This window comes from Aricia agestis, chromosome 2, assembly GCF_905147365.1.
Source record: "Aricia agestis chromosome 2, ilAriAges1.1, whole genome shotgun sequence".
NCBI classification, from domain to species: domain Eukaryota; kingdom Metazoa; phylum Arthropoda; class Insecta; order Lepidoptera; family Lycaenidae; genus Aricia; species Aricia agestis.
The window spans coordinates 19,101,135-19,389,061 of NC_056407.1; the positions used below are offsets into that span (position 1 = coordinate 19,101,135).

General features: G+C 36.4%; 7 protein-coding genes, 2 long non-coding RNA genes and 1 pseudogene across 10 annotated transcripts; 5 read left to right on the plus strand and 5 right to left on the minus strand.

Moving 5' to 3' along the window:
* Positions 1-6,347: 6,347 nt before the first annotated feature.
* On the plus strand, positions 6,348-22,045 carry LOC121739696 (putative fatty acyl-CoA reductase CG5065). Its single transcript, XM_042132230.1, has 6 exons — positions 6,348-6,360; positions 14,101-14,183; positions 17,045-17,161; positions 19,757-19,879; positions 20,556-20,681; positions 21,863-22,045. Exons 1-6 carry the CDS (start codon positions 6,348-6,350, stop codon positions 22,043-22,045), a joined length of 645 nt encoding a protein of 214 aa, XP_041988164.1.
* Positions 22,046-52,461: 30,416 nt separating this feature from the next.
* Positions 52,462-202,309, minus strand: LOC121737956 (pyrokinin-1 receptor-like). 2 transcript variants are annotated; one of them, XM_042129702.1, is made up of 6 exons: positions 202,239-202,309; positions 132,283-133,096; positions 111,578-111,684; positions 87,192-87,299; positions 55,176-55,343; positions 52,462-52,744 (listed from the first exon to the last, which is right to left on the minus strand). In XM_042129702.1, the coding sequence occupies exons 2-6, from the start codon at positions 133,064-133,066 to the stop codon at positions 52,541-52,543; spliced, it is 1,371 nt and encodes a 456-aa protein (XP_041985636.1). In that variant the 5' UTR covers positions 133,067-133,096; positions 202,239-202,309; the 3' UTR covers positions 52,462-52,540. The 2 variants fall into 2 exon arrangements, with proteins under 2 accessions (XP_041985636.1, XP_041985645.1); XM_042129711.1 differs by having other exon boundaries at positions 52,555-52,744; positions 55,171-55,343.
* Positions 95,676-95,826, minus strand: LOC121740163 (annotated as a pseudogene).
* LOC121737969 lies at positions 151,587-153,695 on the minus strand. Its single transcript, XM_042129722.1, has one exon. It carries the CDS (start codon positions 153,632-153,634, stop codon positions 152,705-152,707), a length of 930 nt encoding a protein of 309 aa, XP_041985656.1. The 5' UTR covers positions 153,635-153,695; the 3' UTR covers positions 151,587-152,704.
* LOC121737978 lies at positions 198,572-208,811 on the plus strand. The gene is made up of 3 exons (XR_006037209.1): positions 198,572-198,583; positions 199,560-199,562; positions 208,732-208,811. It is a non-coding gene; the product is annotated as an uncharacterized LOC121737978 (long non-coding RNA).
* A 26,203-nt stretch (positions 208,812-235,014) lies between these two features.
* On the plus strand, positions 235,015-261,850 carry LOC121739774 (WD repeat-containing and planar cell polarity effector protein fritz homolog). The gene is made up of 14 exons (XM_042132337.1): positions 235,015-235,193; positions 235,298-235,593; positions 236,046-236,170; positions 237,166-237,332; positions 237,675-237,789; positions 244,359-244,583; positions 245,480-245,613; positions 247,435-247,555; positions 248,724-248,822; positions 254,619-254,782; positions 256,993-257,138; positions 257,748-258,709; positions 258,993-259,101; positions 261,618-261,850. Exons 1-14 carry the CDS (start codon positions 235,117-235,119, stop codon positions 261,671-261,673), a joined length of 2,796 nt encoding a protein of 931 aa, XP_041988271.1. The 5' UTR covers positions 235,015-235,116; the 3' UTR covers positions 261,674-261,850.
* Positions 261,851-271,007: 9,157 nt separating this feature from the next.
* LOC121736386 (ubiquitin-60S ribosomal protein L40) lies at positions 271,008-274,725 on the minus strand. Its single transcript, XM_042127562.1, has 3 exons — positions 274,637-274,725; positions 274,146-274,377; positions 271,008-271,232 (listed from the first exon to the last, which is right to left on the minus strand). The coding sequence occupies exons 2-3, from the start codon at positions 274,369-274,371 to the stop codon at positions 271,069-271,071; spliced, it is 390 nt and encodes a 129-aa protein (XP_041983496.1). The 5' UTR covers positions 274,372-274,377; positions 274,637-274,725; the 3' UTR covers positions 271,008-271,068.
* On the plus strand, positions 273,827-280,212 carry LOC121736398. Its single transcript, XR_006037009.1, has 3 exons — positions 273,827-273,837; positions 274,789-274,798; positions 279,896-280,212. It is a non-coding gene; the product is annotated as an uncharacterized LOC121736398 (long non-coding RNA).
* Positions 277,802-279,494, plus strand: LOC121736381. The gene is made up of 3 exons (XM_042127549.1): positions 277,802-277,970; positions 278,046-278,222; positions 279,288-279,494. The coding sequence occupies exons 1-3, from the start codon at positions 277,896-277,898 to the stop codon at positions 279,423-279,425; spliced, it is 390 nt and encodes a 129-aa protein (XP_041983483.1). The 5' UTR covers positions 277,802-277,895; the 3' UTR covers positions 279,426-279,494.
* A 1,676-nt stretch (positions 280,213-281,888) lies between the features above and the next one.
* Positions 281,889-285,975, minus strand: LOC121736371 (synaptojanin-1). The gene has a single exon (XM_042127537.1). The coding sequence runs from the start codon at positions 285,777-285,779 to the stop codon at positions 282,498-282,500; it is 3,282 nt and encodes a 1,093-aa protein (XP_041983471.1). The 5' UTR covers positions 285,780-285,975; the 3' UTR covers positions 281,889-282,497.
* Between the last annotated feature and the right edge of the window lie 1,952 nt (positions 285,976-287,927).

Sequence of the window (287,927 nt, forward strand, 5' to 3'; positions counted from 1 at the left end):
ATTTCATATTTAAGCGACGATTCCTCTAGCTTCTGACAAATTGATCATAAAAGCTTGATGTGTACTTTGAGAACGTTTAACGTTTTTCCAGCAGCCCTTTCGTAAAAAGGCTTTAGGTAAACCCGTTTGTCCACCGCCCACCGCCGTCACCGCCAAAAAAATAAAAACAAAATTCCACATTACAACCTTTTTTACATTTTCTACTGAAATAGGTGTATCAACAGATGCCGCCGCCGTTTGTAGTGGCATAGCCTTGGCCCTAGGCCGTGAAGTGGCATTATACCTGAATTTTTGTCGATGACGTCACGATGACGGCAGTACAGTGGACAGACGGCTAAAGTAAATATGTGTACCTATCGCAAAGAGTTAATTCTGACCGCAACGCGACGCGTAGATGCATTTCTAAAGTATGGATTTGACAGATTCGCATGACGCTCACGCAATTGATATCTGTCAAATCCGTACGAATTTATGCCGCGCCGCGCCTCGCCTCGCCTCGACGCGTTGCGGTCTGAATTGACCCATCGGCGCCGTCATCACGTTCTCGGTAACGTTCCGGTGACGGTGGCGACGGACAAACGGCCTATCGCGAAGAAGAAGCCTTCTAGCGAGGAATAATAAAAGCTTAGTTTGGGATTCATGCACATTAACTCAATCATTTCTTGGAAAAAATATACAGAAAAGCGAGCGAAGCCGCGGGCAAAAGCTAGTAGTTTATATGGAGAAGGAGTGCAACGAGCCAATATTATTTTAAAACTAGCTGTCCCGGTGAACTTCGTGTCACTTTAAAGCCTTCCCTGGACATCTACGAATATTTCAAGACTAAAATTAGCCCAATCTTTCCAGCCGTTTTCGAGTTTTAGCGTTACTAACACAATTGAAAATCCTTTTTTATATAAAAAAGTGTTGTTTTTAGACTTTTTCAGGAAATTTAAATTTTTTTTTAGAATTTTTCTCTCCATAATAACCATCCTCGTACTTCAAGGAATATTTAAAAAAAAAATTTGCGAAATCGGTCCAACCGTTCTCGAGTTTGCTCTTAGCAACACATTCAGCGACTCATTTTTATATTATAGATAGATTATGCTTTTATCATATACCTATATTTTTAACAAATAAAACGTTACACACACTACGACACTACTACTAAAAAAGATGACAGATTTTTGAGTGACAAGCCTATACATACGAAATACGAATTATACTCTTTTATTCATAGACATAATATAATGCTAAAGACCAACAAAGAGTGCGAGAGAGAAGAAAATCCTTTATGGAATTATAACAAGATGAAAAGAGAGAGGCAGTCTAATGAAAATTGTAACAACTTATATTTGACAGGTCGTCAAAAGTCGTCAATCGTTTTTATGCCCTTTCGGTATTTGCAATTTATTATTTAAATCGTATGTTATTTTCAACAAATACTATTATATATAACAATAATAACTTGTGCTGTGAGTGATTGCAGTGTAAATCATAGGAATAATCCTGAAAAATATACATTTTACCCGTAATTAATCTTCATGTCCTAATTGCTACGATGTGTTTATTTTTGCTATATTCTGTCTTTAGTTCTCTATTTCAAATAAAATATTGTGAATCCTTCCTTTTACTTTCATATTTTGCGTAACTAAAGGTACTATTGTTCCTATATTACACAAATTTTGAAGAAAAATTTTTCATCAAAATTTCTTACATATACGCTAGTGCTTGAATCAAATTTATCGATATGCTTATCGATATTTTACAATAACATAAATCTAAAATAAAAATCATTTACCTTTATATTTATCACCTTAAGCCCGGCCGCACATTATCCGAAATTTCTGATCAGAAAAATTCGGACGCCCGGCGGAACGCACTCTGTTCATACATTTTGTTGTAGACCCATCATACTAAAAGAATTTCTGACGTGTCAAAATGTATGAGCGGGGCGGGGCGTCCGAATTTTTGTGATCAGAAATTCGGAAAATGTGCGGCTGGACTAAAAAGGACATATTATCTTATTTTAACTAATATAATATAGTATAGTATAATATAGCTAATATAATATAACTACTATAATATAGAGTGACTCTAAAACTAGAGGAAGGTTTATATTTATATATCATAATCATTTGTTTTACAGATTCCCTCAAGATCCTCTAATAAGAGGAAAATGGCTGAAATTAATTGGGCGTGTTGGTTGGAATCCCAAGAAAAATTCAACAATATGTAGGCAAACATTTCATTGAAAATTTTAAAGAAAAATTAGAATAAATACTATTTTGGTTAAAGGAGCTATCCCAACTTTATTTGTGCCAGTAAGTTTGACATACTGTTGCACTTGTTACTGAAGCAATTATTAAAAATAAGCAATTATAAGCAATTAATGCTTTTTAGTTCATTTAAGATTATACTTATATGAACTAAAAAGTATTAAATAATCCTTATTCTGTACTCAATCTTCATAATTTTGAAGTCGGTACCAGTCCTAAGTATATAAGTTGCTGTTATACCTATTCTGTCAGAGAACTGGCGATTAGGTTAGCTGGTACCGATTGCAAAATAATGAAGATTGAGAACATAATTAATACTGAGTACAGAATAAGAATTATTTAATACTTTTTAGTTCATTTAAGTATAATATTACTATTGTCCTTGCCTTGGAAGTCGGTTTTAATTTTTTGTTTAAAAATAATAATTTTACTCATTTTAACTGTCCTTAACGTTTTCTATACTTACAGTTGGTGTTTTAAAAAATCAAAATCAAAATTGCTTTATTTCTGAACAAATCTAAAATAAAATATATTTTCAGAATACATGGTGCCTACCACCGGTTCGGTAACTAAGCCGACGAGAAGAACCGGCGTAAGAAACTCGCACGCCCACTTTTTACCAAAAAATGTGAGAAAAAAAAAAATCTTTTAAAACAAAATTTACAATGCTGTAACTAAAAATTATACAATGTAAACATAGATAGATACATAATAATTGTAAGTCATGTAGAAGTAGCCTTGCAAGCAGTCATTCAGCATTCTACTCCCAAGATGTGCCATCAATTATGAAATCATTTTGGCTTTGGCACAAAACGTTCTTTGACCACTTTTTTAAATTTATTAATCGAAAGATTTTGAACGTTTTCTGGGACCATATTATGTTCCCATTTGAATATCAAGGAGTCACTTCGATTTCTCATTGTTTCCATCACCAGACCACCACTTTTGTGAACATGATACCTACTCGGAACAATACAATGTACAGCAAAAAAAAAATTTGAAAATCGGTTCATAAACGGCGGAGTAATCGTTGAACATACATAAAAATATATCCACAGGCGAACGTCTAGACTCCTCCTGTTTGGAAGTCGGATCAAAATAATTGTAATAAAATATTATGATATTTTATAATATGTATTTAATTTAAGAATAAAATATAATGTGTATGTTTACTTTCAACGTTTACTTTCAATGTAAGGACTGATTTACCAGATAGATTTTACCTGAGTAATAAATAACTTTTTAATGTGTTAAGTGTAAATTATTTACCCCTATAAGAACCTCATGTCATAACATATCCGACGATTGAAAAATCATTCCAAAAGAAAATGTGTATCTACTTTTCAATCGTCACCTTTTTTTGCCAATTAAAATTTATGATACCTAATTTGAAATACAAATCTATCAATGTTGCATATTATTTATTTCTTATAGAAACTCAGGTAAAATAACTCGAACGGACTAAACTATCGATAGCAACTTACTATACTATCGATAGTAAAATATACATCACTAGCACACGCACACATTGACAGATCAAAAATGGTCACGCATTTTCGAGTTGTCAGGTGGTCTTTACGACAGTATATATTATGTCTATGCTTTTATTTATGGTTGAAGTCTGTTGACAACAAGTTGACAAATTGAAAATTGATTATAGTTTTTTTATTGAATCTAATTAGACAATACTTATACGGCCAGTCTGAGATCAGCTGAGTCCTAGAGACAAGAGTTGAAAAAAATATGATAAAGTTTTTTTTTTTTTTACAAAATATAGGTAGTAGTCCTAATGTCGTTGAATCTAAGGTCGAATTTCGACCATTGGGCGATCTCTAGTACAGAATTATTTTTTCACCAGTACAATAAATCAACGTACGTAATAGTTGTCAAAAATAAAAAATACTAGCGATTTATTTACTACCCCCTTGGAACAAAAAACAAAAATATAGTACGCTACCAAATTACGAATGTCCGTCTTCTGCCTATGAATTGACTTTTCTGATAGTACGTACGAATTTGATATGTGATGATGTATAATATAGACTTGAAGAATATAAGTAATATAATAATATTATATTCCTCAAGTCCTTATTTTAACCACCAAGTTAAGTACTACTATGCTAAGTACCTATTTTTGCATTTTAATTAATTCGATGCAGCTTTAGTACAATAATTATTGTAATTTGTAGGCTACAAAATATTAAGTATATATTTATTTATATGCGATAGGTACTTAGTTTCTTATAAAATTATAATTCACATCGAATTAAGAGACCTTATCATGGTTATTGTCATGCACGAAGTTGCACGAATTAAGTGGTTTCTCATAATAAATGTCTACAACACAAGTTTAATATAAATATTTTAAATTTCCATACAACCATACTAATATTATAAATGCAAAAGCATGTCTGTATGTCTGTTACCACTTGTTAACGAGCTATCCGCTGAACCGATATACTGGATATAGATAATACTTTGAACCCCGGGAAAGGACGATACTTTTTAGGGTTCCGTACCCAAAGGGTAAAAACGGACGGACAGACATCGAAGTCTCAGTAATAGGGTCTATTACTGAGACTTCGATGTCTGTCCGTCAGTCTGTCCGTCTGTCTGTCTGTCTCCAGGCTGTAACTCAAGAACCGCTATTGTTAGACTTCTGAAATTTTTACAGATTATGCCTGGTGCCGCTATAGCAACAAATACTAAAAAGTAAAAACAAAATAAAGTTAATATTTACGGGGGGCTCCCATACAACAAAACGTTATTTTTTGTCTTTTTGGCTCGTAATGCATAATGGCAACATATAGACACTTGAAATTTTCACAAAATAGGTACTCAATTATAGTTTTACTTTAATATTAAATAATAAAATTGAAATAAAATAAATAATTAAGGGGGACTGCCATACAAACACATTTTTTTCTTTATTTTCACTTTATAACGGTACGGAACCCTTCGTGCGCGAGTCCTGCTCGCACCTGGCCTTTTGGCACAACGGAGTGGCGGGGGTCATCTTGTATTTTATAAGATGAGTCCCGAGCGTCATAATAATAATAATTATCGTAATGCATAAAAATATATTCAATTGTATTTACATAATGTTATAATAAGCCTTCAAAACCTCTATTTTTGTCCGTTTTTTGGAGTTTTTAGTACTTAATTAAAAAAATCGTGATATTTTTGTGTGTACACCTACCTACATTATTATTTATTATTAATATAAAAGCTTATCTTTAAACAAAAGGACAATAATTTGACTATAAATTGGATTTCAAAACAAAATTTTATAAGCTTACCGCACTCAGAGTGGAACACCGAGCAATAATTACTTAAATGTAATTAACAATGAGTTTCTAAAATACTAGAGTAGCAATGTCTTACAAAAGATTCTCAGAAATGCGTAACCACTTTTTTGTTCAAAAGACAATGTCAAGTCATATATTCGTTATGTCATTATGTATGTGAGATATGCCTGCAGGCATCTTCGAAGTGGCAACGCGTTGCTACCGTAAACTTCCAATCTAGTTACGTTAGTAACATAGAATATCATTGGTAATTAATTCAAAATTTTGACATAAGCCCTATACATTATCTATCAAACTCTTCATTAAATTGTTAAAGGTTAATCTTATAAATTTAAATATCTCTGAGTACGGCGCTATAAATTTTTTGACATTACTATATCACAATAGATATATCATTCTGTCTACTCTGGCTATATTGTGTATTTTTTGAATAGATAGTAATAAAACACCTTCAGCTGCATTTTTAAAATAAAATGAAGTATCGTTTTCGTGCATAATAACAGTAATAAAACGTTTTTATTGCATTTATAATTATATTTAATTTTAATTTTCAAGTTAAAATGTTTAATAAAGGAATATAATTTAATTTACAACGTTAAATGTATGTTGTCTTTATGATAATCCTAATTTTATATTGTTTTTTCTGTAACGTGATATTTTTCATTTCCTAAAAAAATCGTATAAAATATGTTAATAATTAATCATGAGTAACATTTAATGTGATATAATATCATATGCATGTTTGTGCTCATGTTATCTCTAAGAGATGATGCTTAAGACAATGTGTGGTGTGGGTAAATAATATAGATAATAAATAATAAGTTCCTCGGAGGAGGCCAAGGCGAAGGCAAAGGGCCCCGACGTCCAGAGTTCACGACTAAGGGCTCCCACACATATTATATACAGCATTGAGCATGTGAGACATGTTCAATACTTAAGGAGAGTACTCTGTACTTACTCGATTCTCATTATAATTATGTAATAAAATTAGGTACTTAATCTTTGACCAAATTTCCCTTTAAATAAATGAACCATGGACACTAAGTAAATTACGCGGCTATGCAAGTAGGCCGCATACTATGCGAACGGCGCGATGCGGCGGGCGGCGCGGCGTGCGCCATCAAAGAAACACCGCGTCGCCATAGTAAAAGGAGGGGAAGTAAGTTATCTTCATACAAAGGCACCTTCATGCAAGCCGCGCGCGGCGCGGCCTTTGTAAGAAGATAACTTACTTCCCCTCCTTTTACTATGGCGTCGCTAGCCTTCCCGCGCACGTTGTCCATGCGTTGCGTAAATAATTATGAATTTAACTTTAAACTACATTTACTCAGTGATCAAATGATATTATTTTTTTATATAATTTTATTTCATCTAATATATTATAGCCAAATATCACGTCCTCGAGTATTGAACATGTCTCACCAGACATACTGTATATTTTTTTTTTTTTATAAAAATAAGGGGGCAAACGAGCAAACAGGTCACCTGATGGAAAGCAACTACCGTCGCCCATGGACACTCGCAACATCAGAAGAGCTGCAGAAGAGGGAATACGCTCTATTCTTGAAGGTTTGCTGCGGGGCTAAAATGGTCGCTTTGAAGAATCATGATATGAATCATGATGTGATTCATTTTTCTTAAATCGCAAAATGCAACTCTGCTTACAATTCATTTCTGTATTTTTGAACTGATTTGATATTATTTTGTCAGTTTGACAGTTTTGACAATTCATTTGCTGAATTGATTGAGAGGAATTGCTAAATGTGACCATTTTAGCCCCGCAGGTCGTATTGATCGCATCCAGAAATGCTACTGATGACAGTTCATTCCAGCATAACATAACTACGAATTCGCATCGCATCGCTTGCGATGCGAAGAGAATTTTGTCGCAGATACTTGTATCTGCGACAAAATTCTCGTTACGATACGTTGCGACTTGCGATGCGAATTCGCAGTTTTGTGCGAAAGCCCTTAGCTGGGGAGTGGGGAGTTCGCGGTAACCTCCCGGGGACACCGTCGCCCAACACCACTAAAACTGGTTAAGGCTTAAGGCCGGCAACGCACTTGCAGCTCTTCTATTGTTGCGAGTATCCTTGGGCCACGGTAGTTGCTTTCCATCAGGTGACCCGTTTGCTCGTTTACCCTTTATTTTATTTTAAAAAACTTGAGAGGTGTCAAGGGGACACCCGGATGAATCGAAGTTCTAGTTTATTATATTTTCTTATCTACAAAAAACCTGTATGCACTCAAAAAATAAAACGAGCCAAGTGCGTGTCGGGCCACGCGCAATACAGGGTTCCGTAGTGACGCTAGTGTCTGTTTTCCCGAAGGGTGAAAACGGGACCCTATTACTAAGACTTCGATGTCTGTCGGTCTGTCCGTCCATCCGTCCGTCCGTCAGTTCGACCGTCCATCCGTCTGTCTGTCTCCAGGCTGTAACTCAAGAACTTCTGAAATTTTGACAGATTATGTTTGTACATAAATATTATCATAAATAATAATTATTATTTGGACATAAATAATAAGAATAAGCCTAGAAAGAATTGTAAAATATATTTTCTTGAATAATTCAAATAAAACATCAGTTTTATATTATATTATCTCCATTTATTGTAGACGGGAAATGAAATGGCCAAAACTTTTCTCCAAAAGTTTTCAACATTAAAAATAATTTCTAATTTCTTATTTACTTTATTCTTTTATAATTTTTGGGCACTTATAGACTCGTACATTTAGCACATAAAAAATGTTCAATAGAGAGAGTTTAAGATACAAAACGTATGACATCACACTATGGCGAACAGTGTTTTCGGCGCCATTTATGTGGCATATTTTTCAATCAACATTTTTATGGGTTTCTACTGTGTAAAATAATAAAATATTAGTTTCTTTTGTGTAAATAAATGATTAAGAAGCGATTAGCATGAAGAAAAAAGTAGGTCAAGTAGCCTATTATATAGTTGACACAAGATAAAGGCAGGAAACACAAATACTATACAATGAAATATAATAAAGATAATAATCATCTTTTTTTAAATTATATCTACAAAGTCTATTTTACATCACCAAAGAAATAAGGAAGCAGGAAATTAACGATTATAATTAAATTCTAAAAGTAATATTCTAATAATAGTATAAATGTCATTCAAGTCTCACTTTAAACACGCTAGGTTCAAACTTACTAAACAAAAGGACATTTATCACAGTTTTATTCATAACAAAACTATATTTTGATTTAAATCGACCCGTCGTCATTAGCGCATGATGTACTTTCAATTATGGAGTCGTTTATACTATATTATCCTTTTATGCCTCTTCACTCTCAAATAAGTCGGAATCACGTACATAATCTTAAAATTAATTGACAGTAAAAAAAAAAAGAAATATTGTAGGTACTATTAGTAAAATCTTTATAATATTATTGAATCTTTAGACACATAAGTCAATTTATCATTTTATTATCTTATATTAAAATATTCAATGTACTTACTTATAACAATTTCAATATTATGTATTCATATCAAAAACTACTTAAAACACATTGTTTAAAAATAAGTCAGTACGAATATCGACGTTGGAGATTAAAATTCAATATCAGCGCGCCTTGTACAGTGGCGGTTACGACGCTTGCCGCGTTCTTGGTAGGGCAAAAATGTATGAAGAAATTTGAGAGCGTTTCTTATTTTTCTTATAAATGGAAATGTTATATATTTTTATATACTGTTACGTGCTAGGGTTCGAAGGATTTGGAGAGAAATACCTGCTGACTCTCTTGTAGACTATACTTAGGTCACACAAGCACACACTAGGTCTAAACACTAATCACTAGGTCCAATCACTAAGCACTATCACTGTCCTAGGTCGTAGCCAAGTCATATGTTTCACTGGTTTACTCACTATTGATCACTTGTTTTCACTCCGAAGTCGCCTTGATGATAGCTCGTATCGAACTAAATTTCAGCCCGTCCTCCTGCAACTATTTATATGGGTCGAGGCGAGCCCTAGACTGTACGAGAACATTCCTTCCCGAATGTACACAATATACGTAAACAAGTAAACAGGTAAACAAGTAAACAAGTGTTGGACTTTTCTAGAAGGTGCGCGCAGGTAAACATACACCTAACGCCATCTAGTATTGAGTAGGGGATTTATGTTGTTGTGATGCCTCGATAAGTTTCGCTGGTTTGACGCTAGATGGCACTACGTGTCCGCATCCGTAACAATACAATATTTACCTATTCGTATAGGGGACTAAATAAGCAACAATTTTTTGTATATTTATTTTCCTTCATTCAGTGTATTTAGCTATAATGGTACCTAATCAAACCCCATTTTTTCAATGTTTTTCGATTATTGTGATGGATGGTATTTATGTGAAAATTTTGTATTTTTATTTATTTACTTCTTCAAATCTAATTACAATTTTATATTATGATATGCCTAAAAACTCTTGTCGAATTTGTCTAGACATACCGTTCTCAACTACTTATAACTATAACTAAACTAATAACAAATGAATGTAAATTATTACATAATTGTAACCATTCGAGTTAAATTGCATCGAGCGGGCAGATGGGACTTCATAACTGATTCATGTTCGCTGCGCTACTTGGTGCGTAAATACCTATTACCTTAAAATATAAAATTTTTATGGTGTAGACGTAGAGACCATATTATCTTTCATTTGAAACCCAAATATCTTCGCAGTGTGACTCCTAATTCTTTAAAATGGTACCTGAAAATCGCTGATATTTCTGAAAAAATGTTATAGCGTCCTAAAGAATAAACGTGAAATAAAAGATTTATTTATTTATTTATTGCTTCTATTATTTTTATATAATAATATATTTGTTTTTAATTTCCCAAGATCGACATCGATTTAACATACCATATAGAATCATAATAATCATCTTGTATTTACCATGGCCCATCATCTTTACAGAATTAAGTATTCTATCTGTATCATTTTGAGACCGAATCTTGCAATTTTTCTGTAAAAGTAAATAATAATAATAATAGAGACAAAGTCGTGAGCAACGACTGTATGTAATATAATTGCAACTGTAGATTATACGTAGAAAATGCCTGTGTTTATATAAAATGTTTCATTCCTCTTAGAAGTGACGGTCAGACGTGTTTTAAACACTTACTTATAGATAATAATAATAATATTATGTTTTAATATACACGGATACCGACTTATGTGAAGTCGTATTTTTAAGGAGTGTTATTCGTTTATATATTTTATTTATCTCGTGCGACTTTATTACGAACAAAAAAATTTTTTTTTACTTTACAAATACATAATATCATGGGTGAGTTTTATATTTATTTTGTAGAATTTTACTGTTATACACGAGAAATTTTGAAGGTACGGCTGAATAGATAGATAATTTCTTTCTTATTCCTCTTTTTACTACTGCTAAAAGGATAGAGAAATATTTTGGATGGCAACAAAAATACGGCTCACGCTTGTACTATCAAGGGCCTAGACAAGCGGTAAGCGATCATCGTAAACGCCAACGCCAACGCCATAAAATTTATGGGATTTGACATTAGTATTCGCTAGCGAAACAATGACTTATGTCAAATCGCATACATTTTGTTAGCGTTTACGATAACGCTTGCCACTTGTCTACTAGGGCAGAGAAGTTGATTCTTAGCCTACGTCGCATTATGTCGAACCAAGCCAACAGATCGCGACTTACATTGAATTGACATAACCCCACCAAATAACGTAGGTCCGCCATCTGACTATGAATCAATTTTTTCGATGGTACATCAGTTTTAGCGTAAACGATGCCGCAATATCTACACTTGGTGCTTAAAACATTATAATATAACGCACGATTACGCCCCTATAAAGATATTTTCGATAGTCATGACCTGAGCAAGAAATTATTTTGAAACACTGATGTGAACGTCCAGTCCCTCAAGTAATTAGTACACGGCTTTCAATTGACTGCTATTTGTTCCCTAAAAGTGCATCGCGAATTTCTAAATGTCGTAGAACAAAAGTTCTTCATTATATCCCCCTTTAGGCTTACTAGACGTCTTTATTTGAAACACCCTGTATAAGAGTGATTCAAGTGGTAAATTGTAATTATGATTATGAATACCTACTTAATTTAGTGTCCATACTATACTATGAGAATAATAATATATGAGAAATTCTGTGTGTCGGTTTGTCTGTTACCTCTTCACGCCCAAACCGCTGAACCGATTTTACTGGGCATGGAGATATTTTGAGTCCCGGGAAAGGACGTAGGATACTTTTTATCCCGGAAAAAGGTACGGTTCCCGCGGCATAAATGAATGTTGGCGCAATGGAGTGGCGGGCGTCATCTAGTTACGTATACGGCAAAACAATGTCTGCCAGGTCATGATAATAATAATATAATATGAACGCTGTTAACCCTCCGTGCACCACGTGATAAAAGTTACACCGTGCACCACGTGGGGTTTGTCAAACCCTAAGACTTATTTGGGCAAGGAATGAGTAATTTGTATTTATTTGTTCATTTTATTTCAAATATCTGTTTTTTGTCTATTTAATTGTAATATAAAACGATACTTACTAATATACGAATACTAATAATTACTAATAATTACTAATACGAAAGATAATTCCCATTTTTAATCCTATACACCCAAAAATTAAAATTTAGTAATCTTTTACCAAGTAAAACATAGACTCTTTTATGGTGAGCCCCAACAATTGAAAAGTTACCGTTTATTTCCCGTACTGCTTTAAAATTTAAAAACTAACTATATAAGGAATACAAATTGAATAATATTAACTTAATACAATCAGTCTACACGATATTCAGGCAAGTTGAAATCAGTACATTTTTTACAATGAAAGTGGGCACGGTATGTGTAAGCAAATGGGTCTATTATTGTGCTCACAACCGTATTTGAGTTTTTAATTTATCTTCCTGATACAATCTGAATACTTCTTTATTGATCTTGATAATTTTTCTGGTGGTCCAGGGGCTGCTTTGCCAAGAAGTTGGTGAAACCGCTTCAATAACCTCTTAGTATCCATGGTTTATATCTTTGCGATTTTTTAAATCTTCTTCTATGAAAATCATACTTAATTTGTTCATAAACCCGTCCACGAATGCTTATTAAATCGAATTGAATTCAAATATGAGAGAAAAATAGATTTTTTTACATTTCACAATACTCTGTCTATACAACTTTTTAACGACGCCCTGAACTACGTGGGGTTTGTGGGACCCCAACACACATTGTGTACGTCTGGTCGTTGCATCGGTGAAGAAAATCCTAAACTACTGCCGCCAAACGGTAAGGCAATGTCTTAACTCCAGCTACATAGAGCGTCAAAAAAATCACGCGATTATTAAAAAAGTTATGAAAATTTTTGTACTTCTGGGGATTGTCAGACCCCACGTGGTGCATGGAGGGTTAAGCATTTGTATATCACCTCCACAGACATAGATCAAGATAGATACCGCATGTCGCTCCATTTGTATGAAAACGAGCGTGTCACTTTTTTAGAGTTCCGTAGCCAAAGAGTAAAAACGGGACCCTATTACTGAGACTTCGATGTCTGTCCGTCTGTCTGTCTGTCTCCAGGCTGTAACTCAAGAACCGCTATAGCTAGACTTCTGAAATTTTCACAGGTTATGTATTTCTGGTGCGTCTATAACAACAAATACTAAAAACAAAATAAAGTTAATATTTAAGGGGGGGCTCCCATACAACAAACGTTCCTTTTTTGGTCTTTTTGGCTCGTAATCCATACTGGCAACATATAAACACTGGGGGTGCACCCATACAAAAAACACATTTGTTTCCCTATTTGCGCTCTATAACGGTACAGAAACTTCGTGCGCGAGTCCGACTCGCACTTGACCAATTTTTCCTACCTACTGTGACGTACCGATGATAAGAATCGTGTCCATTATCTTGGCCAAAGTTTCTATTTGAATTTCTCCAGCTCAATACGGCACTTTTAGGCATTTAGGCATTTTAAAAATTCAGACTAAAGAACCGACTTTCGAAAGAGCATTGCCCATCGTTTGGGAACGCGATATGGCACGTGAAGTACATACACATGCGGTATCTATCTTGATCTATGTCTGTGATCACCCCATATAAAAATTACGTATTGAGTTATGAATACAGACATGTTCTTTAGATCATTTATAACAAGAATGCTTTCATAACTCAACAAAAAAAATTGAGAGTTGTCAAGGGACACCTGAACGGAACGAAGTTATTTCTGATGTTAAAAAAACCTGTATGCATATTATACACTCAAAAAATATTTAAAAAAACGCCATCTATTGACGCCCAGGAATACTAACAACACGTCGCTGTTTATCCTCAAAAAACGCCATCTAGTTGACGCACAAGAATACTATCAATGCCCTCTGCCCCTAACATGCAGGTACCAATAAAAAGTGTCGAGGTCAATTAATATCGTTCTGTCTAGCCCCCTTTACGCCAAACGCGCGATAAGGAACTTCGTCCCAAAAAATGTTGTAATGAATATATTTGTCCAGGTGAGTGTGACGAGAGCGGCGTGGCGGCGCAGTATCGGGGCAAGTCGGTGTTCGTCATCGGTGGAAGTGGATTCCTCGGCAAAGTGGGTATTCCCCTTCCTGATCATTACATCAAAAATTTTAATTTGCCATCTCTGAATACATTATTTTCTTAAACAGGAAAATTTCTTTAATTTATTCCTTTAATGAGTTTTTTGTGATAAAATGAGTTTATAAATAGGTATTTTATTTTTTATTTACGTTTTATTTATATTTCGTATTTTTGTGGCTTGATTTACTGTTCTTTGACGGCCAAGGATTGCTTTTAAAAAAGAAAAGATTTTTAATGTTTAATCTGCCTCTCCACCATAGACAATCGGTACTTTTATTAATTATTGATTGTAGTTTTCCATATTTGAATAGAATGCTCAATGTCGATATTGATTATAAAAAAAAAACCCACGCAAGAAACATAATATTATACGTAGGAGTGCTACGAAACTTAAATACCAATGTCGTAGCCGGCTACGCGCGTAGCGGTGCTACGAGAGCCGCACGTAGCAGTGCTACGAGAATTTAAACTCCTCGGATAAAATGGAAGGAATGTGTAAGTGGGTGTGATTAACTTAAGAGGGCGACTAACGCAAAAATCAAACATCGTCCCTCTCTCTTCACACTCACCGCTCACGGGCGTCTTTCATAATATGCCAGGTGAAAAAAGTGGGCTATTCTAGTCCACACCGTGGGACGACCAATGATGTTTTATTAAAGATGGCGTATGCTCATACAAAGCGGTCCTCAGAATTTGTTCCTGTACGACATATATAAATACCTACCTCTGGTGTATCTATAAATTACAACAATGAATGCGACAGATAATACGTTACGAATTATATAGAAAAGTATTGCTATATACTTTGAGTTGCACATCGGCACGCATACGCGATTATTCTATTTCACACGATTATCTGTCCTTATCACGCTGCAGTTGTCGTCCGTATTTTCTATCCTTTTTTATTTTAATTTTTTGCATTAAATAATTTGTCGATAATGTTGGAAAACATCCAAATAAAAATTAATTACTAGATGTTTTCATGTACTTTCTTGTGGTACGTAACTTTTTCATCCTTTTTTACCTTATAGCTATAATTTTTGCATTTCCTAAAAACGCAGCTTGGCATTTTAAGTCAAAAACGTGACACAATGATATTCTAACGTGACACCTCGTCGCTTACTCGTTGCCAACATGCAACTAATTCAAAAGAAGGCACTTACCTTCATTTGGCCGTATCAGACTGTACGCGCTAGTGCGATATCTACCTTTTTTTAACCGACTTCCAAAAAGGAGAAGGTTACTCAATTCGACCGTATATAGGTCCTTTTTTTTATGTTTGTTCGCAGATATCTCCGCCGTTTGTGGACCGATTTTCAAAATTATTTTGTTCATACATACAGCCGTCATTTGGTACCATGGTCACCAAAGTGGTGATCTGATGATGCAATCCATGAGGAATCGAGGGGACTCCTTGAAATTTATATGGAAACACCTAGTGATTTTAACTTTTTCTGAAGGATTATGAGAATACGCTTCCAAAAAGTAACATTTTGCACCAGTGTATACCCTGGTTCCGAAGGTGCTGTACAGAACTCTTGAATGCTTATAGATACAAGTTCGGGGGGTCAGTGTTGTTTTCAAAACAAGAAGCATATACTACAATGCAAATTACTTTCATCATCATCATCGTCATCATCATCATCATCAACAGTACTATACTAAGTTAGTAATTAAAAGTGAATATCATAACGAAATTATTGTAACCTCAACTAAACATACAGATTTCGAATATCATTTAATTAATATGCGGGTGGCTTTGACCCCGCCCCCTACCTGAGGGGGCGCAGCACCCCCAAACCCGCCCACCTCCTGTAAATGTTGTCGCATCGTTAGTGTTGAGCTTTGCCCCCGACCCTTATTTGGGGGGGCTGCCCCCCGTCCTAGAAATGTTGCTTATAACAAAATGGTGTCGACTTTTAATTCTCCTCTTTTGGGAACAAACTAAGTTATTAATTAAAAGTGAATTTATTGTAACCTATATTAAACATATTATACTTTTTGAGTGTCATTTAATTACCATGTGGGGGGCTTCGCTCCCGGCCCATACTTGGGGGGGGGGGGGGTTTACATGCCCCCAAAAAGCAGGAAAACAGGGAAAATCATTTTATGGCAAAACAACATTTGCCGGGACAGCTAGTAATATATAAAATACAATCCACAGGACGTGACAACGTAATAATATGCTTAATGGAGATAGCTAAAAAGAGAAAAATAATTATTTTTAAACAAAAAATTTAAACCGACTTCCATAGTAAACTGCCTCTAAAAAGTATGAAGTAATAATTCTTACTCTATTTAAGTGTAATCCTATAAAGGGCACTTAAATAGAGTAAGAATTATTATTTCATACTTTTTAGAGGCAGTTTACTATGGAAGTCGGTTTAAATTTTTTGTTTAAAAATAATTATTATAATAGAATATCATAGACTACGCATAGACCTAGAAAAGTCTACATGCTTTGACGAGTCTGCGAGACGTGGACAACCGCTGGTATGTTAATCCCACATACCCCAGCCGATGCCTCCAACCGCCAGGGATGATAGAATTTTATACAATGTGTTAAAATATTAACTTAGTTTAATGCAGTATCTATGTCTATCTAGTATCTATGTTTAGAAAATGAAACAATTCGGGGCTTATAAAAATCAATTATAAAATCGACAATTTAGGGTTAGTTGTCCCCTTTATTAAGGTCTTTTTATGTTATCCGATACGATGTCGATACGATATCGATAAGTTTGTAATAGGTATATTCCACATTTCTTTGTCCTAATAAGGCTAACAAACTCGAAAAAGCTCAATTCTAAGTAACAATAGCGTTCGAGTAAAAATGTATTTCTTTTGTTTAAGGTACTCATAGAGAAACTCCTGTACAGTTGCGATGGGATAAACAAAGTATATGTTTTGATGCGAGATAATCGAAACGCATCAGCGCAGCAGAGACTCGACAAAATATTTCAATTACCAGTGAGTTTTTTTTTATTAACACACTAGCTGTTGCCCGCGACTACGTCCACGTGGACTTTAGTTTGTAGTTGTTCCCTTACATCGATTGAATAGTTTACGCGCAAATCATAAAAGTATATTGTGCGGTAACCGTAGATTTTCCGAGACAAAATGTATCCTATGTCCTTTTCTGGGACTCAAAGTATCTCTGCTTATATTAAACTAAGGCTTCGCCCGCGTAAATTAAGGCTTCGCCCGCGTAAATTAGGAATTTTACAGAAACCGTACATTTTCCCATAAAAAATAGCTATACTCACATCACGTGATCTACTCTAATATTTCCTTCCTTTCTAATATTTCCCCCGTTTTTCCCACATTTTCCTGAGTTTCTTCGGTCGTATTAGTCTTAGCGTGATAATATATTATAGTCTATAGCCTTACTCGATAAATGAGCTATCTAACACTGAAATAAGTTTTTAAATCGGACCTGTAGTTCCTGAGATTAGCGCGTTCAAGCAAACATACTTTCAGGTTTATAATATTAAGTATAGATTTTTTAAGTGATCGCTTGACAAACTCGAGTTTCGATCTAAAAGACTATGAAAAGTACCAATAACAGGGTCATAACAGGCTCATAACCATGGGACGATGTATGGTATAATATTATGGTAGTGATGATGATGATTATGAATGTAATTAGCATAGTAGCATATGCTTTCCGTTCTTAAAACAACGCCTTAATTCCCAAACTTGTATTTATAAAGAATCAGGAGTTCTCTCAGCACCTTCCGAACCACGGCATACCAGGTATACCTCGGTACAAAATCGTACTTGTTGGTACGAGTAGCATATACTTAGAATACTTCTCACGAAACCGAAGTCAACACATGTTTCCCTATAAATTTTGAGGAGTTCCATCGATTACTTATGGATCCCTCATCAGATCACCACTTATGTGAATATAATACCAAATTGGTATGATCTGGGGGCACGGCAGTGCCCCCGCCAAGTCGAGCAAAAAAGCGGCACGGTCGTACCATCCTTTTTATACTATATACCAAAAGAATAATTTTGAAAATCGGTTAACAAACGGCGGAGTAATCGTTGAACATAAAAAACGAACATAGCACCTCCCTCATTTTGAAATTGGGTTAAAATTGTAGCCTATGTGTTATTCTGATATATGAGCTATTTTATTGTAAAGTTTTATTAAAATCCGTTTAGTGGTTTTTGCGTGAAAGAGTAACAAACATCCATATATCCAAACAAACTTTCACCCTTATAATATTAGTAGGATATCAGCAAAATGTTGTGACCAAGGGTAATATGGATTCATTTCTATTTATACAGATACGTTGCATTTTTAATATAGTTAAAATTACCTAGGGCCTGTTTCACTACTTCCTGATAAGTGCCGGATAGGCTATCCACAACTTATTTGGCAGATGCTCCATACTCTATCTGTCAAGTTAATAAGTGGACCTGTTATATAACAGGCCCTTATAGTTTAATATTTAATATTGTATTCACAATATTTTATAACAGACATATTGAAAGACCATAAGTATGTTTTTCTGTCAATATGTATGTCTGTCGGTCTTCCTGATACCTAAATATTATATTAAAGTAAATTGAATTTGGTATAGACTATAGAATATAGACTAGACATTATGTGAGTAACGAGACATACGATAGCTTTTATTGATGAAACTGTGGTTTCCACGCGATAAGCTATTCATTTTTGGACTAATTGCTGGACCTACAACTTCCCAGCAACATCTATAGGTCTACCAGATTTCATTTTACATATTATCATTTTACTTGTGACTACAAAATCAATTCAACCATGAAATGAATTTCTATAAATAGAAAACAATTACCAAAAATTAAACAAAGAAACGTCATCATAATAATAGTTTTACTCCTCAAATAATTAATTTTATTATAAAACGAGCTTTTGCCCGCGGCTTCGCTCGCGTTAAGAAGTATTATTATATACAAACTTTCATTACCTATTCTAACCCCTTGGAGGTGGAATTGATCAAAATCCTTTTTTAAGGGATGCCTACGTCATATCATCTACCTGCATGCCAAATTTCAGCCCGATCGGTCCAGTGGTTTTGGCTGTGCGTTGATAGATCACAGTCAGTCACCTTTAAGTTTTATATACAGAGTGTAACAAAAATAAGTGATAATACTTTAGGGTGTGTACGTGTTCCTTGTAGAGAGTTCACTGTGAAAGTAGCAGCGCTGAAAGACGAAAAGTTTTTTTCACTTTTGTATGGGGAAACTCATGACGCTCGGGCCCTTGCCCATACAAAAGTGAAAAAAAATTTTCGTCTTTCAGCGCTGCTACTTTCATAGTGAACTCTCTACAAGGAACACGTACACACCCTAAAGTATTATCACTTTTTTTGTTACACCCTGTATATAGATAGACATTACATATGGAAGAAACTTTACATTACTCGCAAAAATATAGCCCATGTCCTTTCCTGTGGTCTATGTGTGTCTAATAATATACAATCGGTCCAGTAGTTCACGATATGAACACGATCAAACGAACAAACTTTAAGCTTTTTGTTATTTGTATAGATATCTTATCGTGCCTTTCAGGTTTTTTCGAGGTTGCAGAAGGAGAAACCATGGGCGATGGAAAAGGTTGCGGTGGTGACCGGCGACCTCACCTCCTGCAACCTGGGTCTGTCGGAAACAGATGAGGAGGAAATGATTGAGAAGGTATACCTTCATGAGGATTTTCTAAACTTTTACGCCGGCAACATAAGTAACGTATTTGTACCATCGAGAAAATTATTCATAGGCATTTGACAAAGTACAGACCTACGTAGTTTGGTCGGATTATATTAAAATTAATATGAGTCGTCATCGGGCGGCTAGGTTTGACGTAACGCGACCAACTGTTGTTATCGTTTCGGGCAAATACGGTATTTGGACTACGATGTTTTATTAAATTTTGTGACTTACCTCATGGGGGTGTCTATATGAATGTTAGTCTCATCTCATATTGTGTTGATCTATATTCCAGGCCGTAACGCCTTTGTGGTTCAGTGGCTTAGAGTGCAGCTCTCGACTCGGAGTTCGTGGGTTCGATTCCCGCGTTGGAAACAAGTTATTTCCAAGTTTGGTTAGGACAATGCAGGCTTATTGCCTGATTATCTGACAAGTAAGATGATCTATGCGTCGAATGGGCATGTAAAAAGTCGGTCCTGCGCCTGATCTCTCGCCAGTCGTGTCGGTCTTCTGTCACATTGGGTTATGAGAGTATAGGAATAGAGAGTGCTCTTGTGCACTGCGCACACACTTGGGCACTATAAAATTACTCCTGCGTAACTGGCCTGGTTTCAATGAAACCGTCATCGTAACAGGTGTGGGAGTTATTATTATTATATTCCAGGTGTCGTACGTATTCCACCTTGGCGCGACGGTGAATTTCAACGATCCTGTCGAGCTGATGTTCGACATCAACGTCGGCGGCACGGAGCGGGTCATGAACTTGTGCAAGCGGATGAAACGGTTACAGGTATGAAATTATTTGGTTTGGAAACTTAGTAATTGCGGATTTTTTAAAGTAAAACTTCTTTACGCACCATTGACTTAGAGTCAGTCCACAGGGCGCGTTGCGTCAGCGTTGCGTCGACGCAGCACTGCCGTTGCGTTGTTTTAAATACAAATAACCAAGTACAAATAACTGCGTCGTGACTGCAGCGCGCAACGCACACATGACGGACAGCAGCCCCCGAGACGAAGCGGGAGGGTGTTGACTGCTTCGTAATAACGCTGCGATGACGCAGCGCCCGTGTGGACAGGCTCAGGGAGTAAGCTGTGAGTGACGAGAGCGTTACGAAATTTATAATCGGGTGAGGCGAACGGACTTTACTTGGGGAGTAAGCTGGCAAAATATTATACGTGACGAGAACGTTACGACAGTGTGATCAAACAAGGCGAGCAGAGAGGTGCGCGCGCTGTTTAGTATATCTGTACATCTATACATCTATACATATAAATAAAATTGGAGTGTCTGTTTGTAATATTGAAAGAACCGTTTTTTACTAAATGCATATGAATGTAATAGGGTACAGACACCAAAACAACATTTTTTACAATTTTTGTCTGTATGTCTGTCTGTCTGTCTGTTTGTTCCGACTAATCTCTGAAATGGCTGGAGCAATTTTGACGGACTTTCTTAGGCACATAGCTGATGTAGTAAGGAATAACTTAGGCTACTTTTTAACCGACTTCCGATAAGGAGGAGGATATACTTAAATTTTTTTATAAAGGAATCTTAAAAAGGGGATTGTTTTTCTCTTTTTTATTATCTTTGTTATCACATTTTGCTGACGCGGACGAAGTCGCGAGCAACAGCTAGTTATGTAATATAATGTATATGTTACGCTCAAAGACCGAAAATGCTCAGTGAGCGGAAAAATAGCGTTGTGGTCACAATAAAACAGCCACGACGTGAAATTCGCGTTATGGTCTTTTTGCGATAGCCAGAACGCGTCGTGGCCGTTCTAATTACTAAAAACTTACTGCTTTAATATTACACACCTCTCTATCCGTATAATAAACTGCTGCTGGCGACAGTCAGCCGTCTATAACCAACAGCAGGCGTAGCATGGTCACTAAAATTTTACAGTAATAAGTCGTCATCATTTACCATATAAGTCTAAATTTACAGTATCTATATAATTTTATTTACAGAAATTCGTATATGTTTCGACGGCCTTTTCGAACTCGAACCATCAAGTGATAGAAGAAAGAATATATCCCTTACCGTTCACGTTGAATGCAATAAAAAAGCAGATACTAGGAGGTCTTTATCCAAAAGAAGTGGAAAAGCTACTCGGTAAGTTACTCGTTGTACTGTCAGAAAAGTCGATTTAGGCGTTTTGCAGACAACGGGGCGGGCTTTTTGCCCACGAAGCATTAGGTGCTTTGCATACGACGGGGCGGGGCGGGCCGGTCAATTTTGCTGCGTACGCCTGTCGATGTCTGCGGCTGCCCGCGCCGCGAATACAAAGCACACGCCATTTGCGTTACTGCATGTAAACTGGTTTGTGTGATCTATAACGGCGGGCAACCGCGGACATGCCGCGCTGCCAGTGCCTGCCGGGCACCTGCAGCGCGGTCTTTTTACCCTCTGTGTGCGTTGGTAATATAGGATTCCCTTTGTGCTATCTTTCGCGGCAAAATTGACCGGCCCGCCCCGCCCCATCTTGTGCAAAGCACCTATAGGCAAATGGCGGACCAACGTAATTTGGTCACGTTATGTCAAACCCAGCCGGCAGATCACGACTTACTTATATTGAATTACCTCGACCAAATGACGTAGGTCCATCAACTGCCCATGAATCAATTTCTTAAGCTGGTTTCAGACTACGCTATAATATAATAGCATATAGCACAAGAATATCGCGCACCATACATTATTACGGACCTGTTTACAAGCTGTACTGTACTACTTATATATTATAATATTATTATTTATTGGCTTGCTATACGCTATGTATGGTGCGCGATATTCTTGTGCTATGAGCTACTATATGCTATTATATTATAGCGTAGTCTAAAACCAGCTTTATGCTGGCTTCTCATGGCGCGTAATATAACGAGCCGCGCCGCTCCAGCTCGAGCCACGCGCCGTGAGAAGGGGTGGCTCGAGATGGCACGGGCTGGCTCGAGCTGGCGCGTGACACGCGGAGAAAATAAGGAATGCAAATCGACTCTTTCAGATGGCAGGCCCAACACGTACACGTTCACGAAGGCTATAGCTGAGGTGTACATCAACGACAACCGCGCACACGTGCCCTCGGTCATCGTTAGACCGTCTATAGGTATTTTTAAAGACTTTTTAAACTAGGTTCTTGTAAACTAAACACTTCTTTAAAATAAAACTTGAGAGGTATTAAGGGACACCCGGATGGAACGAATTTGCTTTTTATGAGAGAGAGAGAGAGAGAGACAGACAGAGAAACACGCGCATGCCGCAACTATAGCAAAAAGTGTCGTGCCAACTTTTCGTCTTATTTTTTCCATCTAGAACTTTTTCGCACGACAAGGAACTTTGTTCCAAAAATAAGTTTTGATCACTAATGGCCGCACTCGAGATGTTAAATAACTCTCTTTGAATTTGATGAAGATTTTGACAGAATTAATTATTATTATAATATGTCAAAATCTAAGTAAGTGTATTAAATATTAATTAAGGAATGACAAACACAATCCTAACTAGGAATGTCAGTCCTATAATATAATTAATCCACAATTAATCTAAGCTTATCATAATATTGTAACAATTTTTCTAAAATATTTTTCTAGTGTACCTACTTGTAAAGGTGAGCTAACTTTTGTTACTTTTACACTTTTTTCCCTTTAAAAAACTGAAATATACAATTAATAAATAAAATAATAAAAATATACGTAATAAAATATAAGATTGTACAAAAAGATAAGCAAAACTAAGTTATACTAGTTCAGACGTGAGAGAGCCATGCTTCGGCACGAATGGGCCGGCTCGACCGGAGAAATACCACGTCCTCACAGAAAACCGGCGTGAAACAGCGCTTGCGCTGTGTTTCGCCGAATGAGTGAGTTTACCGGAGGCCCAATCCCCTACCCTATTCCCTTCCCTACCCTCCCTTATTCCGTTCCCTTTCCATCCCTACCTTCCCCTATTACCCTATTCTCTCTTAAAAGGCCGGCAACGCACCTGCAGCTCTTCTGATGCTGCGAGTGTCCATGGGCGACGGAAGTTGCTTTCCATCAGGTGACCCGTTTGCTCGCTTGCCCCCTTATTTCATTTAAAAAAAAAAACTAGTTGACGTAAAGGAGTTCCCAGTATATAGTCCACTAGTCCAAAGTGGCAGCGCCGAAAGACCAACTTTTTTTTACTGTCGTATTGCAAATTCATGAAGCTGGGGCGCTTGCGTATACAAATTACAAAAAAAATGCTCTTTCAGCGCTGCTACTTTCACAGTAAACTCTATACAGGGGACACATACACACCCTAAAGTAATTATCACTTAGTTTTGTTACACCCTGTATAGGGGACACATATACACAACCTAAATTATAACACTTTAAAGTTTAGACACTTTTAAAGACACAACCGTTCTTTCCAAGTGGTGGCAAGTCTGAAAGAGCCAGTAGAGGGGTGGATAGACACCTGGTCAGGCGCGAACTCGGTCGTGTGGGGCATCGGGCTGGGGCTGACGAGAGCACTGCGGGGCAAGTACAGCAACGCGACAGACTTCATACCCGTGGACTACGTCATCAACCTCACCATCGTCGCAGCCACTACAGACTCTCATTGGTGAGTAGGGTGATTCTAAAAAGGGCAGCGGGGCTAAAATGGTCGCTTTGAAGAATCATGATATGAATCATAAAATGATTTATTTTTCTGAATTCGCAAAATGCAACTCTGCTTGCAATTAATTTCTGTATTTTTGTACTGATTTGACATTTGTCAGTTTGACAGTTTTGGCAATTCATTTGCTGAATTGATTGAGAGGAATTGCTAAATGTGACCATTTTAGCCCCGCAGGCCAAATCTGAAACTGTAAGTGTCTAAACACACTAGGCCGAAGTTACGCCGCGGAAATTCCGCATGATTACGCCTGCAATGTCAAGCGCATACAATATATGGACGGAACGCGACGGAATAATATGTCATCTGTAAATAATTTGAAATACATTGCGGGCGATAATCATGCGGAATTTCCGCCGCGTTACTTCTGCCTATTATGTTTAGACATTTAGGGTAGTAAAAAATTTGAGGATGTAGACTGATTATTAAATGCACATTTGGTAGTTTTTTTTATATAATATAAGGGGGCAAATGAGCAAACGGGTCACCTCATGGAAAGTAACTACCGTCGCTCATGGACACTCGCAACATCAGAAGAGCTGCAGGTGCGTTGCTGGCCTTTAGTACAATAAATGGACATCAATTTTGAATACAATTATTATTTATCTGCCTTATACGGGGTGTAACAAAACAAAGTGAAAATAGTTTAAAACGTGTATGAGTCCCTTGTATAGAGTTCGCTGTGAAAGTAGCAGCACCGAAAGAATAACTTTTTTAAACTTTTAGTAAATGGCAAATTCATGACGCTGGGACGCTTGCGAATATTAATCATATCATCAGTAAATTAAACTTGAAACCACAGAAATAGAGTGCTTGAAACCAAAGATTATTCTATGTAATTTGAATTGTTATTATTCATCAAACAAGCATAGCATAATATGTAATGAACTACCTAATTTGTTTCAGTTCAGACGAGGTGGCTGTGTATAATTCGAGCTCGAGTGAACTAAATCCGATCATATTGCGAATGGTGAACGAATATGTTGTCGGTCACAGCATTAAGAATAAATTATGTAAGTTATAGAAAATACAGTTAATTACGTAACGCACTGTATTTTTTAAGCGTTAAGTTTCTATGAGCGTGATTCAGCGGGGCTAAAATGGTCGCTTTGAAGAATCATGATATGAATCATAATATGATTCATTTTTCTAAAATCGCAAAATGCAACTCTGCTTGTATTTTTGTACTGATTTGACATTTGTCAGTTTGACAGTTTTGACAATTCATTTGCTGAATTGATTGAGAGGAATTACTAAATATAAAAATTTTAGCCCGCCGATTGCAACGCGACTCGTAGATGAATTTCATTTGTATGGATTTGACAGGCTTCAATAATTATTGCGTGAGACGTCTTGCAAATCTGTCAAATCCATACAAATTTCTCAATGCACATCTACGCGTTGCGGTCTGAATTGACCCTAAAGAACAAGTTCCGATCGAAATGGTGAGCGACCGCGACCGCCAATCACTTAAATAAATCGCCCCTCTCACCTCTGTGACATTTGGTACCTATAGGTTTGATTTTGCTCTATGCTGCTACAAAGCAGCGGGTTAGGTTAGATTAGAGCAATGTCACGGATGCTTCGGTGCCTGTGTGAGGTCGCAGGCCTACGCCAGCCTGCCATGACTGTGGCGCTGCGGAGGACACGGCCCAGCACACCCTCAAGGTGTGGGATCGTTGGGCCGTGCAGATCTCGTGGCAGTGCTAGGTGGAGCCTCTCGCTCCCGAGCATGGTGCGCTGCATGCTCGAGAGCGATAGGGCCTTGCAAGCGGCGATCTCTTTCAGTGAACCGTCCTTTCACAGAAAGAGGCCGCGGAGCGGAAAGAGGATGACCCATCCTCCGTTCCGCTCCTCCGGCGTAGGACGGGAGTGCGGAGGCGTCGCTATGCGAATCTCCAATAACTTCCGTCCCACGGGGCTCCGGGTCAGGATGGGAACCTGTCCGGCTTAGCTAGTCCCGGCGCCGAGGGGAACGCTTTAGTTTGCCGAAGCGTTCCCTAACTTTGGTGAAAATCCGTTCCCTTTTGAGGTAGAGCGGCTGGTCGTGGAGGGAGTCCTGTGTTAGACAGATCCAGGATATCCCTCCGTATACGGCTGAACTGCAGGTGGTTTTAGTGGGTAAGCCCGGCGCCGGCAGTCCCACATAGCCCTGGGTATAGCTTTAGCTTAACTGAGGCAAATCACAACCCGGGGTACTCATAAAGGGTTTCCCCTGCGCATAAAAAAAAAGTTAGAGCAATATTGTCAGTAGAAAATGAAACTTAGAACCGGCAACCTTAACATTAACTATTCCGTTTGTTATCATCAAATATGCTCAGAAGTCATAAACTACTGAAGAAATTTGGATGAAAATTGGCACAGATACAGATTAAACTACGGAGAATGGATACTCACTTAATAGTTTAAACTACAAGACGCACAATGAGGGTTTTCGATATATCATTTGCCACCAGAGGGGCGGTACATGTTATCAGTAAAATAATATTAAATTTTTCTGTTTTAGATAAAAATCCAAATCCAAATGTGACCCTGAGCATGTCGCCCATCAACATTTATTTACTGAAATTGTGGAAAGAAATTATACCAATGTATCTTAGTGACATCAAAGATTACTTCAAGGGAAAGAAAGGAAGGTAAAAACTCTTCGTAGTCTTAAATAAAAGTAATGTTCTTAAGTTTAACTTCGTAAAACAACTTTCGAGCAATACCTTATTCTATTTTTGATAGATGCAGGAATTTAAAATTTTCAAGATTCTTTTCCCAGATAAATGACAACCATTAGTTTCTAAATTCAAACCGACCAAGTTTAAATTCTCTATGACTAAAAAAAATAAAGGAAAGAGAATAGTTATGTCCACACTGTGCACTTTCATCTTCAATTTTCGTCATCAACTTTCATATTGGCGCATTCAATAATTGAATGCGTCAAGGAACGAACGCCAATATTGTCATTCTTAAAGTTTTGGATACGGTCAGACGGCATGTGTCGCGGGCATGCCTCACGTTCGCTGCTGACTGCGCTATAACGCATGCCCTTTACGAACAGAAAAAGGCACAGTGTAGACAAAGCTAATATGAGAATATTGTAAAACTTTCTAAATTATCTGAGAACTTTGTAATTATTCTGTTATCAGATGAATAAAGTATATGTTACCGTTAATTTGCGTAAACCAGTTAGAGTGCAGATTAATGCGGTATTCTGCAGATTATCTGGGTGAGTCAGTTAAAGTGCAAAAAGTTGATTTTATTCTTACATTACCAAGATAATCTGCAGAATATCTATGTCATCTGCAGACTACCGACATAAATTGCATAAAACGGGTTCTTGTTTGAATATTTCATGTTATTTAGTTGAAGGGATAGGGGATTATTGAATATAATTTTTAAGAGATTAACAAAGGAACAAAATAATAAGTTTTAACTAAAATTAAAACTGCACTGATAAAATATAACATATCAAATCAACTAGAAATAAACCAAAAAAAAGTCTAATGTTAGCCATACACGCTACGGTCTACTGGAGAGGTCTACCTGTGCAGGTATGCCTGCGCAGATAAGTCGAAATATGTGTGGGAATAGACCTGTGCAGTTGTTTGGACTTGCGTAGGCGACCGGCGCAAAATCGAAAATCAATTCTTTCGAGTGACACCTGCGCAGGCATACCTGCAGGTGACCTCTCCAGTAAACCGTAGCGTATACGGCAGCCATAAGGTTGGCATGCCTAAGCCAAAGTTTTTTAGGACATAAACGAAGGAAGAGTTTTGTCGACAATGTGAAAGAGTGACGTTGGGTTTTGTAATTAATTTCCTAAGATTGTTCCGGGTTTTTAATGTGTTTTATTAATCGAATATTAACCATTAGTCTATATTTGTTATCATGCACAAGTGTAGGCCGGTGATACAACATTCAGAAACGTGCCTTTTGTGTTCCCTCCTAAACTCCATCGACCTTTTTTTACCTTTACTAAATCAACCGACTTGAGTCCTTGACTGCATTAACTTTAACGTTTACTTAGACTTTAACTAGACTTTGGGCTTTACTAAATAGAAAATCGATGCTAAAATTGTTACAAGAACATAGTTTTTCCACCACTTATTTGACACTGGCCATGGTTATATTATAGCCGAAGCGCCATACTAAGAAAAAAAATAAACAAAGGATAAAATATTCAATATTAACTTCAATGTTGTTGTTGTTGATGTTACTCCACTGATAAAATATAACAGATCAAATTATCGAACATAGGAACACAGGCTATGACAGAGGGACGCAGTCCCAGCGAAGGCGGAAGGAGCGTAACAAAAATGTTTCGTCCACTGTCTTCCGCAATTTAACGATGTACCATTCGTTACTATGCAAGGTAACTAGGTAAAGTGCAAAAATTACCTTTTTTTATTTAAATTTCACACTTTACCGGATGGTATTAGGTAAATCTGCAGATTACCTAGTTAATGTAAATATTAATGAATTCCGCATTCTAACGGTCACATATACACTAATTATTGTATCCATAGCTTAAATTTGTACTTCTATACCTACTTTTAATCGCCATATAAAGCGGTATGCATTATACCTAAACCTTACAAGCTGTTCGGTTCGCTGATATCCGTACTAATATTATAAATGCCAAAGTGTCTGTCTGTCTGTCTGTCTGTTACCTCTTCACGCTCAAACCGCTGAACCGATTTTGCTGAAATTTGGCATGGATATGCTTTGAGTCCTGGGAAAGGACACAGGATACTTTTTATCCCGGAAAATGTACGGTTCCCATGCGATAAATGAATTTTGGCACAACAGAATTGCGTGCATCATCTAGTCGGCTTATAAACAGGTGTTTGCAAGCTTAATTAGCAGCCATCATTACCATAGCTTAACCTATCACAATAATTTTCAGAAGCGTGGAACTCATGAAGAAACTTCATTACGTCGAAAACAAGATGATGCCGTTCATAGCTGCTTCCTGGGTGATCCGGGCGCAGAGGACCAAGGCACTATTCCTTTCCCTTTCCCAAAAGGATAGGGACGAATTCCCTTTCAATCCCGAAAATATAGACTGGGAGAATTTCATGTATACGTACTGTAGTGGCATAAGAGAACACTTGCTTAAAACAAAGTCTAAGAGCTGATTCCATAATAAATTAAACTATAGCCCGGGGTGGTGACTCATGGTAATGACTGAATTAATGGATTATCGCTACTTACCCCCTTTAATTACAAGCAATATTTGGTACTGTATATAAATGGGAACATTATTTTACAATAATTATTAAAGTATAATTATTTTTATTAGCATTTTGTATCAAACTATAACTATACATGACAGTATCAGTACTGAGTACTGAGTGCAAGAAAAAGTTTTTCTGATCACAAAATATGTTTATTTAATAAAAGCCAAGGTTGATAATTTGTTGTGTTTATTATAGTTTTTATAGACAGTATTTGTTACGGGGTTTCCCAGAATTGTAGGATAATCCTGCATGTGCGTAAAGGGAGAGAGTTCATCCCCGTTAAGGACAAAAATCCTTGAGGAGTCAACTATTTCTTCTTCGATTTGTTGGGAAGATATTATATTCATATTGAACACTTTGAAATTTATATTCTTTAAGTAAGTATGTAAAACATTTTTAAACCTTGTGATCTTGAAATACAGATACTTAATTAAAAATCATCAAAATGACATCACAAAATAAGTTTCGCCAAAAAGTTTGGTCCTGTGAGGCCAAACCACGCCCTAAGAGCATCACTTTAAATAAATTAAATATTTTGGGTGCGGAGTTGTGGTCTTAATTGACCCTTAGGGTCAATTCAGACCGCAACCCGACGAGGCGAGGCGAGGCGCGGCGCGGCATAAACTTGTATGGATTTAACAGTTTTCAACTGCGTGAGACGTCTTGCGTATCTGTCAAATCCATATAAATTTAGAAATGCATCTACGCGTCGTGTCTGAATCAACCCTTACTTAGCATTGTGAAACATGTTCAAAGTGGCATTCGCGCCCAACTCGCGTAGATACGTTTGTTGAAAGTCGAGGTAATCCTTAGTTCTGTCTACTCTGTTTGTAGTTTCCAAATTATAAATTCCGAAATATGATATAAAGTCATGATTATTATCTCGCCTAATACCGATACGGTGCTACACCCTTTCAAAAATGTAGGTTCGAAAACTTTTTATACGTTTATTTAATATTTTTGCCAACCTTATTTCATATTTAACAACGATTCCTCGTCGCTTCAGACAAATTGAACATAAAAGCTTGATGTGAACTTTGAGAAGGTTTAACTGTTTTTCCAGCAGCCCTTTCGTAGAAAGGATTTGGGTAAAGCCGTTTGTCCACCGCCCGCCGCCGTAACCGACCAAAAAAAAATGCACATTACAACTTTCATGTTTTACTGAAATAGGTGTAGCAACCGGTGCCGCCGTCGTTTGTAGTGGCATAGAGCAATATGAAAAGTAAGGGTTGATTCAGACCGCAACGCGACGCGTAGATGCATTTCTAAATTTGTATGGATTTGACAGATTTCAATTGCGTCAGACGTCTTGTGAATCTGTCAAATCCATACTAATTTAGAAATGCATCTACGCGTCGCGTTGCGGTCTGAATCAACCCTAAAGCTTGGCCCTAGGCCGTAAAGTGGCATTATGACTGAATTTTTCTCGATGACGTCGCGATGACGGCGGCAGTGCAGTGGAAAGACGGCTAAAGTAGGTAAATATGTGTATCGCAAAGAGTTAATTCTGACCGCAACGCGGCGCGTAGTTGCATTTCTAAATTTATATGGATTTGACAGATTCGCATGACGTCTCACGCAATTGAAATCTGTCAAACCCATACGAATTTATGCCGCGCCGCGCCTCGCCTCGCCTCGTCGCGTTGCGGTCTGAATTGACCCATCGGCGCCGTCATCACGTTCTCGGTGACGTTCCGGTGACGGTGGCGACGGACAAACGGCCTAACGAGAAGAAGAAGCCTTCTAGCGAGGAATAATAAAAGCTTAGTTTGGGATTCATGCACATTAACTCAATCATTTCTTGGAAAAAAATATACAGACTAGGATTTGGGGAGTTTTTGCATACGTTCTTTGCTTCCTTATATTTTTATATATTTTAAATTTTATATCCGGTCCGGATCTAGTTCGTTGTTTTAGTTTTTCTTAAAGTATGTTACAACTTACAATTACATTAGTTCGCTTTTGTAAAAAAAAAGACTTTTATTGAAGGTGCAAATATTTTCCTTTCGTCATAGTAAAAGGAGGGGAAATAAGTTATCTTCATACAAAGGCACCGCGCGCGGCTTGTATGTGTGCGCCATGGTATCAATGCGTCGCCACGTACGGCACACAACAAAATCTCGGCGGTACTAGCCTCTAAAACTGGCCGAGATTTTGTTGTGTGCCGTACGTGGCAACGCATTGATACTATGGCGCACACATACAAGCCGCGCGCGGTGTCTTTGTATGAAGATAACTTCTTCCCCTCCTTTTACTATGCTTTCGTGGTGATCTTAAAACTTTTCAGACATATATTGAGTCAATAATCATGATCACGATTCATCAACGTCATTTTTAGGGTTCCGTACCTCAAAAGGAAAAAACGGAACCCTTATAGGATCACTTTGTTGTCCGTCTGTCCGTCTGTCAAGACCCTTTTTCTCAGGAACGCGTGGAGGTATGAAGCTGAAATTTATATCAATTACTCAGGTCTACTGTCCCTTGAAGCTGTGAAAAAATCAAACTTCTAAGCCAACGCAATCAAAAGATACAGCCGTTTATGCCGCAAATTTTCGACACTTGCAAGGGAATCAAAACCTACAGGGTGCTTCCCGTGAACTCAGAATCTTGAAATTTGGTACGAAGCAACGTCTTATAGCATAGATAAAGGAAAAATTACGAAAACCATAAATTTTTAGTTACATCACATAATATATATTTTTTTAATAATTTTAAACTTACTACCCATTTCCTCATAAACGCGTAGAGGTATTTGCAATAAAAATACCATAGTTATGACTCGATTGTCGTAATGAACGAACTTTGTAAACCTTGCAGGTTTGTACGGAACCCTCGGTGCGCGAGTCCGACTCGCACTTGGCCGGTTTTTATTTATTCTAAAACAAATTATAAATACACTAGATGTCCCGCGCGGCTTCGCCCGCGTAAATTAGAAATTTTACAGAATCCGTAGGTACATTTTCCCATAAAAAATATTTCCCCCGTTTTTCCCACATTTTCCTGAGTTTCTTCTGTCGTATTAGTCTTAGAGTAATAATATAATATAACCTTCTCGATAAATGATGAGTCTTACTCGATAAATGATCTATCTAACACTGAGATAAGTTTTTAAATCGGACCTGTAGTTTCTGAGATTGACGCGTTCAAGCAAACATACTCTTCAGGTTTATAATATTAGGTAGATATTGATTTTTTTTAATTATCGCTTGACAAACTCGAGTCTCGATCTAAAAGACTATGAAATGGTATAATATGGTAGTGATGATGATGATGATGATGATGAAGAATGTAATTTGCATAGTAGCATATGCTTTCTGTTCTTAAAACAACGCCGAAACTCCCAAACTTGTATCTATAAAGAATCAGGAATTCTCTCAGCACCTTCCGAACCACGGTATACCAGGTATATCTCGGTGCAAAATCTTACTTGTTGGTAGCATATGCTTAGAATACTTCTCACGAAACCGAAGTCACCACATGTTTCCCTATAAGTTTTGAGGAGTTCCCTCGATTACTTATGGATCCTTCATCAGATCACCACTTTTCTGAATATAATACCAAATTGGGATGATACCCTATATACCAAAAGAAAAATTTTGAAAATCGGTTAACAAACGGCGGAGTAATCGTTGAATATAAGAAAACGAACATAACACCTCCCCCATTTTGAAAGTCGGTTAAAATTGTAGCCTATGTGTTATTTATTTAATATTTTAATCAGCACATGAATTGAATAACAAAATTTTTTTCAAATTAATCGTAGCACCATCTGTCAGGACAAACTAAAATTGAAATAGAATAATATTGAATGCGATGATAGCGCCGTCCGCCGGATCTAATGTAAAACATTCCAAAATCAACAACTCCTTATAAATAAGAAATTAATTGAAAAAACATTTTCCAGTAGACCAAACTGTAAATCTAAACCATTCTCGAATCTCCACGAACACACACAAAAAATTTCATCAAAATTGGTCCAGTCGTTTAGGAGGAGTTCAGTCACATACACACGCACACAAGAAATATATATATTAAGATTTTGTACCATCGAAGAAACGACCTACGTCGTTTGGTCGGGTTATGTCAATTCAATTTAAGTCGTGAATCGTGATATTCTGTCAGCTGGGGTTGACACAACTCGTCCAAACTACGTAGGTCCACCATTTGCCTATGAATCAACTCTCTGATATTGCCTATAATATTATATGCTTCTATCCTTTTTAGGGTTGCCAAATGGCAAGAAACGGAACCCTTATAGATTCGTCATGACTGTCTGTCTGTCCGTCCGTATGTCACAGCCGCTTTTCTCCGAAACTATAAGAGTTATACTATTGAAACTTGGTAAGTGGATGTAGTCTGTAAACCGCATTAAGATTTTGATACAAAAATGGAAAAGTTATTAAAACTTTTAGGGGTCCCCATAGGTACAACTGAAACAAAAATTATTTTTTTTCATTTAACCTATGCGTGTGGGGTATCTATAAATAGGTATTTAAAAATCATATTAAGGTTTCCATTATCAATTTTTTCTAACATGAATAGTTTGCGAGAGAGACTCTTCCAACGTGGTAAAATGTGTGTCCCCCCCTCTAACTTCTAAATTAGGGGCATGATAATTCTAAAAAAAATATATGATGTACATTACTATAAAAACTACCAACAAAAATTGGTTTGAACGAGATCTAGCTAATAGTTTTTTTTATACGTCATAAATAGTAAACCTTAATTTAACTTTCATTAAATCAACTGAAATATAAAAATAAATCGAAAACCTTTTAATTTCATAAAAATAAACCTTATTCCTGCTGCGGAACCCTTCATGGGCGAGTCCAACTCGCACTTGGCCGGTTTTTCAAGACATCAAGTAGTACCTTTCAGCAAAACCGGTTCATCGATTTGGGCGTAAAGAGGTACAGACAGACAGACAGACAGTATCTCATTTATAATATTATTAGTATTGATCAGCATCGATGATAGATAGTGATGATTGACACTCTATTTTTTTAGTAGTATCGAAACTAAGTATTCATAATAGAATATACAGGGTGTAACAAAAATAAGTGATAATACTTTAGGGTGTGTACGTGTTCCTTGTAGAGAATTCACTGTGAAAGTAGCAGCGCTGAAAGACTAAAATTTTTTTTCACTTTTGTATGGGGGAAACTCATGACGCTCGGGCGCTTGTCCATACAAAAGTGAAAAAAAAAATCGTCTTTCAGCGCTGCTACTTTCACAGTAAACTCTCTACAAGGAACACGTACACACCCTAAAGTATTATCACTTATTTTTGTTACACACTGTAGACAGTCCCCTAGGTAAAGCCACAAACATCCAAATATCTAAATCCCGGAAGTACTACACTACATCAAAACTAATACTTATACAGGGTGTAACAAAAATAAGTGATAATATTTTAGGGTATGTACGTGTTCCTTGTAGAGAGTTCACTGTGAAAGTAGCAGCTCTGAAAGACGAAAATTTTTTTTCACTTTTGTATGGGCAAGGGCCCGAGCGTCACGAGTTTACCCATACAAAAGTGAAAAAATTTTTTGGTCTTTCAGCGCTGCTACTTTCACAGTGAACTCTCTACAAGGAACACATACACACCCTAAAGTATTATCACTTATTTTTGTTACACCCTGTATAAGTATTAGTTTTGATGTAGTGCGCAAAAATGAATTATACGCCACACGGGGAGTCCCCGCAGCCGAGACAACAACTAATGAAAGTTACAAGTCGATACGTGTTCGGTACACCGCCTGCGGGGATTGCCTGCGTGCTGTATAATACCGACCGTGATATCGACCAATGAAATTCATCGGTCGATATACAGCTTGCGGGACGCGAGTCAAATACATTTTCATTATTCAATTTCAATTCACAAGTGCTTGTTGTAGTAGAAAGACATGCGGTATATCGACTAATGAAAATGGTTCCCCGAATGCGGGCCCGTTGGCATGCGTTTCAGAATTAATCTCCCGCACCCCGTATGCGGACCCTATCGACCAGTGCACAAATTGCGCGGCGTGTAAACCTCTGTATAAAGACAACAAAACATTTTTTTATTTAAAGTAGTAGGTAACTATTTGTTTTTCACAATGTATACACACAGACAAATACATTATTTTCATAAATTTGAAAAGTATAATATGACTAGCTGTTGCCCGCGACTTCGTCCGCGTGGACTTCAGTTTATAGCGCGCGGTGTTAATAAAATTGGTGTCAAAAGCTTTTTAAAACCCTGGTACCCCTTAAATCAAAATACCCAAAACAGCCGTGTAGTGTGCACATAATATGATTTTTTTTAAATTAAACTTTTTTATACCTTTTAAAGCTTATTTAGCGTTACACAACTTAGCTGCATAATGCATTACAGAACTTTAGCTTTGCCCAATAGCCAATAACCATAGGCCATAAACTATTTAGTATTTATTATTGGTAGACTGTTAGTGGCGTGGCGCGATCTAGGCGAGATCGCGCTATCGCTTGCTCATATGTATTTCTATAAGAGGTGGTACCATGTTGAGATAATCGAAATTTTGAGATAATATTTCGATTCTTTCGATTGTTATACATGTTATTAAATAACTCACGTACCAACATAGAGACCAGAAACAACACTATTAGCGCCATCGGTTCCAGTTTTTGGAACTAACTTAATTTGAACAAATTTACGCATAAACACCCCCTTACAACCCCTTTTTCCAGTAAGAAGTAGCCTATGACCTTTCTCAGGCTTTCGACTATCTGTGTACAAAATTTCATTACAATCGGTTCAGTAGTTTTGGCGCTGTTGTTTTTGAATTTGATATCTAATCTAAGTTGGTAGGTGAGTTCTTAATTAATAACGTGTATAACAATCGAAAGAATCGAAAAGCTTAGCTCAAAATGGTACCACCTCTTATAAAAATACGCATGAGCAAGCAACAGCGCGATCTAGGGGGACTCTTAGCGCCATCTATTTTGAGTTTTTGGAACTAACTTAATTTGACCCAATTTACGCATTTTCACCCCCTTACAACCCCCCCTTTTCCATTTAAAAAGTAGCCTATGTCCTTTCTCAGGCTTTAGACTATCTGTGTACAAAATTTCATTACAATCGGTTCAGTAGTTTTGGCGTGAAAGCGAGACAGACAGAGATACTTTCGCATTTATAATATTAGTATAGAGCCTATGTCCTTTCTCAGGCTTTACACTATCTGTGTACAAAATTTCATTACAATCGGTTCAGTAGTTTTGACTTTTGGGGTGAAAGCGAGACAGACAGACAGACAGAGATACTTTCGCATTTATAATATTAGTATAGAACGTGTATAACAATCGAAAGAATCGAAAAACCTGACTTGACATGGTACCACCTCTTATAGAAATACGCATGAGCAAGCAATAGCGCGATCTAGGGGACTCTTGGCGCCATCTATTTTGAGTTTTTGGAACTAACTTAATTTGACCAAAATTATGCATTTTTACCCCCTTACAACCCCCTTTTCCAGTTAAAAAGTAGCCTATGTCCTTTCTCAGGCTTTAGACTATCTGTGTACAAAATTTCATTACAATCGGTTCAGTAGTTTTGGCGTGAAAGCGAGACAGACAGACAGACAGAGATACTTTCGCATTTATAATATTAGTATAGATAATATTCTAACGTATTAAAAACTATAAACAAAAACATACTAACTAATAAGTATGATTAGTTTTATGTTACAATAAAGTAAAAAATAAAACGCCATCTGTTGAATCGTATTAGAACTAAAATGTTCATTCCATCGATATATTTCTGGATTTTTTATAATATTATTATACATAAAATATGTTTAAGATTTTTGAAATTTTATTTTAATACACATCCAAGACCCAGGAACATTGAAAACTTTTTGTTCCGCCTGCGGGACTCGAACCCAGGACCCCCGGGATGAGCGCTGGCCACGCGCAATGCGAATTCATTTTCATCGATATTTTCATGGAAATAAGATATTTTCCCACATCAAAATGTAGCCTATGTCCTTTCTCAGACTCTAGAATAACTGTATACAAAATTTCATTGCAATCGGTTCAGTAGTTTTGGCGTGAAAGCAAGACAGACAGACAGACAGACAGACAGACAGAGATACTTTCGCATTTATAATATTATAGTATGGATTTATAATATTAGTATGGATAGTATGGATTAGAAATGCAGTAGGAGTTCTATAAGATAAGATAGATTGATTATTATTATACCAAGTGATTATATTATTAAACATAATATTCTAACGTATTAAAAACTATAAACAAAAACATACTAACTAATAAGTATGATTAGTTCTATGTTACAATAAAGTAAAAAATAAAACGCCATCTGTTGAATCGTATTAGAACTAAAATGTTCATTCCATCGATATATTTCTGGATTTTTTATAATATTATACATAAAATATGTTTAAGATTTTTGAAATTTTATTTTAATACACATCCAAGACCCAGGAACATTGAAAACTTTTTGTTCCGCCTGCGGGACTCGAACCCAGGACCCCCGGGATGAGCGCTGGCCACGCGCAATGCGAATTAATTTTCATCGATATTTTCATGGAAATAAGATATTTTCCCACATCAAAATGTAGCCTATGTCCTTTCTCAGACTCTAGAATAACTGTATACAAAATTTCATTGCAATCGGTTCAGTAGTTTTGGCGTGAAAGCAAGACAGACAGACAGACAGACAGACAGACAGACAGAGATACTTTCGCATTTATAATATTAGTATGGATTGTCTGTCTATATTTATTTATCATTTCGATTGTAAGCTCATGAAAATGCGGCCCGTTTAATATGTATAGGCTGTGAGCCTTAATAAAACTGCCGCTACACTTAGACTTGCTGGCGACTTCGGAACCAATCTCAATAAATGCCTTTTCTATTATCTTTAGAAGCGAGTATGGTAATAATATTCTTCTTAACACCACATAGGAAAATAGAAGCTATGTTTTATAAACTAAAACCAATATTGGTTTCGTTCTTTTATTTAGTTAAATAATTGTCAAAGATATAATAAAATATCATTTTTATGCATAGGTTTTTACGTAGAGCGTCCGTGGCCTAATGGGTAGGGCCTTCGGTTGGCACTCCTAGAGGGTGCAGGTTCGAACCCGGGTGGAGGCGTGTACCTATAGGCTATAAGACATTTTCTGATCTCAAGTACATAATACGGACGCTCGTATGGTGAAGGAAAACATCGTGAGGAAACCCGCACATAGTTGGTCCCAGACGTATTGACTAGTTCTTTCCTCTGGACTAGGCCGACTATGATGCGAGAATGCCGTATGCGCTTGGGCAACCATACGGACATTTAAAAATATTGTCCCAGGCACTACAGTATTTAAAGAGTGGTTACTTCGCTCTGAAAAATACTGTATAAATCATCCACAACGGATGTAAGGGCCTAGTTTACGATTTACATTGACTCAGCACCACACCCCGAGCCGAAGTTTGCGGAACTAAAACAACGTAATCGTTAGATGAATGTTAGGTGTTTTTAATTACGGAATTTCTTTATTCGGTCGCCACTCTCGAAGTCTGCGATAAAATAACTTAAAACTTAATAACTTAAAAATCACAAAAATATGCAATTTTGCAGAGATAAAATAATACATAGTTTTCTTCCTCCAAAACTCGATACATGAAATACTGAAAACATGAAAATTAATTCAAAATACCAAATGTTTCAGTTTACTATTCGGAGACAATCTTCACTATAAAACAGAGTTAAATTATATTCCATCCGTGCTGTTACACAACAAATCGTTATATTGTCTACACTACTATTATAAAGAGAAAAGATTTGATTGTTTGTTTGTCTTGAATAGGCTCCGAAACTACTGGACCGATTTGAAAAATTCTTTTACCATTGGAATTCTACATTAATCCTGCTGAACATAGGCTAAATTTTATTTTGGAAAAAGTTAGGGTTCCGTAAGATATTTGGGATTTTCGGACGCAAGGTGAAAAAAATCAACCAGAAATGTTACTTTTTTCGCGTACGCCGCCTACACTATAAAAGATAGAACAATAAAATATTCTAAATAATTGTAGATCTTTTATATATTTATAAAAAAGTCCGCGACACACTATACCTATCTATGTTGAGTGAGGCACAATAACCATTTTTTTATTAAAAAATCTTGAAATGTTTTTGGACTACATTTAAATGCCTTTATTTTACTCATGGCATTAATTCTTATCAAAATAAATTATTCCATTACTAAGTACAGTTAATGTAGATAATATTTGGTCTGTGAATGATTAAAATTGGACATTTGGTTTTAATGTTATGGCGAAATTAAAATATTACGATTTCTGCTGCAAGTTGCGAATTGGGCGTCGTCAAGGCGCGCCGCGCAGGTGTGCTCGCCCGGATTTACCCTGATATGGAGAATTTGCACCAGAAGGACCTTCATTGGTTGTGTTCAATAGTCTCACAATTGTGATTGTATTCTAGGGCAATAGGAATGATACTGTAAACGAAATAAACAATCTAATTTTACAAAAAGTTCATGGTGAAATAAAGACCTACAAATCGATCGACATCGTCACTAATATCGAAGATGCAGTTACCCACAGGAGTTTTTGAGTTCGCTGAATCCTTCTGGACTTCCGCCAATTGAACTGACATTAAAAATCGGAATCCCAATCATGCTTTTGAGAAATTTATGCCCACCAAGTATGTGCCATGAGACAAGGCTGCTTATTAAAGAATTAAAGGACAATTTAATTGTAGCTATCACCGGCCCAGCAGCTGGTTAACTAGCTCATATACCGAGGATACCGATGATTCCGACTGATCTGCCAATCCCATTTAAACGGCTTCAAACAAAATATCTTTCGCGTTGACTATTAACAAGTCCCAAGGTCAGACTTTCAAATTAGTAGGTATCGATCTACGAAAATAATGTTTTACTCATGGTCAACTATACGTTGGCCTATCTCGAGTTGGAGCTGCTGATAATCAATTTATTTTGCTGCCACAAAATAAAACAACATCAAATATCGTTTACAGGTAAGCATAAAATAATAAAGCATAAAACTACAAAAAAAAAACATAAAATACTTTACACAAAAAAAATTGTATATTCTGTAGGCAAGGATAAAATAATCAAACATAACACTTAAAATATAAAAAAAATACAATAAAAATGTGTATAATAATTATAATATAGTAGTTACAGGCTAAATAGTGTAAACCATTTTTATGTTCTGCTTAACATAAAGATTGACTAAGAAATAAAGATTGAAAAAAAAATATTTAAAAATCAATGTCCACCCGTGCGAAGCCGGGGCGGGCCACTAGTCCTATATCAACATAGCATCGAAATGTAACAGAGGACTGAGGATCCAATCATAATATATTTTAGGACAACTAACTTATCTAAGGAACTTTAGTCATAGAACTTGTGTCGTAGATTATAAGGGTCGCAGTTGAAGGTAGATTAGGAAAATATCAATTTTGTCAGATTTTCCCTTATTTGTCCAACTTTGTTTTTTATCTCAACGAGGAAAATGATTTAAAGTTACACATAAATACGCCTAAAGATTTAGGTTTTATATAAGAACTAGATGTCCCGCGCGGCTTCGCCCGCGTAAATTAGGAATTTTACAGAAACCGTACATTTTCCCATAAAAAATATTTTCCCCGTTTTTCCCGCATTTTCCTGAGTTTCTTCGGTCGTATTAGTCTTAGCGTGATAATATATTATATAATATAGCCTCGATAAATGACCAATCTAACACTGAGATAAGTTCTTAAATCGGACCTGTAGTTCCTGAGATTGACGCGTTCAAACAAACATACTCTTCAATGTTATTATATTAGGTAGGTATAGATTTTTTTTATCTATGGACGCTTCACACCGGGTCAGTCTGGCCCCGTGGTAAGTACCTGATGGACTTGTGTTACAGGTACCAGACAACGGAAATATATTTAATACTTTTATACTATACATATATTTAAGATTTTTATTATATGATACACATATCATTATAATATAAGTAAGTAATATAAGTAATAAGTATTTAGATATTTAAACATTAAAGAGACTGTAACTTGCAGTCAAACTACGTAAGCAGTTTTGCAGGAAGTGTATAACTGTTATGTATATTATAAGAGAAAAGAAATAAATAAATAAAAAATAAATATTTAATACACATCCATGACCCAGGAACTTTGAAAACTTTTTGTTCCGTCGGCGGGATTTGAACCCGCAACCTCCGGCTTGAGCTACCAACGCGCTCACCACTGAGCCACAGAGGTCGTCAAACTATTTTTAGAAATAAAATAAAGATTTTTTTTTAATTATCGCTTGACAAACTCGAGTCTCGATCTAAAAGACTATGAAATGGTATAATATGGTAGTGATGATGATGATGATGATGATGAATGTAATTTGCATAGTAGCATATGATTCCTGTTCTTAAAACAACGCCGAAACTCCCAAACTTGTATCTATAAAGAATCAGGAGTTCTCTCAGCACCTTCCGAACCACGGTATACCAGGTATATCTCGGTGCAAAATCTTACTTGTTGGTAGCATATGCTTAGAATACTTCTCACGAAACCGAAGTCACCACACGTTTCCCTATAAGTTTTGAGGAGTTCCCTCGATTACTTATGGATCCTTCATCAGATCACCACTTTTGTGAATATAAAAATCGGGTAACATACGGCGGAGTAATTGTTGAATATAAGAAAACGAACATAACACCTCCCCCATTTTGAAAGTCGGTTAAAATTGTAGCCTATGTGTTATTCTGATGTATAAGCTATATTATTGTAAAGTTTCACTAAAATCCGTTCAGTAGTTTTTGCGTGAAAGAGTAACAAACATCCATACATCCATACATCCAAACAAACTTTCGCCTTTATAATATTAGTAGGATATAGCCTATAATATATTATCACGCTAAGACCAATAGAAGCGGAGCACCAATGAAGAATGTTTCAAAATCGGGTGATTTTTCCTATTGTGCTGCGTAAACGATAAAAGTTTCGCAAAAAATGGCAGAATTTTCTTTATTTACCCATGAATTAGTTACTCTCTCGGGTCTGTGGCTGTTTGGTTGTTCGTTTTGTTCGGTGTTGCTATGTGTCTGTGCGGATGATTTTCTTGCTCTCTGTATTCGATGCCTATCCCTATCCTGGCTGAGGCGAGCCTCACGCTCTACAGATGATTCTCTTTCTCTCTGTATTCGATTTCTATCACTATTCTGGCTGAGGCGAGCCTCACGCTCTACAGACGATTCTCTTTCTCTCTGTATTCGATTTCTATCACTATTCTGGCTGAGGCGAACCTCACGCTCTACAGACGATTCTCTTTCTCTCTGTATCCGAATTCTATCTTTTTTCGGACTGAGGCGAGCCTCATGCTCTACAGACGATTCTCTTTCTCTCTGTATCCGAATTCTATCATTTTTCCGACTGAAGCGAGCCTAACGCTCTACAGACGATTCTCTTTCTCTCTGTATCCGATTTCTATCACTATTCTGGCTGAGGCGAGTCTCACGTTCCGTTGACGATTCTTCATCTCTTGCTGAACGTGCTCTTTTGGCATTCACTGTACTACGACCTATGTTCGAACGACGACGTCTTCCAGGCATGATCGTATAGTAATACCCACAAAGCAACAAATAACCCAATCGCAAAGCAAAAACAAAAGTCCGTTTTTCTAACCAAGTCAAATATATTTTTATCGACAATTCAGAAACCAAAGAACCAGAAACAATGAATATCTGAAAGAAAGCGCTGTGGTTGCTCCTCTGCGTTACCGTCTGCACAACCACACAATGACGAAATACACTATCTACTACAATAACATAAGCCCGAAGCTTATGAGAGCCCCCGGCCGGTTCCGCCGTAAACGCTATGTCCCTCGGCCGCCGCCGCGCGACATATTTTTTGATTCCGCTTAAGTTTATACGTTTGAAAACTTCTAAAGTATTGATCGAAATTGTATAGTGTAAAAGACAATTATAATCTACATTTAATGTCTTAGCTTCCAAATATGTTTATTTGGATAAGGGTTAATGTTGTAAATTGTTAAAATCGCTTCGTAAATAAGCCATTATTTTTCGTAAAAAGTAAAGAACAAAAATGGCTATTGTGAGTTATCCCTAAGAAATAGACATATACCATCGCGGACTTTTTTGTTTACCTTATTAAGGTGTACAATACTGTAGTACATTATTTTGATCTATCTCGTAGGGTTTAGCCAGCGTTTGCAATATAAACGCAAAAAAATGAATTTATTTACGACATAACATTAGAAACCTCTAAAATTATCAGTGTTTCTCTACCATATTATGCATATGTTATACATATAAACCTTCCTATTGAAACACTCAATCTATTAAAAAAAACCGCATCAAAATCCGTTGAGTAGTTTTAAAGATCTAAGCATACATACATACATACAGACAGCGGAAAGCGACTTTGTTTTATACTATTTAGAGAAGCAAAATAGTAGCAATATATTTTACTCAACGGAGTTTTAAGTTATGCTTAAAAATATTATGTCTTCTGTAAACTATAGATAGATCAATCATGACATCTCCTACAAGGATTTCACTGAAAACACTAGAAATAAAGATATCTAAAACTAAGTAAGTCTATAATGTAGGTAATAATTATTATGGTATGAAAAATAATACAATGTATTGTATTGTATGTGATATTTAATTGCATCGTTGCGAGAATTCGAGAGTTCTTAAGGGGGCGACTAACCCAAAATTGTCGATTTTATATAATTCATTTTATACTTGAAAATAAGCACCGAATTGTTTCATTTTCTAAACTTTAGATACTTGTTACATTATATTTCCAAGAATTTGATCTGAGCGAAAACATCATATTTATTATCTTAAAATTTTCTCTATAGAAAAAAACCACAAAGATGCATCTAATTTTCCCGAATTTTTCATATATTTCCGTAACCGTGCATTAAACTAAGTAATTAATATTGTAACACATTGTATAAAATTCTATCATTGAGACACTTAAATGGCGGATATTTAAATAGTTGTATATGTATATATATCGAGTTACTAAGAAAAAACTAACTTGGCTATGATTCCACGTCGTCGTTTTTCACCTGGCATATGAAAGACGGGCGTGAGTGTAAAGAGAGAAGGACGATGTTTGATTTTTTAGGTTAGTCGCCCTCTTAAATAGTTTTTACATAATATTGTAAGGACCATTGGATATATTTTCCAGACAATTGAGCAAATTCAATCAAGGCGCAAACTTCGGATTAGTTTTCTGTTATTGTGAAATAGATTGTCATCTTCCAATCGGAAAGATAAGAACAACATAGGTAATATCAAAGGTATAATATAATATTACTGGCTTTTGCCCACGGCTTCGCTCGCGTTAAGAAGTGTTATTATTAATTAGGTTATCAAAGTCTCAGCCCAATCGATTTAAAATTTACAATGTTTCATACAAACTTACACGCCTTATTTAGGGGATACCTTGGGGGTAGAATTGATCAAAAATTCTTTCTTAGCGGATGCCAACGTCTAACATCTACATTCTACCTGCATGCCAAATTTCAGCCAGATCCATCCAGATTCCAGTGGTTTGAGTTATAATCTAAACTAGATACTAATATTATAATTGGGTAGAGTTTGTTTGTTTGTTTGTTTGAACGCGCTAATCTCAGGAACTACTGGTTCGATTTGAAAAATTATTTTAGTGTTAGATATCCCATTTATCGAGGAATGCTATAGGATAAAATATATTTTATCACGCTAATAATAATAGGAGCGAAGAAATAGAGGAAAGTGTGGAAAAACGGGGGGAAATTAAAAAAATCCAAAATAAATTTCTGAAATCATTAGATAATGTAACTAATACTAAATTCTGTGATTACAAGTCATCCCAACTGAGACATAACATGCAACCATTACAAATGAGGCGCCAATATTTAGATGCTATATTTTTATTTAAAATAATACACAATTATATTGATTCATCTTCATTATTAGAACATATTTCTTTTAAAATCTCAAACTTTTTATCAAGATCAAATAATACATTTCATATCCCTCTCTCACGAACCAACTACTCAAAAAACTCTTTTCTTCGTCGTGCTTGTGACCACTATAACAAAAATTTAAACACTGTTGACATATTTTGCAACAACCTTTTATCATATAAATCAAAAGTGCGTGATTTGATTCTACAATAATTTTAGACTCATGTTAGATACAGCTGTAGACACTTAAATGTAAGTACAATAATATATTGTAAGATGATTGTAAGGTGTTATTATTATAATTTACCATATATTAAGTACTTTAAACTTTTGTATGTAATACACAATGTGTTCTAATGACTCAATGCTACGAATTCACCATAAAATGTGTTTAGTTTTATATTAAGTAATGGTACTTTAGGCTTGATTGTAAACTTATAATTAAGTATTTTTGTATAATGGCTGTTTGTTACCTAAATAAAATAAAGTAAAAATAAAATGAAATTATTTCAAAGGGCTTCTTTGAACGCGCTAATCTCAGGAATTACTGGTCCGATTTAAAAAAATATTTCAGTGTTAGTTAGCCTGTTTATTTAGGAAGGATATAGGCTATATTTTTTGCGCTAAGACTAATAGGAGCCAAGAAGTAGAGGAAAGTTTAGGAAAAACGGGAGAAATTATTTGAATGGGCTTATTTGAACGCGCTAATCTCAGGAACTACTGGTCCGATTTGACAAATTATTTCAGTGTTACGAGTAGATACCCTATTTATCGAGAAAGGCTATATGCTATATTTTATCACGCAAGAACTAATAGGAGCGAAGAAATAGAGGAAAATGTGGAAAAAGGGGGGAAATTATTTGAAAGGGCTTATCTCACGAACTACTGGAGCAATTTTTCTGTTGTGTGGCGCAAATAAGAAGTAGACCACGTAAAGGATCATAGGCTATTTTTTGTGAACTAATTTGTCTGTGAAATATCTAATTTATGCGGGCGAAGCTGCGCGGAGCGGAAAAAATCTAATCAAGTTGGGTGATGAACACGTCGCCAGATTTTAATGTTGATGCCCTCCAACCAGTGGCGGCTCTAGGGGATGGAGAACAGGGCAACCGCCTGGTGCCTTGCTCTTGCAGGAGCCTCGCAAGGTATTTTTCGTAAGACAAAGGGCCTCACAAAGACCTGCCGCCCAGGGCCTCGCAAAGACCTTCCGCCCGGGGCTCCGCAATGGGTAAGGCCGCCATCTTTATAATGAGACAAAGTTGTTCCAACGCAGAAATGGAACCTTCGACATCTGAGTCAAGAACCAATATAGTTCTTAACCACTATACCTACACCATGACGGCTTTACGCAATAATATTAGTTACTAGAATAAATAAAAGTTTCATACGAAATTCGGGTACTTAAGAAACTACAGTATACCATATTTAAGTATCGAAATATGAAGTTGACCTTTAATAATAATAATATATACCTATTAAAGCCCCAGCAAACATTAATGAACAAATAAATAATGTACAGCAATAAAACGGTCTGAATTTTAATAAAGCCGCCATGGAAACCTTATAACAGTCGCTTATTTTATTCAATATGAATACAGCCCGCTCAGGCCTCGTTCAGATAGGTAATAAATGATTTTTAATCATGGTTAGTTTAATATAAACTATACGAGTACAGCTTATAACGCGTCATAAGCTGTACTCGTATAGTTTCTATTAAACTAAGACGTTATAACGTCAGAACTCAGAAAGCGATACGATGAATGTAATGAGTGCTATAATCAGCAATGAACTTAATTTAATTTTAGTACCCAAAATACAATACGTCGAATTACCTACGTCGCGTCGCCTTGTCACGTTTCAATGTAGGCTGACCTTTCTTCTGATTCCTTTCGTTGCGGATTCCGAGATAGATTAAGCTTGTCAGTGGTAAACGACAACAAGAGTTGCAGTGGTGGGAAATGGGAATGTGCGGCGGGCTAGTAATTGATTCTCGGACTTCTTATAATTTATAAGGAATACGTTAGCCCAGTCGCCAATCGAGGCACATTTGCAACTTAATTTAAAAAAGTAATAACAATTAATATCAATAATATGTGACATTTTTATGCTGCAAATTCTGATCATAATTTCCTGTTCAGGTTTCGGTTTCCAAGGTAATAAAAGTGCTGATTATTGGTACAGTACCAGAAATGACTTGGCACTGGAATAATATCTATTCTAAACTTATCCAGCATTACGTAAACTGCAAGTGAATCTTATATCTTTAAATGTGCAATTCTTGTATATATATATATATATATATATATATATATATATATATATATAATTATATATCAGTGTGTAACAAAAACTAGTGATAATACTTTAGGGTGTGTACATGTTCCTTGTAGAGAGTTCACTGTGAAAGTAGCTCTGAAAGACGAACATTTTTTTTCACTTTTGTATGGGCAAGGGTCACGAGTTTCCCCATACAAAAGTGAAAAAAAATTTTGGTCTTTCAGCGCTGCTACTTTCACAGTGAACTCTCTACAAAGAACACGTACACATCCTAAAGTATTATCACTTGTTTTTGTTACACCCTGTATATATAGTGTTCGCTGTGAAAGTAGCTGAAAGAGCATTTTTTGTGATTTGTATGGGCAAGCGTCATAAATTTTACTATTTTATGATTAATTTCATTGAATTTTTGTACACACCTTTTTTTTCCACATACACACCCTAAAGTATGATCACTTAGCTTTGTTATACCCTGTATTAATATGGCGTAATCGCCACAATATATTCAATTACAGTTAAGCCAAGAGCATCCGCGACAATGCAGGAGAAGCTGCAAAAAAACTAGGCTAGTGAACATTTTAAATAATCTGAAACTGAATCATATACCACCTGAACCTTTTCGCCATCGTCCCACGCGAAAAACATACCATCCTCATCACCTCGATGAGTGGCAGTCTTCCACAGTGCGTTTTTCACGTAACTTTCTGCCGCGCACTGTAAAACTCTGGAACGAACTGTCACCAGCAGTATTTCCGGACCTATACGACCTGCAAACCTTCAAGAAGAGAGCCTATTCCTTCTTAAAAGGCCGGCAACGTGCCCGCAGCTCTTCTGATGTTGCGAGTGTCCATGGGCGACGGTAGTTGCTTTCCATCAGGTAACCCGTTCGCTCGTTTGTCCCCATAATTTAAAAAAATAAAAAATAAAACTATTTAGGACGTTTCAAAAAAAGAATCCAACTAAAAATCCAATTTCGAGACTATAAGTTGGGTAGACAATCAAAAGCGGTGTTTGTATAGAGATGCAGAGCTCAATAAACGTAGATTGCTAGTTTCTGTAAATAAATTGTACTGCTACCAAAAGAAGCTATCGTAGAATGACGGATGATGTGTATAGTAAGGTCCAATTTCACCAACAAACTCTCGAATTAGTATCACGTTACATACGTTTTTCATGTGAATGAAAGTGAGGACACGACATTTTAACAAGCTGTTAACACTAACGGACGTTGGTGAAATTGGGCCTTAAAGTTGCATCCCGTTTGATCGGAAGATCTGCTATTGGAACTGTCATTACATACTTGATAACTGAGAACACAACATTTAAAAATCGGCCAAGTGCGTGTCGGACTCGCGCACGAAGGATTCCGTACCCGTTATAGAGCGAAAGTACGCAAAAATTGTGTTTTTTGTATGGGAGCCCCCCTTAAATATTTATTTTATTTTATTATTTTATTAATTAATAATTATTAAAGTACAAATATAATCAAGGACTCTGTGAAAATTTCAAGTGCCTAGCAGTTGCCATTATTGATTAATGATTACGAGCAAAAAAGGCCAAAAATTACGATTCTTGTATGGGAGCCCCCCTTAAATATTTATTTTATTTTTAGTATTTGTTGTTATAGCGGCTATAGAAATACACAATCTATGAAAATTTCAGAAGTCTAGCTATAGCGGTTCCTGAGATACAGCCTGGAGACAGACAGACAGACGGACAGACATCGAAGTCTCAGTAATAGGGTCCCGTTTTTAACCTTTGAGTACGGAACCCTAAAAATGCAGCTAGCCGAAAAAAGTGTTCAAAGCTTTTATCATTATTCTTGTGTTGTTAGCTACGAATAATAATTTATACTACGGAAGAGTACCTAAGCTAAAAAATCATACCTTTTGTGTTGTGCATTTCCTGGAACTTTCCTACTTTCAGTTGCCTCTCTCTCACTCTCTTGTTTCGCTTACACAATTTTCGTTATCGATAGCTAAACACTAAACAAACACTGCCTGTCTACAAGTGTTTAGTCGCAGGCACGTTCGAGTGAGGGGTAAGGAAGGGTGCGCGGGGCTTGCCTACCCGCACTTGCATTCGCAAAAAATAGAACACGCTTCTAATCATATTATTGATTATTGCAACTTGCAAGTGGTTAGTTGGCTGCATAAACTACGCAGCCAACTTAGCACTGCACTAATTAGTCGCTGTCCAAACTTACTCACTTCTAATCACTAATCACCTACACTAGTCACCTGCAATTATCTCTAATCAAAGTGAATACAAGCCTTTAGAGACAGTTGGCAGTTGGCATTTATCGTAAAGGTATTAATACTCGTAGTTGAAAAGGATCTCGAATATAATATTTATAACATTTTTTACCAGACTACGGCGAAGCAAAAAGGATGGTTATGATTTTGAGCTGTATGTATACAGGGTGTTACAAAAATAAGTGATAATACTTTAGAGTGTGTACGTGTTCCTTGTACAGAGTTCACTGTGAAAGTAGCAGCGCTGAAAGACCAAATTATTTTTTCACTTTTGTATGGGAAAACTCGTGACGCTCGGGCCCTTGCCCATACAAAAGTGAAAAAAATGTTTGGTCTTTCAGCGCTGCTACTTTCACAGTGAACTCTCTACAAGGAACACGTACACACCCTAAAGTATTATCACTTATTTTTGTTACACCCTGTATATGTATGTAGTCCAGTGGTTTAACGAGCGTGGCTCTTAATTCGGAGATCGTGGGTTCGATTCCCGCGTTGGAAACATGTTATTTCCAAGTTTGGTTAGGACAATGCAGGCTGATCACCTGATTGTCTGACAAGTAAGATGATCTATGCGTCGGATGGGCATGTAAAAAGTCGGTCCTGCGCCTGACCTCTCGCCAGTCGTGTCAGTCTTCCGTCCCACTGGGTTATGAGAGTAAAGGAATAGAGAGTGCTCTTGTATACTGCGCACACTTTAAAATTACTCCTGCGTACCTGGCCTGGTTTCAATGAAACCGGCTCCGTCACCGAAACTTGTGTGGGATGTTCGAGATTTATAATATTGTTCAGTCGTAATAATTACCTATTATTTTAACTGAGTCAGATTACTTGTGATTACGACAATTAACTTTAATTAAGTGTTTTCCTCAATTCCCTTATTGTTTGGTCTCTCTTAAAATTGCGTGTACTTTTCTATTTCCGTCTTTTGTATTAAGTACTTATATTTATTTTTAGGCTGTAGATACGTAAATAATATACCTAATGACTAATAAGTTTTTACATAACAAACATTATCTAATTTCGTATTAGTTATTATAGCTTCATATAAAACTCCTGCAAATAAAAATAGAATAAAAACTTCTTACAACAGCTAATGTAATTACTTTTCTAATATCTGTGAATTATTGGTAAGGTAATAAAACAAAATAATTATGCACTTCAAATAATTTATTTCCTCCAAAGGTGCCGGATACGTAACATTCTTAAAATTACCTCCTTCTACAACTTCAACAGACTTTAAATTCTGAAAACGTTTACAAACGGTAAATCGAAGTTCCAAGCTAAGTATTTCCATTTAAATTTTAACTGCACTTTGAACTACAAAAAAGTGATCATAAACAAAGTTACAAAGAGTTGTAGTTCCTTCATTTAAGTATAGAAATACTGCGAAAATAAAATATAAATGAACAATATTAAATGGCTACCGATTTTATGTTAAACATTCGACGAGTTTTTTTTTGTTTGTTTTCGTCTTTCGTTTTGCTTAAATTTCACTTCAAATTAATCGTGGCGCGTCATAATATAAAAAAGCTGAACATATAACCTCCTCCTTGTTAGAAGTCAGTTAACAATAGCATTCATTCGGGTGAATAAAATTCAAGTCTTTACCACTTTGTCACAATTTTGATTTTGTGCCTAACATTACTCATTCCAATTGCAAACAATTTAGTTTTTTGATAAATAACACGCAACACTGACAATGTACAGAAATATTATATACATTTATAAGCTACCTTATCTACTATTAATTACTTCCTATACAATATAGGTACACATTATCGAGAAAATATCTCCTCGTTTAGTCTCACAAAATATAGGTACTTAGCCTAATTCGTATTTATAAACAGCACAGTTTTAACTTTTATTACATCTGAAATATCAACATCATAATACTTTAACATCATTTCTTCCTACAAATAAATATTTTTTCATCCAAAAATATTCTCTCTATAAAAACGTCTGACCCGTTCCGTGGGACGGCCACAAATGAAGTCTTCCAAATCGGCAAGCGATTTTGGCCAAGAATTCGTGGAGGCCACACGTCCGTTTAGGCCAAAAATCCGTTGAGGCCGAGAATCCGTTGAGGCCGAGAATCCGTTGAGGCCGAGAATTCGTTGAGGCCAAGAATCCGTTAAGGCTAGGAAACCGTCGAGGCCAAGAGTTCTTACAGACCGAGAAACCTTTGAGGCCGAGCGTCTGCTGAAGCCGCGAATCCGTAGAGGCCGCGAATCCCGCCCTTACACGTAGTCTCAGGTGAGGCCAGTGATGTTGCAGTTGACCTGGTAGAGGAAGGTGGCCAGCTCCTCCCCGCTGAGCTCCTCGTCCACCTCGTGGAGGCTGGAGTTGGAGATGCTGCGAGGGGACAGCGTGTCGGAGTCCATCACACGTCGCTCCCACACCCACTCCTTGACTGGCATCTGCCCCTTGTGGGATAGGCCACATGAATTACATTTCTGCAAAGAAAAAAGATATGCATTTGACACAATATTACCTATTAGAAGAATCAGGGCCTGTTTCACCACTTCCTGATAAGGTGCCGGATAGGTTATCCACAACTTATTTGACAGATGGTCCATACTCTATCTGTCAAGTTAAGTTGTGGATAGCCTATCCGGCACTTATCAGGAAGTGGTGAAACAGGCCCTTAATATTATATATATCAATAACCCATCCCATTAACCATGTAATTCTTTTAGTAGATAATATTAAAAAACTAAAATACTATTTTGCATAGGTAATAGCTGGTATATTATGTGTTGTAGTAATTTTGAGGCGGTGTAATTTTAAAATATTATGTAAATCTGTTATTTTTACAAGTGGCTGAACTTAAAATTATTCAGAACTAGATGTTCCCCGCAGCTTCGCCCGCGTATTTTAGTAATGTCACAGAAACCGCACATTTTTCTGCAAAAAAAAAAGAAACCTATGTCCTTTCACGTGGTATATTCATGTGTGCCAAATAACATAAAATTGCTCCAGTAGTTTCTTAAGATAATAAGCAATTTGAAATAATTACATCCGTTTTTTTCCATATTTTCCTATATTTCTTCGCCCCTAGTAGTCTTAGCGTAATAAAATATAGCCTATAGCCTTTCTCGATAAATGGGCTGGAAGAATTTTTCAAATCAGACCAGTAGTTCCTGAGATTAGCGCGTTCAATGTGCGGTTACAAAAAAATTACGGTTTCCGTGACATTCCCAAAATACAAGGTCGAAGCCGCGCGGAAGATCCTTAATTGGTGGCCTTAGCACGGCCACCAGTAGAAATGCGAAAGTATGGACAAACTGTGGAAATAAACTTAAGGTGGCGTACCGATCTTTTTTCGTTCCCAAAAATTCAATTAAAATGCCACTTTATGACAGGCTATAGTATATGTCATAGAGTAGGATATTATTTGAATTTTTAGGACTATAGTCTGTCATAAAGTGGCATTTTAATTGAATTTTTGGGAACGAAAAAAGATCGGTACGCTACCTTAAGTTTATTTCCACAGTTTGTCCATACTTTCGCATTTCTACTGGTGGCCGTGCTAAGGCTACTGGAGTTGTATATTTATCGAGTTATTAAGAAAAAATATTAAGGGCCTGTTTCACCACTTTCTGATAAAGTGCCTAATAGGCTATTCACAACTTTTTTGACAGATTTTCCATACTTGATCTGTCAAGCTAATTGGTGGATAGCCTTATCAGGAAGTGGTGAAACAGGCCCTAATGAAGTTAAATATTATCATAAGAATATCTGCGTATAGCAATTTCGGGATTCAAAAGAATGAATGAACAATTAGAAAAGTAACTGCTGTAGAGAGAAGAGTTTCGTACATCAAGAGACCGCAAAGTATATCGGAGTAGAATGTACCCTGTATTATACAGGTTGTAACAAAACGAAGTGATAATACTTTAGGGTGTGTATGAGTCTCTTCCGGTAGAAGAGCGGCCGGAGCCCTGGACCGCTCTCCCGGAGAAAGTGGCAGATGCCGCGCGGATGGTTCTGCTGGTAGAGCAGATGCTGCTGTCTGGGCTGCTGCAGTTATCGCCTCAGGCGGGTCCAGCGGCTCAGCGACACGCGGAGAGGAGGCAACGTTGGGTTTAAGTGGGTAACCAAGGGTGCTCCTCCTTACCGCAGCACCCGAGGAGTCCCACATATCCAGGCGGCCCCCCAGGCTGTTGGGAATGCATCAAGAATTTCCCAACGGCAAAAAAAGGGTGTGTCTATGTCCCATGTATAGAGTTCACATGAAAGCAGCAGCGCTGAAAAAGCAAAAAATTTTTTCACTTTTGTATGTGAAAACTCGCGACGCTGGGGCGCTTGCCTATACAAATTACAAAACAAATGATGGTCTTTCACCACTGCCTTCACAGAAAACCCTAAAATATTATCACTTAGTTTTGTTACACCCTGTATAAAAATAAGAATTATATCCTAAGACTATAAATTGTATATATAACTATAATAATTATATAGCATAAATAGCTTGTAACAATATATTTCAGAATAAACTAAACCTTTACCAACCAAGCCCAAGCGTGCAAAAAATTCGCATTAATCCACAATATTTATCTTGCAAAAGTAATGTAATGAAGACAGCCGACAATTTTTCGCGTGTATCTTCCAGTTCAGTCATTTCAGTTATTTTGCCTCTGACAGAACTTAGCTACAAACGTTGGACCTTTAGCCAAGATACCTTTTTTTTTTTTTTGTTTGTTTTGCTTGCGATGCCCTCCGATAAGCGATATACACTTACGGCCGCATTCAGTTACTTCAATGAATGACAGAAAATGGGGAAAAGAGCTTAGGTCAATATCTTCATTGAATTTAATTTAAAAAACCTTTGTGGATTATTGCGTGGTGCGTTTGGTTGTATTTAAAAGTTCAGTCTAACCTCACCTGCGCGTTGTCGCAGGTCTGGGAGTCGTTGAAGAGGTGCGCCTGCATCTTCCTGTGTCGTGTTCTCGCGCATGTCTGAGATTCACGCTGCCTTCGCGACGCGAGAAGCGCGCTGTACGTCCGCTCCAGATACGGCTCCTTGTGGTGGCACCACGTGGACAGCGTCATCTGTGACAAACATAAACACATTTTATTACTAGCTGACCCGGTAAATGTTGTTTTGCCACATAAATTATTCCTAGTATCAATATAAAATTAGATAAAAATGTATTCTCAGGTCTAACGAATGGCCATACAATATTTCATTAAAATCGGTTGAGCTGTTTTGGAGGAGTTCGCGCACAAATACTGTGACACGATCATTTTAAATATTAGACGTATGATATTAGATATGGTGCTGCGAACTGTTGTCGCTAAAATGAAATAATAACTGATTATATTTTACTTGATATTATCTTAAAAAATATATTAAAAAAATATAATCAGTTAAAGTTTTAAAAACGCAGAAAGAGCATCCTGCTAGCGACACAAATCAAAAACTTAAAATTGATTATTAATTACTAATATTTACTTCACATCTGCTGCCGCACACACACACAAGCCAACAAAATTGAAAAAAAAAATCCTGATAACTTAAAGCTGTACCTGTAAGAACTTTGTGATCTGATCATATTATTATGTTTCTAAGACATTTTCTTTCTATCAGCTGAGATTTTTAAGATATTTCATTCCGAATTTTCAAAATTCACGCATTTTAGTTTATTTTATAATCATCTTGCAGCTTCTGGAATCATTTATTTATAAGAGTTTTAATGATAATAGTTAGTTAAGAAATTTTATTAGAAACATATTATTAATATGATCAGGGCACAAAGTTCTTACAGGTACAGCTTTTAGTTTTCAGAAAAAAAAAATACTGCCGGCCTGTTAAATAACTACTTATTAAACAGGCCACTATTTAATAAGCTAGTTGCCTATTTTTTTCTTATTGGTAAGTAAAAGAACTCTTAAAAATTTAAACAAGTAAAATGTGATAACGTAAATTAATTTTGCATAACTATAGATGAACGTAATAATTATCTATTAGCATATTAATATTATTGAGTATAATATTGCTGTAGTTTCGTTTAGTTTAAGATTTTCGCAGAACTTTATTATTATTTATTGCATACTACGAAACAAGGCTTTTTCAATTAAGAATAAAATTAAGACTGCATTTATTTTTAGCATCACACAATACATCAGAATCTTATATCTTTAAACTAGCAATTCTTGTATATAATAATATACACTTGCGTGCAAAAAAATCGACCCACCCCGCGCATTTCTATTCAAGTCGCTATATCTTAAAAAGTTATAGTTATTTATTATTCCTTTTTATTAATAATGCGAGTTAATATGATAGGGAATGTGTACGTTTACTCTACATTTTCATTTCCAACATGCTTGACTACAAACGACACAAATCACTAAGCACTCCCATCACTCAGTTTTTTAATCGTTAATTGAACGGTTTTGTTCTGTAGGAAAAATCGGTCAAATCTTATTTTTTTTGTTTTGTCTCGATTTTTATTGATTTATTGTTCATTTAACTTCATTTTAAACGTAATTTCTTTGTGGCGAAATTGATATTACTCCAAATAAAGCCTCTCAAGCAAGGGCTTTGCTAAGAGCTGAATTTAGACAACGAGTTGTGGCTAGAAGTCTTAATTTAAGTCGAACTTCGGTTACAAGAGTATACCAAAGTATTCTAGAGACTCTAAACTTTACCATGCGACCATGTTCAGGAAGACATTGGGCTACATTTGAACATGATGACCGTTTTAAGGTGTCAACGTCCTTGCGGAATCGACGTCTCATTTCAGTTCAAGTGCAACGACGGCCAAGAGAAGTCGGATGAGTTACAGTAATTGAGTAGACTGTACGACGAAGACTTGCAGGCAGCTATTTGACTTCACAAAAACTCGCTAACGGTCCAAAATTAGCCCCAGCACACAGTCAAGCGCTGCTTAGTTTCGCACGTTCTCATGTTGATTTTTCATTGGAGCAATGGCGGGTCGTGCTCTTTTCTGATGAAAGCTAAATCAGTCTTTATGGTAACGATGGTCGCAGAAAAGCATACCGTTGATAAGGAGAATGATTTGCGCAGGCGTGCATTGATGAAAGGCTTCCATTTGGTAGGTGTTCGGGGACTGTATGGGGCGAGATTTCTTTTGATGCATAAGCCAATCTTGAGTTTGTAACCGGGCCACGCCTTGGCACTTTGAGTACCTATCGATACATTCAGGGCGTACTAGGACAACATGCGGTGCCATGTGCTGGTTTTGTTGATGAAGGTTTCATATTGATGTAGAACAATGCTCAACCGCACGTTGCTGCGAAAGTTCGTCAATATCTCTCCGACGTCGAAATTTCGGGTTTGGACTGGCCAGCAAGGAGTCCTAACCTTAATCCTATTGAGCACCTATGGGGAGAACTCAAAATGAGGGTCAGGGCCCGGACTCTTGCCGCAGATACCCTTCAGGACCTCCAGGTGGCTGTACAAGAAGATCGGCATGGTATCGCTCAGGAGTTCATCATAACTTTGATAAGATCAAGGAAAACCCGGATGGAAACCTAAATTAGGGTAATGGGTGGCACTATGAGCTATTGAAATCAATTTGTTAGTGTTTTTTACAAGAAAGATGTCATTAATCGCCTACTGAAATGTTATGCCAAACTGACCGGTTTTTTGTTTTAAGGCTGTAGAATTAGTAAACAATTTACAATTACAATAACTATAGCAATAATTAAATCCTTATTGTACTACCTTTAAAACGATTCCAACATTTATTTAATACTAATTATATTTCTTGAGTTATTACCGTTTGAATCATAAGGAGAGAGGTGGGTCGATTTTTTTGCACGCAAGTTTATATAATTGGAATCTCGGAATCGGCTCCAACGATTTTCATGAAACTTAGTATATAGGGGGTTTCGGGGGCAATAAATCTAAAGGTCTAGCTAGGAATCATTTTTAGAAAATGTCATTTAATTCGTTTTTTATGAAATACCAAGCAAAAGTCGGTCAAATAGCTAGTATTAAATTAATAAATTATGAAAGCTAATAAAAGTAGCAGTATATTATAACATGGCAACAGTTAATTGCTTTTTTGAAGTAATTAACTGTATAAAGGCTTAATTAATGTGCCCTTATATGTATACTTTGACATATTATAGTATTTTTTGATATATAATATTATAGCGAGGCTACTTGATTTCCTTCATTATATGAAAACCACGTATTTTATGAAAATGAAAGCGCCTTTGAAATACAAACTACTAAAACTATCCGAATTTTAGGAATATCATCAAAAGCTAGTAAAATATTATATTACCCGGAACTTGAGGGTTTATTTAGCGGTGAAACCGTACATTTTCTTATTAAAAACTTTTTTTATACTCGTTTTTGGAACTCAATGTACCTATCGCAGCCAGATGACTAGAGATCAAATAGCGACCAGATGGTAAATGAATGGCGAGTGAATTCATTGAATGAAACCTTTACATTTAATATCATTGACTGTACCGTTTAACAAAAGCACAACTCGTCAAGTGTTTAACAGTAAATCAAATGGTTTCATATTTGTTTCATACGGTGAATTCACTATTCATTCAATAAAATTCAGCAGCTGGGTAAAGAAGGAAAATAGTCAGACACACTCCCGCATTTATACTATTAGTATGTATCGCAACACCTCCGTGGTCTAGTGGTATAGGTCGTGGGTTCGATTCCTGCGTTGGAAACATGTTATTTCCAAGTTTAGTTAGGACAATGTAGGCTGATCACTAGATAATGCTGACCAAGTAAGATGATCCATGCGTCGGATGGTCATGTAAAAAGTCCTGCGCCTGATCTCTCGCCGGTCGTGTGGGTCTTCCTTCCCACTGGGTTATGAGAGTAAAGGAATAGAGAGTGCTCTTGTGTACTGCGCACTCACTTGGGGACTATAAAATTACTCCTGCGTAGCTTGCCTGGTTTCAATGAAACCGGCCACCGTCACCGAAACCGGTGTGGGAGCTATTATTATAGTATGTATACTGTATAGGAATATTACGTATAAAATACCGACATGAACACAAAAATAACTACCACGCTGATAACACATTATGTGAAGGCACTTGGCAGTTGGAACAAATCAAATATTCCTCTCATATTTACTGGGTTTCTCATGATTAGATTTTGGGGAAAAATATTCCCAAACGCGTTACGGAATATGATTACATACATATCGACACAAGTCACTCATAATATTTATATGTTTACATCCCGGCACGACCTGCTAATCTACACAACCTGCTACTATTACCGTGAATATGTTAACTTGCATTAATAAACTGAAATAAAGTAAGTATACACTGTAAGCCCTGATAATGTTAGGGGGACGAAAAAAAAAGTATACACTGAGGTACACGTGAGTATTAATTTCAAAACTCCCAAAGTTTTTTTGGGGGGGATTTTTAACCTACTTCCAAAATGGAGGAGGTTATATTATGTTCGTCTATTTATATACTTTAATATATTTTTGGGGACCTCATATTATAGGTACGTGCCTTTATATTCACGCCTGTTAGCGGCCCTTCACGACTGTGAGGACCCGGTCTAAAATGTTTACATCATTGGGAACAATCGACATCGTATCCGTGCGTCATGACGTGGCGTATCTGTAGTTTGATAAAATATGTGACGTGAAATATTTCATTTCCATCACGATAAATTCGTCAGACTGCCTGCCGTTCCATCCAACCAGATTCAACCCGGTAAAATATGTACGCCCGATTACCGATTATGGTATTTGAGAATCAGACTTTTGACGTCTGACGCGTCAGCTTGACGAGATAAGAATAGTATAGAAGAGGAAGAAGAATTAATAAATAAACTGGACCCAAAATTACAAAAAACGCTGACGTCTTTAATAGTAGATGGTACCAAAAATAGTATGTAGTTATATTTTTATTCCCCACATCACGGGCCGTCAGGAGCGCTCATTAAAGTATAATAAATGTTTTCATTGAGGGCTAGAACCATTATCGTACAAATTAATAACGATAGATACGATAAAACCAACACTATCGTTATAAAAACAATAATATCAGTGTTATGGTATCGTATAATAACACGTGTTCGGCCGGTAAATGACGGACAGCTGATGGTGTTTTATGTACAAGAGTATATATATAATATATATACTCTTGTACATAAAACACCATCAGCTAGCAGCGAATAGTTGATTCACCCATATTATAAACAATATGGATGAATCAACTATTCTTTGCACGCGATCAAGTTCTTCTTTTTTTCCGAAAATTGAAGCATGCTCTTATTAGTAATCACTATAATAGGGAATCATCTTATTATAGGTACATTTAATTTTATATCAGTAGTTTCAGTACCGATTTTCGTTGAGTTTTTGAGTTTTTTTGTGAAACATACGTGTCACGTTTAATTAGTTGGATTTCACTTATATATAATAAAAGATATTGATAGACCAAAATACTTTGTTCATAGACAAAGTCGTAATGAAACATAAACATAACTTCCAAAAAGGTATAAAAAGTGAGATCAAATATAGTTTTCAAGCTTCTCTTTATACAGTGTGTAACAAAAATAAGTGATAATACTTTAGGGTGTGTACGTGTTCCTTGTAAAGAGTTCACTGTGAAAGTAGCAGCTTAAGCTAAGACGAATTTTTTTCACTTTTGTATAGGCAAGGGCCCGAGCGTCACGAGTTTCCCCATACAAAAGTGAAATTTTTTTTTGGTCTTTCAGCGCTGCTACCTTCACAGTGAACTCTCTACAAGCAACACGTACACACCCTAAATATTATCACTTATTTTTGTTACACCTGTATAGTTTCAAATTTTCCTTGTACTTACCGTTTTTGACTCTCATGACTGAGGACAAAAATAACGTAAGTAAACCAAAGGGTTGGCAAATTAGGTTAGAAGGTAAGCATCTTACTTAGTAACATTGTCTCCTGGGTGACAACAGTGGAACCGTTACCATTTAGACGTATTTTATTTTTTATAGATAAATATAAGAAATCTAGAAATTCCAACAATACCCAGGAAAATATTAGACATTAAATCCATAATATATAATTATACAGCATGACTGGTGAGTAGTGGTGAGACATGTTCAATACTCGAGGACGTGATATTTGGCTACTATATTAGTTGAAAAAAATTATTATATCAATTGATCATGATCACTGAGTAAATGTAGGTTAAAGTTAAATAATTATTTACCCAACGCATTGACACCTCGCGTGGGAAGGCACAGTGTACGGAGGAGACGAAATATCGGAATTTTTTTTTCTTCAATTTTGAATGGGCACTAGTATTATGAATCTGAGATGATTTTGGCAAAGTTACAAAATTAGATATTATATCTAATTTTGTAACTTTGCCAAGATTTAGGCCAAGATGCCTGAATTAAATAAATAAATTTAAAATAAATAAATAAAAATGTCTAAGACTGGAGTTATAACGTTATAATGTAATTATAAGTTATAACAATCTACTCTAATATTATAATTGGGAAGAGTTTGTTTGTTTGTTTGAACGCGCTAAGCTCAGGAACTACTGTACCGATTTGAAAAATTATTTAAGTGTTAGATAGCCTACTTATCGATAAAGGCTATAGGCTATATTTTATCACGCTAAGACTAATAGGAGCGAAGAAATAGAGGAAAGTGTAGAAAAAACGGGGAAATTATTTGAAAGGGCTTATTTGAACGCGCTAATCTCAGGAACTACTGGTCCAATTTGAAGAATCCTTTAGTGTTAGATAACCCATTTATCGAGAAATTCTATAGGCTATATTTTATCACGCCAAGACTAATAGGAGAGAAGAAATAGAGGAAATTATTTGAAAGGGCTTATTTGAACGCGCTAATCTTAGGAACTACTGGTCCGATTTGAAAAATTATTTCAGTGTTAGATAGCCCATTTATCGAGGAAGGCTATAAGTTATATTTTATTACGCTAATGACTAAACTATTCAATCAATGGAGGAGGAGGAATGATGGAGAATCTCGGGAAAGGACAAGGGATACTTTTTATCCCGGAAAACATACGGTTCCCGCACAATAAACTTTTATGATTCTCGACTAAACTATTTAATTTATTTTAATGAAATTTGGCATGGAGATTGGAGATACTAATTTGAATCTGGGACAAGGAATGTTTTTGTCCCGGAAAAAAGTGCGGTTCCCGCATAATATACTTTTCTGATTTGCGCGTAAACGACTCAATAGATGTACGGGAACCACTATTTAAAACTAAAGTCCACGCGGACGAAGTCGCGGGCAACAACTAGTAATATATAAATATCTGTACCCTGATTCTACCGTGCCAACCGATACAAAAGTTATGAGCGGCCAATTCCAACATAATATCATAAAATAGTTCAGCCACTTTCGATTCTCGAAAATAATGAAGCCATCTCCTCGTCGCAAACTGGTGTTTTACGACGAAGCGGGAAGGGCTCGGGCGCCACTCCCAGTGCGTGGTTCATCGTAAGTCGTAACAACCCCAAATAAACTCACCACATTTAATCGAATTAGCTTCATTCGCTGAAGTCCTGAGATATCGCGAATCTGAATGTCTTTTAGTACGATAAAATTGCGGGCGACGAAAATAGAAGAATGTTTTTCCGTCGAGATAAAAATGTGAGTCTTAAGAAGTGCGTATTAGGGAAGTAAAAAATGTCTTTTCAGGCTGAAAGTGGGAAGGTGGATTGTAGGTAAAAATAGTCATTAAAATACAAAACTTGAGAGGTGTCAAAGGACACCCGAATGGAACGAAGATATTTCTTATGTTCAAAAAACCTGTATATACACTCAAAAAAATATTAAAAAAAACGCCATCTATTGACGCCCAGAAATACTAACAACGTGTCATTGTTTATTCTCAAAAACCCCATCTAGTTGACGCACAGGAATACTATCAACGCCCTCTGCCCCTACCATGCAGATACTAATAAAAAAGTATCGAGGTCAAATATCGTTCTGTCTAGCCTCCTTTACGCCGAACGCGTTATAAGGAACTTCGTTCCAATATCTTGCTACTGCAGTAGTGAAAATGTGAGGTAGGCCATCTCCTGTGTATGTCGCCAGGATCGACAGCGGTAACCAAACACACAAAACACCCTTTGATATGATCTCAAAAAGCCCTAGAAACATGCTAGAACTATTTCGAGACCCGTAATTAAACTAAGCAGAAGGAAACAAGTGGAGTAGTGTCCCCACTTTTCTCCGCAAGAAAAGTAGATCTCTGTGTAAAGGTATTTATAAGACTTGGTTATTATAAAGGCGAGACCGCACTATTGTGATACGACACGACGCAACACATCACGTTCCATAAGAACTGACGTCTGTAAGGCTGAGGCTACATACACACGTTTTCATTATTCGACTTCCGAATTCGTTTTCCGTATTCGAAATTCCGTGAATCTAGCGAAAACGTTCAATTTTTTCACGCACGAACTCGCCGGCTTGCACTTGAAATGTACGTGCGGAATTCGTTCGGTTCGGAAAAAATTGAATCAGTAAAAATACATGTGCGCCAGCAAATGTATTTTTAGTTTTTTTACTGATTCAATGCATTCGGATTTCCGAATACGGAAAATCAATTCAGAAATTGCATGCGGAAAACGTGTGTATGCAGACAGCCTAAGCGTTAGATTCATGTTTGTAAAACTTCAGTTCTGTAACGTGAAATGTCTTGTCATTAGTGCGGTCTCACCTTTAAGGAACAAAACGGAAGCCGGCTACATGAAGTTGCAGCATCGTCTATGTATTTCTATGAATAAGTGTCGCTACCTGCGCAGGGTTTTGATGAAATATAAAAATACATACAAACCAGTAGTGTCGCGACGACACGTCGTCTGCGGTTGCGCCATGTCGTCCGCTGCCAACCGGCACCTTTACGCCTTTACTGCCACCGGGTTACAATAGTAATATCATTCATGTATGATTACCAATCGTAAAACTTCCGTTCGGGTGCGATTCAAAAGGGTTGGATAAATCTTATATTGACGGGCAGTAAACTACGCGTACAAGTTTTCCGACCCCACTTCATCCTAATCCATAAAGTTGGACTCGAAAGATCGAACTCGGTTATAGTAAATCATTAATTGAATATAATTTATTTAATTAAAGATTTACTATTACCGAGCTGGGGATGATGAATGGTTATTGATTCGGCCGAAAAGTATTTTGTTAGATTGCTGGTAATTCTAGGCTAGCTTTAGATTATTTCAACTACACCTGCTTAATAAGGACTATTTACTTACTTTAGCCAAATTAACTATTAACTTTGGCCCGAAAATATTTCTTTGGGCTTCGTTTAATATTTTGGCTAGACTTAACACTTTTTACCCTAGTTTTTTTAAATATATCTACCATCCTTGCGACTTTCTTTTTTGCGCACAAAAAAAGGCAACGTCTATAAGTGCAACAATGTTCGTCCGATATTACGATTTATGATAGTAGGTATATAATTTGCACCTGTTACCAAAATATCGAATTCAATACGTCGCGCGCCGCTGACTAAAACCGCATAATTTTCAATTAATAGTATCTAAACACACCATGCCGAAGTTCCGCGGCGGAAGTTCGGCATGATTACGTCAGCAATGTCAAACGCATACAATATAACGCGACGGAATTTCGGCATGGTGTGTCATCGGTAATTTAAAATACATTGCAGGCGGAATCATGCCGAACTTCCGCCGCGGAACTTCGGCATGGTGTAATTAGACACTTAGCCTCAGCTGTAGTACTCTTGGGAAATACAACGGATATTAAAGTTATAATATCACATCCTCTCAGCTTCTCTTGCATGCTTGTAGGGGCTCCGCGAGCGATAAATAAGTAGTTTTTAGAAATATTCATCTGACAGCAAGGATACGATTCATTCATGGACAAAATCCTTTTGTTATGGAGTCCGTCAAAAATGACACTTAAAAAAGTTCCGCCACCAAAAAAGTTTGAGAATCGCTGGTCTACGTAATCATAATTATGTCTTCGTCTCAAATTAAATTAGTCTCGTCCTCAAAAGCTGGTCTAGGTAATTATAATTACGTCTATTATAATTACTATTATAATTACTAATTATAGGTAATTATAATTACGTCTTCGTCTCAAATTAAATGGTTCTCGACCTCAAAAAATTAAATTTGTCAATAATAGGAACTTACTATACGATCTAAAGCTTTCTACATATATGTAGCTAGCCCTCAATTTAGACTGTAACGTTAAAATTGTCTACAGACCTATGAGAACATACAAGCCTTGAAGAAAATTGTGTAAAACTGTCGAGAGCAGAATGAGAATACTAGATGACGCCCGCAACTCCGTTGCGCCAAAATTCGTTTATCGCGCGGGAACCGTACATTTAGCCGGGATAAAAAGTATCCTTTGTCCTTTCCCGGGACTCAAAGTATCTCCATACCAAATTTGAGCAAAATCGGTTTAGCGGTTTGGGCGTGAAGAGGTAACAGACAAACACACTTTCACATTTATAATATTAATAGTATGGATTGCATTATAATTGAAGCAAATTCAATAACCAATTGGCTCAGGTCGACTCAATGCAATGCTCAAATTGAAGTCCTATAAAGTGAGGTGACAATATTACACCTATTTCAAGACCATTCACTTTCGAGGAAATTGGATTTTGTTTGCAACGCAGGTCACAATTTAAGCGTCATATTGCTCCATTTAAAATGAAAGTCACTGCAACAGTAGAATAGTATACTAAACATATACTTAGTTGAATAATTCCTTAAACTTCGGAACCCTAAAAAGGCTGGTAGTTGGTAAATCATAGTCACGCACAACTCCGTTTAAATGGGTCCGTTGGTGACGGCAACTGCTATTCATAAGGCGATCTCTCTGCTCATTTTTTTTATGAAATAAGGAGGCAAACGAGCAAACGGGTCACCTGATGGAAAGCAACTGCCGTCGCCTATGGACACTCGCAACATCAGAAGAGCTGCAGGTGTGTTGCCGTACATCGATCGTTGTTATAATACAGATGAATCTAAAGATACCTCAAGCTATAATACAACGAGTCGTTTAGATAGCGTGCCAAAGAAATATGTCATCTAAATACAACAACAGCCCCTTCCAGCGAAGTCGTTTGGTAGAAAATATATCCACAGACGAACATAGAATGTCCTCCTTAGTTGGTAGTCGGTTAAAAATGTAGTTCTGTAGCTGCTGATTGCTCGTATTCATATGAATCGTAAATGTATTTTAAGCATTATCGTATGCGGGTGTTCGGCCTCGTAACTGCTAACAAAATCTGTGACCGCATTGTGTCAGAAAAATTATCGTTTTACGATAATTACGGGCTATTATATCACTTATGGGTAACGTGACCATTTTTAGGGTTCCGCACCCAAGGTTAAAAACGGGACCCTTAATAAGACTTCGATGTCTGTCCGTCTGTTTGACAGTATGTCTGTCCGTTTGTATGTCCGTCTGTCTGTCCGTCTGTCTGTGCGTCTGTATGTCCGTCTGTCTGTCCCTCTGTCTGTCTGTCTCCAGGCTATATCTCAAAAACCGCTATAGCTAGACTTCTGAAATTTTTACAAATTGTGTTTATCAGTTGCCACTATAACACAGAATACATATTAGTTTAACAAACTATTACACACACAACAAATAAGTACTAAAAACAAAATAAATTAAATTTTAAGAGGGGCTCCCATACAACAAATATATGATTTTTTCGCTATTTTTTGCTCGATATCAATAACGGCAATACACAGGCACTTAAAATATTCACGAAATACTAAGTTTTATTTGTACTTTTATAATTTATGATAAAAAAACAAATGAAATAAATAATTAATTAATCCCATATAAAAACATGATTTTCAGCCTATTTTTGCTCTATTGTGATACGGATAACGGAACCCTTCATGCGCGAGTCCAACTCACACTTGGCCGATTTTTATTCTATACAACTTACGTATTTGCTTTTCAGTAATCTGTGACCCTACTCAAATATGTATATGACTGTTCCGGAAAAATATTAAACTTAATTATTTTTTAACCAAAGCTTGGACGAAAATTATGACGCCTTAATTAAATGTTTTAATAACATAACATTTACTTGAGGGAGGGCCGACATTGAAGATTGATGACAGAAATGACGGACGGCACAATAACTCTGCTAAGATTCTTTTAAATTATTACTACCTGTTTTAATAATGAAATTAATGAGCGACTCATCAGATGTTAATATTTTTTAAGCATCGATCAATATCCTCAAAACATTTCCGATGCACGAAAATAATCATGAAATGCAAATATATATTTTTTAATATCACCTTGGTATTTTTAATATTTTATCATTACAAAATTATTAGCTATGCGCTTTCGTCTTCAATTTTCGTCATCTTCTCTCATTCAACTTTCGTTTTGGTGCATTCAATAATTAAATGCGTCCACGAACGCAACGCCAACATTGTCATTTTTGTTTTTTGAATACGGTCAGAGGGCATGCGTCGCGGGCATGCTTCACGTTCGCTGTTGACTGCGCTATAACGCATGCCCTTGACTAACAGAAAAAGGTACAGTGTGGACAAAGCTATTGACTGGTCAATTCTGTAATCATCTAATGAATGCACATAAAAAAATTAAGTCGACTTTATACTCTACATTGGAGCGGACACATCACACAAGTAATACTTTTTGGCTTCACCGTTACAGAAGGGAAACATGATGTTTTAAATACTAGATGATGCCCGCAACTCTGTTGCGAAAAAACTCGTTTATCGCGCGGAACCGTACATTTTTCCGGGATAAAAAGTAGCCTTGTTCTTTCCCGGGACTCAAAGTATCTCCATGCCAAATTTCAGCAAAATCGGTTCAGCGGTTTGGACGTGAAGAGGTTACAAACAGACACACTTTCACATTCATAATATTAATATTAAGTATGGAGTAATGACAATTAGGTCTTTACTACTAAGCAAAAGTATATCCATACCAATTTTCAGCAACATCGGTTCAGCTGTTTGGTCGTGAAAAGGTAATAGACAGACAGACAGACACGTTTTCTCATTCATAATATTAATATTAAGTATAGAGTAAAACAAAAAGATCAATTAGGTCGTTACTTGTAGGGAGCTAGAGTGGGGACAGACAGACAGACACGTTTTCTCATTCATAATATTAATATTAAGTATGGAGTAAAACAAAAAGATCAATTAGGTCGTTACTTGTGGGGAGCTAGAGTTTTTCAAGTTTAAAGTCGGTAGCACTCATACAATAAATTGCAAAAGTAATCCCCGCACTGCCAACTCCGAATAGCGGCATTTAGAGCCAACGTAACTTTTAAAATATGTTGCATTTGACTTTGTACGAATAAGAAAAACTACCGTATAGAGGCATTTTATGTAGAACTAGAAGAAGCCCGAAACCCCGTTGTGCCAATTTGTTAATCGCGCGGCAACCGTACATTTTTCCGGGACAAAAAATATCCTATGTCCTTTCACCGGGACTCAAAGTATCTCCATACTAAATTTCAGCAAAATCGGTTCAGAGGTTTAGGGGTGAAGAGGTAACAGACAGATATATTACGGACACACTTTTAAATTTATAATATTAAGTATGGATTAAGTTCGTTTAGAAGTGCTTAAGTAATAATAGCTCCCACACCGGTTTCGGTGACGGTGGCCGGTTTTATTGAAACCAGGCCAGCTACGCAGGAGTCATTTTATAGTGTCGTGCGTTTGTGGTTGCCCAAGGGCCTTCCATGGCCGAACAGAGGCCTCATGAGGCTTGCATAAGCCATTGCTTTTAATGTCGCGATACACAGGAGTACATTGTGTATCACAACCAACTCGGGGGCTCGGTACAATGGATGGCGGCGTCCCCACACCGCCATCTCGAATTCCCCTGCTAAGGCGGGACATTGCGATCGTCGTGATTGATCGCCCGTCTTCGCCTAGGCCTTCTCGAGCGAAGAGAACCGAGGCGCGCCGCCCTTTCCCTCGCGCGCTCGGCCTCTTCCTTGGTGGATATCACTTCATCCGCAAAGTGCTCCACCGCCCGCCATTTGTCTTGGCTCTTCAGCATAGCATACACTATTGCTGGGAGTGTAATGTCCTGTCCGATAATATTTTTCATTTCAGTTCGTTGATTGTTCCCATGCAGGGCATGTCGATATTGTGTGTTGGATGGATCATCAGCCTGCATTGTCCATTCCCGCGTTGGAAACATGTTATTTCCAAGTTTGGTTAAACTTGGAAATAATATGTTTCCAACGCGGGAATCGAACCCACGACCTCCGAGTCAAGAGCCGCGCTCTATACCACTAGACCACAGAGGCTTTATATGGTTAAGCTACGGAGACAAAGGTTTCTGAGATTTTATGATCGAGCATAATCGAAATTTACGCCTCCGTGGTCCAGTGGCTTAAAGCGTGGCTATTAACACGGAGGTCGTGGGTTCCATTCCCGCGTTGGAAACATGTTATTTTCAAGTTTGGTTAGGAGTTAGGACTCAAGGCTGATCATCTATTTGTCTGACAAGTAAGATGATCCGATCCTTGCATCGGATGGGCAAGTAAGCAAGTCGGTCCTGCACCTGGTCTATCGCCAGTCATGTCGGTCTTCCGTGGGCCGTGGCACTGGGTTATCAATTATCAGAGTAAAAGGAGATACTTGTGTACGAATCAAAAAGAAATGTGTGAGACTTTATCAATAATTTTAAGTTACAAAGCTAGGGTAGAAATTCATAAAAATAATTTCCTGATAATTTCGACAAAAATACTTTTCGGTTTTTTTTAAGGAAAACTCACAACTAAGTTGTAAATTTTCCGAACGATTTTGTTTTCCGTCCGTGTGAATTCTGCAGATAATTAATTTTATTTCTATTCTATTCTGAAAACTTTCACAAATTTAGTCAGGCACAACTTTTCTTTCTCTCGGTGAGAATTTTAATTTTGTTCTTCCCCACGCATTTCTTAGCAATTAAACAAAAGAGTTATATTCCTTTATAATTTTATTATATAAAGAAAACTTTTTAAATACTAATAAAAATAATTAAATACGTGGGAGAGCCATGCTACGGCACGAATGGGCCGGCTCGACCAGAGAAATACCACGTTCTCACAGAAAACCGGCGTGAAACAGCGCTTGTGCTGTGTTTCGCCGAGTGAGTGAGTTTACCGGAGTCCCAATCCCCTACCCTATTCCCTTCCCTACCCTCCCCTATTACCCTATTCCCTCTTAAAAGGCTGGCAACGCACCTGATGCTGCGAATGACCATGGGCGACGGAAGTTGCTTTCCATCAGGTGACCCTTTTGCTCGTTTGCCCCCTTATTTTCATAAAAAAATAATAGTAATAATACTACTTAGCCAAAATACCGGCCAAGTGCGTGTCGCGCCACGCGCAAGAAAGGGTTCCGTAGTAACTTACCGCTAGTTTTTGATAATTTTTGTACGGTCAATGAATTCACATATATACCGTGTTTTACACTACTAACAACATCATCTCAGTTACGTTTAAAGGATTTGAACGAAAAGTTCCCATGTACTTCTACAAATACATTTTTTTAGTTGATCGACTATTACTCAATTTATGAAGTCTTCTTAGCCGTGATAGTTTTTCTTAATTCATCATATTTTCTACTCCCGTGAATTTTTCACATTTCCAGAAGCAACCGTTTAGCTGGTAGAAAAATCAAAAAAATCAAAATCAAAATTGTTTTATTTCTGAATAAATTTAAAATAAATATTTTCAGAAAGTCCTACATGATGCCTACCACCGGTTCGGGAACTAACCCGGCGAGAAGAACCGGCGTAAGAAACTCGCACGGGGCCCATTTTTTACCAAAAAATGTGAGAAAAAAATTAATCTTTTAAAATAAAGTTTACAATTTTGTAACTAAATATTATATACAATATCCACATACATAATTGTAAGTCCTATAGTAATGAAGAAGTAGCCTTGCAAGAAGCCATCCTACTCCCAAGGTGTGCCATCGTTTATGAAATCATTGACCTTATAATAGGCTTTGGCACACAAACGTTCTTTAACTACTTTTTTAAATTTATTAATGGAAAGATTTTGAACGTTTTCTGGGATTTTGTTGTAAAGGCGTATACATTGACCTTTAAAAGATTTACTGACTTTACTAAGTCTGATCACCGGCATATCTAGCTTGTGCTTATTTCTAGTATTCCTAGAGTGAATGTCACTTTTAACTTTAAATTTACTTATATTTTTTCTAACATATATTACATTATCCAAAATGTATTGAGAAGCAACAGTTAGAATACCAATTTCTTTAAATTTATCTCTCAGAGATTCTAAAACAGACATTTTATAAATAGAACGTATGGCTCGCTTCTGCAGCACAAATATTGTATTAATGTCGGCAGCGTTTCCCCATAAAAGGATTCCATATGACATCCTACTATGAAAATAACTAAAAAATACTAATCGTGCCGTATCTTCGTAAGAAATTTCCCTAATTTTTCTGACTGCATATGCAGAAGGGGGAGACACTGGACTAACGATTTTTTCCACTCTAAAAGTTCATATTTCACAAATAGATCTCTAAATCGGAAAATGGTCTATGAATACTCGTCATATTAAAAAAAAAAACTATCCAACGGTGGGGTGGACGCGAAAAAAAAAACACCCCCACATTGATATGTAGGGGAGGTACCGTATTTTTTAAATTTTTTAATACCTTTTTGTCGGTATCATTAAGATGTGCATTGTGCATTCATGCCGATTTACGGCTTTGTAGGCCCTACCTATTTAATACTCTGGGCAAAACCGCGGATAGACAGACAGACAGACGGACAGACAGGCGGTTGAACAGACCGAAACTATAAGGGTTCTTTGTTGGCTACAGATTCACTAAAAACATTCCATAGTTTTGACATAGGCATGGCATAGGCATCTTCATACAAAGGCACCGCGCGCGGCTTGTATGTGTGTGCCATAGTATCAATGCGTCGCCACGTACGGCACACAACAAAATCTCGGCGGTACCAGCCTAGTAAAACTGGCCGAGACTTTGTTGTGTGCCGTACGTGTCGATTGATACTATGGCGCACACATACAAGCCGCGCGCGGTGCCGAAGATAACATACTTCCCCTCCTTTTACTATGGTTTTGATAGCGAAATTATAAATCAAGAATTTTATTTTCGAAACTATCAAACGTAATTTGACTAAACATGAGAAGTCAAATCAAATCAAATCAAATCAAATCAAAAATATTTTTATTCGGAGTAATTTTTTTACAAAAACTTTACCGAACGTCGATACTACGGTGCCTACCACCGGTTCGGGAACTAACCCGGCGAGAAGAACCGGCGTAAGAAACTCGCACGGGGCCATCTTTTACTAAAAAGATGGAAAATTACAATTTAAAACATATACAGTACAACACGGTCACATTAACCTGACGCACCACTGGAATGTATATGCAAGCTTCGTAATGACGTCATCACCATGAAGTAAAACAGTAGTTTGCAGGCTAGACATACGGCCCAGTGTAGCTGTATCACCGTCCAGTTCAATGGCTTTTAGGGTTCCGTACTCAAAGGGTAAACGGACCATATTACTGAGACTTCGATTACAGTCTGTCTGACTGTCTCCAGGCTGTATCTCGAGAACCGCTATAACTAAACTTCTGAAATTTTTACAAAATGTGGATTTCTGTAAAAAATAATAAAAATTAAATACAATTAATATTTGAGGGCGCTCCCATACAAAAAACGTGAATTTTTTGGTCTTTTTAGCTCGTAATCAATAATTACGGCCAACAGGTAGCCATTTGAAATCTAAATCCTTAATATTATTTTTACCATAATATGGTCTTATAATTATTAATTATTAATTATTAATATATTGAGTACTTATATTAAATATTAATTATATTTTTATTCTACGAAGTTTGTAGCCAGCGGTGTATTGTACGAATTTTCAACCACATGTCCCCCAATTTCGCTTCAAAAAGTGCACTACACCATAAAGTTTTCACTTCAATAACATTAAGGGTCTGTTTCACCACTTCCTGTTAAGTGCCGGATAAGCTATCCACAACTTATCTGACAGATACTCCATACTCTATCTGTCAAGTTAAGGCCAGGTAGACCCTAAAATTAGCAGGTCGATATCTGTTAGTACGAATATCGACGTAAAGGACATTAAAATAACATTCATAATAATATCAGCGCGCCTTGTACAGTGAAAATAAGAGAAAAAACCTTTTTACTTAGATAACTAAACCAAAATGCAAAATGTAACCACACATTATTCTTCTTTTAAGTTATGAGCTTTTCGTAGACATGATTTTTGAAAGTAAAACTATCATAGGCATCATGAAAAATAAAAAAATATCAATATTCGAATTTAGCCTCCTTTTCGGAGTTATTTTTGATCGAGTGAAGTAATAATAATTATGTTTCGAACATAAAGTTAATATACCTAGCGGAAAAGAGCAACAATCTCTAGATGTCAAACGAAACCGAAATTGGTTTCATCTGTGTGTAAAAATATGTGTACGTATATATAACTGACACAAGCATGATTGAACATGATTTCTATGAGATTAAATTGTCAACGTGCGGCACGTGCCGACTGGACGTCAAAAAAAGAGTGCTGCTGTCATGTATCACACGTCTCTTTTTACCACGCAGTGTTACTGATAGTGACATCTCTCTTGCTCAGGCCTTTGTTTCTCTATTCCGCTAGGTATATCAACTTTATGGTTTGGAACCACTTATTGTCAAGTACATTAAGTAAACAACAATGAGTATTTTTTTTTTTTTGCTTTTAAAAATCACTATATTTTGTTTGTTTGTTATTAATTCAGAGTCATGTAAAATTGGGTCTATTGAGCCTTAAGTTGGGGATAGCCTATCCGGCACTTATCAGGAAGTGGTGAAACAGGCCCTAAGTTTCCTCAGTTCTAACGATTGTTACATGGGAAGAGTTTAAAATATCGATTTTGTTCTTTCGTTATAGCATTGGTTTTGACTTTTGACTAGTCGATATCGATGGAATACCATTATTATCACAACTCTGACCACAATCTCGGTTGTTAGTGCTAATGAGTATTGAACTAAGAGATGCAGCTGTGAATATCGAATGTACACTTTGTTATTTTACCTTCAACAGTATGAAGTATCTTTATTCCGAGCACATAAGGATCAATGTCGTACAAACTCCAGGGTAAATTAAATGAACTATATTCGATGGAACAATATTGGCATAGTAAAATTTACTATGATATTGGTCCAAACGTAGCGAAGTGTATTTTGTCATTTTTAACCGACTTCAAAGAGGAAGTTATCAATTCGATCCGTATTCCGTATGTAATAATAATGTAATTATGTACGTATTTAATAATTCCAGAACTTCCCAGTTTTCATATAATATTATGTTAGTCTATAATATCAGCGTGTGATCAAATGTGCCAAATTTCAAAATTGTATGTATGTAATAAATGTTTTTATGTTTGTGTTCGCATGTCTCCGTTCAAAAAGTGATTCTTTTTTTGTTGTAAGTATTTGGTATTATTCAACAAATAATACCAAAAACAAAAAAGGGAATACTGCATCAAAATCGGTTCAGTTGTTTTTGAGATGGGGAAGTTAAATTCTTAATCACCTACAATTTTGAAGTCGGTTCTATCTTTTTAAAATAATATCATTAACAATATGGTGTATGACTAGGCAACTTCAATAATCGGCCAAGTGCGAGTTGGACTCGCGCACGATGGATTCCGTACCATTAGGGAGCAAAAATAGGCAAAAAATGTGTTTTTTGTATGGGAGCCCCCCTTAATTTTTATTTTATTTTAATATTATTATTAAATATAAAAGTATAAATACAATTGTGTATTTTGTGAACATTTCAAGTACCTACATGCTACCATTATTGATATCAAGCAAAAAATTGTAAAAAAATCGAGTTTGTTGTATGGGAGCCACCCTTAAATTTTTAATTAGTTTGTTTTTAGTATTCATTGTTACAATTTCAACTCTCTAGCTACTAATATTTCATATATATGAAATACATAATCTGTGACAATTTCAACTCTCTAGCTACTAATATTTCATATATATGAAATACATAATCTGTGACAATTTCAACTCTCTAGCTATCACCGTTCTTGAGATACAGCCTGGAGACAGACAGACGGACAGACGGATAGACATCGAATTGTTAGTTTGTAAAGACGAATGGGCGGTTTCGTCCCATGTGTTGTAATATTTTCCTACCTATATCATATGATAGATCTCAATTAGTGTTATGTTTGTTTGTATGGGCGTAACTCTGTATCTTGTGCAGGGAAGTTGGTATAGTCGTTTCATTTTTGTTATAAAATGTTTAATAAAACTTAATCAAAAGTATTTAATCAAGTGAAAAATACCACACGATCGACTGTGCGCCTAGTCTAAACCCCCCCCCCCCCCCCTTCCACCGCGCGGCACACGCTGACATACACACGCGCCACGCGCATTTGGTTTTTTGCACCGCAAAACCTTTTATTGCACAATAACAAAAACTGCCTGTGTCATGACATGTCATGGCAACGCCACGAACAAAGTTGACAGCTGGTAACTAAGTATATAAATAACTTTGTTCGTGGCGTTGCCATGACATGACATGATACAGTCAGATTTTGGTAGCTGTGCTTCACTTCCATGTTTTAAATTGTTACTCCCCTATTTATTTATTGACGACTTACGCATTATTAAAGGACTTCTGGTGTTTCTACATTTACATTAACTATCGACTTCGGCTAAGGGTATTATTCCTTTGTTATTTATGTTTACTAGAAGACCCGCGCGGCTTCGCCCGCGAAATTAAGGAATTTCACGCAAACCGTACATTTTCCGCAAAAATAGCCCTTCACGTGGTCTATTCTTCAAGTGAGCCAAATAATAAGCAATATCATATAATTTTCCCCGTTTTTTCACATTTTCCTCTATTTCTTCGCTCCTATTAGTCTTAGCGTGATAAAATATAGCATAGCTTTCCTCGATTAATGGGCTATCTAACACTGAAATAATTTTTCAAATCGGCCTAGTAGTTCTTAGGATTAGCGCGTTCAAACGAACAAACAAACAAACTCTTCCGCTTTATAATATTATAGTATAGATTTGAAAATATATTATAAATAACAAAGGAAATAATACAATTATCAGAATTGTATTATTTCCTTTGTTATTTACATATTTTCAACTATGCATATTTTGTTAATAATAATAAAAAAATAACTACTACTGCCTGTGATTACTGTACAATTATTATAAATGTAAGAATTATGTATACATGTAACGCAAAATGTAGTAAAGTATGATGAAAACATTATTTAAACCAAAAACTTTTTTTTTCACTTGAAGCCCAGTAACTTTTGACCTGCACGCTATTACAACAAAAACTTTTTTTTTTTTAATGGAATAAGGGGGCAAACGAGCAAACGGGTCACCTGATGGAAAGCAACTTCCGTCGCCCATGGACACTCGCAGCATCAGAAGAGCTGCAAGTGCGTTGCCGACCTTTTAAGAGGGAATAGGGTAATAGAGGAGGGTAGGGAAGGGAAGGGAAGGGAATAGTTGAGGGTAGGGAAGGGAATAGGGTAGGGGTTAGGGGATTGGGCCTCCGGTAAACTCACTCACTCGGCGAAACACAGCGCAAGCGCTGTTTCACGCCAGTTTTCTGTGAGAACGTGGTATTTTATCCGGTCGAGCCGGCCCATTCGTGCCGAAGCATGGCTCTCCCACGTATACAACACTTGACATATTGATAATAAAAATACTTATTTGAACATGTATATACTAGTCGCAACTTGTTACAAGGGTTGGGACACACCTCATACAATAGTGCCCATTCACCTTTTATATTTAAGATTAATTTTTTATCTCACTTTTTTTGGTAAAAAAGTGGGCCCCCTGCGAGCTTCCGCCGGTTCTTCTCGCTGGGTTAGTTCCCGAACCAGTGGTAGGCAAAAAAAAAAAGGCACCATAGTAACAACATTCTGAAAGCATATTTATATTACTTAAAATCTATTCAGGAATAAAAAAAATATTTTTATTTATTATTTATTTTAGTAATAGGGTCTCGTTTTTACCTTTTGGGTACGGAACCCTAAAAATCACACAAGTTCAACTTCAAACGCAAACTTATACGGTCCAACTAAGGTTTGTTATTAGTCCTAATACTCACTTTTATTTGTTTTCTTTGTTTTTGATTGTTAAATTATTGTTAAGCTTACAAATGTTAAAAACTTCTAGGCATAATGTAATTCTGGAATTCAACTTCAATTTCATAAACTCTAATATCAGCAGATAATGATCTGCTGATATTACCAGGGCCGCATTTATATTTTCATAAAAAGTATGAGACTAAAGGCCACTTTCATTTTGCTGTATGAAGGACCGCCGCCATAGGCCATGGCCTATACTGCCTCTCATAAATCTAGAGCTGCAGTTTACATAGGACTATTATAATACATTTCTGAGTAGAATACAGCGGCTACATTATACAAAGACTAGTTGACACCCGCAACTCAGTTGCGCCAAAATTCGTTAAGGATAAAAGTATCCTGTGTCCTTTCCCTGGACTTAAAGTATCGTCATACCAAATTTCAGCAAAATCTGTTCATCGGTTTGGGCGTGGAAAGGTAACAAACAAACGTACTTTCGCCTTAATAATAATATTAGTATGGAGTATGAATAATTTGAAGGACGAAACAAGCCGAATAGAATCAAATTAGAAACTTTGTATCATTTGATTACTTTGAGTTTTTTACAAAATTTCCAAGTCGCAAGTATACAGTAGCAGCTGCTACTTAAAATTAATTCATCAAATTATTTTTAGCGTCAATGACCTCGCTTTTCTGTAATACATATTTACAAATTATAAACAAAGCTTAAAACTTTAGGTATCACGCGAAATTTTCAAGGACTATGCAAGCTGAAAACAACTACAAATATGTCTGGGTGTCTGAATGCAAAATCCTAGTACGTAAAACCGACTCTTCTAAAATATATTGTATCTCTAATGATTCAGATCTCGCTAAAATTAAATGACTACAATATGTTTTTGTTAAGTGCATACTATTCTCGTACAATTTCTTGTTTACATTGCAACTTATATTGTTAATCGTACTATTCAAGGTCGATTTAGATTTTTTTCTTGAAATTATTAGCTATTATAGTATCATTGATTTGTTTTACATTGTATAAGTCTCATCGCTATAATAATTCTATTGTAAACTGTGTAAGAAATGTTAGTGGAACGTCGACATATTGCACTTGTTATTTAATCATAAAAATAATTCGATAACACTAAGCTATCATTTTACTATCAGAACGTGAGGGGTCTTCGCACGAAATCACACACATTTTTAAGAGAAGTCCTAAACAACAATTTTGATGTTATATGCATTACAGAGACATGGCTCACCGACAACTTTCATAACAGCGAATACTTTGATAGTCGGTATGAACTTTATCGATGCGACCGTAATAGTTTAGACACAGGTCATAGGGGGAGGTGTGTTGATCGCCGTGCGCCGCGAGCTCTGTCCAAGGCGGCGGAGTGACGCGCGTACGCCGCCCTTATCAGAGGAGCTGGTATGGGTCTCCCTCCCGTTGCGCGATAACAGCCACGTCCCTGCCAGCACGTCTGCCGCGCGATACCTCGAGACATCTAATCGGTATTTACACATTATTTGCACTTATATTCCGCACGGTAATAGACACGAAGCAACTTTATTGTCGCTTTACGATCGAGTAAGCGAATCTATTTTAAGTAACACCAACGATACTTATGTATTAATTGGTGATTTTAATATAACCCACGCAAGCTGGGAATATAATTATAACTCTAATTCGATGGATATCTGTACTACTAGCTTGTTTAACTGCAGACTTTATGAACCTGTCTTTATTATCTCAATATAACAGTCAACTTAACCATAATAATAGATTATTAGATCTAGTGTTTAGTAATGCAACATGTCATGTCTCACCATGTGAAAGCCCTCTTGTACCAGAAGACCTCCATCACAAGGCTATCGAGTTTGACATAAAAATATGTTATTGTTCTACACTTAAGCAAGCCTCCGTAGTTAAAAGACAATATTTCAGAGCCGACTATGATTCAATCAAAACGATACTAAGCTCTGTAGACTGGGAAACATCTCTCGCCAAATGCCATAATGTCGATTCTATGACAGATTACCTCTACAGTATTATTAATAGTGCAATTGACGAATTTGTGCCCTCTTACACACAAACAACTAAAGAAAAGTATCCCCCATGGTATACTAAACCTCTTATAAAATTATCGAAAGAAAAGTATAAGTACCACAAAAAATGGAAAACCTATGGCAATCCCCAAGATTATCATACTTTCTCAATACTACGTAGCCGTTTTAAAAAAATGTCCCTAGATTGCTATAAAAATTTTATCAAGTTTTCGGAAGATAATATTAAAAATCACCCTAAGTTCTTCTGGTCATACGTGAAATCAAAAAATGAGTCGAATCAAATTCCAGAAAGAATGTTATACTAGGGCCATATTCTGTCTTCTGGTAGCGAAATTTGTGATGCCTTTAATGAATATTTTAATTCGGTGTTCATTAGAAATAATCCCGGAACAAATAATAATTTACATAATAATATTCTTTCAAATGTTGACATAAAATCCGTAAATATTGATTTTGACACTGTTTTAAAGGAATTAAAGCAAGGTAACACTAAAAAGGGAGCTGGATCTGATGGCATTCACCCTATTTTTATTTCAAAATGTGCCGAAGCTCTTGCAAAGCCAGTGACGATTATTTTCCGCACTTCAATTGCATCAGGTGTTTTTCCTCGCACTTGGAAAAAATCTATCATAACCCCAATTCCCAAGAACAATAAAAAAGATCACATAACAGAATACAGGCCCATTTCTAAGCTTTGCGTCTTGGGTAAGATATTAGAAAAAATTGTTACCACACAAATTTCACTTGTTTTTCGTAACCATATTTCCCAACATCAACACGGTTTTCTCAAATATCGTAGTGTAGATAGTAATATGTTAAATTTTACTGAGTATTTGGCTCAGGCTATGGACAATAACCTGCAGGTGGATGTCGTGTACACCGACTTCTCTAAAGCATTCGATAAAATAAATCACGATATGTTGATCGAAAAGCTTGCGAGAGCCGGTGTGCACGGCAACCTCCTTAGATGGATCAATTCTTATATAAAAAATGGTAACCTTTAAGATACACTGCTTGGCTACAAGCAGTGTATCTTAAAGGTTACTGTTCTCGATTTCTACCTGTACCTTCCGGCGTCCCCCAGGGATCCCATTTGGGGTCCTTATTGTTTAGCCTTTACATAAACGACATTGGATTTAATTTTATACATAGTAATCACTGATGATACGAAAATTTTCATGGTGATAAAATCCATACTATAATATAATATAATATAATATAATATAATATAATATAATATAATATAATATAATATAATATAATATAATATAATATAATATAATATAATATAATATAATATAATATAATATAATATAATATAATATAATATAATATAATATAATATAATATAATATAATATAATATAATATAATATAATATAATATAATATAATATAATATAATATAATATAATATAATATCTATGGACGCTTCACACCACGTCAGTCTGGCCCCGTGGTAAGTACCTGAAGGACTTGTGTTAGGGGTACCAGACAACGGAAATATATATAATACTTTTATACTATACATACATTTAAGATTTTTATTATATGATACACATATTTAATACACATCCATGACCCAGGAACTTCGAAAACTTTTTGTTCCGTCGGCGGGATTCGAACCCGCGACCCTTTAGCTACCAACGCGCTCACCACTGAGCCACAGAGGTCGTCAAATACTGGATTGCTCAAAGCTGCAGAATGATTTATTAAGATTACTCGAATATTGTCGAATCAATCAATTGTTCCTAAATATAGACAAATGCTTCATTATGTCCTACACACGAAAGACCCACCCAATAAATTTTGACTACACTATTGACAATTTTATTCTTAAGAGACTTTCGACCATTAGAGACCTCGGGCTAATTATGGACTCTAAATTAACATTTAGCAATCACTTTGATCATATTATTAGTAAGGCTTATCGTAATTTAGGCTTCATTCTTCGTATTAGCAAACCATTCAGAGACGTAAATACTCTAAAAATTCTTTACTTTTCCTTCGTACGTTCTATTTTAGATTTTTGTAGTACAGTTTGGAATCCATGTTTTCAAGTACACACTAATCGGATTGAAAATATTCAAAAGAAATTTCTAAAAGCACTTAACTACCGTCTAAATGTTTTCAATGAACCTTATGAAGATACCCTGCGTAGGCACAAATTAACAACTCTTTATGACAGACGTAACATGTCCGACATCACACAACTATATAAAATATTAAACGCACTTACTGATTCACCTACATTATTATCAATGATATCGTTCAAAGCTCATTCTCGGCTCCCTGTGCGACCCTCACGTAAGAAGCCCCTATTTGTTCCTCCGAAACTTTCTAAAACTTACACTCGTAACTCATTTTTATACCGTTCCACTGACAATTATAACAGAAACTTCACCGATATTGATATTTTCAATAATTCTCTTAATAGCCTAAAATTAGAACTAAAACGTAGACTGAACATAGTTTGAGTTTTGTACTTCTGAAATTTTATGATTTATAGATATGTAACTCGATCGACTAAATTGTATTATATATTATTTTTTTGTATTTTTCAGTTATTCATGGTACCTTGTACGTTTAGTGTACATACAGGGTGCAATGACTAGCTATACTCATGCATGTATTTAAAAAAGTAGCATCTTTGGTTTAGTGTAAGCTATAGTTTTAACTTTTAAGCCAATCTTAATCATATACGCGTCTCTCCAAAATTCACTAAATATTATGTTTCGGCACTATAGGTCTATTGTAAAAAAATATTACAACATATTGAATTTCTTTTGTATATGACTGTTTGATGCCAAAATAAATGAAAAAAAATAAAAATTTAAGAGGAGACACTAGGGCCGTTTTTCCATATAAACGTCATTGCAGTTTGGTTTAAATAATTATTCAGTATTTAGTAGACAATTTTACTTTAATATAGATCTCGTTAGTGGTGGAAATTTGGACCAAACTCCATACATTTTTGTCAAAATCCTTTATACAGAAAAGGACAAATGAAAAGCGTCATCACTGTGAATGAAATTTCACGTTTGAAATAATAATTTTTACATGAAAACATGTCACATGGAGTATGATATCAATTTACGTCTGGCTTTGTGTGAATATCCCATGGCAATCACGTAAACCTTTGTCAAAAATCCATTTAAAATAATAAACCTACAGCGCTGATTTTGTATTGTACTGTAGCAGAATCAAATGCGAAAATATTAATTATTGTACGAGGCCGTCAGAAAAATACGCTGCGATAAATGCGATTGTAATTGAAAAATCATTTGCTCGTGTTTCAAGGTTGTAAGTTAATAGTTTGTTTTATGAAAATACTGTATGTACTCTCGCGGTCTAGCGGCCAAACCGCTCGTTCGCGCGGACGCATAATTCGAGCCTAACTTGTACCCAACGCCAAAATTGGCCAAACAACTCGAAAGTTTTCCGTCTAAATCACAGGAACTTCATTTCCGTATTGATTGTAACCTACCATCCGTTTCCTTGATCCGTTATATATAACGGATCAAGGAAACGGATGGTAGGTTACAATCAATACGGAAATGAAGTTATATACTCAGCTTATGTGTTATCAGGAAAATTGGATAACATCCTTAAGAAACTTGGATTGTGGGATAATATTTATGTAGCACTCCCAAAACGAGATACTTCTGTTTGACATACGAGTACGTTAGACTAGCAATAATATTTTGATCTCTCAAATTAGGCAGAGTAGAAAACAGTGAAGATATTTTTTCTTATTTGCTTCAAAATAACACTTTTGTGAATAAAACTGGAGATCTGTATAGAGCAAGCAATGGAGAACTGTAACCCACCAATTCCCAAGCGGCATCCGGCTGTCGCATAATAATTGAAAATCTATTGTGTTTGCGATTCCTTGCTTTTGAGTTCTCTTTTTATATAAAAGGGGGCAAACGAGCAAACTAACTACCGTCGCCCATGGACAATCGCAACATTAGAAAACCTGCAGGTGCGTTGCCGGCCTAAGAGTGAATACGCTCTCTTCTTGAAGATTTGCAGGTCGTACCTACTGGTCCGGAAATACTGCTGGTGACAGATCGTTTCACAGTTTTACAGTCGAAAATAGTTGAAAAATAATATGTAAAATTCTTTTTAAAGAGTAAAATCGCAATTGATTTGATGATAACAATGTCAATAATTGATGCCAATCTGTACTAATATATATATATATATATATATATATATATATATATATATATATATATATATATATATATATATATATATATATATATATATATTTAACTGGAAAAAGGGGTTGTAAGGGGGTGAAAATGCGTAAATTTGCCTGCCAATGCCAATCTGTACTAATATATATATATATATATATATATATATATATATATATATATATATATATATATATATATATATATATGTATATATATGTATATATATATATATATATATTATATATAAATATTATAAATATATATTATATATAATATGCGAAAGTATAAGAGGTGGTATCATTATTCATTCAAGTTTCGATTTTTTTTCGACTGTTATTTTTTTTTACGTTATTTAATAAGTCAGTACTTTATATTATTATATACAGTGATACAGTGACGTAACCTTAAACCTATCAATAATAAATAGTTTATGGGTAAAGTTGTGTAATTGGGGGGCTAAATAAGCTTTAAAATTTGGCATAATATATAAAGTTTAATTTAAAAAAATGAAATATTATGTGCACACTGCTCAGCTGTTTTGATGGGGTACCAAGGTTTTTTTTATAAAAGCTTTTGAGACCAATTTTGTTAACATCGCGCGCTATAACTGAAGTCCACGCAGACGAAGTCGCGGGCAACAGCTAGTTGATTAATACAATAATAATTGACAACACTGAAAATTGCCTTTACCCTCTAAAGAACTTTCCAGCATAGCTAGCACAAGCACGTAGACAAACGAAAGAAACTAAATTTTGACAGTTTTACCGGAAAAACATTGGAGAAAAAGTTTCTTTCGTATCTCGATATCTTCCGCTTTTGAAAATCTATAAGTCAAGCATGACGAACCGCTTTTGACATTTAGTTTCTTGATTTTTTTTATTTTTATTATGGCACTTGGCTATAAAACCATGGCTAGTGTCGAGTAAATGGCGGCAAATTAAAAAAAATCGATGTATAGCAACCCTGTCTATAGCCGGAATAATAGTTTTGATCTACAAACTACGAATAATAAAGTTACTTAGTTTTTATTTTTCGTATTTCGTAGATCAAAACTATAATTCCGGCTATAGACAAGGTTGCTGCATGTCGATTTTTTGAATTTGCCGCCATTTATTCGACACTGGCCATGGTTTTATAGCCGAAGTGCCATAATAAAAAAAAGAATCAAGAAACGTAAATGTCAAAAAAATAATTGACGGTTGCTATGGAAAGAGTTTCTTGTCTTTGTCCACTGAAACTCAAGTCGACGGGTGGCGCCATGCTCACGAAAAAGATATGTAGACATGGGAAAGAAACTGCCATTACTTTCTTCCGAAGAATCGACTGGGCAACGGCGTGCTAGCTATGCAGGTAGCACAAAATATTGTGATAATTAAGAATTGACATAATATAATATACTTAATATGATTAAAATTATACTATAGCCGTAATTTAAAAGCAAACAGTCAAATAGAGGCATATTACACAGCCAAATATATTTTTTCACTAAAATCTGTGTAAATGACATACCACCTCTAGGTGCAGTTAAATATATCAATTTTTTAAAAAACTTCACTTCCATCCACTTCATATTGTATTCGTAGGCTGCGAGCCAAAAAACATTAGCTAGAATTTTTTTGTCCCAGTGGACATCAAAATTCAGAATCATTCAACCAAAGGCTTTTTCAGCTGAAACCCCCACTATGTTTTGTGAGGGAAGGCTTCTGTATAGAGAATGGTTTGGAGGTTTTTTCAATTGTTTACATCACATAACCCTTAAAGTGAGTTTCCGATCTAGCCGCGACCGACACAACATCAAAATACAGCATGACTGGTGAGACATGTTCAATACTCGAGGACGTGATATTTAGCTATTAGGTACTTAATTTTTGACCAAATTTCCCTTTAAATAAATGAATCATGGCCATAAATTAGTATGCGGGCGCTACCCTTCCCGCGCGTGGAGTCCATGCGTTGGGTAAATAATTATTTAACTTTAAGCTACATTTACTCAGTGATCAATTTTTTCATTTTTTAGTTGAAAAAAAAAATGAAAAAATTGATCACTGAGTAAATGTAGCTTAAAGTTAAATAATTATTTACCCAACGCATGGACTCCGCGCGCGGGAAGGGTAGCGCCCGCATACTAATTTATGGCCATGATTCATTTATTTAAAGGGAAATTTGGTCAAAAATTAAGTACCTAATTTTATTACATACATAATTATAATGGGAATCGAGTACCGAGTACTCTCTTTAAGTATTGATCATGTCTCACCAGTCATGCTGTATAGGCTGCCATCACATTAAGTCGCGCGGTTGCCGCACTAAGGTACGCGCACAGTTTGTAGGCGCGTGCCGGGGCTCGCCGGGGAGGATCGGGGCTCAGCGTAGCGCAAAATGCGCTATAATAGCACACTATTGCCAGGCCGGGTCGCATCGCGTTGACGGATTTTGAGTACTTTGGATAGGTCCAGTGTGACCACTCTTAAATCACTCGTGACTCGATATATCAAAAACGTTGCTATATTCTACTAAAATCTACTATACCGTGTTTTAGCTTCTACCGAAAATCTACCTTTATTAATAAATGTATTCTACGTGGTTGAAACTAAAATAAAACTAAAATGTTTATATGGACTGTCTTCATTATGCATTTTAAATTTTTATATTATTTGTTGTATTATAATATCGATCTTCTATTAAAATTTACAAAAAATTTTGGACTACTAAATCGTCATTCATTTGACCTCAAATCTACCAAAAAGTGGAAATCTATGTGAAGTGTGATCACACTGTTGCCGGGGCGCAGCGGGTTTGTCGGGCCTTGCCGGGCCTTGTCGCATTGACGGAAATCCGCTGCGCCCCGACACAGTGTGCGATACGCGCATCCGCTTCCATACAAATTGTATGGAGGCGGATTTTTGCGATGAGCCCCGGCACGGCCCGTCTCAGTGTGCTCACTCCTCTACTCGGCACTCGCGACTTAATGTGAAGGCAGCCTAATTCTGCAGATGAAACGTTACGACAACACGAAAGAAAACTAAGTGTTAATACTTTAGGCACAGAATATACATATATTAGTAGCTTTAGGGTGTGTATGTGTTCCTTGTAGAGAGTTAACTGTGAAAGTAGCAGCGCTGAGAGAGCAAAATTTTATTTTAATTTTGTATGGGGAAACTCGTGACGCTGGGGTGCTTACCCATACAAATCAATTTGGTCTTTCAGCACTGCTACTTTCACAGTGAACTCTCTACAAGGAACACATATACACCCTAAAGTATTATCACTTAGTTTTCTTACACCCTGTATACCCCCACACCGGTTTCGGTGACGGTGGCCGGTTGCATTAAAACCAGGACCTGTTACGGACGAGTAATTTTATAGTGCCCAAGTGTGTACGCAGCACACAAAAGCACTCTGTTCCTTATATAAAGAAGTCATAAAGACAACGTCTTGGCTAGAGTCCTATTGTCTAAAACGCGGAGTTCTATTTTCAATTGTCTGGCTGATTGAACTTACCCTGAAGGCGTTTCTGAACTTGTTGGACATGATGTTGTAGAGGATGGGGTTGATGGCCGTGGACAGGAAGTACAGCACACCAGACAGGTACGTCAGCGCTATGTACACCTGGAACAAACGTCACTTGAATAAAAATTGTAGTATATATACACACACTAGATGACCCACCAAACGTTGTTTTGCCAAATTAATTCTAGTATAAATATGAATAGTAGATAAAAACCTATTCTCAGGCCTAACGAATGTACATACACATTAAAATCGGTTGAGCCGTTTTGGAGGAGTTTGCGCACAAACACTGTGACACGAGTTTTATATAGGGCTGTTCCTTATAGAAAGTTCACTGTAAAAGTAGCAGCGCTGAAAGACCAAAATTTTTTTTCACTTTTATATGGGCAAGCGCCCCAGCGCGGCAGCGTCACGAGTTCCCCATACAAAAGTGAAAAAAAAATTGGTCCTTTCACAGTGAACTCTCTACTGTAGGAAAACATACACACCCTAAAGTATTATCACTTAGTTTTGTTACACCCTGTATACAGTGTGTAACAAAAATAAGTTATAATACTTTAGGGTGTATACGTGTTCCTTGTAGAGAGTTCACTGTGAAAGTAGCAGCGCTGAAATACCAAAAAATTTCTTCACTTTTTTATGGTGAAACTCGTGACGCTCGGGCCCTTGCCCATACAAAAGTGAAAAAAAATTTTCGTCTTTCAGAGCTGCCACTTTCACAGTGAAATCTCTACAAGGAACACGTAAACACCCTAAAGTATTATCACTTATTTTTGTTACACACTGTATAATTAAATGAATATCACTTGAATAAACATACATACATACATAAAACACAATTACACTTATTATAACAGTTAACAATTAACATAATATTATGTTTATGAGGATTCCACACCGCCGTTTTTCCATACAAACGCTGTCCCCTGTTTCCTCCCTGGATAATGCCGGTAGAGTTATGATTTTTTTCCTGAATATCTATGGCCACTATTAGCATGTCCCTATGTTTTCTTTTTTTTTCATAATTTAATTATTAAAAAAGATAAGAACGTCCAAAAACCCAAAAAAATGGCCAGATTTTCCTGTGTTCAAACACCCAGAAAACAAAACTGGCTAGAATATACAAAAAAAATAAAACATAGGAACACAGCTCAAGCCTTAAATAATTCTTAATGAAAAAATTACTTAAATCGGTTAAGTTTTGGAGAAGGAATCAGCGGACAACGAATCGAAGTTTTATTTACCGCGGGCCGCGCCAGCTCGTGGACCGCGGTCCGCGGCGCTTACCAACCGCGCTGGCAGACGTGTGACTGTAAAACCCGCCGACTTTTCCAATGTTGCTGATGAAGACCAGTCCTGTATTTTACGTTAGTTTTTCGTTTCGACTCTTGTAATAAATGCGAAAGTGTGTCTGTCTGTCTGTCTGTTACCTCTTCGAGCTTAAACTGCTGTACTGATTTTATGCAAATATTTTGAGTAGAAGTCCTGGAAAGGAAGTTACATAGTTTTTATCCCGGAAAAATGTATGGTTCCTGCGCGATAAACGAATTTTGACGCAACGGAGTTGCGGGCGTCATCTAGTACTATGTACAACATATTATAACACAGAGAAATACATGTTTTAATGTGTGTGTGAAAGCCGTTCTATCCCTCAGAAGCAATATCTCCCAAGCAACTGAAACTAACTAGACAAGCCCGGCAAACCTAGACAACTTCCAACTTTAATCTTTGTTTGAGAATAAGCAGCTTAGGTTTCAATAGCTTTGTATATTGCATAGATGTTTAGTTGGAGTTTGAGTCTACATAATATAATACACAGGGCTATCAGCTGTGCGAGCAGTTTGACGCCATTTTCGTTTTGGTGACTACTATTAGTATTAGCGCCGCTATGGGAAACAAAATAAAATACATTTATGACTGATTTCTTGTCCCTTCTCTTCAGAGTTCAGAGGGCTACAAATCGCTAACTAGTTGGATGTTGAGTGACGATTGTTTAATCAACGTTCGGCCGAGTCATTCAATTGAATGGTGTCATGATAATATGAATGCGCTAGTTTTCAATCGAATCGTAGTGTCTAAGCACACTAGGCTGAATTACGCCGGCGTAAATTCCGCCGCGTTAACGCCGCGTTTCAAAATACGGGCGGAACGCGAGAGACGACACACTATTCCGTCGCGTATTTGTATGCGTTTGACATTTGCGGCGGAATTTACGCCGGCGTAATTCAGCCTAGTGTGTTTAGACACGTAGACGGAACCATTGACATTATGGCGCGAGAGTGTTTTTACTATATTTTTAATAATTATTCTTGTAGGTTTCTGGTTTTTCTTCAATGTAAGTACTTTTACTATTTCGTTAAGTTTCACAGAGAATCTGAAAATCATCTGAAATATTGAAATTAAGAACTTGCATTTTCATTGCGAGCTAAACGGCTAATAATAATAGCTCCCACACCGGTTTCGGTGACGGTGGCCGGTTTCATTGAAACCAGGCCAGCTACGCAGGAGTAATTTTATAGTGCCCAAGTGTGTGCGCAGTACAAAGAGCACTCTCTATTCCTTTACTCTGATAACCCAGTCGGACGGAAGACCGACACGACCGGCGAGAGATCAAGCGCAGAGCCGACTTTTTACATGCCCATCCGACGCATGGATCATCTTATTTGTCAGACAATCAGGTGATCAGCCCGCATTGTCTTAAACTAAACTAAACTTGGAAATAACATGTTTCCAACGCGGGAATCGAACCCACGACATCCGAGTCAAGAGCCGCGCTCTATACCACTAGACCAAGGAGGCGTTAAACGGCTAAGCCGATACAATGAGTGAGCTGATTTACAATACATCTAGCCGAAGTCTCGAATTTAAGGAGTGACAGGCGTGGGCAATTACGATCTTTAAAAATAATTAAAAATATATTTCAATTAAAAGTTACGACTTTTTAAAACAAAAGAAGTCGCTGTTCGTAAATTACTTAGTAATTCGTTAATTTATACTTGGTAGCAGTTCACTGACAGACATGCGGGCTGCCATTACTTTATAGTTTATAATATTATATTACTAGACTAGCTTTTGCCCGCGGCTTCGCTCGCGTTAAGAAGTGTTATTTTTAATAAGGTATCAAAGTCTCAGCCCGATCGGTTTAAAATTGACAAAAGTTCATACAATTTATGCTTTGTTCAAACCTACGCGACCACGCGACTGCGAAGCGGGAGCGTCAATACAAAACACACATATTTTGACAAGTTGTCAAATGTGTGTTTTGTATTGACGCTCCCGCTTCGCAGTCGCGTGGTCGCGTAGGTTTGGCCTAAGCCTTATTCTCGATAGTGGTACGGAACGACCTTCGCGCGCGAGTTTAACTCGTACTTGGCCGATTTATTTCATCCCCTATTTTATACCGTTACGAGTAGAATTCATCAAAATCCTTTCTTAGCGGATGCTTACGTCATAACATCAACCTGCATGCCAAATTTCAGCCCGATCCGTCCAGTGGTTTGGGCTGTGCGTTGATAGATCACTATGTCAGTCAGTCAACCTTTGAGTTATAGTATAGAGGACGCCTGCAACTCCGTTGTGCCATAATTCATTTATCGCGCGAGAATTGTCTTTTTTTTTCGGGATAAAAAAGTATCCTATGTCCTTTCTCGAGACTCAGTGTCTCAATACCAAATGTCAGCAAAATCGGTTCAACAGTTAACAGTTTGGGCGTGAAGGGATAACAGACAGATATACTGACAGACATAATTTCATTTATAATATAGTATGGAAGTTCTTACTATCTTAGCATCAATTACATTATTTAGCTTTTGCCCGCGGCTTCGCTCGCGTGGAATTCGAAAATCGTGTACAATACGAATATTCTTGCAAATCTCCTTTAGAAACATGATGTTTTTCCAAGACCAAAAGTAGCCTATGTTACTCTCCATAAAGGAGGGTAAAGCCTCCCACATATTAATCAAACGACACGCAAAATCTGCATGTTTAGTTTTGGTTAGATTCATTTCACTTTTAATAACTAACTTAGTTTGTTTTTAAAGAAGAAGAATTACTAAAACTCAACACCCCCCAAGTAGGGTCCGGGGGCAAAGTCTGCCGCATATTAATCCAATGACACTTGAAAACTGTATCTTTAGTTTAGGGTAGAATAATTTCACTATTAATAAATAACTTAGTTTGATCCTAAAGAAAGAGAATTAAAACTCAACACTAACGACGCAACACTATTTTGCTTAGCAACATTACCAGGAGGGAGAGGTTTGGGGGGGGCGCAGCCCCCCCAAGTAAGGGCAGGGGCAAAGCCTCCCGCATATTAATCAAACGACACGCAAAATCTGTATGTTTAGTTTTGGTAAGATTAATTTCATCTTTATTAAATAACTTAGTTTTTTTTTAAAGAAGAAGAACTAAAACTCCATTTTGCTTAGCAACATTACCAGGAGGGGGTGCGGGGGGTGCGCGGCCTTGAATAAGGCATATATATCTGCAAAAACCGTATTCAAATCGGATCAGTAGTTTTCGTGTTAAAGAAAAAAGTTTTATACCAAATCTTACCCCTTCTTTTGACCCCTTAGAGAAGTGGGGGGAAAAATTTTTGTACACCAGATGTTAAGTTGGAAGAAGACAAATATATCTGCGAAAACCGCATTCAAATCGGATCAGTAGTTTTCGTGTGATGCTGGAACAAACATACCGACAGACAGACCAACAGACAGACAGACAAAAAACTAACCACAGTTTTGGCTTCTATAGCGATGTAGCAACAGCCCACGTTTATTATTTTTTGGATATTTTGGATAAAATTTTTCCCCTCACCCCTCTAAGGGGACAAAAGTGGGGTCTTTTGTCCCCTTAGAGGGGTGAGGGGAAAAATTTTATCCAAAAAATAATAAACGTGGGCTGTTGCTACATCGCTATAGAAGCCAAAAAAAATTTTATAAACCAGATATTAAATTGGAAAATACAGTTTATAATATGATGTAAGTTTATTAAAGAAAAAAGGTTGGATACAAAATCTGCCCCCTCTTTGGTCCCCTTTGAGGGGTGGGGGAGGAAAATTTTATACACCAGATATGAAGTTGTAAGAAGACAAATATATCTGCGAAAACCATATTCAAATCGGATCAGTAGTTTTCATGTTAAAAAAAAAGTTTGATACAATATTTGACCTCCTCTTCGGCCCCCTTAAAAAGGGGGGGGGGAATTTTATACACCAGATGTTAAATTGGAAAATACAGTTAATAATATGAAGTTAGTCCATTGAAGAAAAAAGTTTGATACAAAATTTGACCCCCACTTTGGTCCCCTTAGAGGGGTGAGGGGGGAAAAATTTATACACCAGATGTTAAGTTGGAAAAAGATAAATATATCTGCGAAAACCATATTCAAATCGGATCAGTAGTTTTCGTGTTAAAGAAAAAAGTTTGGTACAAAACCTTACCCCCTCTTTTGACCCCTAAGAGAGGTGGGGGGAAAAAAATTTTTACACCAGATGTTAAGTTGGAAGAAGACAAATATATCTGCGAAAACCGGATTCAAATCGGATCAGTAGTTTTCGTGTGATGCTGGAACAAACATACAGACAGACAGACAGACAGACAGACAGACAGACAGACAGACAGACAAAAAACTAACCACAGTTTTGGCTTCTATAGCGATGTAGTAACAGCCCCCGCTTATTATTTTTTGGATATCTTTAATGTACAGAATTGTCATTTCTACAGTTTTATTAGAGGTTTCATGGATATATTGATTCAGAGAGAGAGATGTTCAGTGATGTCAAATCCAGTCAATAGTCGATCGACATCAATAATTTGATATTATAACCCTACGAAATTATGTAGATCCGTAAACTCATAAATCGGATTCCTTGTCGATACTTTTATACACATGCCTTAATTATAATTTATTCTAAATAGGAACAACACAATAATAGGCATGATGACTATTTTTTTTCTTATCGGTAATTGAAAGACACTTAAAAAATAGAAACATCGTTGAAAGAATGACTCTGATAGTTATAAAATTCACCAAGATATGACAATTCAAATATTTCATAAAAAAGACCTGCCCGAAACGCTCCATACAAAGTGCTACGAAAGTATGACGTCAGTCTTTCGTAGTTTGTACGCATCGGGAGACAACTTTGTTCGACAGGTATATTAAATATTGCGTTTATGAAAGTGGTTTCATAACAAAAGTTGCTTTTAATTGCATAAGTTATCGAATTGTATACAAATATTAAGAAATTTAATTGAAAAAAAATTAGACTTGAATATCCAACTTTGAAGGCGCATAACAAAAAAAATACAAATGCTATAAAGCTGAAATTTTTGGGAACACTTATTTTTTACCGTGATTTCTTTATTTATTAACAAAATTCGCTAATCTTTGACCTTGTCATCATCCCTATTTCGCACTTAGTGCTTAACATATTCAATATTCATACATATTCATTCATTCACTGTCTAAAACGTAAACAGATTTGGAAAAGGCGGGTAAATCACAAATCCTAATAATTCAATGAATGTGAAATGTAATCGCATGAGCTGGGCTTTGTTGATGAAACGCATGTTTTAATTTGTATTCGTAACATTTGGGAAAAGCTTATGTCCCACCCTTAAAACAAAGCGGAATAAAATAGTCAAGTGCGACTGGGCAAAGCAAATTGGGTTCTGTACTAAACAGCAGATATTTTATTAACCGACTTAAAAAAAGTTATCAATTGAACGTATGCATATCAAAGCGCACGGAAGTGCACAGGCCTAGTTCCAGCAGGCCGCGCGCATGCCGTGCACTATTTACACGAACCGTTTCGACGCACTTTTGACCCCCTGTAGCTCAGTGCCTATTGCAAGTACTTACAAAGATAAAATTATACCTACGTAATTATATACTAGTACTTACGTAGTATACCAAATTTCATAGATATAGCTAGATCCTGAAATATTATGTCCCTGTAAAAATAGCTAATTTTAGTACTGACTCACTCACTCACTGACCGGTAATCAAAACCAGAGGCAACTTCCAATTGTCCTAGCGTTATGAAATTTGGTACACAGGTCGTGTTTTATATTAAGAGAAGTCCACACCGCCGTTTTTCCATACAAACATTGTCCCCTGTTTCCTCCCTGGATAATGCCGGTAGAGTTATAATTTTTTCCTGAATATCTATGGCCACTATTAACATGTCCCTATGTTTTCTTTTTTTTTTTTCATAATTTTATTATTAAAAAAGATAAGAACGTCCAAAAACCCAAAAAAATGGCCAGATTTTCCTCTCTGTGTTTCAAACACCCAGAAAACAAAACTGGCTAAAATATACAAAAAAAAAAACATAGGAACACAGCTCAAGCCTTGCTTTAATTCTTAATGAAAAAAAGTACTTAAATCGGTTAAGTTTTGGAGAAGGAATCAGCGGACAACGAATCGAAGATTTTCTGTTCTTTTATTAGAACTTTTGTCGTGTTGTCTCTATCGCGCTCTGCGGTGGGAGACTTGAGATTCGTGAGACACCAATACATTTTCAAATACCTATTTTCAATTTCTCTCGCCCTTGGTGAATCCAAGAGGATACACCAAGGGCGGACAAAGGATTACTTAAGAAAGTATCTACACAAAAAAATTAAAAAAATCAAGAAATCGGTCAAGCGTGAGTTGGCTCATCTGCGAACTTTAGAGGCTATACTTTCAAATGTCCTAGCGTTATGAAATTTGGCACACAGGTCGTTTGCTGTAAGTAATGTAGATTATCAAAAAATTAAGAAATTTAAAAAAATCGGTCAAGCGTGAGTCGGCTCATATATTACGAACTTTAGATAAATATTCTTATTTACCAGTGATACAATGAGAATACAATGAGGAGGGTGGGACGAGGAGTGGGGGGGTATAAAATATTGTCATGCATAATGCACAATGTATACAGGGTGTAACAAAAATAGGTGATAATACTTTAGGGTGTGTACGTGTTCCTTGTAGAGAGTTCACTGTGAAAGTAGCAGCGCTGAAAGACCAAAATTTTTTTTCACTTTTGTATGGGGAAATCAAATCAAATCAAAATAATTTATTCATGTAGGTCACACAGTAACACTTTTGAACGTCAAATAAATAGTTTAGGTACGCATTATTAAGATTAAACTTCCTAAAGTTATTACAAAATTCCATTTTATCCAATTTCCATTTAATAATGTATAATATTACCTATATAGTTGTCATAATTGAACTTTTGTTTAGGATCTAATACATTTATTTAATAATGTTTGTTTAATTTAATGCAATAATAAAATGTCAAAATAAATAATATGTCAAATAATAATTTATGTCAAATATAAAGTATAAAATATGTTAAATTAATATGATTATGTCAATTTATGGAATATAATATTACTATGTCAATGTATTAATTTATAATTTGGCTAATTATTTACCTTTATTACATATAGAAAAGCATAAAATTGTTATAAAAATACTATTCCCATGGATGGATGTCATCAAAAAAGTCGTTTATTTTGTAGTAACTCTTTCTAATTATTTTATTTTTGATACATTATTTAAATTTATTAAAAGGCAAGTCTAAAATGTCATCAGGTACTACACTTTGATCTTAGCCAAAAGGCCGAGAAGCGATGAATACGTGGGAGAGCCATGCTTCGGCACGAATGGGCCGGCTCGACCGGAGTAATACCACGTTCTCACAGAAAACCGGCGTGAAACAGCACTTGCGCTGTGTTTCGCTGAGTGAGTGAGTTTACCGGAGGCCCAATCCCCTACCCTATTCCCTTCCCTTCCCTACCTTCCCCTATTCCCTGCCCTTCCCCTATTCCCTGCCCTTCCCTACCCTCCCCTATTACCCTATTCCCTCTTAAAAGGCCGGCAACGCACTTGCAGCTCTTCTGATGCTGCGAGTGTCCATGGGCGACGGATGTTGCTTTCCATCAGGTGACCCGTTTGCTCGTTTGCCCCCTAATTTCATAAAAAAAAAAAACAGGTAATGTATTGTACGAGTAGAAACGTATACCGAGTCCCACGAATGAGTTTTGAACCTTGTGAAGACGTTAGTAATTAAATGCTAGTTTGTTTTTATTACGTGTATTAAAAGAGTGCGTGTCGGATTTTTTACTATAAAATTGAATGTTCTTTCTAATAAATATAATGTTGTCAAAAATGTATTGTGATGGAAACGTCAAGATATTTATGTCTCTAAACTTTTCCTTTAGGGAGCACCTTGATCCTAGTCTATATATGGCGCGAACAGCCCGTTTCTGCAATAAAAATATTGTTTGAATATCTGCAGCACTTCCCCAAAGTAGTAATCCATAGGATAAGATGCTATGGAAATAGCTATAGTAAACGGTGCGAGCTGTTTCTTCGTTAGTCAATTGTCTCACTTTTCTAATCGCAAAGACTGCTGAGCTAAGTTTTTTTGCTACATTTGAAATGTGAGCTCCCCAATGAAGCTTAGAGTCAAGCGTGAGACCTAAAAATAATGTAGAGTCAACAAAGTTTAGATTTACATCACCAATTTTTAAATTAATTTCATTGTTTACTTTGACGTTAGGCATTCTGAAAATTACACATTTTGTTTTGTTAGAATTTAGTAACAGATTATTCGACGAGAACCATTCTAATACAAGAGCAAGTGCTTTATTTATACTAGTGAAATCTGGATTTTTTCGTTTTAATTTAAACAAAAGGGATGTATCATCGGCAAATAAAATAATTTCGCAAAGGGATTGCACGAGAAAAGGCAAATCATTGACATAGATCAAAAAGAGAAAAGGTCCTAAGATGGAACCCTGAGGTACTCCCATTTTAATAGGTAATCCCGTAGATTTATGTCCATTAACATCAACAAATTGAACTCTATCTGTTAGATAATCCGTGATGAGATCAAGTGCAGTGTCTTCAATGCCATAGTGCTTAAGTTTATGTACAAGTATTTTGTGGTCGACGCAGTCAAAAGCTTTTGACAAATCACAAAATACACCTATCACGTCATGATGGTCTTCCCAGGCTTTAAAAATATATCTAATTAAACTAACACCTGCATCTGTAGTTGAAACGCCTTTGGTGAATCCGTATTGACGGTTGTGCAATAATTTGTTGATATTAAAGTGACTCTGTAGCTGGTTAAGTATCTCCCTTTCAAATATTTTGCTTATAGCAGGTAAAATTGAGATAGGTCTAAACTCGTGACGCTCGGGCCCTTACCCATACAAAAGTGAAAAAAAAATTCGTCTTGCAGCGCTGCTACTTTCACAGTGAACTCTCTATAAGGAACACGTACACACCCTAAAGTATTGTCACTTATTTTTGTTACACACTGTAGATTAATAAATTAATACTGTTAACTTAAAAATTTGGCTTCTATTGATAGTTTAACAAATACCACTGGCGCCATCTATCGAAAGTATTGTTTATATCGGATGTGGCACAAAAAAAATAGGTATGATTTCTTGAAAAAAGTATTGAAATCCCACCAAAAACATACCTATTAAAATGAATAATACTTCTCAATTTGAACTTGCCAGGTTTTTGTGTTATACGTAACACTTGATTAATTCTTTAGATAATATTTATAGAATTTAATTAACCTGCCAAGTTCAAATTAAAAGTATTAGGGATCAGGCTGTTGATGAAGATGATTGCGACCGATGACGTGCATCTGAACATAGCATTTGGATTTCAACTCTTTTTTGGGCCAAAAATTTGCCGATAGGAAGTAGGCCCCATTGGAGATATTAACCAATCTTCCGTTTATAGAGCGTGAAAACCTCTTTAAACTTAATTACACTCGTCCAAACCTGGTAACCAGCATCACCCAGGAGTTGTCTTGCACATGCACACACAGGAGCCCTATGGATGTGCCATACGCCCTGAGCATGGTATACTCTATAATAACATCTATTCATCAAAGGAAATTTTGCGGTCCCTAAAGCTAATGAAGTGGAGCGAGAGTACCAAAACCGATCTAAATACCCTGTATCTTGTCTACAGGAGGAGAAAGCAGCCCTCACTAAATATACAGGCTATGGATCGGAATCGGAAGAAATTTCAGCAAACTCGGTTCAGTGGTTTGGACGTGAACACTGAACAGGTTAAACAGACAGAGAGTTCTTTCACATTTATAGTATTAGTAAATTAAAGTATGAATAGCATTAAATAATCGGCCAAGTGCGAGTCGGACTCGCGCACGAAGGGTTCCGTACTATTAGAGGGCAAAATTAGGCCAAAAATTGTGTTTTTTGTATGGGAGCCCCCCTTATTTTTATTTTATTTTAATATAAATTTTATTTAAGATCAATTAACATAATATTATTGTCCATATATGATAGAAATGTTTATATACTAAAATACTATCTAAAATATACAGATATATTATATATACAAACTTTAAATATAAAACTATAAAAAGAAAAACTATATTATTATTGAAATATTAAAGTATACATATATAACTAAGGACTTTGAGAAATATAAATGTACCTACCTGTTGCCATATAGAGAGATATAGAGCAAAAAATGCCCAAATATCACGTTTGTTGTATGGGAGCCCCCCTTAAATATTATTTTGTTTTTAGGATACGTTGTTATAGCGGCAACAGATATACATAATCTGTAAAAATTTCAACTCTCTAGCTATTACCGTTCTTGAGTTACAGCCTTGAGACAGACAGACAGACGGACAGACATCGAAGTCTCAGTAAGGGTCCTGTATTTACCCTTTGGGTACGGAACCCTAAAAAGCACATTGGCTAATTAAAAAATATTCACTTCTTATTCCTTAATTTTCTTTCATTTATCCATATTATTTATTTTGCGGGTTATTTTGGATACAGATGTTTTCAAAAGTGTTTTAAATGCATTTAAGGCCCGCTTATTCCAAATTCACGTTTCTAGAATGAGTTTTTTTTAAAGAAAGCGTCATTTAAAAAAACTGAAAAATATATACATGTATAGATGCATCTTTTAACTAGTGCTTTCATTGGATAGAAACACAATACAGATAATTTTGTTCGATAGAAAAAAATTCCGAAACAACATCGATTTTAAAAGCATTTTGAGTTTTATAGGACTTACAGGCACCCAATCGAAAAATAATTTGGACAGTTCGATTACTAATAAAATTTTACAGGGCACTCATTGGATAGATGTTTAGTTTTATTATTTTTCGATTCAATATCAACGAAAAATACGGTTTACGCGCACCACGCCTGAATCCACGTCGCATCAGTGTCCTGTCGGACGTCATCGAGGTCGGACCTGTGCCAATTTTGCTCGTCACTACATTGTCGCCGCTGATTATTATTATTGCCTCTGTGTATTATATTGTAAAATAGTTTGTATAGATAGGAATTAAGGTTATTGTAAATTTAATTGGTGAATTAATATATTTGAAATGGCAAATAAAAAAAATAAAATCAAGAAGACAAGGCTGTCGGAACTCAAGAAGCTCCGAAAGCACTTTGCGTAAGTACCTATTTATTCTATACAATGTATCAAAAATTGTATAGTATACATTTTTTGATAAGTACCTTTGTTACCTTTTCGACGATCGATAATAATATTATAATTATTATTACTAATATAAAAACCAAGATCATAATAGTATTGTAATATTATAAAATTATTTCAATTCATTTTAGTGCTGTGAGACAGCGAACACAGAGAGGAATTTTGGCCAAACAACCCAACGATGATGATGGACAAGTCTCGTAAGTACCAAGACAGTCAGTACATACCAAAATATTAGCCATTTCAAGTACTATAGCATAGGAATTTCAGCTGATGAACCTTACATAATTATATTATAATAATGTATTGTAAATAAGATAATACAAATAAATAATTTTCCAAATTTTCAATCTAATCTACTCTAAGATGTCACATTATTTAAATAACAGCGATTGTTATATTCTATATGTAGATATTTATAGACATATGCAATAAAGCAAAGAAAATACTATTATAATTTCCCTCAAAGCACAGAATATATAATAGTACTCCGTACTCAAAGTGACACAGACCACAGTCTAAGAATAGCAGTAGGACTAACTAAACTTTTTTATATTTTATTATATTGTGGTTTCTGATTTTTGTTTTAGATGCAAAAATACAGAAGATGTAAGTAGAATATTTGAAAATGAAGATGTTATTAACATAAACGGAAGTAAAGATGTAAATAGAACAAACGAAGATGCATTTTCGTCGTTATCGTAAGTACCTACATAGATAAAATATGACAGCTAGTCTATCTATACAATTATAAAGTTGTTATTTGGATGTTAAATGTTTGTTTGTCGGTTTGTTTGTCTGTTTTTTAGGGTTCCGTACCCAAGGGGTAAAAAAAGAATAGCAGTAGGACTAACTAAACTTATTATTAGGTATATTATGGTTTCTGATTTTTGTTTTAGATGCAAAAACACAGAAGATGTAAGTAGAATATTTGAAAATGAAGATGTTATTAACATATACGGAAGTAAAGATGTAAATAGAACAAACGAAGATGCATTTTCGCCGTTATCGTAAGTACATACATTATAAAGTTGTTATTTGGATGTTTGTTTGTTTGTCGGTTTGTTTGTCTGTTTTTTAGGGTTCCGTACCCAAAGGGTAAAAAAAGAATAGCAGTAGGACTAACTAAACTTATTATTATATTATAATATTATGGTTTCTGATTTTTGTTTTAGATGCAAAAACACAGAAGATGTAAGTAGAATATTTGAAAATGAAGATGGTATTAACATAAACGGAAGTAAAGATGTAAATAGAACAAAAGAAGATGCATTTTCGCCGTTATCGTAAGTACATACACAGATATTAATATGACAGCTAGTCTATCTATACAATTATAAAGTTGTTATTTGGGTGTTTGTTTGTTTGTCGGTTTGTTTGTCTGTTTTTCTGTTTTTTAGGGTTCTTTTCTTAGCGAAAAAATCCTTTCTTAGCGAATGCCCACGTTATAACATCTACCTGCATGCCAAATTTCAGGCCGATCCGTCCAGTGGTTTGGGCTGTGCGTTGATAGATCACCATGTCAGTCAGTCACCTTTGAGTTTTATATATATTATAGTTATATACAAATTTTCATCCCCTATTTGAAACCCTTGGGGTAGGAATTTATCATAATCCTTTCTTAGCGAATGCCTACGTTATAACATCTACCTGCATGCCAAATTTCAGGCCGACCCGTCCAGTGGTTTGGGCTGTGCGTTGATAGATCACCATGTCAGTCAGTCACCCTTGAGTTTTATATATATAGAAGATTATGTTTATATTGTTTCAGCCAGTATGAAAATGATGATTATTCGTTAGTCATAGAACTTGAAAAGCAAGACGATGACTTTCAGCCTGTCTCAGGACGACGGATTGTCGACATAAATTATGTTTTAGAACAGCTTCAAGAGAAAGGACGTCATAATGGCTTATTTAACTGTGACAAAAACAACTTTCAATTGATAAGTGAAAAAAGAACAGGGCTGATATCAACCTTTAAATTTAAGTGCAACTTTTGCAAACATATTTGTTGTATTGATTCGGAAAATATAAACGATAATGAAAAGGTCAATTTGAATATAGCTGCAACTAGTGGTATAATAGCGACTGGTATTGGATTGTCTCAGTTTGATGAATTGTGTGCAGCTATGGACATTCCCGTATTCAGCCCAAACTATTATTCTAAATTACAATCTGAAGTTTTAGAGTTTAGAGAAATGGGAAAAGGTTGCAAGTACCTGTATGGAAGTTGCTGCACAAAAAGAGAAGGAGATTGCCATAGCGGAAGGGCGAACTAAGAATGGCTACGCTTGGTTGGCCCACAGCCAAATCTAAATGCTGGGCCCAAGAAAAGTCTAATTAATTTTGAACAATTTTAGCACATATTATGTAAAATATAATATTTTCGATTACTTTTTATTTTTTTCTTATTACCCTTAAATCTTTATACACAACTAATTCAATTTCCTATAAATTTGTTTCTAGTATAAGCAGGTATTTATGAAATGGTTACTTACAAAATATGCTTTTAGAGCTCCTTTACTTCCAATTTCCTTTTATATGTTTTATAATATACTAGTTGTCCCGGCAAATGTTTTTGTTTTGCCATATAAAGTATTTAGCCCTAAATCTTTGAGTTTTTCATATAATATCATTGCCCTGAATATTATTTTATTGAAGTGACTAAATAATTAGTATGTCACACAGAAATAAATCAAGATAGAGCGGCTAAGCGGGTGGAGTACGCGTGTTTTAATCTTGCACAAGTGTGCAAGATTCGTTGAGCATTCATTCAGTCAGCGCGCACTTCCGACATGATTACACTGGAGCGGTTGTGTAAAAATGCCTCATTGTGTAGTGTCTAATTGTAAAAACAGAAGTACGAAAGTCAATTGGCCAAAAGGAGGTATTTCTTTCCATGTAAGTTACTTGTTCTTACTAGAACCAAAGCAAAAATTTCAACTCTCTAGCTATTATCATTCTTGAGTTACAGCCTGGAGACAGACGGACAGACGGACAGACATCGAAGTCTCAGTAATAGGGTCCCGTTTTACCCTTTGGGTACGGAACCCTAAAAAGTACCCAGTAGCCGATTCTCAGACCCACTGAATATGCAATATATAAAATTTGGTTAAAATCAGTAAAGTCGTTTCGGAGGAGTACGCTATCTAACATTGTGACACGAGAATTTTATATAATATTATAAGATTTTAATTTCAATTTTAAATGTATTTACAATTATTAGTTTAATACAATAGCTCAGACTAAAGTAGGTAATGTTTAAAATAAATAATGTTATTTATTACACTTATATTATTATATTATTATGGGGTTATGAATTATGATTTGTATTTACTCTTTCACTTTTCATTAATGTAATAATAATACCATAGAAAAACTTAATCAATTACGTATTACTGATAAATTGAAAGAAATCACAATTTTATACTGAAGTATTTACTCTGTGACATCTGATAGCCGGCTCCCGGGGTCAAGTAAGTTCATCGGCGCTGCGTCCGCGCGATGTATTTTACGCGCGAAATCAAACAGCGCTAAACACTGGCGCGGCGGAATAATATGCCCTTAACGCAAAGGAAATTTTATAATATTTTGTTAAACAATTTAACGGCGCAGAAAACCCGATAAGCGTACTCCGTATCTGGTTCTTTTGTTCCGGTGTTAAATTTACATTTCTACGAATACAAAAATTCTTCCCCTTTCATTTACTGTGATTTTCCTTTTCCGAGTGAAAGCAATGTCTGTTATTTACAACACTTTGAGAACTCTGCGAATGTGACTAATAAAATAGCGATATTATACACAAAACTTTCCTTCGCCCATTACGCACGATTTACGACAAACGATCCCAAATCCTTTAAAGTTTAAACCGAACTTGAAAACGTAAGGGAAACGATCGTTTTACCGCATGCACTATGTAATTTTCGATGGTTTACACTTTAACTGTTATGTTTTATTAATATCAGTCCAACGCGTAAAAATTAAAATACATGTCAGGGTTTCTCAAAGTGGGGTAAGAGAACCCCTAGGGGTTCGCCATTCGACGGCCGCGGCAGGGGGTTCGCGACAATATTAACTTAATGGTGACTTGATAAATGGCAGGCACGCGCAACACTTTTGTGGCACTGTATGTGTTACCTTTTTTGTTTTTTTAGGCACTGTTTCTTCAATAATCTATTTTATTATTTTCTTGGGGGGTTTCATTAGTTAGTAAGGGGTTCGCTGTCACGTCGAAATTTTAACAGGGATTCGTGGAGCCCAAAGTTTGAGAAACCCTGCACTATGTGAACAATTAAGAGCCCACACGAGTTGCTAACTAATTTTAACGGAAGTTACGACATTAATCTCTTAGAGAGTTTGAGAGCCGTTCTCGTGCCGTGAAATTTTAAGTCAATAATGGCATTTGAGAAAAAAAGGGAACAAAGCAGTTATATTAGTATTTTATAAGGTTGCCTATATCCCTTTATTCTGTGTGTACTGTGTACTACCGAAAGACTAATACTACTACTACAATCATATTTCAATAGGTATCTTTAGGCCATTATTCTGTAACAATCGTAAAAACCGATTCGAGCGCGTGTAGCAAATTATGACAGGTACGGGGCATAATTCTCGGAAACGGAAAAATCCTTGCCCCATTTCGCGAGGGATGGGTTGCTATGGATTACTTGCCAAATGAGGGTTATGCCTATATCTTCGGTGACATTTCATTTAAAGGTCATTGTATTCCAGCTAATTGGGCGTAGGGGACAAATTAATGCTGTTACTAGTGATTTATGGTATGCCCCTTAGCATGAAAGTTATTTTTTGTCTCGTTTCTATTGAACAATGTTTAGCTCGATAACTTTGGGGCAAATTGGAATAAACTTGAATAACCAATTTGGGAAGAACGAACGCAAAAAAATCAGAATATTTTTTGTCGCAGCAAAGTATGTAAATAAGATGTAAGAAGGGCTTTTCCACACGACATGTTTTTTGCGCACTGACGTCGTGCGTTTCTGATGCGCTCGTCTTCTGCGTGTTTTAGATACGCGCACAGTTTGTCGGCGCGTGCCGGGGCGGATCGGGGCTGAGCGCAGCGCAAAATGCACTATAGCACACTATTGCCGGGTCGGGTCGCATCGCATTGACGGATTTTAACGCTCACTGTGACCGACCTCTGTGGCTCAGTGGTGAGCGCGTCGGTAGCTCAAGCCGGGGGTCGCGGGTTCGAATCCCGCCGACGGAACAAAAAGTTTTCAATGTTCCCGGGTCTGGATGTGTATTAAATATGTGTATGATATAATAAAAATCTTAAATATATGTATAGTATAAATAAAAAAGTATTAAATATATTTCCGTTGTCTGGTACCTGTAACACAAGTCCTTCAGGTACTTAGCACGGGGCCAGACTGACGTGGTGTGAAGCGTCCATAGATATTATTATTATTATTATTATTATTACTGTGCCGGGGCAGGTCGGGGCGCAATGTATTGACGGATTTTGAGCCGAGGCTTGCCGGGCCGCACCACACCACATCCGCGCGCCGCTTGCTATAGCACACTGTTGCCGGGGCGCAGCGGGTCTTGTCGGGCCGTGTCGCATTGACGGAAATCCGCCGAGCAAAAATCCGCGCCGATGCGCCAAGGCACAGTGTGCGATACGCGTATCCGCTTCCATACAAATTGTATGGAGGCGGATTTTTGCGATGCGCCCCGGCACGCTGAGCCCCGGCACGGCCCGTCTCAGTGTGCTCACTACTTTTCATCGCGTTTTGGCAGATATAAAGTTTAAAACGTGTCGGCTTCCTTGCGTTTGCTGAGCGTTCAACTTGCGTCTGTATAGATACAAACGTCGTGTGGAAAGGCTCTTACCTACTACTTTTCTAATAAACGATTATGCTAATCTAAATGTCGAATTAAGACCTATTCTAGAAGCGCGTATTAGGCTGTAAGTTGTAACAGTACATACGTGACAATATCTTAGGGCGTGCAATGTGCGTTGATGGTAATTTGTCCATCGTAAACTTCAAAAACGTACAAAACAAGTGCGTGTCGGGCCACGCGCAATATAGGGTTCCGTAGTAATGCTAGTTTTTGATAATTTTTGTATGGTTAATGAATATACATTTACAACGTATTTTACACTACCAACAACATTTATCTCAGTTACGTTCAAAGGACTTTTCAGAACGAAAAGTTCCTTAAGCTTAATATTTTTTTTTAGTGGATCGACTATAATTACTAAATGACCTATGAAGGATAAGCCGTGATAGTTTTTCTTTTAAATTCAGCATATTTCCTACTTCCGTGAATTTTTTCACATTTCCAGAAGCAACCGTTTAGCTGGTAGAAGGGGGGACACTAGACTCTAACGATTTCTTCTACTTTAAAACTGCATATTTCACAAATGGATCACTAAATCGGAAAATGATCTATGAACACTCTTAATATTAAAAAAAATTAAAAACCTATCCAACGACACCGAAAAAACCGACAGCGAAACAGAAAAGTCATACCCGCTTCATGTGTAGGGGAGATACCATAAAAATATATATTTTTAAGTTTTTATACACTGTCGGCATCCTCAATATGTGCATTCATGCCGAATTACAGCTTTGTAGAACCTATAGTTTCTGAGAAAAACCGCGGACAGACAGACAGGCGGACAGACAGACAGACGGACGGACAGACCGGAACCATAAGGGTTCCTTGTTGACTACGGAACCCTAAAAATGTAAAAACCTGGATAGTTGTTGTGAAGTTAACGACTGTTGCGTCGATGTACTTAGGCCTCCATATATTCCGATTTTTTTGTTCGCCCGTAATTCGAATACTATTCACGTATAATCCGTCAACTCTAACATTATAATAATAATTATCTACTGAAAAATTTTTCTTCAAGAAGATTTCAATTATTATTCGTTCATTAAAGGCCCCTTTTGTGACCTTTCGCGTAAGTAAGAATTGTTATATTTGACCGTAATAAAATCAACAAAATCTTTTGTTCAAAAAAAGAACTTATTAAGGACTAGCTGTTGCCCGCGACTTCGTCCGCGTGGACTTCAGTTTATAGCGCGCGATGTCAACAAAATTGGTGTCAAAAGCTTTTATAAAAAAAACCCTGGTACCCCTTAAATCAATACAGCTGTGCAGTGTGCACACAATAAGTATTTCATTTTTTATATTAAACTTTATATTTTATGCCAAATTTTAAAGCTTATTTAGCCCTCCAATTACACAACTTTACCCATAAACTATTTATCATTGATAGATTTAAAGTTACGTCACTGCACAGATAAAGTACTGAGTTATTTAATACCGTAGAATAGATATAACAATCGAAAAAAATCGAAACTTAAATGTAAGATGATACGTCTTATAGAAAGACTTTTGAGCAAGCGTCAGCGCGATGTAGAAGACGCACGGCGCCATCTATTATGAATTGTTGGAACTAACTTAATTTGAACAAATTTACGCTTTTTCACCCCCTTACAACCCTTTTTTCCAGTAAAAAAGTAGCCTATGTCCTTTCTCAGGCTTTAGATTATCTGTATACAAAATTTCATTACAATCGGATCGGTAGTTTTGGCGTTTGGCGTGAAAGCGAGACTGACAGACAGACAGACAGACAGAGATACTTTTGGCGTTTGGCGTGAAAGCGAGACTGACAGACAGATAGACAGACAGAGATACTTTCGCATTTATAATATTAGTATAGATTATGTGCACACTGCACAGCTGTTTTTGGGTATTTTGATTAATTAAGGGCCGCGCTACACCGGAATGGCAGCGGCGAGGCGAGCACTTTCAGCGCTGCCATTCCGGTGTAGCGCGGCCCTAAGAGGGGTACCACTTACCAGGGTTTTAAAAAGTTTTTAAATTTGACACAAATTTTGTTGACACCGCGCGCTATAAACTATTAACTAAAGTCCACGCAGACGATGTCGCGGGCAACAGCTAGTTATGAATAAAAACAATATTATATAGTAAAGTAGGTATGATTAGTTCTGTTACAATAATAAAGTAAAAATTAAAACGCCATCTGTTTTCATATATTAGAATTAAAATGTTGATTGCATTGATATATTTTCTGGATGGAATATAGGCCAACACAGTACACTCGAACTCCTTTATTTTAGAGCGCTTTCTGTTGTCAACTTGTCACATATATTAGAAATGCAGTAGGAGTTCTATAAGATAAGATAGATTGATTATTATTATACCAAGTGATTAAATTATTAAACATAATATTCTAACGTATTAAAAACTATAAACAAAAACATACTAACTAATAAGTATGATTAGTTCTATGTTACAATAAAGTAAAAAATAAAACGCCATCTGTTGAATCGTATTAGAACTAAAATGTACATTGCATCGATATATTTCTGGATTTTTTATAATATTATACATAAATTAATACATTTAAGATTTTTGAAATATTATTTTAATACACATCCAAGACCCAGGAACATTGAAAACTTTTTGTTCCGCCTGCGGGACTCGAACCCAGGACCCCCGGGATGAGCGCTGGCCACGCGCAATGCGAATTCATTTTCATCGATATTTTCATGGAAATAAGATATTTTCCCACATCAAAATGTAGCCTATGTCCTTTCTCAGACTCTAGAATAACTGTGTACAAAATTTCATTGCAATCGGTTCAGTAGTTTTGGCGTGAAAGCGAGACAGACAGACAGACAGAGATACTTTCGCATTTATAATATTAGTATGGATATGGATTAGAAATGCAGTAGGAGTTCTATAAGATAAGATAGATTGATTATTAATTATTATTATACCAAGTGATAATATTATTAAACATAATATTCTAACGTATTAAAAACTATAAACAAAAACATAATAACTAATAAGTATGATTAGTTCTATGTTACAATGAAGTAAAAAATAAAACGCCATCTGTTGAATCGTATTAGGACTAAAATGTTCATTGCATCGATATATTTCTGGATTTTTTTATAATATTATACATAAAATATATTTAAGATTTTTGAAATTTTATTTTAATACACATCTAAGACCCAGGAACATTGAAAACTTTTTGTTCCGCCTGCGGGACTCGAACCCAGGACCCCCGGGATGAGCGCTGGCCACGCGCAATGCGAATTCATTTTCATCGATATTTTCATGGAAATAAGATATTTTCCCACATCAAAATGTAGCCTATGTCCTTTCTCAGACTCTAGAATAACTGTGTACAAAATTTCATTGCAATCGGTTCAGTAGTTTTGGCGTGAAAGCGAGACAGACAGACAGACAGACAGACAGACAGAGATACTTTCGCATTTATAATATTAGTATGGATGATACGAAATGGCCAAGGTTATTCTAGATTTTCATATGAAAAGGAAATTACGTACAAAACGTTTCCCCTCCCACGGCCGAAGAGAAATTTATTACTCGAGGCTTGCCACTTGAACGACTAGTGACTCGCCTACTAATTTTCTGCTCCTCCAGGCTCCAGCTGTGAATTTGTCTCAATAATGCTGTAACTAAGCCAATAGCATTTTGTCATTTTCGTTCACAGATGTACCGCAAATCAGAAATAAAAAATAAAAAAAACTTAATAATGGCCGTGTTCGTCGGCGTAATTTTTAGCGCATTCACTGCAAAACCTAGTTATTGCGCATGTCCAAATCATGTCATGCCATGGCAACTACAACTGTTTACGACTTGACATTTAACCCAATCGCAATTTGTTGGTGGCGTTGCAATGATCAAACCTAGTGGGAGAGCCATGCTTCGGCATGAATGGGCCGGCTCGACCGGAGAAATACCACGCTCTCACAGAAAACCTGCGTGAAACAGCGCTTGCGCTGTGTTTCACCGAGTGAGTGAGTTTACCGGAGGCCCAATCCCCTACCCTATTCCCTTCCCTACCTTCCCCTATTCCCTTCCCTTCCCATCCCTACCCTCCCCTGTTACCCTATTCCCTCTTAAAACTAGGCCGGCAACGCACCTGCATCTCTTCTGATGCTACGAGTGTCCATGGGTGACGGAAGTTGCTTTCCATCAGGTGACCCGTTTGCTCGTTTGAACTCTTATTTCATAAAAAAAAAAACAATTAAATTTTTAAATTTTTCCAAGTGATCCATATCCATATTTTCCAAAATAAAATAATCAATCACTATCATAGTGTTACATAAACTATTTGTGCGGCTGTTAGACAATTTAGGCTTATGTATTTAGGTTTAGCTTTTATTATTTTAATCATGTATAAACAATTAAGACGTTGTTTACGACTTGACCAGCAACTTGTTATGGCGTTGTCATGACATCTTTTGGACATGCGCAATAAACGTGTTCGTCGGTGTAATTTTTAGCGCATTCGCTGCAAAACCTAGTTATTGCGCATGTCCAAATCATGTCATGCCATGGCAACGACAACTGTTTACGACTTGACATTTAACCCAATTGCAATTTGTTAGTGGCGTTGCAATGAACAAACCAGTGGAAGAGCCATGCTTCGGCACGAATGGGCCGGCTCGACCGGAGAAATACCACGCTCTCACAGAAAACTGGCGTGAAACAGCGCTTGCGCTGTGTTTCACCGAGTGAGTGAGTTTACCGGAGGCCCAATCCCCTTCCCTTCCCTACCTTCCCCTATTCCCTTCCCTTCCCATCCCTACCCTCCCCTGTTACCCTATTCCCTCTTAAAAGGCCGGCAACCCGCAACGCACCTGCATCTCTTCTGATGCTACGAGTATCCATGGGTGACGGAAGTTGCTTTCCTTCAGGTGACCCGTTTGCTCGTTTGCCCTCTTATTTCATAAAACAATTAAATTTTTAAATTTTTCCAAGTGATCCATATCCATATTTTCCAAAATAAAATAATCAAACACTATCATCACAGTATAGCAATATGACAGGGACTAATATTGCTATACTGTGCTATCATAGTGTTAAATAAATTATTTGTGCGGCTGTTCGACAATTTAGGCTTATGTATTTAGGTTTAGCTTTTATTATTTTAATCATGTATAAACAATTAAGACGTTGTTTACGACTTGACCAGCAACTTGTTATGGCGTTGTCATGACATCTTTTGGACATGCGCAATAAAAGGTTTGTCCAAAAATACCCCGACGAACACGGCCACGGCCATTGTGATGTCGCATTGATTACTCACTTGTTTATCGCACATACGTCGGACATTCACGCTATTAAGTCGAATAGCACGCGGGATAAAATAATAGGTAATATACGTGTTACTTTTGTTAATATTTTAAAAATATATATTTTAAGAAACAAAGGTAATTACGGAAATTACAAAAACATTAAAAGTGTCGACTTTTGTTGCTTGTTTGGAGTGAAATTGGTGCAAGCTATTGACATTAAATCCTGGAGATGTTCACCAGTAAGTCGAGACTCGAGACCGAAATTTATTTTTAACGATCTTCGATAATGCTTGGTCCGCACACAAGGGGTCAGCGGTCCAGATGCGGACCGCGGTCCGCCATTCGGTGAACCCTGTTGTAGAGCATTGTACGAGTTTCTAGCAGTAGTGATGACTGCTTCTATCTTTCATTCGCGTTCAAAAATATTGTTTTTCGCTCGTATCACGTAGATCACGGTCGCGGTCTACCTGTAGAAAAGCGATAACAAGCTGATATTCGTGCATAGACCAATCTACGAATGTTTAATGCCCCTTAACGTTGTTTTTGTTATCGGTACCTCTAGACGATCAATTTTATTGTACAATATCACGTATTGTGCAATATTATTGACCGTGTAGGGTTATAATGGACGCGCCCGCCTTTCAATCTTGTTGTCGAATAAGTTTTTCAATAAATATTTTGTGCGATATTGCGCAATAAAATTGATCGTCTCGCTTAGAGAAATACTCCTAAGTCATTAGTTACCTTGTAAAATGTATCTGTGGGATGTTCTAAGTTCTTGCCGTAGATGGCGATTAGCCTCTGCACGTGGAACGGCGCCCAACACAGGAAAAACGACAGCGCCACTGCCACTGAAAACATCATTTGATATTAATATCTAAAGAAAATAATACTAATTGTAATAAAAACAATACCCTTCTCGTTCGGGTAAAAATAGGTGACTCGAAAAACGTCTTTGTGTACATATAATTAAACTATGACTAACGTCTCTAATCAATCTAAATCAATCAATCTAAAATCAATCTAATAGTCAATCTAAAAAATCTAAATCTAGTATCTAAAAGAACGTACTCAAATTACTCGGTCTGTTTTTGTTTTGAAAATACTAATCGACGCATATTGTCACCGAAAGCCAGCTCTGGATTTATGTATAGGCAGTATAGGCCATGGCCTATGGGGGCAGCGTCCTATGGCGTCCTAGGGAGGGCGGCAGCGTCCTAGGATGGCGGCAGAGTTCGTACATAGGGGCAGAAAAAAATTAAAGTGGCCTAGTATTATACCCGCTCATAAAAAATATAAATTCAGCCCATTCGAAAGCTGCAAGAAATTTACCAATATAATAGCAAAAATTGCGTCGTAGCTTGGCTGAGTCCCCTTGCTAATGGACACATCACACGTGAGACATGACACAACCCATCGCACCCATCAAACGTGAGAGAGCCACTAATGGGCCGGCTCGACCGGAGAAACACCACGGGGTCACAGAAAACCGGCGTGAAACAGCGCTTGCGCTGTGTTTCGCCGAGTGAGTGAGTTTACCGGAGGCCCAATGCCCTACCCTATTCAATTCCCTACCCTCCCCTATTCCCATCCCTTCCCTACCCTCCCCTACTCTATTAAGTAATACCCTATTCCCTCCTAAAAGGCTGGCAACGCACCTGCAGCTCTTCCGACGCTGCCAGTGTCCATGGGCGACGGAAGTTGCTTTCCATCAGATGACCCGTTTGCTCGTTTTCCCCCTTATTTCATTAAAAAGAACCCACGGCTACACCACAGAGTTACCTGTGTCTAACGCCCGTATTTTAGTAGTTTCAACTCAACTTCAATCCTTTTGCTCAACAGAACGTCATCATTTTTGAGGATTGAGGTTGAATCGAATCGAATCGAATCGATCACGAGGAAACGTCTAATGCTACGGATGTTAAGGTGACTTTTCAATATTTGCTGGAAGCGACAAAATTCAATCATAATGCCACTCCATGACCAAGGCTGTAGGTTTCATTTTACTCTACACCACACCAAAGCAGCGGCGGCATGGGTAGTTAGACCAACGTCGGTAGAAAATGAAACCTTTAATAGCCTATGTCATAAAGTGGGATTTTGTATCAATTATTGTCGGTCGCGGTCGCTCGTTTAACTTTTTTTTACCGACTTTCAAAAAATGAGCAAGTCATAAGTTTGGCTGTGGATATTATATTATATTTTTTGTATGTTTCTTCTCTTAATTCTCCGCCGTTTGTGAACCGATTTTGAAATTTTTTCTTATGTTGTAGGTATTGGTTCACAAAAGTGGAGAACCTCAGATATTTATTTACAATCTGTATTGAAAGTAAAGTGTAAAATGTAATAATCTCCACAATTTTGAAGTCGGTACCACTCCCAAAAATTAAAATTAGTTTGTAATTATAGAACGCACGTTTCTTAGCTGGTACCGACTCCAAATTAATGAAGACAGTGTACAGAAAAAATTGAGGTTTGGAAGAATTCTGAAAAAGGCACTATTAAAGAGTAAGAATTATTTAATACTTTTTAGTTCATTGGAGAATAGGTAATGATATGGTTTCCACTTGGGAGTGGGTTTCAATTTTTTGTTAAAATATATTAATTTATTTCCAGTCGTTTTAATTACTGTTGTGTACACAATTTTTTTAAGAGGGCGACTAACGCAAAAAATCGCATCGTCCTTCTCTCTTCACACTCACGCCCGTCTTTCATATTACGCCAGGTGAAAAAGGACGACGCGGATTCATCGCCAAATTAGTTTTCTCTCAATAACTCGATAAATATATAAGTAACATTATAAAAACCCGCTAGGTGAGTTTTTCAATGATAGAATTAGATACAATGTGTTAAAATATTAACTTAGTTTAATGCACGGTTATGGCAATATATGAAAAATTCGTGAAAATTAGATGCATCTTTGTGATTTTTTTCTATCGAGAAACTTTTAAGATATCGTGTTTTCGCTAGGTCGGATCCTCGAAAATATAATTCATTCATTTCATTTTCTAAACATAGATACTAATCTATGTTTAGAAAATGAAACAATTCGGGGCTTATTTTCAAGTATAAAAATTAATTATAAAATCGACAATTTAGGGTTAGTCGCCCCCTTAAATGGGCGGGCAATATTTTATGTAACTTTTCTCATATTATACGTCGGTTCGGAAAAAACTCGACATCTGGTAGCGAAGTCGTGCTCGGTAACTTAAATTTTTGTTTAGTTCAAACTGTTTTATTTTTTAAGAAAACTATTATTGTCGAGAACAAAATGGTATTTTTGGGTTTTCGTCCTGTCCGTTTGTTACATCTGTCTTATACATCACTTGTAATTATCGCTAATTAGGTTATTTTAATATTTATACGTGGGAGAGCCATGCTTCGGCACGAATGGGCCGGCTCGACCGGAGAAATACCACGTTCTCACAGAAAACCGGCGTGAAACAGCGCTTGAGCTGTGTTTCGCCGAGTGAGTGAGTTTACCGGAGGCCCGATTCCCTTCCCTATCCTCCCCTTTCCATTCCCTTCCCAATAAATAGAATAATAGGGGAGGGTAGGGCCTCCCCTATTATCCTATTCCCTCTTAAAAGGCCGGCAACGCACCTGCAGCTCTTCTGATGCTGCGAGTGTCCATAGGCGACGAAAGTTGCTTTCCATCAGGTGACCCGTTTGCTCGGTTGCCCCCTTATTTTATTAAAAAAAAAAAAAGGTAAACCACATTATAATATTTTATACTTATCACATTATACCGTAATAAAAAAAACAACAATTTTATAAATAAACTATTTATTTAGATAAGAAAGCAACTTTGCGGAATTAAATGTCAAGTTAAAAATAAATAAATGTTAATTAAAATTGTAGTTTATCTTAAATTGATGGGAAAGATAATATTTCGACGTAAAGAAATGACTTGTTTATCTAAGGGTCAGTCACACTAAGACGGGAAGTAGCTAGGCGCGACTTGGATATAATATAATAAACACACCGGCAAAATTAGAGGAACATAACAAAATTTTAAATTTTTTTTTAAATTTTTCACTGATTTTTATATATTTATTTATTTATTTACTAATTGATTATTAAAAAATAAATTTTATATAAATTTAGGGCATAAAAACGTGAAAAATAGAAAAAAATCAGCAAAAATCAAAAAATTAAGAAAATCTTTGAAATTTCAGTAGTAAGTTTTTAAGATAAATTCTCCATTTTTATTAAAGAAATGCCATGTTAAAAGCGTGTAATGCTGGTGTAATGCCTTCTATGGATCTCAAGAGGGCCTGGATACGCCATTCCATGCTTGCATTTTAATTGTCAATCATTTCCTGTGGGATATTCTCCTACTCCTCCAGTAGCGCCAACTCGAGCTCCTGGACACATTTTGGAGCTGGAGTTTTAACTCGTACCGTTCACCCATTGATGTGCCACACGTCTTCAATCGGATCCACATCCGTAGACCACGCTGGCCTCTCCACCTGGGCTACGCCAGCATCGTTTAGGTAATAATGCCCGATTTTCTTACTCTATGGACGCACATAAAATTGAAATTACTACCTAAAACTGTATAAAAGGCACACCATGCAGTTCCAGGATGTCGGTGCTATAGCTCTGTACTGTCAAAGTACCATCATCTATAATCATCAGCTCCATGCGGGCTCCAAATCATATGCAACTCCAAACCATAACGAAGCCTGCATCATAGGCCACTGTTTCCGGTAAGTTTGATGGCCTGTAGCTTTCCTTATGATTTATCCACATTCTTTATCGCCTGTCAATACAATGTACACAGAATTTGCTCCCATCACTGTACAGCACAAGATTTCACTCACTTGTCTAATTTTGATGTTCACGCGCAAATCTTAGCCTGGCTCTTCGGTGTCCTGCCTCAAGTTTTGGTGCCCTTGCTGGCACTTTTGAGTTTAATTTAACTTCTTTGAGTCTTCTTCTTACTGTACAATCACTTACACGTTCATCTTGGACCTGTTCCGACAGGTTTCGTGTCTGCATAGCTGTTTGAGGTCGATTTCTTAAGTTTTGTTTCCTTACAAAATGGTCATCCTGAACCATTGTCACCCGATATCTGCCTTGTTCTCGTCTCCGCACGTAAGATCCAGTCTCTCTGAAGCGTTGAAAGTTACGATGAACCACGGAAGCCGACATACCTGGCCTGACTGACCGAACGGTAGGTGTGACCTTTCTCTATCGTGGTTACAGCTCTAGCTGTCGCTGAGGCTGGGAAATCACTAATTTTGTATCTAAGCAATGTGTTCTTCCAAAAACCAAACAATCAAATGAGCTGAGCATACCTTGCACCCCGCTAAAACGCCATTCTTATCAGGAACACTTACAACGTCAATAATCGACAAACACTTATTAGGGCATAATTGCTATAAAAACCTGTCAACTTGCCAGTTTTGTTCAATATTTTATTTTTTGAATGAGCTTAGAAGCTATAAAAAAGGCTTTCAGACAGCCCGGCCCACTTGAGTTCAAGTTTTGGCCCTTTTTACCAATGTTCCGCTAATTTTGCCAGTGTGTGTATTATTATGTCGCAGCCAACTAATTAAAATAGGCGTTCACCGGCTAGTTAATGACGCCATATTATTGTAAACAAAACGCACCTAGCGCCGCAGTGTTAGATTAGACACAAGTTTGTTTCGGCTCTCAATGACTTTTAGCCGAGAAATAGGCGGGGAGCCGGAATATAGGGCATCACCTGTACTATCATCATCGATTTGCAGTATGAATAGAGTAGGCGATAGCACACAGCCCTGAGGGACACCAGCATCAACAGACTGAGTATCAGAGCATTCGCCGTCAACTACGAACTTTATACTTCTGTCTTCTAAGAAACTTGTAACCCACTTGCATAGTTTCAGTGTAAATTGACGCTTAAGAGGATACACCAGGGGCTAGAGAAATGAAAAAAAAGTACGTGTAATAGCTGTCTCCCTTACCTCAAGCCTATACCGCAGAACGCGATAGAGACAACTGCAGAAAATCAACGATTCGTTGTCCCCTGATTCCTTCTCCAAAACTTAACCGATTTAAGTACTTTTTTCATTAAAGATTAAAGAAAGGCTTGAGCTGTGTTAGTATGTTTTTTTTTTGTATAATCTAGCCAAGTCTGTTTTCTGAATGTTTGAACACAGCGGAAAATCTGGCCATTTTTTTGGGTTTTTGAACGTTCATATCTTATTTAATAATTAAATTATGAAAAAAAAGAAAACATAGGGACATTGTATTAGTGGCCGTAGATATTCAGGAAAAAAATTATAACTCTATTATAACTCTACTAGCATTATCCAGGGAAGAAACAGGGGACAACGTTTGTATGGAAAAAAGGGCGGTGTGGACTCCTCTTAAGCATCTACAATCTAGAATCAAAATTCAAGATGCATACGATAAACAAGTTGCCCAGTACCCAAGTATAATGACATTTCAGGCTTCGGAGGATAGAAAAAGTTAATATTGCAGTAGGAGCCAGGCTGGACGCAAAACTTACAAAGTCTGTTACGCGATGCAAAGACTTCGTCTCTAAAAAAATACTCTACAATTTCAATTAACTCTTAATTAAATTCTGTTTAATTTGCACCAGGAGATATATTTTTAATTTTAATATTTTTGCTGAAGATGGAGAAAATTTAATCAATTAATAAGAACATAATATCTAGGTTAATCTTCGTAGATTTACTGTAAAATAAATAGCAATTATACAGTTCCTTTGTGTCATTTTTCCAGGCCAATAGAATCGTTATAAATATATTACTTATCTTGTTTCCACAGGGCCGGACCGTGAGCTTACGAGGCCCTGGGCTGAAACTACTTAGGGCCACAACATTTTAACTGTCAGTTCGTAGTACCAACACCTAAATTGTATTATAAACCTTGATCGTAAGGGATCGTTAGGGATACCAACAAAAATTTTATAAAATTATGAATTCTTTCACATCATCGTCTATTTTTGACTTGACTTAGCTGGGGCGGAGGCTCTTGAACTCATGGGGCCCTGGGCTTAAGCCCAAATAGCCATATTATTGTAGATCCGGCCCTGTGGGCTGTGTTTGCAATATACTACTACAATCGGTACAGAAAAACCATTCAGAAGTACTTTGTGCTCGCTGAATTACATCGTCTGCCATTTCCATAAAAAAGATATTGGAGCACCATTAGTAGAGCAGTTGTACATTTTTTAGCTTCCGTTGCATTTTTGTTTTCTTTATTTTATAACTTTGCCCTCGCAACTAAAAATTTACACAGACCAGGCATATTAATTGTATTTATATTATTATCATTTTAGGTCCAGATGCGAAACCCTTATTAAACTACATTGTTTAATGGGGTAAGGGCTATGTGATATTATTTAAGGTCGCATCTTGGTTTATATGGTGCTTCAGTTTTATGAAGAAAGGTAGTGCCCTCTCCAATCCTCCTTGGAGGGATATAAAAGTTTAGTGTTTTAGAACGTGTTGTGTTTGAGATGACGCTGTAATCAGAGTAAAAGAACGTACTAGCAGTTTTACTAGCTGCCGCCGACAAATCCGTTGTATATTAAAATAAAGGTCAGGTCACACTGAATGGAGACACGAAGCGGCACGTGATGATAGTTGACGGAACCAGTGACTTCTTTGCAGCGATGGTATATGCTGTTGTAAATAAGAAATTAAAAATAATTATGTATACGCACTACCCGCATTGCTATCACGAGGTTCCTTTAGACCAGGGGTTCCCTAACTTATTTTGTCTACTGCCCACTTTGAGAACACAACCCTTTAGATCTTCAGCGCCCACAAAGGGGCGTTATCGCCCACTTTGGGAAAGGCTGCTTTAGACGTAGCGTTGCATCAGAAAAGTACTTTAAAGTCTGTAAATAAAAGGTACAAATCTTCGTTTGTAGCTAATAAAGTTAAATGTGGAATATCTAATTAAACCATGAAACACAGCGTCACGTTTCATCTCGATAAGGAGATGCAAGAATTTCTGACGTCCTTTCATAGAGGACAAAGCGAAGATTAAAACCCCTTCGATTTTAAACCTTCTTCAGATCAGAATAATCTATATATTTTAATTTTCCTATTTCCTAAAAACCTTGTCTAAGCCCGCTAATATCTTTACGGAATTAGGCAATAATCGTTCCAAAGTTATGTGATGAATTAAATGTCATGGCGGTTATAGCATGTGCCGCTCGGCATGTTTATTACGGCGTGGGCGGAGCTGACGGATTTATTAACAGTTAAATCAATAATGTGGATTGTCGGATAATACGAGTACCCCGATTCTGCTAGGTTAAACTAACATTGATACAGCTTCAGTGAGGTTTCGATGAAGCGTGATAAAAGTACAAAGTTGTGGTAATCTAACATTATTGGCTAGACATAAATTTATTGCCGATGAAAAAAAAAACGCTACGTTTTTTTTCATTAGCAATTTTGACCATGTTGGCCAATCATAAGCGCCAGTGAATAGAACTCCTGCCAAAAATCTCGGAAAATTGGTTTACAGCTATAAGAAGATTCCGATCGCGATGCAGTCTTGGTACAATAAAACACAAGTACAAAATGTCATTCACATGAAAATAATAAATGTTAAATCAATTTTGAAAGCTTTCTTATTAAAAACTTCACTAATGAGACGTTTGACATAATATATTAGAATTTTAGTTTGCTGCTTGATAGCTGGGATAGAGGGATCAAAGTTGATTCGAACTAGCAGAATCAGAGTATATATGTTCGTGGCTATCTAAGGGCCAACCCACACGTACCACAACCACACGACAACCGCAACCACACGACAAACACACGACGTGGTCGGGCGTATATTTCGTATTGTAAATGAACTGGACTATTCACACGTACCACATTTTGCAGTCGTTGTCGACCACTTGTAAAATACCGACCACATCGCAACCACGTCGCAACCACGTCGCAACGACACGCCGCCCGCGCTCTTCCAAAGCAAAGTTGGTACTGAGTAACGGTAACGCCATCTAGTACGAAACGTTACTCACGAATGCGTTTCATTACTCGCATTTTTCGTTGCCGTATATTTTTTTATTTAATGTTTTTTTTCATATAATAATAATATTATTATTATTGTTTTTTTAGGGTTCCGTACCCAAGGGGTAAAAACGGGACCATATTACTAAGACTTCGATGTCTGTCCGTCTGTCAGTCTGTCTCCAGGCTGTATCTCAAGAACCATACACGTGTACGATAAACAAAACAAAACAAGCATCATCTAGTTAAGGATGAGCTTGCAGGCCGACGATTTCTATACGGATTTTAAAGTAATGGTCCCGCTATTTGGTACAAGCAGGGTGGCGATGTATAAAAATTAGAAAATTTTCTTGAATTAAAGTTAATGTAAAGTTACTTACGAGAAATCAAATGCTAGAAAAAAGAAATTTTATATTTCAAAGTATCTTCAGACCAAATTTCAGCAAAATCGGTTCAGCGATTTGGGCGTGAAGAGATAACAGACAGACACACTTTCGCATTTATATAAAACGAGCTTTTGCCCGCGGCTTCGCTCGTGTTAAGAAGTATTATTATATACAAACTTTCATCCCCTATTTTAACCCCTTGGAGGTGGAATTGATCAAAATCCTTTCTTAGCGGATGCCTACGTCATAATATCTACCTGCATGCCAAATTTCAGGCCGATCGGTCCAGTGGTTTGGGCTGTGCGTTGATAGATCACCATGTCAGTCAGTCACTTTTGAGTTTTATATATATAGATTAAGTTTGGATGGATATGGATGTTAGATCTGTGTACAGTATCAATATACCGTGGGCATTACTCTACGACGGCAGCTACTTACATTATACGAATACATAGTCTAATACAAGAAATCGAACAGAGCAAATCCACCTGAGCTCGATGTAATGTGTATTGTATAATGTATGCTCCGTAATATGTATTGTATGCTCCTCATAAATATTTATTAAACATTATTTTATAAACATCAAGCAGACGCAGAAAACATTTGTATTATGGTAAAATTGTCCGTAAAGGTATAAGTTGGAAGCCCGCTATATGAAGCGGCAGCAGACGACGTGTCGTCACGACACTACTTACTTCTATGGAGTTCTATGAATAAGTGTCGTTAACGTGGGAGAGCCATGCTTCAGCACGAATGGGCTGGCTCGACCGGAGAAATACCACGTTCTCACAGAAAACCGGCGTGAAAGAGTGAGTGAGTTTACCGGAGGCCCAATCCCCTACCCTAATCCCTTCCCTACCCTCCCCTATTACCCTATTCCCACTTAAAAGGCCGGCAACGCATCTGTAGCTCTTCTGATGCTGCGAGTGTCCATGGGCGACGGAAGTTGTTTTCCATCAGGTGACCCGTTTGCTCGTTTGCCCCCTTATTTCATAAAAAAAATATAAGTATTTCATAGAAATAAGGTACAAGTTGGAACCGAGCGACACGCGACAACTGCAGACGACTTGTCATCGCGACACTACTGGTTTGTATCTATTTCTATGAAATACCCTCCGCAGCTAGCGACACGAAGCTAGCGACACTTATTCATAGAAATACATAGAAACCAGTAGTGTCGCGACGACATGTCGTCTGCAGTTGTCGCGTGTTGCTAGGTTGCAACTTTGTTCTCTCTAGGTACTCTGATACATATGAGTCTTCAGACAGCTCATTTTGCGTCGCCGTGTGAGCGAAACAGGACTTTTGTAGGTAACAAATGCAACATAAATTACGCTACCGAAATTCTGTTGCATTCAGTTTCATAGAAACTTCCTACTCCATTCACGCGACTCAGCTTAATTTTGTGAGTTTCGACCGAAATTCTGCGTCTCACAACTCACAAATTACGCTCGTTTGCTTCAATCATTATCCCCTGATTCCTTCTCCAAAACTTAACCGATTTAAGTACTTTTTTTCATTTAAGATTAAAGAAAGGCTTGCGCTGTGTTCCTATGTTTTTTTTTTTTTTGTAAAATCTAGCCAAATCTGTTTTCTGGATGTTTGAACACAGCGGAAAATCTGGTCATTTTTTTGGGTTTTTGAACGTTCATATCTTATTTAATAATTAAATTATGAAAAAAAAGAAAACATAGGGACATCGTATTAGTGGCCGTAAATATTCAGGAAAAAAATTATAACTCTACTAGCATTATCCAGAGAGGAAACAGGGGACAACCTTTGTATGGAAAAAAAGGGCGGTGTGGACTCTTCTTAACAGTAAACAAAGTACAATAATTGAATCGGTTGAAAGCGCTCCCAGACTGGGCTCTAAGCCGCGGAGGATTACGAACAATATTATATTATAATCCCGTAATAGACAGCTACCAGCTGGAAGCAGATTATAACAATACTGTTCGGGATGTAAACAGAGTGTATAGAAACGGTAGAATAATCCCACTAGTTACAGTTTATTCAGATACCTATATATATTGGAACGAAGTTGCGAAAGGGGGCTAGACAGAAAAAAATAAGATGAAAAATTGTAACGACACAAAAGCGACACAAAAGTGTCTTTACAACCTCATGGCTTACAACTAAAGGTCACAGCACACTGATATGACTCGGAAAGGGATCGGCACCGTATCGCCTCGAGCCGTTCAATATTGTTTGTATGAAACTCCCTACTGCAACGCACACTAAGCGGAACCGTAACGTAATCGCCTCGCCTCGGAAGAGGCTCATAACCGGGATGCGACGCGTGGTCAACTAGCAGTCCCCCCGCTTACGGCAGGCGCTACTGATACGTTAGGTTGACGCCTGGTTGACGGCGAGGCAAAAGGCGATACGGTGACGATCCCTTTCCGAGTTGATATAATATGTGCTGTGACCTTAAGTATGTACAGCAAAAATGCTATAGTCGAATGGTCGAATTATGTCAATTCGACCAAACGACGTAGGTCCGTCAACTGCCTATGAATCAATTTCTTCGATGGTACCTGTGCTAAGCTATACTCATTCGTATTTAAAAAGTGGGAGGCTAGTCAGATTATCCTATCTAAGTTCGACCATAATAATATTATCGAGGAGACATCGCCGTGGCACGGGGTTTTCAAATTAACTCCGGCTGCATTAGCCGAAGTTTCTCGAGCGTGCATTTAACGATGCGGTCTAAACCAAACTTCCAATACGAGCCGATATTGCCAGAACAAGTTTGTTATGGCTGTTGCGGCAGATATAGGCGTTTGATTAAATTAATTAATGCGTTTATTAGTTAATCTTTGGAAATAAAAATTGATTTTTAATTTTCTTAGTCTCTCGAGAACGGCGGAACAGATTTGGCTTATTTAAGCCAAAAATGTATTCGAAGACGTCCTGGACCTTTAGCCAAGACTATCGCTTCTTTATAGAACCGCTGATAAAAATGTATGGAATATTATGTCGACGTTCGACTTGTCTGATGTCAATTGACAATTCCATACATTTTGTTCGGCGAAAGAAAACTTATCGTCTGCAGGCTCTGGGAAGGTTTATATAATATAAAGAGGGAAGTAATACGAGGTTTACGGGTTCATCTAGATTCTAGTATCTATCAATTTAGCCAGCAGTTACTGTTAGGCTCTGATCTAAAGACTTTTACAAGGTAGTGAACAAGTGATCGCAGGATGACTTGACTCAACAGCTCATTTTGCACATTTTCGTGCACACACACAATGCACGAAGCGAGTTCGGACGACCTGCTATTAGTTCAGAACGATCTGTCTTAGTGGGACAATACGTGTTCAGCGCAAGTTTTTAGTATAAATGTATGTATGTTTAGTTTGTAAGGTATTTATAATATTATGGGCCAAGATGCCTGAATTAAATAATAAGTAAATAATTTACTTGTTCATGCTTAAACCGCATGGTATGGAGATTTTTTGTGCTTTCATGGGATCAATTTAAATACAATAATAGGATAATTTTATCACAGAAAATAAGTACGCAATTTTCGCGAGATAACCGAAATAACGTCTCATACTATTTTTTTTAAACATCCATACTAATATTATAAATGCGAAAGTACCTATGTCTATCTGTCTGCCTATATATCTGTTACTTATTCACGCCCAAATCTCTGAACCTTTAGTCCTGGAAAGGGACATAGGATACTTTTTATCCAGATTATTTTTAACAAAAAATTAAAACCGATTTTCAAGACGTGGAAACAATAACATTACTTTTTCTTCAATTAAATAATTCTTACTCTTTAATAATGCCTTTTTCAGAATTCTTCCAAACCTTAACTATTTCGCTATCTTCATTATTTTGAAGTCGGTACCAGCTAAGAATCCTGAGTTCTATGACAAAATATTTTTAATTTCGGCGCAACAGAGTTGCGGGCGACATGTAGTGTCACATGAAAGCAGTGTAAGTGCGTAATCGCCCCACAAATCTTCCTCTCACATTACGATATCTTTGCGATCAAGACGCGTAAATCGAGCTTGAGAGGTTTTCGCGGTTTGATGTGTGGAGTTGTGGACGAGGTAACGACCGCCATTAATGCCGAGGGTTTGAATTCACTGGTCCCGTGCTCACTAAGCCGGAAACTATTATGTTTTTGATGTTTATTTTCTGTGTAATATAAATCGCAGTGTCTTTCTAAAATTACGATGAATCTGTTTTGCATAAACTACAGTTTTAGTAGTGGCGCTCTACTTTAAGGCGCTGCGAGCTGTACGAAACTTTTTAGGGTTCCGTACCCAAGGGTAAAAACGGGACACTATTACTGAGACTTCGATGTCTGTCCGTCTGTCCATCTGTCTTAGGCTGTATCTCAAAAACCGCTGTAGCTAGACTTCTGAAATTTTCACAGATTGTGTTGCCGCTACACAAATTTACAAAAAATAAACAAAGCCAATATTTAAGTGTGGCTCTAATACAACAAACGTATTTTTTTTTTGTTGCTTTTTTTGCTCGTAGTCAATAAGGGCACCAGGTAGGCACTTGAAATTTTCTTTCACAGTATTTTAATAATTCATAATAAAATGCAAATAAAAAAGTTATACAATATTATTATATTTATCTTATTAAAATTTAAAATAGTTGTTTTTAAGCTAAAATATATTTTGCATGCTTCAAAAGCCGAATGTTTGCCACTGGACCTATACTTTAAGATCTGTTTTTAACCGACTTCCAAAAAACGAGGAGGTTATATAGGCTGTGGTTTTTTTTCTATGTTCGACCACTACTCCGCCGTTTGTGAACCTATTTTCAAAATTTTTATTTTGTTATATTAGGTTTCACTCCAATTTGGTCCTATTTTAGCAAAAGTGGTGATCTGATGATGGGATCCATGAGTAATCAAGGGAACTCCTCAAAATTTATATGGAAACATATGGTGATTTTGGTTTTATGAAAAGCATCCTAAGCATATGTTACCAAAACGCAAGATTTTGCTATGGTTCCGAAGATACTAAGAGAACTCCGGATTCCTTATAGATACAAGTTTGGGGGTTTAGGCGTTGTTTTAAGAACTGAAAGCATATGCTATTATGCAAATTACATTCATCATCATCATCACTGCCATGTCAGGGTCACCAATGTCACAACTCACATGGTTGTATATTATGAATACAATATACACACAATACCATAATTATATCATCAGTCATCACGTCCTTATTTATTTGGTACATTTTATAGCGATTTTAATTTGAAAAAAAAAAAACTTAATGTTGTTTCAAAATACATATTTCAAGTACCACAAAATTGAACATAAGTGACAAATTCAACCTTTACTCCAGAGCGTAAGGCACACATTTGACATTAAAAAAATGTAAAACATTCGTCGCACATGTTACAATAAGCTGACAGACTTTTCAACTGAACAAAAAAAATTACAATGTTGGCGTTGCGTTCTTTGACGCATTCAATTATTGAATGCGCCAATACGAAAGTTGAATGAAAGAAGATGACGAAAATTGAAGATGAAAGTGCACAGTGTGGACATACATAGCTAATCTACATCGTAATAGGAATAAGAAACACAATCGCAATTAGTATAAAAAATACTTCGCTTATACGGTTTATATTTACACGAATTTTGATACATATACAGATCGATTTCCTATGCAAGTTACCTATACCTATAGTACAGGGATTGAATAACCGAAAAATATCGGTAAAAAAGGTTAACGGTATGACGTCATACCTTTAAATTACGATAGCCTTAAATAACGGTACCGCTATTTTTCGGTATTGCAAAATTACGGTACCAATATTTTTTTTCGATACCTAAACCTGTAAAATAAAGGTATAGTGCGGAACGGCAACATCGCAATTCGCAAGCGAGCCGGACTGCGCGGTGCGGCGCGGCATTGTCAACAAACAACCGATGTTTTTAAAAACCTATAGACTGACTTCTATTCTGCCTGCCGCGCCGCGTAGGTTGTCAATAATTTGCGTGTGTACTTTGTTAAAAGAACGAGTAGACCAAGATGGATAAAAGTAAGTAAATAAGTACTTTTTTATTATTAATGATTACATTAGTGTCATCAGCAGTTTGCCACCAAACAGAGAAACTATAGTATAGTACAATAATTGCCTAGCGGCTAGCACATGTTTACTGTTCACTTCGATTTTTTATAAATGTATTGTTTAAAATTATCTACCTGATATTTGTGAGGACGTGTGACTCTTAACAAATTGTAATAAGAATTAAGATAGGTAGAATATTAAATATACGCGATGGTTTACTAGGTAACTAAAAATAGTGAAATTATTATTTTTAACAAAAAATTAAAACAAACTTCCAAGGTAAAACAATATTAACATCCTTATAATATGAACTAAAAAGTATTAAATATTTTTTCTTATCTAATAGTGCCTTTTTCCGAATTCGGCTAAACCTCAACTATTTCTGTACTTAATCTTCATAATTTTTAAGTCGGTGCCAGTTCCAAAAGTTTAAAATATTCTGTCAGAGAACTGAAGATTCAGCTATCTGGTCCGACCAACCGAACTTTCGGTTTCGGTTTCGGTTTCGGCTAGTTTCGGCCAAAAAATCTAGTTTCGGCCTTAGTTTCGGTTTCGGCCAAAATATAGCCGAAACCGAAACCGAAACTCATGCATCGTTTGGTAAACTTCGCAATTAACTCGAGCTTGCTTGCCAGCGAGCCCCTGGCTCAGTTCGCCACCATCTATTTAATCATGTTTTGAGATTATGTATTCCAGATTAGTCCCAAATCAAAAATTAGCACTTTTTTTATTTTCATTAAATTATCTCAACATAAGTTTATCGAAATTATATTATTGAATTTTATTTCTACGATAAAAGCAGGCTTATTTAATATATATAACTGTTGGCAAATTACGTGCTATTTTAACAATGTTTCCCAAACAAACGATTTAGTAAATGCTATGATAAATTGATTATATTGTGTGTGAACTTTATTTACCTAAGAATTTTGTTTGACTGTGAGATTGTAGGATATATTAGGATATATCTTGTGAGATTTATCTAGTAAATCATCTCGCCTCACTCTTTTTTTTTTGGGCACGCAATCTCTTAGGACTTAGCCCACTTCCCCGTAAGCTTCACTCTTGCGGCCCTCAGTATATTTTTCAGGTTTAGTGGCAAAACGCCTTCTGGAAAAAAAAATGTGACGTCAACTGCAAGTTTACTTAGTCATTTCGTTTTGAACTTCGACCGCGGTCGTGTCCATGTCTCCCATAAAAATAATAAACTGCAATTATTGATTTTGTTTTCAGTAGTACGTCGTTCAGTATTATGTCTAAGGGAGGATTTCACCAATCGCACAACTTCGTTTTATAAAACTTAGTTCTCATTAAACGCGTCCCTACGGGGATCAATAAAAAGCAAGAAACGATATATAAACTACCCAAACGCATCATTTTTTTCGTCTATGATTTTCAATTCGCCATGACACTACACTGGCAGGACTTTAACGGCTTTAATGAAGTTTAACCATGCAACATTGGACGTTCTGAAGATAAAACTCGGAATTGTTGTGAACTTTATGTTAGTGAAATGTAATTTGGTGCTATAAACGCGTGTAGAACCAATTTAGTGTACACTAAGCGCATTCTATTTCTTAGGTGAATCGCACCTAAATAAAATGACTTCAAATAACTTGTTTCTTAGGGTAATCCTTCGTTATAATACATTAAGGGGAATTTCACTAATCACACTTAAAAGTTTTAGAACTAAGTTCTCATTGAACAATGAACGCGTTTAGGAAAAAAAAATATATATATATAACTTTCATCCATTGTTTATTCAGTATGTGAGAGATTATTCTAAAATATTCAAGAAAATATGCCTCGCTGCTAAAGCTTTATACTTAAGCAACAAAATTAATGACTCTCACAATAAAATTCGAAGTACTTGGGACATAATTAATAATGAAATAGGACGTTTTAAAAGACATGACAATAAAATTAAATTAAATATAGACGGTCTGACAATTTCTGATAATTTAGAATTAGCTCACTTCTTTAATAAATTCTTTGTAAATATCACTGAAAAGACAACTCGTTCCCTTGACTCATGTCCGTTAAAAGCGAACATGCTACTTAAAACAAATGTAAAAGAAAGCAAGGTAATGTTCAGTTTTAGACACATACACCCGCAAGATATCATAAAGACTTTTAACTCTCTTAGCCTTAAAAAATCAGTAGACCTGTGGGGTATATCAGTCAAATTACTTAAAAATATTATTTCCGAATTATCACCATACCTAGCTGCTATTTTTAATCGTTGTGTTGATGCTGGCGTATTCTCTTGTCTTATGAAACAGTCTAGAATTATTCCTTTGTTTAAAAAGGGCTCAAAGAGTGACCCGAGTAATTTTAGACCTATCTCTATTTTACCAGCTATCAGTAAAATATTTGAGAAGGAAATCCTCAATCAACTTCAGAGTTACTTTAATATTAACAAATTATTGCATAGTCACCAATATGGATTTACCAAGGGTGTTTCAACTACAGATGCAGGTGTTACTTTAATAAGATACATTTTTAAAGCTTGGGAAGACCATCAGGATGTCATTGGTGTATTTTGTGATCTATCAAAGGCATTTGATTGCGTGGATCATAGTATACTGGTTCAAAAACTTAAGCATTATGGCATTGAAGGCACCGCACTTGACCTTATGACGGATTATCTGACAGACAGAGTTCAGTCCGTTGATGTAAATGGTCAGAAATCTACAGGATTACCAATAAGAATAGGAGTACCACAGGGTTCTATTTTGGGACCTTTTCTTTTTTTAATATACGTAAACGATTTGCCTTTTTCATACGATCTTTTTGCGAAATTATTTTATTCGCAGATGATACATCTCTCCTGTTCAAATTAAATCGAAAAAATGCAGATTTCAGTAGTGTTAATAAAACACTAGCTATTCTATTAGAATGGTTCTCTGCCAACAATCTTGTACTTAATCCCAATAAAACAAAGTGTGTCATCTTCAGAATGCCTAAAGTGAAAGCCAACACTGAAATTAACCTGAAAATTGGTGATGTCAATCTGGATTTCGTTGATTCTACAATATTCTTAGGCCTCACTCTTGACTCTAAGCTTCATTGGGGAGCTCATATTTCAAATGTAGCAAAAAAGCTTAGTTCAGCAGTCTTTGCGATTAGAAAAGTAAGACAATTGACTAATGAAGAAACAGCTCGTACCGTTTACTATAGCTATTTTCACAGCATCTTATCTTATGGATTACTACTGTGGGGAAGTGCTGCAGATATTCAAACAATATTTTTATTGCAAAAACGGGCTGTTCGCGCTATATACAGACTAGGATCAAGGTGCTCCCTAAAAGAAACGTTTAAAGACATAAATATCCTGACCGTACCATCACAATATCTTTTTGACAATGTTATATTTATTCGAAAGAACATCCAATATTATGATAAAAAATCCGACACGCATTCTTTTAATACACGGAACAAAAATAAACTAGCCGTTAATTATTCACGTCTTCATAAGGTTCAAAACTCATTCGTGGGACTCGGTATACGTTTCTATAACAGACTACCTGATGACATTTTAGCCTTGCCCTTCAATAAATTTAAGGAATGTATCAAAAACAAATTGATTTGTAAGGGCTACTACAGAATAAATGACTATTTTGATGACATTCATCCATGGGAATAAGTGTGACAATATTAATAATAGTAATTAACCATGTCTCTTTTTACTATAAGTAGGTACCTACTAAACTAACTTGTCATAATATTTAATTTTAATTATTGTATGAACATGATTTTATATTACTTGGACTGACTGAATTGACATAATTATAATAATTTAAAATATTTAAAAATTATATTGACATTATTGTTTTGCATAAAATATACATACAACTATTTGTTATTGAATTATATACATAATAATTTTATTTTCATAAAATGGAATTTGTCAGTAATTTATGTAAGTCAAATCGTGATAGCTACCATGTATTAATGTATCTAAGAATGAGATGTTTATTTTGTAATAACTATTTAAGAATCTTGACGTTCATAAGTGTTACCGTGTGACCTATATGAATAAATTATTTTGATTTGTTTATATTATGGCGACGTGAATCTCGTTTTGTTTCAAATAGATTTTACATTCTTCATTTAATCACGATTAATGAATCTAAGTTTACGTTATACGATTGATGATTTTTATACGTTTTTATCATCTTTGAGCCTTGTCACGTTGTTTTAGTAACAATAAATAAGCTAACCGAACGCATATCTGTGAAAACTGTCAACTTAACAATTTTTTCGCCTATGTTTTTCGATCTGTCATACACTACACCGACAGGACATGTGTTTTATGAAGTTAAAACTCGAATATTGGGCGTTCAGAAGATAAAAATCGGATTTGCTGTGAATGAGACGAAACGCATCTACTTGGAATTGTATAAAAAAACGGAATATAGTATAGTTATTCGAGTCTAAGAATAATAATATTTATGGTAAGAAATGTCGCAAAAAGTAAAAAATTCAATGTGGTACTTTTTCTTTAGTTTAAAAAAATGTAATTTATGTTAAAAATCAATTAATTTCAGTAAATAATCGTAATTTTGAATGTTTTACTAAGTTTCGGTTTCGGTTTCGTTTTCGGCCGAAACTAAGAGTAAGGCCGAAAGCTCGGTTTCGGTTTCGTTTCGGCTGAATAATCAGTTTCGGTCGGACACTAGTTTTTACCTTGGAAGTCGCCAGTCGGTTTTAATTTTTTGTTATGTTAACAACATTCTATGCAAATAACCGATCATTAATATTATTATTATTAAAAGTAAGTACATGCAAACATAACATATTTTTATGTAAGTAAGTACTATTAGAGAAGTTGATTCCTAGGCAGATGGGGGACCTACGTAGCTTGGTCGCGTTATTTGATTATACAAGTCTTACCATGCGCTGCGCCGTCCAGAATTAACATTGAATTGACATGACGTTGGTCTGTCAAGTGCCTAGGAATCAATTTCCTCAATGGTACATAATATTATAACCTAATTGATATTCGCGCCATATTTCTTAATTTTGTGTAGTACTCTCATTACTCATACGAGTTACGCCATGCAGCTGATACCCCAAAAATGTTTCGTTATTCCTACACGAGCCACCATCATTCATGTCATGAAATTCTATTCCCCCTGAGGGTGTGTAAAACGAGGAAATTACTGCCATGAGAATTTACCATGGACCCCAAAATAGCCTTCAATAACAAATAACCAGAACCATTTTAGATGAAAAGCACCTACAAACATGATATGGCAATTTACTGGCCTCAAAAAGGGTGACATGTATATAAAATACTAGCTGTCCCGGTGAACTTCGTGTCACTTTAAAACCTTCCCTGGACTTCTACGAATATTTTAAGACTAAAATTAGCCCAACCCGTTCAGTCGTTTTCGAGTTTTAGCGTTACTAACATAATTGAAAATCCATTTTTATATATTTGACTTTTAAGTATTATCACAAAATATATTTTGTATGGGAGTATAGAAAAGTGTTGTATTTAGACTTTTTCAGGAAATTATTTTTTTTTTAGAATTTTTCTCTCCGTATGAACCATCCTCGTACTTCAAGGAATATTAAAAAAAAAGAATTAGCGAAATCGGTCCAACCGTTCTCGAGTTTTGCGCTTAGCAACACATTCAGCGACTCATTTTTATATTATAGATATTGCCGACAGCGTCAGTTTACACTGAATCGAAACGGGGTACGACCTGGTAAATTCACGATGCTGTTACGTAAAGTCGCATCGCATATCGTTACGTATCGTGATTCGTGTGTATGATACCTGTCCAAGTGTCCAGTGTCCACGTCATACTCATTGTAGCCCCGATAATAGGCCATGGCCCATGATTGAAATTTAATTTTATACTGACTTGCGCTTTTTTGCACAACGCATTCTTGCACTATATCAATATGTTCTTTTTCTTCCAACAAAAAATAAATCGTTCATCGATAATGTTATCGGACGTAAGTAACTTCCTAAAAGCAGGGACGTATATTTATTACTTACCCAACATTCTGATAACCCTCCGCTGGGACACTCCGTTCCGGTACTGCATTTTGCCGTTCGGCTTGTCACTATCTGTGGATAGTTTTTTCACTGGGTGCAACACATTTGAGGTCCGCAGCTTAATGCCTATCAGCACGTACAGCACCGTGATCAGCGACATCGGCACCACGAAGAATATGAAACTAGATATCACGAACACTTGGTGCACGCCATGTCCTTTCACCGTGCACGCAGTGATCACCTGATCGTTGTCCTTGTAGCTCACTAGGCCGAACTGAACCGCTTGGGGCACCGCAGCACATAGCGCGCAAATCCAGATGGCTATTATGAACCGCACCGCTCGCGACAGCTTCGACATGGTATGCGACATGAACGGGTGGCATATGGCGATGTATCTCTCTACGGTGAACGACGTGATCGTCAGGACCGTCGCGTTGGCGGACGTCTCCGATATCAATCCCAATGTTATGCAGCAGGCCTCGCTGAGCGGGTAGGAGAACGGGTTCCAAAGCCTGTGCAACTCCAGGGGCAGCCCGCATATGAGCAGCAAAAAGTCCGATATGGCCAAGCTGAAGAGGTAGAAGTTGGTCGCGGTATGCATCGACCGAATGCGGCTGATAACGAAGCAGATGCTGATGTTGCCGAGGATCCCGGAGACGAAGATGATGATGTACGTGACGCTCAGCGGCAGGATGACGTCGAGGCCATCGGGCTCGGAAAAGGACGGCTCCGCTACGGTCACGTTGGACCCGTTGTACACCAGCACGTCCTCAATGGTGTCCATCTTGGGGACAGCCTGCACATCGCCTTATATCTGCAAGAATATAAAATATTTTAATGTTTAGTATTTTGAAGAAACTAGTTCTTTGGGATTAGGCGTCGATCATCGTCATTATCTACAATACGAGTAATTTTAAAAGTTTTCAAAATACATCCCACAAACTACATAAATCTCTCCTTAATGATAGTTTTTTCTAGCTGTTCATTTTCCACGCTGCAATAAGTTCTTTTGACTTGCACTCTGTGCGTCGTAACTCTCAGTCAAAATATAGCTGACGCTGCGAGTGGACCATTCAATAAAATGTTACGATATCCAACAGCAGTCAAATGGAGTTTAACGATTTGTCCATCTTTCCGAATCGTAATATGCTAATATTAATATATCTAACGCCTCCGTGGTCCAGTGGTTTAAAACGTGGTTCTTGACTCGTAGGTCGTGGGTTCGATTCTCGTGTTGGAAACAATGTGGTATAGTTTGGTTAGGATAAGACATGCGTCGGATGGGCATGTAAAAAGTCGGCCCTGCGTCTGATCTCTCGCCAGTCATGTCGGTCGTCCCACTGGGTTATGAGAGTAAAAGGAATAGAGAATGCTCTTGGGCACTATAAACTTACTCCTGTGTAACTGTCACCGAAACCGGTATGGGAGTTGTTATTATTATTAATATTACTAAAATATCTATGCTATAATGCTAATAGTTAATTATAAATGCGAATATGTGACTGTCCGTCTGTCTGTTACTTCTTTACGCCGTAACCGCTGAACCGATTTAACTATTTGGTATGCCTAGAGCTACTTTGAGTCTCGGATAAGAGCATAGGATACGATTTATCTCAGAAAAAAATAAATTCAAAATTTTAAAAACCCTCGACAAACTTTCTTCGACACATAAACTTAACTTTCCTTTAAAAAGTAAAAAAAATGTGAAATTTTAATCCTAAAGTACCTAAAAGTAATAAATATTTCAAAAAAACACTTCGCGTTGGAGACCGCTAGGTTAAGTTAGTAATAATAATTAATTGTTGGGTTTGAAGCTAGGATTTTTAGTAGACTACACTTGAATTTGTTTGGTCGGTATTGAATACAAAAGAGTATAAGTTTACATTAAAACATTTGTTTGTGATTTCATTTAAAATGCTTTTAGTGTCGTTTATTTTTAAATCATGCATTTAAATTACTGGCTTGTGTTACAACACGCGAAGTAATTCGATTTTTAAATCGAAACGACCTACTATAATATGCTAGCCATAATATTAGTTAGGTCTTTACCTATTAAATTGCCGTTTTGTTTGAAAAAAAAAGTAAGAACTTATTTATTTTGTTATTCAAAATAATAACCTCTGCAATCAATGCATATTTGCCAACGCAGTGGCAGTTTATGGATGCTCTTCTTGAAAAAATCTGCTGGACGGGAGATAACAAACTCTTCAAAGGCGTTTTGTACTGCCTCTCTGAATTTAATTTTTTCCCCCGCTAAATATTTAAAAAAATATTAGTCAGTAGCTGCGTCGAGGACGGTGGATGACGGATAGCTTACAAATCCAACTCTTGCAGCTCAGAGATGGTCTCTTGTGCATTGTGGGGTCGCGCTTGTCGTGAAGGAGCATTGGAGACGACCGATTGACCAAAACTGGTAGCAGACGAGCGAGCTTCGCCATCATTGTGGTTAGTTCTTCAATGTACATGTTACGCTCAAAGACCGAAATCGCTCAATGAGCGAAGAAATTGCTCACAACGCGTTGTGGTCACAGTGAAACAGCCACGACACGAAATTCGCGTCGTGGCTCTAATGAAAACGGCCACGACGCGTTCTGGCAATCACAAAAAGACCATAACGCGAAATTCGTTTTGTGGGCTGTGTTTGAAATGCTATTCGTTTTTCTTGATTTGTTCTTGATTGATTAATCGTCCATAGGTATGGAAGATTATATTTGAATTACCACGCGTACTACAAAATATTTTTTCTTTTACCAAATCACTGCTTAACATGTTTTTCATTATTATTTGAAAATATCCATAGTTCCATAATATCCGTGCTAATATTATTACTGTCTGTCTGTCTGGCGCAACAATTACCACGCGTACTACACGCGTGGTAATCAACAATTACCACGCGTACTACACGCGTGGTAATTCAAATATAATCTTCCATACCTATGGACGATTAACAAATCAAGAAAAACTAGCATATATCAGCCACGACACGAATTTCGCGTTATGGTCTTTTTGTAATTGCCAGAACGCGTCGTGGTCGTTTTCATTAGAGCCACGACGCGAATTTCGCGTCGCGGCTGTTTCACTGTGACCACAACGCGTTGTGAGCCATTTTTTCGCTCATTGAGCGATTTCGGTCTTTGCGCGTAACATACACATCTGCAGTAATGCTCTAGCCGTTTTGTAAACCTGTGATGAATCACACCAGCACTAGACCACCAAACTGCGACCATCACCTTTCTAGGGGTAATTTTTCGTTTTGCACATTGCTTTGGTACCGAACCAGGATCTAACCAACTTGTTGAGCGCTGGCGATTGTCAAACAGAATCCGTTTTTCGTCGCACGTAAGAATTCGGTTTAAGGCCCAGTAGTCCCTAAAATAAGCAGGTCAACGTCTGTCAGTACGAATATCGACGTTAAGGACATTAAAATAACATTCATATCAGCGCGCCTTGTACAGTGGCTGTTACGCGCTCGCCGCGTGCCTTGATAATAGAAAATAGGAGTAAAAACCTTTTGTTTTTAGTATTACACAAATCAAATATATCAAATCGTTTACGTTAGGTTACGACACATATAATACATTTTTTTGTTTTTTCTAGAAAGTGTGTAATTTAGCCATAAAATGATTTAATTATGAAAAACAGCGTTATAACAGTCATCTTTGAGATTTTTTTCTATCGAGCAGAATTTTTCAAATTGTGTATTGATATACCTTTGCGTATAGGAAATTTTCTCAATTTTAAAACGGTACTTATTTTATACTTAAATAATGACATTTCCTTTACTAAAAACGTGTTTTAAAAAACCCATTTTACGTAGTTGCAACAACCACAGCGCCTTAAGCCCGGCCGCACATTGTCCGAATTCTGATCAGAAACAGTTGAATTTCGCCGGACCGCCACCCCGCACACTATCCGAAATATCCTTCCGGCGAGTTCGAGCTCACTCGGCTCAGTACAAAATGTAAGAGACAGCGCGGACTTTCAACTGTTTCTGATCAGAAATTTCGGACAATGTGCGGCCGGGCTAAAATTCATTCATTTCTGTGCCTGTTAGGGTCAATTCAGACCGCAACGCGACGAGGCGAGGCGAGACGCGGCGCGGTATAAATTTGTATGGATTTGACAGATTTCAATTGCATGAGACGTTTTGCAAATCTTTCAAATCCATATAGGTAGGTAAATTTAGAAAATAATAAATATGCATCTACGCGTCGCGTTGCGGTCTGAATCAACCCTTGCAGTCCAAGGCAGGTCTCGACTAGGGCATCAAGACCGGGTTTTCCCGAAACCCGAAAACCTGGGAAAACCCGGGTTTTGGGGATCATGAAGAAACCCGGGTTTCAAAAATGGAACCCGGGTATTTCGAGCTTTCCGGGTTTTTCGTTTTTTTGATAATTAATAAAGGCCAGACCTGATTTAAGTTATTTATAAAAAACTAACCTACAAATTATTTATTTTTATAACATATTGTATAGGTTTCATTATTTATATTGGTCATAATTAAACAAAATATAATATTTTAAAGTCAAAGTTTCGTTTTAAGAGCATTAAAGACTAATTGTCATAAATATATTTATTAATAATAATTAATAATACATATTTTAAAAATCCTACCAAAACTATTCAATGTAAAAAAGCCAAGTCTCTTCAAACAATCTATTCTTCGCAAAAAGTTTTCAAATTTCATAGAAGCTAAGGCTTGTTAAACTTATTTTATAGTTTTCAATCAACATTCAGTGATTGACCACAGTTTTGTTTATTATGTGATCAAAGGTTTACAAAATAAAGTATGGACAGATTCAAAGGGTTCTAACTTCTAAGTCTGCTGCATGTATCGTAGACTTTTGATGATGGGCAAGTCAGCCACTAGTTAGTGACAAAACGTTGAAACTTGTATAGACCGTAATTGCTGATAAAATACACAAAAAACAAAGTCTTCGGGATATTTGTATTTTTGGAATATCTAAAAACCTGTCCGGAATTTTTGAAGACAGTGTATGGAACAATGATAGCTTATTTTTTGGTATTAAAAAAAACATATTATTAAAACACTTTTCCGAATTTTATCGTTTCTAAAGCAATCACAGGTATGTAGAGTCATAAAAATCAATGATAAGTCAACAAAACTTGATTTCGTTTTATAAACTGAAAATTTCATTCGAATGAGATATTTTTATTGCTGATTGTCAAATTAATAGTAATAATTTATACTGATCGATGTTTGGCATTATTTTTACTAAAAAAATATTTTTTTTGCTCTACTGCGGTAAGACGCCCAGTCTTCTTTGCAATTTAAAGTCATTATTTTCAGTCGTCCAACTTACTAAAAACCCTTAAAGGTTTTTGTTTGGCGTTATGTTTTTGTCATTATTTGTTATATTCACAACATAACAAAAAGCGAATAAGACTATGCAATCAGTAAAAAGGTTCCAGGAAAGCAACCAGCCCAGGGAGAAACTGACAAAACCATGCCGAGGAGTTACCATGAAGTATAATCTGGGGAAGTACCACGAAACTGTTTTGAGACTCAAACAATCGTACGAGAAAGCCGCATCCTACTCTAATGAACGAGAAATTACGTTGTAAGAGCAGGGCGCGGCATTATCATCCGATTGTTTGAGTCTTAAAACGATTTCGTGGTAGGCCTACTGAATCCATATTTTTGTATTGCGGTCTGGCAAATGCGGCAGATTGCTTTTCATTGCTTGAGAGACTGATGTTGGTAACACATAATAGGACGAATGGTCTTACTTTACTTTAGCCGGCCGTGGATGTCATACTCACTGCGGAATTATTAAAACATGTGACTTTAGTGAATCGAGATGAAACAAGCAGCGAGTTTTTACCAGCACCAGCGCCAGAGACAATTTCTTGTGTGTAACAGCATGCCAACCATGGGGTTAATCTTCCAAATTCATTAAAAGCAACCTTCCGCATTTGCCATAATATTATGGTCTGGTCTGATCAATTATATGGTAATCTGACATGAATTTTGTCTTTTGTGACTAGAACTAATGACTACAAAAAGCTTTGGTGTGTAGTGTAATGTAAGATTTTTCAGTAATTTAAGATTTTCCACTAAGTTAGATGACAGAAAAGTCACCTTAAATTGCAAAGAACATTCGGCTTCATACCGTAGCACGGCAGACAAAAGGCAATTTCAAGTAAAAACTAGGCACAAACATTTAATTACAGTATAATGTATGCCAACATCAATTAGGACTAAATAATTATTAATAACTTGATAATCAGCAATAAAAATGTAAAAGATTAAATAAAGATTTGTTGGCATACGTTTTATATTTAAGGTTATTCTTCCATTTACTGTCTTCAAAAATTATTGATAGATTTTTATATATTTCATAAAATACAAATACATTTAATAATATATGTAATTTGGAGGTGAAGCTTGTTGTAATACTTAATCTTGGCTCGAAAATCTTAATCCCTAGCTTTGATAAGATCCAATATAATAATCCTACTAATATTATAAAGGCGAAAGTTTGTTTGGATGTATGGATGTATGGATGTGTGGATGTGTGGATGTGTGGATGTATGGATGTTTGTTACTCTTTCACGCAAAAACTACAGAACGGATTTTAATGAAACTTTACAATAATATAGCTTATACGTCAGAATAACACATAGGCTAAAATTTTAACCGACTTTCAAAATGGAGGAGGTGTTATGTTCGTTTTCTTATATTCAACGATTACTCCGCCGTTTGTTAACCGATTTTTAAAATTTTTCTTTATATAGGATATCATCCCAATTTGGTATTATATTCACAAAAGTGGTGATCTGATGAAGGATCCATAAGTAATCGAGGGAACTCCCCAAAACTTACAGGGAAACATGTGGTGACTTCGGTTTCGTGAGAAGTATTCTAAGCATATTATGCTACAACAAGTAAGATTTTGCACCGAGATATACCTGGTATACCGTGGTTCGGAAGGTGCTGAGAGAACTCCTGATTCTTTATAGATACAAGTTTGGGAGTTTCGGCGTTGTTTTAAGAACAGAAAGCATATGCTACTTTACATTTATCATCATCATCATCATCACTACCATATTATACCATTTCATAGTCTTTTAGATCGAGACTAGAGTTTGTCAAGCGATAATTAAAAAAAATCTATACCTACCTAATATTATAAACCTGAAGAGTGAAGAGTATGTTTGCTTGAACGCGTCAATCTCAGGAACTACAGGTCCGATTTAAAAACTTATCTCAGTGTTAGATAGATCATTTGTCGAGTAAGACTATAGGCTATATTATATTATCACGCTAAGACTAATACGACCGAAGAAACTGAGGAAAATGTGGGAAAAACGAGGGAAATATTTTTTTGGGAAAATGTACGGTTTCTGTAAAATTCCTAATTTACGCGGGCGAAGCCGCGCGGGACATCTAGTATAATATAATAGGAGATGTAAATAGTCGCTTCTATAAAAGTATGGTACGGCCGTGCCCGTTCACTCGAGACTTGGTTGGGCACTGCAGTGACCGCACACTATGGTATTTAAATATTATTTTACTGGAAAGGTATTGGCAATCGCTGAAAATCATATTCAAAGTATTTTCGCATCGTTAATCTTTGAATTTTAAGAAAACCCGAAAAAACCCGAAAACCCGGGTTTCGAAAATTGGGTCCGGGTTTCGATGCCCTAGTCTTGACGCGTACGTCGCGCTGGCGATCGTTAAATTCGTGAGGCACACTCGCCAATCTGTCGCAAATAGACTAATATTGTTTTGATGCTAACATCAAAAGCTGCTGCTAGCTCAACTGTAGATTGAGTTTCATCAGCTTCCACAATCGCCTTTCGCCATCATTGTTGACCTAAGTTTCTGGACGACCACGAGGTTCATTTCTCAAGTCGAAATTCCCGGAACGGAACCGAGCTAACCAATAATGGGTTGTGCGTTTGTTTGTACAGATCTCTCCGTAAACGTCGTTGATGTATATCCATATGTATATAAACCAAAGACTGGCTTTGTAAATAAAATGTCATATTAAAAAAAAGGGTTGGAATTTAGAATTCATAGCCGATCAAAACTGTTTTTGGTTGAATAGGCATACCTTTTGTCCTTTTATACATATATCGCAATGTGGCAATATCACAGGTCTTACTATTAGTATGGTGGCAATACACGATCCACCCACCTATTATTATTATGGTGGCAATTGTTAGAAATTGTTTAAATAATAATTGTTTACAATCATGATCAATATTTTATTTACTCAGTTTAATTCTCAAATGTTAATTTGATTGTCAACAGTCAAACGAAATGTTAAGTTTAATTATTGATTGTAAAGTCTAGATATTATTTTAAATTTTTATCAAATATTTATAAGGTAGTTCTACAACTGTTATATTTAAATTATTTATTTCCGAAAGGTATAAATAGGATAGTCGCCATATTGGTGCTCGCATTACTGTTCCAAACGTCGAACTGACAAAGTGTAATAATTAGTTACCAAAGTGTTCGTGTATAATAAAAGTATTGATCTGATTTGGGTTTTACTTTTTCACAATACAATATGAATGCCACGCGTCCAAAATCGTTTCTTGCAAAAACGCTGCTTTGAAAGCTATTATCAGTGCGTGGGCTACAGCTTTTCCAAGCGGACGGCTGGTATACCGTAAAAACACTCGCTATTTATTTATTTTCTGAGGGACTTAATGATATATACATGGGCGTACCCAGATTATGGGCCAGGGGGGGGGCAAATTACCCAGGTTCTGGTGCCAGGGGGGGGGCAAATCACCCAGGTTCTGGGCCAGGGGGGGGCAAATCAGATTTTTCATAAGCTATGTGTTTATAAAGAATTAAAAATTATAATTTTTAGTTGTAAAAATATTGTATTGCAAACAAATGGCAAAAATTCGTTCTTAATTTTTATAGATAAAAGTACTAGATAATGTACTTAGTAGGAACGTCAACATGATCCAGGGGGTGGCTACTGCCCCCCCCCCCCCTCGGTACGCCCATGAATATATACCCACGTATATCTACATTTCGCCAATATTTGCTGGGAGCCAAAGGTCGAATTTGGGTGAAACTATCAGTTCCGAAGAAAAGCACGTACCGGCTTTATGTCCGCTACCTAAACATCAAATTAATAGTTTTTTTTTAAATGAAATAAGGGGACAAACGAGCAAACGGGTCACCTGATTACAACTACCGTCGCCCATGGACAGTCGCAACATCAGAAGAGCTGCGTGCGTTGTCGGCCTAAATGCAACCTCTTGAGGTGCAACCAGAAACATTTTTAAAATATTTTTGTTTTTCAAAACCTAAGTGCAAAGTTATAGTATTCTATTATAGTGCACTCACCATTGACGTCTATAATTCACTGGACAGGCCATACAAAATGACAGCTATTTTTTGTGCCGATTTGAAGCGTCGCGGTGAGCGTACTGTGAACTAATTACATATAAAATTACAACCGCCATTTGCAAAATAGTAGTTCCAAGTACACTCACTACCGCTTTCACATAGCAATCAGCGCCAATATGGCGACTTTCAAATAGGAATATTTTATTAATAGCGATCGCCTGTCCAGTGTATTATAGAGGTCAGTGGCACTTACTTACTTATAATAACATAGTTCTAATTATACTTAAGTACTTAATTTTTGTTAATTGTGAGGAAAAAACGTGATACATTAAGAAAGTGTTTTCTTACTTGAGTTACTGAAGTATGCTTTTTGTTTAATTAAGTACTCCTCCCTTGATTTCAAGAGACATTTAATTAGGAATTATGTGATTTACTATGTGTAAGAAAAATTCCAAACGAATGTTTTTATTTACTTAATTAAAATAATAAACTAAAAAAATAATTAAGTAAAATAAATTATACTCTACAGAATTTTTTTTACATTACTTTATGTATTTTACTAATTATTACAAAATTAAACGGCGTTTTTAAAGTCATTTTCTTAAATAGCCCGGCTTTTGTTTTGGATAATTACCAACATTTGCGCTCGACTGATTCGTAAATCTCATTAGTAAATTGTTACTTTTTTATCGGGCTTTGGCCCACCACACTTTCCCACCACTGTATCTCCTGAGTCGCCAGGATCGACAGCGGTATCCAACCACGAAAACCCTTTGATATGATCTCAGGGAGCCCGATTGACATGCTAAAGCTGTCTTGGGACCCGCAACGAAATTAATCAGAAGAATTTAGGAGGTCAAAAGAAGTTGAAAGAGAAAGTCCTAAATTGTTATTAGTAAATAATACGTACATAGTGACGTACAATAATAGGCATGATTACTATTTTTTTTTTCTTATTGGTAATTGAGAGACCCTTAAAAATAGAAACATCGCTGAAAGAATGACTCTGATAGCTTAAACATTCACCAAGATATGACAATTCAAACATCTCATAAAATGGACCTGCCCGAAACGCTCCATACAAAGTGCTACGAAAGTATGACGTCACTCTTTGGTAGTTTGTACGCATCGGGAGAAAACTTTGTTCGATAGGTATATTAAATATTGCGTTTATGAAAGTTGTTTCACAACGAAAGTTGCTTTAAATTGCATAAGTTATCGAATGGTACACAAATATTAAGATGGAAAAAAAAATCTCCAAGTCCAACTTTGAAGGCGCATAACAAAAAAATACAAATGCTATCAAGCTGAAATTTTGGGAACGCTAATTTTTTACCGTGATTTATTTATTTTATTAACAAAATTCGCTAATCTTTGACCTTGTCATCATCCCTATTGAAGATGTGCCGATTGTATAGACAAACGTCAATATTATTAGACAACAAAATCCCCGCGCTCGTCGATCGATCACGGACCAATATTGTATGCGGAAGTAGACAGGAACTAGCGTGTGTGGGCCACGAGAAGCGACGACTGCGGCTGCAGCAGCTCTGGATTTATGTATAGGCAGTTTAGGTCATGGCTTACGGCTGGCGTCCTAGGCCTAGGACATGAGGGGCAAAATAAAATTTAATTAGCCTATGCTCATAAAAAATATAAATCCGGCCCTGGGCTGCGGGAATCTTCAAGTTTCAAAAAAAGTTCAAACCGAAATTCGATTATTGCGCATATCGACGGGTGCAAAGTAAAAAAAGTCATCTGCAATTTTGAGTTTTTCGTTTTTTTGTAGAAACTAGCTTAAAATATCATGTTCTACAACATACCAAAAACAAAAATTCAAATATCACCTTATTTTTGGTACTTTTGTCACGTAAAAGAAGACATCTACTCTTGTTTTGTGAAATTGCACGATGTAGATGCGGATAACTACCGCTGGTCGTCTATACGCGGGACGCGCGGGGGTCATGTTATGCGGCATAAGCGGCTATCTGCCATATAGCTTTTTCTACGTTGCGATTGTGATTTAGATGTCTCAATTTACTTTTGCAAATTAGTATTGTTTATTATGTTTATGAGTACCTATTTATGTTAATTCTTATTGTTAGCTATATTAATTGACTTCTAATTATTTTTTACTGTTTTTTCATGTTCAGAAAGTCCAAAACGACTTTTTAAAGAAGTTGAAAGTTTCCAGAACATAAGTGATAGATTTATCGAGCAAAATACTGTGTTGCCCGATGAAATTATTGAACATCTTATAGAAAACCTTGATGTGTCACCGATGAAGACAAATGAATATAAGTTAACTTTGTAAGATAAGTCCCCATGATCTGAATACTCTAGGCCAGTCACACCAGTTCACTCTCAGTCTGAAATATAAAATGATTTTGAAAATTTGTCGATCTCAGCAAATTAACAAATACGCCAACACCCTCAGAATACAGTTCATCACTTCAAGTCCGCCGCGTCCATTATCGGTATTAGATCAAAATATTATATATTCTTTTTTATTAAACAGATACTTTGATCTCATATAATCTATGACCTGCTTGAGTTTATTAACTCAAACAGGCCATCGAGTATATTGTCCCTCTCAAACTTTAAATCTTCTATAGACAACACCATTGATGCTTCTTCGGCAGTGGAGGCATCAAGTGAATGTTCTACGCCTTCCTCGTTAAACGGTAGAAAAAGACGTCAGTTAAATATTGATCTAAAGAAAAGGCGATTGAGAAATAAAGACACGTGTATTGATACGAGACGTAAATTACGACAAAATTTAGGTAAACAATTACATCAGTCCAGAAATGGTAAATTGCAACCTGCGTAACATCATATCCCGGCATTTGCAAGTTCTCGCGAAGTTTTTCTATTAACTTATCTTTGACCGGTTTTGGGATCTCTGTGATCACGAGAAGCAATTGAGAAATCGTTGAAATAAAATTTCATTTTGTGTTCTGAAGAATCGTATGCACCCCTCCGATGGTGTAAAACGTCCGGCGATGCTTATGATGTTATAATGAACCCATCATGCTTACAAGTGCCAAGTACAAAGACTTAATAAGCCTCTGCCTAAATTATAATAATTTACAACATAGTTCCTGTACTGATAATGATACTGAATAATTTTTAAATTAGTTTAAAATATTTAAAGTATTGACACAGAATTTCATTTTTGTTGTGAGAAAATACGATTTTTACGAAAGTAAATGAATGATTCCTAAGTATATCCATACTAATATTATAAATGGGAAAGTATGTTTATTTATTTATTTGTTTGTTTGTCCTTCCTTCACGCTCTAACGAAGAAACAAATCGTATTGTTTTTTGGCATAAACTTAATTGAAAGGATGAAAAGTAACATAGGCTACTTTTGGTCTTGGAAAAACATCATGTTTCTAAGGGAGCTTACGGGAATATTTGCAATTTACGCGATTTTCAAATTCCACGCGAGCAAAGCCGCGAGCAAAAGCTAGTATTTCATATTTTAACTTCCTTCTAAATCGTGTACCTTGCACCGAATCGACAACGTAGAAAAGATATCTACGCAATTATGTTCTGAACTTGGTGTGTTTAAGATGTAAAACGTTTAACTACATATTTTAATAATATAACTTACTTTTAATAATAATATAAAGTGTTACACTTTACGTAGTTACTGATAATCGTACTAGTAATCGGTAAAAATACTTTAATAAATATAATTTTTAATTCCCACGTAGAAACGACCAAGTGGTAGTTAACTCAGTTGTCATATTTTCAAGCGCAATGTAGATGCAGACAACTACAATATCTCGTAAATTAAACATAATTAGAAGAAATTAAATATACATGTGGATTCATTAATAAATAATGAAACAATGATAAAAATTTCAATAAATTTGATCGGAAATTGACAAAATGGGAGCATTTTTTCCTATTATGCGCTCTCCTGAAAAGTTGCTGTTTTGTAGATGACTCTTTTTACTTTGCACCCGTCGATATTTTTACGTTAATATCTTTTTTTGGGCCTCAACGTATCTCTGTACCGATTTTTAGCAGATTTCCTTTGAAAAATTAGCCAACAATGACCGTCAACGATAAAATATAATGTTTTAGACCTTATATTAATAGACAGAACAGGCCAAGTGCGAGTTGGACTCGCCCATGAAGCTCGCCCCCGCAGCAGCCATAAGGCTTTTTTTATGAAATTAAAGAGTTTTTGATGAATTTATTTTTATAATATTTCAGTTGATGTAATGAAAGTTGAATTATTAAGGCTTAGCATTTAGACGTAAAAAAAATTTTGCTAGATCTCGTTCAAAATAATTTTCATTGGTAGTTTTTATAGTAATGTACATTTTACCACTTTCGAAACGGACACACATTTTACCACTTTGGAAACGGACACACATTTTACCACTTTGGAAAAGTCTCGCAAACTATTCAGGTTAGAAAAAAATTATATTAGAAACCTCAATATAATTTTTGAAGACCTATTCATAGATACCTCACACGCATAGGTTAAATGATTTTTTTTGTTTCAGTTGTACCTATAGGTCCCCCTAAAATTTTTAATATTTTTTCCATTTTTGTATCAAAATCTTAATACGGTTGACAGACTACATCTACTCACCATGTTTCAATAGTATAGCTCCTATAGTTACGGAAAGAAATGGCTGTGACATACGGATGGACAGACAGACAGACAGACATGACGAATCTATAAGGGTTCCGTTTTTAGCCATTTGGCTACGGAACCCTAAAAAGCCATTCGACACGTCTTGTTACGCAAAAAAGTTAAAAACCGTTAATCTACGCGGAAGTTTAGTAAAAAACAAACAAACAGCTACATTTCACAGAACCGTTTAGAATTTTAACCGTTTAGAAGAAAAATATTAGAACTATTCTAATATTTTTCTTCTAAATGGTTAAAATTCGGATAAAATAATAAAACTTTCGGAGGTATTTCAACGCCATGTAAATATGTTTCAGTTAAAAAATCGAGTCATTAGAAAAGTGTTTTTCTGCTTGTAAATAGGAAATGAACATTGATAGACCGTTTCACTCCTCATTTAGTCTAGATGAAGTCATCAAGTTCATCGTACTAATCCTTAATAGATAGGCTTTCGATCCATCAGTCATTTTGAATTAAAGTTCGCTGCGTTAAAGCATTAGTGGCCACGCACGTCAAGGGTCAGTTGGGAAGTCCTCTGTAACGATATGAAATTACAAAGGGAGCTGTATCCTGATTCCTGCGACTGAACATTATACCGTCGCTGTGTTCAAGTTTAACTACCATCATTATGGGAAGGTATACCAGTTAAACTACCTCTTTTGGTATCATTTTGCCACGTGGAGGAAATAATTATATCTAAATATTGTTTAACCGTCGCCCGACATCCAATAGCTATGAGTACTCGGGCTATTGGACCCATAAAAATTGGACCCAGTGGGTCCAATGACTAGATATGAATTTTTAACATTTTTTCATCTAGCGATTGGACCCAAGTAATTATTTTTTATGACTGTCGTCGGGTTTATGTCCGTAGGGCCAGCAAAAAAGTTGTAGATTAGAATAAAAAACAAGATAATTACTTTGTATGAAAATATTTATTGAGATCGGTCAATACTCAAGACAAATTAAAACTTCAAACAATTAGTAAAAATAATAGAAAATAAATCAATATTTGGCCAATAATATTAATATAAAATATATTAAAACTAATAACATAAGATTCTTCGTACTTCTTGTGTTTAAAAACATTGAAATAAAACTAAAGTACTTAGGTAGATTTTTTTCTATAAAATAAAATCACAGGTTTTATTATAAAATAACTTCTTAGGTGTACCTTGTAATTGTGAATTAGTTATTGTTAATAATAATATACTTACTAGGTTTAAAAACATTAGAATTGTCAGTAGGTCACTCAAATAATATTATTAAGTATGTATTAATAATATTATAATTATTAAAGTATGTATTACTTATACTTTACATTTATGGGTCCAATAGTACGAACATAATAAAAGAAGTTACATGAACTCAGCCTCAAGCATGAACTCAGCACAAAGGCGGCCTTATCGCTATGAAGTGATTTCTTCCAAGCAACCTCTGGCGCATGGAAACAAATTACAACACAGTGCAGCTTAAGTTGAAATATTACTTAAGTTAAAGTAGACTTATCATAAATCTTAATAAATTACGCTAAATCCTATTTTAACATGTATTTTATTTTTATTTTATTTTATTTTATTTATTTAGGAAAACAAACAGTACAATAATTACATATAAAAAACTTCTAGGAATATAACAATAGACCATTTACATGTTTTCACTTATAAGATTCTAAGAAAAACAACTTTTGACAAATGACACAAGATAACGTTAACATTTAAAACAATTAATGAACCGGAAAAAAAAAACACAAAGTCTGCTTTTTTTTTTTTTTATATATATATACTTATGCATATATATTTATATGTATATGCATAAGTATAAATACGTATTTATGCATATATTTAATTAATACTATGAGATAGCTTAGGCATTGCCAGCAAACCAGTGCTTGGAAAGTTTTTGTTTAATACTATTTGGTTTGTCACTGAATAGGTCAATATCTAATATTTCGCTGAGAGTATTTAGTTGTTTAGAACTTCTGATAAAGAAAGAATTACTTTTGTAATTTGTTGAAAAGACAGGAATATGGAGGTACTTGTGCTTTCTATATGTTCTGGAAGGTACATGTATAAGTATTTTAGATAATAGAGAAGAAGAATCTATATTGTTCTGTGCAATTTTTGATAAATATACAACATCTGCTATGTTACGTCTCTGATGAAGCGGTAAAATGTGGTGTCTAACACATCTCATGTTGTAGCTTACGTCCGTGGTTTTAGTCTTAAATTCTAGGAACTTAAGAAATCTTTTTTGAATAGATTCAATTCTATCGGCATATTTGTTATACAGCGGGCTCCACACCATGGAATTATATTCCAGGATGCTACGAACTAATGCACAATATAAGATTTTCATTATTTTAATATTTTTAAATTCCGCACAGGATCTGAGCACAAAACCCAATATTTTATTAGCTTTGTTAGTAATGCTGTCTATATGGGCATCGTATAGAATTTTGTGGTCGTGTATGACGCCTAGATCACGTATTTTATTTAAACGACGTAGAGGGTGGTCTTTTAAAGTATAGTTTTTTAGCAATGCGTTCCTTTTACGAGTAAAAGTTACGCTGAAACACTTAGATACATTTAAATCAAGTTTGTTGGTGAGACAGTATTCTTCTAGTGACTTAAGATCAAATTGCAGCTGTAATTGATCAGTAGGTGTTGTAATATTTTTATAGATCTTCATGTCATCGGCGTATAGTAGGAATAAACAATATCTGAAGCAGGAAGAGATGTCATTAATGAATATATTAAAAAGTAAAGGCCCGAGGAGTGATCCTTGGGGAACTCCTGAAGGGGTGTGATACCATGAAGATTCATAGCCCTGAAGAACTACCAGTTGATACCGATTCTGAATGTAAGATGTAAACCAGCGAAACAGATTGCCATGGATTCCAGCTGATAAGATCTTAAGCAGTAGTATGCTATGGTCAATACGGTCCAACGCTTTGCTGAAATCAGTGAAAATCGCATCTACTTGTCCCCCAGACTCCATATTGGAAACGAGAAAGTCCGTAAAAGTTAGTAAATTTGAGGCAGTGGAACGTTTACTAATGAAGCCATGTTGTTCCGGTATAAACCAAGATGAAAGGGCACTGTATACTTGAGTGTAGACGATTTTTTCAAGAATCTTAGCGAAAATGCAAAGTTTAGATATAGGCCTGTAATTAGTGATGTCGTTTTTGCTGCCGCTCTTGTGTATAGGGGTGATAAACGCGGACTTCCACATCTTAGGAACAATGCCCTCAGATATGGAACGTGAGTATAGTATAGTGAGTGGTGTTGTTAAATTAATGGCACACTTCACTATAAATAACGCTGTAATACGGTCTGGCCCAGATCCTTTAGACAAGTCAAGAGATTTCATTTCTTTAAGAATTGTGTCTGTATTAATCTCGATATTACTTATACTGTGATGCAAGACAGAAGAAGATACAGTTTCATTTAGTGACTGGGTGGAGTTACAAGGCAGCTGAAAAACTGATTGAAAGTATGAAGCAAAGAGGTTGGATATTTCCTCACCAGATTCACCCTTAACTCCATTATAGTACAAAGTCGCGGGAAGTGAGTTAGTACTCTTTCTGTTCGATTTAACATATGACCAGAACTGTTTCGGATTAGTGGTGATTGAGTCTTCCATTTTTTTAATATAAAGGTCATAACAACTCTGTTCTAATAATTTGGCTCTTTTGCGTAATAGGCTAAAAGTATTGTAATCGGATATATTTTTGTAAATGTGATATTTTTTTAGGTATTTATTTTTTTCTTTGAGTACTTTTTTAAGCTAGAGTTGTACCAAGGTGGGAAATGACAACCAGGATTGAGTGTTTTATGGGGTATATAGGTATCAATAAGTTCATTTAGTTTGTTATAAAAAAGATCAACAGCGTGATCTAAGCTATTATGTTTTAACATGTCCCAATTACATTCATTTAAATTAGAATTGATTGAATCATAATCTCCTTTTTCAAAATAGTATTTTACCCTGAAGTTGTCTTTAAGAATTGTGTCTCGTTGAAGATGAAGCATAACATACAGGGATGGATGGTGATTATCTTCTGGGACGAGTGACTGATCGCAGGATAAAACATTAATATTACCATCAACATTGCATAATATTAAATCTAAAATCCTATTATTTATGTTTCTATGAGAGTTAAATTGATGTAAATTAGATTCATATAAAACATCTATAAATAATTGCTGAGTTTCACCACTAACTCCTATAGGGTTCAAATCAGTCGAGTCGTTTTGGTGCCAGTCTATGTTGCTTAAATTAAAGTCACCCATTACAAGAAAAATATCATTAGGATGTGAGTTGCAAGTAATAGATAATTTGTTACTAAAGTTTTGTAGTTGTGAGTTAAGAGGATTGCCTAAGTTTTCCTTGCATAAATATAACGAGCAGACGTGTAAATTTATGGCTTGATTTTGGCTTTCCCTAATCCTAATTGACACCCAAATGTCCTCTGCAGATGATTCCCACTCCGGGTGGTGATCAGCCGACAGGTCTCGACGTACAGCGATCAGGACACCGCCCCCGTATTTTTCATTTGTGCTATGGTAGTCACGATCACGTCGCCAAACTAAATACCTACTGTCGAATAATTCAGCATCGGCGATGCCTTCTAATAGCCATGTCTCAGTTAACGCAATAATATCATACGAGTGTAATAAAAGGTTGCGTTTAAATATGTGCGTTTTGGTGCGAAGTCCTCGAGTATTCTGATAATATATATTTAAATTATTTGACGACATTGTACCAAGCAAACTTATCCGAATAAATAGCAGAATAACTTAAATTAAAATTAGGACATGCTTTTGAAATAGGATGTTTTTTAAAAATATAAACTTCATTGATTTCATAACTATATCTATAGTGTAAGTAGTATTTTACTAAGAATAGACGTGAATTATTGATTAGATCAAGTAACTTGATGTAGTTTGTTTGTAGACCCATTTTATTACGAAAAAATGAAATTATCGTTTCTTTATGTTCGTGGCATAAGTGTCCATATAAATTATAATATAGCTCTGAATGAGAGAAATTCAATAAATAAACAAAATTGTTATGGTTGGTTGAACGATGCGGCACATTTATTTTACATCTATGGTAATATTCTATTAAAAAGTCTGATATAAAATTATGTGTATGGTATGCCTTTTTAATATGTTTTATATATTTTATCTTAAAGTATAGGTAATCGTGTCCATAATATTTATAGGAGTAGGTTATTAATTTTACAACTATGAGACAATAGTGAAGCGTTATCAATTTAATAAATCCATATACATAGTATGATTGCAGTGCTTCTATTACAACTATAGTAAAATAACAGCATTTATATCTAGATGAAGTTATAATAAAATATTTTATTAATAAATGTATTTTGTCTAAGGGGTCTGAACCTGACAACAAGTATTTATAAAGCACCAGCTGAGAGGGATACATTATAAAAGAATAGCTAATATAATACTTTATATTGTATAAAACACGAAACGGACATACAATCTCATTGAGTTGTAGTAATATTGTGTACAATATAGCACATGTAGACGATAGTTCATTATGTAAAAATAAAATAACTTCAGATATTATAACAATTGCCTCCACTTTAGTTTGTTGACTGTAGCAAGAATACAGCAATAAAATAATGCAATAAAACGTTTGAAAATGTAAAATGTATAATTTGAGGGATTTCCAGATCTTAGTGTGATATTGATTAATGTTGTTAACGAGACCGAACAGCTGATGATAACATCTTGTACACATCAGAGCCGTAACATTCACATGAAAGCACCGTAGACATACAGTTTTAATCGTGCTATTCATTAATCTATGAGATTTTGCCGTTGTACAATAAATAAAATGACGTAGTAACCAAATCACTGAGTAGTAATATGTCACGAATAACTGTGCAACAAGAAGACAAGATTGTGCATATTTTATAATCTTCATGGTTTTCTTTAACTCGTAGCACTTAATTCTAATGTAAATAACAAATATTAAATGTTTGTACAAACCTTTGCAGAATTTTAAGAAATTCAAAAACATAGTTAACGACATTGTAAATTTAATTTCACTTTTTAAATAATTTATTTTAATGTGGGTATACAAATCGGTATTTGCAACGGAAGATTGCATTGTAAATGAATTCGAGCGAGATACGTCATACACTGCGCTCGCAAATATAGACACTAACGTAATGAGCGTGCTATGCAGCGCCGACGCAATTGACTTATCAAGTGACAAACTTACGCATGTAAATACGGTGTATGTTCCAATAATATTTGCGAGGCGACGAGCAGGATAGAAGCAACTGGTTTTGCTAGCGTTTCCCAAACTGTAAATTTTTAAAGTGTGAAATGAAATTGAGATACAATAATATATTGAAACTAAGAGTATAAAAATAACTACTATTCTATTTTTTTGAGATCGTTCTCGTTTTTTATAAAAAGGATTGGGGATGTATCCGATTTTCGCACCATTATTTTGCTGTGTTTGACCCAGACGTATTTGAAGTTTCTTTCTTTGGCCATCGATTTTGCTTTGTTCAGAAGTGATTTGTTGCGCTGCGTCAAATGATCGTTCAGGTAAACTTTGCCGGAGGAGGTAAAGCCGAGATTCTCCAGTTTCAATTTGTCCGACTTGCGAGATAAAGCGACTAATTCCTCTTTAAAGTATCGGTTGTGAAGTGCTATGATTATTGGTTTTTCCTTGTTAGGTGAACGAGTTGGAATTCGGGCGATATAGTTAATATGATCCTTTTTTATTGGGAAGTCACAAAGTTGCCCTATCTTCAAAGCAATATCAAAGAGATTCTCATTATTCTTTTGCGGTATACCTCTTACTTCAATGTTGTTGGATCTAGACCATTGATCTCGGGTTTCAAGTTCATCTCGCATTTTGGATATTTCGGCTTGTAAAATAGGTACTTCATGAGCAATCTTTTCGACCTTAATTACCCTAGATTCCAGGCTGTTTACTTTATCAGATACTGTGGTAAGGAGCTGATGAACCGTCTCTTGAGAATCTTTAAGATTGTTAACTTCTTCACGAATAAATTTAACGTCTTCTATTAACGGCGCCAGTTGTGTCAGCTGCATTAAAATATTGCTAAGTTGTTGCTGCATTCTATCGAGTTGGTTTGTCTGAGGTGAAGACGGCACAGGTGACGGAGACAGGCTCGACTTGCATCTGAGACAACGCCAGGTACTTTTTCTCTCTCCCAGTTTGCGATACCCAGCCTCAGTAATTCCGGAGCACGCAAAATCGTAGCGTTGTTTGCAAACACTACAACATGGACCATCAGTATGGTTTTCACTACAACTAGCACACGAGAACATGACGCGAAACTTTGAGAAGCACTGACTTTTTAATGTTATAGACGTGCGTACGCTATGAGTGTCCTGTCGTGACTGATGTATGTAATACATACATATTCTATAGCATATTGGTTTAAATACTACCAATACTAAAAGTACTATTATAAATAATACACTATTACACAAATACTAAATATAAACAAACTAATATATATTTATATAATACATACTCATACCTACATACACAGAAATAAATACAATACTTATAATATAAGGTTCTGATACAGCTCCTTCGCACGAAATATGTACGAAATAGGGATCGCAGACGGCACACTTTTTGTGTGATTGAGTCTGCGGCGCACATACAGTCGGCATGGCGCGGGCCGGGCGCGGCCATGCAGATTGTATGTGTGCCACAGACTCGATCACACAAAAAGTGTGCCGTCTGCGATCTCCCTAAGTGTTTATTGGAAGAACGTTTTTTAGCCTTCCCAGTGACCTCCATGCTGCACACACCTTGCTGCTGTCCAAAAGCACACCCAAGTCTCTGACTTTCGTACTTAGGGGTATTGGTTATATTGGGTCTAATTATAATTTGTGAAAATTTCAGACGTCTAGCTTTAGCGTCTAGGTCTGAGATACGGCCTGGAGATACACAGACGGACAGACGGACGGACGGACTGACGGACAAACAACGAAGTCTTAGTAATAGAGTCCCGTTTTTATCCTTTGGGTACGGAACCCTAAAAACGGAACTAGGATCAGAAAATTCCGACCTCTTTTTCTGCCCCTGCTCACAGTACCTTGGGTCACCGGCTTTTATAGCTAAGTTTTTACTAAAAAACATTTAATTTTCTGGACGAATTGATTACTATTGAAAAGAGCAATCATTATATTTAAGTATTCAATAATATATGATGCTGAATCAACAGTGTTTTGTATCTCCGATTTAGAATACGTCTTTTCAGTTAAACAAAATATAATATTATGTATGTTCATAAGCTTATCTTATATCTTTAAACGAGCAATTCTTGTATATATGTCGCAGGCACATTGTATAATTATTAGCCGTATTACATTATGGCTAGCCGTTTTAAAAAATGGCGCCGTTTTGTAATGCGGCGTCGACGTTTAGCCGGATTGCAATTGCGATACGTTCTTTAATAAGGCGGCCCACGTTTATCATTTTTAGAAAATGTCTTTTTATTCCCGTTTTATCGATAATCGATAAACTACTCCTGACATCTATTGGCGAATAATAGTACTATTTTGTGAGCCACTATTTGCTTTAACGACACAACAACAGCTGAAGCTATTCCAGCAGATGGCGTTGTTAAGTAACACGAAGTCAATGAGTGTTTGCTATACCGAGCAAAGCTCGGTCATCCAGATAGTAATATTAAACAAAAGTACACAATATATCTTGATTTCTCATTTTTTGTTCTGGAGCAATATTATTATTATTCTTCGTCCAACATATTCCTCGTAGCAGGTCTACGATGGCTCTACGCCGCTACATATTTCGTAGACAGTCTCGTAGACCAGCGTAGCTCGAGTTGACAACGCTATATTGAGTACTATTATAGCGCCCCGGCTTTGCATCGGGTATAAAATATATAGCCACTGAAAAAAATTATTAAAATCGATTCAGCAGTTTTGTCTTGTATTCATTATTACTACCCGCATTGGTCGGTACCGCCGCAAAAGCTACTTCCCGCAATTTTTTAATCTGTGATATCTTCGAAAAAATTCATTTAAATCATATGCTGTAAAGGACCATATAGATGTACATTAAATCAACAACGTATTTAAGTTATTTAATTGGATAAGGATTAATGCTGTATTTATTAAAATTGCTTCGAAAATTAGCCATTATTTGTCGTAAAAAGAAAATGACAAAAAAATGTTATTGTGGGATATTCATAAGAGGTAGACATATACCATCGCGGAGTTTTCTGTAGACCTATTCAATTTGTACAAAAGTACACTTGGTAGATTATTTTGATAAATCTCGTAGGGTTCAGCCTGCGTTTGCAATGTAAACGGGAAAAATGTAATTATTTTCGACATCACATTAGAAACCCCAACAATAACAGTATTTTTCCACTATTTAATGAATGTTATTATACCTATAACCTTCCTCTTGAATCACTCTATCTATTAAAGAAAACCGCATCAAAATCCGTTGCGTAGTTTAAAGGAGTGAGCTCACTGAGACGGGCCGCAGCGTGCCGGGGCTCATCGCAAAAATCCGCCTCCATACAATATGTATGGGAGCGGAAATCCGCTGCGCCCCGACACAGTGTGCGATACGCGCATCCGCTTCCATACAAACACGGGGCACGCTGAGCCCCGGCACGGCTCGTCTCAGTGAGCTCACTCCTTTAAAGATTAAAGGGAACAAAGGGACATGAGGGAAAAAAAGCGACTATGTTCTATAATAATTTGTATAGAGATGCTGATTTATTTTGCGCCAGTATTACTGAACGCTGGCTTTGAACTGTATCAACGTAGACATGTCTAGTATCAATCAGATGTATGTTTGTTTAATATAGTCCAGCATCCAGCCCAAAATCCGCTACCGTGTCAATGTGAATAAACACTAAGGGCACCAACGCCACAGGTGCAGATCCCTTGTATTTTGTTGAATATAAGAACTCCTTAAAACAACATTAACTAAGATAAAAAAGATAAAATTATTTTTAATTCAAAAAACATTTTATTCATAATTATTAAAAATTCTAACATGAATTTGCTTTTCTTTTTATTTATTTTACATATTATTATTACTTTATCTAATAAAAATTACACTTGCAAATAAAAAACTTAAATTAGTTGTGGGTTTTAAATTCTTGGAGATATTTAGGTAACTGGTAATAACATTTTTATTCTTTCCATATTAAAAGTTTTTATCGTAGAAAAGAAGCCAATTAAATGTAATTATTTTCGAGGTTTTGATCGTAGTATTTGCATAAATTATGAGATAGTAACTCAACTTCCTAAAGATTTTTTTGTGTTATTCATGTACTCGAGCATCATGGAGACCTAGTAGGTTTTTTACATTAGGTAAAACTGATTAAAAAAAACTATAAGAGCGTTTTTTTTTTATTTTAGCGGTGAGTTCAGAAATTGCAGCCATTTTAAAGTTATAATAACAAAAATATATTGCTTATTTAGGTAAATTATAATCCCATCAAAAACATCCTGTAAAAAAACCAAGTCTCACAACTCAGTTTTTATACCGTAAAAATTTATGAGATCCATGCAATACCATGTCGGTTAATTTATTCAGTCCCTACCTAGGGGACCTTCTGTCTCAAGTTAGTACGTAAGTTAATATCATATCAATATTAAAAATCTTTTACGTTTCAAATAAATAGATCGACTTGGACATCGCATGATTAGATTGTTTAGTATAACACTATACAGTATCACACAACACTACGGGCCTGCATCAATCGCATGGAGCGCAATAAACTAAACAATCTAATAATATTATAATAATTATGTATAAATTGTAAGATACATTGTGTTTTCATGCGATGTCCAAGTCGATCTATTTATTTAAAACGTAAAAGATTTTTAATATTGATATGATAATAACTTACGTAATAATTTGAGACAGAAGGTCCCCTAGGTAGGGACTGAATAAATTAACCGACTTGGTATTGCATGGATCTCATAAATTTTTACGGTATAAAAACTGAGTTGCGAGACTTGGTTTTTTTTACAGGATGTTTTTGATTGCTATTATTATAATTATATCCACTAGCTGACCCGGCAACGTTGTTTTGTCATATAAATAATTTCTAGTATCAATATAAAAGTAGATAAAAACCTATTCTCAGGCCTAACGAATGTGCATACGAAATTTAATTAAAATCAGTTGAGCCGTTTTGGAGGGTGAAGGGTATTAGATTAATCACATTGTTAGATTAGCCATAATGTAATAAATATACATTTAATGTATATTGTTGTTTATTTTCATTATAAATCAAATACTTACATATTTTATTGCTATCATAAACATCCTGAGTGCAACGCTAATAAAGAAACGTGATTATTTTCATAAAAAATATTGTTATTATTTTTATATTATAATCAAAATTTAATAAGCATTACTAAAACAGTCGCTATTTCAAGTGACTTTTAAATTATAACTAAAAAATTTACAGACGCGAACATATAATATCCTCCTCCTTTTTGGAAGTCGGTTAATAAAATCGGTCAAGTGCGAATCGGACTCGCGTATGAAGGATCCCGTATCGTTAGCACCGTGAGCAAAAATAAACCAAGAATTGTGTTTTTGAATGGGAGCCCCCTTTCATTTTTATTTTATTTCAATTTATTATATTAAAGTATACACGTCATTGAGGATTATGTGAAAATTTAAATACCTACCTTTTGCCATTATTAATATCGAGCACAAAGCCAAAAAATCACGTTTCTGGTACGGAAGCTCCCCTTTATTATTTATTTTATTTGTATTTGTTGTCATAGCAGCAACTAAAATACAGAATCTGTGACTGAAGTCTAGCTATAGCGGTTCTTGAGATACAGCCTGGAGACAGACAGACAGACAGATATCGATATCTTAATAATGGGGTCCTTTTTTTACCCTTTTGGTAAGGAACCCCAAAAAGGAATTTTAGAAAAAAAAATCAGACATTAAAATACTTGCTGGTTGCTAGTTACAGAGATTACACTGCTTTTCTCTCTAACTTATAAAGATTATAATATTTTGCGTAAATATCGGTATGCACTAAGCCAGGTTTTCATGAAATGACTAGGCGTTTAATAAAATGGCATACCTGTGTACCGGCTAAGCCTTTCTCAGTTAACAAAGGTGCTCAAGACGTTTGTGATATGACAAGGGGTCAATGGACTCTTGACAGCTCTATAGTTGGTGAATAAGGTGATGAAGCATTCCATTGTTACTCTAATGTTGTCCAGGGACATTAATACCGTTATTGTACAGTGTACAGGTTCGCTAATGGCCACTAATAGCCGCAAAATGAAAACAAAGGTACTTAATATTTTCTTCAAAAACGATGCTTTTTTACGAGATCGACCACGATCCCATCTCGTAAAAAAAGTTTTACGAGATGGGATCGTGGTCGATGTGGACAAAGGGTTTAAAAGTAGATCATAATGTCGCTCTAATTTCTTTTCTCACAAATCATAATGTAATCAAACCAATTCATAAAGTTAATATACCTAGCGGAATAGAGAAACAAAGGCCTGGGCAAGAGAGATGTCACTATCAGTAACTCTGCGTGGTAAAAAGAGACGTGTGATACATGACACCAGCACTCTTTTTTTGACGTCCAGTGGGCACGTGCCGCACGTTGACAATTTAATCTCATAGAATTCATGTTCAATCATGCTTGTGTAAGTGTATACGTACACATATTTTTCACACAGATGAAAACCAATTTCGGTTTCGTTTGACAGCTCGAGATTGTTGCTCTATTCCGCTAGGTATACCTATATTAACTTTATGGTCCAATTACATAATACATAATAAGTTATTTTTATAGTGCTAAGAGCGTGCACTGTACGCAATGGATATTATGCTTTACAAGCAATTAGGATGTATGTGTTTTATTAAATAATAATAATTGAGCAGGTTTTTTTAGACATTTCGCAGACGGCACACTTTTTGTGTGATCGAGTCATGACGGCGCCATGCCGATTTTTTTTACACATTTTAAGGAAGAGCAGGTTTTTTTACACAATTTAAGGAAGATCCCACGCCGCCATGCCGACTGTATATATGCGCCGCAGACTCGATCACACAAAAAGTGTGCCGTCTGCGATCTCCCTTAGAAGACCAATTGCTTGTCTGCTTCTCTCATCTGTCAAGCGCCCAAAATGGACGCTAAAAAATATAAGCCAGCTTATATTGTTTCTCTCCTTGTTACATTTCTTACAACGTAAACAATAAAACAGAGATGCAAAACAAAAGCCGCTAACACATTAGTGTGGGCCTGTGGTGTGGGCCTGTGGTGTGGGCCTGTGGTGTGGGCCTGTGGTGTGGGCCTGTGGTGTGGGCCTGTGGTGTGGGCCCATATTTGAAGTGTACATAAACAATTTTTTGTGATGATTTATATGAGTACCTAAGTAATTAGAAATTGAAAAATTTTCGAAAATGGCGTGACAGTTAAGCTAGGCGCATATTTTAGCAAGAATTCAAAACGCTTAAGTATATGTATTATTATATTATTATGAGTAAAAACAAAATATCATATTCCGATTTAAATTTAAAACAAAGCTGACTCTCAATTCAAATCGGTGTTCAACCTACTATTATTATTATTATTATTACTCTATGTCATAGCTGATCGTATATATTTGCTAATGGAACTTAAAAATAAATGCAACATAAAAATTATAAATGTCTCATTTATTTAAATTATTAAAATCTAGTGCCACTTTACTATAAAGGCGAGCAAAAGAAAAATAATAATGAAATGTAAATTTTTGCTCATTTTAATTTATTCACCTAAATTATGTTATTCTATATGTTCAGTTGGTGCTTAACTAACCAAAACAAAAATTGTATAAAATAAAATTATTTATCATTTTAATTTCTACCTTTTGTCGTTTAAGGGCATGTTATCCCGCCGCGCCGCGCAAGCGACGCAAGACGTGTTTATGGACACTGATGCGTCATGCGACGTGGCGTCAGGCGTGGTACTGCGCGGACCACCGTATTTCTTGTTGATATTGAATCGAAAAATATTATCCCACCAAAAACATAAAATGTAAAAGGAGCCAAGCAAAATATTGCATAGCTTTAATACTTCTGTCGTAAAAGTTTTCAGATCACATTCAAGCCAAGCCTTTAACTTATTTTGTAATTTAAATCAACATTTAGTAAATGTATCAATAGATTTCTTCATTTTATAACTATAATAGTGGCTTGGCAATGAGCACTAGAGAAATAATCAGGGACTAATTTGATTTATTGGGTACCATCGGCCACATGCGTCGTTAACTCGTTACATACTAAGGTTGGGTTGCACCAACTAACTTTAACTATAACTGTAACTTTAACTATAAATTTAACTTTAAGTACAATGCAAAATGTCATATTTTGGTTTAAAGTTAAAAATAGACGCCATCAAGACGCCATATTTAACCATAACCATAGAGCTCGACAAGGTTTTAAGTGCACGTGGCAAAAAAAGGAACTATCGCTGTCATCATACAAAAACGCTATTTTTGACAGTTCTCCTTTACCAGCAGCGCCCCCGCCCACGTTCATTTATAACCTTGTTGGACCAGCTGTCGTCTGTCAATTTCTCCGGTCAAAGTTAAGGTTAACTAAAACCATAAATAAATAAATAAATAAAATAAAATAAAATAGCCTTTATTCTATTACCAATTAAGTATTACATTTATAAGATTACATGCATAATATTTTTATTATCAACTAGATGTCCCGCGCGGCTTCGCCCGCGTAAATTAGGAATTTTACAGAAATCGTACATTTTCCCATAAAAAATATTTTCCCCGTTTTTCCCGCATTTTCCTGAGTTTCTTCGGTCGTATTACTCTTAGCGAGATAATATATTATATAATATAGCCTATAGTCTTACTCGATAAATGATCAATCTAACACTGAGATAAGTTTTTAAATCGGACCTGTAGTTCCTGAGATTGACGCGTTCAAGCAAACATACTCTTCAATGTTATTATATTAGGTAGGTATAGATTTTTTTTATCTATGGACGCTTCACACCACGTCAGTCTGGCCCCGTGGTAAGTACCTGATGGACTTGTGTTACAGGTACCAGACAACGGAAATATATTTAATACTTTTATACTATACATATATTTAAGATTTTTATTATATGATACACATATTTAATACACATCCATGACCCAGGAACTTTGAAAACTTTTTGTTCCGTCGGCGGGATTTGAACCCGCAACCTCCGGCTTGAGCTACCAACGCGCTCACCACTGAGCCACAGAGGTCGCCAAACTATTTTTAGAAATAAAAAAATTACAAATTGACTCTCCATTTTATTTAGAAAACGTTTGTATGGGAAATAGAAAAATGCTGTTTTGAGGATTTTCCCGGCAAATATTCGAATTTTTCTCACCTTTTAAACCTTCCCTAGACCTCCACGAATAATTCAAGACCAAGATAAGATAAATCCGTTCAGCCGTTCTCGAGTTTTAGCGAGACTAACGAACAGCAATTGATTTTTATATATATATATATTATCAATAATAGTATTCGGTTTAAATATTACATCAGAATCAACTGATTACAATAAAACATTTGATTTGAGTTTAGGAGTTGAGGCGTACAAACTTCGAAAGATTGACGTCAGTCTTTCGTAGCACTTTGTATGGAGCGTTTCGGGCAGGCCTATTTTTATGAGATGTTTGAATTGTCATATCTTGGTGAATTTTTAAGCTATCAGAGTCATTCTTTCAGCGATGTTTCTATTTTTTAAGGGTCTTTGAATTACCAATAAGAAAAAAAATAGTTATCAAGCCTATTATGGACTAAAATATTACTTTACACTTAGGAATTATTTAAACTTAAAGTCAGTAAAATATAATATTATTTCATTACTTTTTAAAGTTGTTTGGCGGGGATTTTTTTAAATTTCTTAATTTAATTTTATATAAAATTTAATATGTAATTAAAAAATATTTTTTAAAATATTATATTTTATAAACTTAATTAAAAAAATCGAATTAACGATTTCAATGAAATAAATGCTGCGAAGGTTACCTTACTTTAATTAAATTTAATTAAAATATGTTGCAATTCAACAAAGATTCACACGTACATTAGGTAAAAGGTTATTATTGGGGAGCCCTAGAAAAAAATTTTATTACTATCAAGCTAATTTTTGTGATTAACTTCATTTTGAATTCGAATAACATTTTTATCTTCGAAAAATCTTGAAAGTGGTAAAGTAACAGAAATAGAAAGGATTTCATATTTTTTTGATTACAGAACCCTTTAACGGAACCCTACCGAGCTGATTTTTTGTATATTGATTAATAGTGATATAATTTAAGAGTAACAATTGTCCTACAAATATCCATCCATCCATGATAGTCCATATTTTAGGACCATCAATTCAGTAGTATGAAATACTTTCTATCTCTGTTAGCTGCCACTTTTGAGATTTTTCGCAAATCAAAATGTTGTTCATGTTATCAAAATTAAGCTACTCGCAAAAAATTGGCTTGATATTAATAAAAAAAAATGTTCTAGGGCTCCCGGACTATCTATACTAATATAGTAAAAAAAGGAGAGTTTGTTTGTTTGTTTGAACGTGCTTATCTCAGGAACTACTGCCAGTCTTATTTTAGAAAATATTTTAGTGTTAGATAGCCCATTTATTGAGGTAGGCTATAGGCTACATTTTATCACGCTAAAACTAATAGGAGCGAAGAAATAGAGGAAAATGTGGAAAAAACGGGGGGAAAATTATTATATTCTTTTATTTATATCTGTCATCCTCTTGAGTGTGCGTATTGTAGTGTGTGTAATGTTTTATTTGTTAAAAAAATGTGTGATAAAAGGATAGTTTCAAAATAATATTAGCTCGTTGCACTCCTTCACCATATAAACTATAACTGTGCAAAATTTCATTCACCTACGTTTCTGCATTTTTCGTTAAAAGGGATACAAAGTTTTTCGCTTGCGTATTAATATATAGATTACACTTTAAGTCCCGGGAAAGAAATGGCATAGACTTTAATGTAGGGCTACCTCGCGATGAAGAAAATAGCGAATTAACAATAATTATTGCTTCCTCAGGGCGATTCACACGGCCTCATGGCCGCCGTGGACCATTGTGAAGAGGCACGTTTTGAAACAATACGTTTCAAGTGTCATTATCAAGTCAATCGTTTCAATGCAAGTTATCAAGTAAAAATGTGTAGAGTCAATCAAGGACGCTACATATAGCTCAGCCTTTCCCAAAGTGTGCGATAACGCCACCTTGTGGGCGCTGAAGGCCTAAAGGGGCGCGCCCCTGAAAAAAATGGGGGCGTTGCGTAGAGGCTTTGATTTGAAAGTAGGTGAAACAATGGGGGCGCTAAAAAAATGTTTTTTCGCAAAGTGAGCGGTAGATAAAATGAGTTTGGGAACCCCTGATGTAGATAAATATATTCGAGTAAGCGTAACTGCAGCCCTGGGCATTTTCACAAAAAATCTCGTCTTCAGTAAACAAACCACCCTCATTTATTATATCGGGAAAGTAAGAAAAGATAGTCGAGGAAAAACAGTACAAAAATATCATGACAGATATCTGTTTACCAATTATTTGAGAAAAACTATTCAGCTCAATACCGCGCGATGGAGATAATCATGAGAGGAGCAAAAAATTTCAAACAAATTTTGCCGTCATGGCATTATGTTAATTAAACAATTAAGTTTTAGTATAAAAAAATACATCTTGAGAATTTATTTGTGTAATAGGTACGTTTGCCTAGCTGTCTGTCACCTCCTTACCCTTGAATTGCTGAACCTATTTATTCTAGGCATAGCACTGGATTGTACAATGGGGTCCACATATTGCAAAACTGACAGATAAGCTTAGTTCTGCAGCATATGCAGCATATGTTAGAAATTAGTTTACTTAGCTACTTTCGTAGTATAATGTCTTAAGGCAAGTCTCTTGTGTGGAAATGTAGCGGGAGCTATTCGTTCTATTTATAAGATGTCGCCTTTTGAATCTCTAAGACAAAAAAATTTAAGAAATAAGAATTCTGACCTCATATCTCAATACATTTTGAAAAATCTCTTATATGTTAGAAAGAACATAATTTTTTTCAAACAGAAAAGCGATAATCATAATGTAAATACTATCCCATCAAAAACATGAAATGTAAAAGGCGCCAAGCAAAAAGCTTTGCTAAAAAGCTTGGCTGGGGCACTGCTGTGCACCCAGATAAATAAGAACAAGCTAGCTATGTTCAGACTAGCCAACTGCCAAAGTAAGCAAATCCTAAAGGTCAATGTATTATGCATATTCAATAGAACCCCATAAAATGTTCAAAATCTATCTCTTTAAATAAATTTAAAAGCAGTTAAATAACGTTTGTTGTGCTAAAGCGTATTGTAAAGTCAATGATTTCATTGAAGACACCACACCTTGGGAATAGGGTGGCTCCATGCAGGTTACTTTACTTTTATTTTTGTTACATAGCTGTAAGCCATAACATTGTTATATTATTTTATTTCAAAAGAATAATTTACTTATAGATGTTACAATAATTTTAGTAAAACAAGGGCTCGTGCGAGTTTCTTACGCCGATTCTTCTCGGCAGGTTAGTTCCCGAACCGGTGGCAGGCATCATAGTTTCTACGTTCTTCCTACGACCTTCAAAAAGTGTATTCATGATAGTTAATACCATTTTGAATAAAAATGTATTTTATTTATTTATTTTATTTTATATAATTAAATCATGTAAAAAGTAACTGTACAGTTTTTACCCGAAAAAAATACAGTATCAGAACTGCAGTAAGGGTGGGTTGACCAGAGGCGTGGTTACAGTTACAGTTATGGTTATAGTTAAGGCTAACTTAACTTTGACCACAGAATTTGACAGATGTCTGTTGCTGGTCCGACAAGGCTTTAAATGAACGTGGGTGTGGGCGCTGCTCGTAAAGGAGAACTGTCAAAAATGGCGTTTTTGTATGATGACAGCCATAGTTCCTTTTTTTCGCCACGTTCATTTAGAGCCTTGTCGAGCTCTATGGTTATGGTTAAATATGGCGTCCATTTTTTACTTCAACCAAAGATTTGAAATTTTGCATTGTAGTTATAGTTAAAGTTACAGTTAAATGTTAAAGTAAGTTGGTGCAACTCACCCTAAATGAATTTCTACGAAACGTTTGCGGGCAACATGTAGTTGGGCATGGGCAACATGAAACAGCTTGTACCTCTTCTCGTGACTTACACTCTTGGGGAAATGACATTCAAAGCTGCCCCTTTTTTTAATCGCCATTAGGCTGCGTTTCCACCAGAGATGTGCGAGGATTCGTAGCGAGGAATTTGTTTGTAAAGAACCAATAGAATCGCTTCATTTACTTCGCCTCACACACGTCAGCACAGCTCTGGTGGAAACGACTTAGCGGAGCTAGATTTTTGCGCATACAAAATAAGCGAGGAATGTGTGCAGGAAATGTGTTTCGAGGAATGTCTGCGAGGGATGTGTTGCGAGAAATGTGTGTTGAGATGGATGTGTTGCTAGGTTTGCGCATACTGTACAAGCGCTTTTTTACAGCTCCGTTACACATCTGCGTAGGCACATTTTCATCGCACAGCTTTGGTGGAAACACAGTACAGCTAGACATCCTCGCACGACACATTTCCATCGCACATCTCTGATGGAAACGCAGCCTTACTGTTTTACGAGCTGAGAGGGGGACGTTCTGATTTATTCGCGTTATTTACGGTCCATTATGTTTCCTATTGATATGACACATTAACACAGTGACCGACTTATGGTCGCCAACATCTATTTTGAATAGTTTTCCCCATATCCACAGTGTAAATGTCATACAGTAGAATACTGCAGCCGTCTCCATCATGGATGGTCCAGGGGGGAGGCAGAAGGGGATACGAAACCCCCAAATTAAGAAATAAATACGTGTGGCACTCGGGGACTGCCGCGGTGTAGCTATTGCATAGCACTTTTATCAACTGAAACAATTATAATTCGCATACGTCTAGTAGCACGCACACAAACACCATGCCGAAGTACGCCGAACTGAAACTTATTAGATTAGACGATGCACGGCACGGAAACAGTCGGGGTGGGGGGTGTTACGTTTAATTTTGTAACGGAATAATTTCTTGATTCGGTCGCCACGCTCAAAGCCCGTGATAAAAGCTATGTAATATAGCTTAAAAAAAACCTTCTTTGTGTGATCTGGGGGCACGGCCGTACCCCAGCCAAGCTTTTTAACAAAGACACGGCCGTACCATACTTTTCTCGAAGCGGTTCGCGGCTATTTCACACCCCCTTTATCTTCGATGTTAACAAAGCTAGGGATTTAGAATTAAAACAAGTATTAAAACTAGCTTAACCTCCAAATTACATGAAATTTCGATAAATAGTTTATAGTTGGGGAGGGGAAGAGGGGATTTCGGGATAAGCTCGAGCGTATCAGATTAAGCTTGTATAGGCTTCCGACATGTGTCTAGTTATTATGGTATAGAAATCAGATTTCTCACATGGCGGGTTAATTTTTTTTAATATTGAAATGTCATCGGATCTGTTAATTGAGATTAAGATATTTAGTATACCCCAAAGAAGCTTACATATAAAGCACTCACGATTCAAAGGTTAGGTAAGCCTGTACTCGTAGGGACATTTTAAAATATAAAAAAAATAAAGCTTCATATATTCCTAAATAAGCTTCGCAGATATTTTATTTTGCATTTAACTAAATGATTTAGTCCTTGTTGTCTAAAATATATTTATAATTAACCTAAATAAGCAATTTTCTGGATATATTTTCTTTTTCAAAACTTTAAAATGGCTGCAGTTTCTGAACCCACCCCTAAAATAAAAAACGCTCTTATTATTTTTTTATCAGTTTTACCTAATGTATAAAACCTACTAGGTCTCCATGACGCTCATGCGACTACAAAATTAGCACCTTCCCCTCCCCTACTATCAATAGTTACAGTTGGTCAAAGTTACTACATTTTGTCACTCACTGACTGACAGATCATCAAAATTCTAAGGTACTTCTAGCAGACTTAGAACCTTAAAATTTGGTACCCGGATAGGTCTTTATTCACAATGAAAAGAAAAATTATGAAACCGGCCAAGTCCGAGTCGGACTGGCGTACATAGGGTTCCGTACTGTAAATTTGTATGGGCGCCCCCCTTAAATAATAAGTTTATTTAATTTTTATTATTAATTATTAAAGTTAAAATACAATTTTTTTTAATGAAATAAGGTGGCAAACGAGCAAACAGGTCACCTGATGGAAAGCAACTTCCGTCGCCCATGGACACTCGCAGCATCAGAAGAGCTGCAGGTGCGTTGCCGGCCGTTTAAGAGGGAATAGGGTAATAGGGGAGGGTAGGGATGGGAAGGGAAGGGAAGGGAAGGGAATAGGGGAGGGTAGGGAACGGAATAGGGTAGGGGATTGGGCCTCCGGTAAACTCACTCACTCGGCGAAACACAGCGCAAGCGCTGTTTCACGCCGGTTTTCTGTGAGAACCTGGTATTTCTCCAGTCGAGCCGGCCCATTCGTACCGAAGCATGGCTCTCCCACGTATAACAATTAAGTATTTTCTGAAATTTTCAAAAACCTTGCTGTTACCATTATGGATATAGAGCAAAAAAGGATAAAAAATCGTGTTTGTTGTATGAGGCCCCCCTTAAAAATTTATTTTATTTTATTTGGACTATTTAATATGGGATTTTTAAGTTATCACATGAAATTAGCATGAAATAACGACAGGGTGTGCTCCTTTCCTGCGAGGAACGTCGAGACGCTTACAGCAGTGCTGTAGTAGCTGTAATATTCAATGGTAATGCTAAAAACCACCTTCAATTATTATTAAAACTTAAGAGTCAATTATACATATATGAATATTATAATAATCGACTCAGAACTCAGAAGTTTTTACGTTACGTTGTCCACCTATAGAATTATCGAAGCCTCAAAGAAAAAATATAGAGGATATAGAGAATGGGTGCCAAGCTAAGCATAGAAAAGTTATTTAAACGTGACCTAAAAAGAAAAGAAGAAAAACTTTCAAAAAAGAAATGAAAATGCTTGGCTCCTTTTACATTTCATGTTTTTGGTGAAACATGAAATGTAAAAGGAGCCAAGCAAAATATTGCATAGCTATTCAATACTTGTGTATCAATAGATTTTATAACTATTAAAGTGGCTTGGCAATAAGCACTAGAGAAATAATCAGTGACTAATTGGATTTATTGGGTACCGTCGGCCACATACGTGATACGTCGTTACATACTAAAACACTCTACGCTTGCCGTCTGTGTAAATATAAACTCCTCCAAATATGCAGTTTAATATTTGTTTCTCTTGTGCTCATTGACAAGCCACTAAGATAATTATAAAATAAAGAATTCTATTGATACATAATTACTTAATGTTGATTTAAGAGGATTCCACACCGCCGTTTTTCCATACAAACGCTGTCCCCTGTTTCCTCCCTGGATAATGCCGGTAGAGTTATAATTTTTTTCCTGAATATCTATGGGCACTATTAGCATGTCCCTGTGTTTTCTTTTTTTTCATAATTTAATTATTAAAAAAGATAAGAACGTCCAAAAACCCAAAAAAATGGCCAGATTTTCCTCTGTGTTCAAACACCCAGAAAACAAAACTGGCTAGAATATACAAAAAAAATAAAACATAGGAACACAGCTCAAGCCTTGCTTTAATTCTTAATGAAAAAATTACTAAAATCGGTTAAGTTTTGGAGAAGGAATCAGCGGACAACGAATCGAAGATTTTCTGTTCTTTTATTAGAACTTTTGTCGTGTTGTCTCTATCGCGCTCTGCGGAGGGAGACTTGAGATTGGTGAGACAGCAATACATTTTCAAATACCTATTTTCAATTTCTCTTGCCCCTGGTGTATCCTCTTAAAGTACAAAATAAGTTGAAGGCTTAGCTTGAATGTGATCTGAATTTTTTTACGACAGAAGTATTGAATAGCTATGCAATATTTTGCTTGGCGCCTTTTACATTTTATGTTTTTGGTGGGATTTTTATGTCAATATAGGTATTGTGACTTCAAAATCTTGTGCCCTCACAGACTGCAATCACGGCTGGTCCTCTTAGGATTGCTAAGACTCCGTTGTCTGTCCATCTAGCCGTCTGTATGTCTCTCCGTCTGTCCGTCTGTCTGTCTGTCTGTCTCTCTGTGTCCAGGCTGTGTCTCAAGAACCGCTATAGCTAGACTTCTGAAATTTTTAGGGTTTCGTACGCAAAGCGTAAAAACGGGACCCTATTACTAAGACTTCGTAGTTCGTTGTCTGTCCGTCTGTCTGTCTACAGGCTGTATCTCAAGAACCGCTAAAGCTAGACTTGTGAAAAAAATTGTGTATTTCTGTTGCCGCTATAACAACAAATACCAAAAACAAAATGAAATTTATATTTATGGGGGGCTCCCATACAAGGAACGTGATTTTTTCCCCTTTTTTGCTCCTTGAAATTTTCACAAAATCCTTAATTATATATTTTGTACTTTAATAATTAATAATAAAATTATTAAAGTAAATATAGGGGGGCCCCCATACAAAAACACATTTTTTTGTCTACTTACGCTCTATACCGGTACGGAAACCGTGCGAGTCCGACTCGAACTTGGCGGATTATTATATTCTTGTATTACAAGAAATTACTAAATGCTTAGTAACTCTTATTTTAAATTATACTCAGCTTGGCTTGAGTTGCTGTGAGAGTGAGCTTGGTTTTCGGCGGTTAAAAACCGCCGAAAAAATCGGAAGAGGTTCTCAAGTTAGCGCGTGACTACGAATAACTATTTTTTTTAAAGAGCAAGCAGATTTTTATAAGTAATTATTTTTAACGGTTCTTGAACGTTGGCCGCGATGATATAAAATCTTACTTTTTGGAAGCATCCATACCAGTTTATCCTAAAGTGTGCGTATTGATATTAGGATCAACTAGTTTGGCCTAGTCTAAACTGGTATGTCCTATCGGGTTTAGGACGAATTAGTTTGGACTAGGCTATACTAATTAATCCTATCGCGTATAGCAAGAACTAGTTGAGCCTAGGCAAAACTGGTTTGTCCTGAAATCGGGTAACACATACAAATGGTCAAAGGTACTGCTGTTTAACATAATAATATAGATAAGTCTTTACTCTTTACCTATGAAATTGCTGTTTTGTTTGAACTCCATCGAAGAAATTGATTCATGAATCATGGGCAGTTGACGGACCTACGTCATTTGGTCGAATTATATCAACTAGTCGTGATCTGTCGGCTGGATTTGATATAACGTGACCAAATTACGTTGGTCCGCCATCAGCTTATGACTCAACTTCTCTGATAGTACTTTTTATTCGCACTTATTTATTTCTATAAAGACCGTTTTAATTATTATGTAAACGATAATGACCTATTCATACAAAAACACTTAACAATTTAGTGTACATTAGTATAAAAAACGATTTACATAATAATATACTTACATTTAAATATTATAATATTGCGTGACTGGTGAGACATGTTCAATACTCGTGAATCGTGATATTTGGCTATTATATTAGATAAAAAAAAAAATATCAGTTGGTCACTGATTAAGTGTAGCTTAAAGTTAAATAATTATTTACCCAACGCATGGACACCGCGCGCGGGAAGGGTAGCGGCAGAGTAGACAGAATGATAGAGTATACCGACTTAGAACTGATGTTGAAATTTTTAAATTTGACGTATTATGACGAAAATCGTCGCTAGGGTTGTTAAATTGTTACCTACGAATTTAAAACTATGACATATTCGATGGACGTGTTCCTCTTTGGTCGTATTGTTGTTTGTGTTTTGGCACATGTGATTAAAATTGTCAGAATCCAATTTTGAAATATATATTTTAAATATTAAAAAATAAATTATATCAGCCAGCGCGAGGCACATTCCGCTTATAATCCTAGTGAAACCCGACGAATTTGACAGATATTGAAACCTGTCCGTCTCTTTGCAGTCGAACTACTGGTCCTTATGTCTATTGTGGTAGCGGTGTGGTGTTTCTTTGGTGGCGCACGTCGCCGCGCGGGACGCATAGTATATCTACTTGCCTAGCCGCGTAATTTACTTAGTGTCCATGACTCATTTATTTTTGGGAAATTCGGAAAAAAATTAAGCACCTAATTTTATTACATAATAAAAATGGGAATCGAGTACACAGTATATTTACTCTCCTCAAGTATTGAACATGTCTCACCAGTCATGTTGTATTGTCATGTAAGGGTTGATTCAGACCGCATGGCGACGCGTAGATGCATTTCTAAATTTGTATGGATTTGACAGATTTCAATTGCGTCAGACGTCTTGCGAATCTGTCAAATCCATACTAATTTAGAAATGCATCTACGCGTCGCGTTGCGGTCTGAATCAACCCTTATAGTGAAACCGCACTAGTCGACACGAGTCACAACACGACGCGACACTTCACTTCCATAGAACTGACGGTATCTCGCCGTGTCGTGTCACGTGTGACGTGTCGCTCTAGCGTGGTCTATGTTTTGACTCCGTGAGTGCGGTCTTAGCCCGGACCGTAAATTGCAGTCGGGACTGGCTGCCCTAGAGCGGATGCGTTCTTACCACGTGTACTGCGCACTCACTTGGGCACTATAAAATTACTCCTGCAAGTTGGCCTGGTTTCAATGAAACCGGTCACCCGAAACCGGTGCGGAAGTATCCCACCAAAAACATTTCTTGCAAAATGTAGCCGAGACGACCACATAAGGTTTATTACCCTGTGAAAAAGATATGAGATCTCATGTAGAGCCAAGCTTTTGAATCTACACAGCCTAACTCTACTGACCCTGTCATCTCGGCTACATTTTTAACCGACTTCCAAAAAACGAGGAGGTTATATATTCGGCTGTGGTTTTTTTTTTATATGTTCGACCACTACTCCGCCGTTTGAGAAACGATTTTCAAAATTTTTGTTTTGTTATATTAGGTTTCACTCCAATTTGGTCCCATTTTCACAAAAGTGGTGATCTGACGATGGGATCCATGAGTAATCGAGGGAACTCCTCAAAATTTATATAGAAACATATGGTGATTTTGGTTTTATGAGAAGCATCCTAAGCATATGCTACCAAAACGCAAGATTTTGCACCAAGGTATACTATGGTTCCGAAGATACTAAGAGAACTTTGGATTCCTTATAGATACAAGTTTAAGGGTTTAGGCGTTGTTTTAAGAACTGAAAGCATATGCTACTATACAATTACATTCATCATCATCATCATCATCATCATCACTACCATGTCAGGGTCACCAATGTCACAACTCACATGGTTGTATATGGATACAATATACACACAACACCATAATTATATCATCAGTCATCACGTTATGTCCTTATTTATTTGGTACATTTCATAGCGATTTAAATAAAAAAAAATATACTTAATGTTGTTTCAAAATACATATTTCAAGTAGCACAAAATTGAACATAAGTAACAAACTCAACCTTAACCCAAGAGCGTAAGGCACACATTTGACATTAAAAAATGTAAAATGTTCTCGTCGCACATGTTACAATAAGCTGACAGACTTTTCAACTGAACAAAAAAAAATACAATGTTGGCGTTGCGTTCTTTGACGCATTCAATTATTGAATGCGCCAATACGAAAGTTGAATGAAAGAAGATGACGAAAATTGAAGATGAAAGTGCACAGTGTGGACATAGCTAATCTACATCGTAATAGGAATAAGAAACACAATCGCAATTAGTATAAAAAATACTTCGTTTATACGGTTTATATCATAAACATATAATGGTTTATATTTACACGATTTTGATACATAATATACAGATCGAATTCATATTATGCAAGTTTATAGGTACAATAATTGCCTAGCGGCTAGCACGTGTTTACTGTTCACTTCGTTTTTTTTTAAATGTAATAAACTAAGATCCCATCAAAAACATCCTGTAAAAAAACCAAGTCTCGCAACTCAGTTTTTATACCGCAAAAATTTATGAGATCCATGCAATACCAAGTCGGTTAATTTATTCAGTCCCTACCTAGGGGACCTTCTGTCTCAATAGTTATTACGTAAGTTATTATCATATCAATATTAAAAATCTTTTACGTTTTAAATAAATAGATCAACTTGGACATCGCATGATTAGATTGTTTAGTATAACACTATACAGTATCACTACTTGTACTATTATCTATTCTGTGGTATCATTATGTCTATTGTGGCACTACGGGCCTGCATCAATCGCATGGAGCGCAATAAACTAAACAATCTAATAATATAATAATTATGTATCAATTGTAAGATACATTATGTTTTCATGCGATGTCCAAGTCGATCTATCTATATATTAATACGTGAGAGAAAAACTTTGTAACCCTTTTTACGAAAAATGGGGAAACGTAGGTGCATGAAATTTCGCACAGTTATAGTTTATATGGTGAAGGAGTGCATCGAGCTAATATCATTTTAAAATGATGCTTTTATCTATATATATAAAAATCAATTGCTGTTCGTTAGTCTCGCTAAAACTCGAGAACGGCTGAACGGATTTATCTTATCTTGGTCTTGAATTATTCGTGGAGGTCTAGGGAAGGTTTAAAAGGTGAGAAAAATTCGAATAATTGCCGGGAAAATCCTCAAAACAGCATTTTTCTATTTCCCATACAAACGTTTTCTAAATAAAATGGAGAGTCAATTTGTAATTTATTACCGCTGCATAAAGTTCAAATTCGCGTGCGCGTTGGAGGACCTAATATCGCGTTCTGAAACTCAACAAAAGTGAAAGTGAATCGCGAACGCGACAAAATTGCATAGTCTCAAAATACATAGTACACATAAATAAACACAATTTTAGCTAACTTCAGTTGTTACTCTGTCCGATTATTTTTTTATTTTAGCTAACTTAAGTTGTTACTCTGTCCGATTATTTTTTTAATAAGACTATATAGAAATCGAAAGATAAATCTATATATATATAAAAATCAATTGCTGTTCGTTAGTCTCGCTAAAACTCGAGAACGGCTGAACGGATTTATCTTATCTTGGCCAATTTTGATGAAATTTTTTGTGTGTGTTCGTGGAGATTCGAGAATGGTTTAGATTTACAGTTTGGTCTACTGGAAAATGTTTTTTCAATTAATTTCTTATTTATAAGGAGTTGTTGATTTTGGAATGTTTTACATTAGATCCGGCGGACGGCGCTATCATCGCATTCAATATTATTCTATTTCAATTTTAGTTTGTCCTGACAGATGGTGCTACGATTAATTTGAAAAAAAAATTGTTATTCAATTCATGTGCTGATTAAAATATTAAATAAATAACACATAGGCTACAATTTTAACCGACTTTCAAAATGGGGGAGGTGTTATGTTCGTTTTCTTATATTCAACGATTACTCCGCCGTTTGTTAACTGATTTTCAAAATTTTTCTTTTGGTATATAGGGTATCATCCCAATTTGGTATTATATTGAGAAAAGTGGTGATCTGATGAAGGATCCATAAGTAATCGAGGGAACTCCTCAAAACTTATAGGGAAACATATGGTGACTTCGGTTTCGTGAGAAGTATTCTAAGCATATGCTACCAACAAGTAAGATTTTGCACCGAGATATACCTGGTATACTGTGGTTCGGAAGGTGCTGAGAGAATTCCTGATTCTTTATAGATACAAGTTTGGGAGTTTCGGCGTTGTTTTAAGAACAGAAAGCATATGCTACTATGCAAATTACATTCTTCATCATCATCATCATCATCATCACTACCATATCATAGTCTTTTAGATCGAGACTCGAGTTTGTCAAGCGATAATTAAAAAAAATCTATATCTACCTAATATTATAAACCTGAAGAGTATGTTTGCTTGAACGCGTCAATCTCAGAAACTACAGGTCCGATTTAAAAACTTATCTCAGTGTTAGATAGATCATTTATCGAGTAAGACTCATCATTTATCGAGAAGGTTATATTATATTATTACTCTAAGACTAATACGACAGAAGAAACTCAGGAAAATGTGGGAAAAACGGGGGAAATATTTTTTATGGGAAAATGTACCTACGGATTCTGTAAAATTTCTAATTTACGCGGGCGAAGCCGCGCGGGACATCTAGTCATATATATTTTTAACAAATAAAACGTTACACATACTACGACACTACTACTAGGAAAAATGACAGATTTTTGAGTGACAAGCCTACCTTTACATACGAATTATACTCTTTTATTTATGTTTGAAGTCTGTTGACAACAAGTTGACAAATTGAAAATGGATTATTGTTTTTTTTTAATTTAATTTTAGATACTATTAGACAATGCTTAAACGGCCAGTCTGAGATCAGCTGAGTCCCAGAGGCAAGAATTGAAAAAAGCTATGATGAAGTCAATATTTTTTACAAAACATAGGTAGTAGTCCTAATGTCGTTGCAAGTAAGGTCGAATTTCGACCATTGGGCGATCTCTAGTTTATTTAAAACGTAAAAGATTTTTAATATTGATATGATAATAATTTACGTAATAACTTGAGACTGAAGGTCCCCTAGGTAGGGACTGAATAAATTAACCGACTTGGTATTGCATGGATCTCATAAATTTTTACGGTATAAAAACTGAGTTGCGAGACTTGGTTTTTTTACAGGATGTTTTGATGGGATCTCACTTCTTTTGGTAGAGTCCTACTTTTCTCCTTTTTGGTACCTTTTACTACTATAAATGTCAATAACGATTTTTATAAGAAACAAATAAAACTAACAATTAATAATAATATAATCATTATTTATTACTATACTACTTGCCTTTCATGACTATCCAATATCCATACTAATATCATTATAAATGCGAAAGTGTGTTTGTTTGTTTGTTTGATTGTCCTTCCTTCACGGCCTAGCGAAGCAACCAATCGACTTGATTTTTGACGTAGACTCAGTTGAAAGGATCAAGAGTAACATAGGTTACTTTTGGTCTTGGAAAAACGTCAGGTTTCCAAAGGAGGTTTACAAGAATATTCGTATTTTACGCGATTTTTAATTCCACGCGAGCGAAGCCGCGCGCAAAAGCTAGTGCTTCTTATAATATATAGATACCTATCTACAACTATTACTCCTTCGAATATACGTACGGAAATATCGATGGTACCGGTACAATGATTCATAAATTGCAATTAATGTAACTTTGTAATCTTATACATGTACTATATGGGATTACAAAGTTATTCACGAAGTTAGAGAAAGAAGAAGTAAACTGGACAGTAATTATGAAATGTTTATTAGGTTTTTTCCCTTAATTAAGACACTAAACACTAGCTAGATATCTCTCTAACGACGATAAACCGGAGATATTGATGGTACGGGTACAATGATACATAAACCGCAAATGTAACTTTGTAATCCTGTACATTTATATGGGATTACAAAGTTATTTACGAAGTTAATGTATCTAGAAAAGTGGACAGAAATTTTGAAATATTTGAATTTTTCCTTGATTTAGTCACTTAACACTAATTAAGTTCTAATTTTGAAGGTTCTATGTCTGCTAGAAGTGGCTTAGACTTTTGGTGATCGGTCAGTCAGTCAGTCAGTGACATAATTAAGAAACTTTACCAAGTTACAGTTCTTAAACTACTGGTTTAAATTGAATGAAATTTTAAATATACTGTGTTTATACAATGCTTGCTTAGCAACTGAAAATTCAGGCTTGTTGGTTTATCCACAATGAAGTTATAGGGGGTCAAAAAGAGCCTGAATTGGTTCGAGAAAAGGATGGTACGGCCGTGCCACTTTTTTGCTCGACTTGGCGAATTCGGAAAAAGGCACTATTAGATAAGAAAAATTATTTAATACTTTTTAGTTCATATTATATGGATGTTATTATTGTTTTTACCTTGGAAGTCGGTTTTAATTTTTTGTTAAAAATAATAATTTCACTCTTTTTAGTTACTTACCTAGTAAACCATCGCGTATATTTAATATTCTACGTAGGTACTCTTAACAAATTGTAATTCTTATTACAATTTGTTAAGAGTCACACGTGCTCACAAAATATATTAGGTAAGTAGATCATTTTAAACACTTAGGGCGACTTTTACCAAGCGGTTAAACATGTTTAAAATTTTATTTAACCACAAAATTCTGTTTAACTACACAAGTTGTCTTGCACCACAAGTTAAACATGATTATTGATCTGTCAAATTTAAACAGGCAAATATCGCTGTTAAAGCTGCTAAACGTATTTAACAGTTGAGTTTGAGGTTAGATTTTTTTTGGTCGAGAATTATCTATATATATTCTTCGAAAATTATCGAAGAATTTGAGTGTGAAAAAAATAATTAGTTTGTTTGAGTTTCTTTTTGATGAGATTGATGACGACGACGAAGAAATTGTCAACTATATGAACAGGCCTCGAGATGTCAGCGTTATTGAGGCAAGATCAAATTTGTTTGAAACCCTGACGGAGAAAAAGTTCTTTCGAAGATTTCGCCTATCAAAGAAGACGACGATGAAATAGTTGAGGTTTAGCCGAATTCGGAAAAAGGCACTATTAGATAAGAAAAATTATTTAATACATTTTAGTTCATATTATATGGATTTTATTATTGTTTTTACCTTGGAAGTCAGTTTTAATTTTTTGTTTAAATTAATACAAGGTGGGATTTCAGTTCTTTTTGTAAGTTGGTCCCTGTAAGTACTTATTTAAAGGTTTTTTAGTTACTGTCTACAGTCCCGTGTATACTCTTAGGTCCTTTTTCATTAAATTGGTGAAAGTCTCAACCTCTACGAAATTTTAGATAACAATGAAATCTAAAATATTAGAGCTATTCAATTGAGACTTTGTACGTTTAATTAGTCTATTATCGACATCATAATATCCTAAGAATATTAACTATCTGGTACATCGGGAACCAACTCTATGAGGGTTCAAAAAACGACGAAACACTTCGAAAAAAAGGTAGCTAGTGCAACTTGGCGCGCTTGGCTTGTCTCGGCGGATGCACGACCATGTACGTAGATTTTTATCTTACCACAGGACCAGACTTACATAGTGCGAAGCGTCCATAGGTAGTTGCTATTCTATTACAGAACATTTGCATTATGATAAAGTAAGTATTAACCTCGAAGTCTACTTCCTTTGTCTTAAGCGAAAAAATAATAAAGCCGCAGCACAGATTATTTAATTATACATTTTTAAACTACCTACAAATGAACATTTTTAATATTAAAAATGCGTCTGTCTGACCTTTTCGCACCAAAACCACCGAACCGATTTTGCTTTTTGGTATGAAGATAATATATTTTGAGTCTCGGGGAAAGACAGGACTGTTTATTCCGAAAAATGCACGGTTCCCGCACGATAAACAAACTTTGGCACGACGGAGATACGGGCGACGTCTAGTTTATTATAAAAGGGTGTCAAGTCATTTATATACAAAAATATAATTATATTATTATAAGTACTTAATTTTTATACTAATTGATAATGATCCACGAATTGTTTCATTTTTTTAAATAAATATATGTACTACATTAACACATGTGCGAGGATCTGTACTGGCGAAGACACAATATCTTAAAATTTTCTCGATAGAAAAAATCACTAAAATATAGCTACGCATATTTGTGACATTTTTTTTTTAATTTATTTCCAAAACGGTGCATTTAACTGAGTTAATATTTAAATATATAATGTAAAAATTATGTTACCGAGTAGGACTGAACTAGCGGATTTTGAAAATTTTGTTATATCGACCTAGTACGAAAAAAATACTTTGGCGCCGACTCGGATTACGGCCGAGTGAAGAGTCAAAGACGATGTTTCATTTTATGCTTTATTCGCCCCCTTAACGGCCACGACAACAGCACGTGAATATCAAACATTAAAGTCATGTCTGCATACAATTTCATACACTTTGTTTCCTATCTTTACTGTGACAGATAAAACGTGAAATTGTCAAATAAACTGTTCAGTAAAATTGACTTGATCGTCAAGGGGCCAGCTGAGAGAAATTTCTGTCATGTGACACCTTACAATATGGTTCCTAGTAATAGGTTACGCGTAACCGTAAGGTTACGCGTCATCTTGGAGGATCCAAGACAAACATCCTTCAAGGTCCTTCAAACATCATTCAATGCATTTTTAGATAAACAAGGCAAATCTAAATTTTTGTTTTGTGTAAACAAAATATTGTTTAATTCCTTTCTTAGTTACTTTATCATCATCACGTTACTTCCTGCTTGAGGAAGGTTAATATATTTTGTGTAATTATGTATATTTTGGTATGTATAATATTTTATATACAGTGTGTTAGTGTAAACACCGTTATCCTTGAAACCATCAAATGAGCCCGTCAAAATGAACAACTTTTTCTATGAGAACAATGCTGGGAACTCTAAAAAATCCGTCTTCTTACCCATACAAATTGCCGTTCCGGGCATCCGTATGGGTATGAAGACGGCATTTGTTTTGAGTTCCCAGCATTGTTCTCATAGAAAAAGTTGTTCATTTTGACGGGCTCATTTGATGGTTTCAAGGATAACGGTGTTTACACTAACATCTTGTATAATATTAATTAATGTCTTTAGTAATTTTTGGATTTGGAAATAAGAGAGCGGTATTGTTGACATTTATTATCTTAATGATTTCATTCCGAAACTCGTTCGAGTTGTATTCGAATTATGCTAATTAATAAAATCGAGCTTTCGTGTTTTATTATTTTGATAATATCGTATTACACTATACACAATATTTTTATGAACTCTATCGGTGCAATTGTTGTAATAAACATTAATTTTACAACATTTGACGACCTCTGTGGCTCAGTTGGTGGGCTGTTGGTAGCTCAACCCAGGGGTCGCGGGTTTGAATCCCGCTGACGGAACAAAAAGTTTTCAAAGTTCCTGGGTCATGGATGTGTATTAAATATGTGTATCATATAATAAAAATCTTAAATATATGTATAATATAAAAGTATTAAATATATTTCCGTTGTCTGGTACCCGTAACACAAGTCCTTCAGGTACTTACCACGGGGCCAGACTGACGTGGTGTGAAGCGTCCATAGATATTATTATTATTTAAATAGGGAAGACTCGTTCGCGATTTTGGTGTAGATTGTTGGTGGTGGTATGTAACAACAACAGCTATTCTCAAATTCTGATTTCTTAGGTTTACGTGAGTATAACAGATATTTCATATAACCAATTACGGCTTTCCAGCGGCCGTGGTCACGAGTTATCGGCGAGAAAATCCGTAAATGATGATATTTAAAGCCCACTGTTCACATTGGGTCAACGGTAAAGGCCTATTTGGCCGTAAGTTCAAAGCGATATTCCATATTCTACAGTGTACACGTTGGCCCAATGCGCTGACCCAATGCGTTGGCTCTAAGTGTATAACGGGCTTTATGTTATGTTTTTTTTTTATGAAATAAGGGGGCAGACGAGCAAACGGGTCACCTGATGGAAAGCAACTTTTTTTTTTTATGAAATAAGGGGGCAAACGAGCAAACGGGTCACCTGATGGAAAGCAACTTCCGTCGCCCATGGACACTCGCAGCATCAGAAGAGCTGTAGGTGCGTTACCGGCCTTTTAAGGGGTAATAGGGGAGGGTAGGGAAGGGAATAGGGGAGGGAACGGAATAGGGGAGGGTACGGAAGGAAATAAGGGAGGGTAGGGAAAGGAAAAGGGTAGGGGATTGGGCCTCCGGTAAACTCACTCACTCGGCGAAACACAGCGGAAGCGCTGTTTCACGCCGGTTTTCTGTGAGGACGTGGTATTTCTCCGGTCGAGCCGGCCCATTCGTGCCGAAGCATGGCTCTCCCACGTATGTACAAGCAAGTACGCTAATTTTCCACGAATTTCTACGTATATGAATATAACCTGCCTGTAGGCGACGCACTACACCATAGGCCATAAGTTATGATAATTTATTAGAATTAGTTCTGTGTAAGAAACAGCGTTGACTGTTGAATGTATGGTCTATACTTAAGTTTAATAATAAGCTCTTTGTATTTGTTTTATAATACTGCCAACACTTTGTGATTTGTATGCTTTCGATAAATAAAGATTAGGTGCTGAAAGAGCGTTCCCACAGGAAAAGGTTCAGGCCCTTAGCCCGACTCCCTGCGGGCCGGGACCCACAGTCGCAACCAAGTCGCAACCAAAGCCGCACGCAAGTCGCACGCGAAGTGACACTCTACTTATAGAACGCTCCGACGCACCATAGTTTTTCTAACTCGTGGTTTTATTAAATTCCCTATAATTTCTGGTCCATACGAGCCGGATCTCGAACTAATACAATGCATCGTACAACTAGATCCCGCGCTAAATTGTTAGAAAAATTCGAAAGCGCTTCGGAGCACGTGTTGTCGCGAGAGTGTCACAAACAACCAGAATCGCGTAAAATATCTAAGTCGGACAATGTGAAAAGTGAGTCTAATGTGTCAATATCGTCATCGTCTCTACTGAGGCGAAAACAGTTGGAACTAGCGGCAGCCGAAGAAAGGGCTAAAATAGCCATGGAACTAATCGACAAGAGGCTCGAATGTGACTTAGCCTTGGTCGAGAGTTCCTCCAGATGTAGTGAACCTGCTAGCATCGACGGGAGTCAATGCAACGTTGAGAGTTGGCTGGAACGTACTGAACAGCCGTCACCAGTGGCGGCAGCAACGGCAGCGGAGGTGGCGCCGGCACCTAGCGCAAACGCATGCGCACCTAGTCGGGCTACTGCTCCAGACGCCGGAGGAATTATTCAGCTCGCTCACACGTTGAAAGACATCATGATCTCGTCACAACAACATCAAGACGAACGACTACTCTCACGCCTATGTACACCACGAGAACTTCCGACATTCAGCGGTGAATGTAACGAATGGCTACACTTCAAAAGTTCCTACGAGGAATCTACACAGGTATGCCATTTCAGCGACTCCGAGAACTTATGGCGACTACGCAGAGCGCTCCGAGGCGAGGCCAAGGAAGCCGTCACCGACTTGCTAATCGGCGGCACCTCGCCAGCTATTGTAATGGAGGCGCTAGAGCTCAGATTTGGGCACCCAGACTTAATCGTCCAACAGCTCACTGCACAAATGAGAAAATTATCGCCACTCTCGAATAATTATCACAATGATATTATTAACTTTTCCATGAAAGTTAATAACTGTGTTGCGACGCTGAATACACTCAATCAGCACGATTATCTACGCAGTCCTGAATTACTGACGTCAATCGTCACCAAGCTGCCGAGTGTTTTAATAAGTAAGTGGTCGGACTACGCTTACGACAAGCTAGCTAGCAGCGTACCAAAACTGCAGCTACTGGCCACATTTCTAAAACGAGAAGCTACTGTGGCCTCGACAGTCGGAGTTACTCACCTGCGAGACAACCGGAAACCCGACCCGGTGCCACACGGACGAGCAAAGCCGGACGAGAAACAGAGGCAGCCTATGTACTACAATCGCCCTGTACTCGCGACGGCAACGAAGACCTTTCGACCGACGGCCTCGAAAAATTGCCCGTTCTGCTCAAAATCTGCGCATCTACTTGCCGAATGCCGATTTTTCAATAGAGCAATGCGAAAGGACAGATGGAATTTTGTGAAAGCAAAATACCTATGTTTTTGCTGCCTGCAGAAGCGACACGAGAAGACCGCATGTCCCGCACCTCTGTGCGACATCGATAACTGCGGACTGTCGCATCACCGACTTCTACACTTCAAGAAGCCCCCAGTCAACAAGGAGGCTACAGCGAGCACGGCAACCTACGAGCCGCAGACGGCCGACGGCGAGTCGTCATCGTCAGCGTGCAACGAGACCGTGGCGCACCAGCTGGCCGCCGCCCGGCGCGAGTCGGGCGACCCCGCGAGCCCGGCCGCCGACGTCGCCGACGCCGGTCCCCAAGTAAATAGTGAAGTGCTACTAAAAGTTGTGAAAGTCAATCTCAGTGGCCCAAAGGGCACGGTGAGTGCATTCGCGTTACTAGACGACGGTGCATCCATATCCATAATCGATAAGGACTTGGTGAGTGATTTAGGTCTTATAACTTGTCAGTCTAGCCCCATAAAATTTATTGATGCCTTTGGAATTGAAATATATCAATCTGATGTACCTAAAGTGTCCGCTACTATAGCTGAAGCTTTCGAAAATAAAAGTTTTGATGTAACTCTACGTGTTGTTAACAAATTAAATTTGCCTAAGCAAAATTTGTCTTCTGTTAAAAATGTAAAATGCAATCATTTGTTAAAAATCAAGAACTATGTTTGTAACGAATGTGTAGTGCCTCGTCTACTTATAGGTCAGGATAACTACTCTCTTATCGCCCCTCTTGAGATTCTGCACGGTAACAAGCAGGAACCATATGCCACGAGATGCCTCCTAGGCTGGTCCATTCATGGCCGCATCTGTCTCGCTCACACTCCCGTGAACGGCCACACCTCTCATCTCGCTCACTCAGAGGAACACGATAGGAACATTACAGAATTAAATAATTTAATTAAACAATCATTCGAACTAGACTCGATAGGAGTATTGACCTTACGTCGCGAAAATACGGCACACTTAAGAGCAGTACGTATGTTAGATGAAACTGCACGAAATGTAGGTAATCAATGGGAGGTAGGCTTACCCTTCACGAAAGATACATTGGAATTTCCCAATACGTATGATTATGCGCGAAAAAGGCTAAATATCTTAGTTAAAAAGTTTAAGTCTGAATATACGTACGCAGATAAAATATATCGTAGAGAGAAAAGATCGTGGCTGAAAGATTTGAAGTGCCTGCCCTCACTTAGAATTCCACGATATTACGGCAACGCATACGAGTGGACTTATAGTTACTCGGCGGAACAGATGTTTATGCACTTCAACAATGCAACAAAAAATAAGTGCGACGTAGTTGAAAAACAATTGCATATTTTTTGCGATGCTTCTTCTAAAGCTTACGCAGCTGTGATTTATTGGCGCTTGACACGTGCCAACGGATGTGTACTAGTTAGTTTTATAGCTAGCAATCGAGGCTTTTTGTTTTTGAAGCTACCTGAAGGTCAATGGCCCAAGGACCGTAGGTTTAAACAGATGTTAGATGACGCGAAATGTGAGGAACGAGTTGTACATTTGGTAGCAGTAGGTAATAGACGTCCCTTTGGTTACACCGGCACCGGAGTAGATTTTTTTGAACCACTCGAGGTCACTGTAGGTCGAACGAGACAAAAACGTAACTGCTGGCGTAATGGGGTTGTAGTTGTAAGCACGACCCACACGGGCCGCGACGGACGAGTCCGTATTGTTGATGTGCGCACACGCACCGGTGTGCTGCGCAGACCAGTGACGCGCGTCGCCTTACTGGCACCACAGGATAGTAGTGCCAACTAGTTAGCACTAAGGAGGCAGATTGTAGGCGACGCACTACACCATAGGCCATAAGTTATGATAATTTATTAGAATTAGTTCTGTGTAAGAAACAGCGTTGACTGTTGAATGTATGGTCTATACTTAAGTTTAATAATAAGCTCTTTGTATTTGTTTTATAATACTGCCAACACTTTGTGATTTGTATGCTTTCGATAAATAAAGATTAGGTGCTGAAAGAGCGTTCCCACAGGAAAAGGTTCAGGCCCTTAGCCCGACTCCCTGCGGGCCGGGACCCACAGTCGCAACCAAGTCGCAACCAAAGCCGCACGCAAGTCGCACGCGAAGTGACACTCTACTTATAGAACGCTCCGACGCACCATAGTTTTTCTAACTCGTGGTTTTATTAAATTCCCTATACTGCCTGTTGCAAGTGGAACTCTATCAGTTCAAGAGTTTCGGAGTCGTCTCCTTTGTTCAAGACTCTGTGGGTGTGAACTAACCGGAAAATTCATAGGACGAAGGGAAAGTCAGTTCGAGGCCCAATTGCGTCTATTTAACCCTGGGTTAAATATTAATTACGTCATTATCTCGTTCCTCTATCTGTGTCCTCGGCGTATTCATGACAAAAGTATGATAATATTTTACACAGGGCTAACTTCAACACCGAAAGCAAATGGGCCAGAGCGAACTTTAGTCGAATTTCTGCAGTAATGTATTTCGATTTCAAGTTACACCTGCAACTGACGGGCTGAAGTGTGGCACGGTATTAAGTGCTGCCTCGATATTATGACATCTTGTAATATGACGCTGAACATTATCATGATCGACGCTACATGTCGTGTGTTGTATGGCAAAAGCTTTTAAAGCGAAAATAATGCAGCTGTAGTGAATATAGCTAAACTTCTTTTTTTAAACTTTTTCATAATATTACGTAAGGTTTACGTTTTACGTTTTGAAAGATTGTGTCATGAGATTCATTCCGTAGTTCTGACCATCGTGTACGTGATTTATTCCTCTGCACCTTCCAAATTAAAAGTCGGGCAAGCTATCACCCTCGCAATCCTGCGAGGACCTTGCCCGCTTCACAGCTTTGTTCCTGTCTCGATCCACTCCGCTTCCAAAGCTAAATCAAATGTCAAATCGTTGGTTTGACAATATTTGACATGTCATGACAAGCTGCCTGAATTACCATTCTACCCGTCTTTAATTTAAAGCCTTCGCTACTCGCTAGCAACTGAACAGGATATGTTTAAAGTTTAAACCAGTCATTATTTTGAGAAAATGACAGAATGATCGATAAACTTTAAACATACAAACAATACAATCAAACATAGATTCCCCTTCTTTTTGGAAGTCGCTTAAAATATGTATAGGTTCATGGCTACATTGCCACATATTTTGTCAAAAGACTTGTGTAATACTTAAATATGATAAATATGTATACTTAATGTATATTTCAAACATAAACTTAATGAACTTAAATAATTAATGGTATCAAGTTTTTTTTTTTTATATTTCAATCTGCATAGAATTTGATTGCTACAGGCCAGTGTAACTTTCGAGAAACAAAAAATAATAATTTTATAGTTAAGTTTATATTATAAGTCTAGAGCAGAACAGAATCTTCTTAATATTATTATTAATTAAGGCATTATAAGCTAAATTTCGTGTATTTATTGTAATAATTTAGACTTTTCTTCTATATGTAAATCTAGTGTTCATTTTAACGTGTAGGTAGATTATTACCAAAAATGCAGAAAATACGCCGTTTTTAACCGATTTCCAAAAAGGAGGAGGTTATAATAATATATTCGGCTGTGGATAATATTATTTTTATTTTTTATTTTTGTATGTTCAACGATTACTCCGCCGTTTGTGAACCGATTTTCAAAATTTTTCTTTTGTTGTATAGGGTTCAACCCCAATTTGGTGCCATGTTCACAAAAGTGGCACTTCATCAGTTCCACCTTATGATAGGATCCATGAGTAATCAAGGGAGCTTCCTTAAAATTAATAGGGAAACATCTAGTGATTTTGGTTTTATGTGAAGTGTGTCCTAGGCATATTATGCTACCAAAAAGTAAGATTTTGCACCAAGGTATGCTATGGTTCCGAAGATACTAAGAGAATTCCGAATTCCTAATAGACACAAGTTTTTGAGGTTTCGGCGATGTTTTAAGAACTGAAAGCATAATATGCTACTATGCAAGTTATATTCATCATCATTATCATCATCATCATTACTACCATTACACGATGCATCGTACTGAGTTCATTAACTCAGTCATTACTTATGACCCTATTATTGGTACTTTTCATAGTCTTTTAGATCGAGACTCCAGTTTGTCGAGAGATTTTGAAAATTATATTAATGTTGTTACTTACAAAGTAACTGATTTAAACTTGGTGTTGCGGTTACTAAGGTGGCAATTTGATCATGGGTTCTATGAGTTATGTAGGAAACTCCTTGAAAATTATTGGGACAAATATAGTTCCATTAAGTGATGCAGTTTTAAATATTTTAAGAATATTTTATTATGTTGAGCTGATGAGTTTCCATGCAAAAGTTTTATAATAGAAGAAAGTCACTGAAAAGAACTCTAGAGCCTTTAGAGATAGGCGTTTGAACATTTCATTTGAATTGCTTGATGAACTCTAAGCATATACAGTGGTGTAATATTATGTTTAAGAAATTATAAAGTGGTAGTGCACTCAGATAATAAGTTTTCATATTATGAAAGTTTGGGGTTTCATCGTTATTTTAATTAAGAACTGAAAGCATGCTACTTTGCAAATTGTATTCATCATAATTCAATAATAATATTTTATATATTCAATGAGTAGTAAATAACGTGTTATTGCACTTTCAAATTTAGTTTGTTTTTTTTTTAAGTTTTTGTAATAAGTAAATGAGTGAGTGTACGCATAGGCATGCGTACAGCACCTCCCTCCTCCCACACTGCCTATGCGTACACTCGCATGCAAGAACTTGCAAACACCACCACCACACAAGTAATAATGTTGGCAAATCCGTGCATGACCCCTCACCACCATGCAGGTTGAAAACCTCGACGCGCGTTTCGCCCCAACACCAGAGCATCCTCAGGATGTGGACTCTACGAACAACAACTAATTGCACTTTCATCACAGTTGAGTGCTTATTAGTATAACAGGGATAAGCATATTTAAAGTAGGGTCATGGCTTTTAAGACATAGTATTAAACTTTTGAATCCGCCTGAGTACAGTTGATAGCTGTGATAGTTTCATACGCAAAGAGTATGTAAACCACGTAACATTCTGTTACGTGCTAGGGTTCGAAGGATTTGGAGAGAAAGAACTGCTGACTCTCTTGAAGGCTTATTCACGAGCACTAGGTCAACGCAAAGCATTAAGCACTAGGTCCAAAGCATTAAGCACTATCGCTGTCCTAGGTCGTAGCCAAGTCCTAGGTATCACTCTTGATCACTTTTTTTCACTCCGAAGAGTCCGAAGTCGCCTTGAAGATCGCTCAAACTGAACTGATTGCTTGGACCGCCTGACTGCGACTATTTATATGGGCCAAGGCGAGAGCCAGAATATTCTAGGGAATTAATTTCTGGAACGTATTATTTGTAACAAAAAATTAAAATCGACTTCCAAGGTACTACAGTCTTCATTAAGTACTTTGAATTCGGTACCAGCAAATTTAATCGTGAGTTCAGTTAATGTTACTATCTGTCTAATGTGTCTAAAATAATTAGAATAGCATTTCATGGAATGGGGGTCCTGGGGTGTCCGGTACCCCCCCCCCCCCCCCCTAATTGCAGCTTCATTCAGAAGAAATTAATAATCAATTGGCAACTAAACGTAAAAGAGGAAATTTATTACTTTAAAGTTTAACCTTTGTAACTTTTTTTTTAATAAATATTTTCTTCGTTCCGATACTCTAATTTTAAAAAACACTTTTGATTGCCTAAACACTTTACCTATTTGCTGCTGCGGAACCCGCGGAGCGGAATGGGCGAGTCCAACTCACACTTGGCCGCTTTTTTACGTTAGGGTCCCCTTATCAAAGCTATAATATTATATACACTTGTAACATTTTAATCATTATTTTTTGCATGCTCAGAATAAGTTGAAACGACTAAACTGGAATGTCCACTTACAACCAACCGTGACAACCAAAACATCTTATTACTTCACTGTATTCATTTAAGACTCATTATTTTATAATTATTATTTCATTTTCTTTTTTAATTATTTTATAATATTAAACATTTTTATATCCTTATGTTTAATATAGTATACAATGCGTCCCGACTCCCGACACCAATGTTTAATGTGATGACATAATTATTTTATCGACAAATTGGGTCATACTTTTTTGTGGCATACAATATATCATAACATTAATAATTAAATCTGCCAAACATCTTATTTAGTATTATTTATTTTGTTATGCTATAATGACAATAATAATTAATTATTTTGTAATATATTTTTTTAATTTTTAAAGTTATTTATATTACGGTAAGAAAAGTAACTAAATTAGTACCCGTTTTAAAAATATAAATGTCCCTTTTTTGACTCATTACATACACGACCACATAATTTTAATAAAATATGAGGATGCTAATTTTATTGCCACTAAACTTAAAATAGGAATTTGTAATCTTACGGTAATTTTAGAAATTATAAGACGAAATTTGGCTAACGTGACACAGCAAAAACTAGTCGAACAGGTTTCGTCGCTTATCGTAGAGCAAAAATAGGCCAAAAATTATGTTTTTTGTATGGGAGCTCCCTTAAATATTTATTTTATTTTTATTAATGAAATTTTTCATTTAAACACATATTATCACTAGAAATACAAACTAAAAATATACAAAATATACATAAGTAATCTATTATATATTATACAAACTTTAAAAAAATAAAAGCACAAAAAGAAAAACTTCCCCAGGTCGCCCCCACTCCCCACCTGGCAGAGTGCCCAGCAAGCTGATATAATTGCCACGTTGGATGGCAATAATTGCTATCCGCTGTGCCAGGTAGTTCCCGGCTCTGGGGTCTCGGTTGGCTTCAATAAGCTTCTTAGATATTTCTCTAAAAAGCCTATGTGCCCCCGGACCGCATGCGCCTAGTGACGTCCAATATCCCAGGCGTCCTTGGCCTCGTCCGCAAAGGGAGTTCTATCTAATGAACAAGATGAGGGCTCTAAAATTTTGGATATTACTTGGCGATTTGCATGAACTGAGGACAAGAACGCCGGTAATGCTACGTCAAAAGTTTTCCGTATTCTCAGGCCACCGAACCTTACGGGTAGTGTGGCTTTGTTCCAGGAACGTTCATCAATTTTGATGTTTAAAATTGTGGATAGCGTATGTTTTAGGGTGTCATCTAAGCTATGGAAAAGTTGTGGGAACTTCCAGAGCAGACAACACCGCAAAACATACGTAAAGGGAACAAATAAACAATGCCGAATCAAAGTAAATGCCATGTGACTGTTACAGAAGACGGTCTAAACTTTCACTAAAATTTTGTATTTTTTCACTTATATAGTCCGGAAAGGAATCGGCTAGAATAGGTGAATCCAAGAGAATTTCGTTTTATACTATGTAGTGATAATATACCCCAAACATCAATAAATGATAACTTTTATTAATGAGTTTTCTCAATACCATTATACAATGTCTTTTTATACGATGGATATATAATTATACCATGGATATTCGTTATCTCTACAATTCCAACATAGTAGGTATAAATAATAATTCCAAGTTCCAGCCTCAGTATTCATATCACAAAAAGTATCAAATTATTATTCATAGAGGATTAGTCGCAAAAACACATCTGTAACACACCAGAGAGAGATTTTCTCATTTATATTACAACGCACAACGTTTTTTTTTCAAGACCTTGGCTAAAAGATGCTGTAATCAGTGAATTAATTCAAAATGTAGATCAAATATTTTGTAGTCAGCATAATCCCACCAAAAACATGAAATGTAAAAGTAGCCGAGCAAAATAGAGGTTAAGCTAGTTTTAATACTTGCGCTGCTTTCTTAAATTATGAAAAAAAAGAAAACATAGGGACATTGTATTAGTGGCCGTAGATATTCAGGAAAAAAATTATAACTCTACTTGCATTATCCAGGGAGGGAACAGGGGACAACGTTTGTATGGAAAAAAGGGCGGTGTGGAATCCTCTTATGTTTGTCAGATGGAGCAAAAATCGATATATTCTATAGATCAAGATAGCCAGTTTCATGGTAATAAAAAATCGGCCAAGTACGAGTCGAGCTCGCGCACGAAGGGCTCCGTACCGTTATAGAGCAAAATAGGCCAAAAACTGTGTTTACTTCCACTAAATATTTATATTCTTTAAATATTATTATAAATTATTAAATTACACATATATTTAAGGCCTTTGTGAAAATTTCAAGTGCTTACCTGTTGCCATTATTGATATCGAGCAAAAAAGGCCAAAAAATCAGGTTTCTTGTATGGGAGTTTATTTTGTTTTTAGTATATTTATTTTGTTGTTATAGCGGCAACAGATATACACAATCTTTGAAAATTTTCACAGATTGTGCTTCTTCTTCAGCGGTTCTTGAGATACAGCCTGATACACAGACAGACAGACAGACGGACAGACAACGAAGTCTTAGTAAATATAGAGTCCCGTTTTTACCCTTTGGGTACGGAACCCTAACAAGTACCCTCTTGCACTAACCTTACAAAATTTAATCCCTTCATTTTAATACCTAACTTCCTTGTTCTAAGCACTCTAGACTACTCTAGAATAAAACTAGCCTTCATCAAGCTTTGGCTTTAATAAATTAGTTTTAAACCAGGCTTAAGAGCCCAAATGACCCTAACTTGACTACATACTTTAACCTAGATCTCAAAATCTGTAAGGTTTAGAAAACTGATTTTTTGACACAAGTAACTTCAGTTCATAAAAATTAAATGCTCAAGACGAAAACACGATTACTCAAAAAATGCTCGATAGTTTCTTTTTTACAAAAAACCTTGTTTTAGACACATTTTTGCTTGGATCTTCGAAGTTTGCTGTCTTTTCTAAAGAAAAGACACTCACGCCCGTCCTTCATAATGCCAGGTGAAAAAGGACGACGCGGAATCATCGCCAAGTTAGTTTTACTTGAATAAAAGACGAACTATAATGATTATGAAAAAAGTGTTTTGAGCAAATGTAGGTTTTATCAATGCCTTTTTAGATATTAAAAAATATTAAAGAAAAGACAGCAAACTTCGAATATATCCTATTGATGCAGCAGGTGATGTTGCAGCACCATCATAAATGTCACGAACTAGAATGCAAAATGCGATTTTCCAGCATGGAGTAGGCTAATGATGATGAACTATAGCTAAGAACACTCTCGAATCTCGATTAAGTCAGCTTTCAAACAAAAAAAACTAGATCAAAATCGGTTCACTTGTTTGGATGCTGCCACAGACAGACGGACAGATAGACAGACCGACAGACAGACACGTCAAACTTATAACACCCCTCTTTTTTGTCGGGGGTTAATAAAACCGACTTCAAAACTGTACGTAAGTAATTAAGAATTAAAATTCCCCATTTCAGAAACAACTGAACCGATTTTGTCGAAACTTGCAGTGTTCCCTAAGTTGAACAATACTTAGTACAACAAAAAAGAATCACCTAAATTGGATTGGTAGTTCCTGAGATTCAGACGCTGCTATATAGACTATTTAGTTATTACATATACGAAAACTGGGCAGTTCTGGAAATATAACATAAATAGTACATGCGGGTCGAATTGATAACCTCCTTTTTGAAGTCGGTTAAAAATACATATCGCATCGTCGCGTCACTTTGAAATGTGACCATTGCGTGTTTTGGAACTAAAATTATGATACTAACTGAAAAGTCACCGACAGCATGGAACAGGCAAAACACGAGCAACCAACACAAATTGTAATAAAAACATCCTTTAGCACAATATCTTTGTCTAACATATTATGACAATTAGCATACAATTTGAATTAAAATGATATAATATATTTAGTTTCGGAGGCAACGAGTCATTAAAATTTAATAATTGAGATACCGGACTCTAGCGGAACGAACAGACGTGTAAACGCACACTTAATTTAAATTATAAAGTTAAATTAATGCTAGTCGCTCTACTATAGCTGGTTCAGGGGTCAAAAAAAACGTCTAGCATATCATGTCAAATGTACACGATTAGATTATAATAAAAATACTTAATAATGTTAAGTATTAAGAGTACAAAAATAGTAGAAGATAAATAATGTAATATTAAAAAAAGTCGACATCAAAATTCCGTATCACAAAAACTATTAAACCGATTTTGATGAAACTTGTGTTACCTAGTACAAAAAAAAGAATTACTTAAATCGGACTTATAGTTCCAGAAATATGCATACACAAACATAAAAATAAAAACGTACACATAAACTTTTGAAATAATAAGTATAGCACTTCAGAGTTCAGACTCTGACAATAATTTGTTAGTCTATGTCAGAGTCTCATGAGTCATGACTCATGACACATGAGAGCTTTTATATGTTCAAAAAAGCTTATCTGAGATTCATACCTCAACTTTCGTAAAATAATAAGTCAGTCCTGCGATAGATCTTTCTTATTTTCTGAAATATTTAGCTAGAAAGCGTACAAAATTAAAATCAAAAAATTCTTTAAGAAATACGCATTGTCGTGTGACAAAAAATAGAATTACTTATCTATATTTTTACCCTTAAAATTAGATTACTTACATTATTTTAAGTGGGAGTTGAGTGGAAGTCATATTTTCAATATTTGACACTTAGCTATATAAGCTACATACAGGATAAGAGCGATAAAAATTTATTTATTTTTATTTTTTTATTTTTAAATAAATAAATAAATAAAATAAAATAAAAATACTACCCTCATTAGCCTCTCTTGTTAAATTTTATTTAAATTTTGTAAAATTATAATGATCTCATTGAGATGCACGTGGGAACATTAAACACACAATAATTACCTATTAGTTTTGAGCATTGGATAAGTATATTGTCTTCTTAAACGTTATATCAATTGTTTTATTCGAGCCCTCACACAAACCAGAGTAGACAGAACTAGTATGTATGCCGACTAAGGGTGGGTTGCACCAGATGCGTAGCTTTATATAGTTAAGGTAAAGGTTATGGTCAAATATGGCGTCCATTATGGACTTTTACCCTAGTAAAAGTCCATAATGGACGCCATATTTGACCATAACCATAACAAAATGTCAAATGAACTGTCAAATCCCTAGATTTGACAGTTCATTTGACATTTTGTTATGGTTACAGTTATAGTTAAAGTAAGTTATTACAACTCACCCTTAGGAGTGTCTCATTATTTATTGGGCTTCGCCCGCGTAAATTAGATATTTCACAGACAAATTAGTGCACAAAAAATAGTCTATGATCCTTCACGTGGTTCTCTGTGCTGTGCTAATTAACAGAAAAATTGCTCCAGTAGTTCGTGTAATAAGCCCTTTCAAATAATTTCCTCCGTTTTTTTACACATTTTCCTCTATTTCTTCGCTCCTATTAGTCTTAGCGTAATAAAATATAGCCTTCCTCGATAAATGGACTATCTAACACTGAAAAAATTTTCAAATCTAACCAGTAGTTCCTGAGATTAGCGCGTTCAAATAAGCCCTTTCTAATAATTCCCTCCGTTTTTTCCACATTCTCCTCTATTTCTTCGCTCCTCTTAGTTCTATCGTGATAAAATATAGACTATAGCCTTCCTCAATATCTAACCCTGAAAGAATTTATCAAATCGGACTAGTAGTTCCTGAGATTAGCGCGTTCTAACAAACAAACTCTTCCGCTTTATAATATTACTAGATGTCCCGCGCGGCTTCGCCCGCGTAAATTAGGAATTTTACAGAAAACGTACATTTTCCCATAAAAAATATTTTCCCCGTTTTTCCCGCATTTTCCTGAGTTTCTTCGGTCGTATTAGTCTTAGCGTGATAATATATTATACAATATAGCCTATAGTCTTACTCGATAAATGATCAATCTAACACTGAGATAAGTTTTTAAATCGGACCTGTAGTTCCTGAGATTGACGCGTTCAAGCAAACATACTCTTTAATGTTATTATATTAGGTAGGTATAGATTTTTTTTATCTATGGACGCTTCACACCACGTCAGTCTGGCCCCGTGGTAAGTACCTGATGGACTTGTGTTACAGGTACCCCGTACCAGACAACGGAAATATATTTAATACTTTTATACTATATACATATATTTAAGATTTTTATTATATGATACACATATTTAATACACATCCATGACCTAGGAACTTTGAAAACTTTTTGTTCCGTCGGCGGGATTTGAACCCGCAACCTCCGGCTTGAGCTACCAACGCGCTCACCACTGAGCCACAGAGGTCGTCAATCTATTTTTAGAAATAAAATAAAGATTTTTTTTTAATTATCGCTTGACAAACTCGAGTCTCGATCTAAAAGACTATGAAATGGTATAATATGGTAGTGATGATGATGATGATGATGATGAATGTAATTTGCGTAGTAGCATATGGTTCCTGTTCTTAAAACAACGCCGAAACTCCCAAACTTGTATCTATAAAGAATCAGGAGTTCTCTCAGCACCTTCCGAACCACGGTATACCAGGTATATCTCGGTGCAAAATCTTACTTGTTGGTAGCATATGTTTCTCACGAAACCGAAGTCACCACACGTTTCCCTATAAGTTTTGAGGAGTTCCCTCGATTACTTATGGATCCTTCATCAGATCACCACTTTTGTGAATATAAAAATCGGGTAACATACGGCGGAGTAATCGTTGAATATAAGAAAACGAACATAACACCTCCCCCATTTTGAAAGTCGGTTAAAATTGTAGCCTATGTGTTATTCTGATGTATAAGCTATATTATTGTAAAGTTTCATTAAAATCCGTTCAGTAGTTTTTGCGTGAAAGAGTAACAAACATCCATACATCCACACATCCATACATCCAAACAAACTTTCGCCTTTATAATATTAGTAGGATGTAGCCTATAATATATTATCACGCTAAGACCAATAGAAGCGGAGCACCAATGAAGAATGTTTCAAAATCGGGTGATTTTTCCTATTGTGCTGCGTAAACGATAAAAGTTTCGCAAAAATTGGCAGAATTTTCTTTATTTACCCATGAATTAGTTACTCTCTCTGGTCTGTGGCTGTTTGGTTGTTCGTTTTGTTCGGTGTTGCTATGAGTCTGTGCGGATGATTTTCTTGCTCTCTGTATTCGATGCCTATCCCTATCCTGGTTGAGGCGAGCCTCACGCTCTACAGATGATTCTCTTTCTCTCTGTATTCGATTTCTATCACTATTATGGCTAAGGCGAGCCTCACGCTCTACAGACGATTCTCTTTCTCTCTGTATTCGATTTCTATCACTATTCTGGCTGAGGCGAGCCTCACGCTCTACAGACGATTCTCTTTCTCTCTGTATCCGAATTCTATCATTTTTCCGACTGAGGCGAGCCTCACGCTCTACAGACGATTCTCTTTCTCTCTGTATCCGAATTCCATCATTTTTCCGACTGAGGCGAACCTCACGCTCTACAGACGATTCTCTTTCTCTCTGTATCCGATTTCTATCACTATTCTGGCTGAGGTGAGTCTCACGTTCCGTTGACGATTCTTCATCTCTTGCTGAACGTGCTCTTTTGGCATTCACTGTACTACGACCTATGTTCGAACGACGACGTCTTCCAGGCATGATCGTATAGTAATACCCACAAAGCAACAAATAACCCAATCGCAAAGCAAAAACAAAAGTCCGTTTTTCTAACCAAGTCAAATATATTTTTATCGACAATTCAGAAACCAAAGAACCAGAAACAATGAATATCTGAAAGAAAGCGCTGTGGTTGCTCCTCTGCGTTACCGTCTGCACAACCACACAATGACGAAATACACTTTCTACTACAATAACATAAGCCCGAAGCTTATGAGAGCGCCCGGCCGGTTCCGCCGTAACCGCTATGTCCCTCGGCCGCCGCCGCGCGACATATTTTTTGATTCCGCGTAAGTTTATACGTTTGAAAACTTCTAACGTATTGGACGAAATTGTATAGTGTAAAAGACAATTATAATCTACATTTAATGTCTTAGCTTCCAAACATGTTTATTTGGATAAGGGTTAATGTTGTAAATTGTTAAAATCGCTTCGTAAATAAGCCATTATTTTTCGTAAAAAGTAAAGAACAAAAATGGCTATTGTGAGTTATCCCTAAGAAATAGACATATACCATCGCGGACTTTTTTGTTTACCTTATTAAGGTGTACAATACTGTAGTACATTATTTTGATCTATCTCGTAGGGTTTAGCCAGCGTTTGCAATATAAACGCAAAAAAATGAATTTATTTACGACATAACATTAGAAACCTCTAAAATTATCAGTGTTTCTCTACCATATTATGCATATGTTATACATATAAACCTTCCTCTTGAAACACTCAATCTATAAAAAAAAACCGCATCAAAATCCGTTGAGTAGTTTTAAAGATCTAAGCATACATACACACATACATACAGACAGCGGAAAGCGACTTTGTTTTATACTATTTAGAGAAGTATAGATTGTATCTCTCTGTCACCTCTACCGCTTAAACCGCTAAATGGATAATAATATGTAAAGTAGCCGGTACGGAGTACCAATGGCCTACGATGGCCCAGTGCAGGCCATCGTCAACTGTAGACCACGAGTAAATCAATAAACTTGAAAGTTCCATCGTCCGCAATCATGCACCATTACCCAGTTTACCAGGACCATTGTGAAGAGGCACCATTAGAAATTTAGTACCTATTCCTAAATAATTATTTGAATTATAATCATAACGAGCTTTTGCCCGCGGCTTCGCTCGCGTTAAGTAGTAATATTATAGTCAAACTTTCATCCCCTATTTGAACCCCTTGGGGTTGGAATTTATCAAAATCCTTTCTTAGCGGAAACCTACGTTATAACATCTACCTGCATGCCAAATTTCAGCCTGATCCGTCCAGTGGTTTGGGCTGTGCGTTGATAGATCACTATGTCAATCAGTCAGTCACTTTTGAGTTTTATATATATATTTTTTTGCGTATAAATGCCTTATACTTGACCGAATTTCATCATTATAATTGTTAACCTATTTAAACTTAACGTCGAAAACAAAACGGTCCCCTTATATTTCAAAGGCTCAACTTAATCTTGAATGTGGTAACTTTTAACAACGTATATAGTTTCAAAGAAGTGCCAACCCTTTGATACCAATATTTTTATAAGGCGGTCACTAATCACCATTTAACTAACCGACTTCAAAAAAGGAGGTTATCAATTCGACCCGTATGTATGTTATATTCCTAGAACTGCCCAGCTTTGTTAGTCCATATCAGCTTCTGAACAAATGTGCCAAATTTCAAATTTTTACGTTTGTGTTCGCATACCTCCGTAACTACAAGTCCGATTTAAGTGATTATTTTTTGTTTTACTTACTAGGCATTATTAAACTTAGGGAATACTGCAAGTTTCATCAAAATCTGTTCAGTAGTTTTTGAGATAGGGAATTTAAATTCTTAATTAAGTACGTACAATTTTTAAGTTAGTTTTATCATATTCAAATACTATTAAATTGATTTGATAATAGATAGGTTAGCAAAATCTAGTCTCTATAAATGTTCTAAATATATAGATATTATCTTAATTTATGTTATGAACAATGTAGGTAGGTATGTATCCACAATTCCACATGCTATAATTAGTACCAATTTTTATAAGGTACAGTTGTGGACTGTGGTCATTATAATATTATGTTAAAAACAAAAAATATTTCTGAAAATATATATAAGTTTAAAAAGAATTTGTATATTTTGTTCTTAATAATTATTGAGAGTCGTGAGACATTTGTAACACAAAAACTATACATAATATTTTAGTTTCGTCTTGTAATAAGTATAATCTGCTTTATAAATTCTATAATTTAATTCTATTTTTATAAACCGAATGCAGCTATTTATTTTATTCGAATAAAATGTTTTTTTTTCTTTTTTGTCTTAAATGGCCAAGGAAATCAGCAAACGGATGCCTGCTGTTAAGTGATTGACGCTGCCCACGGAGTGCCATGGATACTCCCAACTTCCAAGTCACAACCATAAAGTTAATATACCTAGCGGAATAGAGCAACAATCTCGAGCTGTCAAACGTAACCGAAATTGGTTTTCATCTGTGTGAAAAATATGTGTACGTGTACACTTACACAAGCATGATTGAACATGAATTCGTGGGAATTTTATACGTGGGAGAGCCATGCTTCGGCACGAATGGGCCGGCTCGACCGGAGAAATACCACGTTCTCACAGAAAACCGGCGTGAAACAGCGCTTGCGCTGTGTTTCGCCGAGTGAGTGAGTTTACCGGAGGCCCAATCCCCTACCCTTTCCCTTCCCTACCCTCCCCTATTACCCGATTCCCTCTTAAAAGGCCGGCAACGCACCTGCTGATGCTGCGAGTATCCATGGGCGACGGAAGTTGCTTTCCATCAGGTGACCCGTTTGCTCTTTTGCCCCCTTATTTCATTAAAAAAAAACTATGAGATTAAATTGTCAACGTGCGGCACGTGCCGACTGGACGTCAAAAAAAGATTGCAGCTGTCATGTATCACACGTCTCTTTTTACCACGCAGTGTTACTGATAGTAACATCTCGCTTGCTCAGGCCTTTGTTTCTCTATTCCGCTAGGTATATTAACTTTATGGTCACAAGTCACAACACAAAAGTTACTTCAAGTGCGCATTATCAAATAAAAATAAATATATTCCTATCAAAAATTTAATGCTTTCAGAACGTTCTACGTGTTCTACGTGTTCTGTCTACCTGCAAAGGAAAAGGCCTGGTCCATTTTATTTTTTATTATTTTATTATTATTTTATTGGGAACAACAACAGCCATCATTTATATAATACATATCACTAACACTTGTACAGCTAATAGGCAGGGCCCCCGTAAGGGCTACTGGCGGCTGTGTGCAGAAAAAGGATTTTGGCGGCCCTTTAGGCAAATTTTTTGGGTCCTTGGTTTTGGCGCCCCTAAAGATGTCGATTTGGCGCCCCTAGAGGACGGCGCCCGTATGCATTGCACACATTGCACATATGGTAGCGGGGGCCCTGCTAATAGGTATTATTAGTAAACTATATTAAGGCAGTAAAAGCTATACTAACAATAGGGAATGGGGCCATTTGTTAGTATAGCTTTTAATTCGTTTCTTTATGAATTAATGATTTAATACCAGTAACGACGCGACGAGCTGGAGGCATACCAGCCAGGCTGGCCAACAATGGCGCAGGATCGAGAAAAATGGAAGCCTCTGGGGGAGGTCTTTGCCCAACAGTGGGACAGCATAGGCTAATTAAAAGAAAACAGTCACTGGTGCTAGTATTTATTAATTTTGAAAATTGAGACTGCGCATTATACAAACTCCGACGTTGGCATTGATAATAATATAATAAGTGATTTATATCTGCAAACTTAGGCCCACTTGCGCCAAAACTTTGAGTTAAATAAATAACCCGGAGCTTACTAACTCAGAGTTAACATTTTTAATTTTTAACTCATACTACATATTGCACCAGAAGAATTTAATTCAGAGTCAACTAACCCGGGCTTATGTCATATTCATTCATTCTTTTTACATCCAGCCAAATATGATAGAGCGAATGCTGAATAATTTAATTGTCTCTCTCTCGCTCCATAGTACTTTAAATAAGGCTATCTCCTTATGTCAGATTTGAAATGACACGTGGTTCTATGTCGTATTGTGCGTGCGTGTTGTGATATTTTGTGCAAATGAATTAAGCGGAAAATGATAAAAATTGGGTAGAAACACTTGAGTCCAATGTTTATCTAGTCTACCTATTTATGAAGGAGTTCACTAAAGACGCACTAATCCAATATTTATTATCATTAAACTTTGGTAGGGAATTACTTTTTATGCTCATTTGTATATTGCAATTATTTTCAATTTTATTTAATAAAAAGAGAACAGTTTCTTTTTCTAAGCGAAATTTTCGATGGAAATCTTTGTCTCTTTGTGAGTAAATACGGGACCCTAAACAGATCGGTCCGTTCTACAATTCTTCTGTAATACGAGTCCGAACTAATGTATTCGATAATTTCTTCATCATCATCAGATAATATCATTGATCATTTACCACTGATCATTTATCATGGTTAAACACAAAATAAAACCGGTACCTATTACTGAACACACCAAACTACATAAGTCATAACCGAAAAATCTCAGTTTTGATATTACTAACCCAGAGTTAGTTGATTTAACCCTCCGACATCGGTGGGTTAAAAATTTTAAAAATTAACTCGAGGTTAACTCCTAACTCTTGGTGGTGCAAGATATGATGTCAATTTAAATTCGAAGTATAATTTAACTCAGAGTTAAGCGTGTTAACCCAGTCTGGCGCAAGTGGGCCTTAATGTGCATACATGCTCTATATTTACTATTAATTTACCTAGTATAAATTACATTTACATATATTTTGAGGATTTTAAGAAAATATTGTATGAGCTGGTTAAAAAAACCAGATAATTCGAATAAATTATAATTTATAACGACTTATATATTTACTTAAGTACTACATACTATAACTATAAATCTATATATATAAAAATGGATTTTCAAATGTGTTAGTCGCGCTAAAACTCGAAAACGGCTGAACGGATTGGGCTGATTTTAGTCTTAAAATATTCGTAGAAGTCCAGGGAAGGTTTTAAAGTGACACGAAGTTCACAGGGACAGCTAGTCTACTTATAACTATTGTATATTGACAAAACAAATGTTATTTTTGTAAAACACTTATATACAGTGTGTAACAAAAATAAGTGGTAATACTTTAGGGTGTGTACGTGTTTCTTGTAGAGAGTTTACTGTGAAAGTGGCAGCACTGAAAGACAATTTTTTTTTCACTTTTGTATGGGCAAGAGCCCGAGCGTCATGAGTTCCCCCAAAAAATGTCTTTCAGCGCTGCTACTTTCACAGTCAACTCTCTACAAGGAACACGTACACACCCTAAAGTATTATCACTTATTTTTGTTACATCCTGTATATATGCTGTTTATTAAAAAGTTTTAATAAAATATGTTGGTACTGCGAAGTGCGAATAAAAAATATGGCTGTACCTATGGGTCTCTTTAGTATTTATAAATAGCGCATAATATTATCTTACTTCTTTCAAATAAAGTTGAAACTTATGTTAAACATTTTGTCTATTTTAACGAAATACTTACATTATATTATAACATACTTAATATATATATTTTATGTGGAAGTGTAATAAAACTCTATTAATTTAAATTTTTAAACTTTTTAGTTTTTACTTCTACATTCAAAGTTATTGGAATTACAAAAAGTTTTCTTTTTTTAAACAGTCAAACGATTACCTCCGCAAAGTCCATTTTTACCGATAAATTAGTATATTTTTTTTTATTTAAAAAATTGACAAAAGCTTACCTGCGCTACATTCAAAGTCCATTAGTCACACAAACACACAACTCGCGAGGGACTCGCCCGGCGCGTCCGACCGCGGTGCGAACTTCGTCGGGGCTAGAGCGCGACTGTCGGTTCGACGCGGCTAGAGTCCTTGTCGAATGTTGTTATGCAATTCGGTAATTTCAGACTTACAGGCTTCCAAAATTCTAATATTATGTAAACTACGTTTTCATTTGTTTTCATTTAATTATTATTGTAAACAAAAAAAAACAATTTAACTAAATCATACTCGGATGCTAAAGGGGGTGACAGACACGCGAGTAAGTACGCGGACTTATGGCTCGACGACCTTACTCGCCTGTGTGTCACCTACAGTTCGCGTACTTAAGAGGATACACCAGGGGCGAGAGAAATTGAAAATAGGTATTTGAAAATGTATTGCTGTCTCACCAATCTCAAGTCTCCCACCGCAGAGCGCGATAGAGACAACACGACAAAAGTTCTAATAAAAGAACAGAAAATCTTCGATTCATTGTCCGCTGATTCCTTCTCCAAAACTTAACCGATTTAAGTACTTTTTTAATTGAGAATTAAAGCAAGGCTTGAGCTGTGTTGCTATGTTTTATTTTTTTTTTGTATATTTTAGCCAGTTTTGTTTTATGGGTGTTTGAACACAGAGGAAAATCTGGCCATTCTTTTGGGTTTTTGGACGTTCTTATCTTTTTTATTAATAAAATTATGAAAAAAAAGAAAACATAGGGACATGCTAATAGTGGCCATAGATATTCAGGAAAAAAATCATAACTCTACCGGCATTATCCAGGGAGGAAACAGGGGACAACGTTTGTATGGAAAAACGGCGGTGTGGAATCCTCTTAAAGATTGCCGCGTAAGTTCGCAGTCTTGGAATTTCACTCGTAGCTCGTACGTCTGGCAGCACTGCGAGTCTCAAGCCGCGAGCCGCTTATTATATATTATTATTACTGCAATGTTTTCACGGTAGAGGCAGCACCAACAGTAAAAAAATTTTTGATCGACAACATTACTTTATCAATATTCTTAATGGCGTGTGCAGTATGTCGGATTTTTGTGGGGTTGTTTACTTCGACCTTTGCGTAATAATAATTGAAGCGGAATAGTTTCGGATTGAGAGGTGAGTCTATATTTGACATTTCGGATCACAAACTTCTTGAACTTGCATCATTTGAATCTCGAGTACGGGTCTAGGTTACTCAACTCAGGTAAATTCGAATCTGAAGTAATTCACAGAAACTTCCTTAACCCAAAATAAATAGCGAAGGTCCGCTAAATGAACTCTTAGACCTAGACCCTAGGGCCTAGACGATCAATTTTATTACCCAATATTATCATCATCATCTAGTGCCCTCTGCATATTGAAGTTCGGCGATCAGCAGGTTGAATTTCTCTGGTCCTGGGCTAGTTTCTTTAATTGTGGGTAGCTACATCTGATCCATTCTTTTATATCATCGATCCATTTTCTTCTTTTTTTTTTCTACCCAATATTACGTAGGTATTGTGCAATTATATTGACAGTTTAGGGTTAATATTAAACAGTTTGAGCTAGTTTAATTTTTATTGCTCTATATCCGCTCCTACCTAGTTCCTACCGAAACCATCTCCTTGTTTACGAATCAGGTTATCAATTTTTATCCACAGCCTTGTATTAATTACATACTTAATGTCCCTAAAATAAAATGATTTTAAAGCTCTTCCTCACAGTATGTATAAATTTTTTAACAAAAAAAAATATAGTAACACAATACACTTAATGTGATAATCATTTGAACGAAGAATAATTTACATAATGTGAATTGACGACTAATTTATGTGGAATTAAATCAAAGATGAGTTCGTGACCATGATAAATAATTTCGTATAGCCACAGAATACATAATCATTAGTACAAGTAGTATAGCACCGCGCCTTATATCAAAAGTTATAATATTGTTAATCCTAAATTACTTACTTCAACTTATAAATAAAAGTCTTATCAGTAAAAGTTTAGCAAATAATTCATATAATAGTGAACACATAAGGGAGTTTTTTCTACCTTCGTTTTTGAAACTTTAGGATGATTTACTAACAACTTAGAAGAAAGTATTGCACTCTCTACTCCTACTACAGGAACTGCAGTATCTAGAGACTTAAGATGTTCATAATGGAACCGATAACTAGAAATTATGCGCACTGAATGTCAAAGGTTTAAACGTGGAGCCTTGGTTGCTTTTGAATTGCACGAAATTTCATTACACTTAAAAAAATCGGCCAAGTGCGAGTCGAGAAGTTGCTTTCCATCAGGTGACCCGTTTGCTCGTTTGCCCCCTTATTTCATTAAAAATGTTGTTATAGCGGCAACAAATATACACAATTTGAAAAAATTCAGAACTCTAGCTATAGCGCTTCTTGAGATACAGCCTGGAGACAGACAGACGGACAGATAACGAAGTCTTAGTAATAGGGTCCCGTTTCTACCCTTTGGGTACGGAACGCTAATAAATCGTCACGGACATTTGCTTGTAATTTCGCGGTGTAACAGTCAAAACGCGCGTTCGCGCCACCGCATAGGTGTACACTATACATCCAGTCCTAAAAAAACTTGAGATTTGTCAAGGGACACCCGTATGGATCGAAGTTATTTCGTACAAAAAATTTGTATCCACAACAAAAAAAAAAACAAAAAAAAAGAGAGAGAGAAACACGCGCTACCGCAGAGCTTACAAGTTACAACTATGTAATAATAATAATAATAATGTCTATGGACGCTTCACACCACGTCAGTCTGGCCCTGTGGTAAGTACCTGAAGGACTTGTGTTACAGGTACCAGACAACGGAAATATATTTAATACTTTTATACTATACATATATTTAAGATTTTTATTATATGATACACATATTTAATACACATCCATGACCCAGGAACTTTGAAAACTTTTTGTTCCGTCGGCGGGACTCGAACCCGCGACCCCCGGCTTGAGCTACCAACGCGCTCACCACTGAGCCACAGAGGTCGTCGGAGTTACAACTATGTACTTATAGCAAAAAGCACAGACATAGATCGAGATGATACCGCATGTCCCGCGAAGTACATACACATGAGGTATCTATCTTGATCTGTCTGTGGCAAAAAGTGTCGTTACAACTTTTTGGTCATAATTTTTTTTCGTCTAGCCCCCTTTCGCAACGCGCGATAATTAACTTCGTTCCAAAAACTATAGATTAACTCCATAGGCCTGACAAATATTTCGAGGTATGAAGCATCACCCAAAAGGCTTTTATGACATAAGAACCTCTTAAATTAAGAGCAATTCAGTATTCGGTTTTAATATCTGCTTTACGTAGCAAGTTACACGCAGTAAAACACCGAAAATCTCCCCAGATCCCCCGCTTTTGTGTACGGGACCATAGGAAACGAAATGTACAGATGTACCTGTTGAATATCACACTTTTATGGTATGGATAATAATTATTTTTAACAAAAAAACCGACTTCCAAGGTAAAAACAATATCTAGGTATATCCGTAATGAACCAAAAAGTATTATATAATTCTTATCTTTAACCGACTTCCAAAAAACTAGGAGGTTATATATTCGGCTGTAGATATTTTTTTTTGTATGTTCAACGATTGCTTCGCCGTTTGTGAACCGATTTTCGAAATTTTTGTTTTGTTGTATTAGGTTTCACTCCAATTTGGTCCCATTTTCACAAAAGTGGTGACCTGATGATGGGAACTATGAGTAATCGAGGAAACTTTTTGAAATTTATATGGCAACATATGGTGATTTTGGTTTTATGAGAAGCATCCTAAGCATATGCTACCAAAACGCAAGATTACGCAACGAGGTATACTATAATCAGTCGCACGAGGAGAATCTAAAAACTCTACACATTAGTCAAAATCGGTGGCTTGGCCATTTTGTTATTCGTCAGGGCTTTGAACTTAATAATACACCGTAACTAATGATAAATAGCCAAGCCACCGATTTTGACTAATGTGTAGAGTTTTTAGATTCTCCTCGTGCGGCTGATTCATTATATTATTATCAAATATTTTGCCGCGCTTTAGTGTAAAATTAAAGTTTTTAGATTTAGGGCTGAGTACGTAAGGTTAGAAACTTGGCTCTACATGAGATCTCACTACTTTTTGACACGACGAACTATAATATTATTATGTTCTCATCTTGGCAACATTTTTACATGAAAATGTTTTTGGTGGGATTAATTTTTACCGCTCATTGAATTATTTTACTGTTCAATAATGTTTTCAATGATCCATTTCATTATTTTTTACAGCTCATATTTGTTTACTTTACTGCTTATTTTTAACTGCTAAACTAGTTATTAGACGTGCCATTTATAATTTTTAACTTACCAAAACTGCAATTTACAACTGACCCTTTAAATAAGTGTCTTATAATATTAATATTTAATACAGTAAATAAATACATCTTCTTATCTTCATAAATTATTTAAAATTCTCGTGTCACAATGTTAGTTTAGTTACCTTACTCCTCCGAAACGGTATTCCGTTTTACTGATTATACTCCTATTAATCCTTCGATCGTGGATTCTTGGAAATCTATTGTTATTCTATTGTGTCTCGCTCACCGGTGAGCTTGTAATAAGATACGTAGAATAATATACAGGTGTATTAATTATTCTACGTATAGTACGCGATAGTTTACTAGGTAACTAAAAAGATAAAATTATTATTTTTAACAAAAAATTAAAACCGACTTCCAAGGTAAAAACAATAACAACATCCTTATAATATGAACTAAAAAGTATTAAATAATTTTTCCTATCTATCCAATATCTAATAGTGCCTTTTTCTCAATTCGGCTAAACCTCAACTATTTCTGTACTCAATCTTCATAATTTTGAAGTCGGTACCAGATATAGCTGAATCTTCAGCTTGCCAGAATATTTGAAACTTTTGTAACTGGCACCGACTTCAAAATTATGAAGATTGAGTACAGAAATAGTTGAGGTTTAGCCGAATTGAGAAAAAGGCACTATTAGATATTGGATAGATAGGAAAAATTATTTAATACTTTTTAGTTCATATTATAAGGATGTTGTTATTGTTTTTACCTTGGAAGTCGGTTTTAATTTTTTGTTAAAAAAAACATTAGAGTCTTTATGTATTCGCCTAAACAGAACTCCTCAGCCTTCAAAAATATAAATTTGGAAATTTCAGCATCGTCTTAGATAACTGCAAACATTTACCACTACCTCGCTTACAATATTTAATATTTCATCAACACTTATCGTCACTACCATCTTCTCTCAATATAAAGTTTACAAAATAAGCCACAACTCTTGTACGGGCGTTAAGGCTGTCGTCCTCTATTAAAAAAATTGTCTATTTAAAAAAATCTGCTAATCATTGACATTGACCATATCGTCGTATGTAAAGCCTACATACTACATAGCCATAAAACTCCCAGACTATAATAATATAATTATTATTATTATGTAACTAGCTGCTGTCCCGGCAAACGTTTCTTTGCCATATAAAGTATTTCGCCCGTATTATTTTATTGAAGTGACTAAATAAGTATGTCACCATGGCAACGTCCATCGCTATCCCGTCGCACAAACAATGGTCGCCGTCAGTCTCGAGTTGTAATAATTTACTTACTATTATTTATTTATCAAATGCACTTTACAATATAAAAAGTACCCAGTAGCCGATTCTCAGACCACTGAATATGCATTACATATTTGGTTAAAATCAGTAAAGCCATTAGGAGGAGTACACGGCCTAATATTGTGATTTGTGACACAAGAATTTTATATATAAGACGAGCTTTTGCCCGCGGCTTCGCTCGCATTAAGAAGTATTATTATATTATACAAACTTTCATCCCCTATTTTACCCCCTTAGGGGGAGAATTTTTTTAAATCCTTTCTTAGCGGATGCCTGCGTCATAACACCTACCTACATGCCAAGTTTCAGCCCGATCCGTCCAGTGGTTTGGGCTGTGCGTTGATAGATCACTATGTCAATCAGTTAGTCACCTTTGAGTTTAATATATATAGATTTAAACCGTAGCCCGTATAAAAAATTCAGAAAAATAAATTAACGCATCTCTGTCTACATTATTCTAAAGTCTACTGCTAAAATTTTCTGTTGTGAAATCACGAAGGTCGTGATCGGAAAAGGCCGAGGAAAGGGGATGGTTTGATGAGCTTACCCGGCCGCGGGCCTTTGAAGAAACTTCCTCAAATTGCTCAGATACCTAGATGACGAATACCTTAAGATTTACATTTAACTTTGACTCCACGCGAGCCACTGATAAAGTCCCGGCGGGCCGCAGGTTGGGTGCATGGGCGTAGCCAGGATTCGACATAGGGGGGGGGCGTAGATTTTCGGGGTGGGGGGGGGGGGGGGCAGATAAAGAAAATCCTAGATTTCAAATTCGAGATTTTTTTAACATGAGTATCTCGCAATAGTATTGAAGGTGAGTTAAAAACAAAATATGAGCGAGCGAACTGGGATTGAATGCCTCCCCTCTCACCCCTCTACTCTCTCCGCTCCACGTTTAGGTATGAAACTCGTGAGCATTAGCAACCGATCGCTCTTGGGCGGCTGCTGCGCCCATTTCATGCCTAATTTTGTAGCCATAATTTTAAGGTGGCGAAAACCGTTTGGCAATTTGGCGCATGAACATGTGACACTTAATTATTTAAGTTCTGTGATTAACTGCTAACTGGTGCATTACTGGTAGTTGCGTATAATGCATCGGTTATAGAGTTCGGTTATCTGTGGCTTTCGGTTATCGGTGGTTGTAGAGTTGGGGGGAATGGGGAAAGCAAATTAGAAATTACGCTTCTGTCCGGTGAGTCGAAATACTACGAAACCGTATCCAAATGCGAATTTCGCTTCAGCGACACTTCAGACTGCAATCTGCACTCGTCACGTCTTCAGTGGCCGAGATGAATGTTTCTTTAGTAACAACGACACGATAAGACACGTACCTCACAGCTCACTGGGACGCTCTAGATTGAAAACTCTCATATTAAACTAGACAATTAATATAATAACGTTCAGTTTTGTTCTTGTGTTAGCAGAAATGACGTTTAATAGACGTGGACAAATAATAATAACTAGCTATGTGACCGAGCTTCGCTCGGTATTCGATAAAACACGAATAAAATGACATTTTCTAAAAATGATTTCTAGCTAGATCGATTTATCGTCCCCGAAACCCCCAGCTATATACTAAATTTCATGAAAATCGTTTGAGCAGATTCCGAGATTCCAATTATATATTAATTTTATATAATATATATACAAGAATTGCTCGTTTAAAGATATAAGATGTATTATAATATCTATGGACGCTTCACACCACGTCAGTCTGGCTCTGTGCTAAGTACCTGAATGACTTGTGTTACGGGTACCAGACAACGGAAATATATTTATTTCATCCATGACCCAGGAACTTTGTAAAACTTTTTGTTCGTCGGCGGGATTCGAACCCGCGACCCCCGGCTGGAGCTACCAACAGCCCACCAACTGAGCCACAGAGGTCGTTTGTGTTTTTTAACATAATTGTTAAGTACAAAACATTGTCCAGGGTCCATTTATTTTATACAATGTAAATTGAGAGTGATAAGTGTGTGATATTAATATTTATTATTTTCATATAAGTAATTTGTATGATTGTACGTGTGGGAAGTCATTTATTTTTCACCTATGTAAACAAAGTATGACGATAACATTTTCAATTTTTGTATATTTGCCCCTTAATATTTATTGCGTCATTTCCTTTTTATATGTTTTAAGGCTGTAATAATGACCGTTTTATAGACACTAAAACGTGGACAAAAGTATAAAGATAGTAAAAATTTAGCACTCTATTTATACGGTCGACCGGTAAACAGAGATAATATTACAGGATATTCGGATACGAATCAATAATTTACTTAATAGAATAATTTCGGTTGTGGTGATATTCCAATTTCAAAATTTAAATTCAAAATACGTATCGTAAACCCCCCCACCCCCCCCCCCTTCTCCCCCAGCTGTTAAGTGGCAAAATATGCTTATAGTAACACCATCGCTGTTATAGAATATTCGACGTGGTTCTTACTGGGAACTGAAAGAAGACCAAAAATTCTTTTTCGTATCCTTTAATTTAATTTTCTCTATTTTGTGTGGATGGGGACGCGGACTTAAAATCGGACACTTAAAATAATTTGTGCAGAAATATTCAATTTTATTGTTATTGTTCCATTTGACGTGACATTTTAGGAGATAATAATATTTTATGATAACCGATTACTTATCGGTTATCAATCAATTTACAAGTTTTAGGTTATGACTGAATCAATGAATGAATGAAATATTCTTTATTGTGCACGCAGTACCTACAGAGAAAATACAAAAATATAAACAAAGAATACATAGGTGTCACAATAGTGGCCTTATTTACTCGGTAGCAATCTCAAAATATTATCTTATATTATGATGACGTCATAAGTAAAAAAACAATTTAGAAATCAGCAGCAAAGCGAAGCTTAATATGCTTCCAAATTACTCTTTTAAGCTTCAAATGTTGGTTAAAATTCAGAATTGACTGATTAACCTTCGTGGAAAGGAATTAATTAATATTTTATAATAATCCTTACATTCAAGAACGTCAAGGTATTCTACTACCGGATACCCGAGCAACGTTATTACGATAATTCAGATTTCTATTTTAGATAATCTCCCAAATTCTGTCGGAAACGAGATCACACTTTTACTTTTAGAACGAATAAATTCCTTGAATGTCGACAATTGGATTTCCGTGGGCCTTTGTCTTTCGCACAAAGATTAAAATCATTAGCGTCCCAAAATACCTACTGAATACCTTCATCATCTGGCAGAGGGTTTGTTTGTTACTCTACAACCTTGAACTGGTCGTGGTGACGTATTCTGTTAACCTTCTATTAAGCCCAGACCTCACCGGAATGCCATGGTGACGTGGCCAGCGACGTCGCCAACTAGTTCTATCGAGATTCGAGACGTATGACGGGTAACTTACCTGGCGACCACCTAGCGAAATTGCCAAGTAACCAGTGTAGCCAGAGTCGAGCGCTCCGCATGCGGCGACGTGCGACATTGCCAGTTGTTTGCATGTGTTTGTATGTTCTCTCACTCAAACAGTCGCTGATTCAAGTGATATTCCTCAGATAATTGAAAATTGTTAGGGTATTTTCTTAAATCTTCATAGAATTTAAGAAAAACACTGCTTTGCGGCGACGTGGAAACGCCAGACGTAGCCGTGGTAACGTCGTTGGCCCCGTCGTCGCCGTGGCTTCCGGTGAGGTATGGGCAGGAGGATTAAAAAGTGGACCCCGATTCTCATACTTCTTTATACTACACTTCATGTTATCATGTCTCATTCACAGATGAGAATACTCGTTGCTAAATAATTGAGTAGTCACTACTCACCACGACTCTCGTTTTGTTTTGACATACCTACATGTTTATCAAAGCAAAATACCATCCCAAAAACGAAACGAAGTTGAAACCAGAATTTTGAAGTCCAATAATATAATATAACATTCTGCATCCATTATAAAATCCCATTAAATATTTTCCAACAGCCTCCTTCAACTAATCAAAACAAACAATATCGAAAACATTTACGAAATAATTAGTTATCGATTTATCAGATATCGCCGATTGTTATTTCAAATCACATTATTGAAAATTTCTGATCATTTGAATAATATAATTTGGAATGAAAACAAGTATGTAAATATTAAATAAATCGTGATGAAAATGAATAGGTAAGATGTGTGAAGGATGAATGAAGGGTACACAAATAATATTACATACTTACTTATTATCGCAATGTTGTATCGCATACCTATACATAATATTATATTACAGAGTAAAACCTAAGCAAAATGTAGGGGTACGGCTACAACTTTTTAAAGCTGCACTGATACGGTTCCCGTATGATTTTTTTAGCCTATCAAAATTGCGGAAATGTACACTGCATTATAATTATTTTAAACGTAACTTTTGAATAATCTGCAGCCTTTAAACTACATTTTTCACTTTTAAATTACATTAAACTAGCGGCTAAATTACCTTATATCTAGGGTTGTCAAAAGAAAATTGTATAAAATAGTAAATTATTAATAACTCCCACACCGGTGTCGCTGACGGTAGCCGGTTGTATTAAAACCAGGCCTGCAGTTACTAGTACTACTAACAAACTGCAGAATTATACTAATATTATAATATTTCTGCAGAGTTTGTTAGTTTGTTTGTTTGTTTGTTTGTTTGAACGCGCTAATCTCTACTGGTCCGATTTGAAAACTTCTTTCAGTGTTAGATAACCTATTTATCGAGGAAGGCTATAGGCTATATTTTATCACGCTAAGACAAATAGAAACGAAGAAATAGAGGAAAATGTGGAAAAAACGGGGGGAAATTATTTGATAGGGCTTATTTGAACGCGCTAATCTCAAGAACTACTGGTCCGATTTGAAAAATTCTTTCAGTGTTAGATAGCCTATTTATCGAGGAAGGCCAAAAGCTATATTTTATTATTCTACGACTAATAGGAGCAAAGAAATAGAGGAAAATGTGGAAAAAACGGGGGAAATTATATGAAATTGCTTAGTATCTTAAGATTCTCAAGAACTACTGGAGCAATTTTTATGTTATTTGGCAAACATGAAGAATAGACTACGTTAAGAGACATAGGCTATTTTTTTTGCGTAAAAATGTATGGTCGCGTGAAATTCCTAAATTACGCAAGCGAAGCCGCGCGGAACATCTAATATATAATAAAATCGTAGGAAAGTCAATGCTGTACATTGAATATTTTTATACAATAAATAATACTTGGGACGTGATCTACTATACTAACGCGGACGAAGTCGCGGGCAACAGCTAGTTTTAAATAAATATCAAAACCTAAAGGCGGTCATAATAAATGTAATGGGGATTGTCCATTTTTTTTAATTTCGCTCATTACAAAAACATTTCGAGGAATGAGGTCAGTGATCGTTTTTCTGTATATAAACGAAAAAATACCCATTAGTTACTTATATTTATAAATGTGTAGACTGTGTAATCTGTGTTGTTTAATAAATAAATAGCTTTTTTTTTTTGCTCTTCCCCTACACTAAATCCTACAAGTCCTACTAATATTATAAAAACCAACATCCATACAACCAAACTTTCGCCTTTATAATATTAGTAGAATTTCTATTTAAACAAAGTTTCAACATGAGGCAGAGTATGTAGGTTGAAATAAAGTATCTATACATATTTTATATCAAAGTCGCTTTTTTCCCTCATGTCCCTTTGTTCCCTTTAATCTTTAAAACTACGCAACGGATTTTGATGATTCTTTCAGTGTTAGATAGCCCATTTATTGAGGAAGGCTATAGGCTATATTTTATCACGCTAAGACTAATAGGAGAATGTGGAAAAAACGGGGGAAATTATTTGAAAGGGCTTTTCTAGCGAACTACTGGAGCAATTTTTATGTTATTTGACACCATGAAGCTATTTGGCACAGATAAGAAGTAGACCACGTGAAGGATCATAGGCTTTTTAAGTGGCTATATACTTTATACCCGTGCGATGCCGGTTCGGGTCGCTAGTTTATTCATAAAACATAATATTAAATACAGTTTTTGGCATCCCTGCGATAGTTCCAAGTCCGCTGTAGTTTATTAAATCATATCTCCCGGTGAACTATTTTTTAAGCCCCGTCTGTGCTGCAAAATGACTTTATGTTTACTTGCTAAACAGAATATTAAATGTGTGGTTCCGAAACTTTTGTTAAAAATTCGCTAGTTGGGATTAGTCGGTCAGAACTGTGATCTCAAAAACGAACTCTATGTACTGTACAAAAGGTTGCAATTACTTTAAAAAGTGTGCAGGTCTGCAGGATCAATGCTATTGATACAAATCCTGAATAATTGCTTCAAAAGGCCTCGTTCAGTGTTACCAACTTAGAAGTTTAGCCCTTTTCAGAGAGAAACTAAGCAAGATGGGTGTCTTCGAGTTTTTAAGTTTGGCTTTTTGGTCATTTTTCTCAATTACTTATTCATCATTATTCATGAAATATAAATAAACACCTATATTACTTGTTACATACCATGCAACAAGTAAGAACCATAAATTATAGAAAGTAAGTTATTATGAAAAAAGTGGGCAAACGAGCAGACGGGTCACCTGATGGAAAGCAATTTCCGTCGCCTATGGATACTCGCAGCATCAGAAGAGCACCTGCGCGTTGCCGGCCTTTTAAGAGGAAATAGCGGTAATAGGGGAGGGGAGGGAAGGGAAGGAAATAGGGGAGGGAAGGGAATAGGGGAGGGTAGAGGTAGGGGATTAGGCCTCCAGTAAACTCACTCACTCGGCGAAACACAGCGCAAGCGCTGTTTCACGCCGGATTTCTGTGAGCCCGTGGTATTCTTCCGGTCGAGCCGGCCCATTCGTGCCGAAGCATGGCTCTCCCACGTTAAAAATAACTCTAGTCTCTAGGCAAAAAGAAATAATTGTGACAAAAAATATAATAAGTATTATTGAAGATGACATTTCAGAAGAATATTATTCTAATAATATCGATAGGTTAGATAGCGATATTTAAGGTTTTCAAATTGCATTTAGGAGAATATTCTTGGGTGCTGGAAGCACTGGAAGCACTCGTTTATCGTAGCTTAGAATCCAGTTGCTAATCGTATTCAAAATACCCAATTCGGCCGAATTGTGGCCACTGATAAAAAGATTACCCATTCTACATTTATAAATGTATAATAATTCATTTCTTCTTTACTTTTGTTTTGTCTAGGTATTAAGTTTAAAGTATGTCAATGATATTCCTATTCGATAATATGATATAATCAAATATAATTCATAATTATTATTTTTATTTTATTTTAGTGCAATTTCCAATATCCATGGCGATTGGCGACATTCGCATCCTTTGTGGTTGTATACAGTAATGGTCAATTTATTTTTCTGCTGCCCGAAAGCTCAGACCAGCGGGGCTAAAATAATCGCTTTGGAGAATCATATTATGAATCATAATATGATTCATTTTTTTTAAATCGCAAAATGGTCACTGCTTGCGATTCATGTCTAGTAATTCGTACTAATGTGACATTCGTCAGTTTAACAGTTTTGACAATTCATTTGCTGAATTGATTGAGAGGAATTGCTGAATGTGACCATTTTAGCCCCGCTGGAATATTCCTACAAGACAAGTGGCAATTTTAATAGTTTTATACCCTAGGCAAAGCTCCGAATTTTTTGGCGTATTTGACTAGCGTCGCCGCTACAGTTGGCTACGCGCTACGTAGCGTAGCCCGTAGCGCCGCCATAGATTGGTGAAAACGAACAGACGCACAACTGCATACAGTTGTGCGTCTGTTCGTTTTCACCAATGCTGCATGTACCAATTTCACCAATGCAGTATGCTGCATAGTAAACTTTCATGCTAGTTGCTAGAACTTCGTTGGTACATCGTTTCACTTTTTTCCCAACATAATAATATAAACCTTATCTGGACTTCCATGAATGTTTCAAGACTAAAATTAACCAATTCTGTGCAGCCGTTTTAGTTTTATCGATTTAGTTATTTATTAGAATAAGCATACAGTGTACAAATGATTTCCTGGCCAGTGCTAATCTCTTCACAGTTTTAAGTATAGTTAAAGGAAAGTATTGTCTTCATTAAAAAAATTTACATAATGGAATTTTGTATGGAAACAAATTCTGCCCTAAAATATAAGCAAATATAACATACAAAATATACAGTACGATTATATTATGTAAAACGAAGTTACGAGCAAAAAAAATTTGAGAAATAAAACGCAATCTGCAATGAAACAGTATTTATTTTTTCAACAGCAGAATTTAGGTCATTAGACACGTGAATTTTATGTCCTAAATATCTGTATTTGGAATGCCTATTTCGTGGCTTTCACCTCAAACGTAATGCCTTGTTTCCAGGTACGTGAATGTGTAAAGGCACTTAATTAGCGTGCTTAGAGCAGACGAATGCAGTAGAGTTAATTACAGTAGTACGGTAGACTACAGAGTGCTCATAGTCGTATTGCATTCCTAGTTTTGATAGCGAAACTAGATGTCAATTGATAGAATTTTAACCGACTTCAAAAAAAGGAAGTTATCAATTCGACCCGTATGTACTTATGTAATATTTCCAGAACTGCCCAGCGGGGCTAAAATGGTCGCTTTGGAGAATCATATTATGAATCATAAAATGACTAATTTTTAAAAATTGCAAAATTGACACTCTATTTGCAATTCAGATGTCTAAATTCGTACTAATTTGACATTTGTGACTTTGACAGTTTTGGCAATTCATTTTGTGAATTGATTGAGAGGAATCAATGCTAAATGTGACCATTTTAGCCCGGCAGTTTTCGTATGTATGTTATTTACAGTTAAGTAATTAACTGTCGCACTCAGAGACATTTAATTAATATGATTAACTTTCAATTTAATGAAGTGTTTGACAGATAATGTATGAGACTTTTGTCAAAATTTTAAATTAATTATATTTAAGTAAGTAATTAATGTTCCACTCTGAGTGCGGCAGTAATAGTATTGGATCCGACCGTAAAATCCTGCAGGAATCGTTTTTTTCGATCAAATTTATTTTAAAATAATTCTTCATCAAAATAGGCATGATGACTATTTTTTTTTCTTATCGGTAATTGAAAGACACTTAAAAAATAGAAACATCGTTGAAAGAATGACTCTGATAGCTTAAAAATTCACCAAGATATATTCAAATATCTCATAAAAAAGACCTGCCCGAAACGCTCCATACAAAGTGCTACGAAAGACTGACGTCAGTCTTTCGTAGTTTGTACGCATCGGGAGACAACTTTGTTCGACAGGTATATTAAATATTGCGTTTATGAAAGTGGTTTCATAACAAAAGTTGCTTTTAATTGCATAAGTTATCGAATTGTATACAAATATTAAGAAATTTAATTGAAAAAAAATTCGACTTGAATATCCAACTTTAAAGGCGCATAACAAAAAAATACAAATGCTATCAAGCTGAAATTTTGGGAACACTTATTTTTTACCGTGATTACCGTGATATTTTATTAACAAAATTCGCTAATCTTTGACCTTGTCATCATCCCTATTGAAGCATCGTTTTTTTTTATAATTTTGATACAAAATTAAAGTTTTATGCATTTTGTGCATGAATATCCATGGTTGCCAGTTTCACGATAGCCGCAAACTGGGGTTGCCATCACTTTTGTTTAAGACAAATGTTCAGGGCTACAATTATTATGCCTGTCATTATTTGAGGACGTCGAGAACTTGCAAGATTGCAATTTTTATTTAACAGGTGTTTTTATTTTTATGTGTATTGTCCTGTCATTCCTCAATGTCATTCCTTTTTACAGTCTGTCAAAAAAGTCATGAAATTAAAAAGTGGCAACATCGTAGTGTCATCCCTTTTTTCTTATATTGATTTGAAAGGGATGACACTACGATGTTGCCACTTATATATAAAAAGTCATGAAATTATCATGACTTTTTTGACAGAGTGTAATTCTCTTACTTTTCTATTGAATACACGCAAGTTTGTATTACGGGCTTTCATTTTACTCACTAGAGGTACTTGCGGCTACTTTTAACAAGGCAACCCAACATTAATCCATTCTATACGTTCTAAAGATTATTTTAAAATATATTTGATCGAAAAAAATTATTCATGCAGGATTTTACGGTCGGATCTTAGGATATAAGATTCGTCTCTGAGTGCGACAGAATTCAAACTGCAATTTAGCTACGCTGAGCTACGCGCGTGCTACGAGCCTCTAGTAATAGAGCTAAATATTTCTGAGGTGTATATTTACGCCGAAAATAGAGAGCATTATAATTTTTTTTTCATTAAAACAATATTTCTAAGCAGATGCTATTAAATGCGTATTCTGCTTTTTTAAGGTCAGGTAATAAATCATAATTCATAAGCAATATTACGAGTATACATATTATTTAAAATGATTGTAAGCAATTTTGTAGTTTCAAGCAATTAAACTTTTGGGTTTCCAGAAAAGGAGCAGAAAACGACAAAAAATATAGTCGTCTCTACTTCCTTGACAAATTGAAATGGACTTTTTGCTGTCTAAAAATATTTTTAAATAACCCACTTAACTACTACACAAAAAATGTACACTAAAAAGTAAAAAAAAAAAGTGCGAAGAGGCTAGAATACTTTAATTTAAAGAGTGGCGTCATTGATGCAGCGTGTCAAAAGTAGTAATAACAGCATTCTAAGGGTACTGACTGATAATCTTGATGGTTTGGTAAGGCATTGGATAGAGGTTCACGTTAAATAGGAATAGGCTCATTAAAAGTTCCAACGCCTCACCATTCCTAATACACAAATTGTTGCTATTGTTATTTGATAATGTGATGTACTAACATAGTTTAAGTCTCAATTATACTATTTATATAATCATACGTCAAACGGAACGCGATCGCGTCAGTTACTTACGAAAATCAAATACTCAAATAATTAGTGTTTTTTCTCCTAAAACTTTAAAAATAGTGTTTATTTGCATAAATAACACGTAAATAATTTTGATCAATAAGAATTACACAAAAAACATTGGTTTTAAAGTGCAACTCGGAAGTGAATAGTGACTAACCTCAAAATCTTGTGAAAACTTGATAATCATAATTAAAAAACTAAACAAATAGTGCTCTTTCGCTATGTATACCGTTAAGAAATACGAAAACGGTTAAAATTATACGAAATTGCAGTCACAATGGGGAACGAAAAACAGTTTTCCTCCGAAACGCCGAAACAACAATCAAACAAACCTTTAGTGCAACAAGTGTTTCATAAAGCACTATTTAACAATGCTCGACCTCGAAGTAATTCAGATAGCGAACCCCTACGACCGGCGGTACAAGAGACCGCTACGGAACAAGCCATACCCCAACCATCAAATTCATGCGTAATTAGTCAGGTCCCTTGGCAAAAAGTTCCAGACATCAATAACAAAAGAAACCGCTCGCCTGAGCACATTCTAAGTGTCAACAAATTACCAAAAAGGCATGAAGCCAGACAACAAACGTTCAATAACAACAGACAGAACATAGATTCCTCAGATGTAATTCAAACTAACAATAGCTTTTCATTGCTCAACTGTGATGAATTATGTGAAAACAGTATTAATGCATCGGACGAAACAAACAAAAAACCAAAAAAAGTCTCAAAGCCACCGCCAATAGTATTATATGGCATATTGAATCTACAAGATCTTACTGATTTCTTAAATGAAGTGGTGCAAAAAGATAATTACACCTTTAAGATACTTTCAAAAGATCAACTTATAATCTCAAGCAAGTCAGTCGAAACCTATAAAAATTTAATCTCACATATTAGAAATAAGGGCCTAGTAGGACATACTTTTACTAGAAAAGAAGAACGATGCCAGAAAATAGTAATTAAAAACCTACATCACACTACCCCCACAGAAGCGATAAGAGAATCAATAGAAGTAACCGGTAACAAGGTGAGAGGTGAGATTGTCAATGCCCGTAAACCAGGTACAAAAGAACCATTTAATGTTTTCTTTGTAAATCTTGAGCCACATGAGAATAATAAATTTGTCAAAAATATTGAATTCATTTTTCATCAGAGAGTCAAGATAGAGGACCCTAGAAAAAGTAAAACTGTTGTGCAGTGTACAAGATGCCAACAATATGGCCACACCAAAAATAATTATTGTCTGAGGCCATATAGGTGTGTCAAATGTGCGGGCCCACATCGCACTACAGATTGTGGCAAAGATAAAAATACCCCAGCCACTTGTGTACTTTGTGAAGGCAGTCACCCAGCAAATTACAAAGGATGCCAAGTGTATCAGGAGATCCAAGCTAGAAAAAATAAACAACATTTAATACATAATAAGCAGCGTAACAGCACAGGTCCGTCGAACGCATCCAATATGCAATCAAACACAATTTCTAAACCAAACACTGTGTCTTCAGATACATCCAGTAGTCGACCAACTATATTTAATCAGCCTGTTGAATGCACAGAACAAATGCAACTACAAACAAGCGTGCCCTTATATAATGAAATTGTACGGGGCCAGGTAAAAGACTTACATCCTCCAATAAATAGTGAAAAAAGTTCACAGCCAAACCTTTCCTATCAAAACAGACAGGAAAAAAATAAAGGTGGTGATAGAGACTACCTGACCCAAATAAACAACTGTTTGCTAGAAACTATCAACAAACAAGCAGAAAAGCTAGACTTACTCATCCAGCAAATGGGAACACTTATTAACCTTATAACAATGCTTATAAATAAGTCAAAATGACAAGTTTAAGGGTAGCAGCGTGGAATATTAATGGTTTGACTCCCAATAAAGATGAATTAAAAATTTTCATGGAAATTAATAAAATTGATATAATGCTAGTATCTGAAATACACTTAAATAATAGAAAAACCTTCAAACTAAACAACTACTGTGTTTACTGTACAAACCACCCAGATGGCACCTCGCATGGTGGTTCTGCTGTCTTAATAAAGAACAACTTGAAGCATTACATACATAGTGAATTTCAAGAAGATTATCTACAAGCTACTACTATCACAGTCCAAGATAAAGAAGGATCGCTCAATGTAAGTGCAGTCTATGCTCCGCCAAGATTTACAATTACAGAAGACATGTTTAAATCCTACTTTAGAACACTTGGAAACAAATATATATGTGGTGGAGATTGGAATAGCAAACACACACACTGGGGTTCCAGATTAATAACGACCAGGGGTCGTGAGCTAAAGAAGTGTCTAGATTCTCCGAAATTATCAACACTATCTACAGGAGAGCCTACCTATTGGCCTACAGACACAAATAAGGTACCAGACCTTTTGGACTTCTTTGTAATTAAAGGCTTATCTAATAGTTATTTTGATATAGAAAATTATGCCGATACAACATCTGATCATACCCCAATTATAGCAAATATTAGTTCAACAGTCATATACAGGCAGCAAGATACAACATTATACAATAAAGAAACAGATTGGACTGCATTCCGTGAAATTTTAGAATCAGAAATAAATCTCAAAATCAGACTTAAAACCATAGAAGACATTGACAATGCTACATTCATTATCACTAACAAAATACAAGAAGCTGCATGGCGCTCTACGCCTACCGTCAAAACGACAGATAAGGGATTAAATATACCACTTCAGATTCGAGAGACAATCATGAAAAAAAGGAGACTCAGAAGACAATATCAACTTTATAGAAAGTCTGCAGATAAAAGGCAATGGAACAGGGTTGCTCGTGAACTTAAAGAAATGATAAAAGAGCATGAGAATTTTACATTTCAGCAACAGCTGTCCTCGCTCTCTGCAACAAAGCAGGATAACTATTCCCTGTGGAAAATAACAAAAAAATTTAGAAGACCACAACAATCAGTTCCACCGCTTAAAACACAAGCAGGAAACTGGGCAAGGAAACCAATTGATAAAGCTGAATGCTTTGCAGAACACCTAAGCAAAGTATTCGAATCAAATACCTCAAGTATGATGGAGTTTGAGGAAGAAGTAAACAATGTATTAAATAGTGACCAACAGCTGTCATTACCAATCAAATCTGTAACTCCCAAAGAATTGGCAGCCGAAATAAAAAGACTAGGAAGAAGAAAAGCCCCTGGATTTGACATGATAACGGGTGAAGTATTAAAAAATTTACCAAGAAAGCAGTAGTATTCTTAACAATACTTTTCAATGCTATATTAAGATTGCATTACTTTCCAAAATTATGGAAAATATCACAGATTACCATGCTACCTAAGCCAGGAAAACCACCTACTGATCCTAGCTCCTATCGACCAATAAGTTTGCTGCCAGTTATTTCAAAACTATTTGAAAAGCTTTTACTTAGAAGGCTTAAACCAATTTTGGATGAAGAAAATATAATTCCTGACCACCAATTTGGGTTTAGACAGCATCACTCAACAGTAGAGCAAATCCATCGTGTAGTAAGAAAAATAAGACAGTCCTTGGAGAAAAAAGAGTACTGTGCTGCTGTATTCCTTGATATACAACAAGCTTTTGATAGAGTCTGGCACAAAGGCCTTCTATTCAAAATAAAAAACAAGTTACCTAACTCTTACTATATGTTATTCAAATCCTATCTTGAAGACAGAAAATTTCAAGTTAAATTTGACGACGAAGTATCAAAACTGTATGATATCAAGGCCTCCGTACCACAGGGCTCGGTCCTCGGCCCAATACTGTATTCTATTTTTACAGCAGACTTGCCCAGTAGCAGAAATGTAGTCACAGCAACATATGCTGATGACACTGCCTGCCTTGCTAGTGATGAAAATTCGACGATAGCATCACAAAAACTGCAGGAACACCTAAACAAAATAGATAAGTGGCTTGAGCAGTGGAGGATTAAGCCAAGTGTTAATAAATCTGTGCAAATCACTTTCACACTCCGAAAAGGTGTCTGTCCACCAGTCACTCTACGAGGAGAAAAATTACGGCCAGAAAATAGTGTGAAATACTTAGGGATGCACATTGATAGAAGACTAACCTGGGCTACACATATTAAAACAAAGAGGCAACAGGTAGATCTGGAGTTTAGAAAACTGTACTGGCTTATTGGACGACAATCACCTCTGACATTAGACAATAAACTTCTTGTATACAAAGCTATCATCAAGCCAATATGGACATATGGTATCCAACTGTGGGGCACCGCAAGCAAAAGTAATCTGGCCATATTACAACGTTTTCAGAATAAATGTCTGAAAACAATAGCCAATGCACCTTGGTTCATAACAAACACTGAGATACATGAATATTTAAATATTACCACCATAAACGAAGAGGTATCTAAATATATACAAACATCCAAGAAAAGATTAGAAAATCACACCAATGAACTTGCTAGGGACCTGCTAAGGGATCACGACATAAGAAGACTGAAACGTCTGCATATACTAGAACAAAGAGAATGAATAATCGTTCTAAAGTAATGAAAGAGCTGAGTGTTCAGTGGAACACCTCTCATAAAAGTGACTACCAATGAACACACCATCTGATAATGGCTAGTGAAAGCCGATAGCAGATAATAGAGGATAAATAAAAAAAAAAAAAATTATACTATTTACTAACACTATGGATTTTTGTTGTGATCCGAAATAAATGTTTTAAAAAGTTATTATTATTATTTAATCATGTAGGTGATTATTATTTTTATATGTATTTTTGTACCTACTTAAATATACCTACTCAACTTATATATTTTTATAATCTTTCAATTATTTTTTTGCTTTATTGTTTTAAATTGCAATTATGTTATTATTATATACAAAATGAATCTCTTAAAATTAAATTGCATAAAAAATCATAATAATGGTGAGAATAATTATGTTTTTGTATCCGCGTAACTCAGGTACTTACGCGATTAATAAACCTTCATATTATAAACAGGCCGAAACCCGCTGTTGCTATTTCAGACGTTGTATTTATCTTGCCGTTCTTAGAAACTTCGATATCGCGATGCATGATTGCTGCTCTAGAGTCTAGTTAATATGGGTATCGCCCTCAGAACAGGTTACTTCTAAAATCTGTGGTACCACTACCGCCAAAGAACCTCTGTGCGGCCTCGTACCTTATCTATGATGTACCTGTGCAGTTAGTAACCTTCACCTTCAGACGAAAGTCTGGGTGTAGCTGGCTCTTGGGTTAAAAAAAATATATCCACAGCCGAACATATAACCTCCTCGTTTTTTGGAAATCGGTTAAAAACATACCTAAGTAGGTACAACAATAAAATTGAAAAATTGACCCACGTAATTTTTGGCTAAACACAAACGTGGTTACCGATTGTGTTTTGTGTGTGCTTAAAATTTAGTTTGTTATTATTTTTAGCAATATTCCGCGAAATAAACTTCCACCTTTAAGTAAATGAGTGAGTGTACGCATAGACATGCGTACAGCACCTCCCTCCTCCCACACTGCCTATGCGTACACTCGTATGCAAGAACCAGCAAACACCACCACCACACAAGCAATAATCCGTGCAAGGCCCCTCATCACCATGCAGGTTGAAAACCTCGACGCGCGTTTTGCCCCAACACCGGAGCATCCTCAGGATGTGGACTCTACGAACAACGTCCGTTAAGTCACACAATATTATGGTTTTCCGCAAGGTAACGCCTGATTCCATTATCTATTTTGAGTGTGCCTCAACATTGCCTGAATGGCAGAGTATGAAAAGGAACAATGTTAGCAAAACAGTGCTTATCTTATACCACATCTGAAAATAATAAAAAAAATTCCATAAATACTCGAGAAAATTATTATAATACAACAACAACATTAATTACCGTGAATGTTTGTTCACGATCAAATATCATAGTGAATTGTAAAAATTCTTTAAAATAATTATTTTAATTACAAAAACGAACGTTCCCGAGGTCCTGGTGCTAAGTAATTAAAATTCCTCGCAAATGTTTCGTGGCGAGTTCGGCCCTTTACTGTTCGCTCAGAGTCTCTATGACAGTCACCCTTATTACCTCGGAATAAAGGTGCCATTACATGTAAAATAACGCTGAATGGACTTTACTCAGACCCTGCTCCAGATGACTTCCATTAACCACAATTTAATGATATTTTTATCTTTCAATTGGCTAATTTGCTAAGAATTAAAACTTAAGATCCTTTGTCTTACTTTGAATTGATTCATAAATTGTCTGGCGGATATGCGCAGTTTGGACTGGAATCAAAATTATCAAATTTTGAATAACAAATTACGGTACTGTTTTATGTTCGGAAAAGCACAATAACTATTAAATAACTACGTGACGACACACTTTGAATCCTGACCTCTGACCAAGTGTATAATGAACCTATGTCCTGACTCAAGAATCAGGACCATAAAGTTAATATACTTACTTCTAGGTATAATAACTTTATGGTCAGGACATAGCTACATTATACTCGTGAGTCCCGAGTCTGACTCCTGAGTAGCCCTGAGTGATGAGTAATGAGTATAACAAATTAGTTCTCAACCACTTAATTGCTTCATAATTTGTGCATAATGCAGTGAATTATTATGATCTCGTTTACCTAATACAATATTAGGTAAGTACTTACTTATAATATAATATTTTTAAACCTTTACTAAAAACTGTAATTGTACTATGTTCTTTATCTATGGTTGTATGAAAAGCGTTTTCGGCATCTAGAACTGTCCCGGGGCAAGGCAGGCAGGACTGGCCGAATGGATATCACGCAGAGGCGTCTATTTCTGGGGGCTCGCAAGATATTATATCTCGCCCACATCAAATTTAGGTCTTGCCCCGCCACTGTGAATGCGAAAATACTAGAAAAAAATCGATAGTCCACGAAGCAAACTTAGTCTTAGTACTAGTAAATGTGCTTGTAAATTAGTAACACGCAGTATAAGTAATAATTTAAGAGTAATTCTCCGAGGCCCCTCAAAATGTGGTCACACGCTCTTTACTACTACCCTTATAAACATACAGCCTTAGGACCAAACACACGTTATTCCTCATTTATTTAAGTATCTGATTTCAATAAAAAACATCTATAATTATTTATAGTTTTTGTTTAATGGTTAATTCAATGTTGAAATACGGGGGCAAAATCGGTGTTCTCCGCGTGTCACACTCTGTTCGCGCTTACGGAAAGCTTTAATAACTTTTGTATTCTATTCATTAGCATAGAGTGTGATACATCAAAATAATTTAGATTAACTGGGCTACCTAATTCCTAAAATAAAATAATGTTATACCTTAAGTTAAAAAAGTTAATAGGCATAACGTCTGTGTCACACGATTTTGCTAGTTTCACGAGCGGGTAATAAAACTGCACCTATCTTCCAAAAGCGACGACTTGTGGTTACATTTAGCTGCACCAACGCGGCAACGCTCAGTGTCTTTCCAGCATCAGTACAGGGGACTCAAACCCTCGTTGCTTCAAAACAAAGAAAATATAAGATAAGATATTCCTTAAAAATTATGTGGTCGCTGTAGTCACGTAACTTTTGCGAGCATGTTTTGAATGATAATAATTTATAATTATGACACTCATATCAAATTAAGGAATACGGTATATGATCGACATTATTTCCTAGTACTTTGTTTGTTTATTTACCTATTACTTTAATCATAATTCTAAAAAATGTAAAATTTTCGAAACTTTCGTGGCACAATTTTCGTGGATTTTCACCCATGAAATTTACCTAGTGACCTGCGAAAGCTACGTAGGTTGTTTTGTACACCGTTTTACTATGTGAATTGGCTATAGTATAGTATTTCCAGCTATGGTTTTGGTACCCAGAACTAATTTTTCACTCTACAGGCTTTTTTTGAAAAACAAAACATATGTGGCTTTATACATCAATCTACCTTCTGATCTTTTCCCCAAATATATCGAATCTGCTTCTAATCTAGTGGATTTACATGAATATCATTATTTTACATGAACAATTACTGATATTACATCCTCAATCCAAATGCTATGCGATACGATACTCAGACGAGGACGAGCGAAGCGACCCCTCGTATATATCCCACAAACTGAATCGAAGAAAGTATTATGATCTTGTGTCCTAAATCTCCATATTTAGTTGAAAACCCCCTTATATGACCTCCTAAATCACTTAATATTCACGAACTTCAAATAAAATCACCTGAACCTCGAAAAAATCACAGCATTTCAGGACCGGTTACTTGACAGATTAAGCAACAAATTAAAGCTCCATGCTCTTTAGTATTGTTGATCTTAATAAAAACTGATTAAATAAATAAGAATTTATTTAATTTTTTAAGGAAAAAGGGATTTCTATCCATATTTTATTCCTAGAAAATTCAATCGTAACTTTCGTGGAGTTTGTCGCAGCTTTCGTGGGGACTGAAATTTCAAATTTGATTATCTCAGTAGTTTATGAACCGATTTACATACCTTAAAGATCGTATTTATTATCTTTAGAGCACCTTAAAGGTGTTAGCATTTATTTAAAGATAACTCGAAAATAAAAAATTCCCACGAAAGTGACGCGGAGAATCATTTTTGAAGAATCGCTCTTAAACTTCGGCTATTTTCAATTTTCGTAATCCATTCCATTCGGCCTGCCCTGCCCGAAGGCAGTACTAGGATGGCATTGCCATCTAGTACTGTTATTGTTGCGCTTTTGCCATGATAGCAAAAACGCCATTACTTCTTTGTTCCTTTGTGAGGTGAAAACAATAAAAAAAAAATGTCACCATATGACATATTTTGACAATGACACACATTAATCATTATAATGTCACCATTGAGATAGTATAGACTGGAGAGAGCCAATAAACCTATAATGCTAAAGACCAACAAAGAGTGCGAGAGAGAAGAAAATCCTTTATGGAATTATAACAAGATGAAAAGAGAGAGGCAGTCTAATGAAAGGTCGTCAAAAGTCGTCAGTCGTTTTTATGCCCTTTCGGTATTTCCAATATATTGTTCAATTTGTTTGTTATTTTTAATAAATATTATTATATTTAAAAGTAGGTAGTGACTTGTGCTGTAAGTGTTTGCAGTGTAAATCATAAGAATAATCCTGAAAAATATACATTTCACAGGTAATTAATCTTCATGTCCTAATTGCTACGATGTGTTTATTTTTGCTATATTCTGTCTTTAGTTCTCTTTTTCAAATAAAATATTGTGAATCCTCCCTTTTACTTTCATATTTTGCGTAACTAAAGGTACTATTGTTCTTATATTACACACATTTTGAAGAAAATTTTTTCATATTTTTTTTTACATATACGCTAGTGCTTGAATCAAATTTATCGATATGCTTATCGATATTTTACAATAACATAAAACTAAAATAAAAATCATTTACCTTTATATTTATCACCTTATTAAGCCCGGCCGCACATTATCCGAAATTTCTGATCAGAAAGATTCGGACGCCCGGCGGAACGCACTCTGTTCATACATTTTGTTGTAGACCCATCATACTAAAAGAATTTGTATGAGCGGGGCGGGGCGTCCGAATTTTTGTGATCAGAAATTCGGATAATGTGCGGCCGGACTAAAAAAAGGACATATTATCTTATTTTAACTAATATAATATAGTATAGTATAATATAGCTAATATAATAGCTAATATAACTACTATAATATAGAGTGACTCTAAAACTAGAGGAATCTTTATATTTATATATCATAATCATATTTTGTTTTACAGATTCCCTCAAGATCCTCTAATAAGAGGAAAATGGCTGAAATTAATTGGGCGTATTGGTGGGAATCCCAAGAAAAATTCAACAATATGTAGCAAACATTTCACTGAAAATTTTTAAAGAAAAAGTAGAATAAATACTATTTTGGTTAAAGGAGCTATCCCAACTTTATTTGTACCAGTAAGTTTGACATACTGTTGCACTTGTTACTGAAGCAATTATTAAAAATAAGCAATTATAAGCAATTATTGCTTTTTAGTTTATTTAAGATTATACTTAAATGAACTAAAAAGTATTTTGAAGTCGGTACCAGTCCTAAGTATATAAGTTGCAGTTATACCTATTCTGTCACAGAACTGGCGATTAGGTAAGCTGGTACCGATTGCAAAATAATGAAGATTGAGAACAGAATTAATACTGAGTACAGTATAAGAATTATTTAATACTTTTTAGTTCATTTAAGTACAATATTACAATTGTCATTACCTTGGAAGTCGGTTTTAATTTTTTGTTTAAAAATAATAATTTTACTCTTTTTAGCTGTCCTTAAGGTTTTCTATACTTACAGTTGGTGTTTTAAAAAATCAAAATCAAAATTGCTTTATTTCTGAACAAATCTAAAAGAAAATATAGTTTCAGAATACATGGTGCCTACCACCAGTTCGGGAACTAAGCCGACGAGAAGAACCGGCGTAAGAAACTCGCACGGGGCCCACTTTTTACCAAAAAAGTGAAATAAAAAAATTCTTTTAAAATAAAATTTACAATGCTGTAACTAAAAATTATACAATGTAAACATAGATAGATACATATTAATAATTGTAAGTCATGTAGAAGTAGTCTTGCAAGCAGTCATTCAGCATTCTACTCCCAAGATGTGCCATCGTTTATGAAATCATTTTGGCTTTGGCACAAAACGTTCCTTGACTACTTTTTTAAATTTTTTTAATGTTTTCTGGGACTATAATATTATGTTCCCATTTGAATATCAAGGAGTCACCTCGATTTCTCATGGTTTCCATCACCAGACCACCACTTTTGTGAACATGATACCTACTCGGAACAATACAATGTACAACAAAAGAAAAAATTTGAAAATCGGTTCATAAACGGCGGAGTAATCGTTGAATATACATAAAAAAATATATTCACAGCCGAACGTCTAGACTCCTCCTGTTTGGAAGTCGGTTAAAAATAATTGTAATAAAAAATAATATGATATTTTATGATATGTATTTAATTTAAGAATAAAATATAATATACTATGTGTGTTGTTTACTTTCAATGTTTACTTTCAATGTAAGGGCTGATTTACCAGATAGATTTTACCTGAGTAATATATAAGTAACTTTATAATGTGTTATGTGTATATTATTTACCCCTATAAGAACCTCATGTCTTAACATATCCGACGATTGAAAAATCATTCCAAAAGAAAATGTGTAACTACTTTTCAATCGTCACCTTTTTTTGCCAATTAAAATTTATGATACCTAATTTGAAATACAAATCTGTCAAAGTTGCATGTTATTTATTTCTTACAGAAACTCAGGTAAAATAACTCGAACGGTCTATACTGTCGATAGCAAAATACTATACTATCGATAGTAAAATATACATCACTAGCACACGCACACATTGACAGATCGAAAATGGTCACGCATTATCGGGTTCTCAGGTGGTCTATACGACAGTATACATTAAGTACCATGAGAAATCGAGGTGACTCCTTGATATTCAAATGGGAACATATTATGGTCCAAGAAAACGTTCAAAATCTTTCGATTAATAAATTTAAAAAAGTAGTCAAAGAACGTTTTGTGCCGAAGCCAAAATGATTTCATAAACGATGGCACATCTTGTGAGTAGAATGCTGAATGACTGCTTGCAAGACTACTTCTACATGACTTACAAATATTAATATGTATCTATCTATGTTTACATTGTATAATTTTTAGTTACAGCATTGTAAATTTTATTTTAAAAGAATTTTTTTTCTCACTTTTTTTGGTAAAAAGTGGCCCTTTGTGAGTTTGGCCGGTTCTTCTCGTCGGCTTAGTTCCCGAACCGGTGGTAGGCACCATGTATTCTGAAACTATATTTTCTTTTAGATTTGTTCAGAAATAAAGCAATTTTGATTTTGATTTTTTAAAACACCAACTGTAAGTATAGAAAACCTTAAGGACAGCTAAAAAGAGTAAAATTATTATTTTTAAACAAAAAATTAAAACCGACTTCCAAGGTAATGACAATTGTAATATTGTACTTAAATGAACTAAAAAGTATTAAATAATTCTTATACTGTACTCAGTATTAATTCTGTTCTCAATCTTCATTATTTTGCAATCGGTACCAGCTTACCTAATCGCCAGTTCTGTGACAGAATACTCGTAGGTATAACTGCAACTTATATACTTAGGACTGGTACCGACTTCAAAATACTTTTTAGTTCATTTAAGTATAATCTTAAATAAACTAAAAAGCAATAATTGCTTATAATTGCTTATTTTTAATAATTGCTTCAGTAACAAGTGCAACAGTATGTCAAACTTACTGGTACAAATAAAGTTGGGATAGCTCCTTTAACCAAAATAGTATTTATTCTAATTTTTCTTTAAAAATTTTCAGTGAAATGTTTGCTACATATTGTTGAATTTTTCTTGGGATTCCAACCAACACGCCCAATTAATTTCAGCCATTTTCCTCTTATTAGAGGATCTTGAGGGAATCTGTAAAACAAAATATGATTATGATATATAAATATAAAGATTCCTCTAGTTTTAGAGTCACTCTATATTATAGTAGTTATATTAGCTATTATATTAGTTAAAATAAGATAATATGTGCTTTTTAGGGTTCCGTACCTCAAAAGGAAAAAACGGAACCCTTATAGGATCACTTTGTTGTCCGTCTGTCCGTCCGTCCGTCTGTCAAGACCCTTTTTCTCAGGAACGCGTGGAGGTATGAAGCTGAAATTTATATCAATTACTCAGGTCTACTGTCCCTTGAAGCTGTGAAAAAATCAAACTTCTAAGCCAACGCAATCAAAAGATACAGCCGTTTATGCCGCAAATTTTCGACACTTGCAAGGGAATCAAAACCTACAGGGTGCTTCCCGTGAACTCAGAATCTTGAAATTTGGTACGAAGCAACGTTTTATAGCATAGATAAAGGAAAAATTACGAAAACCATAAATTTTTAGTTACATCACATAATATATTTTTTTTTAATAATTTTAAACTTACTACCCATTTCTTCATAAACGCGTAGAGGTATTAAATTGAAATTCATACCAAATACTCAGGTCTATAATACCTTTAAGCTGTAACAAAATCAAACTTCTATGTCAACGCAATCAAAAGAAACAGCAATTTAAGCTGCATATTTTGAAACTCGCAAGTACTCGCAAGGGAATCAAAACCTAAAGGGTACTTCCAGTCGACCTAGAATCTTGAAATTTGGCATGAAGCAACGTTTTATAGCACACATAAAGGAAAAATTCCGAAAACCTTAAATTTTTAGTTACATTACAAAATATATATTTTTTAATAAATATAAACTTATTACTTTTTTCCTCATGAACGCGTAGAGCTATTACTTAAACGATAAAGAGATCTTTGTCTTAAATTTATGCTCCTCCATCTTTCCCCATTGTAATGTTATGAATTTCATTTTGCAATAAAAATACCATAGTTATGACTCGATTGTCGTAATGAACGAACTTTGTAAACCTTGCAGGTTTGTACGGAACCCTCGGTGCGCGAGTCCGACTCGCACTTGGCCGGTTTTTTTAGTCCGGCCGCACATTATCCGAATTTCTGATCACAAAAATTCGGACGCCCCGCCCCGCTCATACAAATTCTTTTAGTATGATGGGTCTACAACAAAATGTATGAACAGAGTGCGTTCCGCCGGGCGTCCGAATCTTTCTGATCAGAAATTTCGGATAATGTGCGGCCGGGCTTAATAAGGTGATAAATATAAAGGTAAATGATTTTTATTTTAGTTTTATGTTATTGTAAAATATCGATAAGCATATCGATAAATTTGATTCAAGCACTAGCGTATATGTAAAAAAAATATGAAAAAATTTTCTTCAAAATGTGTGTAATATAAGAACAATAGTACCTTTAGTTACGCAAAATATGAAAGTAAAAGGGAGGATTCACAATATTTTATTTGAAAAAGAGAACTAAAGACAGAATATAGCAAAAATAAACACATCGTAGCAATTACGACATGAAGATTAATTACCTGTGAAATGTATATTTTTCAGGATTATTCTTATGATTTACACTGCAAACACTTACAGCACAAGTCACTACCTACTTTTAAATATAATAATATTTATTAAAAATAACAAAAAAAAAAACCGGCCAAGTGCGAGTCGGACTCGCGCACCGAGGGTTCCGTACAAACCTGCAAGGTTTACAAAGTTCGTTCATATGAATTTCAACTTGATAGCTCTACGCGTTCATGAGGAAAAAAGTAATAAGTTTATATTTATTAAAAAATATATATTTTGTAATGTAACTAAAAATTTAAGGTTTTCGGAATTTTTCCTTTATGTGTGCTATAAAATGTTGCTTCATGCCAAATTTCAAGATTCTAGGTCGACTGGAAGTACCCTTTAGGTTTTGATTCCCTTGCGAGTACTTGCGAGTTTCAAAATATGCAGCTTAAATTGCTGTTTCTTTTGATTGCGTTGACATAGAAGTTTGATTTTGTTACAGCTTAAAGGTATTATAGACCTGAGTATTTGGTATGAATTTCAATTTAATACCTCTACGCGTTTATGAGGAAATGGGTAGTAAGTTTAAAATTATTAAAAAAAAATATATTATGTGATGTAACTAAAAAGAACAAAGGCCATTCGCCTAACATGCTTGGACTATAAAAATCTTATAAAACGTAACTTGATGAAACTAATGTCATTTCAATTGCCTATTTAAATGTAACATAGCACGGCATTCAATATATTTTTAAAAGCTGGGAGTTTCGAGTAATTATGTATTAAGTTTTTGAGGTTATACAGGTAGTTATTGATAAACTGTTTCATTTTAAGTTATGAAATTAGTTTAAATTATATGAAACACACGTCAGATCTTTTAAAAATGACAGTAGGAGGCAATCGAGCAAACAGGTCACCTGATAGAAAGTAACTACCGTCGCCCATGGACACTCGCAAAATCGGAATATGCTCTCTTCTTGAAATCTCCAAGAAGAGAGCGTATTTAAGCAGGTCGTATGGGTCCCTATGAATGACAGAATATGCGTTCAATAAAAAAGAAACATTATCCTGCGTTAAAAACGCAAATTCAATATTCATATTTTAGAGACGATTATCTTTGTTTTCCCAGCTTCTAAAAATAAACTGTTTTTATTTAATTATAACATTTTACCTAAACAACGTTTTAGTGATAGTTCCATCTTGGTAACAAGAACCTTTTTTTTTAGTCCATTTTGGCCATTGTTCTTTATGGTTTTCGTAATTTTTCCTTTATCTATGCTATAAGACGTTGCTTCGTACCAAATTTCAAGATTCTGAGTTCACGGGAAGCACCCTGTAGGTTTTGATTCCCTTGCAAGTGTCGAAAATTTGCGGCATAAACGGCTGTATCTTTTGATTGCGTTGGCTTAGAAGTTTGATTTTTTCACAGCTTCAAGGGACAGTAGACCTGAGTAATTGATATAAATTTCAGCTTCATACCTCCACGCGTTCCTGAGAAAAAGGGTCTTGACAGACGGACGGACGGACAGACGGACAACAAAGTGATCCTATAAGGGTTCCGTTTTTTTCCTTTTGAGGTACGGAACCCTAATTAAACAATATATTGGAAATACCGAAAGGGCATGAAAACGACTGACGACTTTTGACGACCTGTCAAATAAAAGTGGTTACAATTTTCATTAGACTGCCTCTCTCTTTTCATCTTGTTATAATTCCATAAAGGATTTTCTTCTCTCTCGCACTCTTTGTTGGTCTTTAGCATTATAGGTTTATGATTTTTGTGGTTCCGCTAAATAATAAACCATAAGAATGGTCAAAGAATGCCTCAAACACGTGTATTTAACATCAAATACGTAAGTTTTGAACAACGTTTTTTGGGCTTTTCAATCGGTATTTTTGTAAACTAAAAAGATAATTTATAAGTTTATTAATCCCTTATTCGTGCTATATAGGGCATTAGTGCTAAAAATGACACATCAATTAATAATTTGGCTATAAAAATTGCATAGCTTTTTACGTGTGTTTACGGATTCTCATCACTTGAACTATAGTTAATCGATAACATGAACTAATTGACTTTCTTTCCTGTATCATAATGTGCTTCGAAATAATCGACAAATAGAAATATTCAAGAAAATAAACGCACACTACTTGTATGAAAATAAGCACAAAATGGCCACGCGATGACGGGCTAAGACTACATCTTCTATACTATAATACTTTATCTATGAATGTCACTGTCAAAATGTCAATAAAGTTGGAAAATGGGAATTGATGGGAATGCTGCTTTTGTGTTTGCTAAAGTGTTTGAGTATTACTTAAAATGAACGATCTACTTATAAATTATATACATTATAAACAACTAATTGTAGTCTCAAAATGTTAAGTTATGAAGTTAAGTTTTTGACAAATGAGGACACGGTGTATGTGAAAAACGGCGACTTTAAAAGCAATAAGTAAGTTGAAAACTATTTGTTTACTTGTTGCTGTTGCTACTACGTATTATATACTTATTTGTACTACGAGCTTAGATATTTTCTAAACGTTCAATTATTTTCAGGTACGAGTCCAAGAGAAGAAGCGATGAAAGTGTATACGATGCCAGCAAAAGGAGTTATTGCGAACGCCGTGGTGGCAGTACCATATCTAGAACTCGGGCGCTACGACAACTGGAAACGAAACTGCGGGACAAAAATATCATTGCTTGTAAATGGTCCAGTGAGAATTTCGTGACGCTGGTATTCTCCTCTGGTGTCATAGCCTATGTCACAGTGAAAGCTCCAAGTCTGGATGTCACCCAGGTTGTGTTTGACAAGTTCTGTGTAGGGAAATTAGTAGGTCACGCCATGACTGCAGGTAATGCTTAATTATTAATTCTTTACTGAATACATACAACTTTGTAGGACATTGTGTTCTGTAGAACTTGTGTTTCTCTGTATGAATTGTGTGTTTCAAATAAATAAAAATTACTTAATACCTCAATCATGAGAATAGCAGACACCACAGTTTTTTAATTGTTATGCGACAGCTGGGTGTCGCTTGGGGATTGATGGGCTAAAGGATAGGGAAAATATTTGTTAGATTTACAAACTACTGGAATAGTGTTATGAAATTGTTATTAAATCTGACACAAATGAAAATTTGATTACAGAGAACCTCACAATTCCATAATGTTCTTTAGATGAATAATTGTTACACAAGATAATAAGAAATGTTTATAAACAATATACAATTGAAATACTTGAGCATAAACATTATTCTCATTGAAATTAACAAAATGTCTTATATCAACATTCTTGAATTTTCAGTTTGCATTAGTAAGTCTGCAATATTATTTATAGCTGCAGAAAGAACAGCTACCTTGATAACTTTTGGAAAAATTCTAGACAGCAATAAACCATACTTACTCTCAGAGAGGGAACCGAGCATTCAGGTAAGTTTTTTTATTCTTAATTGTAACTAAGACATAATAAAGAAATATATAATAATCTGCCTGCTTTGTATAATAATTAGGGCCTGTTTCCCCATTTTCTGATGAAGTGCCGAATAGGCTATTCACAACCTTTTTGACAGATTCTCCAACTTGATCTGTCAAGTTAACTGGCGGATCTAATCCTTATCAGGAGGTAGTGAAACAGGCCTTTAAAATTATATTTAATAATCTGCCTGCTTTGCATAATAATTAGGGCCTGTTTCCCCATTTTCTGATGAAGTGCCGAATAGGCTATTCACAACCTTTTTGACAGATTCTCCATACTTGATCTGTCAAGTTAACTGGCGGATCTAATCCTTATCAGGAGGTAGTGAAATAGGCCCTTAAAATTATATTTTTATTTTATAATATTTGTGGTTTAGCTTATACAATAAAAATTTTATTAATATTTTTACAAAATTTTTACAAAATATATTTCATTATCTGCCCACAATGTTTTTTTCGAATTTAATATGCTCAGTATAATTTGCAATGGATTTTCGTAATATACTTACAGTAGACCCTAGTTAATCCTACAAATGTCTTGCATGGCCATATCGGATTTGTAAATTTGACGGAATATAGAGTACCTACTGCCTAGATTTTTACATATTACAATACCTTAAATTTTAAAATTGTAATTATAATCAGGTTTTATCTGAACTACAGATCATTTTTCTAAAACCGGTTCTTATCAGCGAGCTGTAACCATAACAGTTACATGCATTGTTACAAAAAATTTACAATACCTAGATAATGATTGGCAAAAATAATGGTAATGTACCTAAATTGACCATTGATAAGCATGTAATAATATAAGCATGTTTACACGCTTATTATTATTACATGCTTACAGATAACAAGGGGCACTGGATTAGCCAGGGGCTGGAATAACGGTGGTCTACTATATAAAAATTACCTTTCCTAATTTTCAAGTAAAACTTGTTACTTTCAAGGTTGTGGAGCTAGGAGGAAGCGCTCGGCGGGTTGAGAGACATGTGTCTTCGTACGAACATGGTAATATTGTTAATGTGCTTGTCTGGGGCTCCACTACCTCCGAGCCAGCACCCTGGAGCCCTATTATAGAAGACCACGCCAACCTGCATTTATATCAAATAACTGGGTAAGGTACCTTTAGGAATATAACAATATGTTTGCTTCTAGCTACTACTGTATGTTATAGTTTTATATATAACTTGTGTGTGCTCACTGTTAAATATTTTTATGTAATAATTAATTTTCGTGATAATATACTACTATCAGAGTAGTTGATTCCTAGGCAGTTGGGGAACTACGTAGTTTGGTCGCGTTACGTCAAACCCAGCCGACAGATCACAATCAACATGATCCGACCAAATGACGTTGGTCTCTCAACTGCCTAGGAATCAATTTCCTCGATGGTACATAGATGAAAATGTAAAGAAAAATGTTTTTGTCCACAAAACCTGGTTTTCCACATTTTCAGACAGCAGTTCACATTAATCGCCTACCACCAGCTTGAGAACGAGATTTTGTCAGCGGAGCTCTCACAGAAGTATGAGAATGTTGTTCATATTGTTGAACAGATTGCGTGCCATAAGGTAATAACTAGGGAATGCAATACCGGGATACCGGAATCCCGAAATACCGGGATCCCGCATGCATTTTGCGGGACTAATCCCGATCGAAAATTTAGCGGGATCCCGTGGGACTAGCGGGATTACAAAGAAACGTGATAATATACGTGTAACTTAGCGCGAGGGGGTGCGTGAACTGGCTACAGGCAGCCCACTAAACAATTTGCCTTCAATTCACCTATATTTCACTTTAAATGACAATTGTACCAACCAGCGTGGAAGCTGAGCGAAATTTTTTAGCTACTGGCTACCCTGTGTCGAATATCAGGAGCCGTTTGGCAGACGACAAAATTAATACCCTAACTTTTTTAACATACTTTTATAAGCTTGAACTTAGGTTTAGTATGTAACGGAATCTTTTAGCACAATTTTACCTTTTTTTTTTTTATCGGGCTTTGGCCCACTACACATTCCCACCACTGTATCTCCTGTGTCGCCAGGATCGACAGCGGTATTCAACCACGAAAACCCTTTGATATGATCTCAGGGAGCCCGAGGGACATGCTAAAGCTGTCTTGGGACCCGCAACGAAATTAATCAGAAGAAAATAGGAGGAGTAGGAAGAATTCCAGATTCCCTCCCCAATATAAAGCGGGAGACAGCACAAAGTTGCAGTGACCGAAAGTCAAAGAACGGGGAGAAGCACCACGGGAATAAACGTTAATAATAATAGTGACTACTACGCTAGAGCTAAATTAATTTATTGGGTTAGACTGTTGCCAATAGTAATTGTGACAAAAACGCTTGAAGGCACGGAAGTTCCTAGCGCTGTCCACGAGATCACCGTAGTATGCGACACCAGATGTGCAGAGTAGGTTGTTTAGCATTGTAGTTCTTTCGTCCTGCCAGAGACTGCACTCCCAGAGAACATGATGAGCTGTTTGTTCAAACATGTTGCCTTCGGTCGAGCACTCGCACATGGGTGATGCTACCAGATTAAATCCGTAGAGTTTGGCCTTAAAATTTCTATGACCGGTCAGGAATTGAGAAACGCTTATACGTGGGAGAGCCATGCTTCGGCACGAATGGGCCGGCTCGACCGGATAAATACCACGTTCTCACAGAAAACCGGCGTGAAACAGCGCTTGCGCTGTGTTTCGCTGAGTGAGTGAGTTTACCGGAGGCCCAATCCCCTACCCTATTCCCTTTCCTACCCTCCCCTATTCCCTTCCCTTCCCTACCCTCCCCTATTACCCTATTCCCTCTTAAAAGGCCGGCAACGCACATGCAGCTCTTCTGATGCTGCGAGTGTCCATGGGCGACGGAAGTTGCTTTCCATCAGGTGACCCGTTTGCTCGTTTGCCCCCTTATTTCATAAAAAAAAAAAAAAAAAAAAAACGCAGTGATCAATATCCATCCAATGATTGGATAGTCGTTCACTAATATTAGGGAAAAAATTATAAAGATGTCGCCCTTTGGTGGAACAGTCCCAACGCGTCTGCTATTCGGAGATTAGGCTTTGCAAAGAGTTTTCTAAAGGTTCAAACAATCTTGTTATTTTATTTCTATCGCGAGCGCTTAAAAAGAACGGGTTGTCAATGTTTTTGTTATGATAGTACATTGTCGCACGACGCTGAATCTCAAGATCAACGGGTAAAACTCCGGCTAACACGGGCAAGGCTTCGGTGCTTGTGGTTCTGTAAGCTTTGCACAAGAATATAAGAGCAAGACGTTGGCTTTGTAGCAACTTGCGACGAGCCGCGCCGATAGTTGCTCTGTCGGCCCACACGGGGGCCCACAGAGCAACTATCAGGGTAGCAAATGCTACCAAGGTAAGTAGCAGTGTAAATTAATTTTAGGGTTTTAAATGAGAGGCTCCATGTCGACGTAGATATTTTGGTAAAGGAGTAAAAGTTGCGTTTCGCTTTCTCACCGGTTTGAATTATATGCTCTAAAAATGTAAATTTATTTTCTAAGTAAAAACCAAGATAACAGAGTGACTGTTTGCGTTTAACGTTAATATTGTCAAGTTTAATGCTAGGAGAAGATATTAGGGAACCTTTTAAAAGAATTTGGTAAGTTTCTTGCGCGGCGAATTTCAGACGATTACGCTTACCCCAGTCAGATATTAAATTAAGACTACTGTTGGCTTTAGACTCAATTTCGGAACGCGAGTTTGCTTGAACGATAAGAAACCCGTCATCGGCGTAACCAACTAGTATACAAAGCGGTGGAAGTGGAAGACTTAACAAATCGTCGAATCCGATGTTCCATAATTTAGGCGAAATTACCGATCCTTGAGCCGCACATTAAATCTTTGACATGTCGATGTTGATGAATTAGATGGCCCCAACTAATAAACGTGCAATCGAAAAAAGACAACTTTTCAGGAAGACAAAAAAACGTTTGGAACCACATAACTTTGACTACATAATTTCGTAAAAACGTTTATAAAATTAAAAAAACGTTCAAAATCTTTCCATTAATAAATTTAAAAAAGTAGTCAAAGAGCGTTTGTGTGCCAAAGCTTATTATAAGGTCAATGATTTCATAGAAGATGGCACATCTTGGGAGTAGGATGGCTTCTTGCAAGGCTACTTCTACATCATTATATTATGACTTACAATTATGTATGTTGACATTGTATATAATATTAAGTTACAAAATTGTAAACTTTATTTTAAAAGAATAATTTTTCTCTCACTTTTTTGGTAAAAAGTGGAACCCGTGCGAGTTTCTTACGCCGGTTCTTCTCGCCGGGGTAGTTCCCGAACCGGTGGTAGGCATCAGGTAGACATTCTGAAAAAATTTGATTCAAATTTACTCAGAAATAAAACATTTTTTATTTTATTTTTTATTTTAATAAATAGACAAATATAATGTATAATCAAATCAAAGGTAAAAAAAATATCTTTCAGCTTAAATATTTATTAAAAATCAAATAGTAACCGTTTACCACATATTTAAGAAAAACCATATTAAATTATTATTGTAGTGACTAATATGTGACTCGTTAACACTATTGTATCAATGCACGTTTATTCGTGTCATAAGTGAAGTTTTAACAAGTGCAGTGAAATGTTGCATGGTTATTCCACGTATATTTTTTTCCCCTGAGCCATGCTCTGGTCATTTACACGCTTATTCCTGTATATTTTGTTGCTTTTACATGTTTGTAAAGATAAAAGCTCGTATATTAGTGTTAAGAAGATCGACTTATTATTTATGTAATACGACCTTATAAGTGCTTGGTATAAAATATAAATATATACTAATATTATGAAGTGGAAGAGTTTGTTTGTTTGAAAGCGCTAATCTCAGGAACTACTGGTCCGATTTGAAAAATTATTTCGTTGTTAGATGGCTCATTTATCGATGAAGGCTACAGACTTTAAATTATCACTCTAAGACTAATAGAAGCGAAGAAACATAGGAAAATGTGGAAAAAACCGGGAAAATTACTTAAAATTTCATTTATTAACATTAACTCGCGAACTACTAGATGAATTTTTAAGTTATTTGGCACAGATGTAGAATAGACCATGATGTAAAGGAACATAGGCTATTTTTTGCGAGAAAATGTACGGTTTCCGTAAAATTTATCATTTATGTGGTCGAGGCCGCGTGGAACGTCTAGTTAGCTAACATTTTCTTGTTGACGGTTCAGTGAAAAAATATTGTTGACCTATCGTTGTTGTTGATGAATATTGACCTCCCTCACGCTTATGCGTGGATACTGGATACATACATATAAAATGGAGTACAACCTTGCCTATAGATCCTTAAAGAGAGAGATCACTCGGGCAAAGTAAACAGCACGTCAATAGTATTGGTGAGAGACTGGAGTGCCTTCCTTTGGGAACCCGTGAATTCTGGTCCCTGGCCGAAGCTATTGAAGGATATTTCTGAAAGCCATCCTACCATCCCTACAAGTAGGAAATGGATCGTTTGCCCACGACGCAAAATACAAAGACGATCTTCTGTGTAAGCTCTTTGCGTCAAACTCGACACTTGATGACCTTGGGATAAAAACCGCCGACCATACCACAATGCAGGGGCATCATGTCGGATATTAGGTTACATCAGCACCCAAAGTGAATAGCCCCGCGTGCCCTTGATATCCAAAAGTCGAGTGGGCCTGACTGAAACCCTCCTATTGTGTTGAAAAAGTGTGCTTTAGAGTTGGCTCCGGTCTTAACGCGTCGTTTTCGGTTCTCCTACCCTTCTGGCACTGTCCCGGCTTTTTAGATAACAGCCTTAGTGTACCCGATCCCCAAAAAAGGTGACTGCTCAAATCCTTCCAACTACAAACCAATTGCTAAAACCTCCTTCTTCTCGAAGATAATGGAATCCAATATCAGCTCTTCCAATACTTGGGCGGCCAGACATTACTAAGCGACAAACACGACAAACAGTACGGGTTCCGAAAGGGTCGCTTGGCTGGTTATCTCTTGGCGTACCAAACTCATCGTTGGGCTCAGGTGATTGTATGGTGACGCCTCCGTGGTCTAGTGGTACAGAGCGCGGCTCTTGAATCGGAGGTCGTGGGTTCGATTCCCGCGTTGGAAACATGTTTGGTTAGGACAATGCAGGCTGATCACCTGATTGTCTGACAAGTAAGATGATCCATGCGTCGGATGGGCATGTAAAAAGTCGGTCCTGCTTCTGATCTCTCGCCGGTCGTGTCGGTCTTCCGTCCCACTGGGTTATGAGAGTAAAGGAATAGAGAGTGTTCTTGTGTACTGCGCACACACTTGGGCACTATAAAATTACTCCTGCGTAGCTGGCCTGGTTTCAATGAAACCGGCCACCGTCACCGAAACCGGTGTGGGAGCTATTATATTATTGTATGGAGAGGAGAGGCATTGGCTGTTAGTTTGGATATTGTGAAGGCCTTTGAACGGGTTTGGCTTAAAGCGCTGCTATCAAAGCTTCCATCATAATAATATGGGCTTCCCGAGAATTTATGCAAATAGGTCACAAGTTTTTTGGCAGATCAATGACATGCTACAGACTAACGGCATTTATTGTTATGCAGATGATAGTACAGGTGACGCCCTATCTACCGGCTTCCACCATATTTCTCGGTTAAATGTCATTGACAGTCGAAACGAACTTATGTCTCAAATAGAGAATTCACAGGAGAAAGTCTCTGAATGGGGTAGACGACACTTAGTCCAATTCAACCCCACCAATTCTGCCCGTTCACAACTAAAAAGTCACCAATGGTCGTATATCATCGTTTTCAGGGCACCTCTTTAACAATCCCCTCCTAGCGTTGAAATACTTGGAGTAAACATATCGAGCGAAGTCCAGTTCCGATGTACATTACTCATAGAAGTCGCTTGCATTTTTACACGAACAATCGTGCAAGAGTTATAACCCAAAGGAAAAGATAGACACGTGCGCCAGATTGTTTTAACACGTTTATTCTGGTGAACTCAAATAAACAAAATAATCTGCAATAAGCGCATGTTTTATTATTAATGTGATATATTATGTTATTATTTTTTCCGTACAATAAAGGTCTACATTGCTATAAAATCGTTATTTTAAGTCAAAAAAATTACATAGGTGTATCATAAGCCATGCAAACGAAAAATCAAAAAAATTTTTTTTTGGGTAAGAGCTCTTGCACGTTTATTCGTTGGGGCCATCGATGTGTACAATGTCCTAGACGAAGCTTAGTTTGACCGTTAGAAAAGTAAGAATGTATTATTGAATAAATATTGCAGTAACACCCTCGATTTTTAGTTTTAATAGCACCATCGGCCACCAGGCAAGGCAGGCAGGCACCACAATTTTAACTATATTTCGAAAAATTTTTTTTAATAAAACATGAAAATAAATACCTCAGCGTGTTTTGAGTTTATTTTAACTATTATTATAATACGTAACCATTTCCAAAAAATGTTTAGTTTATCTTTTATTTTTACATCTAAAGTCTAACTTATTAATAAACCATTGTAATAAAAGTGTGAGAATAAGTTTGTTTTAGTTGAGTTTCTAAGACTAAAACGGGGTCTTTCAAGTAAAGTCATTATAACCATTTATTTTGAAAGTTTAAGTTCACCTTGCGGGATCCAGCGGGATTGTGATGGTTCAGTCCCGCAAATACCGGGATTGAAATTATCTTGCGGGATTGCATAGGATATTACTAGGGATAGTAATAACTAATAATATTTCATTGTTTTTATTATTACATAATATTTTTGCCAATTTATTCAATCTGTAACAACAGTTTTATGTGCTTTATGATTTATGATACATTAATAACATGATTTATTACTCGAAGAAATTCGTTTTTGTTGAAATGTGTTTCTTTTTTTTTTACTTAACAGCTTAGTAGAAAAAGTACATATTAAAAAAATTATCAGTCATCAATTTGATCAAAGATTGACGGAAAACTGATCGTCTAATAAACAGTATTAGACGATTAGTTTTCCGTCAATCTTTACCAGATAGAGTGATCAGAATATTGATGAGAAACTGATCGTGTAACCTATGTCTAAGTCTACATAGCGGCATGTAGCAAGTGGAATATCAAACACCCTCATTCTGTTTACAATGTTATCAGATGATTTGTATTTCAGAACGGTGTGACTCTAACCTGGTACCGCTACGAGTTGCCGCACGGCAGTCGGTCTATCAAACTCAGTACTGTACCCGAGAGTGTTACTCGCGTGTCGCTACTGACGCCAGTGCGGGCGGTCCAGCGCTCGCCCTGCGACGCGAAACTACTGGCGGCGTGTATAGACGGCTGTATACACGTCGTTGACCATTCGGTTGGAGTTATTCACACTACGAGGGCTGGATTTGTAAGTTTTTGGAACGAAGTTCCTTATCGCGCGTTGCGAAAGGGGACTAGACGGAAAAAGTTGTAACGACATGACACTTTTTGATCGACTGTTTTTGCCACAGATATAGATCAAGATGCGGTATGAGATATCTATATTGTCTATGTCTGTGCTTTTTGCTATAGTTATATTAACAACATTAGAAGAGCTGCGGGTGCGTTGCCGGCCTTTTGAGAGGGAATAGGTACACTCTCTTCTCGAAGGTGTGCAGATCGTATTGGTCCAGAAATACTGTTTCTCTACCAAATTTCAGCAAAATCGTTTGAGCCGTTTAGGCGAGAGGAAGTAACAGACAGACACACTTTCGCATATTTTATTACATTAGTATGGATTTTTTTTAATCCATAACGTCTTCAATTTTAAGGGCTCCCTTCTCCCACACAAAACTGCGAATTCGCATCGCATCGTAATGTCATTTTTATTATGAAGTATGAACTAGCTGTCCCGGCAAACGATCTCGCCCATATTATTATTTTATTGAAGTGACTAAATAAGTCACCATAAGGCACCATGGCAACGTCCATCGCTATCCCGTCGCACAAAAAATGCATTATGTCAATTATATATCATTAGAGTAGAAATAAGAATTTTTAAATTTTCTAATTTTCAATTTTTTTACATATTTTTTCTGCCATATTCTTCTTCTCCGGACAATAACAAACACATCAAAAAAGAAATAGTGAAATCGGTCCAGCCATTCAGGCGTTATGTCGTGACCTCGCGAAATATGGATTCATTTTTATAATATTAGATATTCATTTTATAGATTTTGTCGCAGATATTTGCGATGCGAATTCGCAGTTTTGTGTGGGAGCCCTAACTCCAACTAGAAAATCTTGTTCTACTTTTCCATACAGATAGCTACAGACGTGCGGTGGGCGGGGGACGTGATAGTAGCGACGGAGGAAGCGGGACGACTGCAGTGTTTCGATAGAGCGCTGTCTCCCTTGCACCAACACACCAAGTTCCTCGATCTCACTTCCTATCTGCGGTAAGTTTTGCCGAAAAATAAATACAGGGTGTAACCAAACTAAGTGATAACTGATAATACTTTAGGGTGTGAATGTATTCTTTGTAAGTTGTAGAGTTTACTGTGAAAGTAACAATGATGAAAGAGCCATTTTTTGTGATTTGTATAAGCAAATACCCCAGCGTCACGATTTTCCCCATACAAAAGTAAAAAAACTTGCAAGGTGTCATGGGACACCCCGATGGAACGAAGTTATAAAAAAACGCCATAAAACAACGTCACTTTTGTATTGGAATTGTAAGTAATAAAATTTATTTACGTCCGGTAGTCGTCGCTGTTAATTACTATCAACGCCCTCTGCCCCTACTTCGCAGGTACTAAAAAAAGTGTCGGCCGACACTTTTGTGTCGTGTCATTACAACTTTTTCCGTCTAGCCCCTTTTCGCAACACGCGATAAGGAACTTCATTCCAAAAAAATAATCTCTTTCAGCGCTGCTACTTTTACAGTGAACTCTATACATGGGACTCATACACACCCTAAAGTATTATCAGTTTATACGTGGGAGAGCCATGCTTCGGCACGAATGGGCCGGCTCGACCGGATAAACACCACGTTCTCACAGAAAACCGGCGTGAAACAGCGCTTGCGCTGTGTTTCGCCGAGTGAGTGAGTTTAACGGAGGCCCAATCCCCTAACCCCTACCCTATTCCCTTCCCTACCCTCAACTATTCCCTTCCCTTCCCTTCCCTACCCTCCCGTATTACCCTATTCCCTCTTAAAAGGCCGGCAACGCACTTGCAGCTCTTCTGATGCTGCGAGTGTCCATGGGCGACGGAAGTTGCTTTCCATCAGGTGACCCGTTTGCTCGTTTGCCCCCTTATTTCATAAAAAAAAAAAAAAGTTAGTTTCGCAGCATTCTGTATAGTCAAGGTACTAGGGCCGGTATAAATAGTCAGTACTTAAGATGCGACCCGGTCTCAAGACGCGGTTCGGCTCTGTGATTGGTCCAAATTTTGACAGCCAACCAATCACTGAGCCTGAAACGTGTCTTGAGATCGAGATGCATCTTGAGTACTGACTATTTATACCGGCCTAAGTCAGCTTGCATTGATAGCTTCCATAGCAGAGTTTTTAAAAACTAGATGACGCCCGCAACTCCGTTGCGCCAAAATTAGTTTGTCGTGCGGGAACCGTACATTTCGGGATGGGGACTCAAATTATCTCCACACTAAATTTCAACAAAATCTGTTCAGCGGTTTGGGCGTGCAAAGGTAACAGGCAGACAGGCACACTTTCACATTTATAATATTAGTATGGATAATATGAATGTGGAATATTTTACATGGCGCATCGTTAAGTGTCATGGCGTTTGCGATACCTTATACCAAATCTTATACATTGTTGAATTCTAACTTTGCTGTTGAATATACCCTGCGTGCTATGAATAATAAAAACTACCTGAGCTGCGGGGCTAAAATGGTAACATATTTTAGCAATTCCTCTCAATCAAATGAATTGTCAAGATTGTCAAACTGACAAAATATGTCAAATCAGTACGAATTACTAGACATGAATTGCAAGGAGAGTTGCATTTTGAGATTTAAAAAAATAATCATCTTATGATTCATATTATCATGACTCTCCAAAGCGACCATTTTAGCCCCGCTGATTTTAATTCAAGTACAATTTAAAATTAATACCTACTGGTTACCTGATTAACTAAAATCAGTTAGTTTAGTTAATTAAAGGACTCAAAATGAAAATGTTTCATTCCTAAGTTGTCAATCACTATTTCTTTATCTTCTTGAATTTTAGTGACTTCTTCTTTTGTTAATTTCAGTGACTCCCGTCGTGTTCAGATTCTGGCGACACACAGCGCGCGCGGCGGTCCGCTGCTGCTGGCGACGTTCACGGGCGGACCGCTGTTCCTTATGAAGATATCGCACCCACGACTTGTGACGGTATTTAAGTGTTACTATAGTCAAAATATTTTAAGGTGGCACCAGCGGTCATTGACCTTTCTAGTATAGGAGCTATGTGAAAAATGCTCGCACTGTATTTATTGTGGTAACTTAAGAAAAAAAAGTATTATAAAGACACATTCCCGTTTTCACCAACCGCACTTAATGCTAAGTAGAGATACTTAAGGTAAGTCCCCCAACTTAAGAAAAACATGACCCTAAAAGACCGCTAGGAGACTAGCTATAGCGGTCTTTTAGGGTCATGTTTTCTTAACACAAACACGATTTAGAAAACCCTTATGTTTTGCCAATGCTCCTAGGCCTGGGCGTAGGTGACACATAAACAATGATTAATTCTTGAAAGACACTTAATCGCCGCTAGGGGACATTTAGCGTTAGTAAAAATGTTCATCATGCCTATTGAACTATAACTAGAGATCGTCCAATGGTCGAAATTCGACCTTAAAAAATCTTCTTTTAGCTCCCTGTTTAAACTTTAAAGTATTGACTAGGTATTTCAGATTTAGTAAAAAAAACAACAATCCATTTTTAAATTGACAACAGACTTCAACCATAAACAAAAGAGTATATAATTCGTATGTATAGACTTGTCATTCAAAAAGATGGTAGTGTGCACATTGTAGTGTGTGAAATGTTTTATTTGTTAAAACAATGTATGATAAAAGCATAATTTCAAAACAATATTAGCTCGATGCACTCCTTCACCATACATACAAACTATAACTGTGTAAAATTTCATTCACCTACGTCAAAAGGGATCCAAAGTTTTTCGCTTGCGTATTAAGACGACGCCTTGATAATTTGGCTGTAGCGATATCGATTTTTCTCAGCAATGACTAAAGCTAAGAAATTAAAGTTCATTGTCCGTATTAATCATGTATTTGTCTTTGAATTACCCACAGCATTACACGATTGGTCAACTTTTATAACACAGAATAATCAATCAAAATGACCTCTGTAAAAAAGGGATTCCTATTTTGCCAACAGAGGAGAGTGATTTAAGCTTCCATTTTTTGCTGTTCCATTATTGCTTGTTTTCAATGTGAGGCCGGGCCGGCTTCTCATAGAAAACAAGCATTCTAAATCATATCCAACAAGGTTTTTTACTTTAACGCGGCGTCACCTTAATATAATAATACCGTTGCAGGCGTGGCTACGTGCGGGGCGGATGTCTAACGCCGTGTCTCTGGTCAACGCGCTGGACTGGGACGCCAACGCTACGGACTGTGTACGGAGCATAGACGAGGTAAAAACATTCCTTTCACCCGTATCATTCATCGTTTCCTCGATATCCTCGACTCGACTCAACCCTCAATAATTTTGTTGAACAAATGACATAATTTTGAGGATTGAGGTTGAGTCGAGCGGAGGAAATTTCTAGGTAACTAGGTAACGAGTGTTAGCCTTTCACCACAACTTCGCTTCCGTAAAATTAAATATGTTTAAATTATTTTAACACTAGCTGACCCGGTAAAATATGTTGTTCTGCGATATACGTTATTTCGTATGAAAATATAGATGTTGACAGAGTCTCAGAACTACCGAATCGATAAAAAAATATCCATTATAAATAAGATTGAAAGGAAATTTAAAACATATGCAGAGGTCAATAATAATTGGCGGCCGATGATGACGTCAGAGCGAAACTTTAAAAATTTATTGAGAAAAAAGTAGCCAATGAATTTCAAAGTTATTTAATTTATATTCTTAAAATACCCTATTTTAACGAAAAAAAAAAAACCGGCCAAGTGCGAGTCGGACTCGCGCACCGAGGGTTCCGACAGCTTAAAGGTATTATAGACCTGAGTATTTGGTATGAATTTCAATTTAATACCTCTACGCGTTTATGAGGAAATGGGTAGTAAGTTTAAAATTATTAAAAAAATATATATTATGTGATGTAACTAAAAATTTATGGTTTTCGTAATTTTTCCTTTATCTATGCTATAAGACGTTGCTTCGTACCAAATTTCAAGATTCTGAGTTCACGGGAAGCACCCTGTAGGTTTTGATTCCCTTGCAAGTGTCGAAAATTTGCGGCATAAACGGCTGTATCTTTTGATTGCGTTGGCTTAGAAGTTTGATTTTTTCACAGCTTCAAGGGACAGTAGACCTGAGTAATTGATATAAATTTCAGCTTCATACCTCCACGCGTTCCTGAGAAAAAGGGTCTTGACAGACGGACGGACGGACAGACGGACAACAAAGTGATCCTATAAGGGTTCCGTTTTTTCCTTTTGAGGTACGGAACCCTAAAAATATAAAAAGTACATGTGATTTTTTTTGGACAATGCCCATTTCCTACCCTTCCCTATTCCCTTTCTTACCTCCCCTACCCTGTAATCCTATTCCCTCTTAAAAAGCCGGCAACGCACCTGCAGCTTTTCTGATGTTGCATGTGTCCATGGGCGACGGAAGTTGCTTTCCATCAGGTGACCTGTTTGCTTGTTTGCCCCCTTATTTCATTTAAAAAAAAACCCTATATTTTGAGGCGATCATTATTGCCGCTCGATAACGTTGTGGCGAAAATGTATCGACTACGATATTACGCGGCAAAGTTATAACGAAAACGGTGCTCGGCAATAGTGTAGGCGACGTATAGCCGTGTGATTGAGTGTGACAATAATTTTGCGTGGAAATGTTGTGCAGATGAAACAGTTTCCTTTTTAACCCCCGACAAAAAAGAGGGGCGTTATAAGTTTGACGTGTCTGTCTGTCGGTCTGTCTGTCTGTCTGTCTGTCTGTCTGTCTGTCTGTCTGTCTGTCTGTCTGTGTCATCGTAGCATCCAAACGGGTGGACCGATTTTGATCTAGTTTTTTTGTTTGAAAGCTGACTTAATTGAGAGTGTTCTTAGCTATAGTTCATCATCATCAGCCTGCTCCGTGCTGAAAAATCGCGGTTCATCTGGTTCGTGAAGGGCCGATTAGCAACTTGCAGTCGTTTGGTGGGCTTTATTGCATTCTAGTTCGTGACATTTATGAATATTTACACATTGATGGAAAGTTGACCTGGTATTATTAATCAATAGGATACCCAACTCCTCACCAACTTAGAGCAATGGTTTCGTGTTTGGGCTCATTTTAATTGCGACAACTAGTAAGACGTAGATAACCAATAAATTTTTGCATGCTGCTGCCGCAGCATCACCTGGATTCTATAGGAGCCGAGCTCCATATGAACCCAAAGTGGAGGTTTCATGTTTGGACTCATCCAAAAGGACATTCCTAGATGGTATTCATTGGGATATAATGTGATCCTGTTGATAGGAATTATTCTGCACTATAACCAACACAAGTTTAAAAAGCATAAAATAAAATTAAATTAGGAAAGAATCATGGCCAAATTTGTATAGGAGCTGGACTCGACTTTGATTTTTGATGTCCCAAAATAAACTATAGTTAGATTTGGTTGTTCTTATGCTCTAAACATAATTCCGTTTGAGAATTATGTCTAAATAGCCACGATTTTTCATAATAATTAATAACGTTTACAATTATTTTGAGGTTAGACTTAAGAACTACATTTTTCCCGACTGCGGTGTGGCCTACAAGTGTATATTCGGCGATCTCGTGTCTAATTTATTCAATTTTTCCTAGAGTATTACCCAAATAATAGAACGAATGCGAATGATCGCCGGCTGTCAGAACATAACGAAACTAAAATATATTGATCTTTTTTTTGTGGCTATTTATAGACACATTTCTAATGATTTTCGATGCCTTAAAATATTAGGGAATTTTTGCTACTAATGGCATATCGGGACACCACCGCCCACCTGGTACGATTTGGCCATTGTTCTTTAAAAAAACCCCGCCAAACAACTTTAAAAAGTAATGAAATAATTTATTTTACTGACTTTAAGTTTAAATAATTCCTAAGTGTAAAGTGATATTTTAGTCCATAATTATTGTTGTCACGGTGTGTCGGGGGACCGCTAATGTAGATGTTTGATTTCACATAACATAGTTTAAGGGTCAGTTTTCAGCGAACCAAATCGAGACAATTAGTGACATGGCGATACAAAATGCAAAAGACACTGTTGGCGGTCCCCCAACACACCGTGACAACGATAATTATAGACTAAAATATCACTTTACACTTAGGAATTATTTAAACTTAAAGTCAGTAAAATATATTATTTCATTACTTTTTAAAGTTGTTTGGCGGGGGTTTTTTTTAAATTTCCTAATTAATAAACTGTCTATACCCTATTACCTTATGTAAATATATAAAATTCTCGTGTCACAGTGTCACACACGGCTCAACCGATTTTAATGAAATTTTGTATGTGTCGCAGCCAACTGGTTTAAATAGCCAGCAGCAGTTCAATCAAATAGCTAGACTGAACAACGCCATTTAATCACACGTCTAGCTTTTTAATTGAATATTTCAGTCGCTCAAAACGTTCAACACTACAACTGATTCAAAAGCAGTCGTTTGATTAAATTAGTTCAGCGCTCACCACCGCGGCGCTAGGTGCGTTTTGTTTACAATATGGCGTCAACTAGCCGGTGTTTTGTGATTTTATTAAGATATTTTTCGTAAATATACGTTAAGGTGACAGAAATTATGGTGGCAGATACGAGTGAATCAAAATTTAAACAAATATTCGAGGAGATTACGGGATTATGAAATGCATCACCAAGGTATTCATTGCAATTGTGTTCAAAATGAATTAGAATACAATTTATTCTGCTTGTTATTATTGCGCTTGTGTAAAATAATAACACTAAACTAATGGTCACCTTAGTTAATTTGCCATTTAACCAGTTATCTAAGCGTCGTCTAGCTGTAGTGTTGAACGTTGCAATCAAGAAGTCGGCTAAACGACGTATAGCCGTGTGATTGAATGGCGTTGTTCAGTCAAAGGGCTAGCTGTTTGATTAAACGGCTATTTTAACCAGTGGCCTGCGACATATGTACTATATGTATATGTAAGTTGATTCCTAGACAGATGGGGGACCTACGTAGTCAAACCCATCCGGCAGATCACAATCAACCATAAACCTATAATACGACAGTATATATTAAGTCTATGCAATCAACATTGAATTGGCATGAACTGACCAAATGACGTTGGCCTGTCAACTGCTTAGGAATCAATTTCCTCGATGTCACATTCGTTAAGTATAGTTTATACACAGCCAATACTGGCTGCCAATAAGACTGGCAGCCAGTATTGGCTTGTAATATGCCGCGTGTGAACAGTTTTTCAAGCCAGGCCAACGCTGGCTGCCAGTATTGGCGAGAATAGAGCGCCCGTCTATTTTTCTAGCCAGTGACCTCCGCCCGCATACCCCTCGACCCCCGCGCCTGCGTTGCGGACATGTGTAGACGCATCTCGCCAGACACTGGCGAACGTCTGTACGGTATGCATGTTCTTAGAATTTCTAGGACAAAATGCCGAGAAAATTCAACGAAGAGGAAACCTTTAAAAAATATACAACTTTATAGGGAGCTTGCGGAATAAGCGTTGTGATTCATACAAAAATAATAAATAATGCGCGTTTCGGCACTAAAACAACTTCGTGCCGGAAATCGGAATCTATACTAATATTATAAATGCGAAAGTATCTCTGTCTGTCTGTCTGTCTCGCTTTTACGCCAAAACTACCGAACCGATTGTAATGAAATTTTGTATACAGATAGTCTAAAGCCTGAGAAAGGACATAGGCTACTATTTTACTGGAAAAAAGGGTTGTAAGGGGGTGAAAATACGAAAATTTGTTCAAATTAAGTTAGTTCCAAAAATTCATACTAGATGGCGCCGTGCGTCTCTTACATCGCGCTAACGCTTGCCCAACATCTTTCAATAAGAGGTGGTATTATCATATATTCGAGTTTCGCTTTTTTTCGTTTTTTTTTTTTTTTTAATGAAATAAGGGGGCAAACGAGCAAACGGGTCACCTGATGGAAAGCAACTTCCGTCGCCCATGGACACTCGCAGCATCAGAAGAGCTGCAAGTGCGTTGCCGGCCTTTTAAGAGGGAATAGGGTAATAGGGGAGGGTAGGGAAGGGAAGGGAATAGTTGAGGGTAGGGAAGGGAATAGGGTAGGGGTTAGGGGATTGGGCCTCCGGTAAACTCACTCACTCGGCGAAACACAGCGCAAGCGCTGTTTCACGCCGGTTTTCTGTGAGAACGTGGTATTTATCCGGTCGAGCCGGCCCATTCGTGCCGAAGCATGGCTCTCCCACGTATAAATTGATTGTTATTTCTTTTTTACGTTATTTAATAAGTCGGTACTTTATATTATATACATTGACGTAACCTTAAACCTATCAATGATAAATAGTTTATGGGTAAAGTTGTGTAATTGGGGGCCTAAATAAGCTTTAAAATTTGGCATAAAATATAAAGTTTAATTTTAAAACATGAAATATTATGTGCACACTGCACAGCTGTTTTGATTTAAGGGGTACCAGGGTTGTTTTTATAAAAGCTTTGTTGACACCAATTTTGTTGACATCGCGCGCTATAAACTGAAGTCCACGCGGACGAAGTCGCGGGCAACAGCTAGTGAATATTTAAAAAAAAAAATCTTTTTAAAATATTTCAATCGACTTACGGCCATTCCCAATATTTGATCTATCTCTGATTTTGCCCTACTAGAGATAGGAATAACTCACATTAGACATTAGAGACATATATTTTATGTCAATTGTGAGCTATTCCTATCTCTAGTAGGGCAAAACCAGAGATAGATCAAATATTGGGAACGGCCGTTAATTAATAGTTCGCAGATGTTCCTTAAAACATTTCTTTTTCAACAGACTTTGCCGTTAACTCATTATTTTTTTAACTGCAAACGTGTGGACACCCGAAGAAAAATCCGTGAATGCGATGGCTTTGTCTAAACAAAAGGGGCCAGGCCAGTACTGGCTTCTGCAGGACTGGCGCCGAGATTATTGGCTCTGTGTAAATTATACTTTAGGCCTGAGAATAGGTTTTTATCTACTTTTTATATTGATACTTGAAATTTAATTTATATGGCAAATCAACGTTTGCAGGGGTCAGCTAGTGAACAAATGAATATTTCCAGGTGCTGCGTGCGGCGGCGCGGTGCGGCGCTGTAGCGGGCGAGCGCGCGGCGCAGGCGGCGCTGGGGGCGTACCTCGCCCCGCCCGCGCCCCTCCCACGCCCCGCCCACCTCCACGCCCGCGCCATACACGACAGAGCGAGGGTGTTCTACCACAACCTGCTCAGGTACAGTCACATTCACCCATAACCATTTTTTTAGAAGGCAGGTCGCTGTAGCCCTGACGTCACTGCGACCCATAGGGATTGTGACTCCTTCGCACTAGAGTATCATCCCCAACCCAATACTGCTCATAAATTGAACGATATGGTTGGGGTTGGTGCCACGAATTTCCTCTGTGGATGAGTTTCGTGGCGACCAAGGTGCCTGTTCCTGCTCTGTGGTAGAGCAGGACAGTCGAGGAGAAGGTGAATAGGTGTTTCATCCTCCTCCTCACAGAATCTTCAAGTCGTTATGCTACCCATTACCATTACTACATTAAAATTAAAATAAATTAGCTTCTATGTATAGCTATATATAGATATTGTCTGTCAAGAAAGTAAAGAAATTAAAAAAATGGCAACATCGTCGTGTCATCCCTTTCAAATTAATCTAAGAAAAAAGGGATGACACTACGATGTTGCCACTTTTTAATTTCTTCACTTTTTTGACAGACTATAGATGATGAAGTAGGTAAGTTACAAGGTTTGTTAAAATTATAAGGAAAAAATGAGTAATTGTTCTTGTGTTGTAAAATATTAGTTACCGGCTTCATCCACTCATGTCTTTTATTATAATAGTCAATTACAGTAACATACAATTATATACAACTAGCTGTCCCGGCAAATGTTGTTTTGCCATAAAATGATTTTCCCTGTTTTCCTGCTTTCTCTTGAAGTATTTTCTGATTATTTTTTTCTATAGACCTCACAAAGCCCGAGACCTTTCCAACGAATGCAAAACCATGGAAATCGGTTCGTGTGTTCTGGAGTTATAGCGTCAGGAAGGAAAACCCGACTTATTTTTATATATACTTATATACAATAATTTAAGGCGGCGGCTATTGAGCTTTCTAGTCTAGGAGCGCTGAATCGTGAAAAAGGCTCGCACTGTATACTGTTAATAAAGAAAAAAATTTAACTCTTATAAAGACACAGACTATTGTAGATACATCGGAAAACCTCTTGGTAACTCTTAGAATGATAATCTCCATCTATTTATTAAGTGCGAAGTGGTAATGTGGTGGTGGGTAATATAAAGTATTTATATTCGCTTTACATTGAGTTTGCAAAATATGATATCGCCCTTAGGCCCCTTACACACTGCGACTTTTATCAGCGATGCAGTCGCGATGCTCAACGCGCGATCGCGATTCAGCATCGATGCAGTCGCAAATGGTCCACCCATGGGCGCCGGTAGGGGGTGCCAGGGGGTGCACTTGCTGGGAATCTCGGGATCAACAGGAATTATTGAAATAAAAAGCATTTTGTAACCCCATTACCATGCTGTACAAGGATAGTTCGTAATGTTTCGGTACTAAATGTTTTATGTTGACGTAAATAGACAGTCACTGTTATTCGTAAAAAGTGAAAAGAAAAGAACAGAAAGAAAACTAAAATTCTGCACCCCTTGGAAATTATTTCTGCCGGCGCTCATGGGTCCACCTTTACACACTTGCGCTACTTTAAGCATCGATACAGTCGCGATACAGTAGCGATGCTGTCGCGATGCAAAAGCAAAAACATTGCAAAAATCTATAGTGTCGCGCGTGTGTATCGATGCTAACGCGCAACTGTATCAATACTAACGCGCGACAGCATCAATACTAAAATTGCTGGTGTCGCGATGCAGTCGCGCGTTTCGAAAACGCGCGACTGCATCGCTGTTAAAAGTCGAGGCTGTAAGAGGCTAGGAACATCTATCATTTCATTGTCAAATCGGTGCAATCAAGCGAACAAATAAACTATCCCAAAACTACTTTGACTGGTGCCAAATGCCAATATGAAGTACTAATCGTTCTGCGCGGCTTCGCTCGTGTAATTAGGATTTTAATAGACAAATTATCTTACACAAAATATCCTATGTTCCTTCACGTGGTCTTCTCTTTATCTGTGTCCAATAACATAAAAATTGTGATTGAGTGAGATAAGCCCTTTCAAATATTTTTTCATGTTTTTTCCACATTTTGCTCTGTTTCTTCGCTCCTATTAGTCTTAGCATGATAATACGAGTATATAGCCTATAGCCTTCCTCGATAAATGAGCTATCTAACACTGAAAGGATTTTTCAAATCGGACCAGTAGTTCCTGAGATTAGCTCGTTCAAACAAGCAAACTCTAAGTATAGATTATAATATTAGTATAGATTCCTATGTCTATGACTGTAGTATATTTTACAGGCGCGGTCGCATAGAGAAAGCCCTGAGTTTGGGCGTGGAGCTGTCGGCGTGGGATCTATTCGCGGACGCGCGGTGGGCTGCGGCGCGGCGCGGACTGACCGCGCTGGCGGACGAGGCCGCAGAACTCGCGAGGAACTGTGCGAGCGGTGAGTATCCCTGGATGTGGACTAAACTATCAGCTGCGAGTAGCTCTCGCTTCATACTAAAGTGCCAGCATGTGTATCACTAGAGTGCAGCTATCTGATAGCTGTTCACTGAACTGCCAGAGCGTACACCGAGGGTACAAAGATAAAGGTAGAATACATGACGGAAAAAATAATTTATTTACCCCCGTTTAATTATAATTAACCTACAATTTAATGAAGAGTTTAACAGATAATCTATGAGTTAAATTTTTCAATTAATTATTACATTTATGCCTGTTTTCACCAACCGCCTCCTAACGCTATTAGTGGTCCCCTAGCGGCCATTAAGGGTACATATCCTTCAAGATTTCACGAATTTTTGTGTGTCACGTTCGTCCTTAGGGCGTAAGAACTTTTGCAAAACATTACTTTTTTTAAATGTGTTTGTTTTAAGAGAAATTTGACCCGCAAAGATCGCTAGGGAACACTTAGCGTTAGGAGACCGTTGGTGAAAACAGGCATTAGCTAATTAATGTTCCACTCTGAGTGCGGTAGTAAAACCTGTTCACCTACTCTCGTTTGTCTAACAAGTTTTTGTATAATATTTTGTATTATAATATTTATTTACAGATTCAGAATGTTCAGACTCCTGTTCCCAGTGCAGTTCCCATTCGTGTTCGGAGTCGGAGGACGAATCTAGTACATCTTCGAAGGCGACTAAGACCCACCCACCACCTTTGCCCCGAGTACCCGTACCCCCGCAACCCTCCATCCTCACAGTACCCATCACACCCCAAGAACCTCACTCCACCACCAGTATTCGTCCCAACCTGCATCAATATCTAGAGCGGGACAGCACGATATGGGTCACAAACGCGACAGATCCCACTCGGCCCAAAGACTTGCAGGACTCCATTTGGACGCACGAGGCAGCACACGAAACTATTTGGGAAAACGGGGAACCGTCGTGGGAGCGGGATGGAGATAAGATGGAGAAAGAGACGCGAGATACCTGGAAAATAGATGCCCAAGATAAGCGAGAAGACGCACAGAACGCGATATGGCTGAGAGAAGAAAATGAAAGGCTATGGAAAAATAAGAGGGACGCTATTGGAGCAATGGATGCTCGATATTTTTCGGGAAGATCGACTGATTTACTGTACACGTCCGGGATAAAAGAACCACGACCAGCGGTTGTAAAAGACGCGCGGCATAACTTGTATGTGCCTAAAGTGCGGCAGAATATATCCACGAATATTAGAGACGATACTTTCATTCATCAAATATCGCAGAGCCATTTCACACCACTCCAAAGTCAGAACTTAAGATGGAATAGCGTGGACAACGTCCTTAGCTCGAGGCAGAGGCCAAAACCAGCGACTCCGGGAAATTTTGACACTTTGAGAGACAACAGAATCTCAAATTTTAGACACGTATACCAAGCCGAATTAAAAGAGGTGCCAAGTCGAGAACTGTCGAGTCCAAACGTGAATTTCAACGGCAGATATCGACCAGATAGTTGGACTGTCAGACCAGAAAGAGAGAAGAATAAAGTGAAGTTTTCTGAGACTGTCACTGTTGCAGTGGTGCCGGTAAGTGTGTTTTAGGCAAAAATACCTATAGTATTAACAAGTTACATAGCAAATTCATACAAGAAATAATCCTCTTGACTAATGAATATATAAACCTAAGAAACGCCTTCAGCCTCGGGAAAGAACGAAGAATAGATTTTATCATAAAAATATATACGGCTACGATATACGAAATAATAAGTAAGAATTTTTACGCGAACTATTTTGCACAACATAAAAAACAAAGTTTCGAAGCAAATTATTTTTGTAGCGTTTTCATTATTACTATTCTTATAACTTGCAGCAGGAGCCGTCGGCCAGTCCGGCGCCCGATGTCGCGCGCGAACTAGCGGACAGTTTGCCGCTTTGCGCGCCACACAACTATCTCGCTGCGTTCGCGCCCGCTACCAACGGTACCGCGCTCGACTACGTTGAAGTGTGACGCACGTATACGCAAGGACGCACGCTGCGTATACGCACGCACAATGTGCACGCAAGGACGCATGATGCGTATACCCAAGACCGCACGCTGCGTATACGCACGCACAATGTGCACGCAAGGACGCATGATGCGTATACCCAAGACCGCACGCTACGTGTACGCAATGACGCATGCTGCGTAAACGCACGCATGTCTCACGCGCAATGTGTACGCAAGCACGCATAGGATCATACACATCGCATGAACATCGTCCGTGTCCGTGCTGACGTCACGTACGCACACGCATTCACTTCTGCATGAAGTGTACACACGCACGTTGCACGAAATCTTAATTTTCAACATTTATTTCACATGAATTTTTATTCTTTGGACTGGCATGACTGACTTTGTTAATTTGTAATTAATTATTAAAATTATTATCAAATATGTATCGTCTTAGTTCTTAAAAAGTTTTTTTTTGTGCACGGGAAAAATTGCACTTTGCACTGTTTTATGCATGAACTAAACACATCGTTAAAACTTAAATTATGTGTAAACGTGTCATATTATAATATATTTTATTTAATATTTTCAAGAGAAAATCTCTGGTTACATGTGTTTTTTAACATAATATTTCGTTCGTGAGTTCCGAGGAATCATGGCTATAGGCTATAGCTGCACCATAAAGTTAATATACCTAGCGGAATAGAGAAACAAAGACGAGCAAGCGACATGTCACTATCAGTAACACTGCGTGGTAAAAGAGACGTGTGATACATGACAGCAGAACTCTTTTTTTGACATCCAGTCGGCACTTATCGGCACGTTGACAATTCAATCTCATAGAATTCGTGTTCAATCATGCTCGTACACATATTTTTACACACAGATGTAACCAATTTCGGTTTCGTTTGACAGCTCGAGATTGTTGCTCTATTCCGCTAGGTATATTAACTTTATGAGCTGCACCCAACTATCGTTAAGTGCCATGGAGTGCCTATCAAAGAAGTTGATTCATTAGTAGATTGTAGATCTACATAGTTTGATATAGTTATGTCATATCGTGCCGACAGATCACGACCATAAAGTTAATATACCTAGCGGAATTACAGATGGGTAATGGAAAAATTTCCGAAAGAAAAGAAAAGAAAAAAGAAAAATTTCCAATATATTTTTCCAATTTTTCAAATATTTTTCCAAATTGAAATGTCAACCAAGATTATGTATCCAACAATTCCGTACCCAAAGGGTAAAAACGGGACCCTATTACTGAGACTTCGATGTCTGTCTGTCTGTCCGTCTGTCTCCAGGCTGTAACTCAAGAACGGTAATAGCTAGAGAGTTGAAATTTCAACAGATTATGTATTTCTGTTGCTGCTATAACAACAAATACTAAAAACAAAATAAATTAAATATTTAAGGAGGGCTCCCATACAACAAACGTGATTTTTCAAACATTTTTTGCTCGGTATCAATGATGACAACAGGTAGGCACTTGAAATATGCACAAAATACTCAGCTGTATTTATACTTTAATAATGAATAATGAAATTTTAATAAAATAAATAATTAAGAGGGGCTCCCATACAAAAAACACAATTTTTTACTATTTTTGCTCTATAATGGTACGGAACCCTTCGTGCGCGAGTCCAACTCGCACTTGGCTGATTATTACTATTTACTATTTCATTTAAACTAATAATTTCAGTAAATAAATATTTTTCCATTATTTTTCCAATTTTTCAGAAAAATAAATTGAAAAATTTCCGAGCTTTGAAATTTTTCGGAAAATTACCCATCACTAAGCGGAATAGAGAAACAAAGAGCTGAGCAAGCGAGATGTCACTATCAGTAACACTGCGTGGTAAAAAGTAATTCGTGATTTGAAGTGGTAGAACTGTTTTTTTCATCTGTTTTGACATTCAGTCTGCACTTATCGGCACGTTGACAATTTGAGCTCTAAGCAAAATGTATGTAGGCACATCATTTTCACGCACACGTAAACAGATTTGTACACACAGATGTAATTCAATTTTGATTTCGTTTGACAGCTCGGAATTGTTTCTCTATTCCGCTAATTAACTTTATAGATCACGACTTACATTGAATTGACATAATCCGACCAAATAGCTATGTCCACACTATGCGCTTTCGTCTTCAATTTTCGTCATCTTCTTTCATTCAACTTTCGTTTTTGCGCATTCAATAATTGAATGCGTCAACGAACGCAACGCCAACATTGTCATTTTTGTTTTTTGGATAGGGTCAGAAGGCATGCGTCGCGGGCATGCCTCACGTTCGCTGTTAACTGCGCTATAACGCATGCCCTTGACGAACAGAAAAAAGCACAGTGTGTACAAAGCTAATGAGTAATGGCGTAGATACGTCATCTGTGATCTGCCTAGTGCCTATGAATCAATTTGTTCGATGGTACAACCAGACAAAATTCCTGATGATGTTATTATTACCAATTGTATATTTTCTATAAAACTTGTTATTTACTTTCAGGCACCGCTCCACCAAGACCGCCTAAAATTAAAGTAGTTCATTTTGGAATGGTTTAGAGATAAATTCCTTATAAAATATACTCGGAAGCATTAAAAATTCAATAAAGTATTATAGTGAGTGTCGCAAAGCGATCCATACTGCATTCCATACTGCTGATTGCAAATCTCCAATCAGCAGTACTAGACATGACCAGAAAAACTTACATTGCTGTAGGTATCTGTATTAAAAAAGGGAGTGCCTCCGCTGCCGGCGCCGGCTACCAAAAATATCATACATATTATAATATAAATTTTATGCTACTATGCAGATCACATTTATCATCGTCATCACTACCATTGAAATATGCATACTCATATTATGACCTTATTATTTGTACTTTTCATAGTCCTTTAGCTCAAGACTGATGTTTTTGATCATTATTCTGTCATTTGAGAAGCGATGTTTGCCGAATAGGCGCCAGCAGGCTATTCGACAAACTTCGGAAAACGCGCCGGCAGCCATTTCGGCAACCGGCGCGGCGCGGAGCCGGAAGCGGAGGCACTCCCTAAAAAAATGTCACTCATATTATAATTTATAAATTATCTACAAAGTGATTATATTTTACTAAGCTAGAGTTGTTACGTAGTTTATATCCTCTTTGGCTAGAGTAAGCAAGTATTGTAATTGGTGGAATACAAAAAATATAATATTATGTTTGGTGAAGAAACGTCCCAACAATATATTGTATTAAAGATGTTATCATTATAGTTAAATGCATTTCCTTTTAATCTGTAACTGCTAAAGTATTAATAGAATAGTAGTAATATTTCCGTCCGTCAAAGCTTTAATAGTGTTATTTATCGTAAAAGTAGTAGAATACTATTCAATTTAAAGTTAACAATGATTACTTCATGATCATTGAGGACCATTTGAAAACAGATTCTATTTTATACAAGTTGTAACAATTTAACAAAACAAAATGATGATACTGGGTGCAGTGCCGTAAATAGGGCGGTGCCACCGGTGCCCAGGCACAGGGCGTAGAGTCTGGGGGGGCGCAAGAATGGCTGGAGACCAGACAGATCCTTATTTTTCGAATTGCTCCCGATAATTTTTCTCGCTGCGCCCCAGAGATGTTTCCCAATGTAGTAAAAAAATATCCACAGCCGAATATAATATTATAACCTCCTCCTTTTTAGAAGTCGGTTAAAAAACAAAGGTGCAGTTATATAGAAGCTCGCACAGGGCGCAAAAAAGGCTATTTACGGCACTGACTGGGTGTGGTGAATTATTATTTTCAGAGTTAAAAAATAGCGTTCTTTAAAATTAGCTTTTGAAGAAATTCATGACTTTCACGACGACCTTGGCCGGTGGGCGTAAATTTAAAATGGTGTTACTTCTCGCGGGCCACTAGTAAAGTCCCGGCGGGCCGCAGTTTGAGAATAGCTACCCGAAAGTATTATCATGTAGTTTTGTTACACCCTGTATAAGTACCTTTATGGATATTAATTTAGAGGATTTTAGTAATTAAGTAATCGATTTTGTTGTAACTATATTACATAAAGTTAATATACCTAGCGGAATAGAGAAAAAAAGGCCTGAGCAAGAGAGATGTCACTATACTGCGTGGTAAAAAGAGACGTGTGATACATGACAGCAGCACTCTTTTTTTGACGTCCAGTCGGCACGTGCCGCACGTTGACAATTTAATCTCATAGAAATCATGTTCAATCATGCTTGTGTAATGTATACGTACACATATTTTTACACACAGATGAAACCAATTTCGGTTTCGTTTGACAGCTCGAAGTTGTTACTCTATTCCGCTAGGTATATTAACTTTATGCTATATTATGGTCTAAAACTATTGCATACAATAGTTTTACCTATTTAATACATTGAGGTCACATAGTAGTAACAAAAGGTATTTTGAATGGATATTTATACGTGGGAGAGCCATGCTTCGGCACGAATGGGCCGGCTCGACCGGAGAAATACCACGTTCTCACAGAAAACCGGCGTGAAACAGCGCTTCCGCTGTGTTTCGCCGAGTGAGTGAGTTTACCGGAGGCCCGATTCCCTTCCCTATCCTCCCCTATTCCCTTCCCTTCCAATCCCCACCCTCCCCTATTACTCTATTCCCTCTCAAAGGCCGGCAACGCACCTGCAGCTCTTCTGATGCTGCGAGTGTCCATGGGCGACGGAAGTTGCTTTCCATCAGGTGACCCGTTTGCTCGTTTGCCCCCTTATTTCATAAAAAAAAAATTAATATAAGTACTTAGCTATAAAATATGTTAGATGTTCTCACTTCTAACATAGTTTAGTGTAGGGTTTTCATAAAACTACCTCGTCTAACTCATGAGGCAAGTCTTCCAATATACTTTTTGTAAAATGTTTATTATTTCTTTAGAACATATTTTTTTATAAAAGAAATATATTTTTGTTACATTTTTTATCCAGTTGAATTTATATTCCGATTTCAACTGAATTTCAAAATAAATATTTTTAAAATAGAATATCATTTTTGCTTTTTCCCTTGACGAACCCTTATTTTTAACTGCTTTTTGGTGTCCAATCATAATAACAGAGTAGACAGAATTAATAATATTGATAACAAAAAATTAAAACCAACTTCCAGGGTTCTATACGTTCTAAAGATTATTTTAAAATATATTTGATCGAAAAAACGATTCATGCAGAATTTTACGGTCGGATATTATGATATAATGAAGAATAAGAATTATTTCATACTTTTTAGATCATATTTTTAAGATTATTGTTTTTACCTTGGAAGTTGGTTCAAATTTTTCAAGTAGCACGTGTCGGCGGCAGTCGACGGCAGCCGTCGACAGTTTAATGTTTATTACGCTTGCAATAAGGGTTGTGAATCAACCCTTATGGCTGGTTTACACGTGTTAAGTTGATAAGTATTTAACTAAATTTTAACTTAATTTTAAGTTATTAATTGCATGTAAACACAATATTTAGTAGCATGTAATAAGTTAAAATTTAGTTAAGTATTAAACAAAGAAATTCTGACTATTTTCTGTTAAGTTGGCAGGCGGGGCTTGTCACTTGATACATTTCGGACAGGCACTTCAAATTAAGTTAAAATTTAGTTACTACTTATCTACTTAAACCAGCGCTCAGGGCGTTCGCTGCGTTGAGCGTGTGCCCGGCGCGGCTGCCCGTCGGTGGCGCCGGCGCCGCGTGCGCTCGTTATAGTAATCGTGCGACGGCTGACCCGCTCAACGTAGTGCTGCTCTATGGGATGACATGAAACAAGCACGCCTCGCGGGTAGCCGCGCCGGGCGCACGCTTAACGCAGCGAACGCCCTTACACCAGCGACACAATTGAAATTATCAGTGCTTTAGTATAGAAGTATATATTAAGTCTATGGACTAGACACTGATCTCCATTATACAAGTACGCTGGATCTATGATACCCACTTTTTTGTGCCATTTGAACATGAAGATGAATCCATTCTTTATCTGTATAAAGAATGGAGACCACACTTCGAATACCTACTTGAAGCATTACTTATGTATCGCTATCTCACTCACTGTGGTCAGACCCTCTCTTTCTAAGTAGGGTAACCTTTATTTTATTTTACCTAGGACATTACGTACTACGTAGATTTGCTTTACATTTAGTGTTTTATTTAATTAATACATAATATATCCACATCTCTGTTCAATTTAAAACTTAGCCCTTCTATAGATTGATGAAAGATGCGTATAATTAATTACGAAAATTAATTTGGCTGTTTGTCATTTACAATCACGCAAAAAGTCCTAGGTCATTTAGGTATGCATGGAAATACGAGGGCTGTTATTTATGTATCCGGAACTGGCCACTTACAAGAACAATATTTAAAAAGTAATTACAACATTTGAAAATAGAACTCTTTGGTTGAAGAATACATTTTGTTTCATGTGACTGTCAATTATTTTTCCATTGTGGCGTCATTTTGAAAATTGCGTGTCTTCATTTGCCATGGATTTAACGCGTGAACATTTTCGTGCAATGATTTACTACGATTTTCGGCGTGGGCTAAATCAACAACAGTGCTTTATTCAACTCACCGCAACTTTTGGAGATGAAGCACCATCAAAAACCACTGTTTATCACTAGTACAGTGAGTTTAATCGTGGGCGGTCTATGCTCACGGATGAAAATAAAGAAGGTCACCTAAAAACAGCTGTTGTCCCACAAAATATAGATGCTGTGCGGGAACTAATAATGCGTGATCGTCATGTTACATATCGCGAGATAGAGGCGTCCTTAGGCATAAGTATGACGAGCATACATAAGATATTACACGAACATTTGGCTGTAAAAAAAATATGTTCGCGTTGGATTCCGCACAACTTGACAATCGATCAAAAACGGGCTCGTGTCGATTGGTGCAAAAAAATGATAAAAAAATACAACCGTGGTACGTCAAAAGCCGTTTATAATATCTACACAGGTGATGAATCTTGGATCTATGCATATGACCCCGAAACTAAACAACAGTCAACGGTGTGGGTGTTCCAAGATGAGCCGAAACCAACAAAAGTTACTCGTGAAAAAAGTACTTTGAAGCAAATGGTCGCCTGTTTTTTTGGAATTAATGGACATGTGGCTACAGTGCCATTAGAGAATCGTAAAACGGTTAATTCTGAATGGTATACGACCATTTGTTTACCAGAAGTCTTTGAAGAAATAAGAAAGGACAACCGACAACGCAGAATCATATTACATCACGACAATGCTAGCTGTCACACCTCAGCTGAAACAACTCAGTTTTTGGAGGGTCAAAAGATCGAATTGACTGGTCATCCGCCGTACAGCCCTGATTTGGCACCTAACGATTTCTTTTTATTTCCATACGCGAAGAACAAATTACGTGGTCAACGTTTTTCGAGCCGCGAAGAGGCTGTTGATGCGTTCAAAATGCACGTTTTGGAGATACCTCAATCAGAATGGAAAAAGTGCTATGAAAATTGGTTCCAGCGTATGCAAAAGTGTGTCGATCATCGTGGCGAATATTTTGAAAAGCAATAAAACCATATTAAATGATATATGTTTGTTTCTTTTTTTAATTCCGGATACATAAATAGCAGCCCTCGTAGAGTATCGACCAGACCAACGAAAACGGGTTGTTGTCCAATCCAACCAGCCCATTTTATCCCACTGGGGCCAAAGCTCCCTTTTTGCTGGAGTAGGCCAATCGTTTCGGGTTGTCTGTACACATAAAGTATACTATGGGAGCAACTATGAAATCGCAAAAAAGAAATTAGATGTTTTGTTTATTTTGTAGAGTAATGAAATAATATAATGATACAAGAGATTTTTTTAAGATTTCTGGGTGTCAGTGTTAATGGTTTTACCACTGTGGAATTTTTAATATTATGTATTTTCATCTAAATATTATATTACACGGGGATAGCCCCGTATATAATATTTGGTTTTGGTAAATTATACCGTTGCATATAATTATTACCATTCTATTCTTAGGAACCTCAATTATTTTTAACAAAAAATTAAAACCGACTTCAAAGTGAAAACAATAACATTAAGTTCTTATTCTTAAACGAGCTTTTGCCCGCGGCTTCGCTCGCGATACCAAATATTATTATATACAAACTTGCTGTGCTACCATATGTGCAATGTGTGCAATGCACACGGGCGCCACCCTCTAGGGGCGCCAAATCGCCATCTTTAGGGCCGCCAAAACCAAGGACCCAAAAAATTTGCCTAAAGGGGCGCCAAAATCCTTTTTTTGCACACAGGCCAGTAGCCCTTACGGGGACTCTGCCTATTTTGCCCCTTGGGGGTAGAATTGATCAAAATCCTTTCTCAGCGGATGCCTACGTCATAACATCTACCTGCATGCCAAATTTCAGCCCGATCCGTCCAGAGGTTTTGGCTGTGCGTTGAGCCAAAACCACTGGACGGATCACCATGTCAGTCTTTGTTCAACCTTTGAGTTTTATATATTATATAGATGAACTAAAAAGTATTAAATAATTCTTACTCTTTAGTAGTGCCTCTTTCAGAATTTGCCTAAGCCTCAACTGTTTCTGTATATAATCTTCATTATTTTGAAGTCGGTACCAGCTCAGAATAGTTAATTATATTATGACAAAATACTTTCAATTTTTGGGACTGGAAAATTATGAAGATTATAACAGAAATAGTTGAGGTTTAGGCAAATTCTGAAAGAGGCACTACTACTAAAGAGTAAGAATTATTTAATACTTTTTAGTTCATTTAAGAATAAGTACTTAATGTTATTGTTTTCACTTGGAAGTCGGTTTTAATTTTTTGCTAAAAATAATAATTTCTCTCTTTTTAGATATCTATAAGGCTTTCTGTAAAGATAATGTGTTCTGCTTAGTGACTTTGGATCCAGGGTACACTTTCATTATAATAATATGAAACTCACTATCTGAATTCTGAGTTCACTACCGCTTCAGAATTTCTTAAAGAACTCCAAGCATAATATTATACATAATACTACAACTATATACAGGGTGTAACAAAAATAAGTGATAATACTTTAGGGCGTGTACGTGTTCCTTGTAGAGAGTTCAATGTGAAAGTAGCGGTGCTAAAAGAGAAGAAAAATTTTTTTTACTTTTGTATGGGGAAACTCGTGACGCTCGGACCCTTGCCCATACAAAAGTGAAAAAATTTTTTCGTCTTTCAGAGCTGCTATTTTCACAGTGAACTCTCTACAAGGAACACGTACACACCCTAGAGTATTATCACTTATTTTTGTTACACACTGTATAATATGCTTAGAGTAAAGAGTTGAAGCAATGCTGAAAATTAAAAATATGTTCACACACCTAGTATCTCTAAAGGCTCTATTATAAGGCTTCAGCCTTGAAATCAGCGGGCAGCGGGGCGGGAGCGGTAGAGGCGGCGCGGGAAGTCGTCTAGTATGACGCCGATTACTCGTGGATCCCAACATCATCAAGGTCACCACTTTTGTGAACATGGAACCAAATTGGAGTGAAACCTAATACAACAAAATAAATTTTTTGAAAATCGGTTCACAAACGGCGGAGTAATCTTTATCTGTACCTTCATGCATTTGAAGCGGAATCAGCGCCCCCATTATTAGGACCGAGAACTAAATTTGACGTAACCATTGGTAACCATGTGTGTATTTTAATTCTTTATGGCTTAATCCAATGATATTCTATGTTACTAACGTAACTAGATTGGAAGTTTACGGTAGCAACGCGTTGCCACTTCGAAGATGCCTGCAGGCATATCTCACATACATAATGACATAACGAATATATGACTTGACATTGTCTTTTGAACAAAAAAGTGGTTACGCATTTCTGAGAATCTTTTGTAAGACATTGCTACTCTAGTATTTTAGAAACTCATTGGCTTAATCGTTCGAATTGTTTTCGTGTTTTTAAAGTGTTTTAAAAGGTTTTACGCGATTAAGTAATATTATATAAATAAGTGGTGGTAGTTCATAGTTAAACCAATGAGTTTCTAAAATACTAGAGTAGCAATGTCTTACAAAAGATTCTCAGAAATGCGTAACCACTTTTTTGTTCAAAAGACAATGTCAAGTCATATACCTAAGTATTCTTTATGTCAATAAGTATGTGAGATATGCCTGCAGGCATCTTCGAAGTGGCAACGCGTTGCTACCGTAAACTTCCAATCTAGTTACGTTAGTAACATAGAATATCATTGAGTTAAACAGTAAACTATGAAAGAGTGTATGTTATGTAAAACACGGTACAAAAAGGGATGTGGGGTTACATTTCACAAGTAAGTGATTTTAACAGCTCATTTCTACGATATTAAAGTTTTATTGATAATATAGGCACTTAAAAATGTGGCACTAATCTTAATATACCGTATTCACCACGTCATATTTACCTTTGTTTTACCGATTTTTGATAAACAATAAAATTCAATAGTGCTGGAGTTTTCTGTCGATAAAACTTATCGATATCTATAATAATTGTATTGAAATCTCCGATAACCGATTTTTATTATCAAATACATATTATGCTCTTAAAATAATTGACAGGTTTCCGTCTGACGAAGGAAGACTGGAATAATTATGGTTGAAAAAAATAGAAAAGCCTGGTTGGCGTCCGAAAATTGCTATTACCGCTTGCCGTTACTATTTGAAGTGCATAAACGTTTTCTGTGAAAATACAAGGCGCAAAGCTACCATTTGATCGTGATTATGTTTGAAAAATTTATTTCAGCGTCTACTCTTTCTTGACAGACTGTAACTGTGTAACGGTAACTAATAAAATATAATGTTAAAGTATCGCACATATATTTTTATTATTTATAAATACCTTACCTACTCCACCCTAATAAAAATGTATTCAAACGTTCCATATTTATTTATGGATCGCATTATCCAATTAGTTAATTTCTTCTTCGCACTTCTGCAATCAGCGCCAAAATGGCGAAAATCAAATGAGATAAAGTAAATCGATAAAAATTGGCTTGCTAGATGCATAAATAAATATGGAACTTTTATATTATTACTAGACTTCCCGCGCGGCTTCTCCCACGTAAATATCTCATTACACAGACAAATTGGTCCACAAAAAATAGCCTATATAATCCTTCACGTTATACATTCCCCCGCTTTTTCCACATTTTCCTCTATTTCTTAGCTCCTATTAGTCTCAGCGTGATAAAATAAAAAATATATAAAATGGGCTGTCTAACACTGAAATAATTGTTCAAATTGGACCAGCAGTTCCTGAGATTAGAGCGTTCATACAAACTCTTCCGCTTTATAATATTATATGATGAGATTAGTTAGGGTCTAATCACACAGAACACTTATTCAGATTTAATACGATACACTGTAGCGCTACTTTGATAATATTAGAAAATACAATACAACAAAGTTTTCGTTAGAAGCTTATCTTCAGTTTTGTTTTTAGTTTTTCGTAGTGCTAACTGGTAAAAATAAATGGATTATAGATAGGTACTGCTACTTCACGTTATCTACGTATGAAATCGTTGTTAATTTATTACGCCTATCTAAATTACGGAGAGGAAGTCTGTAATCTTTAATGCAAATATGTAGCGTTTGTATTATTCAATTGAATATTTTGTCCTAATGGTCGATTATCTGAATCTGGAAACATTTCATCGATAATAGAAAAGACAGTTGTACATCACTAGTATTAGTTCCAAATACTCCCACTACTGCTATCAGCGCCAATATGGCGACTTTCAAACGTCATTTTTACGTCAAATTTAGTTCATTGGAACTAATAATGGGGGAGCTGATTCCGCTTCAAATAGGCACAAAAAATAGCTGTCATTTCAAAGGGTATCATCAGGCCAGCGTACTTGTATAATGGAGGTCAGTGAGACTAGAGGACTTCTGAACAGAATAATGTCAAAATATTTTTAATTTTTTATTCATTTTTTTAAATAGTATTTGAAATGATGAGGGTGGAAAGAATCTAATCCTTCAGCTTCTTCTTGGGGCGCAAGTTGTTGGTGTGTCCGCACTTGGTCTTGCGACAGTTGGTAGCACGCGGGTGAAGGCGAGCATAGCACTTGCGACAGATCATCTTATCGCAGTTGTACTTCATGGCCAGGATACGGAGAGAAGGCTCGATGGTACCTAAAATTACAGGAATAATAATTATTAACATGATTCTTTATTTTAGTTTACTTCAACTATATCACAACATTCAGTTTACTGAACTATGTAAAATCCAACATAATAGGCTACTTGACCTATATTCAAATTCATTGAACAAATGCAAATTTCTAGTAGAACTTGGCCTAGGAAACGGTATTTCACCCTTATCATCAAATAAAAGCTTATGATTGATAAATAAAGTCGATTTGAAAATATGATTTGCACTGACGAAAACGCTTTTGCGGTACTTCCGATTTGGATGTGATGTCATCAGACTCGTAATTTTATATCTTTTATTTATCGCGCTCATTATATGTAAGTTTATTTGTACATAAATAATAAGAAAAAAGCCTAGAAAGATTTGTAAAATATATTTTCTTGAATAATTTAAATAAAACATCAGTTTTAAATATTTTCTCCATTTATTGTAGACGGGAAATGAAATGGCCAAAACTTTTCTCCAAAAGTTCTCAACATTACAAATGATTTCTAATTTCTTATTTAATTATTTTATAATTTTTGGGCACTTTTAGACTCGTACATTTAGCACTTACTAGTAGTAATTATATATTCCATGTCGAAATTTTTTAAATTTGTTAGAGAATTGCAATTTAATTCACCTTTAACATATTTGAGAATTTTGATGTTGCGCCCGCAATCGTAGAAATGTTAATAATTTCTAGTACTTATTACTATAATTACTTTTATCTAGTAACATAGTTTCTTTGTTTTATGCTATTTTGAAATATCGATACCAGAAGTATCAATTAACGTAAGGGACATTTTGGCGAAAATGAGTTATATATATCATTGGATTCAGAATTTTCTGCTCTATCGAATGATATTATTTAAAAAATTCTATCGTTTAAAAAAAATCCCTTACAGTAAAAATTTTTGGCCTGAGTAAAACGATTTGTGACAGAAAAATTGATGTAACAGACAATTAAATTTTTTTTTCTCTGAAAAATAAAGTAAGTAATAGTATTTAATAATTTACACCCTTACCTTAAACACAATAGACATAACGACCAGTAGTTCGACTGCAGAGAAACGGACAGGTTTCAATATCTGTCAAGTTGAAACCCGACGAATGTTTCACTAGGATTATAAACGGAATGTGCCTCGCGCTGGCTGATATAATTTATTTTTAAATATTTAAAATAATGATTTCAAAATTGGATTCTGACAATTTTAATCGAATGTGCCAAAACACAAACAACAATACGACCAAAGAGGAACACGTCCATCGAATATGTCATAGTTTTAAATTCGTAGGTAACAATTTAACAACCCTAGCAACGATTTTCGTCATAATACGTCAAATTTAAAAATTTCAACATCAGTTCTAAGTCGGCATACTCTATCATTCTGTCTTACGGCCATTCCCAATATTTGATCTATCTCTGGTTTTGCCCTACTAGAGATAGGAATAACTCACATTAGACATTAGAGACATATATTTTATGTCAATTGTGAGCTATTCCTATCTCTAGTAGGGCAAAACCAGAGATAGATCAAATATTGGGAACGGCCGTTAAACCACAATAGTTGTAGACGTAACAATAACAATCTTGAACTGCGCGCGAGCCGCGAACACGTTACGTCGTCGCGTCGCTGTCTTACCCCTCCCCCGATACACCCGCAACGTCTTTCTTTACGCTAGTCGCGTGCGCCGCCGCGCCGGAGGGATAACCATTAGGAGAATCAATTAATTAATGTAAGTACTCGGTATTTTAGCAACAATCTCACAAATAAATAAAGTAAAGCAAATACGAATTTGATTTCAAGTTATTACATAATCGGCATATTGTAGTAAGGAGCTGAAATTGAAGATAATCTGTCCATTCCTAATTATTATTTATAATTATTGGACAGATTATGATGATATAACGATTAGTAAGTAAATTAAACTATTTTAATGGTAAAATTGAAAGGGTTGAAATAACTTCTTACATTACATTAATGTTCATATCATTTGTATTATTTTTTAAAATTTTTTCAGTCAATTCATATTTTTCATTTTTCTTTTGTTTCCAGTACATTCATTCCATTACTTAATAAATGAGACTGTTGATTAAGTCTCAGAAACATTTTTTCTTTATCCGTCGTTGAAAATAAATAAAAAATATTAACAATAAATCGTTTTATTTTTGTATCCCTAAATTTCATTTAAATCTGTGATAGCTGAAACTAACATTAATCATGCAATGAACCTATTTTGATGGTATCAAAATACTATAATTTTAGTAGAAAATCTATAGTTACATTAAACTGCAATACTATAAGAGTTCTTTACAATAGAATTTCGTATAATTTTCTATTTATTTTGCTGCTTACGGTATGCTTCACCCTTTACACATAAAATATTAGTAACTTAAGGGACAACTAAACATATTTTTTTAATGTAAGGGACATGCTATATTTTAAGCCGTTTGGTATTCCAAAATATTTACTTTATAGCATGAAAGAAGAGAAAATTCTAAGAAACTTTGTTCTAAACACAATTGAAATTGGAAGCAACAGTAAAAAGTTATAGAGAGATTTAAAAAAATAAAATCGTTTTTTGGCTCTCCTGAAAAACAGTGTTTTGTCCCTTACATTAATTGATACTTCTGGTATCGATATAGGCAAGTTATTTTGTAAAAGTTTCGCACTAAACAGTATTCACATATGAACTCATCACAGTTCTTAATGGAGGGTCAAATTGGTTGCGCCCGCGACAGCACTAGAAACCTGTTTTGTGGCCCTTCATTTATAAATCATTGTTAAACTAGTTAAAATGTATCCCTTCAAGGGATATTTTATTAATAAATATGCTTCATTTTGCCTGTAGGAAGCTATAAGTGTGTCAAATTGTTGCACCCGCGATAATGGAATCGCCCGTATCCATACCTCCACGAAGCCTCAGCACAAGATGCAAGGTAGACTCCTTCTGGATGTTGTAGTCAGAGAGAGTGCGGCCATCTTCCAACTGCTTTCCAGCGAAAATCAGACGTTGCTGGTCTGGGGGGATTCCCTCCTTGTCTTGAATCTTAGCCTTTACATTTTCGATGGTGTCGGAAGCCTCCACCTCAAGGGTGATGGTCTTCCCCGTTAGGGTTTTTACGAAAATTTGCATGTTGTTCTGAAAAATAAAGGTTTTTTTTATAATTTCTACGATAATATTGACACACGGATGATTTTGAAATGATAAAAAACAATTTATAATCGCGTTTGACAGGCCACGCGGAATTTTGAAATTGGAATGAAAAAGTATTTATGAACAAAGAAGTTTGCTAGCGGAATATATAGATTGAAAAAGGTTATTTACATTTATTATTTGTCTATTTGGCTACTAAAACAAAATTAAAGTTAAAGTTTTATCAATTTTAGCTCACACTAACCTCTAATAAACGTGCCGTGAAGCAAATTTACACAAAAAAGAATTTCCGATTTCGTTCGATTTGACATTGACAGTAACAATAAAAAACCACAGATAAAAACAAGTGCAGACTGGAGTGCCGAGTGTCGGACTCGTCCATGAAGGGTTCCGCAGCAGCAATAAGGTTTATTTTTATGAAATTAAAAGGAAATTAAAGGTTTTTGATTTATTTTTATATTTGAGTTGATTTAATGAAAGACTTAATACACGCAAGTTTGTAAAATTAGAGGTATAAGTGCGTCAAGAATGTCTAGGAGGCGAAACTTTTTTTTTAAGCAATAGCAACACTCTTTTGACATTTGTCCCTTTGTTGTATCAATACTCTATGACATAAAATTTACAAAACTAAGATTGTCAATTTGCTTAAATTTAGTTTTACAATGAGAAAACAACATGTTACTGTGATTAATATTAATAATTAAAGTGAAAGACGTGTCATAGTGCTGAAAATTTGAAGATTTTCATTGAAGAAAAATAGTAATACGCGAAAATATCACTGAAATTCTCGCGTCCACATTTCCGATTCTGATCGCACAATCGCCATAGTAGCAGGTAATTAAGCGTTTGTTTTATCAATTTTATTTGTTTATTTTATTGTATAATGCAATTCTAAGTAGCCTGAGTAAGTATTATGTGGTATAATAAAACAACAATTTTACTTAGACCTTAAGTTTACGTAAACAATGAACTGTCAAAGAAATCTATATATCTATATATCAAAGAAATCTATATAATATAACGCGCCTAACAATGATTGATACTTTGACTTACGGCCGTTCCCAATATTTGATCTATCTCTGGTTTTGCCCTACTAGAGATAGGAATAGCTCACAAATCACAATTGACATAAAATATATGTCTCTAATGTCTAATGTGAGTTATTCCTATCTCTAGTAGGGCCAAACCAGAGATAGATCAAATATTGGGAACCGCCGTTAGGTGCTTTGCGTTTTTAGACGTAGGTATATAAAATTCTCGTGTCATAGTGTATGTGCTTAACTCCTTTAACACTTTGATGTAGCGTAATATAATATTATAATTATTACGTTTTAATTTTTACGTTACGTTTACAGGTAGCAGAAAAAGCGTTTAACGAAATAACCGAATTGACTGGGAGAATTTATGCTATCATTTTGAATCACTGAAAATAAATACAAGGAGTGGGAATTAACCCTTTATTAGGATATCCTAAATTCAATATTGAAGAGCTGATTATTGAAGATGAAAGTGTCTCTTCACTGTGACACCACTGCTGTAACTACATGGACCTTGAAAGTGGCGATGATTCTGTTTCCGGCTGCATTGTAGAATATTATTATTTGGATGATCATATTTTATTAAAATAACAAAACCCTGTTTTTCACTTATTTATTTTTTGTATTTTCTTAAATAAGTAGTTCCATAATAAAAAAGGAGTGAGCTGCTCTCAGCTCTCACTGGTCATCAAAGTAGCTCTGCAGCTCTCAGGGAGAGGGTACTTAAATAACAGGTGTTATAAATTCATAATAATATATAGCACTAGTGACTAGATGTCCCGGTGAACTTCGTGTCACTTATAAACCTTCCCTAGACTTCCAGGAATATTTAAAGACTAAAATTAGCCACATCAGTTCAACCGTTTAATCGAGTTATTGCATTTTTTATATAGTCCGTCAAGAAAGTGAAGAAGTTAAAAAGTGGCAACATCGTAGTGTCATTTCTTTTTGGGGTTCCGTACCCAAAGGGTAAAAACGGAACCCTATTACTGAGACTTCGATTTCTGTGCGTCTGTCCGTCTGTCTCCAGGCTGTAACTCAAGAACGGTAATAGCTAGAGAGTTGAAATTTTCACAGACTATGTATTTCTGTTGCCGCTATAACAACAAATACTAAAAACAAAATAAATTAAATATTTAAGGGGGGCTCCGATACAACAAACATAATTTTTCAAACATTTTTTGCTCGGTAACAATGATGACAACAAGTAGGCACTTGAAATTTTCCCAAAGACCATAATTATAATATGTGTTATTTAATAATATTTAAATAAAATAAAAATTTAAGGGGGGCTCCCATACAAAAACACAATTTTGGCTGATTTTTGCTCTATAACGGTACGGAACCCTTCGTGCGCAAGTCCGACTCGCACTTGACCGATTATTTCTTAGATTGATTTGAAAGGGATTTCTAGAGTCTGGCTGGCGAAAGATGAGACTGGCTGTTTATTCCAAAACTGATTATGGTAACACTATCATTAACGTCATTGTCACCTATAGCAGCTGTTGTTTATGTGTCAAAGTGAAAAATATTTCTGTGGTTTACGTGATTTTCTAATTTAAAGAAGAAGTTTTAATACTCCGACAAAAACATGCAAGAGTTTTCGTCAAAAACAAAACACAATGAACTGTATTGCAAAATAAAATTTAAGTAAACAACAACAATAAACTTATTCTTGAAATGAGTTATCCAAACTAAAATATAATATTATTGTCATAAATATTCGATTATCAAAACTATAATTCCGACTATAGACAAGGTTGCCATACGTAGATTTTTTGAATTTGCCGCCTTTTTCCAGTCTCATGTTTCGCTAGCCAGACTCTATATGACGTTCTAAAGATTAGGCCTCTTAGATATCTCTAGTGGCGCGGCGAGTGGCAGATTTAGGCAACACGTGGGTGTCAGAGCGCGATCAGCTGTGAAATACGGTTTACTAGTTAAAAATGAAAACACGTTGAAAACGTTAAAAAATGCTCTGAAATAGGAAAATATGGGCGGTACGAGGTACTGTTGTGTTGTAGGGTGCAAAAATTCCCAATCTTCGAATCGTGAATTAATGTTTTATTCGTTTCTGAGACGGAATTGGGAAACGTATCGAAATCAACATGCCGATTATTAATCATGCTTAAATCTAAATCTCGCATGAATATTTATAAAATATCACGTTCAAATTATTTTTAATATCATTGTTTCATTATGTATAATAATATATTGTAATTTAAAAAACGATATAATAATTAAGAAATTTAAAAAAACCCCCGCCAAAACAACTTTAAAAAGTAATGAAATAATATTACTCGACACTGGCCATGGTTATAGCCGAAGTGCCATTTCAAAATAAAAAAAACATTTAATTAGACAATTGAGTATTGACATTTGACAGTTCAGAAAGGTCTTTGCTGCCCCACTTGATAAGGTGTTTCGTAACAGGTCTGGGATTGTGAATTTGATCAAATATCTACAATGTATCACCAATTAGGAAGAATGAGCGGCAGGCTGGTGGCTGCAACCCACCTGCAGAACCCACTTTTCCCTATCGTAAGTACAATCGTCTACACAAGTACTTAATCATCACTCCACAAGACGAGGTGACGAATGTTCGTTTTTGTCTAGGCACCAGTGGCGCTGCAACGAGTGGAGCCACCGAAGATTGTGTACAACACCAATCAAATGTCCACCGTGAGCGAGGCCTGCCCCACCACTTCAAGACCTAAGCGCTTGATACCCGGAACCAACATTCCCTTCCCACCTGTCAGCGAAGAAATAAAACGCAAGCAGGAGCTGTTCCAGGTAATCTTGTATAATATAATCATGTCCTATACAAATATACTATACATAATCTGTATTTATTGATTTCTCAGTGACCACTGCAACTATTTGCCTAAAATTTGTTATGAAGAATGCTTTTGTTGAGATAGATAAATCCAGTTAGGCCTTAATTCATGCTGCATGGATACATAATATATTAATATATGATATTGAATGAACAATATCAAAGTCAACCGTGTGCTGTATCATTTAGAAAACGATTGTATCTCCCTCAAATTACACTTCAGAAGGTTTTACTCCGAAAACAACTGTCTTAATTTTCCATGTAAAACAAGCCTATAGGCTTTGTTTCTGAATATTCTGTGAATTGAAAAAAAACTAGGCTGTCCCCTTTTTTAGCCCAGCTGTACATTATCCGAAATTTCTGATCAGAAAAATTCGTATGCCAGCCAGAACGCCCTCTGTTCATACATTTTGTTGTGGACCCATGAGCATCTGAATTTTTCTGACCAGAAATTCGGATAATGCGTAGCTTAAAGCTAGTAACTTAAATAGTAATTTGCAATAAGTTATATTATCATCATAAGGCTGAGAATCGGGGAATTCTTCTTGCGAGTCACAGAAAGTTTTCTGGGAATCAGTTGACAACTTGGTTTTCTTTGGCAAAGGTTCTTCCATGAACATAATCTGAGATTCGGGACTAAAATTTTCAGTTTGGCAGATCAAATAATTGTCACGTTTTGTAAAATCGTGTTGGTCTGAAAAACAAATTATGTATTACCAAAAAACTTAGCAAGTGAAGTTCTTTAAATTTATTTAGAAATTACATTGGAAACCCAGATCTATTTAATATACTCATTTTTAGGGTTCTGTAGCCAAATTACAAGAAACGGAATCCTTATAAATAGATTCATCATGTCTGTCTGTCCGTATGTCACAGCCACTTTTCTCCGAAACTATAAGAGCTATACTATTGAAACTTGCTAAGTAGATGTACCTAGTATGTGAACCGCAATAAGATTTTGATACAAAAATGGAAAAATTATTGAAAAAATATAATACATTTTCCAATTTTGTTATTTTCAGAAAGACAATGGTGTGCCAGTATTCCTGAAGGGTGGTCCATTTGACGCTGTTCTCTACCGCTTCACAATGCTTCTGTGCATTGTCGGCCTGATGGGTTTCGCTCACACCATCTATGGACATGCTGTACCCAAGAAGTAAAATTATGTGATTATTGATTAGAAAATTATTTAAAGTACTGTGAAGAAATAAAAGTTTAGTTGCCCACTATCCTCTAATTTTACTGATTTTCCCCTTAGATAATAATTTAATTATACTTTCAGAGAAAATGGAGGTTAGACATGTACTTTAAATAAATAGTTGAGTGGTCAGAGTTAAATTAAAAACTGATTTTAATAAAAAACCTGTATATATTTTCAATAACATACAGAAGCCGATCAAAACATTACAGCACTGCACTACTGTAACTGATAATTAATATACTTATACTAATAAGTAGCTTTCTTAGGGTCATTACTTTTATGAATTAAAAATAACAAATGCAAATTAAAATCAGGTACAATGATGAATTGATGATTCATGGTGTAAATTATTGTACATTTTTGTATTACTAAAGTACCTCTAAATTTGTTTTTCTTCTGGCATGAATCCCATGGGATTCTTATAATTAGTGTCAATTTATACTAGCACTGAGTCGAAGCGCATTGAAGCAACTTACCAAATTGAACATAACAAATCCAACCTTAACTCCAGAGCTGGAGCGTAATCCACACATTACTTCTGAGATTTTAAAAAGACGCGCACATTCTCGCGAGTTCTCGCGTCTGCGGGCGACCAACGCTGATTCGTATCACGCAGAATCGTAGAAGTAATGTGTGCGTTATGCTCTGGAGTTTAGGTTGAATTTGTTATGTTAATTTTTTGCTAAGATATTTCGATGCGCTTTGATTCTGTACTAGTATAAATTGACCCTTAGCCCGGGCGCGCACTAGCGGCCATCGAAAGTATGGTGTGGCCGCTGGTCGCGTTGCGGCCAGGTGCGCGTGGTCTATGGCGGTTTCATACGAAGGTATCTATCTCGATGGCCGCCGCGGCTTGGCCGCTAGTGCGCACCCGAGGGGTTTCAGGTTTAATTTTTCTTTTATCTATAGTTGGTTGGCATCTATTCAAAAATAGATTCACGAAGAAAAGTTAATGACTTCATTTCAATATGTTATAATAATACATTTATGAAGAATTTTGGCCCAAAAATACATGCTTGCTTTTTAAAATATAGCCTCTTCTTTATACTGCTGTGAAAAATATGATTAATTTTTTTCAAATTACACACATAGTAGGTGAATTTTTTTAAATAATCGCTTAAAAAGCAACTCAAGTGACACCGTAGAAGTATTGATCCCAAAGACCATAAAAAAGTGCTTGCAGTTTTGCTTTCTTGGTTTGTAAAGTTACACTACTACTGTGCCTAACACTCATAAATTGTGTAAATATCATCAATTTTTCTTCTCTGTAAATTAGTAAAGACAGATCTTTAATGATTTTTCTAATTTCTAATTTAAAATAAAAAATTGTACCAATAACATAAAAGTTATTAGAAATTAAAAAGTTTAAGTAATTTCTGGAATTTCAAAATACTTTAACATGAAGCGCCATCTACATTCAATATTGCAATCTATGCTTATAATAATAAATTATTAAGTATTATCATAAAATTGTTATTTAAAATAAATTCATTTCCCAACAATTTTAGAGAATTGGTTAAATTGTGGAGGCTTTTATGGCTCTAAATTATTTAATTAAATCATTTCTTGGAGGACAATTATTATACTGGCATAATATAATTAGGCTGCTATAACACCCACACTCAATTTACTCATGTCTGGCCACTAAACATATTATGCTCTATCAGCTGTATTCGTAATGAATAATGAATGATTATCTTATCAATAATTATTATATTATCATACTGATTGGTTACATGAACTGAAAGGAATATATTGTGGCTTTCGTATTAACAATTTTTTCATAAGGTTTATATACTTAAATCGTAATAATTGAAATTAAAATCGTCCTAGGGTTATTTTTCAAAGCATAATTGAAAAACAAGAGTGTATAATTTGACCTTTATGTAAAAAAAAATTGTTAAGTATAGAACAGGAGTCACCAATTAGTTTCGCTCAGGGTCCGTTTTAAGACATGAAATGACCTCCGCAGTCCACACATTTTATAAAAAAATATTAAACAAAGGTAATTACAGAAATTGCAAAGATATTTTTGTAGCTAATTATCTCTCTTAAGTTTGGAGTGAAATATTGGTTGCAAGCTATAGATATTGACATTAAATCCTAGAGATGTTGAAGTCCTAAGATGAACAAAGATCATCTTCGAGCATGCTTGGTCCGCACACAATGGGTCAGCGGTCCGGATGCGGACCGCGGTCCGCCATTTGGTGACCCCTGTTATAGAATATAGAGCATTTAAATGTATGGTACATTTAAATGCTCATACTTAACATTGAATATTATAGATAACATCTATTCAATTTGAAACTAGCAGAACACTCATTAACTTCCTTAATAACTTTGAATATGATATAAATATGACTATAGATATGCTTAACAATTATTAAATATATTTTTAATTAATACTATAACAATACAGAAAAAATTTAATGCTTTGCATAAACAATAATCTAATTTTAAATGTTATTCTGAAACTGTGGTACTGGCCAAAACATTTTTTGTTTAAAAATTATGAACACTAACATTAACATTTAACATCTACCAGCAACACTTAAACATGATATTATATTTTCTATTAGTAAGCTTTTATACAAATCTACAGTTCTCTACACGTTAGAAGACATTACAATGTACTTAATGACAAATATCAGTAATCTCAACCTATTGTTCGATGTATTGACATAAAAAATGCAATATATTATATTTTAAGTAAGTTACATAATTATAATTATGAGAAAAAAGATCATATTTTAAATTTCTCAAAAGAAAAATTGTGAGATCAATTTAAGAATCAGTAGTAAACTAGTAACCAAGTATGGTTAAAAAATCAGAATTTTCTAGTTAGCTGTCTGCAGAACTTTACTTTCCTGACACCTCCAAAATTCTGGTAATTTATTAAAGATCACAGCCGCAGCTATAAAATTAAATAGGAATTATAAAACAATATGCAAACTCTAGCTATGTAAATAGTAAAATAATTAAATCTATCTATAGAAACACATCCGACATTAGGCAATAACCAACTGCATCTTTACGCGTTGGGCCTCGGGCGAGCGGGCAGCGGTGGTGGCGCGCCCTGTCGAGCGGGCACCGGTGGCGGGGGGCCGGTGGGAGGTGGGGTATTATTACCTTCGGGCAGCGGGGGCGGGGCGCAGTTAGGGGGAGGGAGACTCTCTTCTGGCGGGGACTTGGCGAGGTTAGGGGACGAAGCGTTGGAGCTCGTCTCCTGCATAGGCGAAGGTCGCGGTGGCGGAGGCCTAGCCGGAGTCGGCGCCGCCCTCGCCGGCACCAACGGAGTGGGAGACGGCGCCGGAGGCCTGCTCGGCTGCTGCCGTCGAGGTGTCGGCGGGGCGGAGCGCAAGGGACGATCCACTGGAGCTTCACCAAATAGTGGCACCGTGTTATTAGTGCACAGATTGATTTCCGATCGCACTATGTCGACCCAATTAGGAGATTTTAATTTTATAACCAGTGGTATCGAATTAACAGTCATGCCACCCTTCTGAGCCGCGTTCAAAGCGTGCTGCCCCTCTCGGAAGGTGATGCTCAACGTATGCTCGTCGATAAAGCGCACGAGCGTAACCTCTCCGATGCTCGATAGCTCAGCCAAAACTCCCGACATGATGCAATCTTCTATGACGGTATCTTCGTCTATCTCTTTGGGTTGAACTAGGATACTCGCGTCTGGCGGGCCGAGATCTTTGACGACCTCGTAAAACACTTCCATACACTTCGTGTAGCTCACTTGTAAGACTTCTATTTCTAAAATAGCAATGACCGGTCGGTGATCGCTCTGCTTGAGTTCCGCACGTCCATAGTGGAGCAGTTTGCCGGCTTGTAGTTCCGTGGTGGTTTCGGGGTCGATGGTGTGCTTTCGACTTCTCCACAGAACGCGGTCCGTCCAGGCCGGAGCGCGACACTTCTCGCTGGTGTCGTAATCATCACTGAACAAGTCGTACTTGTATGTCGGCAAAAAGGTTATTTCGCCTTCGAAACAATTTTTAAAGACCAAATCTTGGGATTTCTGTCTCAACAGTTGGTCCTGTTCTAGTAGCCTCTGTATATTGTTCTGTGCGGCCAGCAATCGCGTCTCCTCCTTGTCCAAATCGATTCTGTAGTTAAAGTCGCCGCACCAAAATATATAGTCGTGGGAATACAGGGACCTACCCATCGGGAATGTAATTTTCCTCGTAATTTCGGTGTAGTCAGCGTTACGCTCGGTAACCTGAGATTGTCCGGCTGCAAAATGGGCACAAACAAAACAAAGCGAAGTTCCATAAATAACCATACGAATAGCGACTGCGCCTTTGTTACCCGTGGCACCACCCAGACCCGTTTTAACCGAGTCCAAGGCGACATCTCTTATGTGTGGAATTAGGTCTTTCCTCACGAACACAAACAGGCAAACTCCAACCAGCTGGTGACTTGACAGTAGAGTGTATGAGGCATCTCTCCCTAGCACCTTTTCTAACTCCTCACTCCAGGCTTTTGCATTATCGGAACTGGCTGCCATTATATTACTCGCATTTAAGTCTACAATTTCTTCAAAGCCTATAGCGAAAATATCAGATGGATGTTCCTTCAAGTTTACCGTATTTACCAAAGCTGAATTGGGACAATCCAACAGCCAATCTGCCAAGGAAACATCTTTGTATGCTAGACTTCTGAAATGCTTGCCTCCATTTACATTGTATGTGCCTATAGTAATGCGTATGGTAGACGGTTGAGTGAACTCGTTAGCCCTCTTGCACATTTCTCTCAAAACTGCAGTGGAAGTATGTAAAATATTTGATGGGAGGAGAATCCTTGTTCTATCAGCTAATTCAGAATTCAAAGCTGAACCAAGTAACAGTATATCGATGGCCTCTTGTTTGGTGTTGTCTAACAGATTGTTTTGAATAGTTCTTGCTGCAGATCGAGCTCCATCTATCAGTTTTGAGCCCCCCTGAATAGCGCCAGTGCCTGCATATATTTTTGATATTTCATTGCCATTATTAACCCACATCTGTTTGAAAACTTCTTCGAATCTATTCACATTTTGTTTTTTGTCAATACATTGTAATAACAGCAACTGAACGGCTAGCATTTCTAAGCCAATAAAGGTTTGTATGCAGTTTGTCCTGTCTAAGCAATCTAAGCAGTTGGTGCGGATTACTCCTTTTTGAATGTTATAAACATCCACTCCCTTTGCACTAAAAATACTTATGCTATCATAGTGCTTTTCAACAATTTTCTTAAATTTTGCAAGTGCTGCATCAATTGAGGAGGCTTTCACTTCCTGGTGGTAATCAAAAATGATCTGTGTGACATCAGCATGTGCAGATTCATTGAGATGCCTTTGAAAAGCATTGCTCAAATTGGCCTCCCCTTCGCTGCCTCCAATCATACTAGAACCCAGTAGATTAACAACAATAATAGAACCATAGTTCCGTTTAAGTTGTGAAAAATGTCTATCACAAGCACTTGTTGAAGCATCAAAGCCCCTTGACATTTTGACTTTATGAGAGCCGACCTGGATGCCGGGTTGCTCCCAATAAAGTGGCACAGAGCCTCTGGTTTGAATATATGATGCAACAGAATCATCAATGTAAATAGCTTGTTCAGTTTCCACAAAATTTGCAACATTGCCATCATCGTTACAGCCTCTAACATTAAACCTAGTCCCAGCTCTTTCGCAGCTCAATCTCGAGACGAGGACCGCTCTAGCCTGCCTGTGTCCAACATAGATTGTTCTAATCTCTACGGAACCACAGATGGCTCTCGTCAGCCAATCATCACAATCTATACCAAATCTAATTAGATGTATAAACAATGTTCTGTTCCAAAAGAATCTATTATCAGGACTTGCACCTTTACTTTTCCTCTGTGCGCATAGAGTCAGATCAAAGAGATTCTCATTTGTTTTTCCAGAATTCCAAGAAAAGTAGAAGGTGCCAGAATTTAGAAGCTTTCTTACCTCTGCAACTTTATCCTCCCCTTGTGTATGGTAGAATAACGGTAGCAACTGGGTTTGGGTAATTTTGAAGACTTCAACATCGCCGATCTTACCAATAGAGGAGCATCCGATCACGAGGACTAGGTACAGCAAGCACGTATCGCCGGAGTTGAGCTGTAGGACGCCCAGACAGCCGTAGGCGTCGGCAATTTTGTGATACTGTTTACGTAAAGTGTCAGTTTCTTGGGCGGATAACGATACAACAGCTTGGGACTCGAACAACAGAGCAGTGTCCTTGTTCCTATGTTGCAATATTATACTATACGGATTAGGCGGAGACGATTTCTCGAGAACCTTAAAGCCTTTCGACATAGCCATGGCTGCAGATTATTGCATCTAATGCAGCAGACTAGATAGATCGTGGAAATAGCTGTTGCTTGAAGTTTTTCACATACGCATATTATTTTTATCACCGTTTATTTAATATCACTTAATTAATGCACTAATATATTACTACAGATCTAAATAGTTTTCTCAAAAGCAGTTCAATAGCTGTAAATTTTCAATTTTCCGATGACTGCCAAACTTATAATTGCCAGTGTTGCCAACTATTCAAAACGTTTTCACTTTTCCCCTAAAAGCAACTTCAAAACCAGGGCTTCGAATACCGATATTTTTTCATAACGTTATTGCTTCAAGGGCATAGATAACGGTATGAAAATTTACTCGATACTAGAAATAACGGTAAAAATTGGAATAAATACCGGTAAATGTTATAACGGTAAATAGGATTTATAACGGTAAATATATGTTCTTTGATAACATTACCTTTTGTAAAATAAGTATTTCATTTAATCAGTCAATTCAGTATGCAGTATTCACAAAATTAAACTAGATGTGTCTGGTGACCAGTAGGTATATATTATAGGAAAAATGACGTCTAATAAGAATTACATGGTCACTACTCAGTAGTTCAGTGCTTGGTATCTTTGTTCAAATATTACTAATTTATGGTTTGTATACTAAATTATTGTATTGTCAGCACGTGCGCCGTGCGCTGGCTGTCGGGCGGACTCTGTTGTTTTGCAGACGAAGGGGCGAGGCGGGCTTTTTGTCCACGAAGGAATAAAGACCGCGTGTGCCCGTCGATATCTGCCGCTGCCCTCGCCGCGTAGGTACACAAAGCACACGACGAGTGGAGGCAGTCAGTTCAGGACGTTCGTTCTAGTGGAGATAGAGAGAATAGAGCTAGCAGCCGCCTCGCGCCGCCGCGCCGTCTGCGTTACTGCATGTAAACTGGTTTGTGTGATCCACGGCGGGCAGCCGCGGACATGCCGCGCCGCCAGAGCCCGCCGGGGACCTGCGGAGCGGTCTTTTTGCCCTTGGTGTGCGTTGATAATACATATTGTAGGATTCCCTTTGTGCTATCGTTCGCGGCGAAATTGACCGGTCCGCCCAGCCCCGTCGTGTGCAAAGCGCCTCTGATCCGACGGGCTACGCTCCTTAAAATATTCTCTTTCTCTATATATTTTGTAAATGCTATCATATAATTTTGTGCTTCCTTTTTTAAATGTGTTGATATTTTTAACTACAGTCTACAAAATATATATGTATTAAACTTAGAATTCTAGTAATAAATACTAAGACATACAAATAATTATCCATATTTTGCCCATCCCCCGCATTCGCCACAATTAAAACAAGTAAATAAATACGGACATAGGTACCATGCAGAAAGCATTCATTGACTAAACAAATTGCAGCACCATCTTGACTTGTTAAGTCAAAGTTTTTTTTTATGAAAATAAGGGGGCAAACGAGCAAACGGGTCACACATGGACACTCGCAGCATCAAAAGATGCTGCGAGTGTCCATGTGCAGGTGCGTTGCCAGCCTTTTAAGAGGGAGGGTAATAGGGGAGGGTAGGGAAGGGAAGGGAAAAGGAGAGAGGGGATTGGGGCTCCGGTATACTCACTCACTCGGCGTAACACAACGCAAGCGCTGTTTCACGCCGGTTTTCTGTGTTAACGTGGTATTTCTCCGGTTGAGCCGACCCATTCATGCCGAAGCATGGCTTTCCCACGTATGTAAAAACTGGTGCTCGGAAGTCGGAAGTTGGGCTGCGAGTGAGATTTGATGCACGACGAATACCGCATACCAGATACCAGAAAATATCGTTATATTTACCGGTATTTTTATAACGATATTTTTTGGTTATGTTACTAGATATCGATAAAAAAAATACCGTTATCTGGCTACCATTATGAAAATACCGGTACGTAACGATATTTTTTCGGGTATTTGATAACGTTATGAAGCCCTGTTCAAAACCCACTAAATTTCAACAAAAACTCCCCAAAAAATCAAAATATATAAAATTTCTTGCGGTACTAAGAGCTCAAAACGCTGAAATACACCTTCAACAAGGCCAAACAAACCAACAGGCCGGCAGTTTTTAAATACTTCAATCTTTCTTTTTTTCATTACATACAATGACAACAAATATAATAATCTGTCAGCCTACTG

Coding starts and splice junctions, on each gene's coding strand:
- LOC121739696 (XM_042132230.1), top strand. Junction 14,184..17,044: donor GAAGTGGATTCCTCGGCAAA/GTGGGTATTCCC, acceptor CTTTTGTTTAAG/GTACTCATAGAGAAACTCCT. Junction 20,682..21,862: donor AGCGGATGAAACGGTTACAG/GTATGAAATTAT, acceptor TTTTATTTACAG/AAATTCGTATATGTTTCGAC.
- LOC121737956 (XM_042129702.1), bottom strand. CDS start 133,066: ATGGACACCATTGAGGACGTGCTGGTGTACAACGGGTCCAACGTGACC. Junction 111,685..132,282: donor GAGGGTTATCAGAATGTTGG/GTAAGTAATAAA, acceptor TGATGTTTTCAG/TGGCAGTGGCGCTGTCGTTT. Junction 87,300..111,577: donor CCACAGATACATTTTACAAG/GTAACTAATGAC, acceptor CGTTTGTTCCAG/GTGTACATAGCGCTGACGTA.
- LOC121737969 (XM_042129722.1), bottom strand. CDS start 153,634: ATGTTCTCGTGTGCTAGTTGTAGTGAAAACCATACTGATGGTCCATGT.
- LOC121739774 (XM_042132337.1), top strand. CDS start 235,117: ATGTTAAGTTATGAAGTTAAGTTTTTGACAAATGAGGACACGGTGTAT. Junction 237,790..244,358: donor AACAGATTGCGTGCCATAAG/GTAATAACTAGG, acceptor TTTGTATTTCAG/AACGGTGTGACTCTAACCTG. Junction 258,710..258,992: donor TCACTGTTGCAGTGGTGCCG/GTAAGTGTGTTT, acceptor TATAACTTGCAG/CAGGAGCCGTCGGCCAGTCC.
- LOC121736386 (XM_042127562.1), bottom strand. CDS start 274,371: ATGCAAATTTTCGTAAAAACCCTAACGGGGAAGACCATCACCCTTGAG. Junction 271,233..274,145: donor TGTGCTGAGGCTTCGTGGAG/GTATGGATACGG, acceptor CTGTAATTTTAG/GTACCATCGAGCCTTCTCTC.
- LOC121736381 (XM_042127549.1), top strand. CDS start 277,896: ATGTATCACCAATTAGGAAGAATGAGCGGCAGGCTGGTGGCTGCAACC. Junction 277,971..278,045: donor AGAACCCACTTTTCCCTATC/GTAAGTACAATC, acceptor GTTTTTGTCTAG/GCACCAGTGGCGCTGCAACG. Junction 278,223..279,287: donor GCAAGCAGGAGCTGTTCCAG/GTAATCTTGTAT, acceptor TGTTATTTTCAG/AAAGACAATGGTGTGCCAGT.
- LOC121736371 (XM_042127537.1), bottom strand. CDS start 285,779: ATGGCTATGTCGAAAGGCTTTAAGGTTCTCGAGAAATCGTCTCCGCCT.